The 283,926-nt window shown below is 46.5% G+C and overlaps 7 protein-coding genes, 1 long non-coding RNA gene, 2 other non-coding genes and 2 pseudogenes across 23 annotated transcripts in view; 7 read left to right on the top strand and 5 right to left on the bottom strand.

The window, feature by feature from the left end:
• Positions 1–14,758: 14,758 nt before the first annotated feature.
• On the top strand, positions 14,759–29,126 carry TARDBP (TAR DNA binding protein). 3 transcript variants are annotated; one of them, XM_033228402.1, is made up of 8 exons: positions 14,759–15,163; positions 16,122–16,370; positions 19,553–19,716; positions 21,073–21,213; positions 23,387–23,557; positions 25,645–26,853; positions 27,585–27,884; positions 28,657–29,038. In XM_033228402.1, exons 2-6 carry the CDS (start codon positions 16,133–16,135, stop codon positions 26,173–26,175), a joined length of 1,245 nt encoding a protein of 414 aa, XP_033084293.1. In that variant the 5' UTR covers positions 14,759–15,163; positions 16,122–16,132; the 3' UTR covers positions 26,176–26,853; positions 27,585–27,884; positions 28,657–29,038. The 3 variants fall into 3 exon arrangements, with proteins under 3 accessions (XP_033084293.1, XP_033084292.1, XP_033084294.1); XM_033228401.1 differs by having other exon boundaries at positions 27,585–29,126; XM_033228403.1 differs by lacking the exon at positions 27,585–27,884.
• A 926-nt stretch (positions 29,127–30,052) lies between these two features.
• Positions 30,053–52,917, bottom strand: MASP2 (mannan binding lectin serine peptidase 2). Of its 3 annotated transcripts, XM_033228398.1 has the most exons (11): positions 52,802–52,917; positions 52,490–52,718; positions 52,155–52,332; positions 51,002–51,133; positions 48,913–49,109; positions 48,449–48,596; positions 43,726–43,844; positions 40,221–40,299; positions 35,101–35,235; positions 34,530–34,604; positions 30,053–31,182 (listed from the first exon to the last, which is right to left on the bottom strand). In XM_033228398.1, exons 1-11 carry the CDS (start codon positions 52,804–52,806, stop codon positions 30,419–30,421), a joined length of 2,061 nt encoding a protein of 686 aa, XP_033084289.1. In that variant the 5' UTR covers positions 52,807–52,917; the 3' UTR covers positions 30,053–30,418. The 3 variants fall into 3 exon arrangements, 2 of the variants coding, with proteins under 2 accessions (XP_033084289.1, XP_033084291.1); XR_004441104.1 differs by lacking the exon at positions 40,221–40,299 and having other exon boundaries at positions 30,840–31,182; XM_033228400.1 differs by lacking the exons at positions 30,053–31,182; positions 34,530–34,604; positions 35,101–35,235; ... (2 more) ...; positions 48,449–48,596; positions 48,913–49,109 and adding an exon at positions 50,363–50,518.
• A 9,926-nt stretch (positions 52,918–62,843) lies between these two features.
• SRM (spermidine synthase) lies at positions 62,844–68,191 on the bottom strand. The gene is made up of 8 exons (XM_033228397.1): positions 67,902–68,191; positions 67,351–67,471; positions 66,927–67,019; positions 64,910–65,063; positions 64,294–64,377; positions 64,060–64,205; positions 63,235–63,357; positions 62,844–63,158 (listed from the first exon to the last, which is right to left on the bottom strand). Exons 1-8 carry the CDS (start codon positions 68,066–68,068, stop codon positions 63,138–63,140), a joined length of 909 nt encoding a protein of 302 aa, XP_033084288.1. The 5' UTR covers positions 68,069–68,191; the 3' UTR covers positions 62,844–63,137.
• A 1,246-nt stretch (positions 68,192–69,437) lies between these two features.
• On the top strand, positions 69,438–70,801 carry LOC117093328. The gene is made up of 2 exons (XR_004441103.1): positions 69,438–69,516; positions 69,803–70,801. It is a non-coding gene; the product is annotated as an uncharacterized LOC117093328 (long non-coding RNA).
• A 4,977-nt stretch (positions 70,802–75,778) lies between these two features.
• EXOSC10 (exosome component 10) lies at positions 75,779–107,271 on the bottom strand. Its single transcript, XM_033228396.1, has 25 exons — positions 107,087–107,271; positions 105,060–105,196; positions 101,812–101,935; positions 97,860–97,964; positions 97,387–97,552; positions 96,951–97,065; positions 94,226–94,301; positions 93,901–94,011; positions 93,548–93,691; positions 92,035–92,225; positions 90,365–90,521; positions 90,045–90,193; positions 89,812–89,862; positions 88,715–88,826; positions 86,289–86,339; positions 86,053–86,131; positions 85,524–85,630; positions 82,641–82,736; positions 82,346–82,417; positions 80,796–80,880; positions 79,605–79,678; positions 78,756–78,927; positions 77,503–77,564; positions 76,866–76,942; positions 75,779–75,910 (listed from the first exon to the last, which is right to left on the bottom strand). Exons 1-25 carry the CDS (start codon positions 107,195–107,197, stop codon positions 75,880–75,882), a joined length of 2,655 nt encoding a protein of 884 aa, XP_033084287.1. The 5' UTR covers positions 107,198–107,271; the 3' UTR covers positions 75,779–75,879.
• A 5,703-nt stretch (positions 107,272–112,974) lies between these two features.
• On the bottom strand, positions 112,975–265,992 carry MTOR (mechanistic target of rapamycin kinase). 5 transcript variants are annotated; one of them, XM_033228384.1, is made up of 59 exons: positions 265,854–265,992; positions 263,114–263,289; positions 262,351–262,459; positions 260,826–261,058; positions 259,885–260,085; positions 257,766–257,900; positions 252,795–253,070; positions 252,601–252,709; positions 252,110–252,190; positions 248,085–248,271; positions 246,655–246,783; positions 245,410–245,654; positions 243,530–243,745; positions 242,971–243,176; positions 238,999–239,121; positions 238,252–238,341; positions 236,970–237,062; positions 235,822–235,956; positions 235,452–235,581; positions 233,186–233,436; positions 218,758–218,844; positions 215,728–215,895; positions 215,134–215,246; positions 214,650–214,812; positions 213,161–213,253; positions 211,664–211,810; positions 206,569–206,711; positions 201,568–201,730; positions 201,285–201,430; positions 169,599–169,674; positions 165,816–165,955; positions 158,741–158,841; positions 155,298–155,413; positions 153,714–153,791; positions 153,398–153,505; positions 149,212–149,337; positions 148,983–149,114; positions 144,032–144,147; positions 142,505–142,622; positions 139,983–140,231; positions 139,198–139,298; positions 138,007–138,103; positions 137,436–137,534; positions 136,983–137,105; positions 136,603–136,785; positions 136,024–136,158; positions 135,643–135,817; positions 133,533–133,668; positions 131,008–131,155; positions 129,637–129,759; positions 125,387–125,469; positions 123,792–123,864; positions 122,906–122,980; positions 122,073–122,208; positions 120,160–120,225; positions 116,409–116,489; positions 116,050–116,130; positions 114,604–114,709; positions 112,975–113,941 (listed from the first exon to the last, which is right to left on the bottom strand). In XM_033228384.1, the coding sequence occupies exons 2-59, from the start codon at positions 263,273–263,275 to the stop codon at positions 113,926–113,928; spliced, it is 7,731 nt and encodes a 2,576-aa protein (XP_033084275.1). In that variant the 5' UTR covers positions 263,276–263,289; positions 265,854–265,992; the 3' UTR covers positions 112,975–113,925. The 5 variants fall into 5 exon arrangements, 4 of the variants coding, with proteins under 4 accessions (XP_033084275.1, XP_033084276.1, XP_033084277.1 ...); XM_033228385.1 differs by having other exon boundaries at positions 113,173–113,941; positions 263,114–263,316; positions 265,854–265,966; XR_004441102.1 differs by lacking the exon at positions 125,387–125,469.
• Positions 160,947–161,043, top strand: LOC117094017 (annotated as a pseudogene).
• LOC117094111 lies at positions 171,298–171,404 on the bottom strand. The gene has a single exon (XR_004441430.1). It is a non-coding gene; the product is annotated as a small nucleolar RNA U13 (small nucleolar RNA).
• Positions 191,290–197,990, top strand: ANGPTL7 (angiopoietin like 7). Its single transcript, XM_033228388.1, has 5 exons — positions 191,290–191,954; positions 194,252–194,352; positions 195,577–195,771; positions 196,460–196,658; positions 196,853–197,990. Exons 1-5 carry the CDS (start codon positions 191,585–191,587, stop codon positions 197,020–197,022), a joined length of 1,035 nt encoding a protein of 344 aa, XP_033084279.1. The 5' UTR covers positions 191,290–191,584; the 3' UTR covers positions 197,023–197,990.
• Positions 230,787–230,893, top strand: LOC117093988. Its single transcript, XR_004441330.1, has one exon. It is a non-coding gene; the product is annotated as a U6 spliceosomal RNA (small nuclear RNA).
• On the top strand, positions 237,784–237,967 carry LOC117093325 (annotated as a pseudogene).
• An 11,101-nt stretch (positions 265,993–277,093) lies between the features above and the next one.
• Positions 277,094–283,926, top strand: part of UBIAD1 (UbiA prenyltransferase domain containing 1) — a 24,338-nt gene continuing 17,505 nt past the window's right edge. For 5 of the 6 annotated variants that reach the window (XM_033228395.1, XM_033228391.1, XM_033228389.1 and 2 more), the window contains exon 1: positions 277,094–277,984. In XM_033228395.1, coding sequence (XP_033084286.1) covers positions 277,456–277,984 — 529 coding nt within the window. In that variant the 5' untranslated portion in view covers positions 277,094–277,455. Of the gene's footprint in view, positions 277,985–282,178; positions 282,408–283,926 lie in introns of those variants that run through there. The other variant, XM_033228392.1, reaches the window with a different exon arrangement.

Genomic DNA, 283,926 nt, shown 5'->3' with positions numbered 1-283,926 from the left:
GAAATGTGAACTCCATGTTATTTTCTTTTTCTTTTTTTTTTTTGAAACAGACTCTACTCTGTCGCCCAGGCTGGAGTGCAGCGGTGCAATCTTGGCTCACTGCAACCTCCACCTCCCGGATTCAAGCAATTCTTGTATCTCAGCCTCCTGAGTAGCTGGGATTATAGATGCACACCACCATGCTCAGCTAATTTTCGTATTTTTAATAGAGATGGATTTTACCATGTTGGCCAAGCTGGTCTTGAATTCCTGGCTTCAAGTGATCCTACCACCTTGGCCTCCCAAAGTGCTGGGATTACAAGTGTGAGCCACCACGCCCAGGCTCCATGTCATTTTAATGTGTCACAAAATATGATTCTTCTTTTGATTTTTTACCCTAGTCATTTAAAAATTAGCTCGCTGACTGTACAGAAACTGCCATGCCCCAGATTTGGCCTATGGGCCATAGTCTGCTGAATCCTATTCTAGGGCTACAACCCAGAGAAATTTTTTTTTTTTTTTTTTTTTCTGAGACAGCGTCTTGCTCTGTCTCCCAGGCTGAAATACAGTGACACTGTCAGAGCTCACCGAAGCCTTAACTTTCTGGGCTTAAGTAATGCTCCTACCTCAGCCTCCAAGGTAGCTGGGACTACAGGCTCACAACACTACATCTGGCTAATTTTTGTTTTGTTTTGTTTTGTTTCTTCAAGACAGAGGCTGTCACCCAGGCTGGAGCGCAGTGGCACAATCTCAGCTCACTGCAACCTCCACCTCCCCGGTTCAAGCAATTCTCGTGCCTCAGCCTCCCAAGTAGCTGGGATTACAGGTGTGTGCCACCATGCGCAGCTAATTTTCAGTAGAGTTGGGGTTTCGCCATGTTGGCCAGGCTGGTCTCGACTCCTGGCCTCAAGTGATCCACCTGTCTCAGCCTCCCAAAGTGCTAGGATTATAGGCATGAGCCACCACACCCGGCCACTTTTTGTATTTTTAGTAGAGATGAGGTTTTGCTATGTTGCCCAGGCTGGCCTCCAACTCCTGAGGTCAAGCAATCATCCCACCTTGGCCTCCCAAAGTGCTGGGATTACAAGTGTGAGCCACTATGCCTGGCCAACAAATTCTTTTTTTTTTTTTTTTTTTTTTTGGAGATGGAGTCTTGCTCTGTCACACGCCCGCCACCACGCCTGGCTAATTTTTTGTATTTTTAGTAGAGATGGGGTTTCATCATCTTGGCCAGGCTGGTCTTGAACTCCTGACCTCAGGTGATCCACCCTCCTCAGCCTCCCAGAGTGCCGGGATTACGGAGTTAAGTCACTGTGCCTGGCCAACACATTCTTAAAATACAACAAACAAAGCCGGTGATCATGGACAGAATGAGGGTTGGAGAGAGATAATCATGCATCCTTGCTTTCCAGGGACAGATAGTTGACCCTAAGTTGTCCCAGTAATTAATAGCCTCTCCGTCACTCTCAAAAATCCCAGATTGAATTTGCTCCCTGGCCCCAGTTAAACCATCATTCTATTTATATAAATTAAACACATACGTTCCCTAGAGTATCCCCAACCTCTGGAGCACTGGTCAGCAATTTTCTTTTTTCTGTAAAGGGCCAGACGGTCAGTATTTTCGGCTTTGTGCCATACAATCTCTGCTGTAACTATTCAATTCTGCCAATGTGGCATGAAAGCAACCAGAGATGTACATAAAAAATGAGCATGGGCCAGGTGCAGTGGCTCACGCCTGTAATCCCAGCACTTTGGGAGGCCAAGGCAGATGGATCATCTGAGGTCATGAGTTCGAGACCAGCCTGGTCAACATGCAGAAACCCCATCTCTACTAAAAATACAAAAATTAGCCAGGCGTGATGGCGCATACCTGTAATCCCAGCTACTCAGGAGGCTGAGGAAGGAGAATCGCTTGAACCCAGGAGGCGGAGGTTGCAGTGAGCCGAGATCACACCACTGCACTCCAGCCTGGGCAACAGAGGGAAACTCCGTCTTGAAAAACACAAACAAAAAAATGAGCGTGGCTGTACACCAGTAAAACTTAGACATGGATACTGACATTTGAATTTCATATAATTTTCCGGTGTCACAAAACAGTATTCTTTTGATTTTTTTTTCCAGCCATTTAAAAATGTAAAAACTGGCCGGGTGCATTGGCTCTTGCCTGTAATCCCAACACCTTGGAAGGCCGAGGCAGGCAGATCACTTGAGGTCAGGAGTTGGAGACCAGCCTGGCAAACATGGTGAAACTCCGTCTCTACTAAAAATACAAAAAAAAAAAAATTAGCCGGGTGTGGTGGCAGGCGCCTGTAGTCCCAGCTACTGGGGAAGCTGAGGCAGGTGAATCACTTGAACCCAAGAGGCGAAAGTTGCAGTAAGCTGAGATGGCACCATTGCACTCCAGCCTGGGCAACAGGGTGAAACTCTATCTCAAAAAAGAAAAAAAAAAAAAAATATATATATATAAACGATTTTTAGCTTGTAGGTTGTATAAAATCTGTCAATGGGCTGTGGTTTGTTGCTCCCTGATGTAGAGTAACACCTGTCACCATGGTAGATGCTGAATAAATGTCTGGTTATTGCTACACATGCAGATTTAAAGACAGATGAACACCCTGGTGAGGGCCTAGGAGGGGGAGGGGAGAGGGATTAGGGGTTGGGAGTAACTGGAGAAAATAATGAAATAGGTCAGGCACGGTGGCACATGCCTAGAATCCCAGCACTTTGGGAGGCCATGGCAGGAGGATCACTTGAGCCCAGGAGTTAGAGACCAGCCTGGGCAACACGGTGAAACCCCGTCTCTACAAAAAGTACAAAAATTAGCCGGGCATGGTGGTGTATGCCTGCAATCTCAGATACTGGGGAGGCTGAGGTGGGAGAATTGCCTGAATCCAGGAGGCGGAGTTTGCAGTGAGCTGAGATAGCGCCACTGCACGCCAACTTGGGTGACAGAGAAACTCTGTCTCAAAAACAAAAAGAAAATAATGAAATAAAATAAGCCAGGCTTTGCCCAGGCTGAGGACGGTGGTGGGCCATGAACTGAGGAGGGCGATAAACTCCACTCTGCTCCTGAGGCCCGAAAAGAAAAAAGAAAGTGAGAGCTCCAGGAAGAGAAAACCTACATTTTTTTTTTTTTTTTTTTTTAAGGCAGGGTCTTGAACTGTCATCCAGGCTGGAGGTGGCACAATCATGGCTCACTGCAGCCTTGACCTCCTGGGCAAACAATCTTCCTGCTTCAGCCTCCTGAGTAGCTTGGATCACAAGCAGATGCCACCACGCCAAGCTAATTTTTAAATTTTTTGTAGAGATGGAGGTCTTATTATATTGCCCAGACTGGTCTACAACTCCTGGGCTCAAGCGATCCTCCTACCTTGGCCTCCCAAAGTACTGGTATTACAGGTGTGAGGCACCACCCCCAGCCTAGATTTGAAACTCGGACACTGCTCTCACTATCTGGTGACCTTGGGTAAGTTGAACCTCTAGAAGGTTCTTTATAAAATAGGACTAAATGTGGTACCTACTTCATTGGCCTACTAGGGATTAAAGAAATCTATACAGATAATATGTTCAGAACAGTGTCTGGCATTTAGTAAGTGGTGTTACAATGTTGTGGTTGTTTTCTATAAAGAGCAGAGAGCAAATTGTCCCCCGGGTTCCAAATAAGGAGACTGATTAGAGGTGATTAGGAGTATGGGCTCTGGAACCAAGGACCTCAGCTTTGCCACAGACTGGCTATGTGACTCTGGCCAAGTTACTTGGCCTTTCTGTGCCTCAGTTTCCTCAGAGAAGGTCAATAGTAGTAGCACTTGGTAAATAGAGTTGAGGTAAGAATTAAATTAGCCAACTCTGAGCCTGGTATATAAATGCTCAAATAAATCATTTTTGACCAAAGTTATCACTTTGGTCGCACAATTTCTGCCCAAGGGGAAATAATAAAAGGAGTCAAAACAACATTCTCCTGTGAAATATTCCAACAGGTCCAAGGAGTTGGGCTACGGATTTTGGGCAAAGGGAAGATAGCCTCTAATGTGAAAGGAAGACCCAAAAATGCCAGGCGCAGTGACTCACGCCTGTAATCTCAACACTTTGGGAGGCTGATGCAGATGGCTTACCTGAGTTCAGGAGTTTCAGACCAGCCTGGCCAACATGGTGAAACCCCGTCTCTACTAAAAACACAAAAATTAGCCAGGCGTGGTGGTGGGTGCCTGCAGTGCAGCTACTCAAGAGGCTGAGGCAGGAGAATCGCTTGAACCCGGTAGGCAAAGGTTGCAGTGAGCCGAGATCATGCCACTGCACTCAAGCCTGGGTGACAGAACAAGGTTACATATCAAAAAAAAAAAAAAAAAAGAATAAATAAATATAACAATAATAAAAATATTGAAAGTAAAATTGGGGAAATTTCACAGAAAGTAGAATTTTAAAATTGTAACAAAGGAAAAAAGATTTTCTTTTTTTTTTTTTTTTGAGATGGAGTCTTGCTGTGTCGCCCAGGCTGGAGTGCAGTGGCGTGATCTCGGCTCACTGCAAGCTCCGCCTCCCGGGTTCACGCCATTCTCCCGCCTCAGCCTCCGAGTAGCTGGGACTACAGGCACCCACCACCACGCCCGGCTAGTTTTTTGTATTTTTAGTAAAGACGGGGTTTCACCATGTTAGCCAGGATGGTCTTGATCTCCTGACCTCGTGATCCACCCACCTCGGCCTCCCAAAGTGCTGGGATTACAGGCTTGAGCCACCGCGCCCGGCTGAAAAAAGATTTTCAAAAATGATGCATCATTGTAGAAAAGTCAATAGCTAACAAGAATTTCAGAAAGAGAAAACCAAGGAATCACTGGGGAAAAAGTTGTCAAAGAAATAATACAACAAACTTTCCCAGAATTGAAGGACAAAAATCTTTATAATGAAAAGATCACCATATGCCCAGAACAATGAATGAAAGAAGACCTTCAGGAAGACAAAGTCATCATCTTCAATTTCTTTTTTTTTTTTGAGACAGAGATTTGCTCTTGTTGCCCAGGCTGGAGTGCAATGGCACAATCTCAGCTCACTGAGACCTCCACCTCCTGGGTTCAAGCGATTCTCCTGCCTCAGCCTCCCAAGTAGCTGGGATTACAGGTATGTGCCACCATGCCCGGCTAATTTTGTATTTTTAGTAGAGATGGGGTTTCACCATGTTGGTTAGGCTGGTCTCGAACTCCTGACCTCAGTTGATCCACCCACCTTAGCCTCCCAAAGTGCTGGTATTACAGGCGTGAGTCATCGAGCCGGGCTCTTTTTTTTTTTTTTTTAAGACTAGTCAAGTGCAGTAGTGAGAAAAGGGGAAAGAAAACAATAAGATGTTAGATCCGTAACTGATCAACTGAGATAACTCACTACCTTCAGACCAGCCCATCTTGAATTTCAGAAAATGGATGATAAGGTAAGATCACAAAAGAGTCCAGAGAGAAAATGCAGATTACATGAATGACCAAGAATGCAATGGACTTCTTAACAGCAATAAGAGAAGCTAGGGGTCAGGAGAAAACTATCTTCTCAGTGTTGAGTATGAATGACTTTCAACCTAAAATTCTATATACAACTGGACTATCAATGACATGCAAATGGAATAAGACCATTTTCAGACATGTAAGGAAGTCCCCAGGATGACAACTGATACAATTTCCATCAAGCAATCTGGGAAAGGAGGCACGAAGACTCCAAGAAATAAAAAAATAAAAATTACAAACTATCTGGCTGGGCACAGTGGCTCTTGCCTGTAATCCCAGCACTTTGGGAGGCCAAGGTGGGTGGATCACTTGAGGTTAGGAGTTCAAGACCAGCCTGACCAACATGGTGAAACCCCATCTCTACTAAACAAAGTACAAAATTAGTCAGGTGTGCGTTGGGAGGCTGAGGCAGGAGAATCACTTGAACCCGGGAGGCAGAGGTTGCAGTGAGCCAAGATTGTGCCACTGCACTCCAGCCTGGGCAACAGAGCAAGACTCCATCTCAAAAAAAAAAAAAATTACAAACTATCTGACAGATTTGACTATGAAAAAAACCTTATTCAAGACATTTAAACAGATTTTGGGGGGCATAAAATGATTATTTAGATGTTCAAAGAGAACAAAGCAAATCAATAAGCAAGGCACCGGGCACAGTGGCTCATGTCTGTAATCCCAGCACTTTGGGAGGCCGAAGCAGGCGGATCACCTGAGGTTGGGAGTTCGAGATCACCCTGACCAACATGGAGAAACCCCGTCCCTATTAAAAATACAAAATTAGGCAGGTGTGGTGGCACATGCCTGTAATCCCAGCTGCTCAGGAGGCTGAGGCAGAATTACTTGAACCCAGGAGGTGGAGGCTGCAGTGAGTCGGAGATCACGCCATTGCACTCCAGCCTAGGCAACAAGAACAAAACTCCGTCTCAAAAAAAAAAAAAAAAAAAAAAAAAGGAAAGAAAAAGCAAGGCAATTATTAACTCCAGGAAAAAGTAAAGTTGCACAAGAAAAGATAAAACTTGTCTTGGTCATGAACGCAATTTATGTAGTCATAATAATGAAAGCATTAAATGTGTATTTAACCAAAAATGATGATATTAGGTATCAGTATATATATATATATATATTTTTTTTTTTTTTTTTTTTTCTTTTGAGACAGTCTTGCTCTGTTGCCCAGGCTGGAGTGCAGTGGCCGGATCTCAGCTCACTGCAAGCTCCGCCTCCGGGTTCCTGCTATTCTCCTGCCTCAGCCTCCCGAGTAGCTGGGACTACAGGCACCCGTCACCACGCCCGGCTAGCTTTTTGTATTTTCTTTTTTAGTAGAGATAGGGTTTCACCGTGTTAGCCAGGATGGTCTCTATCTCCTGACCTCGTGATCCGCCCGTCTCGGCCTCCCAAAGTGCTGGGATTACAGGCTTGAGCCACCGCGCCCGGCCAGGTATCAGTATATTAAGAGGATGGAGGAAATGATAATGAAGTGTGAGCTAAAAAACCCTCATTAGACATAATAGGAAATCAATAGATACTTTCAAAATTGAATAACCAAAATATTGCAGGATAAGGCCAGGCACAGTGGCTCATACCTGTAACTCCAACACTTTGGGAGGCCAAGGTTGAACCCAGGAGTTTGAGACCAGCCTGGGAAACATGGCAAAACCCTATCTCTAGCAAAAACACAAAAATTAGCCAGGCATGGTGGCGCATGTCTGTATTCCCAGCTACTGGGGAGGCTGAGGTGGGAGGATGGCTTGAGCCCGGGAGGCAGAGGTTGCAGGGAGCTGAGATCGAGACACTGCACTCTAGCCTGGGTGACAGAGCAAGACACCATCTCAAAACAAAATTTTTAATTGCAGGATAAATTTATTATTTTAAAAGATGAAAGTATACCCATAAGAAACAACTAAAAGAATGGTTACTTCTGATAAGAGATATGGAAGGGGCTGGGGAGAACAAGAGACTGCAGTTTTTTTGTTATTTGTGTTTTTGTACTAACTGGTTTTTTACAAAAATAATTTTAAAAACCCAAGATCTAGAACAAATAAAGGAGGCATACCTTAATTTTGGCAGCTAGGATGCTTAAATTAAAAGAAAAGTAAATCATGATAAAATAAAAATATCTAACCTTAGTATCATATTAGTTTATATTAGTTTACCTTTCTTTTTTTTTTTTTTTTTTTTTTTGAGGCGGAGTCTGGCTCTGTAGCCCAGGCTGGAGTGCGGTGGCCGGATCTCAGCTCACTGCAAGCTCCGCCTCCCAGGTTTACGCCATTCTCCTGCCTCCGCCTCCCAAGTAGCTGGGACTACAGGCGCCCGCCTCGTCGCCCGGCTAGTTTTTTGTATTCTTTAGTAGAGACGGGGTTTCACCGTATTAGCCAGGGTGGTCTCGATCTCCTGACCTTGTGATCCGCCCGTCTCAGCCTCCCAAAGTGCTGGGATTACAGGCTTGAGCCACTGCGCCCGGCCTAGTTTACCTTTCAAAAGTGCTTGTGGGCCGGGTGCTGTGGCTCATGCTTGTAATCCCAGCACTTTGGGTGGTTGAGGAGGGCAGATCGCTTGAGTTCATGAGTTTAGGATCAGGCTGGGAAACATGGCAAAACCCCATCTCTACCAGAAATACAAAATAAAAAAACCAAACAGCCGGGTGTGGTGGTTTGTGCCTGTAGTTCCAGCTACTAGGGAGGCTGAAGTAAGAGGATGGCTTGAGCCCATGAGGTGGAGGTAGTGGTGAGCCAAGATTGCGCCACTGCACTCCAGCCTGACCAATAGAGCCAGACCTTGTCTCAAAAAACAAGGCCGGCGCAGTGCTCATGCCTATAATCCCAGCACTTTGGGAGGCCGAGGCGGGTGGTTCACCTGAGGTCAGAAGTTCGAAACCAGCCTGACCAACATGGTGAAACCCCATCTCTACTAAAAATACAAAAATTAGCTGGGTGTGGTGGCGCATGCCTGTAATCCCAGCTACTTGGGAAGCTGAGGCAGGATAATTGCTTGAACCTGGGAGGCCGAGGTTGCAGTGAGCTGAGATCACATCATTGCACTCCAGCCTAGGTGACAAGAGTGAAACTCCATCTCAAAAAAATAAACAAGGCCGGGCGCGGTGGCTCAAGCCTGTAATCCCAGCACTTTGGGAGGCCGAGGCGGGCGGATCACGAGGTCAGGAGATCGAGACCCTCCTGGCTAACACGGTGAAACCCCGTCTCTACTAAAAATACAAAAAACTAGCCGGGCGCGGTGGTGGGCGCCTGTAGTCCCAGCTACTCGGAGGCTGAGGCGGGAGAATGGCTGGAACCCGGGAGGCGGAGCTTGCAGTGAGCCGAGATCGCGCCACTGCACTCCAGCCTGGGCGACACAGTGAGACTCCGTCTCAAAAAAAAAAAAAAAAAATAAAAAAAAAAAAAATAAAAATAAACAAACAAAAAAATGCTTCTGACAACAACCTAATGCCCAGATTCTGATTTCTAAATCGTTTTTCCCACTATAAGAAACCAGAGATTGGCAGGGCACAATGGCTCACACCTGTAATCCCAGAACCTTGGGAGGCCAAGGTAGGCAGATCATGAGATCAGGAATTCGAGACCAGCCTGGCCAACATGGTGAAACCCTGTCTCTACTAAAAATACAAAAATTAGCCAGGTGTGGTGTCATGCACCTGTAATTCCAGCTATTCAGGAGGCTGAGGCAGGAGAATTACTTGAACCTGGGAGGCAGAGGCTGCAGTGAGCTGAGATCGAGCCATTGCACTCCGGCCTGGGTGACAGAGCAAGACTTCATTTAAAAAAAAAAAAAAATAGATCCTTTGAGGAATGGCTGATTCCAGGGATACAGCAGGGAAAATATAAGACAAGCCTGGTACATCTTGTTGGGCCAGAAGGCAAGAACATGCTCAAAGGCTAATAGAGACACATGCAATGGACTTAGAGTAAGTTTAAAGGGTTTCCACAGAGCCTGAGTAAAATAATTTGATCATCAGAAACATTAATGACTATAACCTATTTTGAAACATTAAATAAATAAAAATGCAAGAGTTCATAGTGACTATTTTATTATCCTTATTATTTTTTTTTTTTTTTTTTTTTTTTTTGAGACAGGGTCTCACTCTGCCTCCTAGGCTGGAGTGCAGTGGCACAATCTCGGCTCACTGACTGCAACCTTCCCCTCCTGGCTCAACTGATTCTCCCACCTCAGCCTCCCAAGTAGCTGGGACTACAGGTGTGTACCACCACATCTGGCTAATTTTTAAATTTTTTGTAGAGATGGGGTCTCCCTATGTTGTGCAGGCTGGTCTTGAACTCCTGGGCTCGAGCAATCCACCTGCCTCAGCTTCCAAAGTGCTAGGATTATAGGCATCAGCCACTGCACCCAGCCATGACTATTTTTAAACAAGAAAAAAATACGATTTATTTGTCACTATTGGAGGTGATTATTGTGGTCAATCTATCCTGAATATTAATTAAGCAGTTAGAAGGTACTGTGGTTCATTTCCAGCTGATGAAGGAAAATTCTTTACAAAAGAATGTAGAAGTACCGGTGAGGAGTTGACTCATGCTAGTAATCCCAGCACTTTGGGAGGCCAAGGCAGGAGGATCGCTTAGAGTCAAGAACATGAGACCAGCCTGGGCAACATAGGAAGACCCCGTCTCTACAAAAAATTTTAAAAATAAAAAAAATAGCCGGGCGCGGTGGCTCAAGCCTGTAATCCCAGCACTTTGGGAGGCCGAGACGGGCAGATCACGAGGTCAGGAGATCGAGACCATCCTGGTTGACACGGTGAAACCCCGTCTCTACTAAAAAATACAAAAAATCTAGCCGGGCAAGGTGGCAGGCACCTGTAGTCCCAGCTACTCGGGAGGCTGAGGCAGGAGAATGGCATAAACCCGGGAGGCGGAGCTTGCAGTGAGCTGAGATCCGGCCACTGTACTCCATCCTGGGTGACAGAGCGAGACTCCATCTCAAAAAAACAAAATTAAAAATAAAAATAAAAATTAAAAAAATGAGCCAGATATTGTGGTGCACTTGTAGCCCCAGCTACTCTGGAGGATGAGGCAGGAGGATCGCTTGAGCCCAGGAGGTCAAGGCTGTGGTAAGCCATGATCACACCACTGCACTCCAGGGCGGCAGAGTTAGACCCTATCCTTAAAAAAAATAAAAATAAAAACAGACCGGGTGTGGTGGCTCACCCCTGTAATTCCAACACTTTGGGAGGCCAAGGCAGGTGGATCACAAGGTCAGGAGTCTGAGACCAGCCTGGCCAAGATGGTGCAACCCCGTCTCTACTAAAAATACAAAAATTAGCTGGGTGCAGTGGCAGGCACCTGTAGTCTCAGCTACTCGGGAGGCTGAGGCAGGAGAATCACTTGAACCCAGGAGGCGGAGGTTTCCGTGAGCCGAGATCGTGCCACTGCACTCTAGTCTGGGCAACAGAGCAAGACTCCGTCTCAAAAATAAATAAATAAATATATATATATATATATATATAATATACACACACACACACACACATATACACACACACATATATATAATTATTGCCCTGGTATTTCTTTCAGTTTTTTGTTTGTTTGTTTGTTTGTTTTTTTGAGACAGTTTCATTCTTGTTGCCCAGGCTGGAGTGCAATGGTGCGATCTTGGCTCACTGCAACCTCTGCCTCCTGGGCCACAATGCCCTGCTAATTTTTCATATTTTTAGTAGAGATGAGGTTTGACGATGTTGGCCTTGAACTCCTGACCTCAGGTGATCCACCCACCTCAGCCTCCCAAAGTGCTGGGATTCCAGGCATGAGCCACGGCGCCCCCCCCAGCCTTCTTTCAGTTTCCAGGAATGTTGTATAGCTTCGTCCTGTTCACCTCATGGAGCTGATGAGCTGGGAGAATTCAAGGGAGGTAATGGAAGGGAAGAAGGTAAGTCCCCAAGTGACCCAGTTGAAAACTGGGGCCTGGACCAGGCACAGTGGCTCACGCCTGTAATCCCAGCACTTTGGGAGGCCGAGGTGGGAGGATCGCTTGAGGTCAGGAGTTTGAGACCAGCCTGGCCAACATGGTGAAACCTCGTCTCTATGAAAAATACAAAAATTAGCCAGGTGTGGTGGTACACACCTGTAGTCCCAGCTACTTGGGAGGCTGAGGCAGGAAAACAGCTTGAACCCGGGAGGCAGAGGTTGCAGTGAGCGGAGATTGTACCATTGGATTCCGCCTGGGCAACACAGCAAGACTCTGTGTTGAAAAAAAAAAAAGTTGCATTTCAAACAACTTTTGACAATCAGTGCTGTAAAGCTGAATCCCAGAGGTAACTGAGACAGGAGCAGGGGATCTATGGTCCAGCCTCCCTCTGGCCCTATAATTCTCTTCCTGATTGAGTTACTTACATTCTTCAAGAGAGTTTTTGCTTGTCCTCCCAACTCGCCTGAAAACTTCTAGGGAGAAGGGCCAGCCTTTGGGGTTGTGCTCCTGTGTGACCTATCCCTAGGAGATTCTGCACACCCGGTTCTGCCCACTTGCAGCCAGCGTCCAGGACTCCACAACACTACCCACAATAATTACCTCGGTCTCAGTCTTGTCGCAGACAGTGGCCAGTGTGGTGGACATAGTGCAGAGGTTTAGGTTCTGACCAACCTGGGACAGCAATTTATGGGCTAGGTGACATCCTTGAGCAACTGTATGACCTCAGGCCTGTCATATGGTCTCTGAGCCTCAGGTTTTTCTTCTGTAAAATGGGAGTGATAAAACCAACTTCTCTGATGGGTATGGTGGCTCTTGCCTGTAATCCCAGCACTTTGGGAGGCTGAGGCAGGTGGATCGCTTGAGCTCACGAGTTGGAGGTCAGCCTGGGCAACATGTCAAGACCCTGTCTCTACAAAAAATACAAAAAATTGGCTGAGTGTGGTGGTGTGCACCTGTGGTCCAAGCTACTCGGCAGGCTAAGGTGAGAGGATCCTTTGAGCCCTGGAGTTGGAGGTTGCAGTGAGCCGAGGTCACCGCACTGCACTCTAGCCTGGGTGACAGAGTAAGACCCCATCTTAAATAAATAAAGTACTTTGTGTAAACATTTGTAACTGTAATTCATTGAATGTGATACATGTATATACAAAGAAACATAAATCGTTGTCAGTTAAATTATGACACATCATCATCAACTGGAACTGGAACTGAAATCACATACTAACTTTAGAAATGTGAAACAAAGGCCGGGCGCGGTGGCTCAAGCCTGTAATCCCAGCACTTTGGGAGGCCGAGACGGGCGGATCACGAGGTCAGGAGATCGAGACCATCCTGGCTAACACGGTGAAACCCCGTCTCTACTAAAAAATACAAAAAACTAGCCGGGCGAGGTGGCGGGCGCCTGTAGTCCCAGCTGCTCGGGAGGCTGAGGCAGGAGAATGGCGTGAACCCGGGAGGCAGAGCTTGCAGTGAGCTGAGATCCGGCCACTGCACTCCAGCCTGGGTGACAGAGCGAGACTCGGTCTCAAAAAAAAAAAAAAAAAAAAAGAAATGTGAAACAAATTTCAGGTATGGTGGCACTTTGGGAGGCCGAGGTGGGCAGATTACCTGCGGTCAGGAGTTTGACACCAGCCTGGCCAACAGGGGTTAAAAATACAAAAATTAGCCGGGCATGGTGATACATGCCTGTAGTCCCAGCTACTCAGGAGGCTGAGGCAGGAGAATCCCTTGAATCGGGGAGGCAGAGGTTGCAGTAACCTGAGATTGTGCCACTGCACTCCAGCTTGGGCAACAGAGCGAGTCTGAAAAAAAAAAAAGAAAGGAAAGGGAAAGGGAAAGGGAAAAGGAAGGAAAGGAAAGGGAAAAGGAAAGGGAAAGGGAAAAGGAAAAGGAAAAGGAAAGGAAAAGGAAGGGAAAGGGAAAGGGAAAAGGAAGGAAAGGAAAGGGAAAAGGAAAAGGAAAAGGAAAAGGAAAGGAAAAGAAAAGGAAAAGGAAAGGAAAGGGAAAGGGAAAAGGAAAAGGAAAAGGAAAAGGAAAAGGAAAAGGAAAAGGAAAGGAAAAGAGGAGGGGAGGGGAGGGAAGGGAAGGAGGGAAGGAAAGGAAAGAAAGGAAAGAAAAGATAGAAAAGAAAGGTGGCTCGTGCCTGTAATCCCAGCATTTTGGGAGGCCGAGGCGGGCAGATCACTTGAGGCCATGAGTTTGAGATCAGCCTGGCCAACATGGCCAAACACTGTCTCTACTAAAAATAACAAAAATTAGGCCGGGCGCGGTGGCTCAAGCCTGTAATCCCAGCACTTTGGGAGGCCGAGACGGGCGGATCACGAGGTCAGGAGATCCAGACCATCCTGGCTAACACGGTGAAACCCCGTCTCTACTAAAAAATACAAAAAAAAAAAAAAAAAAACTAGCCGGGCGACGTGGCGGGCGCCTGTAGTCCCAGCTACTGGGGAGGCTGAGGCAGGAGAATGGCGTAAACCCGGGAGGCGGAGCTTGCAGTGAGCTGAGATCCGGCCACTGCACTCCAGCCCGGGCGACAGAGCGAGATTCCGTCTCAAAAAAAAAAAAAAAAAAAAAAATTAGCCGGACATGGTGTCTTCACACGCCTATAATCCCAGCTATCCCTTGAACCTGGAGGTGGAGGTGGCAGTGAGCTGCACATTGCAACACTCCAGCGTGGGGGACAAGAGGGAGACTCCATTTCAAAAAAAAAAAGAGAAACAAAGTGTGCCTTAAAATAGATGAAGTACTGTATTATTATTATTATTAGAGGGCTGGAGCAGAACAAGTTAGCATTTTGTGCCTCGAGATTCAAATCCCAGGTCTACCATTTATTCCATGGGTGACTTTTTTTTTTGGCGGGGGGGAGGACAGAGTCTCACCCTGTCGTCCAGACTGGAGTGAGGTGGCACGAACTCGGCTCACCGCTACCTTCGCCTACCGGGTTCAAGCAATTCTCCTGCCTCAGCCTCCCGAGTAGCTGGGATTACAGGCGCGCGCTACTACCGCCCGGCTAATCCTTGAGTGACTTTAAGCAAGATACTTGATCGCTCTGTGCCTCAGTTTCCTCACCCGCAGAATGAGTATCAATAGTTCCTGCTACACCAAACTGTATGGGTTATTATTAAATATGTGAATACTCAGAAAGTACCTGGTACAAAGTAGCGCTATTACTGCTATTATTTAGAACAAAGTTATTGTTTCCAGGTTTGGAGGTGGGCTGGCGGAGGGAGGAGAGGACGCACCGGTCCGCCTTTCAGAAAAGAGATCCAGGCATTACCCTGCCTCCCAAGTGGACTGGGCCCGGCATCCCGAGCCCCGCCCCCTCCACGCCCCGCCCCGCTCTTGCTGGCCGAGACTCTGCGCTACTCTCGCGCTCTTTGAAAGTGCGCGAGCTCCGACCGAGACCTGAGCCGGCGGTTGGTCGGCCGAAACCATCTGCTACGTTACATGGGGGGAGGTCAGCGCCTATACAGCCACACTTTTTGCCATCTTCAGCTTTTCAGGCCTAGGTTCTGGTTTTATTTTAGCTTTCAGAGCTTCTCTGTAGGCTCGAATTTCCAAGAGGCAGCCCGAGTCCCTGGAGAGAGGGTCATCGTGGCTCTCCTCGGAGCCTTCCACCTCTGGACGGGCAACCGGTGGGAGAGGACGCCGGTGGGCGGGGGGAAGGAGGCGGCCCTAGCGCCATTTTGTGGGAGCGAAGCGGTCGCTGGGCTGCGCTTGGGTCCGTCGCTGCCTCGGTGTCCCTGTCGGGCTTCCCAGCAGCGGCCTAGTGGGTGAGTCGCGGAGCCTTCTCACTGAGGATGCCGTAGGTGCTTCGGCTCCCGCATTGGGGCTGCCCGAGGCGGACGCAGCGGCTTCGGCCCCTGCCCCGGGATGTGAGTGGTGAGACCGGGCCTAGTTCTGCCCGAGCGGGCTCGCGCGGGAGCGTCGTTAGGTCCGAGCACAGGGAGGCCGCTGGTGCCGAAACGGGGAGCCGGGCCCGTGGTGCCGCGCAGGCTGAGGCGGAGGTTGGCCCCGGACCCGGACAGTGCCGGAGCCTTCGGTACTTTGTACCCCGAGGGACGCTGCCAGCTCGGACCTGGTGCTCCTGCGCCCCACCCCGGGCCGCGCTGAGAAACTCCTCCCTCGGCTGGCACGCGCGGGCTTCTGGGAAGCGGCGGCCAGCTCCTCCAGGACCTGTCGCCGCGGGCCTTGCGGCTCGGGCTCACAGAGCTCCCGGAAGCTCCAAAATGAGGAACAGAGAAGAACTTTTCTCCTGTTCTTGACACCTGATTCACTGCCCATATTCAGTCTTCAGGTTCAGCTGATGGATCGCTTGCTTAGGAAAATCGACTTGGACCGTCACGCCCATGCCTCAGCCAGTTAGGCTCTTCCCCTACCTTCAGGATTACTTAACGACTTCCACGATGGTCATAAAATAGCTACTGTTTATTGTTCCCTTGCATACCCCAGCTTGTAACCAGCAAGCCACGTTGGACTCAGTTTCAGTACCTGACGCATCATAAGCCTTCAGGGAAAGTTGTTTGAATGAATGAACTGGCGAGGCATCAGATTTTGACAGGAAATCACTACCCTTACCTTCACCTCGTCATTTTTCAGAGATAACCAATGCATGTAGGAATCCAGACAATTTTTCTGGAAGTCAGAACATTAACATGGTTTGGGTATTATCGTTATAAGGAAACAGTTACTGTGACGTCAGTGTTCATTCATATCTCTTTTCCCTTTAAGAAAAGTGAAAGATGTCTGAATATATTCGGGTAACCGAAGATGAGAACGATGAGCCCATTGAAATACCATCGGAAGACGATGGGACGGTGCTGCTGTCCACGGTCACAGCCCAGTTTCCAGGGGCGTGTGGGCTTCGCTACAGGAATCCAGTGTCTCAATGTATGAGAGGTGTCCGACTGGTAGAAGGAATTCTGCATGCCCCCGATGCTGGCTGGGGAAATCTGGTGTATGTTGTCAACTATCCGAAAGGTCTGTTACTATTTGGTTTTGTAATCATGCTGAAGTGTGGTCGGGTGTGTGTCTCATCCATGGATCTTAGCCTCGTTTCCTGGCAGAATGTCTCCTGTAACTTAAGTATTTCCTTGAACTTCACTATTAGACAAGTTTGGAAGACCATGAGTCTAAATTTATGGAAACTGGGGATTATAGATCATTTTAAAAGAGAAAGCGATGTATTTAAAAAATATCTGAATACGCTTTGCCAAGTTGATGCCAAATTTAAGGAATTACTAATGATGTTTTGCGCTTTTGCGCTTCTATCAGTGTTGTAAATAGATTCTTCTGAAGTGCTCCAGTATTTGGATTTGATCATTGTCCTTTTGGTCTTACATCATTCTTTCAGCACATGTGACTTCATTTCTTCCCTTAAATGAACAAACAGTTGCAGTAGCCAAATCTTGAATTAGTGTAGTTCCAGTTACAATTTCGAGGTTCTGGTCTTACCCTTCTCGCTGCCTCTTATCACTGATGTTCTAAATCTAAGAAAAGGAAGCATGAAGTTTAAGAAGTGTGCCAAAGAAATAGCGAATTTTCGCATTTTGAAGTAGTGTACTGTTAATAATCGATCTGTGTGTTGCTTTTATTATAACTTGGTATTGCAACAAAGTCTATCAAATTTGGTCAGTATGCAAGACACTCTTTTAACATGTGTAGAAAAACTTTAGGGCCAGGCACAGTGGCTCACGCCTGTAATCCCAGCACTTTGGGAGGCCGAGGTGGGTGGATCACCTGAGGTCAGAGTTTGAGACCAGCCTGGCCAACATGATGAAACTCCATCTCTATTGAAAACACAAAAAATTAGCTGGATGTGGTGCCTGTAATCCTAGCTACTCCGGAGGTTGAGGCAGGAGAATCGCTTGAACCGGGAGGTGGAGGTGGCAGTGAATAGAGATTATGCCATTGCACTCCAGCCTGAGCAACAAAAGCGAAACTCCGTCTCAAAACAAAAAGAAAAAAACGAAAACAAAAATTAGCTGGGCGTGGTGGCGGGCGCCTTGTAGTCCCAGCTGCTCTGGAGGCTGAGGCAGGAGAATCGCTTAAACCTGGGAGACAGAGATTACAATGAGCTGAGATTGCGCCACTGCACTCCAGCCTGGGTGACAGAGCAAGACTTTGTCTAAAAAAATAATAATAATAATTAATAATGTAGTCCGGGCGCAGTGGTTCAAGCCTGTAATCCCAGCACTTTGGGAGGCAGAGACGGGCGGATCACAAGGTCAGGAGATGGAGACCATCCTGGCTAACATGGTGAAACCCCATCTCTACTAAAAAATACAAAAAACTAGCTGGGCGAGGTGGCAGGCGCTTGTAGTCCCAGCTACTCGGGAGGCTGAGGCAGGAGAATGGTGTAAACCCGGGAGGTGGAGCTTGCAGTGAGCTGAGATCCGGCCACTGCACTCCAGCCTGGGTGACAGAGCGAGACTCCGTCTCAAAATAATAATAATAATAATAATGTAAACTGGGGATTTTTAGTATGCTGTTTCTTCAGCCATTGGGTATAGATTAATATTTACCCAAATTTAAAATGTCAGGCTGGGTACAGTGGCTCACACCTGTAATTCCAGCACTTTGGGAGGCTGAGGTGAGCAGATCACCTGAGGTCCGAAGTTCAAGACCAGCCTGGCCAACGTGGTGAAACCCCGTCTCTACTAAAAATACAAAACTTAGACAGGCGCGGTGGTTTGCACCTGTAGTCTCAGTTACTGGGGAGGCTGAGGCAGGAGAATTGCTTGAACCCGGGAGGTAGAGGTTGCAGCAAGCTGAGATGGTGCCACTGCTCTCCAGCCTGGGTAGCAGAGCGAGATACTGTCTCAAAAAAAAGAAAAAAATGTCATTTAATTTATCTCACCAGGCCGGATACAGTGGCTCACACCTGTAATCCCAGCTACTCAGGAGGCTGAGGCAGGAGAACCCCTTAATCACTTGAACCCAGGAGGCAGAGGTTGCAGCGAGGGGAGATTGCACCACTGCACTCCAGCCTGGGTGACAGAATGAGAATCCGTCTCAAAAAAAAAATTATCTCCCTTTCTCTTCTAAATAACCTAAGGTTAAGGTTATGTAGGAGTTTTTAGTTGTTGTTGTTTGTTTTTTGAGATGGAGTCTTGCTCTGTCACTCAGGCTGGAGTGCAGTGGCGCGATCTTGGCTCACTGCAACCTCCACCTCTGGGGTTCAAGCAGTTCTCTGCCTCAGCCTCCTGAGTAGCTGGGATTACAGGCGCCTGCCACCACACCCGGCTAATTTTTGTATTTTTATCTATCTATTTATTTATTTTATTTTATTTTATTTTGAGACAAAGTCTCGCCCAGGCTGGAGTACAGTGGCACAATCTTGGCTCACTGCAACCTCTGCCTCTTGGGTTCAAGCAATTCTGCCTCAGCCTCCCAAGTAACTGGGATTACAGGCGCCTGCCACCGAGCCCAGCTAATTTTTTTGTGTGTTTTTAGCATAGATGGAGTTTCACCGTCTTAGCCAGGCTGGTCTTGAACTCCTGACCTTGTGATCCACCCGCCTCAGCCTCCCAAAATGCTGGGATTACAGGTGTGAGCCACCTCGCCCAGCCGGTTATGTTTTTTTAAGTAAGCCAAACTTTTGGTTTCTTTTTCTTTTTTGAAATTAGAGATAGGGGCTATTGCTCTGTTGCCTAGGCATATTGTAGTGGCTGTTCATAGACACGCTGCAGCCTCAAACTCCTGGACTCTAAGGCATCCTTCCTCCTCAGCCTCCTGAGTTGTTGGAACTTACAGGCATACACACCACTGTGCCTGGTTTTCCGTTTTATTGCAAAAGCTGTGTATTTGTTGAATGTTTAGGAAAGATAAAAGTTAAATCTACATCAGGAGATACAAGTTGCTGACACTTCAAGTGAAGTAGAATTATTTTTGTTTTGATAAACCTTTTGAGGGAAAGAGATTGTAATCTGGAAGTACTACAAAAAACGAAATTGGAAATCACTGAATTTCACCAGAAAAGCACCTCAGACACTAAACTTAAGCCTTTATTCTGTCCTCTAGAGCAAAAATCACTTGCCAAGTTTTCAGTGTCTTACTCTTCTTAAGAGTCTTCTTTTTGCTTTTCATTTCTAGATGTAGGAGGTAGTGTTTTTTTTTTAAAGAAGTGCTAAGTCTAAAAGGTTTCTGCTCATTTTATTTAGATAACAAAAGAAAAATGGATGAGACAGATGCTTCATCAGCAGTGAAAGTGAAAAGAGCAGTCCAGAAAACATCCGATTTAATAGTGTTGGGTCTCCCATGGAAAACAACTGAACAGGACCTGAAAGAGTATTTTAGTACCTTTGGAGAAGTTCTTATGGTGCAGGTAAACTTCGATTGCATCAGACAGGTTTTCTTTACAGTGAATGAGCATCTAGCATTTATTTATTGGTATACATAGAGATGGGGTCTCACTATGTTGCCTGTGCTCTGGTGTCGAACTCCTGGGCTCAAACTGTCCTCCCGCCTCAACCCCAGTGTGCTGAGCCACAATGCCTTAGCCACATTCTTGTTACTTTTTTTTTTTTTTTGGAGACCAAGTCTCACTTTGCTGTCCAGGCTGGAGTGCAGTGGCACTATCTTGGCTCACTGCAAACCTCCACCTCCCGGGTTTAAGCGATTTCTCCTGTCTCAGCCTCCTGTATCTGAGATTACAGGCGCACATCATCATGCCTTGCTAATTTTGTATTTTTTAGTAGAGACAGGGTTTCACCAGTTGGCCAGGCTGTTCTTGAACTCCTGACCTCAGGTGATCCACCTGCCTTGGCCTCCCAGTGCTGAGATTACAGGTGTGAGCCACCGTGCCCGGCCATATTCTTGTTATTTTAATGGCACTGTACTTCCTGTTACACAGATGATACTTCCAATATTTGTTGTATTTATACATATATCTTGTACTCTATATTATTGCCTTCAATATTGTAAAATCCTATTGTTGCATGAAGGCTTAAGGGAATTAGGTGATAATAGCTTTTTATCTTTGAATTCATTTTAAGACATTCTGTTAAAATCCTGTTGGGGTGACTCATGCCTGTAATCCCAGCATTTTGGTAGGCTGAGGTGGGAGGATTGCTTGAGGCCAGGAGTTCAAAACCACCTTGGCCAACATAATCCAGACTCAGTTTCTTTTTTTTTCTTTGCTTTTCTTTTCTTTTTGGAGACAGGGTCTGGCTCTGTCAGTCAGGCTCTAGAGTGCAGTGGTGCAGTTTAGGCTTGCTGCAACCTCCGCCTCCTGGATTCAAGCTATTCTTGTGCCTCAGCCTGCCAAGTAGCTGGGACTGCAGGCGCATGCCACTACACCTGGCTAATTTTTGTGTTTTTTGTAGAGATAGGGTTTCACTGTGTTGCCCAGGCTGGTCTTTAACTCCTGTGCTCAAGTTATCCACCCTCCTCAGCCTCCCAAAGCGCTGGGAATACAAGTGTGAGCCACCACGCCCGGCCCCATCTTTCTTTTTTTTAAGAACTCAAAAACATTTCTGTTGTATAAATGAGTTTTGCTCTGTTGTTAACACGGTATGGATTCAATATTAACCTCCTTGTTGTTACTCTGAAGACTAACTTGGTTTAAGTGTTAAACAACTGCATCCAGTTGAAACCATTCAAATTGTTTTTTAAGGAACTATGATTTGGGCATGCAGTGTGTATGTGTACTTTTAGAGTAAACTTAAATCATCCTTTCTAGGTCAAGAAAGATCTTAAGACTGGTCATTCAAAGGGCTTTGGCTTTGTTCGTTTTACGGAATATGAAACACAGGTGAAAGTAATGTCACAGCGACATATGATAGATGGACGATGGTGTGACTGTAAACTTCCTAATTCTAAGGTACTTGGGTCTGTGCTTTGGGATTTTTTGCTGACAAACTTCCTTAGAAGATTGTAAGATAAAATGTAAACACACTTAGAAAAGATAGTGGTAGGGTGTGTTCGTGAAATCCTTTTGTCTTGTTGAAGTCTTTGGCCCTTAATGCATGTTGAATATTTTATGCTTGTTTGAAATATTTAGTTTATTACTTCTCCAAACGAAAGCTTTGTTCATTTTGTTCTTCCTTTTCTTTGTGTTATGCATGGAAAAGAGGAAAGATTATTTGTCAAGTTAACAGTTTCTTACATAGTTATATGTTAAAACATAAAGACAATCAGAATACATACATTAATCTTGTTATAACGACCTTTTTCCAAGCAAACAAATAACATTTGCTTATTTGGAACATCATCATCTTTGCCAGGAGATTGCGCATTTATTGATTTTCTCAAATCCAAATACAGTCATGCGTCACATGGCAAAGTTCATCAGTCAGCAGCAGACCACGTGTACAGCAGTGGTCCCATAAGATTATAACACTGTTTTTATGGTACCCTTTCTATGTTTAGATACACAGATACTTACCATCATGTTACAGTCAGTTACCTACAGTGTTGAGTACAGTAACTTGGAAGTTTGTGGCCTGGGAGCAATAGGCTATACCATCTAGCTTAGGTGTGGGGTAGGCTGTGCTATCTGGGTTTATATGATATTTGCACAACCACGATTTTTTGTTTGTTTGTTTGTTTGTTTGTTTGAGACAGAGTCTTACTTTGTCGTCCAGGCTGGAGTACAGTGGTGCGATCTCAGCTCACTGCAAGCTCCACCTTCTGGGTTCACACCATTCTCCTGCCTCAGCCTACTGAGTAGCTGGGACTACAGGCGCCCGCCAACACGCTTGGCTGATTTTTTGTATTTTTAGTAGAGATGGGGTTTCACCATGTTAGCCAGGATGGTCTTGATCTTCCGACCTCATGATCTGCCCAGCCACTGTGCCTGTCCTTTTTTTTTTTTTTTTTTTTTGAGACAGAGTTTTGCTCTTGTTGCCCAGGCTGGAGTGCAGTGGTATGCTCTCCGGTCACTGCAATTTCCGCCTCCCAGGTTCCAGCAATTCTCCTGCCTCAACTTCCCGAGCTTCTGGGATTACAGGCATGCACCACTATGCCTGGCTAATTTTGTATTTTTAGTAGAGATGGAGTTTCTCCATGTTGGTCAGGCTCGTTTCGAACTCCTGACCTCAGGTGATCCACCTGCCTTGGCCTCCCAAAGTGTGGGGATTACAGGCGTGAGCCACTGCGCCCGGCCTTTTTTTTTTTTTTTTCTTTTAAGACGGAGTTTTACTCTTGTTGCTCAGTCTAGAGTGCAAAGGCGCAATCTTGGCTCACTGCAACCTCCATCTCCTGGATTCAAGTGATTCTCCTGCCTCAGCCTCCCAAGATGCTGGGATTGCAGGCACCTGCAACCACACCCAGCTAATTTTTGTATTAGTAGAGCTGGAGTTTCACCATGTTGACCAGGCTGGTCTTGAACTCCTGACCTCAGGTGATCCACCCGCCTCGGCCTCTCAAAGTGCTGAGATTATAGGCGTTCACCACCACACCTGGCCACAATGATGAAATTGTGTAATGGCTCATGACGTATTTCTCAGAACATATGTCCATCTTTATGTGATGCATGACTCTGTACTTTTGTAACTTAAAACGTTACTCTTCACTAAAGCCTTATAAGAAAAAAATGCGGGCCGGGCGCGGTGGCTCAAGCCTGTAATCCCAGCACTTTGGGAGGCCGAGACGGGTGGATCACGAGGTCAGGAGATCGAGACCATCCTGGCTAACACGGTGAAACCCCGTCTCTACTAAAAATACAAAAAAAAACCTAGCCGGGCGAGGTGGCGGGCGCCTGTAGTCCCAGCTACTCGGAGGCTGAGGCAGGAGAATGGCGTAAAACGGGAGGCGGAGCTTGCAGTGAGCTGAGATCCGGCCACTGGACTCCAGCCCGTGCGACAGAGCAAGACTCCGTCTCAAAAAAAAAAAAAAGAAAAAAATGCTGATGCAAAAAATTAAGGGTATGTCTACTTTTTAATGATTCACTGCTATCCAAGGCAGAATGATTTTGTTATATCCCTTACCTTAATGCTTTTTTCATTGTTCATAACATATTTCTGAGTGTTTTTTCTTCCTTTTGATTTGATCAGCAAAGCCAAGATGAGCCTTTGAGAAGCAGAAAAGTGTTTGTGGGGCGCTGTACAGAGGACATGACTGAGGATGAGCTGCGGGAGTTCTTCTCTCAGTACGGGGATGTGATGGATGTCTTCATCCCCAAGCCGTTCAGGGCCTTTGCCTTTGTTACATTTGCAGATGATCAGGTATTTTTCTCCTTAACAATATGTCCCGACCAGGCGTGGTGGCTCATGCTGTAGCTTGTAGTGTTCTGGCGAGTAGTTGTGTTATTTTAATTACTAAGGTTTAGGGCTAAGCATAGTGGGGTGTCTAATCCCAGTTTGGGTCTTAGCTGTTGTGTATTCAGATTTTCTAAAGCCACTTTCGTAGTTTATTTTACATTAGCTAGGATTTTACAGTTTAGAGAGAGTTTAGCTTTATTTGGTTAAGATTATCTAAAACACCCTTTACGCCGATGTTGCTTGTAATCCCAGCGCTTTGGGAGGCTGAGGTGGGCGGATCACGAGGTCAGGAGATCAAGACCATTCTGGCCAACATGGTGAAATCCCGTCTCTATTAAAATACAAAAAAAAAAAATTTAGCTGGGTATGGTGGTGCACGCCTGTCGTCCCAGCTACTCTGGAGCCTGAGGTAGGGGAATCACTTGAACCCAGGAGGCGGAGGTGGCAGTGAGCTGAGATCATGCCACTGCACTCCAGCCTGGTGACAGAGCAAGACTGTCTCAAAAATATATATATATATATGTCCCAGGTAATTAGGTAATTTCTCTTGAACATTTCCCATCCAGCTAATTGCTAGTCTTAGCTGAGTTTTCTGACCTTGTAAGATGCAGGGTGTATGGGCCTAGAAGTTTGTGATACCTGTATCTGATAACCCAAATGTCATATTTTTAAGAAATCTAAAAGTAAATATACCTTTAGATAGTTTTCAGTATGTGGCATTTGGGAATGTTACATACCGTTTTTTGTTGTTGTTTTTTTTTTTTTTTTTTTTTTTTGAGACGGAGTCTCGCTCTGTCGCCCAGGCTGGAGTGCAGTGGCCGGATCTCAGCTCACTGCAAGCTCCGCCTCCGGGGTTTACACCATTCTCCTGCCTCAACCTCCCGAGTAGCTGGGACTACAGGCGTCCGCCACCTCGCCCAGCTAGTTTTTTGTATTTTTTAGTAGAGATGGGGTTTCACCATGTTAGCCAGGATGGTCTCGATCTCCTGACCTCGTGATCCGCCCGTCTCGGCCTCCCAAAGTGCTGGGATTACAGGCTTGAGCCACCGCGCCCAGCCCTGTTGTTGTTGTTTTTTTTTTGAGACAGAGTTTCGCTCTTGTTGCACAGACTGGAGTGCAGTGGTGCGTTCTCTGTTCACTGCAACCTCCACCTAACGGGTTCAAGCAGTTCTCTTGCCTCAGCCTCCCAAGTAGCTGGGATTACAGCCACCTGCCACCACGCCCCGCTAATTTATTTGTATTTTTAGTAGAGACAGGGTTTCACCGTGTTGGCCAGGCTGGTCTCAAACTCCTGACCTCAGGTGATCCACCCACCTCAGCCTCCCTCCCAAAGTGCTGAGATTATAGGTGTGAGCCACCACGCCTGGCCATTTTTTTGTATCTTTAGTAGAGACGGGGTTTCACTGTTTTGGTCTGGCTGGTCCTGCACTCTTGACCTCAGGTGATCCACCCGCCTCAGCCTCCCAAAGTGCTGGGATTACAGGCATGAGCCACCGCTCCCACTCCTGGCCCTTTTTTTTTTTTTTTTTTTTTGAGACAGGGTCTCACTGTGTTGCCCAGGCTGTTGGAACATAGTGGTGTAATCAAAGCTCGCTACACCCTAGAACTCCTGGGCTCAGCCTCCAGGGGAGGATCCTCCAGCTGCAGCCTCCTAAGTAGCTAGGACAGGTACATCCCACTATGCCCAGCTAATGTGGCATTTTGTGGGGTTTTTTTGATAGAGGTGGGGTCTCCCTGTGTCGTCCAGGCTGCCAGGCTAGTCTTCAACTCTTAGCCTCACACAGTCCTCCCACCTTGGCCTCCCAAAGCGCTAGGATTATAGGCATGAGCCACCATGTCCAGCCTATGTCTTTTGAAAATCGACGGAAATATCACTGCTGCTATTAATAAAACTAAAAGCTGTATTGGGGGTTTAAATGAAATGAGCATTCATTAATTATTTTTCCTCTGGCTTTAGATAAATTAATGCTTGTAACCTAAGTTTTGTTGCTACTTTAAATGTATGAATCAATGGTTTAATCTTCTTTGTTTACATCCCTTATTTCTTATAGATTGCGCAGTCTCTTTGTGGAGAGGACTTGATCATTAAAGGAATCAGCGTTCATATATCCAATGCCGAACCTAAGCACAATAGCAATAGACAGTTAGAAAGAAGTGGAAGATTTGGTGGTAATCCAGGTGGCTTTGGGAATCAGGGTGGATTTGGTAATAGCAGAGGGGGTGGAGCTGGTTTGGGAAACAATCAAGGTAGTAATATGGGTGGTGGGATGAACTTTGGTGCATTCAGCATTAATCCAGCTATGATGGCTGCTGCCCAGGCAGCACTACAGAGCAGTTGGGGTATGATGGGCATGTTAGCCAGCCAGCAGAACCAGTCAGGCCCATCGGGTAATAACCAAAGCCAAGGCAACATGCAGAGGGAGCCAAACCAGGCCTTCGGTTCTGGAAATAACTCTTACAGTGGTTCTAATTCTGGTGCAGCAATTGGTTGGGGATCAGCATCAAATGCAGGGTCGGGCAGTGGTTTTAATGGAGGCTTTGGCTCAAGCATGGATTCTAAGTCTTCTGGCTGGGGAATGTAGGCAGTGGGGTTGTGGTTGGTTGGTATAGAATGGTGGGAATTCAAATTTTTCTAAACTCATGGTAAGTATATTGTAAAATAGGTATGTACTAAGAATTTTCAAAATTGGTTTGTTCAGTGTGGAGTATATTCAGCAGTATTTTTGACATTTTTCTTTAGAAAAAGGAAGAGCTAAAGGAATTTTATAAGTTTTGTTACATGAAAGGTTGAAATATTGAGTGGTTGAAAGTGAACTGCTGTTTGCCTGATTGGTAAACCAACACACTACAATTGATATCAAAAGGTTTCTCCTGTAATATTTTATCCCTGGACTTGTCAAGTGAATTCTTTGCATGTTCAAAATGGAAACCATTGATTAGAACTACATTCTTTACCCCTTGTTTTAATTTGAACCCCACCATATGGATTTTTTTCCTTAAGAAAATCTCCTTTTAGGAGATCATGGTGTCACAGTGTTTGGTTCTTTTGTTTTTGTTTTTTAACACTTGTCTCCCCTCATATACAAAAGTACAATATGAAGCCTTCATTTAATCTCTGCAGTTCATCTCATTTCAAATGTTTATGGAAGAAGCACTTCATTGAAAGTAGTGCTGTAAATATTCTGCCATAGGAATACTTCTGTCTACATGCTTTCTCATTCAAGAGTTCGTCATCAGCATCACAGGCCGCGTCTTTGACGGTGGGTGTCCCATTTTTATCCGCTACTCTTTATTTCATGGAGTCGTACCAACGCTATGAACGCAAGGCTGTGATATGGAACCAGAAGGCTGTTTGAACTTTTGAAACCTTGTGTGGGATTGATGTGGTGCCGAGGCATGAAAGGCTAGTATGAGCGAGAAAAGGAGAGAGCGCGTGCAGAGACTTGGTGGTGCATAATGGATATTTTTTAACTTGGCGAGATGTGTCTCTCAATCCTGTGGCTTTGGTGAGAGAGTGTGCAGAGAGCAATGATAGCAAATAATGTACGAATGTTTTTTGCATTCAAAGGACATCCACATCTGTTGGAAGACTTTAAGTGAGTTTTTGTTCTTAGATAACCCACATTAGTTGAATGTGTTAAGTGAAATGATACTTGTACTCCCCTACCCCTTTGTCAACTGCTGTGAATGCTGTATGGTGTGTGTTCTCTTCTGTTACTGATCTGTAAGTGTGGCAATGTGAACTGAAGCTGATGGGCTGAGAACATGGACTGAGCTTGTGGTGTGCTTTGCAGGAGGACTTGAAGCAGAGTTCACCAGTGAGCTCAGGTGTCTCAAAGAAGGGTGGAAGTTCTAATGTCTGTTAGCTACCCATAAGAATGCTGTTTGCTGCAGTTCTGTGTCCTGTGCTTGGATGCTTTTTATAAGAGTTGTCATTGTTGGAAATTCTTAAATAAAACTGATTTAAATAATATGTGTCTTTGTTTTGCAGCCCTGAATGCAAAGAATTCATAGCAGTTAATTCCCCTTTTTTGACCCTTTTGAGATGGAACTTTCATAAAGTTTCTTGGCAGTAGTTTATTTTGCTTCAAATAAACTTATTTGAAAAGTTGTCTCAAGTCAAATGGATTCATCACCTGTCATGCATTGACACCTGATACCCAGACTTAATTGGTATTTGTTCTTGCATTGGCCAAAGTGAAAAGTGTTTTGTTTTTGTTTTTGTTTTTTGTTTTTTGTTTTTCTTTTGAAATCTAGTTTTGAATAAGTCTGGGTGACCGCACCTAAAATGGTAAGCAGTACCCTCCGGCTTTTTCTTAGTGCCTCTGTGCATTTGGGTGATGTTCTGTTTACATGGCCTGTATAAATTTCCATTGGGAAATCATTCCTTCTAAAAAGATTATTTGGAGAGTGGGCAAAATGTTGATTATTTTCTAATGCTTTGTAGCAAAGCATATCAATTGAAAAGGGAATATCAGTACCTTCCTAGTTTGGGATTTGAAAAGTGGAATTAATTGCAATAGGGATAAAGTAGAAGAAACCACAAATTATCTTGTGCCTGAAATCCATTAAGAGGCCTGATAGCTTTAAGAATTAGGGTGGGTTGTCTGTCTGGAAGTGTTAAGTGGAATGGGCTTCGTCCTCCAGGAGGTGGGGGAATGTGGTAACATTGAATAAAGTTGAATAAAATCGCTTACAAAACTCAGACTCTCACAATGCATTGTTAAGTATGTAAAAGCAATAACATTGATTCTCTGTTGTACTTTTTTGTAACTAATTCTGTGAGAGTCGAGCTCATTTTCTAGTTGGAAGAATGCGACATTTGTTGTGTTAGTAGTTAATGCCCTTACCTAATTAGATTATGATAAATAGGTTTGTCATTTTGCAAGTTACATGTTTTAAACATTTATAAATGAAGTCATCCTTTAGACTTGTAATCGCCACATTGTTTCATTATTTGGTTTCCTCTGTAAAGGGATCTTGAGTTGTTTTAATTTTTTTTTTATCTGCATCTAAATCTGCATGATTTCCAAACCCTGTACCATCTGAATTTTGCATTTTAGCACTTGCACTATTACTCAGCAGCAGTAACATGGTAACACTTAAAATGGTACTCGGGGACCTCCAAAGACTAAACTGACAAGCCTTCAAGAAGCCCAGGGGTAAGTTAACTTGTCGACGGCATGGTTTAATCCCTTCTTTACACTTGTGTAAATTTCAGTTACTGGTCTTAGAAGGCTTTCAATGTTGAGTAGCCTTTTATTAACATGTTTATGGTACTGCATAGATATGGGTATTTATTTTACCCTAAAAAGATTTTGAAGTTTAGAAGTACTTAAACTATTTGGCAAATATTTGTTTTTAAAAATCTATTTGGTCATCTAAATGCATTCATTCTAAAAAATTTTTTGAACCAGCTAAATAAAATTTTTTTTTGACACCACAGTTTAGTGTCTGGAGTCTTACTGGAAAAACATGATTTCTTTTTATATGTGATATACAGATGCTGGAAAGTTACCTTTAAAAATTGAGTGTAAAGAAAGAAAATAAAAATTGAGTCTCAGGAAGTTGTACTTTATACTTTATATGCACCAGAGAAATGAGGCCAAGACTCACAGTAAACTTTTACATGGAATGTTAACTGTTAGACTACAAAACTTGAATGTTAGCTGTTAAAACCTTTTAGGAAGGAATAGCCAGCTAAAATCAAATGAGATTTTTAAGGTTAAATCAGCACTTAAGTTTTGTCCTTAGTAGGAAAAAGTAGGAACTACTCCGTAATCCAAGAGAGAATGTGTAATAGTAAGAATGATTTTGTTGTTGAGTACGAGCAAAGTAGCTCCTAACTGTGTATTAGTGTTCTGTACTTGACTCAACTATTGTGTGATCTGTGCTCTTGTTAGGCATCACTGTGCCCAAGTATTTCATGTTCATTGTAAAGGGGAAAAAATCACAGATTTATCTATAACGTCACCACTTATTTCTAATGCCATTTTTCATCTTGTGGAAATGCCATCTTTTGATTCAGTCTTCTGAATTTGAACATTATTCAGGTTATTTCCAATTGCTGGGAATATCCTTACTGCTAAAATAAATTCTTAGCATTGAAATTGCTAAGTCGAAGGTTATGCATGCTTTTTAAGGGCTTTTGAAATGTATTGCCAGTCTGGCCTGCCACTCTCCCTGAACATGCCTGGTCTTGCTTAAAATGTATTGCCAAATAGTCCTTTGGGGCAGTTTATGCTGTCTTTAACAATATGAAATAGTACTACTATTCACGTTCCTTTTGTCTGACAATTTGATAAGTGAATAATTGTATCCCACCATTTTGTGGTATTGGTTTTACATGGAAATTTTAGTACCTGGGCTGAAGTATCGTGTTTCCAGCCTACCTACCCAAAAAGATGCAGGGTTATCCTTGAATCAGTACTGCTATAATATATAAAGCACTTACAGAGATCAATAAGAACAAGTTTAAAAACAGTCAAAGACCATGGACAGGCAGTTTACAGAAATGCCAACAGCCAGTATGGAAAGAGACTGGCCTTTTAAAGTAACGAAATATAATTTGAGCAATGACATTACATTGGGTTGGCAACGGTTCTGTCACTCGTAGCTTATGTCCCCTTGAGTCGGTGGGTAAGGTTGGAATTAAACTGGTAAGTGGAGAAATGACAGCAGTCTCACCTGGAGTCTGTTTTTTGGGTGGAGCAACAACTGCCATGTTCATAGTAATGATTAATGCTTCTCAGGTCACGTTGCTGCCAAGGTCTTCACACGCATTTCTAAAAATGAGGAATCCTTGACTGACTGCAGACACGCGAATTAAAAATTACTAATTATGTTCTTGATCCAGGGAATATAGTTAATGACTTTTGTGTAGACTCCATACTGACCTGCTTCCCCACAATTCATGGAACCCCAGGACACTATTCCTCCCACAAACCACCTCTGTGTTTCATTATCTAGAAACACCAGTGCCCCTCCGCTGTCACCTCTGCAGCTGTCCTTGCCCCCACTTTCTAGGCCAGCGCAAAGCATGTTAGCAGTTACACTTCCCCCTGGATAGGGTGGCTTTTCATATGCAGCAGTACATTTTTGATGGTCAACAATTGGTATGTCGACATACATTAGATTTCTAGCAAGAAAGCCTCTTTGGGTTAATCCCCATCCAGATGCAGTTCCAATGTCATCTGTCCTCATAAAGGATTCAGCTTCTTTTCTTGGCAGACAAATAGGCGTGATGTTGCTGTTGATTACAACTTTGTTATTCAATTTAATCAGTGCTATGTCATTGTCAAAGCCAGCATCGTGAGTATAACCTTCATGTATAAAAACAGCTTCAGCCCAGGCTTGTGTATAATGAGGTGATAGTCTCTTCAGGGCGCCCATTCGAATGTCCAAGGAGGATGCATCATGTTTTTGCTCATATACGGCATGAGCAGCTGTTAGGACCCAGTTGTCATATAAAAGTGCACCTGCTGCTGTGCTTCCACCTAGTATCAGGACTTGCCAAGGAAAATCACCAGGTTTTGCCTTTTGCCCTCCGTATATACGCCCTCCTGTTGTACGGGCTGATAGTCCACAAACTGAGGGAAAAAAGCAGATAGGCAGAGAGCCTTTGTAAAAATGTCAGTCATGTTTTTCTTAAATTATGACCACTTTCAAGTATATGTTCGATGTCAACCAAAAATTACATGAATTGGTGGGTGACCACCTATACAGGCAAGTGAGGCTATTTTAAAACATCATAGTTAAAACACCTGATAAAACCTTTTGGTATTTCTTAGCTCCTCAGAAAACGAGATTAGTGAAAACTGACTTTTAGAAGTTATTTTGTTTTGCTAAAATAATTTGGTCTATAAGACTGGGAAGGCAGGGCGTGGTGCCTCATGCCTGTAATCCCAGCACTTTGGGAGGCCAAGGCAGGCGAATCACGAGGTTAGGAGATCCAGACCATCCTAGCTAACATGGTGAACCCCATCTCTACTAAAAGTACAGAAAGGGAGCCGGGTGTGGTGGTGGATGCCTGTAGTCCCAGCTACGCGGGAGGCTGAGGCAGGAGAATGGTGGGAACCCGGGAGGCGGAGCTTGCAGTGAGTTGAGATTGTGCCGCTGCACTACAGGCTGGGCAACAGAGCAAGACTGTCTCAAAAAAATTGGCTGACTGCAGTGTCACACCTGTAATCCCAGCACTTAGGAAGGCTGAGGTGGGTGGATCACCTGGGGTCAGGAGTTTGAGACCAGCCTGGCCAACATGGTGAGATGCTTTCTCTACTACATATACAAAAATTAGCCGGGCATGGTAGTGGGCACGTGTAATCCCAGCTATTCGGGAGGCTGAGGCAGGAGAATTTCTTGAACCTGGGAGGCAGAGGTTGCAGTGAGCCAAGTCACACCACTGCACTCTAGCCTGGGCTACAAGAGCAAAACTCCATCTCAAAAAAAAAAAATTAGGAAAATTAACAGGGCAAGCAGGCATTGTCTGAGCAGATGGACTGGATGATGTGCATAGGAATTAGAAGGACATAACCTTTCACTGTTTCTGTTTTCCTACTTGTAAAATGGGTATTTATGTAATCCTAGGAAAGCAGGAACTAAAGTCAGTATCAGGATTTGCAAAATTACTTTTACCTTTGAACATACAAATGTTTTAGACATTAGAATGTTGCAGTTGTGGCTAGGACCCTGCAGGTTCCAGAATTATATTTTTGGTCTAGTTGATTCTTCCAAACTAAGTTTTCTATCTTTATTGCAAATTAAATACAGCCATTAATGTAGCATATGTTTCCTGTTGTGGTAGTGTACTTGCATTAAAACCTACAGACTGGGCCAGGCACGGTGGCTCACACCTGTAATCCCAGCACTTTGGGAGGCTGAGGCGGGTGGATCATGAGGTCAGGAGATCGAGACCATCCTGGCTAACACAGTGAAACCCCGTCTCTAGAAAAATACAAAAACATTAGCCGGGAGTGGCGGCACGCGCCTGTAGTCCCAGCTACTGGGGAGGCTGAGGCAGAATGGCATGAACCCGGGAGGCGGAGCTTGCAGTGAGCCGAGATCGCGCCTCTGCACTCCAGCCTGGGCGACAGAGCGACTCTGTCTAAAAAAAAAAAAAAAAAACTGAGCCAAATAACACAAGGGTAAATTAATATGTTACTATCTTTCTGATTTTTTTTTTTTGAGACGAGTCTCTGTCACCAGGCTGGAGTGCGATGGCACAATCTCGGCTCACTGCAAGCTCCGCCTCCCGAGTTCACGCCATTCTCCTGCCTCAGTCTCCCGAGTAGCTGGGACTACAGGAGCCCGCCACCACACACAGCTAATTTTGTATTTTTTTTTTTTTTTTTTTTTTTTTTTTTGAGACGGAGTCTCGCTCTGTCGCCCAGGCTAGAGTGCTGTGGCCGGATCTCAGCTCACTGCAAGCTCCGCCTCCCGGGTTCACGCCATTCTCCTGCCTCAGCCTCCCGAGTAGCTGGGACTACAGGCGCCCGCCACCTCGCCCGGCTAATTTTTTATATTTTTTTTTTAGTAGAGACGGGGTTTCACTGTGTTAGCCAGGATGGTCTCGATCTCCTGACCTCGTGATCCGCCCGTCTCGGCCTCCCAAAGTGCTGGGATTACAGGCTTGAGCCACCGCGCCCGGCCAATTTTTTGTATTTTTAATAGAGACGGGGTTTCACCGTGTTAGCCAGACTGGTCTCGATCTCCTGACCTCATGATCCGCCCGCCTCAGCCTCCCAAAGTGCTTTTTTTTTTTTTTTCTGAGATGGAGTGTCGCTCTGTTGCCCAGGCTGGAGTGCAGTGGCAAGATCTTGGCTCACTGCAAGCTCCATCTCCCGGGTTCACGCCATTCTCCTGCCTCAGCCTCCCAAGTAGCTGGGACTACAGGTGTCCGCCACCGCGCCTGGCTAATTTTTTTTTTTAAGTAGAGACGGGGTTTCACCATGTTGGCCAGGATGGTCTCGATCTCCTGACCTCGTGATCCACCCACCTCAGCCTCCCAAAGTGCTGGGATTACAGGTGTGAGCCACCGCGCCGGGCCCCAATTTGTTTTTTTTAATAATTCTACAGAGGGGGAGGTTGCAGTGAGCCGAGATTACACCACTGCACTCTAACCTGGCGACAGAGCGAGACTCCCTCTCAAAAAAAAAAAAAAAAAAAGCATTCTACTCAACTATTATCTTTGGAGCCAATTCTGGTTTAAAAAAATAAAGTGCTATTAAAAGGCAGATTGCATTGATGTTAAAAGACTAGATGTTGAAAACAATTGCTCGAGGAAATTATTAGCTTTGGGTTTTAATAGCATTTTAACATAGTAACTCAACAGAATAACTCGTATTTATAAATGTATAAATTGTTCAAGATAATTTTTTAAATCTTTTTTTTTTTTTTTTTTTTGATACGGAATTTCACTACTGTTGCCCAGGCTGGCGTATAATGGTGCGATCTCAGCTCATTGCAACCTCCACCTCCCAGGTTCAAGCGATTCTCCTGCTTCAGCCTCTCAAGTAGCTGGGATTACAGGCATGTACCACTACGCCCGGCTAATTTTGTATTTTTAGTAGAGATGGGATTTCTCCATGCTGGTCAGGCTGGTCTCAAACTCCCAGCCTCAGGTGACCCACCTGCCTTGGCCTCCCAAAGTGCTGGGATTACAGGCATGAGCCACACCTGGCCTAAAAATCATTTAATTTTTTATGCTTGCCTAGTTATAAGATCAAAAATAATCAAATGACTGATGCAGTCAGCACCTAACAACCTCTGTATGTGGAAAGGGGTAATGAGAACATATTATTTGGAAATAAGAACTTAGCCTAAGAGCCAAGTGCTGAAGTTAAATTTCTGCCTACCACAGCTAAAGCTCTCCTTACTGCCTCCTACCCAGTTCTACTTTGCATCAATTTCCAATCTCTTGTGTAAGTGTGTCCATTACCGGGCTCACAGACTGGCAGTGATCTTTCTCCTTTGGAGCTCGTCCAGAATCCATCAGCCTCACACACATATTTACCTGCAAATCATTGGAAAAGCAAAAATGTTTAACTGCATGTAGAAGATGGTTGTCATTTGCTTGAATACCCCCTTGAAAAATGTCGATTCTTGAGCATCTGTGGGAAATAGAGGTGTCTGAAGAACCATTTACATGATTTCATAAATAGGAGGTCTCTGCATTACCATGTTTGCTTGCAAAGTGGAAACCTTTTAGATGTGTAACTTGAATATGTATCAAGATCTCAAGTGCTTAATGATAAGGTTTTGACTTGTTAAATTAAACCATTTGGAATATATTGTGTGTTTGTAGTAGTCATTTACTAGATCTGTTTTCAGATTTTTGCAAATTGACATTAAAGTCACTTTAGCTATAATATTTCACTTAGCGGATGGGAGAAGTGACTTTTAATCTTTTGTCTAGCCTTAGCCAAAAATGTTGGTTAAAGTTTATTTTCAGACCATGGGGGCTTAAGTTCCAAGTATTGCCCACCCCCATCTTTGAACAATATGCATACCATCATTCACTTTCATTGTGTAGAAGGTCTCTTCACAGCTGTACTGAATCACAGCTTTGTAGGTGGTCACTTCAGGACCTGTGATGTACTCCACTCGGCCACTGGGTAGATCATCAGGAGGGCCACAGTCAACAACTAAGAAAGAAGCGTGGGAGGGAGGAATCCGTTGATCATTTCAATGCTAACTTTCCAAAGGTCTGGAGAAGTACCTTTGGGAGGCCGAGGCGGGCAAATCCCTTGAGCTCAGGAGTTTGAGACCAGCCTGGGCAACATGGCAAGACCCCCTCTCTACAAAAGATTAAAAAGTCGAGCATGGTGGCACGTGCCTCTTGTCCCAATTATTGGGAGGCTGAGGGGGAAGGTAACTAAATGGCTGAACTGAAGGGGAGTGGTCCATGCGGAGGAAGAGGTGTGCTGCCTTTCCTGGAGAAAGAATTTGAAACCACCGGAGCTCCTTAGCACCCTCACGTCAAATATAAGAAAGGTCTGCAGCAGAACAGCACGCAACATGGCACAGGCTGGTTCGATGTAAAAGGTTGCAATTCACAAGGCAGTAAAGGTAGAAAAGGACACGACAGTAAGATTGGAGGAGCCAGGCGTGGTGGTTCAAACCTGTAATCAGCATTTTGGGAGGCCAAGGTGGGAAGGTCACTTGAGACCAGGAGTTCAAGACCAGCCTGGGCAACAGCAAAACCCTATCTACAAAAGGTAAATTGGCTGGGCTTGGTGGTATGGTCTCAGCTACTCTGGAGGCTGAAGCAGGAGGATCACTTGAGCCTGGGAGGTTGAGGTTATAGTGAGCTATGATCATACCACTGCTCTACAGCCTGGGTGATTGATAGAGACCTTGCCTCCAAAACAAAAAATCCAGCTTATTCTGATTCCTTTAATAAGTTGAAGTATTTAGACTTGGAAGTCTTTCTAAAGCTCACTGGGCATGGTGGCTCACACCTGTAATCCCAGCACTTAGAGAGGCCAGGGCAGCCTGGGCAACATAGTGAGACCCCATCTCTAGCAAAAATTTAAAAGGAGCTGGATATGTGGCACGTGCCTGTGTTCCGAGCTACTCAGGAGGCTGAGACAGGAGGATCACTTGAGCCCAGGAGTTTGAGGGTGTGTCATATGAGCTATGATTGAGCCACTGCACTCCAGCCTGGGTGACAAGGCAAGACCCTGTCTCCAAGAAAAAAATACATGATTTTTAGTTACAAAATGGTAATGTACATCATTATCCCAGTTTGGGGTGTGTGTATTACCACATAAAATCACCCCCCCTTTCTACATACAGTAGTATATACTTGCTCACACGTGTGAATTGTGTGTAATTGGAGGGACACACGCCAAAAGAGTAACGATTAGGCCGGGCCCGGTGGCTCACACCTGTAATCTCAGCACTTTGGGAGGCCAAGGTGGGTGGATCACTTGAGATTAGGAGTTAGAGACAAGCCTGGGCAACATGGTGAAACCCCGCCTCTATGAAAATTAAAAAATTAAGGCCGGGCGCGGTGGCTCAAGCCTGTAATCCCAGCACTTTGGGAGGCCGAGATGGGCGGATCACGAGGTCAGGAGATCGAGACCATCCTGGCTAACACAGTGAAACCCCGTCTCTACTAAAAAATACAAAAAAACTAGCCGGGCGAGGTGGTGGGCGCCTGTAGTCCCAGCTACTCGGGAGGCTGAGGCAGGAGAATGGCGGAAACCCAGGAGGCGGAGCTTGCAGTGAGCTGAGATCCGGCCACTGCAGTCCAGCCTGGGAGACAGAGCTAGACTCCGTCTCAAAAAAAAAAATTTAATTAAATTAAATTAAATTTTAAAATTACGGGGTGTGGTGGCAGGCACCTCTAATCCCAGCTACTGGGGAAGCTGAAGCAGGAGAATCGCTTGAACCCCAGAGGAGGAGATTTCAGTGAGCCGAGACTGTGCCACTGCACTCCAGCCTGGCGACAGAATGAGACCCTGTAAAAAAAAAAAAAAAAAAAAAAAAAATGGCTGGTCGCAGTGGCTCACGCCTGTAATCCCAACACTTTGGGAGGCTGAGGCGGGTGGATCACTTGAAGTCAGGAGTTCAAGACCAGCCTGGCCAACATGGTGAAACCTCCTCTCTACTAAAAATACAAACATTAGCTGGGCTTGGTGACAGGCGCTTGTAATCCCAGCTACTCAGGAGGCTGAGGCAGGATAATTGCTTGAACCTGACAGGAGGAGCTTGCAGTGAGTCTAGATGGCACCACTCCACTCCAGCCTGGGCAACAGAATGAGACTCCGTCTCAAAAATAAAAAATAAATAAACATAAACAAAGTAATGATTATACCTGCATATGGTGGCATTATGGGCATTAAGATGTTCATATTTTCTGTATTTTCTTTTTTTTTTTTTTTTTTGTATTTTTTAGTAGAGACGGGGTTTCACCGTGTTCGCCAGGATGGTCTCGATCTCCTGACCTCGTGATCCGCCTGTCTCGGCCTCCCAAAGTGCTGGGATTACAGGCTTGAGCCACCGCGCCCAGCCAATTTTCTGTATTTTCTATCTTTCATCTTCTACCATGAGTATTGTTATTTTTATACTTAGAAAAATATTGTCAGGCCAGGCACTGTGGCTCATGCCTGTAATCCTAGTGCTTGGGAGGCCGAGGCAGACGGATTGCCTGAGCTCAGGAGTTCAAACCAGCTTGGGCAACATGGTGAAACCCCGTCTCTACTAAAAAATACAAAAAAACTAGCCGGGCGAGGTGGTGGGCGCCTGTAGTCCCAGCTACTCGGGAGGCTGAGGCAGGAGAATGGCGGAAACCCAGGAGGCGGAGCTTGCAGTGAGCTGAGATCCGGCCACTGCAGTCCAGCCTGGGAGACAGAGCTAGACTCCGTCTCAAAAAAAAAATTTAATTAAATTAAATTAAATTTTAAAATTACGGGGTGTGGTGGCAGGCACCTCTAATCCCAGCTACTGGGGAAGCTGAAGCAGGAGAATCGCTTGAACCCCAGAGGAGGAGATTTCAGTGAGCCGAGACTGTGCCACTGCACTCCAGCCTGGCGACAGAATGAGACCCTGTAAAAAAAAAAAAAAAAAAAAAAAAATGGCTGGTCGCAGTGGCTCACGCCTGTAATCCCAACACTTTGGGAGGCTGAGGCGGGTGGATCACTTGAAGTCAGGAGTTCAAGACCAGCCTGGCCAACATGGTGAAACCTCCTCTCTACTAAAATACAAACATTAGCTGGGCTTGGTGACAGGCGCTTGTAATCCCAGCTACTCAGGAGGCTGAGCAGGATAATTGCTTGAACCTGACAGGAGGAGCTTGCAGTGAGTCTAGATGGCACCACTCCACTCCAGCCTGGGCAACAGAATGAGACTCCGTCTCAAAAAAGAATGAAAACTCTCAAAAATAAAAAATAAATAAACATAAACAAGTAATGATTATACCTGCATATGGTGGCATTATGGGCATTAAGATGTTCATAATTTTCTGTATTTTCTTTTTTTTTTTTTTTTTTTTTGTATTTTTTAGTAGAGACGGGGTTTCACCGTGTTCGCCAGGATGGTCTCGATCTCCTGACCTCGTGATCCGCCTGTCTCGGCCTCCCAAAGTGCTGGGATTACAGGCTTGAGCCACCGCGCCCAGCCAATTTTCTGTATTTTCTATCTTTCATCTTCTACCATGAGTATTGTTATTTTTATACTTAGAAAAATATTGTCAGGCCAGGCACTGTGGCTCATGCCTGTAATCCTAGTGCTTTGGGAGGCCGAGGCAGACGGATTGCCTGAGCTCAGGAGTTCAAACCAGCTTGGGCAACATGGTGAAACCCCGTCTCTACTAAAATACAAAAAAATTATCCAGGTGTGGCGGCGTGTGCCTGTAATTCCAGCTACTTAGGAAGCTGAGGCAGGAGAATTGCTTGAACCCAGGAAGTGGAGGTTGCAGTGAGCCAAGATTGCACCACTGCACCCCAGCCTGGGCTACAGAGCAAGACTCCGTCTCCAAACAAAAAAATATTATCAAAGAACACACTTTGGGAGCCTGCGGCAGGTGGATCACTTGAGGTCAGGAGTTCGAGACCAGCCTGGCCAACATGGTGAAACCTCGTCTCTACCAAAAAAATATAAAAATTTGCGGGGTGTGGTGGCATGTGCCTGTAATCCTAGCTACTCAGGAGGCTGAGGCACGAGAATCTTTTGAACCTGGGAGGCAGAGGTTGCAATGAGCTGAGATTGCCACTGCACTCCAGCCTGGGTGACAGAGTGAGACTCTGTCTCAAACACACACACACAGACACGCACTCACACTTTGGGAGGCCGAGGTGGGCAGATCACCTGAGGTCAGGAGTTCAAGATCAGCATGGCCAACATGGTGAAACCCCCATCTCTACCAAAAAAATATAAAAATTAGCCTGGCATAGTGGCATGTGCTGGTAGTGCCTCCCAGCTCCTGGGGAGCCTGACGTGGGAGAATCGCTTGAACCCAGGAGGCAGAGATTGCATGATCCGAGATCACACCATTGTACTCCAACCTGGTCAACAGAGTGAGAACCTGTCTCAGAAAAAAAAAAAAAGAAAGAAAACAACAACAACTTGTCAAAGAACATACTTTTCTAAAGCATATCCCTTCCCTAGTAGGTTGGTTGTTTTAACCTCTAAGAGTGCACTGAGAGATGGGAGAAAAGAAGCAAATTTGAAATTCAAGCGCTGATAAACGGATCATTAAAAAACCAAGGATCCGGGCACAGTGGCTCACGCCTGTAATCTTGGCACTTTGGGAGGCCGAGACGGGCGGATCACTTGAGGTCAGGAGTTCGAGACCAGCCTGGGCAACATGGTAAAACTCTGTCTCTACAAACAGTACAAAAATTAGCCAGGCATGGTGTCAGGCACCTGTAGTCCCAGCTACTCAGGAGGTTGAGGCAGGAGGATTGCTTAAGCCTGGGAGACAGAAGTTGCAGTGAGCCAAGATCACACCACTGCACTCTAGTCTGGGCAACAGAGCAAGACCCTATCTCAAAAAAAAAGAAGAAGAAGAAAAGAAAAGAAGAGAAAAGAAACAGAAAACCAGAGAAGCAATAGAAGCAGCAACAGTTAGCAGCAGAGGGAGTTCCGGGCGGTTATGAGGATTGTAGTCACCACATGACCGTACTGCTGCACGAAGGCATTGGCCGGTCCCAAGATCCATCTTTCTGACAAACTGCGGTAAATGATTTCAGGGGCAAGTGACCCTGAAGAAGAATTCAGAATATATTAATTTCCTTGTTTATATCATAAAATCACTCCCCAAAGCTGTGGTCTCACAGTACTTCCTATTCTAGTGTTTTACGAGGTACTCCCAAAGCGGGTGGCATCGCACATGACCAGTATCTGCATGTGCTGGGGTTTAGGGGACCTGGCACATGGACACACTGCCCCACTGCCTCAGTGCACATCTATGCCACCTAGGTTATGTATTTCATTGTTCAACAGGTATTGGCATTTTATGAATCGGATGGAAACTTTGCAGCAATTTATGATTCTTTTGTTTGTTTGTTTTTCACTGTAATGCAAAAACATATCAGATCTTAGCTGGGTGTGGTGGCTCATGCCTGTAATCCCAGCACACCTGGAGACCAAGGCAGGTGGATCACTTGAGGCCAGGAGTTCAAGACCAGCCTGGCCACCATGGTGAAACCTTGTCTCTACTAAAAAATACAAAAATTTAGCCTGGCGTGGTGGCGTGCACCTGTAATCCCACCTCTTCAGGAGGTTGAGGCAGGAGAATTGCTTGAATGTGTGAGGCGGGGGTTGCAGTGAGCTGATATTGCAACACTGCACTCCAGCCTGGGCGACAGAGTGAGACCCTGTCTCAAATCATCCTGTCATCATCATCATATCTCAACATTTCTGCATCTGATGTTCCACCGTTTCTTTATATAAAGTGACAGAGGGCCAGGTGCAGTGGTTCACGCCTGTGATCCCAGCACATTAGGAGGCCAACCAAGGTGGGAGGACTGCTTGAGCTCAGAAGTTCAAGACCAGCCTGGGCAACATAGTGAGACCCCCCCACCTCTACAAAAAAGACAAAACTTAGCCGGGCATGTTGATGCTCGCCTGTAGTCCCAGGTACTTGGGAGGCTGGGGTGAGAGATTGCTTGAACCTGAGAGGTCAAGGCTGTGGTGAGCCATGATATCGCACCACTGCCCTCCAACCTGCGTGACAAAGTGAGACCCTGTCCAAAAAGAAAAAAAAAACAGAGGGCTGTGGTGACAAGTTTGAAAAAGCAGGTGTGATAAGACTTGCAAGTATGTCTGTGTATCTGTCTAGCCTGTGGCCATTCACTGGAGGAGGGCTACTAAGAATTCTTTTGTGAGTTTCATCTGTGTGCTGTCCACCAGCTTCCACTGCCAGTGTCATTCACAGGGAAACATTTTTCGACTTGCTGAGATAATGTTTTTCTAAAATCAAACATTAAAATACAAGAAGACGGCTCTGGCAGAAACCCTGTGCTTCAAAGGATTTCAGGACTTTTTGTGTTAAGTCAGAAACTAAAGAGGTTTGTGGTCCGAGAAGCTGTGGAAAAGAGCCTACTCAAGAAGTTTGCAAGGTGGGAAAAGTGTCTCACTTTTTTTTTTTTTTTTGACCCTCCACAGGACTGTGGATTGCATAGCTAGTTATCATTCCAATGTTATTACTTCTTACCACTGGGATTCAGTGACAATTTTGAAGAACATAAAGAGGACGTGCTAATTTCTTACCTGTGCCCCTAAAGCAACATGCTAAGCATTTTTTGAAATTATACTCCTCCCGGCCGGGTGTGGTGGCTCAAGCCTGTAATCCCAGCACTTTGGGAGGCCGAGACGGGCGGATCACGAGGTCAGGAGATCGAGACCATCCTGGCTAACACGGTGAAACCCCGTCTCTACTAAAAAATACAAAAAAAATTAGCCGGGCGAGGTGGCGGGCGCCTGTAGTTCCAGCTACTCGGGAGGCTGAGGCAGGAGAATGGCGTGAACCCGGGAGGCGGAGCTTGCAGTGAGCTGAGATCTGGCCACAGCACTCCAGCCTGGGCGGCAGAGCAAGACTCCGTCTCAAAAAAAAAAAAAAGAAAGAAAGAAATTATACTCCTCCCTTAACAGTGATCACTATTGATAACTTTGCAGAACACACTATTTCCTGGGCCTGTCCACTTTTCTGTGGGCCTAGGAGTTGTTTCATGGAAAGGTCATTTGACCGGGGGAGGACTTTAATTTGATGCAAGGCAGGTCACATGGAACAGGATAGTAAACTCATCTTTCTGTCGTTCCAGCCACTTTACAAAGAGCTGCTGTCGTGTGTGACCAACAGAAAAGTTGCCCATTTTATTTTATTGTATGCATTTTTTTGAGACAGAGTCTCGCTCTGTCGCCCAGGCTGGAGTGCAGTGGTGCAATCTCAGCTGACTGCAGCCTGCGCCTCCCAGGCTGAAGCGATTCTCCTGCCTCGGCCACCTGGGTAGCTGGGATTACATAGGCGCCAGCCACCTAATAATTTTGTATTTTTAGTAGAGACGGGGCTACTACCCCATCTAATTTTTGTATTTTTACTACTTCTTCTTCTTCTTGTTATTATTATTATCTGAGATGGGGTCTCGCTCTATTGCCCAGTCGGGAGTGCAGTGGCGTGATCTCGGCTCACTGCAAGCTCCGCCTCCCGGGTTCACACCATTCTCCATTCTCCTGTCTCAGCCTCCCGAGTAGCTAGGACTACAGGCGCCCACTACCACGCCCGGCTAATTTTGTGTGTGTGTATTTTTAGTAGAGATGGGGTTTCACCATGTTGGCCAGGATAGTCTCGATCTCCTGACCTCGTGATCTGCCGGCCTCGGCCTCCCAAAGTGCTGGGATTACAGGCGTGAGCCACCACGCCGGCCTAATTTTTGTATTTTTAGTAGAGATGGGGTTTCACCACGTTGGCCAGGCTGGTCTCGAACTCCTGGCCTCAAGTGATCTGCCTGCTTCAGCCTCCCAAAGTGCTGGGAATACAGGTGTGAGCCCCTGTGCCTGGCCAAATTGCCTATTTTCATCACCAGCTTTCCAAAGTAGCTTTAAAACAAAGGGCTCGCTTACGTAAATTTAAACTTATGTTTAAAGAAAAAAGAAAGAGGCCAGGCGAGGTGGCTCACGCCTGTAATCCCAGCACTTTGGGAGGCTGAGACGGGCGCATCACGAGGTCAGGAGATCGAGACCATCCTGGTTAACACGGTGAAAGCCTGTCTCTACTAAAAATACAAAAAATTAGCTAGGCGTGGTGGCGGGCGCCTGTAATCCCAGCTCCTCGGGAGGCTGAGGCAGGAGAATGGCGTTAACCCGGGAGGCAGAGCTTGCAGTGAGCCGAGATCGGGCCACTGCACTCCAGCCTGGGCGACAGAGTGAGACTCCGTCTCAAAAAAAAAAAAAAAAGAAAAGAAAAGAAAAAGAAAGAAAGGGCAGAATTCCCAGAATCAAATTTTCCATAGCCATCATTTTTGTCCTCTGCAAACTTATTTCTTGGCTTTTTATCATTTAAAGATAGAAGAAATCATGCTGACACACGATTTTCCCACTTTCCTTTCACATATCTGCAGATAGAAATATGTTCACATTTCAAAGCGATCGTGATTGATAGTGGTGTACTTAGTCTTGTTTTAACTCACTTGCAGAAGCTCATAGCCAGTCTCGCAAAAGATGGAGAAGCTGTCTTTCAGGATGTATTTGGCTTGCACGGGTGAAACGTGGCCATTAGGTGGCGCCATCGGATAAGGGCAAGGCTGCGCTGCGCAGAGGAAACCAGGCTTATTGGTTTTGATGAGGTCTATAGCACCCAAGTCCGAATCGAGCTGTCTGAAGTTCTTAGTTTATAAAGGAAATACTCAACATGTAAAGAGAGCTTGCCATTCGTGGGGTAGGGTTCTTGAGATTTAACACCAAAGGCAAGATTAAACTCTCAGGTGCTTTTGCAAATTAAGGTTTCTTGTTTTCCCTGGGACTGAGCCAAAGGTATGTGAGAAAGCCGGGTATGGGGGAAGATGGGGCAGTCCCCATAAATAGAATGTCTGCTGTAAGCCAGGAACTTCAGAGCCACGCTGGAAACCGAGACAGAGTGTAACTTTGAGGAAGAGAGCTCGGGGGAGGCTTTGGGACCTGCATGGGACTGGAGCTGGGTTTAAATCATAACTCTCCATTTCCCAGTGGTTATGTGTAACCTCTCGGAACCTCAGTTTCTTCATCTGCAAGATGGGGAGCGGGTGATGAGGATAATAGTTGCTCCAGGGCTGTTGTGAAGATCAAATACAAAGCACCTAGGCTACTGCTTGGTGGAGCTGTAATTCACCTTCACAGCTGCCTCTCATGAGCGCCTATCCACAGTGCTCAACCCACCAGGACACTGGATTCCACTCTGGCCCCCAAACCCTGGCCTCCACTCACCCCAAGGCTTCAGTGCTCCCCAGCTGCCCCTTAAAACCCACCGGTCAGTTTCTGAGTCCTCTCCTCCCTCCGGCACCTGCTAGGGCCCAGTGGTCTCTGCCAAGCTGCTGGGGCAGCTGGGTGCACCTGAGTGCCCCTGACCCAGCCTGTGGCCTGGGGCAGCTCTCAGTCCCATGCAGGTCCCAAAGTCTCCCCTTGAGGAATCAATCTCCAGGGATAGCCTTGGTGGACCTGTGGGAGCCCAGGGCTTCTAGCACTTGAGTGTCTGTCACGAGGAAGAGGTGGTGGCAGTTCTGGCAGGGCCTCAGAGGGCAGAGCCAGGGCCAGTAGGGGTGGTCCTGAGAGGTAGAGTGTGTAGATCTGGCTGCATACTCCTCAAGTTGTGGCTCTGGTGCAACCCTCCATGGTCAGAACTCCTTTTTCCCCTGCCCCAACTCATACCCACCCCTCACCTTCTACAGCTCCACACCCTGAAGACTGAAGCCTCTGGGGGGCTTTTGCACATGCTCTTCTGCCACCTAGAACACTGTCCAATACCCACTTATCCTTTAAATTCAATCTTGGCCTTTCCTATTCCAGGATCGCTTCCTAGCTCCTAGCCCCTGTCTGGTGAGGTCCTCCTTTGGACTCTCATATTGTCCAGTGCTTGGCTGTAGGCTGTGCTTGCCACAGGGTTCTGGTTATGTTTCTGTGACTGTTCCCTCACTGGACTGAGCAGAGGCTGCTGGAACCGTGGCTTCCACATTACATATCCCTGGTACACATCCATAGGATGGAATGATGGTGGATGGAAGGATGGTGGATGGATGGATGAACAGATTGGTGGATAGAAGGATTGGTAGGCAAAAGGATGGGTGGATGGATAGATGGCTGGCTGGATAGAAAGATAAGTAAGGTAGAAGAATGGATGAATGGATAGATGAATGACTGGAAGGATGGATGAAAGGATGAATGGATGGATGAGTGGGATTGGTAGGTAGAAAGATGGGTGGATCGATAGATGAATGACTGGCTGGATGAATGGATGGATGGATGCATGGATGGATGTATGGGTGGGTGGATGGATGGATGGATGAATGGATGCATGGATGGATGGATGAATAGGATTGGTAAGTAGAAGGATGGGTGGGTGGATAGATGGATAGCTGGAAGGATGGATGGATGGATAGACAAAAAGATGTGTGGGTAGAAGGATGAGTGGATGGTTGGATGAATAGAAGAATGGATAGATAGAAGGATGGGTGGATGGAAGGATGAGTGGGTGGGTGGGTAGATGTATAGAAGGATGGATTGATGGGGCTGGGCTCGGTGGTTCACGTCTGTAATCCCAGCACTTTGGGAGGCCAAGGCAGGCAGATCATGAGGTCAAGAGATCAAGAGCATCCTGGCCAACATGGTGAAACCCTGCCTCTACTAAAAATACAAAAATTAGCTAGGCACGGTGGCGCATGCCTGTAATCCCAGCTACTCTGGAGGCTGAGGCAGGAGAATCGCTTGTATCCAGGAGGCAGAGATTGCAGTGAGCTGAGATTGTGCCACTGCACTCCAGCCTGGCAACAGAGCGAGACTCTGTCAAAAAAAAAAAGAAGAAGGATGGATGGATAGGATGGGTGGATGAATGGCTGGAAGAATGGGTAGATGGATGAATGGATGGGTGGGTGGATGGATGGATAGGATTGGTAGGGAGAATAATGGGTGGGTGAATAGATGGACAGCTGGAAGGATGGATGGGTGGATGGGTGGATGGATGGATGGATGTGTAGATGAATAGAAGAATGGGTGGATAGAAGAATGAGTGGGTGGGTGGATAAAGGATGGATGGATAGAAAGATGGGTAGGTAGAATGAGTGGACAGATGGATGGCTGGGAGAATGGGTGGATGGATGGATGGATGGATGGGTAGGTCGGTAGAAGAATGGGTGCATGGATAGGATTGGTAAGTAGAAGGATGGGTGGGTAGATAGATAGCTGGAAAGATGGATGGATGAATGAATGGATAGATAGAAGGATGTGCAGGTAGAAGGATGGGTGGATGGGTAGATGAATATAAGGATGGGTGGGTGGAAGGATGGGTGGGTAGATGGATGGGTGGGTAGATGGATGGATAGAAGGAAGGAAGGAAGGAAGGATGCATGGATGGATGGATGAATATGTTGGTAGAAGGAAGGGTAGATGGGTAGATGAATAGGATGGGTGGATAGAAGGATGGGTGGGTGGAAGGATGGATGGGTGAGTAGATGGATAGAAGGATGGACGGATGGATGGATAAATGGAAGGATGGGTAGGTAGAAGGATGACAGATGGATAGATAGATGTCTGGGAAAATTGTCAGATGGATGAATGGATGGATGAGTGGATGGACGGAGGGATGGATGGATGGGATTGGTAAGTAGAAGGGTGGGTGGGTGGATAGATGGACAGCTGGAAGGATGGATGGGTGGATAGATAGAAGGATGTGTAGATAGATGAATGGGTGGATGGATGGATGAATAGAAGGATGAATGGAGAGAAGAATAAGTGGGTGGGTGGACGGACGGATGGTGGATGGATGGATGGATGGAATGATGGGTAGGTAGAAGGATGAGCGGATGGATAGATGGCTGGAAGTATGGGTGGGTGGGCGGGTGGATGGATGGATGGATGGATGATGGATGGATAGATGAATGGATGGATGGATAGATAGATAGGTGGGTGGATGGGTAGATAAATAGAAAGATGGGTGGATAGAGGATGAGTGGGTGGAAGAATGGGTGGGTGGGTGGATGGATGGATGGATGGATGAATGGATGGATGGATAGAAGGATGTGTAGGTAGAAGGATGGGTGGATGGGTGGATGACAGAAGGATGGATGGATGGATGGATGGATGGATGGATGGATGGATAGAAGGATGTGTAGGTAGAAGGATGGGTGGATGGGTGGATGACAGAAGGATGGATGGATGGATGGATGGATGGATGGATAGAAGGATGTGTAGGTAGAAGGATGGGTGGATGGGTGGATGACAGAAGGATGGATGGATGGATGGATGGATATAAGGATGAGTGGATGGATAGATGGATAGGTGGAAGAATTGGTGGATAGATGAATGGATGGATGGGTGCATGGATGGATAAGTAGGTAGAACAATGGGTGGATGGATAGATGGATGGCTGGAAGGATGAGTGGAAGGGTGGATGGATAAGAGTGGTAGGTAAAAGGATGGGTGGGTGGATATATGGATAGCTGGAAGGATGGATGGATGCATGGATACATGGATGGAAGGATGGATGGATGGATGGGTGGACAAAAGGATGGGTGTATGTATGGATGGATAGAAGGATGTGTAAAAGGATGGGTGGATAGAAGGATGAGTGGGTAGTAGGATAGGTGGATGGTGGATGAATAGAAGAATGGGTAGGTAAAAGGATAGGTGGGTAGAAGGATAGGTGGATGAATAGATGGATAGCTGGAAGGATGAATGGATTGATGACAGAAGAATGGATAGGTAGAAGGATGAGTGAATGGACAGATGGATTGGATGGATGAATGGATGAATGGATGAAGGATGTGTAGGTAGAAGGATGGCTGAATAGAAGGATGGATGGATAGGATGGGTAGGTAGAAGAATGGGTGGATGGTTGTGTGGACAAAAGGATGGATGGGTGGGTGGATTGATGGATGGTTGGAAGGATGAGTGGACAGAAGGATGGGTGGGTAAACGGATGAGTGGATGGGTGAATGGGTGGTTGGAAGGATGAGTGGTGGAAGGATGGATGGGTGGCTGGCTGGAGGGAGGGACAACCGATGCTTCCCCTTAGAGGACTGCTGCCTCATACCTCAGACACCACTAAACCTGGTGTACCTTCCTAGTCCTGGGCCAGAAGGAGCCCCACACTCTACAGCTCCTTAACACTCCAGGAGAGAGGGCAGCTCTGTGCTTTCAGCCAGGATCTGAGACCCACTTGCTCACCTGTGCTCGTGTAGTGGATCTTCCAGCCTGTATGGTCTCCTGACTCATCTGTGACAAAGGTGATGGTTACCGTGTTGCTTTTTGTTTCAATCCTGTGGGGCAATGTCTTCCCACAGAATGGGCCATGTTCTTCACTGTCTGTTTGAATCTGAGAAAGAAGCTCATGAAAGCAGGGGAGCGGCTGCCCGGGTCTGGCCTGGGCCAGAGGGAAGCAGCCCACCTTCTCAGCAGTTCAGGGAGAGCCAATGAGGCCACCCCAGGCCACAGATCGGGGTGCCCCTCCCCGCTCTCCCTCCCACGCTTGTACTCAGAAGGCCCCAGCTTTGGACCCCCGTAGCACCTGGAGAGGTGGGGGGTCGCTGAAGGTGACGGGAACATGGTGGGGGCCTTGCTGCAGGAAGTAGGGGGTGCAGCTGGGCTGAGGGGGAGGATCTGGGACAAGATGATGGCCCCAGGAGCCAGACCTTGAGAAAGTCGTAGGGACACAGGGTTTCAGGGTGCGTCTCCACATCGAAGGACTCCACAAAGTCCAGAATGACGCTGAACCCTTCCTCCAGGCGGATGCTGTAAGTGCAACTGGAGAGTTTGGGGTATGGCTGTGGGTATTCAGGGCTGCTGAGCTCCCCAGACCGCTGGGTGAAGACCTGGCCGGAGCACAGGGCTAGAAGGAGGGAAGGCGGGGGAGTGACTTGGTGTGCCCTCCATCAGCCCTCTCACCAACAGCAGGGTGGGTGCCTTGGGGAGCAGGAAACTGGGACAGGGATGTGGCTGGGACATCTGCATCCCTGGGTTGGGCTGGGCCCTGCAGACGGCCAGCCCCTGAGGCCTAGCCAGAAACCAAACGACCCACCTGATGGCTGAGGGGCCACTTAGAGAAGGGGTTTCTCTTGCTTTGAGGCTTTAGCCTCATGGAGTGCATGGGCCCTCACTCACACCTCCAAAGAGTGTGGTGGTGTCCTGGGCCAAAGTTACAACCCCAGGATGGGGGCTAGAGCCTTGAGTTCCACCAGGCTCTGCCGGGGTGCAGGGCAGGGGTGGATGGACACACAGGAAGGAGGAAGAAGGGACAGTCTCCTTGGTCCCTGGGAATTCGGGAAAAGAGAGGGGCGTCTCCTCGAGCCTAAGGGCCCCTTTGGCTCTCCCCCAAATTCCCCTACAGCCACCCCAGCGATTCCAAAGTTTTCATCAGGGGTCTCCTACCCGAACCCAGCCAAGACCAGCCAGCCCCCTGGGTTCCTGGGGGAACCGTCCGGAAGAAGGGTCTCTCATCACCCCCTTCCGCCAGGTCTGGCCCCTGCCCTGGGGGCAGCTCCTGGAAGTTCAGGGCAACAGTGATCATGACTGAGTCTGGCGCGCTCCTTCCTCGCTGGAACAGCTGATGCTGCTGCCACAGGCTGCCATCAGGCTGGGCTCCATCCCTCAAGGAAGGCTTGGTCCCCATCCCATACCACCACCCCACCTCCAGCTGCAGTGGGGGGCATTCGAGTTGTGAGGCCTTTAGGAAGTGGGGAGCCCCAACATTACCTGCCTTCTTCCACATGGCCGTGCCCTATGGGGCAGTGGGAATCACCCCTGGATTTGGGGGGACCAGATTGCTCCCTCCATGAATACTTCCCAGGGTGTCTCCTCTGTGGGTCAGGCTCCTCCAGGCCAGACCCAGGAGGTGGTTCACGATTACTCTGGGCTCAGCCTCTGGGGGACCTGGGCGCGAGCGAGGCCCTGCCACTCTCTGGGTCTCAGTGCCTCATCTTCAAAACCGGGGGTGAGAGTAAGCCCTTCTGGCCAAGGAGCCTGTGGCCCCATGGAGGAGGCTCCCACAGACCTGGGGTTCATGAGGCTGTGAGGAGGGATGGCAGAGAGGAGCGCACCCCGCCACCTCCAGACCCTCCCACCCCAGAGACACGCAGCAGCAGGTGGGGTGGAGCCAGGTTTATTATTGGGTCTGTGGTGGGTGAATGAGAGTTGGGGCACAGCCATCTCAGCCCGACCCAGAGCTGAGGCCAGCAGGCTGGCTCTGGTTTCTGACCTGCTGGGCAGGCCGGAGCTCCAGGGGAGGCTAGAGGCTCTGCTCTGGAAGAGAGATCAGAGAGACAAGGAGAGACACCGAGAGGGAGAAACCAAGTGTGGGGAGGCAGCGTCAGTGCCAGCAGGTGGGGCTGCCCATGCCCCAGAGCACTGGCCGGTTCCACGGTGCAGGGATGGGGTCCCATGGAACCAGGGCTAGATCCCCCCGACTCTCCCACCCCAGGAGCTGGCAACGGCTGCCCCGGCGGGAAGTGGCTACATGAGGGGTTCCCAGAACCCAGGTGGGGCCAGGTACACGGCGAGGTGTTAGAATTAGCCTCAGATGGTGGGGGAGGGTGGCAGTGGGAATGAGCCTGGCTGCTGGGAGGGGAAGCAGGGCTGAGAAGCGGAGCTGCAGGCGGGAGGGCCTAGAAGCACGCAGTGTTCAGGGCCCGGGCCCTCTGCACCCCTGGGCAAAGCAGCAATGGCCCTGAGGAGCCCCATGTATCCCAGGACAGGGTGCGCTGGGGCCCAGGCAGCCTCCCTCACCTGAGCAGGTGCGCTTGTTATGGTGCAGGACGTAGCCTACATGGCAGGAGCAGTAGAAACCACCCAGGTGGTTGTGGCAGTGGTGGTCGCAGGCCGGCGCCTCTCCCGGGGCCACCTGGCACTCGTCAATGTCTGGCGGGGGAAAGGCAGGGCCAGGCAGGCTGTCAGGAGGGAGAGGCAGGATCCAGCCTGGCCTCCTCCCAGGAGACCCATGACCTCAGAGTGGACCTCAGAGGAGGCCTCATCCTGTCTAGGGTGGGGAACTGGTGCCGGGCCAATCACCTTCAGGCCTAGGGTCGCTGCAAGCTCCCGGCAGCACTGGGAGAAAGATGGAAACATCACCTCTGTTAAACCAGAGGGAGTTTCAGTGTCCGGCCCAAGGCCACCCAGCTAATGACGGAGTCAATCAAACCCAGGGGGCGGGGCTACAGCGCCAAACCCTTGCAGCCCCTTCCTAAGGAGCAGAGAAATTGAGCCACTTGCCTGAGGTCACACAGTTGGTCTCTGCAGGGACTGAGATCTGAAATCAAACATCCTGGCAGCGCTCCCGCTGGCAGGGCCCCACTTTGTCAGCTGTAAATGGGGTCCTCAGCCCCTGCATCATTTTCGGTTTTTGTTTTTTGAGACGGAGTCTCGCTCTGTTGCCCAGGCTGGAGTGCAGTGGCACGATCTCAGTTCACCGCAGCCTCCGCCTCGCGGGTTCAAACAATTCTCCTGCCTCAGCCTCCCTAGTAGCTGGGATTCCAGATGCATGCCACCATGCCCAGCTAATTTTTGTAGTTTTAGTGGAGATGGAGTTTCACCATGTTGCCCTGGCTGGTCTTGAACTCCTGACCTCAAGTGATCAGCCAGCCTCGGCCTCCTAAAGTGCCTTAATTACAGGCATGAGCCCCCGCACCCGGCCAGTCCCTCTGTCACTTGAGGCGATGCTGTCCTCAGGTCCCTGGCTCAGAGCTGGCGCTCAGCCCATGTGAATGGAGGTCATGGTCACGGCTGTTATGGTCTTTGCATTGCAGATGGTGTCAGGCCAGAGGCCCCTCCCCTGCCCTGGGGGAGGTGGGGAAACTGAAGGCAGGGCTGCCTGGCCTAAGACAGAGTTACCCCTACAGTCAGCTGCACAGACTGAGATGTCGCAGGTCCCCTCTTGGCTCACCCTCGGCTGCGTAGAAGGCCTCGAACCCTGTGAACGGCTTCTCGTTGGAGTAGTCGGAGCGGAAGGTAATGTCCAGGCTGGAGCCCGGTGAGTAGAAGGTGTCGTTGCCAGGGGCCCGCTCCGTGTCTGTGCTCTCATGCCCACACAGCGTGGCCAGCACCTTGGCCCCCGAGCTCAGCTGTGGGGTCAGGTGTCACAGGGAGGGAAGGCAAGACCCAGGCCTGATCTCCCTCCTGGCCAAGCCTGGCCCCTGCTCCCAGGTCTCCCTGAACCCTGGCTACTCCTTGGAGACCCCCTGATCCTGAGAGACCCCAGCCCTCCCGTCCTGACGGCACCTTGACGAAGTCGTACTCGCAGAGGTGGGAGAGCTCCAGGTCAAAGTGGGTGAAGTAGAGGCGCAGGCGGTAACCGGGGGGTGCGGTCAGGCTCCAACGCCGCTCCTGGTCATTGGCGTACTCCCCTGGAAAGCCAGGGGATGCCAGGCGCCCAAACACAGGTTCAGGCCACTTTGGGCCCGAGGGGGTGGCCACCGAGCCACACAGCAGGCCCAGGAGGGTCAGCAGCCTGCGGGCAGGGCAGGGGTGGTGAGGGCCCAGGCCTGTGCTCCCGCCCCACACCCTGCAGGGAGTCTGTGGGCGCCCACCTACCTCATGGTGTACCCGTCCAGCTGGCCTGGGCTGGTCTGCAGCCCTACACTGGTCTCACCTTTGATCTGTTTGTCCAGTGACCTGCCCCTGCCCCCAGCCTCCCTGACTCTGGGATTCTGGGAATCACCTCCATGACTCCAGCCTGCTCAGAGTTCCAGGCAGGGAGGACAGGCTGCTCCGGGAGCCAGGAGTTGGACCTAGGCAACAACAGCCTGGAAACAAATCCTGGCTCTGCCCCCTCCCCTCTTTTTTTTTTTGGATCCTGTTCTGTTGCCCAGGCTTGAGTGCAGTGCTGCAATCATAGCTCACTGCAGCCTCTACTTCCTGGGTTCAAGCAATCCTCCCACCTCGGCCTCCCAAGTGGCTGGGACTGCAGGTATGCAATGCCATGCTCAGCTCATTTTACTCCTTCTAGGAATGTGTCTAAGTTTCTGCTGGGGTGAGGGGATGGGGAATGGGGATTGGCTAGGTGGTGGTGGTGGTGTTTTCTTTTTTTTTTTTTTGTTGAGATGGAGTCTCGCTTTGTCGCCCAGGCTGGAGTGCAGTGGCCAGATCTCAGCTCACTGCAAGCTCCGCCTCCTGGGTTAACGCCATTCTCCTGCTTCAGCCTCCTGAGTAGCTGGGACTACAGGCATCCGCCACCTCGCCCGGCTAGTTTTTTGTATTTTTTAGTAGAGATGGGGTTTCACCGGGTTAGCCAGGATGGTCTCGATCTCCTGACCTCGTGATCCGCCCGTCTCGGCCTCTTAAAGTGTTGGGATTACAGGCTTGAGCCACCGAGCCTGGCCAGTGTTTTCTTTTCTTAGAGACGGGGTCCCACTGTGTCACCCAGGCTGGAGTGCAGTGGTGTGATCTCACAGTTCACAGCAGCTTCGACCTCCTTGGCTCTAGCAATCCTCCTGCCATCAGCCTCCCAGGTAGTTGGGACCACAGGCACACGTCACCATGTCCAGCTAATTTTTTTATCTTATTTTATTTTTTATGAGACAGAGTCTCATTCTGTCACCCAGGCTGGAGTGCAGTGGCACAATCTTGGCTCACTGCAACCTCCGCCTCCTGGGTTCAAGTGATTCTCCTGCCTCAGCCTCCTGAGTGGCTGGGACTACAGGCGTGCACCACTACCCCTGGCTAAGTTTTGTATTATTATTATTATTTTTTAGATGGAGTCCTGCTCTGTTGCCCAGGCTGGAGTACAGTGGCACAATCTCGGCTCACTGCAAGCTCCACCTCCCGGGTTCATGCCATTCTCCTGCCTCAGCCTCCCTAGTTGCTGGGACTACAGGTGCCCGCCACCACGCCTAGCTAATTTGTTGTATTTTTTTTTTTTTTTTTTTTTTGAGGCGGAGTCTTGCTCTGTCGCCCGGACTGGAGTGCAGTGGCCGGATCTCAGCTCACTGCAAGCTCCGCCTCCCGGGTTCCCGCCATTCTCCTGCCTCAGCCTCCCGAGTAGCTGGGACTACAGGCGCCCGCCGCCTCGCCCGGCTAGTTTTTGTATTTTTAGTAGAGACGGGGTTTCACCGTGTTCGCCAGGATGGTCTCGATCTCCTGACCTCGTGATCCGCCCGTCTCAGCCTCCCAAAGTGCTGGGATTACAGGCTTGAGCCACCGCGCCCGGCTAATTTGTTGTATTTTTAATAGAGATGGGGTTTCACCATGTTAGCCAGGATGGTCTCGATATCTCCCGACCTTGTGATTCACCTGCCTCGGCCTCCCAAAGTGCTGGGACCACAGGCGTGAGCCACTGTGCCTGGCCTAAGTTTTGTATTTTTAGTGCAGACAGGTTTCACCATGTTGGCCAGGCTGACCTTGAACTCCTGATCTCAAGTGATCTGCCCACCTTGGCCTCCCAAAGTGCTGGGATTACAGGCATGAGCCACCACACCCAACTTTCATGTTTTTATTTTTTTGTAGAGAGGTCTTACTGTTGAAATGGGAAGTTTTGCTGTTGCTCAGGCTGGCCAATTTCTTTCTTTCTTTTTTTTTTTGGTGACAGAGTTTTGCTCTGTTGCCCAGACTGGAGCGCAATGGCACCATCTCGGCTCATGGCAACCTCCGTCCCCCCGGGTTCAAGCGATTCTCCTGCCTCAGCCTCCCAAGTAGCTGGGATTACAGGCAAGCACCACCATGCCTGGCTAATTTTGTATTTTTAGTAGAGATGGGGGTTTCTCCATGTTGGTCAGGCTGGTCTCGAACTTCCGCCCTCAGGTGATCTGCCTGCCTCGGCCTCCCAGAGTGCTGGGATTACAGGTGTGAGCCACCGTGCCCAACCTCAGGCTGGCTAATTTCTTAAACCCTGCTGGAAGGACCTGGTGCCACCAATTCCTGATTGCACTGCAGGCTTAGAAGTTGCTTTTGGCCAGGCTTAGTGGCTCATGCCAGTAATCTCAGCACTTTGGGAGGCCAAGGTACCCAGGTGGATCCCGAGGTTGGGAGTTTGAGACCAGCCTGACCAACATGGTAAAATCCCGTCTCTACTAAAAATATAAAAATCGGCCGGGCGCGGTGGCTCAAGCCTGTAATCCCAGCACTTTGGGAGGCCGAGACGGGCGGATCACGAGGTCAGGAGATCGAGACCATCCTGGCTAACACGGTGAAACCCCGTCTCTACTAAAAATACAAAAAACTAGCCGGGCGACGTGGCGGGCGCCTGTAGTCCCAGCTACTCGGGAGGCTGAGGCAGGAGAATGGCGTAAACCCGGGAGGCGGAGCTTGCAGTGAGCTGAGATCTGGCCACTGCACTCCAGCCTGGGCGACAGAGCGAGACTCCGCCTCAAAAAAAAAAAAAAAAAAAAAAAAAAAAAAAAATTAAAAATCATCTGGGTGTGGCAGCGCGCACTTATAATCCCAGCTACTCAGGAGGCTGAGGCAGGAGAATTGCTTGAGCCCGGGAGGCAGAGGTTGCCGTGATCCGAGATCGCACCACTGCACTCCAGCCTGGATGACAGAGTGAGACTCCATTTCAAAAAAAATAAATAAATAAGTTGCTTTCCAGTTATTTCACACCTGTTTATCTGTTCTTCCAGCTTCCAGAACATTGAGGCTGCTGCTTCCTCTTCCACACTCTATCCTCATGGATTCATGTCTTTCCTTTTTTGAATCCCCTTTGTTTTTGTTTTTGTTTTTTGTAGCGATGGTGGGGCGGGTCTCCCTGTATTGCCCAGGCTGGTCTCGAACTCCTGAGCCAAAGCGATCCACCCGCCTCAGCCTCACAAAGTGCTGGGATTACAGGTGTGAGCCACCAAACCTCCGTCTCCCAGATTCAAGCAATTCTTCTGCCTTAGCCTCCCGAGTAGCTGGGATTATAGGCATGCGCCACCATGCCCGGCTAATTTTGTATTTTTAGTAGAGATAGGGGTTTTCTATGTTGGTCAGGCTGGTCTCAAACTCCCAACCTCAGGTGATCCATCTGCCTCAGCCTCCCAAAGTGCTGGGATTACAGGTGTAAGCCACCATGCCTAGCCTATTTTCTTTTAGAGACTGGGACTCTGGCTGGGTGTAGTGACTCCTGCCTGTAATCCCAGGAGGCTGGGAGGCTGATGCAGGTGGGTTGCCTGAGACCAGGAGTTCAAGACCAGCCTGGGCAACATAGCAAGACCTTGTCTCTAAAAAAAATTTTTTTTTTAATTAGCCAGGCACGGTGGCATGCACCTTTAGTCCCAGCTACTCGGCAGGCTGAGGTGGGAGGATCGCTTGAACCCAGGAGGTCTCAAGGTTGCAGAGAGCCATGTTCATGCCATTGAACTCCAGCCTGGGTGACAGAGTAAGATTTTGTCTCAAAAAATACATACATAGTAATAATAATAATGCAAGAAAATTTCCCAGAACTGAAGAATGTGATACTGATCGAAAGTGTGCCCCAAGTGCCCAGAAAAGGAGATAAAAATATTAATATACCTTTACATATATTTAAAAACACTGGAGAGAAGAATTATGTTCTACAAACAAAGAGAAAGAGAAAAATCAAGCAGCAAATCGCATTCCAAAGATCAGAAAAAAGAATTATTTTGCAGTTCAACCTCATCTCTACTAAAAATACAAAAATTAGCCGGGCGTGGTGGTGCATGCCTGTAATCCCAGCTACCTGGAAGGCTGAGGCAGGAGAATCTCTTGAATGTGGGAGGCTGCAATGAGCCGAGATCGCACCACTGCACTCCAGCCTGGGACAGGGTGAGCCTCCGTCTCAAAAAAAAAAAAAAAAAAAATAGAGTCTCGCTCTGTCCCAGGCTGGAGTGCAGTGGTTCGATCTCAGCTCATTGCAGCGTCCACCTCCTGGGTTCAAGCGATTCTCCTGCCTCAGCCTCCCGGGTAGCTGGGATTACAGGCATGTGTCAACATGCCCGGCTAATTTTTGTATTTTTAGTAGAGACGGGGTTTCACCATGTTGGCCAGGCTGGTCTTGAACTCCTGACCTTGTGATCCGCCAGCCTCAGCCTCCTAAAGTGTTGGGATTGCAGGTGTGAACCACTGTGCCCAGCCACGACTCCGTCTTAAAAAAAGAAAAGAAAAAGAAAGAAAGAAACTACACCTGTCTTGTGACTGCTCATTAATCTTACCAAGGTGGTGGTTCAGCCCCGGAACAGGGAGGAGAGTAGTTTTAGGGAGGAACTATTATTATTCTTGTTTCAAGTTGAACTCTAAATTCCTCCCGCCGTTCAGCTGGGCCTACGCCCAGGAATGAGCAGGGTCAGCTTGGAGGTCAGGAACAGGATGGGGTCAGTTATGTCATATGCAAGGGTGGTTTCAATAGGAAGACATAAGGTCCAAGAGACGCCATTCACTAAGGGACTCCACTGGGGGTGGTGAGAAGGCTCTGGACAGCTTCTCCAGAAAGGGGACAATGACAGCACACCTGTTGAGTCCGAGGAGCATTTAGAGAATTAGTGAACATTTTGGGGCTAAATTAGTGATAAATTTATTGAAAACTAAGTAACGAGAAACAAACAAAAAAAGAACCTCCAGGGAAAACAAGAAGTTGTGTAGGAGATAAAATGTTATCATAAGGCCAGATGCAGTGGCTCACACCTGTAATCCCAGCACTTTGGCTTTTTTTTTTTTTTTTTTTTGAGACATAGTTTTGCTCTTGTTGTCCAGGTTGGAGTGCAGTGGTGTGATCTCAGCTCACGGCAACCTCCGCCTCCCGGGTTCAAGTAATTCTCCTGCCTAAGCCTCCCTAGTAGCTGGGATTACAGGCGTGCACCACCACATCTAGCTAATTTTGTATTTATAGTAGAGACGGGGTTTCTCCATGTTGGTCAGGCTGGTCTCAAACTCTCAACACTGTGCCCAGCCTTAATCCTAGCACTTTAGGAGGCTGAGTCGGGTGGATCACTTGAGGTCAGGAGTTTGAGACCAGTATGGCTAATATGGTGAAATCTCGACTCTACTAAAAATACAAAAATTAGCTGGACGTGGAGGCATGTGCCTGTAATCCCAGCTACTCCACCTCCTGGGTTCAAGCAATTCTCTTGCCTCAGCCTCCCGAGTAGCTGGGATTACAGGCACCCGCCACCACACCCAGCTAATGTTTGTATTTTTAGCAGAGATCAGGTTTCACCATATTGGCCAGGCTGGTCTTGAACTCCTGACCTCAGGTGATCTGCCCGCCTCAGCCTCCCAAAGTGTTGTGATTACAGTCGCGAGCCACCGTGCCCTGACTAGCTCAAGCAATTCTTAAAGAAAAGCCTGGTCGGGCACGGTGCTACCTGACTTTCAGTTACATGGAGGTGGGCCAGAGTGCAGCCTGATCAATGCTAAATTATGACTCTATTTCTGTCCAGTTATTCTTTTATTTTCTTTTGCTTTTTCCTTTTATTTTCTTTAACTGTTTTTTCATTATTATTATTATTTCTTTTTTTTGAGACGGAGTCTTGCTCTGTCGCCCGGGCTGGAGTGCAGTGGCCGGATCTCAGCTCACTGCAAGCTCCGCCTCCCGGGTTTACGCCATTCTCCTGCCTCAGCCTCCCGAGTAGCGGGAGGCGCCCGCCACCTCTCCCGGCTAGTTTTTTGTATTTTTTTTAGTAGAGACGGGGTTTCACCGTGTAGACCAGGATGGTCTCGATCTCCTGACCTCATGATCCACCCGTCTCGGCCTCCCAAAGTGCTGGGATTACAGCCTTCAGCCACCGCGCCGGCCATTATTATTATTTCTAAGACAGAGTCTGGCTCTGCCGCCCAGGCTGGAGTGCAGTGGTGCGATCTCGGCTCACTGTAACTGTAGTCGCCCAAGGGGTTCACCTTGCCGGCTGCCTAGACAGAGCTGATTCATGGAGACCGGGGAATCGCAATAGAGAAAGAGTCATTCACATAGAACTGGCTGTGCTGGAGACCAGAATTTTACTGCTACTCAAATCAGTCTCCCCGAGCATTTGGGGAGCAGAGTTTTTTTTTTTTTTTTTTTTTTTTTTTTTTGAGACGGAGTCTCGCTCTGTCGCCCAGGCTGGAGTGCAGTGGCCGGATCTCAGCTCATTGCAAGCTCCGCCTCCCGGGTTTTACGCCATTCTCCTGCCTCAGCCTCCGGAGTAGCTGGGACTACAGGCGCCCGCCACCTTGCCTGGCTAGGTTTTTTTATTTTTATTTTTAGTAGAGACGGGGTTTCACCGTGTTAGGCAGGATGGTCTCGATCTCCTGACCTCGTGATCCGCCCGTCTAGGCCTCCCAAAGTGCTGGGATTACAGGGAGCAGAGTTTTTAAGGATAACTTGGTGAGTGGGGGAAGCCGGTGAGCCAGGAGTGCTGTTGGTCAGGGATGAAATCACAGAGAGTCAGAGCTGTCTTGCACTGAGTCCGTTTCTGGGTCGGGGTCACAGGATCAGATGAGCCAGTTTATCCATCTGGGTGGGGCCATGAAGTGCAGGGTCTGCAAAATATCTCAAGGACTGATTTTAGGAGCAGTTTAGGGAGGGTTGGAATCTTGTAGCCTCCAGCTGCATGACTCTAAACCATAATTTCTAATCTTGTGGCTAATGTTAATCCTACAAAGACAATCTAGTCCCCAGGCAAGAACATCTGCTTTGAGAAAGGGCTGTGACCGTCTTTGTTTAAACTATAAACTAAGTTTCTCCCAAAGTTAGTTCAGCCTACACCCAAGAATGAACAAGGACAGCCTGGCGGTTAGAAGCAAGATGGAGTTGGTTAAGACAGGTCTCCTTCACTGTCTCAGTCATAATTTGGCAAAGGTAGTTTCACAACCTCTGCTTCCTGGGTTTAAGCGATTCCCCAGCCTCAGTCTCATGAGTGGCTGGCGATATCAACGCGCGCCACCACGCCCGGCTTATTTGTATTTTTAGTAGAGACGAGGTTTTGCGACGTTGGCTTCCCAACACGCCTGGCCTCAAGTGATCTGTGCACCTCGGCCTCCCAAAGTGCTGGGATTATAGGCGTGAGCCACCAAACCCGGGCTGCGCTCATTGTTCATGAATTTGTAGAGCTTCATCTCCAGACTTCTCCTGGTCCTTTCCTGGCGGTCACTGGGTGGGGTGAAAGTCCCAACCCTCTAGTCTTTAGGTCTTACCAGCCCCACCCTGAAGCTCCCTGGGGGCTCTACCCTAAATCACTGCGTTAGCATAAACTCGGGAGTTCTCTGATGGAGCATATAATGAATGACAAGACACTCCTACCGATCAGGAATTTCCAAAGGTGTTAGGGGCTCCGTGGCAGGAAGTGGGGACAAACACCAGATCAATTTCTTTTTCTACTACAGAAGATAAACACCAAAATAATTAGCTCCAAGAGGGAAAGAGGCCGCGGGAGGAGGACTGTGATTTTTCTTCTGACAAGCCACAGGGACCCATGAATCCTTAAGCCAGGGGCCTGGCTCATTTTAATAAATCAAATTTTGAAAAGTCTAGATAGGATTGATGTTATTCCCCATGCCACACTGGGCCCGTTTGTGGCCCAAAGATTTCTGGGACATTGGGGGACCTAGGTGGTGTCCTCATCAAGGCTGCTTGTTTCAGTAATTATCCTGGGCTGCATCGCACCCACCCGGTCGTGGGGCTCAGGCTTGCCCCCATCCCTGGCACATGCCCCTTTGAGGCGGGCAGGTGTGTGTATAGACTTGACTATAGGCTGGGGAGGCAGAGGATCCACGCTGCCGGCAACTTCATCTTCCTGCTGCTGCTTCCCAGATCTCCTGCTTCCCAGATGGCCCCGGCTGTTTCCGCAACCTGGTCCACCCTCCGTCCTCTCTCCTCGCCCTGATAGGTGGTCCTGATGGGCCAGTGCAGAGCGCTGGCACTGGTTGAGTGCTGTGCCCCACGTGCTTCTCACCAAAGCTTCCTAATGGATGGTGTGCTCCCCCTCTGACATCGGGGTAACAGGCAGAGGGTCTGCATGGCTGCAGGTCACAGAGCTAAGGGAAGCAGAGTTGAGATCTGGACCGACGTCTGATTCCAGAGCCCTTGGGGAAAGGCCCTCTCACCCAGGGAGTCATGGGATCGTCCCTCTAAGTGGGCAGCATTCCTGCCTGGATCCTGGCCAGGGAGTAGATGTCAGAGAGACCATCCATGCCGGGACATCCAGAGTGCCTGGCCTGAGATGCAGGAGGCCCTGGGGTGAGCAGGGTGGAGTGGCCTCAGACGGTAGCTGCTGATTGGCTGTGTGTCCTTAGGCACATCGCCTTGCCTCTCTGTGCAGCAGGAACAGTACCTTGCAGGCAGGTGGTTGTGAAGATTAGATGAGAGTGGCCGGGCGCGGTGGCTCAAGCCTGTAATCCCAGCACTTTGGGAGGCCGAGACGGGCGGATCACGAGGTCAGGAGATCGAGACCATCTTGGCTAACACGGTGAAACCCCGTCTCTACTAAAAATACAAAAACTAGCCGGGCGAGGTGGCGGGCGCCTGTAGTCCCAGCTCCTCGGGAGGCTGAGGCAGGAGAATGGCGTAAACCCGAGAGGCGGAGCTTGCAGTGAGCTGAGATCCGGCCACTGCGCTCCAGTCCGGGCGACAGAGCAAGACTCCGCCTCAAAAAAAAAAAAAAAAAAAAAAGATGAGAGTGCCTGGTCCACCCAGCGGCAGCCTGGCCTGTTAGGCTCCAGAAGTAGCCCCTGCCAACCCACCTGACCGCCAGCTGCTCCTCTCGGGCCTTCCCTGGGACTGTGAAGGCCCCGGGGCAGACGCCAGCTCCCCAGACTGATTTGAAAGGTCAGGGCGGCCTGGAATAGTTAGCCTGAGGTCAGATCTGCTGATGGGCCAAAGGTCTGAAAGGTGCTCAGTCTGGTGAACTCACGGGGTGGGGAGTGGCTGGCGGGTGGAGCCTGGAGGGCTGTGACTGGCCTGAGGCCAGAGTTTATGGCGAAACTGAATCCCCCTTATTCTGCTGGGAGTGGGGCCTCCCACCCTGATTCATCCTGTGGCCCAGCCCCTGCCCAGGGTGGGGAAAGGGACTGGCAACTCAGGCCCATGCCCATGCAAGGAGCGTTCTTTTTCTGTCCTCTTCCCACCACCGTTGCGTCCTGGAAGGCGGGAGTTCAGCACCTTGGAGAGGGGACAGCCCTTGTCCTCGCAGTCCCTGGTGCGGGCGCCCACATCTGCTTTCTCAATTTGTTCACACAGGAGGCGGGGCATGGTGGGAATTTGAACCCAAGCCTGAATAGCTCGAGTGGGGTCAGGGCACAGTCACTGGGCCAGTGTTAAGCTCCTGATGTGCTTAAAAAGGCCCAAAAAACTAGCCCTGCCACCCCTTCCTGTATTTGCCCTGGAGTACCTGGATGGGACCTGACTTACACCTGAGTGGCCTCAATTCTGAGGCGGCTCCCGGGCAGCCCCACCCTGACCTCACTCACCCCACTGCCTTGGGGGGCTGTCACCAGTGGTTGGTCTTGTGAAGGGTTTGGTAAAGGGACAGCTACGTCAGCTTCCCAGGACAGTTCTGGGTCCCACATGATGACTGCGGTGACCCTCTGTGCCCCAGGCTATCCACGAGGGCCCACCTGCAGCCCCAGGCCTGCAGCAGACCTTTGGGGATCAGACAGCAAGGCCCCTGCAGACCCTCACCCCAGAAGCACCCAATGAATGTGGCCCTGCCTGGGCCCAGCCAAGGTCAGGAGACACAGAACTCCAATCTTTGCTATAAATACACGTGTTTGGTGAGTGAGGGGCAACAGAAGGCAGAGAGATGGCGCTGTACACAGCTGGTATAGGCTTGGAGGTGGAACGCCAGAGAGACAGACACACAGACAGTCCGCCTAGCAGGGCAGGCCGGGCAGCATTCTGGGGCTTGTAACACTTGGTTGGTGGGCGAGAGCCGGGAGGAGGTCTGGCCCAGGGCTGGAGGGGCCGAGGCACCCTGCAGGCTCCAAGGTCCGAGGTCCTGGGTGGCATCCGCAGTGGTGCCTGGGCTCAGCTCACATCATTCAGGGCCTGGAGGGACACGAGGCCAGTCAGGAGGGTGCTCTGGGTCCCTGGGTCCCCCCACCCAGCCCCGCAGGCCACCCACCTTGCGGGCAAACTCGGGTAGCACGAAGGCGGCACGGTGCACGTCAGAGTTGTAGTACTTCAGCTGCATCTGTGCCACCTGCTGCTGTGTCAGCGGCTGCACCGGCTCCTGGAAGTTGGTGCTCTGGGGACCGGGACGGGGCACATCAGCGGGGGGCACTTTGCTTATTTTTTCTTGAGACAGAGTCTTGCTCTGTTGCCCACGCTGGAGTGCAGTGGTGTCATCTCGGCTCGCTGCAACATCTGCCTCCCGGGTTCAAGTGATTCTCCTGCCTCAGCCTCAGGTACATGCCACCACACCCAGCTAATTTTTTTTTTTTTTTTTTTTTGTATTTTGAGTAGAGACGGGGTTTCTCCATGTTGGTCAGGCTGGTCTTGAACTCCTGACCTCAAGTAATCTGCCCGCCTCGGTCTCCCAAAGTGCTGGGATTCCAAGCATGAGACAATGCGCCCGGCCTGGGGAGAGCTCTTTTTTTTTTTGAGACGGAGCCTTTCTGTTACCCAGGCTGGAGTGCAGTGGTGTGATCTCAGCTGACTGCAAGCTCTGCCTCCCGGGTTCACGCCATTCTCCTGCCTCAGCCACCCCAGCAGCTGGGACAACAGACAAACGCCGCCGTGTCCAGCTAATTTTTTTGTATTTTTAGTAGAGACGGGGTTTCACTGTGTTAGCCAGGATGGTCTCGATCTCCTGACCTCCTGATCCACCCGCCTCAGCCTCCCAAAGTGCTGGGATTACAGGCGTGAGCCACTGCGCCTGGCAGGGGGAGGGCTATTTATATAAGCCCACCTTCCCCCTGGCCCCCACCGCTGGGCACCCCCATCTCACCGGGTTCTTGCTGCACAGCATGAAGCCAATCTGGCCGCTGGGGTAGGTGGGGATGGTGCAGTAGGCGTAGGCCACCACGGGGAACAGGGACTGGCAGAACTGCCGCATCTCCTTGATGAGGTCCAGGTGCAGCCACTGGCACTCGCCTGGGGGCCCCAAAACATCAGCATCTGGTAAGGCCTGCCCTGCCCTGCCCCACCTGCCCCGCCCCACTGCTCCAGGCCTGTGGCTCACCCTGGCAGCAGAGGACACCATCTTCCTTGAGGGCCGTCTTCATAAGCTGGTAATAGGACTCCTTGAAGAGACTTTCGGCGGGGCCTGGGGAAGGATGGAGGGAGACACACTGAACACAGTCTGGCTGAGACCTCCAGGGCCACTGTTACCCCCCTACACAGACCCACACAGCTGTCAGGTGGCCAGAGCCAGGATCTGAGCCCAGGTCTGTGGGTGACAGGCTCCACACCTGAGTCCCATTCCTGGGGGAGTCTCATTGGCACCACAGCAGAGGAACCTCTACCCCAGGTGTTGGTCCAAGACTAGAACCTGCCCCCACTCCAATGCTGACCAGTCCAGAGCAGAGGGGAGGCTGAAGAGGACACGCGGGACTCAGTGTCCCAATGCCAGATCCCCACTCTCCTTGGGGCCCAGCTTGTGAACTCAGGGCAGTGGCCTGCGTCCTGCCTACTGTCCTGAGCCATGTTTCAGAGGGCAGGTAACAACTAGGAAGGGAAAAGTACAGCTCTAGTTCAGGGGACGGGAGGCTGCTCTATCCTCTACTCTGAAGGCCTGGGGGAGGCTGACCTCCAGGCCAGCAGCTGCCAGAAAACCCTGGGGCCCATCCGCTGCTTACCCATAGGGTCTGAGGAGTCAGTGATGATCACATCGAAGGCATCCTGATTCAGTTTCATGAACTCAAAACCGTCACCCACATGGAGGGTCAGCTTCGAGCTCGAGTAGCCAATGGCCATGCCTGGCAGGAACTTCTTGGAGACTTGGATGACATCCTGGAGGGGATGGGAGGGACCAGACTGGGCCAAGGGGCTGGGGGACCTGGAGCCAGACACAGCCACGTGGGACTCTCCAAGTGCCTCACAGGCAAGTGGCCTTGGCCAACCCCTGCCTTTTTTTTCTTTTTTTTTTTTGAGACAGGGTCTCACTCTGTGGCCTAGGCTGGAGTACAGTGGCATGGATCATGGCTCACTGCACCTTCAGCCTCCAGGGCTCAGGTGATCCTCCCACCTCAGCCTCCTGAGTAGCTGGGACTTCGAGTGTGTTCCATCATACTCGGCTACTTTTTAAATTTTTGGTAGAGATGGAGTCTCCCTATGTTGCCTCGAACTCCTAGGCTCGAGGGATCCTCCCACCTCGGCCTCCGAAAAGCGCTAGGATTACAGTTGTAAGCCTCCACAGCCGGCCCCTTTTGGGAACCTGTTTATTATGTGTAAAGCGAGAACTCTGGTACCTCTGTTTCTCCTTGAGAGCCGGCTCTTGCCTGTGGCTTGAGCTCCTCTCTCCCATCCCTACCCCCTCCTTCCAGACCAAATCACCCTGTCTGAGTGGCTTTCCTGTCCCTTCCTATTTTATTTATTTATCTATTTTTTTTCTTTTTTGAGATGGAGTCTCGCTGTGTCACCCAGGCTGGAGTGCAGTGGCACGATCTCGGCTCACTGCAAGCTCCGCCTCCCAGGTTCACGCCATTCTCCTGCCTTGGCCTCCCGAGTAGCACGGATTACAGGCGTCTGCCACCACGCCTGGCTAATTTTTTGTATTTTTAGTAGAGATGGGGTTTCACCGTGTTAGCCAGGATGGTCTCGGATCTCCTGCCCTGGTGATCCACCCACCTCAGCCTCCCAAAGTGCTGGGATTACAGGCGTGAGCCACCACAACCGGCCAATATTTATTTTTTCGAGACAGAGTCTTGCTTTGCTGCCCAGGCTGGAGTGCAGTGGCACGATCTCAGCTCACTGCAACCTCCTGCCTCAGCCTCCCAAGTAGCTGGAATTACAGGTGCACGCCACCAAGTCCCGCCAGTTTTTTTTTTTTTTTTTTTGTATTTTTAGTAGAGACCAGGGTTTCATCATGTTGGCCAGGCTGGTCTCAAACTCCTGACTTTGTGATCCGCCCACCTCAGCCTCCCAAAGTGCTGGGAGGCGTGAGCCACCGTGTCTGGCCATTTGATGTCTCCTTTAACTAGGACATCAGCTCCTAGGGGGCAGGGACTGATCTGTCTACCACTGTCCGTGTACCCGGGCAACACCTGGCACGTAACATGATTTTAGTGAGCAGCTTCTGAGCGTAAGGGGTAATATACTAATAGTTGAGCTGTCTCTGGGCCCTGCCGGGGGATGAGATTAAAAATCAGCTTAAAAATCAGCTTAGTCGACTGGGCGGGATGGCTCACGCCTGTAATCCGACTACTTTGGGAGGCCAAGGCTGGCAGATCACCTGAGGTCACGAGGTCCAAGACCAGCCTGACCAATATGGAGAAACCCCGTCTCTACTAAAAATATAAAATTAGCTGGGCATGGTAGCGCATGTCTGTAATCCCAGCTACTTGGGAGGCTGAGGTGGAAGAATTACTTAAGCCTGGGAGGTGGAGGTTGTAGTGAGCCGAGATCCTGCCACTGCACTCCAGCCTGGACAACAAGAGGGAAACTCCGTCTCAGAAAAAAAAAAAAAAAATCTGCTTAGTCTTACTAAGAACTCGCCACGCACGTGCCCTCACCACCTGCCAGGCCCTCTGCCATCTGGTTTTCCTACTGAACCCTCCCTGACCAGGTGTTTTCCAGATGGGGAAACAGGCACAGCTGGCTGGCAGGAGAACCAGGACTCAAACCCCACCCAATTGGCTCTATGCCGGCACTCACCTCGTCTATCTCACACTGGACCACAGACTCCACGGAGGGGTGCTTCACCACCTCACGCAGGACACCTCCATCTCCGCCCCCGATGATCAGCACCTGGGAGGAGGGGGCAGTAAAGGCAGGGGCCCTGGCAGAACTGGGCGCCCCCAGGCCCCAGAAGCAGACCCCCTGGTCCCTCGGATCCACGGGCCTCATCATTTTCTACCCTCGGAAAATCTTTCGTGCTGGTGTCCCCTTTCCTGGAAGTTCCTTCCAGGGCTGCCCTAGGCTTCCGAGGCCGCGTCAGTGTCGGCCCCCACCCCTCTGCGGGACTCCCTGGCCTTGCTAGCACTTCCTCTGACAACCGTGCAGGCAGCATCTGGGAAGAGTCCGGGGCACACCTGGGGCCGCCCCTCGTCCGGCACTGTTCCAGGGGACACTGGGGTACCTTTCGCGGGTTGGGGTGGCTGCAGAGAGGCAGGTTGGCGATCATCTCCTGGTAGGAGAACTCGTCCCTCTCCGTGCACTGGATGACACCGTCCAACACCAGCACGTTGCCATAGGTCTTACTGCGGGCGGAGTGACAGTCAGGGACCTGGGTTCTCTGGGGTGCGGAAAACATACCCCAAGCCGCCCTGTGTGAGGAGGGTCTCCCCACCCCGCCTAGGGGTCCCAGGGGTGGGGGGCGATGGTGACACGTGGCGAGGAACGGCGGGCGGGCCGCCGGGTGGAGGCTGGGGTGGGACCCGGGGTTTACTTGGGCTCTGACGTATCCCGAGGCTGACACGTGGAGCTGGGCGCAGACTCCGGCTCCCCCGCCCAAGAGGCCAGCCCGCAGCCCCAGTCCCAGCCCAGCGAGGCGGGGTGAGGGGTGGCGAGGGAGCCAGGGCAGGACGGGGTCCGGCCGGCTTGGGTCCCGGCGTGGAGGGGGCCGTGAGGCGGGCAGCAGGCGGCCTGGGCTGAGCCGAGGGGGCCGGCGCCCGCGGGCAGCGGCGGTACCTGCGGAAGACTAGGATGTCCTGGTAGCGCGAGCGCCGGTGGTGGAGCAGCTGCTCCACCTGCAGCGACAGGGCCTGGCCGGGCCACAGACTGCAGGTCTCGCGGAACCAGCCCTCGCGGATGGCGGCGGGGCCGGATGCAGCTGGGCCATCGGGGCCGGGCTCCATGGCGGGCAGGCGGGCGGGCGGCGCGGGGCGCGGGCCCGGGACTGCAGGCCGCGCGGAGCCGCAGCACAACGGGACCAGCTCCGCCCGCCGCCCGCGCCGCAACCTAACCCGGGCGCGGGGCGGGGCCTGCCGGCGGGGGCGGAGCCCGCGCTTTCCAATGGCAAAGTGGCCTCGCCGGACGCTCATTGGCCACCGGCACGCAGAACGGCGCGGAGTGGCTGGGGGGCGCCGTCCGTCGGCGGCAGCAAGGTAGTGCGGCCCGCTCCAGGGGCCACGTGGGGCCCAGCCGGGGCCGGGCTGCCGGGCAGGGTTCCGGGGCGGGCTGGGCCGGCGGAAGGGGTCTGGGTCCTTCCTCCGCCCCAACCAGCCGGGGCGGTGCACGACCGGCCTCTGCTCCCTTCTCGGGGTTGGGAAGCACCGAGGGCCGCTAGGGACTGCGGGACTCGGGCTTGGTGCGGAGTGTGAGAGCGCTGGGACGTGCGGACTCGGGAGTCAGCCTTTGGGCTGGAGACACGGGAGCGGGCAGCTACAGTGGGTTAGGTTGTTGCACGGAGCGAGTAGAACGTATCCCTCGCTGCGTCCAAAATCTGGTTCCTTGTTGGATTTGAACAGATTATGTGGCTCGTCGGGGCGAACTGAGGGTTTTTATTTACTTGGAAAGAATCATCACAGCCCGCGAATTAACAAGCTGGATTTAGCCATTTTCCCTTAGTTCCTCTGAGCCATGAGCCTATGGCTGTTGAATACGAGAGAAGTGCTTTTCTAAACGAGTTTCTAAATTTACCAAGTGTCCAGGAAGAGGCCCAGAACATACATATTCAGCACCCGAAAAGACTGACACGCAATTTTTCTTGACAAACTGGGTCTTGCTCCTTGAAGGGTGGGTGGGAATGTGCTTTCTGTTTTTATGAGAATGTCAAAGAACTTCTCAGAATCACATTAAGCATGCTAATTACCAAATATTAAATGCTAATTGTTCTACACGCAGTTCGAATGCCAAGGAAGATGAAACTGGTATAAGCTACTCTTGACATTATGTCAGGGATGGTTTTGACACGTTTTGCAGCCTCCGCCTGGAGGTGGGGAACGTTTCCTGTGTCGTCCCCAGAGCTGAATAACAGTGTTGTTTATCGGTGAGAGCAAGCCTCAAGCCTAGGCAACAATGTGCCTTGCTTGCCTTTAAGCTCCTTCTAAAGGGGAGGTAAACCAAGACCGCTAAAGAATTGCTAGGTGCCTGGGCGCGATGGTTCACCCCGGTAATCCCAGCACTTTGGGAGGCCGAGGCGGGCGGATCACGAGGTCAAGAGATCAAGAGGATCCTGGCTAACGTGGTGAAACCCCGTCTCTACTAAAAATACAAAAGTTAGCTGGGCGTGGTAGTGCGCGCCCGTAGTCCCAGCTACTCGGGAGGCTGAGGCAGGAGCATCGCTTGAACCCGGGAGGTGGAGGTTGCAGTGAGCCAATATTGCGCCACTGCACTCCAGCCTAGCCTGGCGACAGAGCGAGACTCCGTCTCAAAAAAAAAAAAAAAAAAAATTATTGCTAGGCATAGGCTGGGTGCGGTGGCTCACGTGGATCACCTGAGGCCAGGAGTTCAAGACTAGCCTGGCCAACATGGTGAAACCTCGACTCTACTAAAGATACAAAAAACTAGCCAGGGTGGTGGCAGACGCCTGTAATCCCAGCTATGCGGGAGCCTGATGCAGGAGAGTCCCTTGCACCCGGGAGGTGCAGGTTGCAGTGAGCCGAGATTGTGCCACTGCACTCCAGCCTGGCGACAGAGCAAAACTCCGTCTCAAAAAAAAAAAAAAAAAGAATTGCTAGGCAGCTGGGCACAGGGGATCAGGCTTGTTAATACTAGGATTTTGGGAGGCCAAGGCAGGAGGACCACTTGAGCCCAGGGGTTCGAGACCAGCCTGGGCAACATAGCAAGACCCTGTCTCTAAAGAATAAAAAACATTGCTAGGCAACAGCTTCCATGGACTTGTTCCAGGAACAAAGATTATTTGTGAAAGGTCCACATAGTGGGTAAGAGTCAGTGTGTGTGTCCAGTGCTACAGGCTTGACTAGGTTCAACCCTGTACTTGGGTCAAGGTGTTCACCGACATTGCCTGTACTTCCTCGAAGACATTTCTGCCTCTGGGTTGTAACTGCCTGTGTACTTGTCTGTGTTCCCTGAGCCAGATCATAAGCTCGGAAGCTGAGGATGGTGGCCGTAGATGGCAGGCCTGCATGCAGCTAGGTGCCTTGTGGATCAGCTTGCTTTTAGGTGGTGAAGGACTGACCGTAGACGTGGCCCTGGCATTCCAGGGCACTGCATAGGGGAAAGGGGAGCGCCAAGTCCATCCCATCCCTTCTACAAGCTGGACAAAGCTGCTCCGGCATGTGGGTCCTCACATGAAAAAGGCTCACACATTGACATCCTTTGTCTTCCTGTACAGGGAGTGAAACTGAGGCCTCAGCCTCAAGCAGGAACAGAACTTGAGACCTCTGGGCCAGAGTGCACAGACATTGTACAAACCTTCCAAGTTCAGAGAAGACAAAAACCCTGAATAAATTACAGACAAAAAAGGCCCCCAAATGTACAGCACTGTGAATCCAAAAATGCCACTTGACTTCAGATCAGAAAACTGACTTCAGGTCAGAAAAACTGATTTTGCCAGAAGTAGCCATTACTGCTCAGCCCAGTTACAATCACAATTGACGTTAAAGTCAGGCCAGATGACTACAGAAGTCTACAGAAAAAAACCAGGATTGGCCATGTGTGGTGGCTCACGCTTGTAATCCCAGCAGTTCAGGAGGCCGAAGGGGGCGGATCGCCTGAGGTCAGGAGTTCAAGACCAGCCTGGCCAACGTGGTGAAATTCCATCTCTACTAAAAATACAAAAATTAGCTGCCATGGTGGCACGCACCTGTAGTCCCAACCACTCGGGAGGCTGAGGCATGAGAATTGCTTGAACCCGGGAGGTGGAGGTTTCAGTGAGCCACAGTCGCACCACTGCACTCCAGCCTAGGTGACAGAGCAAGACCCTGTCAACAACAACAACAACAAAAAACAACAAAAAAACCAACACCAAAAATCAAAACAAAAAACAAAACAAAAAAACCAGGATTGAGAAAATCAGGCTTTAGCATGAAATGTTTCTCCCTAAATTCAGACCAATGTACCTCAAAAATCCAGTTATAAAGCTTAAGTGTCTAGTGGGTTAACTATCCCACCCAAGCTCCTAAAAAGTGTCGTTATAAAAGGAAAAAGGGGAGAAAGGGTAGAGGAGAGAAAGGTGGGCCAATGGCTGCTGTTCAAGGAAATGGTTTAAATGGGGCTGCCACGTGGTTGTGTGTCTGTCACAAGAGGCTTGTTAGGCAGTTAGCACTTGAGTCATTTTTCTAGCCTTCCATTCAGCCAGGCAGACAGCTGTGGTTGAGTGGGAACAATTTTGGCCATTATGTGGTGTGGCTTGGTTGAAAATGCTTATGGCAAGCTGCCTAAGGCACCGCAAACAGCAGCATACCTCCTTGAGCATACAGCCTTCCTGCTCATAAATTCTCTCTACCTCCAACCCCGCCAGCCCTGCCAGATCCCTTTCCCTTCTTCTTGGAGCACAGGCCCAGCCATGGCCTCCACTACTCCGTCACTGTACAGTTTCTGACCCACACACACCCCTTTATGTGCTCCCCATCCTCCTTCGTCCTGTCCCAGATGCCCCCAAGTGACCTGACATTGAGCTCCAGCTGTTCTTTGAACGCCCGAAGACCATCATCTCCACCCCATGGCTCAAGAGTTCTGGATTTTGGGGTTGATGGATCAGTAAACTTGCGCAAACAGCATCTAGGGACTGACACTGAGTTGTGAACTTTTTATTTGGCAAGATTGACCATTTGAAAAGATCTTAAACTCCTGTCTAAGGTTCCTGTCTTTTAAAAAACAAACAGAAGGCTGGGCGCCATGGCTCAGGCCTGTAATCCCAGCACTTTGGGAGGCCAAGGTGGGTGGATTATCTGAGGTCAGGAGTTCAGGACCAGCCTGGCTAACATGGTGAAACCCCATCTCTACTAAAAATACAAAAATTAGCCAGGCGTGGTGGTGGGCGCCTATAATCCCAGCTACTCGGGAGGCTGAGGCAGGAGAATTTCTTGAACCCAGGAGGTGGAGGTTGCAGTGAGCCAAGTTCGTGCCATTGCACTCCAGCCTGAACAACTGGAGAGGGAGACTGCCTCAAAAAACAAACAAACAAACAAACAGAAAAATATTGTTACAAAGACAAAACCAATATGGAAAACTTCCAAAGAAAGGGTGCAGCATTAGTTCAACTCTCTGGGAGACTGTTTTCATTCACCTCTAACCAGTGGTAAGACCACTGCACCCGCTCAGCCAGGCTCAGGCCTGTGGCTTCAGCTAACAGTGGTTCTCAAACTTCAGCAGGCAGAAGAATCAGCAGGAGAGCCGGGTGAGCACGGCGGCCCCGGCAGCCTCCAGGCTATGGGTGGCACTGGATTCTTTCTGACAAGCCTCCATCTGGGCTGTCAGAAACCTCCGCTTTGAGCAGCGCTGCCACAGAGCTCTCTGGAAGTCCCTTGCTCCTCAGGGTCCAGTCCGAACACCCCTTTCACGAGGCCTCTCAGGCCATCCTCGGTAGAAAATAATTTCTCATTTTGGCCGGGTGCGGTGGCTCACACCTTGCAATCCCAGCACTTTGGAAGGCTGAGGCGGGCGGATCACTTGAGGTCAGGAGTTCGAGACCAGTCTGGCCAATATGGTAAAACCCCATCTCTACTAATTAGCTGGGTGTGGTGGTGGGCGCCTGTAATCCCAGCTACTTAGGAGGCTGAGGCAGGAGAATTGCTTGAACCCAAGAGGCAGAGGTTGCAGTAAGCTGAGATTGCGCCACTATGCTCCAGCCTGGGTGACAAGAGTGAGACTCTGTCTCAAAAAAAAAAAAAATTTCCACCTGTGAGGCCGGGTGCAGTGGCTCATGCCTGTAATCCCAGCACTTTGGGAGGCTGAGGTGAATGGATCACCTGAGGTCAGGAGTTCGAGATCAGCCTGACCAACATGGTGAAACCTCGTCTCTCCTTAAAAATACAAAATTAGCCGGGGGTGATGGTGGGCGCCTGTAATCCCAACTCCTTGGGAGGCTGAGGCAGGACAACTGCTTGAATCCAGGAGGCGGAGGCTGCAGTGAGCCAAGATTGTGCCACGCCATTGCACTCCAGCCTGGGCAACAACAGCGAAACTCCGTCTCAGGAAAAAAAAAAAAAAAAAATTCCACCTGTCAATTTTTTATAGCAGAGGCTGCCATTTTTGGGCAGTGACTGTTCTTTGTCCTTCGATGTCTGTTCTTCCCAAATTCTATAATAGAACCCTGGGCTTTTAGCTGGACACATGGATGACTGAAATAATGACATTTCCTAATATTCCTTGCTGTGGTCATGTGACTAAGTTCTGACCAACGGGAAGTTGAAATGGGCAGTGTCCTATTCAGAGATTGGGTGCTCTTCTTTCCTCCTTCCAGCAGACGGGAATGAGAAAGTAATGGGTGGAGCAAGGGCAGCCACCCTGCATCATGAGGCGGCAGCCTTGCATTTGAGCTGAGGGTGGTAAAACAATAGGAGTCTGTGTCTGATGATCATGAGCATCACACTAGCTCTGGACCAACTATATTTACAAAAGAGGAGGAAACTCATCTCTCTTGTTAAAAGTCACTCAAATCATCTCTCTTGTTAAAAGTTTGGCTTTTCTGTCATTTTCAACCAATCTAGTCCTAGCTAATACAATCTCCAGCCTATCTTAGGACAGGGCTGTTCTCTGCTGTCCTGCTTGAATGGGAGCTCTCTGACGGCAGTGATGTGTGATTTAGTTTGGTACACCCCAAAGGGTATCATATACAGTTGGCGGTCTCAATACTTTGTGGGATGAATTTCAAAGAAAAAACGTTCCTAGGTTAAGTATTTGTAAAAACCAAAGTAATGGCATTCTGTGCTTATTAGCCCATCTCAGGATTAAAATAAAATGAAATTCTAAAGAAATGATCAGAGATTGGGTCACAAATTTATAGAAAAGTTCAGTGCTGCATTATTAAGAATAGTACCAAAAATGAAAACCTAAATGTTTAACAGTGGGGGTTGGCAAAACTAAATTTTAGATTGAGAAAAGTGTCACAATATAAACTTTGAAGGTGAAAAATGATAGAAACCTAAACCCAAGATATATTAAAAAAATATATCTATATACATATAGCAAAAGCTTACAAGGAAATACAGCAAAATGTTAAAGATTATCTCAGTTCAGCGTGGTGGCTCATGCCTGAAATCCCAACACTGGGAGGACAAGACGGGAGGATCGCTTGAGGCCAAGAGTTCAAGACCAGCCTGGGCAACACAGCAAGACCCCGTCTCTATAAAACATAAGAAAAATTACCCAGGTGTGGTAGCATGTGCCTGTAGTCTTAGCTATGTGGGAGGCTGAGGCGGCAAGATCACTTGTGCCTGGGAGGTCAAGGCTGCAGTGAGCCAAGATCACACCACTGCACTCCAGACTAGGCAACAGAGTGAGACCCTGTCTCAAAAAAAGAAGAAGAAGGAAAAAAAAAGAGCATCTTTGTGTGGTAGGACTACAGATGCTTAAAATTTTCTCTTTGTATTTTTCTTTTGTTTTTGAGGGAGTATTGTTCTACTGCCCAGGCTGGAATGCAGTGGTGTGATCTCAGCTCACCGCAACCTCCGCCTCCTAGGTTCAGGCGATTCTTCTGCCTCAGCCTCCCAAGTAGCTGAGATTACAGGTGCTCACCATGCCTGGCTAATTTCTGTATTTTCAGTAGAGATGGGGTTTCACCATGTTGGCCAGGCTGGTCATGAACTCCTGACCTCAGGTGATCCGCCTGCCTCAGCCTCCCACAGTGTGGGATGACAGGCATGAGCCACCACGTCTGACCTTGCATTTTACTATATTTCCCACATTTCCTGCAATGAACATGTTATTACTTCTATAATCAGAAAACAAACAAACAAACAAACAGTTGATTTAAAAAAAAAAAGCAAAGAACAGAGTAGAGAACAGGTCCTCAGGAGCTGCGGCTAGCTCTAGGGCACCTTACCACTTCCTTTCCCGATGGCATTTTTTAACCAGGTGGCTCCATTCACGTTATCTGAAGGCTCGGGAAGGAAGTGAAACTGCCCAGAGAACCCTCTCCAAGGGGAGCGATGAGCATCACAGCTTGTGCTTCGCAGGTGCTGCCACTTCTGAGTCCCAGCAGTTTGTCTCATATTCCTCCTCGGGAGTGGCTCTGGATTTTTCTTTTTATTTTTTTTTTGAGACGGAGTCTCGCTTTGTTGCCCAGGCTGGAGTGCAGTGGCGAGATCTCGGCTCTCATGCCATTCTCCTGCCTCAGCCTCCGGAGTAGCTGGGACTACAGGCGCCCGCCACCACGCCCAGCTAGTGTTTTGTATTTTTAGTAGAAAGGGGGTTTCACTGTGTTGGCCAGGATGGTCTCAATCTCCTGACCTCGTGATCCGCCTGCCTCGGCCTCCCAAAGTGCTGGGATTACAGGCGTGAACCACCATGCCCAGCCAGCTCTGGATTTTTCTGGAAGTCACCATAACCCCTGGAGCACACTCACCTGCCCACAGACAGCTGAAGATGGTTGCCTGAACAGGATGGCAACCTGCCCAGAGCTGTGGCGGCAACAAAATAAAAGTCAGGAATCAGCTTTCTTCCAGGAAGAATATTTTTTAATGGTTTAAAAATACGTCTGTACAAAAGCAGCACTGGCATTTGGTGCTTCTGGTCCACGGGTGCCGCGTGGCTTCCAGGACTATCTCTGTGGCCAGTTGTACCTGAAGCCTCTGCAGAGACAGTATAAAAACAACAGTTATTTCTTCTGGGTTGGCTGGATGTTCTCAGATGGTTTACAAAATGGTGCAAACCTTAATCATGCAGAACAGAGGGAGAATGGTTTGTTCAGGGGCTCCCGAGAACTCGGCGGCCCACCAGAGTTGGCCGAACTGAGCAGCATCTCGAGAAGGCAGACCTGTTCTTCCTACCCCCGGGCAAGTCCCCTGACCTCAGGGTCAGCTTGATTATTAGGATTTTATGTTTTTAACAAAAACATTTCGCCAGGTGCAGTAGCTCACACCCGTAATCCAAGTACTCTGGGAGGCCGAGTTGGGAGGATCAACTGAGGCCAGGAGTTTGAGACCAGCCTGGCCAACATGGCAAAACCCCATCTCTACTAAAAATACAAAAACATTAGCCGGGCATGGTGGCAGGCACCTGTAATCCCAGCTACTCGGGAGGTTGAGGTGAGAGACTTGCTTGAACCCAGGAGACGGAGGTTGCAATAAGCTGAGATTGTGCCACTGCACTCCAGCCTGGGTGACAGAATGAGACTGTCACAAACCAAAACAAAACCAAGTCAAACCACTCTTCAACAACAAGGATAACCCACACGTGCTTACTTTTTCCTCATTCCTAATAGGCTGGCCCAGGAAAATTTTGTAACTATTCACACCTATTTTCCCTGAGGTGACCCCAGGAAACACAGTAACTGGAAAGCCAGGAACAAGGGGCATCTGAGTCCTGGGGTGCAGTGCCTGGCTCTGTGATGTGTGGCACAGAGAAATCACCTCCCGCCCTTGTTTTCCGAGTGGCGAGAGGGACGTGGCTGTGGGAGGTTCTCTGAGGCATCCTGGTCGAAGACCCCCGGGCACTCGCTCCCCAGCGGCTCCCCACTGACTGCAGCATGCAGGGCAGGTGCTTTTTCCCTGGGCTCCCTGGGCTACACTGCCATCCACCGCGTACCTGTCTGACTTTCCCGTCGGAAAGGACATGCTTTTGTTTCCCACTGACTGTTTAATTTTTTTGGCTGCAATGCATTTCTGGAAAGAAAAGAAACCGTTTAAGCTGGGTAGGCACCTTGATCACAAGATACACAGAAACACACACCTGAGCTCAGAGGGCCAAAGATTCTAGCAGCACAGGTGTGACTTTAGATTCCCTGCGAGAGGACGTTTCTGGGTCTCTGAAGGCAGAGCTGCTAGGATGCGCTGCAAGAGGAACAGGAGGGCCCCAAAGCAGCCCTGTCCCCGTGCCTGTGGAACCTGCAGCCACGCTGTTTCCCTGGCACCAGCACCAACACCCACGTGGGGCGAATGCAGGCTTGTGCTGGCCCCAAAGGGGGTGCTTTTGGCCTGCAGCTGTGGTTCCCATGGTAGCAAACACAGAATAACACCCTTTAAAACCACACGCCAGCTTTTACAGCCTCGTTTTATGAGTTGCCGGGGTAGCTGACGAGTATTGTCCGCGCTTGGGAAGAAATGAGGTGAGGAAAAAGATATGCAAAGGAATGGACTCCTGGATGGGCCTGTCTTCTCAGCAGAGGAGGAGGTCAAAAACAGGCGCCACAGGTGTGCTAATATCCTCCAGGAACAGTTCTTACCTTGCCAGAAGGGGTCTGTTTGTTTGGATCAAACTGAGAAGCAGCTTTGGATTTGCTGTTTCCTGAAAGGTAAGAGATGAGAGAGACCTGTGGTCAGGTCAATGAGTTACCAGGCATCACAGGCTCACAGCGAGGCCGGGACCACGACACTCAGGCAAGCCTTGGCTGTCAGAGCACAACCCCCGTCACGATGAGGGGCTGCAGCTCATGGCTCACGTAAATGAATACATGGTGATCCTGGTCCCTGTGGGCAGTCTGAAGACCAGGCCTGTTTCTCTCGGCTCTAGTCCCAGGGACGTTAGGGGCAGGTGGCTACAGCAGTGGCCCCTGCACATAAGGAAATCCATTCTGATCTCTGTGCTGGGTGATGCCGTCAGGAACTCGGGCTCTGAGGCGACACTCCTGTATAAAGGGCCACTGTGTGGAATGGCCTCTGCTTTCTCTTCCAAAGGAGCATGCTGCGCCGAAGGCTGCTGGAGTCGGGAATGCCATCTGTAGCCCCTTCGAAGCAGACGGACTCTCACGGCCCCAGCACCCATAGGGGTTCATGTCATAGGTTTTGAGATTTTTCAACAAACACAATCCTCAGAGTGTGTGTGTGTGTGTGTGTGTGAAAGAGAGAGAGAGGGTTTATGGGCACAAGTTACAGTGAGGAAGGATGGAGCCCTGGTCACAAAGGAAGTGACAGGTGGATCTTGCTAACCCACCATGGAGACCACCAAGAGAGTGAGCTCCCATGGAGAAGGTGGAAATGAGGCTGCAGGCCACTGTCCACATCACCACGGCCTCTCTGGACCACTCCAACCATTTCTTTTTTTTTTTTTTTTTTTTTTTTTGAGACGGAGTCTCGCTCTGTCGCCCAGGCTGGAGTGCAGTGGCCGGATCTCAGCTCACTGCAAGCTCCGCCTCCCAGGTTCACGCCATTCTCCTGCCTCAGCCTCCCGAGTAGTAGCTGGGACTACAGGCGCCCGCCACCTCGCCCGGCTAGTTTTTTGTACTTTTTAGTAGAGACGGGGTTTCACCGTGTTAGCCAGGATGGTCTCGATCTCCTGACCTTGTGATCCGCCCGCCTCGGCCTCCCAAAGTGCTGGGATTACAGGCTTGAGCCACCGCGCCCGGCCCACTCCAACCATTTCTGGCGAGCGCCATGCCTTGCGCAGGGCTCACTTGGCTCCTATGTTGCAGTCTCTTTATGGATCCTCCCCTCTCAACACACACAGATGCCTCCCTATGGGGCCCCAGTACTTCCTCACCAGCAAAAGCCTTGAAGTCTGACTGGCTGTAGTCGTAAGGTGTAAACTCTTTTTCTGGCAGCTCCAGGTCCTTCGGCTTCTTGGAAATTTTGAGTCGTTTCTTCTCTTGTTTCTGTTCTGTGGTCCTTGGGTCACTTGTTGCTCGCTCTCTCTTCTTTGCAGCATTTTCTAGCTGTAGATCACGAACAGATGTAGGGGAGGAAAAGGGAGGCACGTGGGAGAGGGAACCCCCCGCCAGCCTCAGTGGTAGCTGGGACCCAGCTGCCTAAGTGGTAAGAAGAACTGTCAGTGGTGGGAAGAGGAGCTGTGGCTGGAACTTCGGACCAACACTCAGGGTCAGCTGAAACCAGTTCCTCACTGGACAATGACATGAGGTCATTTAAGAAAGGCAAGCAGGCCAGGTGCAGTGGCTCATGCCTATAATTCCAGTGCTTTGGGCGGCCAAGGTGGGAGGACTGCTTTAGGCAGTCTGAGACCAGCCTGGGCAACATAGCAAGACCCTTATCTGTACAAAAAATTGAAAAAAAATGTAGCCGGGCATGGTAGTGCGTGCTTGTAGTCCTAGCTACTTGGGAGGCTGAGGTGGGAGGACTGCTTGAGCCCAGGAGTACAAGGCTGCTATGAGCTATAATTGCACCACTGTACTCCAGCCTGGGCATCAGGGTAAGAGTAAGACCATGTCACTATTTTTTTTTTAAAAAAAAAGGAAATTTAAAAAAAGGTGAACTGGAAAGAAGTCAGGACTTAATATAAAGCATAGGGCAAGCCCCCTAAGATACCCAAGGAAGATCCTGACCACAAGGAGGGGCATCGTTTGTCAAAGGAAAAAGGAGAAAGGCTGGCACGTACCGCGACCTGCTGTCGGACGGAGACGGCCTGTTCTGCTGCAGCTTTGCACGCCTCCTTTGCCTGTTCCCGGGCAGCTGCAAGGAAGAGAACTGTCTCTGGAGTTGCTGAATCCAGCAACCACCCTCCTCCATCTCCATCCTCCTCCGACTTGGCCTAGCCACAGGGGTTGTCACAGCTGATCCCTCCTCCCTCGCAGCTCCCTGGTCCCGCATCTCTGCAGGACAGGCTGCCTCAGGGCTCAGGCTGTGCACCTTCACCTACACTTGAGCTGATCCTCCCCGGCCCTGGCTGCTCCTGTCCTGTGAACCCAAATGCTCAGTGGCCTGTGGACCTGAGGGCGTTTAACAGGATCATCACCATCACCATCGTGGACAAGCTGGCTCAAACCAGCTACTTTGGCTGCCAGCAACTCCAGCTTTCCAGCTGCTCAGGACAAAATCTTCATCCAAGACTTCCTCCTTTCTCTCCCATGCCACATCCACCTCATCCTCAAATGCTGTCAGCTTTGCTATGGGACAGATCCAGGCTCTGATAGCTTCTCGCCACCTCTTCTGCTCCCACGCTGGTCTCAAGGCCACTGTTCCCTCTCGCCTGGGCCACTGTCATGTCTCCTCTCCCTTCCCGGGTTCCCACCCTGTCACCTATCATCTGCTCTTGACACAGCAGCCAGAGGGCCACATGTCAGTCACTTGCCACCCTGTGTCTGCTCAGCACCCTCCTGGCTTCTGAACTCAGAGTAAAAGGCAGCATCATCCCGTGGGCCCCTGCCGGCTCCTTCCCCATTTCCTGCTCTTCTCTACCCGCTCTGCTCATGCAGGCCCACTTGCTGCTGCTGAGCATGCCTAGTGAACTACCCCCAGGGCCTCTGGGCTCGCTGTGCTGTGGCTCCAGAACTCTTCTCTAGGTCACTGCAGGTCTTGTCAATGTCACATTCATTAGACTGCCTTCTCCAACCACCGTCGAGACAGCTATAGCACCCCCCAGCACTCCCCACCCATCTCTCTGCACAGCACCTGCTGCATCTGCCAGGATAGACACTGATTGGCCACCATCCCTCAGCGGAAGGGAAGCCCCACAGAGCAGGCGCTGTGCCTACTTCATTCACAGCTGTATCCAGCACTTGGCTGAAACAGCTGACGTGCAACAGCCGTCCTTTAACAGCCGACTGAGCTATAAGGAAGTGAGTGCTACCTGTTTGCTCAGCTGCCTTCTTCTTGACAGTTTCTTTAGAGTCTTTTTGTACTTGTACCTGGGCCAGCTTCCAACGGTTGCTGATCTATAATGAAAGCAAATATAACAAAAACACCCTCCAAAGTCAGCCACCCAAGTCTGTCTTACTTTTCATGAGGTGACGTAGGGCAGGTTAACCTAAGAAGTACACACATTCTAAGTCATAAATTTCAAATCTAAGGGCATGAAAAACACATTTCATGCTGCCTTCGTTGCTAAAATCCCTATTAAGGGGGACAAAGTGCTACTGTCCTCCAGGCACTGGGCCATCCGTCATCTCGTTCAGTCTCTCTGTAACCCTGGGACAAAGGTACTGTCATCACCCTCTCTTTAGAGATGAGCAAACAGGCTCGGGGAGACTAAGTAACTTGTCCAAGGGACACGGTCAGCGAATGACCGAGGCAGACTCAAGGCCGGGCTTCCGCAAGTCTGCCGCGTTCCCTTATGACACCCCACTGACCTATGGCGTTACAACACATGGAGGTGACACTGGGCACAACACACGGGACGTGCAGTTGTTCAATGTGCCACAACCCATTAGAGGAAAAGAGGAGAGAAGGCAGAAGCCCCACCTGATTCCCCATTTCTAAAAATAGCAAGCTAACTCAGGGCCAGGGCCAGGGGACCTGTCGGTTTTGCCTAACACAAGAGTTCTGCTGCCACACAGAGGGAGCCAGTCGCCCATGTCATCAGAACAGAGGCTTCCTGCAGGGAGGAAGGAGGCTGCGAACAAAAGTTCACGTGCTGGCTCCCGGAAACATCTCAAGGGGGTCTAGGGGAGGTGGGTTCTCATCTCATGCTGGTAAAAACAAGCCAGATAAGTAAGAGAGAGTGTTTTAAAATTAAAGCTGTCACCTTTAAGATCCTTAAAGTAACAGACATCTGTAAAAATGCATCAAGCTGTATACTTAATATTTGTGTACTTTACTACATATAGATTAAACCTCAATTAAAAAAACCGCAAGTGAAAATTTGTTTCTTACAAGGTTTCCAAGTGCTTTTAAGAATCTCATTGAAGTTCTGGACCCTTTTCCTAGAAACAACGCTAGAAAATAAAGGGCTTTTGCATTCATTGTCAGGGGATTCACAGATGAGATGGACTTGTCTACAACAGAAACCTGGTCTGAATAATTAGGAAATCCCCTTTTCTTAGAAAGTCTCTTTTAGGGCCAGGCTCAGTGGCTCACGCCTGTAGTCCCAGCACTCTGGGAGGCCGAGGCGGGTGGATCACCTGAGGTCAGGAGTTCGAGACCAGCCTGGTCAACATGGTGACACCCCATCTCTACAAAAATTAGCTGGGCATGATGGCAGGTGCCTGTAATCCCAGCTACTCGGGAGGCTGAGGCAGAAGAATTGCTTGAACCTGGGAGGTGGAGGTTACAGTGAGCCGAGATCGTGCCACTGCACTCCAGCCTGGGTGACAAAATGAAACTCCATCTCAAAAAACAAAAAAACAAAACAACAACAACAACAAAAAAGTCTCTTTTAGAACAGGTGACAAGTCCACTTACTTCATAGATTTTTGTTGATGGATCGAACTTCGCTGCCTGAGAGACGGCATGGTGTCCTAGTGAGGGCAGAAACTGGAGGAAGGAAACAGCTGTGTGAAACATTGCCGGGAACGGAATCTAGACCCACAGCCCAGAGGCGCTCAGATGGGGGGTTGCTGGTGCCATGCGTCTTTGCCTGGACACCAGGGCAGCTGGCACACTGGCTTCGGAGGCTTCCTTCCCAGGTAAAAGCATGTACAGCTGTAGGCATCTCTATATATCCTGTCAGCCCTGAGTACACAAAACTACTACTCACCATCCTAAATGGATTTTCAAAGGACTCCATGATGTTCTGGGCTTTTTTCTGTGCAATTGTCAATGGACCCTTTTTATTGTCTTCAGCACTAGGTTCCTGCAGGGACAGACAAAAAAATGATCACTAATAACCATGATCATCTGTGACATCAAGACGCCAGCAAGACAGCAACAGTTAATAGTGATTTTTTTTTTTTTTTTTGAGACAGAGTCTCGCTGTATTGCCCAGGCTAGAGTGCAGTGGTGTGATCTCTGCTCATGCCCGGCTAATTTTTGTTATTTTTAGCAGAGACCAGGTTTCACCATATTGGCCAGGCTAGTCTTGAACTCCTGACCTGAAGTGATCCACCCGTCTTGGCCTCCCAAAGTGCTGGGATTACAGGTGTGAACCACCGCACGCACCCAGCCAGTTAACAGTGATATTAATACCAATGGCTAAGGCTAATTTTTCATACACTCTCCTATGTATAAGGCGTTGTGTCTGCAACAGCACCCAGTAGCATTTCAATATGAATGTGCTGGATCAGTGAATTCTCACCATGTCCTCATAGCCTATGTGGTGGTATTACTCTCACCACCTTACAGAGGAGGAAACTGAGGCCTACAGAGGTTTGACAGTCTTTCAGAGGCTTGCAGTGAATACGAGCAGACCAAGGATTTAAACCCAGCATGGTCTGGCTCTAGAATATGAGGTCTTAATTGATGCCTGAAATTTATTTTATGTATGTATTTTTTTGAGATAGAGTCTTGCTCTGTTGCCCAGGTTGGAGTGCAGTGGTGTGATCTCTGCTCACTGCAACCTCTGCCTCCCCGGTTCAAGCGATTCTCCTGCCTCAGCCTCCCGAGTAGCTGGGATTACAAGCATGTGCCACAACCCCTGGCTAATTTTTGTATTTTTTAGTAGAGACAGGGTTTCACCATGTTGGCCAGGCTGGTCTCAAACTCCTGACCTCAGGTGATCTGCCTGCCTTGCCCTCCAAAAGTGCTGGGAGCCACCGCACCATGCCTGAAATTTAATATTACATAACTTTACAGGGAATCTTTGAAATTATGCAACAAAATGCTGCTTCCAACTGGGTTCATAAATATTCATGTGCTATTCTTTTGCTTCATTTGTAATTATGCCCCTTTGCAACACAGAGTGTGGAGAGACCACAGCCTCCTTTACCCCAAACAGCACTTCCATATCAAAGGAGCCCAGAGTTCATGCTAACACGTTTAGCTGATAAATCACCTTCATGAATCAAATTAGCTCTGAGGTCAACTAAAGCGCCTCACATTTTCTCATTAATTGCTAAAGCAAGGCCCAATCGAGATTTATGAGATTAAGTTAAAAATGAAAGTCAAGCCTGGGCCACATGGTGAAACCCCATCTCCACAAAACATACAAAAATTGGCTGGGCATGGTGGCACATGCCTGTAGTCCCAGCTACTCGGGAGAAGGCTGGGGCAGAAGGATTGCTTGAGCCCAGGAGGCAGAGGTTGCAGTGAGCCAAGATGGTGCCACTGTACTCCCATCTGGGTGACAGAGTGAGATCCTGTCTCAAAAAAAAAAAAAAAAAAAAAAAAAAAAAAAAAAAAAAAAAAGCTGGGTGTGGTGGCTCATGTCTGTAATCCCAGCATTTTGGGAGGCTTAGGCAGGTGGATCACCTGAGGTCAGGTGTTCGAGACCAGCCTGACCAACACAGTGAAACCCCCGTCTCTATTAAAAATATAAAATATTAGCTGAGTGTGGTGGCGGGTACCTGCAATCCCAGCTACTAGGGAGGCTGAGGCAGGAGAACCGCTTGAACCTGGGAGGTGGAGGTTGCAGTGAGCCGAGATGGTGCCATTGCACTCCAGCCTGGGCAACAAGAGTGAAACTCCATCTCAAAAAAACAAACAAGGCCGGGTGCGGTGGCTCAAGCCTGTAATCCCAGCACTTTGGGAGGCCGAGACGGGCGGATCACGAGGTCAGGAGATCGAGACCATCCTGGCTAATACGGTGAAACCCCGTCTCTACTAAAAAATACAAAAAAAAAAAAAAAAAACTAGCCGGGCGAGGTGGCGGGTGCCTGTAGTCCCAGCTACTCGGGAGGCTGAGGCAGGAGAATGGCGTAAACCCGGGAGGCGGAGCTTGCAGTGAGCTGAGATCCGGCCACTGCACTCCAGCCCGGGCGACAGAGCGAGACTCCGTCTCAAAACAAACAAACAAACAAACAAAAAACAAACAAACAAAAAAAGTGAAATAGCTGGGTGCAGTGACTCATGCCTGTAATCCCAGCTACTCGGGAGGCTGAGGTAGGAGGAACATTTGAGCCTCAAAGGGAAAGGCTGCAGTGAGCCATGATTGTGCCACTGCATTCCAGACTGGGTGACAGAACAAGATTGTATCGAAAAAAAAAAAAAAAGGATTTCAAAAGCATTCCTCTTCTTCACCGAAAGCACACATATGTGATGCTGGGGTCAGGCAGGAAGCTACGGGCAGTGCACGTTCTACAGTTCGTCGGACAGCACACCTACGCCACCCAAGATGGGCATCCAGGTGAATCGTTTTTCCCCAGCCAGCGCTGCAGCTTGTCAACAAAGTCCTGCTTGTATGTTCTCTGAGCGCAAGCCCTCCTCCCACTAGGTGCTGTTCAACAACAGGACGTCAGCCTTTCCTTGAAGACTTCTTCACACACAGAGCTCAGAGAATCCTCCATCCATGTCCCCAGACCACCTCCTCCAGAGTGGTCAGTGTCACCTTGCTCATCGGTCTCTGTGCCTCTCCCAGCACTGCTGGGTTTTGCTCTTAGCATTAGTCTTCGAGTGTAAGCAACACTCCAGGCAGACAACTTGCTGGATAAACCCAGTAAATCCCAGGGGGTCCTCATCACCTCAGGGAAGTTTCCGTGCTACTCACATTAAATAACGTGATGACAGCTGTGGCAATCAGGCATGTGGTATCCAGCAAGTTATCTTCTTTTTCATCAGGGAAGAGGCTCGCCTGCTTCTGAACTGGCACAGATCCTAGAGGAGCAGTAGATAATAAGGTCAAAGCCTACAGAATTTTATTTTGTTTGTTTATTTTTTCTTTTTGAGATGGAGTTTTGCTGTAGTCCCCTAGGCTGGAGTGCAATGGCACAATCTCGGCTCACTGCAACCTCCGACCCTTGGTTCAAGTGATTCTCCTGCCTCTGACACCTAAGTAGCTGGGATTACAGGCGCCCACCACCACGTCCAGCTAATTTTTGTATTTTTAGTAGAGATGAGGTTTCACCATGTTGTCCAGGCTGGTCTCAAACTCCTGACCTCAGGTGATCCACCCGCCTCAGCCTTCCAATATGCTGGCATTATAGGCATAAGCCACGCCCGGCCAGGCGTACAGAATTTGAGACAAGGTAGCTGTGCCCCAACCTCTTCAGGACAGTCAGGAGGGCTCTCGACTTTACCATTGGTTGGGATGATTGGATAGCCATCCGGAGGGGCATGGGAGCAGTCGTGAGGTCCAAAGAGAACATTCTCCAATCTCTGCATCAAAAAGACACCAGCAGGCTGGCATGTAAAACGTGCAAGCCGGCAGTAGCTTTCTGCCAGCTGTCAGCACAGGCCTCTGTCAGAGGTATACTTGCACTGGCTGTGACTGACGTCTTTCCTCCCGGGGGAGAAAACGGATCCGACACTCTACCTCGGCACTGGGCAGCGGTCCGCTCTTCTTCACTCCGGCTGCAACTTCAGACTAACAATAAAAACAAAGAGAATTGAGGAAAGTTGCCCAAAAGCCTCAAGTCCAACCCCCAGTCCCCAGCGCTGACTGTGTTCCTTCCCCAGCCTGTTTCTCAAGAGCCCAGAGGTTTTCTTTCCTCTCTTCACTCTTTACAGTGCCTGGCACAATAATTATTTGGTGCTCAATAATTACTTGTAGAATGAAAGAATAAAGCTCTTTATCATGACTAAGCACAACAGGAAGGATTCCAAAGAGCTTGAAAAAGATCCTTCTCTAGTAATCAAGGTCTCTCTTTACTTGGACAAAGCACAAAGCTTACAAAACATTTTTAACATAAAAATTGCAAATGTGGGGCTGGCAGGTGGCTTGTAACTGTCATTTCAGCACTTTGGGAGGCCAAACTGGGAGGACTTCTTGAGCCCAGGGGTTCAAGACCAGTCTGGGAAACACAGCAAGACCCATCTCTACAAAAAATTTAAAAAAACTTAGCTGGATATGGTGGTGTGTGCCTGTGGTCCCAACACCACTTGAGCCTAGCAGATAGAGGCTACAGTGAGCCATGATTGTACCACTGCACTCCAGCCTGGGTGACAGAGCAAGACCCTGTCTCAAAACAACAATGACAAAAAAAACAAAAGAAAACTGGATGCCATTGTCATCATTTGCTATGAAGTCCCATCAGTCTTTTCCTCTGATGCTTCCTATACCTGTTCTTTCCTTTCCAGTCTGTGATTCCTCACTCAGTCAGGGAGCTATCACTTCACATCTGGGCCACCGCCAGGCTCCCAAAACTAGCTCCCTCTGCTGAGGTCACCACTCCATCTCACTCCACCAGATTAACTGCCTTAGAACAGTGAATTGGCCCAGTTACCAGACAGTACTTGCTGCTGAATCATCAAAGCTAAGGTCATAAAATAAAAAGAATGAGTTTTCATATAAATAAAACGATAGTTTTCAACTATCATAAAAAAAAAAAAGCAGCTAAATTTATCAAGACACACACACTGGATTTCCTAAGCCCTATGATTTCCCTAGGGTTGTTTAGAATGGATACCAGCTCATGAATCTAGGCAGCCACAAGGAATAAGATGCTAGCAGAAAAATCAGGCCTGCTAAGGCTGGGCCTGATGGCTCACGCCTATAATCCCAGCACTGTGGGAGGCCCAGGTGGGCAGATCACCTGAGGTCAGGAGTTCAAGACCAGCCTGGCCAATATTGTGAAACCCCGCCTCTAATAAAAATACAAAATTAGCTGGGTGTGGTGGTGCACGCCTGTAATCCCAGCAACTGGGGAGGCTGAGTCAGGAGAATCGCTTGAACCCTGGAGGCAGTGAGCCGAGATCATACCATTGCACCCCAGCCTGGGCGACAACAGTGAGACTCTGTCTCAAAAAAAAAAGAAAAAAGGAAAAAGAAAAAAAGGCCAGGCGTGGTGGCTCACACCTGTAACCCCAGCACTTTGGGAGGCCAAGGTGGGTGGGTCACGAGGTGAAGAGATCGAGACCATCCTGGCTAACATGGTGAAACCCTGTCTCTATAAAAATACAAAAAAATTAGCTGGGCATGGTGGCATGCGCCCGTAGTCCCAGCTACTCAGGAGGATGAGGCAGGAGAATTGCTTGAACCCGGAAGGTGGAGGTTGCAGTGAGCCGAGATTGGGCCACTGCACACCAGCCTGGAGACAGAGCGAGACTCCGTCGTAAAACAAAAAACAGGCCGGGTGCGGTGGCTCAAGCCTGTAATCCCAGCACTTTGGGAGGCCGAGACGGGCGGATCACGAGGTCAGGAGATAGAGACCATCCTGGCTAATACGGTGAAACCCTGTCTCTACTTAAAAATACAAAAAACTAGCCAGGCGACGAGGCGGGCGCCTGTAGTCCCAGCTACTCGGGAGGCTGAGGCAGGAGAATGGCGTAAACCCGGGAGGCGGAGCTTGCAGTGAGCTGAGATCCGGCCACTGCACTCCAGCCTGGGTGGCAGAGCAAGACTCTGTCTCAAAAAACAAAAAACAAAACAAAACAAAACAAAAAACAAAAACAGGCTTGCTAAGTTAGGACCCTTCAGTAGAAAATCTTTTTTTTTTTTTTTGAGACAGAATCTCCCCCTGTTTCCCAGCCTAGAGTGCAGTGGTACAATCTCGGCTCACTGCAACCTCCGCCTCCTGGGTTCCAGCGATTCTCCTGCCTCAGCCTCCAGAGTAATTGGTATCACAGGCGCACACCGCACACCCGGCTAATTTTTTGTATTTTTAGTAGACATGGGGTTTCACCATGTTGGCCAGGCTGGTTTTGAACTCCTGACCTGAAATGGTCCATCCATCTCAGCCTCCCAAAGTGCTGGGACTGCAGGCGTGAGCCACCAGGCCTGGCCACAGAAAAGCTTCTTACCTTGAGCAGGGGCATCTCTCGAGCCTGCTGGATTAAAAGGTGCATTTCGTTGATCTGCTGCCGCACAAGGGGTGGTACTGGGTTGCAGCAAGCTATGATGCCCTGAGGTTCCCTGAAGACAAGTAAGAACACACTCAGTTTGTCACTCAGAAATGCAGCCCTCAAACACTTCCAGATAAGAATAACGACTGGGTAAAGCCAGGGTAGCACATCTAAGCTGAAGCTACAGCTAGGGACTAAGGAAACACTGATGTCAGGCCAGCCTAGGCCAACTTCTCCATGTGTTCTTTGCAACACCAAGCTTTAAGTGGATCCCTCTTGGAGCCTGACTCCCGCAATCAGGGAGAGCTGGAAGTAAGTGCCACAGCACTATGGATTCTCAATTCCACACGGGGCAACCAATGGGCTGTGGATTTTGATTCTTGCTTATACTTTAATCAAGATCACAAAACGTTTAAGATCATGAGCTGCTTGAATTTGGAAGAAAGTATAGATGAGAGAATCTGGGACTTTTTCTTCCCTTGCAAGTAGATGCTATAAGGCTCAGAGACTTAAAAGGAACTCAAAACTAAGGCATAATCATTGAAATGATTCCAGTTCAGAGGTTTTAATTCTTTTTTTTTTTGAGACGGAGTCTTGCTCTGTTGCCCGGGCTAGAGTGCAGTGGCCGGATCTCAGCTCACTGCAAGCTCCGCCTCCCGGGTTTACGCCATTCTCCTGCCTCAGCCTCCCGAGTAGCTGGGACTACAGGCATCTGCCACCCCGCCCGGCTAGTTTTTTTGTATTTTTAGTAGAGACGGGGTTTCACCGTGTTAGCCAGGATGGTCTCCATCTCCTGACCTCATGATCCGCCCGTCTCAGCCTCCCAAAGTGCTGGGATTACAGGCTTGAGCCACCGCGCCCGGCCAGAGGTTTTAATTCTTAAATGGCAGCCTGAGGGCAGATATTCTATATTCCTTTGACTTGCTACCTTTCAAGCTTAGAGCATTAATCTCCAAGTAAGCAGCCTTGGGTAATAGCAACCAGAAAAGCTTGATTTTGAAGAACATAAGATCTACTGAGAAAGTCAGAACATACTAATCAGCTCTCAGACTCACTTAGGCAGTTCTTCAGCTATTTTCAGCATCATGTGGTTTGGCAGTACATATCTGGAAAAAAAAAAAAGCACACACCGTGGGAACACATTACATTCAGCCAGCAAGTTCCATTAGATACTGTCACATAGGGGAAACAAGCAGCTTTCATGGCAAAAGAAAAAAGTCCATTATTTACCTGTTATTAGAGCTCCTCAGTCTGCAAACAAGTATTAAAAGAATCTCTAATCCCTTACCCGTAGCTTTCATCTTCCCTGCGGGCTGTTTTATCCCTCCAGGCAAACAGCAGCTGAAAGGCTGTCAGCTGCTGTGTGTTAAGGTGCTTCTTTTGCTTCCTATAGAGTTCAAGGTAGGACTCATCCGTGAAGATAGGTTTGATGAATTTCTACAAAGTATTAGAGAATATTCAAAATCAACGGCAATCAAAATTGTGCCCTGGGCTCTGCAAAACGTTTGGCTCTTTTCATGAATTTAAGCAGCAAACCTAAGAACTAGAACCTGGCCAGACACAGAGCCCGAGAGTGTCGCGGTCTGTGTGACTGTGGCTGAGGTGTACCTTGAGGCAGATGTCCCTGCTCCGCTGCCACACCACCTGCAGCTGCACGGGCTGGCCGTTGCCACGCTCCCACAGCTCCAGCCTCATTTTGTCATAGATGTATAGCAGGTAGTGGGTGTCATCCCGGGCATAGCTGAGCATCTCCTCAGGCAGGGGGCTGGAATTGCAGAGGACACTATTTCACTGATTGCCCCCCATGACAGCAGTTCAGTTTGTCTATTCCTTGGGTGCTGGGACTTCCTCAGACCCTTCCAATATGAAAGATCCTTTCATAGCCAATACTGCAGTTCTGCCAACACTTCCCGGATTTTAACATGATAAACCATTATTTTAACAGCTGGGTAGAAAGGGAGGCAGGGTAATGCGGTGGTTAAATTAAGGGCACTGTCAGCTACTCTGGACACACACGAGAGGCAGCAGAAAAGGGGGCACTGCTGTCCTGAGTTCAAATCTCAGCTCCAGATGTCTGTCCTTGGACAAGTTCCTTAACCTCTTTGGGCTTACCCACCTAACTTGTGAAATGAGAACCAGGTACTTCATAGGCTGTTGTGAGGACGACATAGGACCACATCCTTGAAGCACTTAGCCCAGAGCTTGGCACAGGGTAAGGACTCAGTAAAAGGGAGTGGTTTTAGATTTTATCAATTTTCATCTTTTATTTGGACTTTATCAGTCCACATGTAATTTTACTTTTATATTTAGAAATTCTGGCATTCCGGGCCAGGTGCAGTGGCTCATGCCTATAATCCCAGCACTCTGGGAGGTGGAGGCGGGAGGATCACCTGAGGTTGGGAGTTCGAGACCAGCCTAACCAACATGGAGACACCCCGTCTCTACTGAAAATACAAAATTAGCTGGGCGTGGTGGCGCAGCATGCCTGTAATCCTAGCTACTCGGGAGGCTGAGGCAGAATTACTTGAACCTGGGAGGCGGAGGTTGCGGTAAGCTAAGATTGCACCATTGCACTCCAGCCTGGGCAACAAGAGTGAAACTCCATCTCAAAAAAAAAAAAAAAAAAAAAAGAAAAGAAAAGAAAAGAAAAGAAATTCCTGCATTCTGGCATGCGGAATTCCTGGAAAAGCTCAGCGGCACCTTCCTATGACAGGTGCAACCTCGGAGAGGTAGCAAACAAGCAGAAAATGACCAAGCTGAGCAAGGCCTGCAGGAAGTGGGGCAAAACTGCTACCTTATGCCACAAAAAATGCTCAATATAAAGCCAAACCAACAGTGTCCTTTAGAATTCTTTCCCACCTATGGAAGATCATCTTACACACACACACAATAATCCCTATGGAAGATCTTACACACACACACATACACACACACACACAGACACACACACACACAGACACACACACAAAATCATCTAGTAGAGAGATCCCAGTTTCAAACAAGAGACCAGCACGGGCAAATACTGACTTGGCACCTCTTTTTCAGCCACTGTTTCCATGAAACACCGTGTAACTAACTGCATCAGCCCATCATAAAGTCCACATTATCGTTAAAGAATTTCCTACCCCTTTTCTGCTGCTGAAGATGCCTGGTGAAAACCTGATGCCATTCATCTCAATAAGTATGGTATGGCTCAAACCCAGGTCTCTCTGGATGACAGGTTAATGAATAATCACTTTCTTCTGCCACCCACATTTCCTCATTAAGAGCAAACTGACCGTATTCTCCAATCAGCCAGCTGATACTGCTTGTTTGAGTCCACATTGCAGTAGAGTTTCAGGAGATGATCGAGTGAGTGCCTGCCCAGGTTAAGAAGGCGTGCTGCCTGATGGGTATCAAACATGTTTACTACATACAACCCAAAGTCTTTCTGTAGCCATTCTACGTCCGAATCAGCACCATGGAAGACCTGAAAACAGAATCAAAGTCATGCAGTACACTGGTAGCAGGCCACTCATGCTCAGAAATTAACTCTGCCTCTAGTTTATTAGAACACTGAAATTAGAAGGTGGTCTCCGCTGTCCTGTCTGTAGTGCAGTGGTGTGATCTTGGCTCACTGCAACATCTGCCTCCTGTGCTCCAGCAATCCTCCCATCTCAGCCTCCCAAGTAGTTGGGACTACGGGCGTGCCACGATGCCCAGGTGAACTTTGGTATTTTTTGTAGAGACGAGGTTTCACTATGTTCCCCAGGCTGGTCTCATTCTCCCGGGCTCAAGTGATCCTCCTGCCTCAGCTTACCAAAGTGCTGGGATTACACGCCTAAGCCGCCTCACCTGGCTGAAGCCAATGTTCTAATCAAGATTAGATATATGCAGCCGGGACTGGTGACTCACACCTGTAATCCCAGCACTTTGGGCCAAGGTGGGTGGATTGCTTGAGGTCAGGAGTTTGAGACCAGCCTGACCAACATGGCGAAACCCTGTCTCCACTGAAAATACAAAAATTAGGCGGGTGTGGTGGCGTATGCCTGCAATCCCAGCTATTCGAGAGGCTGAGGCAGGAGAATCGCCTGAACCTGGGAGGCAGAGGTTGCGGTGAGCCGAGATCGTGCCATTGCACTCCAGCCTGGGCAACAAGGGCAAAACTCCGTCTCAAAAAAAAAAAAAAAACCAAAAAGAAAAACAAATTAGAGATATGAGTTTTAAAAGTTTCTTTTGTCTTCTGTCACAGCTTTCTACACTCCTGATTCCACACCCTTAAAGTCTGAAACTGTTATCAACCAATGAGACACCTGAAAGCAGCTCTAGTAGCTTCAGTACGGTCATTAAGTCCAAACAATCTTGATGGCTGGGGCTCACTGCAGTAGTCATTAAAATTATTTAACATTTTTCTCAGTGGTAACAAGCTAAGTCTTAGCTGTTCTAACAGGGATTTAGAAACAACAGCCATTTAGCATGGTATCCTAGTTAGGAAATGACATGATTCCGCCCGACTTGACTGGGTCTAGGTTGAAATGATGAAATAGTACACTGCTAAAAAATACAAAAAACTAGCCGGGCGACGAGGCGGGCGCCTGTAGTCCCAGCTACTCGGGAGGCTGAGACAGGAGAATGGCGTGAACCCGGGAGGCGGAGCTTGCAGTGAGCTGAGAGCCGGCCACTGCACTCCAGCCTGGGCGGCACAGCAAGACTCCGTCTCAAAAAAAAAAAAAAGAAAAAGAAATAGTACACTGCAAAGCACTAAAATTCTTGTACGAGCTCACATGCATGAGTCACAAAAGGCTGGCTGACCTTAACGATAGCTGGGTCTGTGAGGCTCTCATTGAGAATGTACATGTCACTTCGAAGCTCAAGAGTGTCAATGATGAAGTCTTCCGTCCGAGTGGAAATTTGCATCAGGCAGGTCAGTCCCAGGAAGCTCCTGTAAGAGTGGTGCTAAACCACATAGGAGGAGGGGAGAAGAGAAAAAACAAAGACTGTATTAGACTTTTCTTTACTGATTTTGAAAAGTCAGCTACAAAGCTAAGTTATATGATTAATTTTTTACCAAAAAAAAAATTACAATTAGTATCAATTTTATACTTCTCCAATAGATAAACTCACAGAAAATGTAAAAATTTTACCCAGGGTCATTTACAAGATACCTCCAAGTCGACTGCAAATTCCTGACAATTCAAGAGCTTTTCGTTGAGTTCCACAAGTTCATCCAGGGAGGATATGAAATGGCATGGTGTCTCTTCTATAGGTCTGTATAACTGGATCAAGAGAATAGTGAGAAAAAGGGAGGAATATAGAAATCACCCCCCAGTAAAGTACAAAGTGAACTACGAGTCTGACAAATGACCCAAAACTGTAACTTTCTACCTTAAAGATCTTCAAGGAAAAGTCAAAATTGCATCAATGAATCTACTTATTTGATTCCTCTTGGGCTACTACAAGGCACCTTATAAACCAAGGCTGGGTACTAACCTGGGGTTGTGGCTTTTGAAACACTGAATCTGGTGGGGTAAAGTGATTTAGTTCATATTGATAAGGATGTGCAAACCTGAGTAAATAAAACAAAAAGAGAAATCAGTCTGATTAATTCCACGATTCAAAGGAAAAATAATGCCTCTTATCCAATCTGTAAAAACAAATGAGAAAAGTCCACCGTGAAAATATCTTCCTTTTATAAAGAGCTTCATTATTTCAGTAATTCGAGTACAAATCATAAATCAGATATTTGCTCACTCTTAAAATACGATAATTAAGTCTATTCATTTCTTTAGAGAGCTGGAGATCCAAGCAGCTTTATAAAGATTTGAGTACTTATTTGCAAAGTACTGTACGGTTGATGTTGTGGATAATACCAAAATGAGAAATATATAATTCCTGTAGTTTGAAATAACAAATCTGTTAAGTAAGGATGAAGCAAATATTTCAGTTGGCCAAGACCTTAATGTTATGTTTTCTTCTGATCCTAAGAAATCTGTATAAAAATCCTCAACCTGGCCGGGCGCGGTGGCTCACGCTTGTAATCCCAGCACTTTGGGAGGCCGAGGTGGGTGGATCACAAGGTCAGGAGATCGAGACCACAGTGAAACCCCGTCTCTACTAAAAATACAAAAAATTAGCCGGGCGCGGTGGCGGGCGCCTGTAATCCCAGCTACTCAGGAGGCTGAGGCAGGAGAATGGCGTGAACCTGGGAGGCGGAGCTTGCAGTGAGCTGAGATCGCGCCACTGCACTCCAGCCTGGGCGACAGAGCCAGACTCCGTCTCAAAAAAAAAAAAAAAAAAAAAAAAAAAATCCTCAACCTGTGATGTGTTCCTCGAGGATCATGGTAGCCCAGGAGGGCAGGGTTACCTTTGATGGCCTTTATTTCTCCAGCACTTAGCTTGGGGCCTCACATTGCAGAGCTGGGGCTAAAGGCATGAATGCCCACACAGACTCTGGCTCTATGTGAGGAAAAGGCCAATACTAACCAAATTTTTATCACCTTTTTGCATTATGTTAAAGGCAAAGTCCATTTGTCTATTTTAAGTGAGGTTTTTCCAAGATGCTTATATTGCCAGTAAAAAATGCCTTTTCTTTACTAAATTCATAAATGAGCCTTGGGCTGAGCACGGTGGCTCACGCCTGTAAACCCAGAACTTTGGAAGGTCAAGGCAGGAGGATTGCTTGAGGCTAGGAGTTTGAGGCCAGCCTGGGCAACACAGAAAGACCCTGTGTTTACAAAAATAAAAACTAAAATTAAAAAACAAGTCAGGTACCAGGTACGGTGATGTGTGCCTGTAGTACAAGTTACTAGGGAGGCTGAGGTAGGGGGATTGCTTGAGCCCCAGGGGTCAAGGCTACAGTGAGCTATGATTGCACTATGGCACTCAGCCTGGGTGACAGAGCAAAACTTAAAAAAAAAAACAAAAAACTCCAGAGCCTTACCTACTATTTGAGTCCTAATAAGAAAGGCAGAGCAGTATAGTATGGAGAAAAGACAAATTTAAGAAAACATGGGGCTGGGTGTGGTGGCTCCAGCCTATAATCCCAGTACTTTGGGAGGCCAAGGAGGGTGGATCACCTGAAGTCAGGAGTTTGAGACCAGCCCGACCAACATGATGAAACCCTGTCTCTACTAAAAAAAAAAAAAAGATACAACATTAGCCAGGCGTGGTGGCACATGCCTATAGTAATCCCAGCTACTTGGGAGGCTGAGGCAGGAGAATCATTTGAACCCAGGAGGCAGAGGTTGCAGTGAGCTGAGATCGCGCCACTGCACTCCAGCCTGGGCAATAAGAGCGAAACTCTGTCTCAAAAAGAAAAAAAAAAAAAAGAAAGAAAACATGGGCCAGCTCTGGCCAGGCACAGTGGTTCATGCCTATAATTCCAACACTTTGGGAGGGCAGGCTGGGAGAACTGCTGAGGCCAGAAATTCAAGACCAGACTGGGCATATAGAAAATATAAAAATTAACTGTGCATGATGGCTCATGCTTGTGATCACAGCTACTTGGGAGGCAGAGGCAGGAGGAACACTTGAGCCCAGGAGGTAAAGGCTGTAGTGAGCTGTGTTCATGCCACCACACTCCAGTCTGGGCGACAGAGCAAGACCCTGTCTCAAAGAAGTTCCAACTCTATGAGAAGTCTGCATCTCTCATTTTGCTTTTACATCTTTTTTTTTGGAGACGGAGTCTTACTCTATCACCCAGGCTGGAGTGCAGTGATGCCATCTCGGCTCACTGCAACCTCCACCTCCCAGGTTCAAGTGATTCTCCTGCCTCAGCCTCCCAAGTAGCTGGGATTACAGGCACACACTACCACGCCTGGCTAACTTGTATTTTCAGTAGAGATGGGGTTTCCTCATGTTGGCTAGGCTGGTCCTGAACCCCTGACCTCAGGTGATCCACCGGTCTCAGCCTCCCAAAGTGCTGGGATTACAGGCATGAGCTACCGCGCCCAGCCTTTCCGTTTTACATCTATAAAATGGGAATGAGAGTAACTGCTACTTCTCAGGACTGCAGTGAGTTTATGAGGCAATGCTGTGCAGGCCCTTTGTGAACACAAACAGCAGGTTTTATTGCTAAGGCCCAGGTTGGGGTAAGGAGGAAATCACTGCTCCTCAGATTGTTTTCATGTATATACTCCACAAAAGTGAAACTGTGAAAATGCGGCATAAAGGTAAGTACTCGCAGCAGAAAGGTCAGACATAGGCAAACACTTACATGTCTTGCTCAACCTGCTGGGTTCTTTGCTGATGGATGAAATCAGCCAGTGCAGGGGGGACGTCCAAGTCCTCAGGACGATCCTGTGGGCGTTCCCGCCTTTCCTTAGAGAGAGCTGGAGACCGAAGCAGTGACAAAAACATCATAAGCACATTCGTGTGTTTTCTAGTTACACAGGGGTAAGCTGGCTCCCTTTGTGTTTTGTTTTTTTGAGACAGGGTCATGTTCTTTCCCCCAGGCTGGAGTGTGGTGGCAGTCACAGCTCACTGTAGCCTTGACCTCCTGGGCTCAAGTGATCCTCCCACTTCAGCCTCTGGAATAGCGGAACTGGGCTCCCTTTGAAGAAAGGAGGGTGGAAGAGAGACCTGTACACCCTTCCTGGTTTTTGCATCAAATAAAGTGAGACTCAAACACAGGCAAAGTATGCACTATTTACCTTGAGGGAGAGGTTTCTGAGCATTGGGTTTGATGAAGATTTTAGGAAGAAATGGTGTGTTGGAATTGTCAATCTTTTCTCGAAACTTGAGCTGAGGTCGGATGATATTTTTTGCATGAAGCAGCCGGAAAGTTTCAGATTTTGCTTTTTTGCCATATTCTGCTGCCTATGATCAACGCATACAAATACTTTATAACACAGCAACTTGATGAATTAGAAAAGTAAATTCCAATTTACGACTTCCAAGGAGACAAGAACATCGCAAGGGCCATTCACTTAAGAATGTATGTACATGTGGAGGTCTCCAGAAAGTGGAGAACAGGGTGTAATTAGGTTGTGTGTGTTTATGAGAACAAACTAAAGAAGGCAGTGGCCAGTTCTCTAATAAATTAGAACAGAAATGTATGTCAGAATGAGCACAATCCCTATTATGAAGCTGACATCAAGAGCTAGTTAATCTGAAAAGCCCTCACCTTACGGTTCCAGCTGGACACTACCGTTTTGGGGACCTGCAAGCCGGCAGGGAGGACAGGCTGCTGATTCTTGTTCACACCTGAGGCTTCATCCAGTAAAATACCCTAGAAGTAGAAGAGGTACTGGTAAAGCATTTTTCCTTTTGAGGTAGAGTTAAATACCTAACATTTTATTGATTTAACACAGAGTATCACTCTGTCGCCCAGGCTGGAGTGCAGCGGCGTGATCTCGGCTCATTGCAACTCTTTACAGTTCTGAATTAGGCTCACTGCAACCTCTGCCTCCCGGGTTTAAGCGATTCTCCTGCCTCAGCCTCCCAAGTAGCTGGGATTACAGGTGTGCACCACCACGCCTGGCTAATTTTTGTATTTTCAGTAGAGATGGGGTTTCACCCAGTTGGCCAGGCTGGTCTTGAAATCCTGACCTCAAGTGATCCGCCTGCCTCAGCCTCCCAAAGTTCTGGGATTATAGGCGTGAGCCACCGCACCCAGCCTAATTACCTAACATTTTAAAGAGATGTATTCAGAGACATTTGTGTAAGAAAATATATATATATAAGAACAGATCAATGTATCTATCAAAATATCATGTTGTATGTGATAAATATATAGCTGGTCCACAATGTAAGACAGTTTGACTTATAATTTTTTGAGTTCACAATGGTGTGAAAGTGATTGGCATTTAGTAGAATCCATATTTCAAGCACACTTACAACCTGTTTTTCTTTTTTCTTTTTTTTTGGAGACAGAGTGTCTTGCTCTGTGACACAAGACAGAGTGTCTTGTCTGTGCAGTGGCGTGATCTCGACTTACTGCAGACAGCCTCCCAGGTTCAAGCAATTCTCCTGCCTCAGCCTCCCAAGTAGTTGGGACTATAGGCACACACCACCATGCCCAGCTAATTTTTGTATTTTTAATAGAGATGGAGTTTTACTCTGTTGGCCAGGATGGTCTCAATCTCTTGACCTTGTGATCTGCCTGCCTCGGCCTCCCAAAATGCTGGGATTACAGGCGTAAGCCACTGTGCCTGGCCCTGTTTTTCCTTTATTTTGAGATGGAGTCTCACTCTGTTGCCCAGGCTAGAGTGCAGTGGTCCAATCTCAGCTCGCTGCAGCCTTCGCCTCCTGGGTTCAAGCAATTCTTGTGCCTCAGCCTCCCGAGTATCTGGGACTACAGGCGCACACCACCATGCCCAGCTAATTTTTGTATTTTTCTGTAGAGATGGGGTTTCACTATGTTGACCAGACTGGTCTTGAACTCCTGACCTCAAGTGATCCACCTCCCCTGGCTTCCCAAAGTGCTGGGATTACAGGCATAAGCTACTGTGCCCGGCCACAACCTGTTTTTCACTTTCAGAAGTATACTCAATGCTACTTGAATTATATGAGATATTCAACGCTGTAGTGTAAAAATAGGCTTTGTGTAAGATTCTGCCCAACTGTAGACTAATGGAAGTTTTCTGAGCACATTTAAAGCAGGCTCAGTTAAGCTATTTGGTAAGTGAGGTGTATTAGATGCATTTTTGACTTATAATATAGGTTTACTGAGACATAACCAATTGTAAATCAAGGAGCACCTATACAAGTTTTGACAACTTAAAAAAATAAAAATTTTACAGAGTTGATCAATAAAGGTGATTAGTATGTCATGCCAAGTAATTAATGCATTATTTGTTCAAAGGCAGGTAGGACATGCCCAATGTCCTATACCCCATGCCCAATACTCGATTGACTCTTTACAGCTCTGAATTGGGCTGAAAATTCTAACATGATTTAACAGTGTCATGTGGCCACTAAAATAACTAAGAAGTCCCTGGACTGCCTACATTAAATACAGAAGTATACTATTTAGAACGAGACTGCAGGGAGTCCTAATCTATCTTGCACTTTAAAGCAGACGTGAAATATCAGCTTGGACACTACTAACAGAGGCACACGCAGGTGATATATAGGAGTATGGCAGGACTTGAAATCACAATATACCAGAAACCGCAAAAAGATTTGTGGGCACTTAGACTAGGGAAGAGATAACTTCATGGGACAGGAGAGCATGATTTAAATATTTTCAGGACGGTCAGATGGTTGAGGTTAGATTTGTTTTCCATGATCCCTGTGTATTTCTGTGAAAATAATGTCTGCCATAGAATTAAGGATAAATAGATAATAAGCAAGATAGAATAATATACAACTCCTTCCAATCCTGTGAGCTGGGGGGGTTCAGTAGATTTTGAGTAACGGTATAAATCACCTCAATTTTGGTTGGGTGATATAAACGCTTCTTCTCTTGACAAATAGAATTTTCAAATCTTGTCAGGCACGGTGGCTCATGCCTGTAATCGTAGTGACTAAGGAGGCTGAGGTGGGGGGATTGTTTGAGGCCAGGATTGTTTGAAGAGTTTAAGACCAGCCTGGGCAACACAGCAAGACACCGTCTCTATAAAATTAAAAAAAAAATTAGCCAGATGTGGTGGTGCACACCTGCAGTCACAGCTACTTGGGAGGCTCTGGTGGAAGGATCACTTGAGCCCAGGAGTTCGAGGTTGCAGTGAGCTATGGTTGCACCACTGCACTCCAGCCTGGGTGACAGAGCAAGACTTCAGTCTCCAAAAAAATATAAACAGAATTTGCAGATCTGGATGGCAGATTCAGAATAAGGCACTTTATTTACTAATTTTAAATAAAGACAAGGTCTCACTACGTTGCCCAGGCTGGTTCTGGAACTCCTGAGCTCAAGTAATCTTCCTACCTTGGCCTCCTATAGCGCTAGGATTACAAGAGTGAGCCACTGAACCTGGCCAGAATAAGGCAATTTAACTTTTTTTTTTTTTTTGAGATGGAGTTTCACTTTTGTTGCCCAGGCTGGAGTGCAATGGTACCATCTTGGCTCACTGCAACCTCTGCCTCACGGGTTCAAGCGATTCTCCTGCCTCAGCCTCCCGAGTAGCTGGGATTACAAGTGTTCACCACCAAGCTCAGCTAATTTTTTGTATTTTTAGTAGAGATGGGGTTTCACCATGTTAGCCAGGCTGGTCCTGAACCCCTGACCTCAGGTGATCCACCCACCTCGGCCTCCCAAAGTGCTGGATTACAGGCATGAGCCACCACACCAGGCCACCTTTTTTTTTTTTTTTTTTTGATACAGAGTCTCACTCTGTCACCCCGGCTAGAGTGCAGTGGCATGATCTCAGCTCACTGCAACCTCTGCCTCCCAGGTTCAAGCGATTCTCCTGCCTCAGTCTCCAGAATAGCTGGAATGACAGGCGTGTGCTACCATGGCCCGATTAGTTTTTATATTTCAGTAGAGACAGGGTTTCACCATGTTGGCTAGGCTGGTCTTGAATTCCTGACCTCAGGTGATCACCTGCCTTGGCCTCCCAAAGTGCTGGGATTATAGGTGTGAGCCACCGCACCTGGCCAGAATAAGGCACTTTAAAAACAGGCTTTCAGACCCAGCGCAGTAGCTCACGTCTGTAATCCCAGCACTTTGGGAGACCAAGACAGGCAGATCACTTGAGGCCGGGAGTTTGAGACTAGCCTGGCTAATACGACGAAACGATGTCTCTACTAAAAATACAAAAATTAGGCAGGAATAGTGGTGGGTGCCTGTAATCCCAGCTACTCAGGAGGCTGAGGCAGGAGAATCACTTGAACCTGGGAGGTGGAGGTTGCAGTGAGCCAAGATCACCCCACTGTACTCCAGCCTGGGTGACAGAGCAAGGCTCCGTCTCAAAAAAAAAAAAAAAAATCCTCCATGGGGCAGTGATATTTTTAAGACAACTGTAATTGTTCTTTAGAAAAAACATACCAACTATCAGAAGGGAATGTTATTATAAGAAATGTTAAGCTTATTTCCTTTTCATTTTCTAAGGTGCCTGGGTTGCTCTGTCTGTTCATATATTTTAATAATACAAAGCTCTTTGTTAGTTAACATAAGAGTAAGGGAAAATACTCACCACTCTCTCCAGAATTACATCATTGGCATCAACCAGCAGATCAAACTTGTCTTCTAACTCTGTCACTTTACTTCGATCCTTAATGTTGCTGCGACACCCATGGTATTGCATAACTCGGCTCATACTAAGGAAAGGAAAACCAAGGTTAGCTTGTAGATTTTTATTTCATTTGTTTACATTCTGTGAGAGAAAATGTTCAAATGATGTGGCTCAGACTGTTCCCAACACATCTTTTTTTTTGAGACAGTCTTGCTCTGTTGCCCAGGCTGGAGTGCAGTGGCATGATCTTGGCTCTCTGCAACCTCCACCTCCCGAGTTCAAGCAATTCTTGTGTCTCAGCCTCCTGAGTAGCTGGGATTACAGGCACATACCACCAGGTCTGGTTAATTTTTGTATTTTTAGTAAAGACGAGGTTTCACCATGTTGGTCAGGCTGGTCTCGAACTCCTGACCTGAAGTGATCTGCCTGCCTTGGCCTCCCCAAGTGCAACCTCCGCCTCCTGGATTCAAGTGATTCTCATGCCTCAGCCTCCTGAGTAGCTGGGATTATAGGCACACGCCACCAGGTCTGGCTAATTTTTGTATTTTTAGTAAAGATGAGGTTTCGCCATGTTGGCCAGGCTGGTCTCGAACTCTTGACGTGAAGTCATCCACCTGCCTTGGCCTCCCAAAGTTCTGGGATTACAGGTGTAAGCCACGAGCCCAGGCTTTTTCTTTCTTTTCTTTTCTTTTTTTTTTTTTTTTTTTAAGAGACAGGGTCTTGCTCTGTTGCCCAGGCTGGAATGCAGCAGTGCAATCACAGGTCCCTGCAGCCTCGAACTCCTGGGCTCAAGTGATACTCCCACCTCAGCCTCCCAAGTAGTTGCGACTACAGATGTGCACCACCACTGCCAGCTACTTTAAAAAATTTTTGTAGGGATGGAGTCTCCCTATGTTGCCCAGGCTGGTCTTGAACTCATGGGCTCAAGCGATCCTTCTGCCTCGGCCTCCCAAAGCACTAGGATTACAGGCATGAGCTACCATGTCCGGCCCCCAATACTTTTTGATGAAACCAATAAAACTTGCACCCTAGGCCAGGCGCGGTGTCTCAAGCCTGTAATCCCAGCACTTTGGGAGGCCGAGAGGGGCGGATCACGAGGTCAGGAGATCGAGACCATCCTGGCGAACACGGTGAAACCCCGTCTCTGCTAAAAAAATACAAAAATCTAGCCGGGCGAGGTGGCGGGCGCCTGTAGTCCCAGCTACTCCGGAGGCTGAGGCAGGAGAATGGCGTAAACCCGGGAGGCGGAGCTTGCAGTGAGCTGAGATCCAGCCACTGCACTCCAGCCCGGGCGACAGAGCGAGACTCCGTCTCAAAAAAAAAAAAAAAAAAAAAAAAAACAAAAAACTTGCACCCCAGCCAGGTGTAGTGGCTCACACCTGTAATCCTAGTGCTTCGGGAGGCTGAGGTGGATGGATCACCTGAGGTCAGGACTTTGAGAGCAGCCTGGCTAACATGGTGAAACCCCATCTCTACTAAAAACACAAAAAATTGGCTAGGCACAGTGGCTTATACTTGTAATCCCAGCACTTTGGGAGGCCGAGGTGGGTGGATCACGAGGTCAGGAGTTCGAGACCAGCCTGGCCAACATGGTGAAACCACCTCTAATAAAAATACAAAAATTAGCCAGGAGTGGTGGTACGTGCCTGTTTGGGGAGGCTGAGGCATGAGAATCACTTGATCTTGGGAGGTGGAGGTTGCAGGGAGCCGAGATTGCGCCACTGTACTCCAACCCGGGCGACAGAGTAAGACTCCGTCCCCCATACGCCCTAAAAAAAAAAATTAGCCGGTTGTGGTGCTGTACACCTGTAATCCCAGCTACTTGGAGGCCTAGGCAGGAGAATCACTTGAAACTGGGAGGCGCAGGTTGCACTGAGCCGAAATCGAGCCAATGCACTCCAGCCTGGTGATGAAGCAAGGCTCTATCTCAAAAAAAAAAAAAAAAAAAAAAAAAAAAAAAAAAAAAAAAAACTATATAAATAAAAGAAATACCTGCTACTCTACAAGTTGTGTGAAATAATCTTAGATCTGGCTGGGCATGGTGGCTCACGCCTGTAATCCCAGCACTTGGGGAGGCTGAGGTGGGCGAATCATGAGGTCAGGAGATCAAGACCAGCCTGGCTAACATGGTAAAACCCCATCTCTACTAAAATAACAAATTAGCTGGGTGTGGTGGCGGATGCCTGTAGTCCCAGCTATTTGGGAGGCTGAGGCAGGAGAATGGTGTGAACCCAGGAGGCGGAGCTTGCAGTGACCCGAGATCACACTCTTGCACTCCAGCCTGGGTGATGGAGCAAGACTCCATCTCAAAAAAAAAAAAAAAAAAAGAAAGAAAGAAAGAATGAATGAATCTTGGATCTAAGTGTTCAATTCCCATATTAATTAAAAAAGATCTGTGGCCGGGTGCGGTGGCTCAAGCCTGTAATCCCAGCACTTTGGGAGGCCGAGGTGGGTGGATCATGAGGTCAGGAGATCGAGACCATCCTGGCTAACACGGTGAAACCCCATCTCTACTAAAAATACAAAAAAATTAGCCGGGACTAGTGGCGGGCGCCTGTAGTCCCAGCTACTCGGGAGGCTGAGGCAGGAGAATGGCATGAACCAAGGAGGCGGAGCTTGCAGTGAGCCGAGACGGCGCCAGCCTGGGGGCAGAGCGAGACTCCGTCTCAAAAAAAAAAAAAAAAAGATTTGTACAAAAATCAATGCCTTTTTTTTTTTTTTTTTGAGATGGAGTCTCGCTGTGTTGCCCAGGCTGGAGTGCAGTGACCGGAGCTCAGCTCACTGCAAGCTCTGCCCCCCGGGTTTACACCATTCTCCTGCCTCAGCCTCCCGAGTAGCTGGGACTACAGGCATCCGCCACCTCGCCCGGCTAGTTTTTTGTATTTTTCAGTAGAGGGGGGTTTCACTGTGTTAGCCAGGATGGTCTCGATCTCCTGACCTCGTGATCCGCCCGTCTCGGCCTCCCAAAGTGCTGGGATTATAGTCAATGTATTTTTTAAGTACAAAAGTCAATACATTTTTTAAAAGCTAAACTAAAAATATACCAAGTAATATTTCCCTAATCAAAATCCATTGCTTCAATTTTCATATTTTATGACTCTTCATACCACAGAAAATGTTTAAGGAAAAATAAATTTCAGGAAAAATTTATCGACCTCTTTGTTTTCATTTCTTTTCATTAACACAAGAAAACAAAATATAGTACTTACCACTGAAGCAACCTGTCTCCCTGTGTTTCACAAAATGCTTGGAAGCCAGGAAAACTTCGGTAAAAATCATACTCATCGCCAAACTGTGGTAGGCCCCCAGATGCCTTGGTGACTGCCACCACGGACCCAAGAGCAAACTGTCAAAAACAAGAAAAGATGGCATGTTTTACACATGGATCCCCATTCATTTGGTATATCATTTTTATGATCTATTGTATACAAGGTATCTACTCTTCATCCATTAAAAAAGTACTCATTTAGTGCCAAACCCCAATCTAATCTAGGCCGTAAGAATACAATCGTGAATGGGAAACCAAGTTTGGAGCTTACATTCTTTTTTTTTTTTTTTTTTTTGAGACAGAGTCTCGCTTTTATCGCCCAGGCTGGAGTGCAGGGGCCAGATCTCACCTCACTGCAAGCTCCGCCTTCCGCGTTTACGCAATTCTCCTGCCTCAGCCTCCCAAGTAGCTGGGACTACAGGTGCCCGCCACCACGCCCGGCTAGTTTTTTTTTTTTTTTTAGTAGAGACGGGGTTTCACCGTGTTAGCCAGGATGGTCTCAATCTCCTGACCTCGTGATCCGCCCGTCTCGGCCTCCCAAAGTACTGGGATTACAGGCTTGAGCCACCGCGCCCGGCCTTGGAGCTTACATTTTTGGGAGAGTTGAGAGACAGAACAAACACATACATATATATACTCTAATATTCACAATAACCTAGGGTTGAATCTTGACTCTGCTACGCATTAACTGAGATCCTGGACAAGTGATTTCTTTTATTTGGACTTTAGTATTCTCCTCTGAAAAACAGGGAAAATAAAAAGGGCCTACACCACAGAGTTTTTGTGAGGACAGAATGAATAAGCTAATAAAAGCACTTAGGACAGTTCTTGGCACGTAAGTGTTATTATTATGACTCAAGTTCAGATCCAAGAGCTTTCTACAGGAATGTGTTTTTGTGTTTTCATCTGGATGAGCATCTAAAAACAATACAACCTTATCCTAGATCCTTGGACGACAAAATTGTAACAGCTACTATCTAAAACTGGATTTGTGTTTATTGTTCAGTTAGTGTCAACTGGTTCTCTATTTTAGCTGTTGTGAGGTAACGAAACAAAACCATGAAGTGACATAAATGATGGTTGATCATGTGAAGGCCAAATGACGTCATTGTGAGTTGTGTGAATAAACATTTCCCAAGAAATAAGCAGAGAAAGGAGGTGGGAAATTAAGTCATGGAGGGGCACATGGTAGCTTATGAACATGACTGCCACACAACCAAGAGCACAGTTAGTGGTCCAGGAATTAATGAGAGCCATGTTAATGAATCAACAGCATTAGCTAATGGCAAATTAGATAGATACAATGTGAGTGGAATTTCTGTAAATTTATAGGGCTAATTTACAAATTATTTTAGTTTCATGGCTTTGTAAGAGCTATGCACAGTTTAAGCCTAGTTGTACATGTGTTCACATTTAAGCTAAGTTATACAAAGATCTTAAGTGAACGCTCTGTGTATCTTCTAGGAGTTACTGATAGAAGTGCAATGGGGCTTTAACAGGTGACATTTAAGTCAGGGTTAAAAATTATGCAGGATTGGACTTCAGGAACAGGGGAAGGGACGAAGGGCCACCCTGGTCGCGGGAGAGGACAACTCCAGGCAAGTGTGCGGAGCGCGAAGCAGCCGAGCCCCTGCGGAGAGCTGGTCGGGTGGCTAGGGCGTGGCAGGGGCGACGTCGCAAGGGCTAGGGACGTCTGGGTGGCAAGGAAGCCTTCCCCAGGATGCGAGATGGTTTTCCACATTTGGGCCTACATGGACTTAAGCTGGCAAGCGGGACGCCCCTCAGTGTCCGTTTCTGAGGCCCCATCCCCGGAGGATGGAGGAGAGTCTGCGCCCAGCGCGGACAGGGGCCCCGCGACCCTCGCTCGGGATCTACTGCGGCGGACAGGCATTGGCTGCCCAGAAGGCCCGGGTCGGCTTCCGGTGGCCGCGGGCGACTCCTGGTACCCCCGAGGCCCCGCGAACTCACCTTCACAAAGCTGTCGGCGTCCGGGAAGCCTGGCAGTACCATCTCCCCGTCGGATTTGGTCTCGCTGGTAGCCGACTGGACCCTGGACTCGCGGGTACTGGGCGGCGCCATTTTTTCGGCCTGCACGGCTTATCTCGCGAGAGCGTCTCGGTCGACGCGATGGAACGTGTGCGCACCACGCATGCGCCAGATCGAAGCGGCGGGCGGGGCGCCTGAGATTGGGGTGGCGCTTCTGAGCGCTGTAGCATGAATTTCACGTTCTTTTACCTCATATTGTATCATCCCAACAACCCTGTGATCTAGGGTGCGGCCTGGAGGACCTGATTATCACATATATTTTTGTCACGAGGTCTCGCTATGTTTGCTCAACCTGGTTTCGAACTCTTGGACTCAAGAGATCCTCCCACCTTAGCCTGCGAAGTAGCTGGGACCCCAGGCGAGGGCCCCGAGCCCCGCTTACCCTCGTCTTTATTTAAAAACCGGGATTACCGGGCGTGGTGGCGCGCATCTGTAGTCCCAGCTGCTAGGGAGGCTGAGGTGGGATGGTTGCTCAAGCCGAGGAGGTGGAGGTTCCACTGCACTCCAGCTGGGGTGACAGGGTGAAACCCTGTCTCAAAAATTTCTTTTTAAAGTTATGTTTTTGAGGCTGGGCGCGGTGACTCACGCCTGTAATCCCAGCACTTTGGGAGGTTGAGGCGGGTGGATCACCTGAGGTCAGGGGTTCGAGACCAGCCTGGCCAACATGGTGAAACCCTATCTCTACTAACAGTATAAAAATTAGCCGGGCGTGGTGGCATAGGCCTGTAATCCCAGCTACTCGGGAGGCTGAGGCTTGAGCGCGGGAGGCAGAGGTTACAGTGAGCCAAGATCAAACCACTGCATTCCAGCCTGGGCAACAGAGTGAGACCTTGTCACAAACAAACAAAATTATGTTTTTGAGACAAAGTCTCACTCTGTTGGTCTTCCAAAGTGCTGGGATTACAGGTATGAGCCATCAGCGTGCAGCCTATTTTTATTTTTATTCTTTTTGAGATGGAGTCTCGCTCTGTTGCCCAGGCTGTAGTGCAGTGGCACAATCTTGGCTCACTGCAGCCTCCTGCCTCCCGGGTTTAAGGAATTCTCTTGCTTCAGCCTCCCGAGTAGCTGGGATTACAGGCATGCGCCACCACGCTCGGCTAATTTTTTTGTATTTTTAGTAGAAATGGGATTTCACCATATTGGCCAGGCTGGTCTCGAACTCCTGACTTTGTGATCCTCCCACCTCGGCCTCCCAGAGTGCTGGGATTACAGGCGTGACCCACCGCACCTGGCCTGTTTTTTTTTTTTTTTTTTTTTTTAAGACAGTCTCACTCTGCTGCACAGGCCGGAGTGCAGTGGTGCAATCTCGGCTCACTGCAACCTCCGCTTCCTGGGTTCAAGTAGCTGGGATTACAGGTGAGTGCCACAACGCCAGGCTAATTTTTTTTTGTATTTTTAGTAGAGATGGGGTTTCGCCATGTTGGCCAGGCTGGTCTTGAAATCCTGACCTTGTGATCCTCCCGCCTCGGCCTCCCAAAGTGCTGGGATTACAGGTGTGAGCCACCAGCGCCTGGCCTAATTATTTTTTTTAGACTGCATCTTACCAACCTGGTCTCGAACTCCTGGGCTGAAGCTGTCCTCCCACTGCACTGGGATTACAGGCGGGAACCACCGTGCCCAGCCCAGCCTCATATTTCCAGTCACCTCCTCCCAGGCTCTAGCTGGTTCTGTGTTCCCCTCACCCACTTGGTTTTGGCTCCGGCAATTAATTACACCTCCCCTGCCCCTCCATCTATCTTTTCCCTCTATTGGTTCATTCCTAACAGCCTACAAGTATACTGACATCTCTCCCAACTAAAAGAGAAAAGGAAAAAACGCTGGCTCCCACATCTCCTTCCAACCACCATCACCTCTCTCTCGCCCTTTACAGGTAAGCTCCTGAAGAAAGCGTCTAGCTCCCACTGTGCTTCCTCCCTCCAGTGCCCTCTGAACTCCTCCAAAAAGACGTTCTTTCCTGCGGACACTGCTGGAACCATTCTGGTTAACACAGAGTGGGAACTCAATACACATTTGTGAACTCCTGGAAAAGCTCTTGTGAGGGAGGCACCAAATTATCAGGCAGCTCAGGAGATAGATTCACTCTCCTGAAATCAGAGATGGGATGCCCTTAATACAATTCATTCCACCCATTAAGTGTTCAATAAATGTTCAGCATATCCAATTAAGAGAATACTTGCTTTTCACTTTTTCCATGTGTGTGCCTCAGGTGCACAGGTGCCCTGGTAGGACAAAGGCCTAGTTCATTTAGTATTTTTGAGCACCTATTTCATGTGGTTCAACCTAATACCACGTGTCAGGCTGTGCAAATGCTCCCCCATGGATTATCTTGTCTTACAGACAGCCTCACAAGGTAGGGCTTACCCACACTTTCAGAGGAGACAAGCAGAGAGAATCTAAGTAAATTATCCAAGGTCACAAAGGTAGTATGAGATGGAGTTGATATTTGAAACTCGGTAAGTTAACACTACAGCCTTCTTTTCTTTTTTTTCTTTTGAGATGAAGTCTCACTCTATTGCCCAGGCTGGAGTGCAATGGCGTGATTGCAACCTCTGCCTCCTGGGTTCAAGCGATTCTCCTGCCTCAGCCTCCTGAGTACCTGGGATTATAGGCGCGGACCACCATGCCCAGCTAATTTTGTATTTTTAAGTAAGAGACGGGTTTCACCATGTGGGCAAGGCTAGTCTCGAACTCCTGACCTCGTGATCTGCCCATTGCAGCCTCCCAAAGTGCTGGGATTAGAGGTATAAGCCACCATGCCCGGCCTCAGCCTTGATTCTTAAAAAATACAGTTGGCCGGGTGCAGTGGCTCACGCCTGTAATCTTAGCACTTTGGGAGGCTGAGGCGGGAGGATCTCCTGAGCTCACCAGTTTGAGATCAGCCTGGGCAACATGGCAAGAAACCAGTCTCTACAAAAAATACAAAAATTAGCCAGGTGTAGTGGCATGCACCTGTAGTCCCAGCTACTCAGGAGGCTGAGGTGGGAGGATAACTCGAGCCTGGGAGGTGGAGGTTGCAGTATGTTGAGATTGCACCACTGCCCCCCAGCCTGTACTGCCAGACCTTGTCTCCAAAAAAAAAAAAACAACAAAAAAAAACCAGTTAACCTGTGAACAACATCTGGTAATTAGGGGCTCCCATCCCTTTGAGCAGTTGAAAATCCACATATAGCTTTTAACTCCCCCAAAACTTAATAGCCTCCTGTTGACCAGAGGCCTTACCGGTAACAAATGGTCAACTGACAAATACTGTGTATATGTATTATATATTGTATTCTTACAATAAATAAGGAAAATTATGAGAAAATATATTTACTATTAAGTGGATCATCATAAAGATCTTCATCCTTATGTATTTATTTTTAGAGACAGGGTCTCTGTCATCCAGGCTGGAGTGCAATGGTACAATCATAGCTTACTATAAACTCAAACTCCTGGACTCAAGCAGTCCTCTGGCCTCAGCATCCAGGGTAGACCGGGCCCGTGCCACCATGCCCAACTAATTTTTTTATTTTTTGTAGAGGCAGGGTCTCACTATGTTTCCCAAGCTGGTCTCAAACTCCTAGATTCAAGCAATCCTCTCACTTTACCTTCTCAAAGTGTTGGGGTTACAGGCATGAGCCACCGTGCCTGGCTGGACTAAACTGTATTTAAAGACCTCCACTAGCTCCTTCCCTGCCTTTGATAATTCTTCTCAAGAAACCCAGAAGGCTTTGCTTAGATGTAACTTAAAACCTATTGGATTCACCAAAGGCCTTAATCCAGACTCTCATATCCTAAAGAATCTATCTTTAAAATTAATGGCCATTATTTTCCTGTGTCCATTCATTCTCACACCTTTATTGTTCACGAATGGTAACATCACCGTAGTCACTGAGAGTTATTTCATCTGGAACCAAGAAAGTTACAGTGACCATATTTTCTGGAGCAAATAGGTGATACATGGTTTAGGACTATAACGGAAAATCCAAGTAGGTATATGACTTTCTAGCTGTGAGTGTTAAAACTGTTACTAGTGTCATTATTGAGATTTAAATTCACCTTTTTTTTTTTTAAAAGTCTTGCTCTGTCACCCAGGCTGGAGTGCAGTGGCGCGATCTCAGCTCACTGCAACCTTTGCCGCCCGGTTCAAGTGATTCTCCTGCCTTAGCCTCCTGAGTAGCTGGGATTACAGGTGCCTGCCACCATGCCTGGCTTTTTTTTTTTTTTTTTCTTCTTTTTTTTGAAATGGAGTCTCGGCCGGGCGCGGTGGCTCAAGCCTGTAATCCCAGCACTTTGGGAGGCCGAGACGGGCGGATCACAAGGTCAGGAGATCGAGACCATCCTGGCTAACACGGTGAAACCCCGTCTCTACTAAAAAATACAAAAAACCAGCCGGGCAAGGTGGCGGGCGCCTGTAGTCCCAGCTACCCGGGAGGCTGAGGCAGGAGAATGGCGTGAACCCGGGAGACGGAGCTTGCAGTGAGCCAGGATCCGGCCACTGCACTCCAGCCCGGGCGACAGAGCGAGACTCCATCTCAAAAAAAAAAAAAAAAAATGAAATGGAGTCTCAATCTGTTGCCCAGACTGGAGTGTAGTGGCACAATCTTGGCTCACTGCAAACTCCACCTCCCAGGTTCAGGCAATTCTCCTGCTTCATCCTCCCCAGTAGCTGGGATTACAGGTGCATGCCACCACACCCAGCTAACTTTTGTATTTTTAGCAGAGACAGGGTTTTGCCATGTTGGCCAGGCTGCTCTCGAACTCCTGACCTCAGGTGATCCACCTGCCTCGGCCTCCCAAAGTGCTGGGATTACAGGCGTGAGCCACCGCACCTTGCCACAAGTTGTCTTTTAAAAACACCACTCAGGGCTGGGCACAGTGGCTTCTCTGGGAGGCTGAGGAGGGGGCAGATCGCTTGAGTCCAGGAGTTCAAGACCAGCCTGGGAAAGATGGCAAAACCCCATTGTCTACAAAAAATACAAAAATTAGCTGGGTGGGGAGGTGCACATCTGTAGTCCCAGCTACTTGGGAGGCTGAGGCAGGAAGATCACCTGAGCCCATGGGGCTGAGGCTGCAGTGAGCCATGATTGCGCCACTGCAGTTCAGCCTGGGTGACAGAGCGAGACCCAGTCTCCAATGAAAACAAAAACAAAAAACACCACTGAGATACGACTCCGTTTTAAAACTTCACAGCATCAGGTTCATACTCCTTGCTGCTGAACTGATGGAAGCCCCGGTCTGGCCCCGTGCTACTTTCGTGCCTCCTTTAGTTCCTATTATTTTCCTGTTACTCCCTTTATTCCCCACTGACCACTGAGCCAGATATGCTGAACTATGAGGTGCAGCCATAAGAAAATGCCAGTTTTGTATGTTAAAAATGGTCCACGTACCTGCAATTTCATATGGTCCAAGTGATACTTGCTACTGCTGTGGATACCATGCTTTCACAGCAGTGCCTCACACTTCCTTTTCTGCTGAGAATGTCCCCCTTGGTTCATCTGACAGACTCCCACTCCTCTTTAAGACCCATGCCAAACATCCCCCTTTCTATGAGGCTTTCCAGGCTCACCCGGTGGAATTTGTGCTCCTACCTGTGGCCCATACACACCTCTTCTCAGCACTTGGCCGGGGTAAGTTCTGTTCACTTCAGTGGCATGCTGTCTCCACCTGTCTGGCCTGGGAACAGTCTGAGGAAAGGGACCACATCATGTACACCCTTATGTCCTCTGTCATCCCTACTACAGAGTGCTTACTAAAAGCTGAGTGCTGAAAGAGTAAATGCTTCCTTTTTGAACTGATCAAAATTACGACTAAAAAGCCACTCATATACATATGTTTAAAATTCTGATGTCATTTATTGGCACAAAAATTATTCCGATACAACCTGGTGTCTAGACATGGCTACACTTTATATTTTGTGCATTTAGTTGAGTATTTGTTCTGCTCATAATTCCCAATATGTACCAGACCTTCCCTGTGTTCAGCACTTCCATGACAGTATTTCTGTTTTCTGAGCCCTTGCTCTAAACAGAGTATTCTGACCACTGAAATCATCCCAGAACCCTGCTGCAGAAGGCCAGTGAGGGTGGTCCCACTGTGCAGTGATCCCCTCTGTGCATCTGCTCAGCCGAGGCCGCCAGTGATCTGAATAAACCTCCCTACTAGCGGTCAGGTCTTGGATTGAAGCGTGAGTCGCAGCATCACTGGGTCTGATGGAAGAGAGACCTTTTGTAAAACTCATTTTGGCCTATCTTGCAAACATTTCTGCTGCTGTCCGCAGACCAGTGAGGTCTTGGGATAGGTGGCAGGGGTGAGGTTGGCATCTTCTGTGTCTTTACAGTCTAGGATCCTAATCCATGTCCTCCATGACCTGAGGCTTCTTGGCTGTGCTGAGTTTGCTGTACCCATGTTGAGAGGAGCAACTAGGTCATTCTTCCATCAGCAAGTACTTGTGATGAGTTCTCTTGTGAGTTAAGTCAAAACCCGTATTTCTAAAGTTATGGATCTTCTGTTCCCCAAAATGAATGGCTTGATTTACGTGGTATTACTGTGTTTCACTGTCCTGGGAACCAAATCAAGCCTTGTGTTTCTGACAATATATTCTTCAACAGCAGCTAGAAAGTTGGTTCAAACCAACTTTTAATATACAGTAGTTCTTTTCATTTACATTTCAAAATATTTAACAAAGTCAAACTTTCTCACCATGGTTTCAGTTTAGTGGAAGCATTTACTAAAGTAAAAAAGCCTCAGAAAAAATGTGACAGTCACATCTGGGCCTCCAGTTACCAGAAAGGGCACCTAAGAAGGCAGAAAGAAAAGGAATATTTTAATAATTTGAGCTTCTTCAAAGCTTTACACAGATAACTTGAAAATGAAAAGGCCAAGGTCTGACAACCCCAGGGTATTCCCTGAGCTCTCCCACAGCTAATTGCATGGGACACGCTCATCATTTCCAGTCAAGGCTACTGCCCACCCAGGTCCCGCAAGGACACTACCCCAGCATCTGCTCTCTCAAGTTTCTGCCTTCAAGCATCCCTCGGGCAATTAATCAAAGCACACCCCAGAGTGGTCCGTGAGGTTAGGCTCCCAGATCATAAATCTGTCTTTTCATTTCCTTCTGTCACTGCTCTAGCTTTTTCTTTCCTTTGACCTTCCTGTATCTCTGCATTGGACTGACAGCAAAACCCAAAAGGAACCCCTCACAAACAACCCTTGCCTGTTCTCCTAAACCACTTATCTTAATGTAATTTTAGTCTTTGCCTTCCAAATATGCATCCATATTTCTCAATTTTTTTGTAACAATGAGCACATGCAATAAATATGAACTTTTAAAGAGATTTGAGCTCTAACTGCCCTTTACAGATATGCCACCAAATCTCTTTTTGCTACCCTGGCTTTGGGGCCTAGGCTTGGGTTCTGATTGCTTATTTTAACAAAGTCACTTTGAGAGCCCCACTCACCAGCCAATATAGCACTGGCAGAGGTTTTCATGGGATGTCGCTTGTTTGATGAGCAGCTCAACTTGCGTTGGAACATCCAAAGTGTCATCATGAGAGAAGTCCCGACCTAGCACAGGAGCAACAAAAACATTTCACTTTCTTCCTGGCAATTGCTGCACTTCTTCTTCCCTGTTGGCTTAACTGTCCATACCAACAGCTTATCCTCAGACATGAAGATGAAGGATGTATCATAGTTGGATTTGAAAAATTCAGCCAGGTGCGGTGGCTTACGCCTGTAATCCCAGCACTTTGGGAGGCTGAGGCAGGCGGATCACCTGAGGTCAGGAGTTCAAGACCAGCCTGGCCAACACGGTAAAACACTGTCTCTACTAAAAATACAAAATTAGCTGAGTGTGGTGGCGCAGGCCTGTAGTCCCAGATACTGGGGAGCCTGAGGCAGGAGAATTGCTTGAACCCAGAAGGTGGAGGTTGCACTGGGCCAAGATGGCATCACTGCACTCCAGCCTGGGTGACAGAGCAAGACCCTGTCTCAAAAAAAAAGAAAAATTTGGCTGGGCTTGGTGGGTCATGCCTGTAATCCCAGCACTTTGGGAGGCCGAGGTGGGTGGATCACTTGAGGTCAAGAGTTTGAGTCCAGCCTGCCCAACATGGTGAAACCTCATCTCTACTAAAAATACAAAAAATTAGCGGGGTGTGGTGGGGGTGGGGGGCGCCTGTAATCCCAGCTACTGGGGAGGCTGAGGCAGGAGAATTGCTTGAACCTGGGAGATGGAGGTTGCAGTGACCCAAGATGGAGCCAGTGGACTACAGACTGGGCAATAAGAGCAAACTGTCTCAAAAAAAAAAAAAAAAAAAAAAAGACATGATTAAAAATACTTCCCTGAATTTGGCTGATTTTGGACCCAATAGAAATTTGTTCACCTCCTGAGTTAAATGAGGTTAACCATTAAGTACTGTTATTAGTTATCAGAAAAAAGAATCAGAGACAATGTTTAACTGATGACTTCAAAGACATTCTTTGTCAGCTGCATGGTGCCAAAGCTCATCACTAATACTACTGGACATGGGGTTGACCATCACTCAGAGAGAGGAAAGTGTGCTCAGATTTTATGTCCCCCTTTTTTTTTTTGAGACGGAGTCTCACTCTGTCGCCCAGGCTGGAGTGCAGTGGTGCGATCTCGCCTCACTGCAAACTCCACCTCCCAGGTTCACACCATTCTCCTGCCTCAGCCTCCCAAATAGCTGGGACCACAGGCGCCAGCCATCACACCCAGCTCATTTTTTGTATTTTTAGTACAGACAGGGTTTCACCGTGTTAGCCAGGATGGTCTCGATCTCCTGACCTCATGATCCGCCTGCCTTAGCCTCCTAAAGTGCTGGGATTACAGGCATGAGCCACCGCGCCCGGCCTTATGTCCCCTTTAAGTAAACACATGACACACTCACCAGTGAGCTTATCTCGAACCCTGTTAATAATCTGAATAGCTTTCTTATTTAGGGCCTCTGGTTTCACCAAACCGTCTCCAACTGGAATACACAAAAGTAGAAATAACAGTAAGAATGGAAGCAATACAACAGGTTCAATGGGTGCCCTGTTTTTCTCAAATATTCACTTTTGTAAGTGTTGAGCAATCCTTCCTCTATGTTCATCTTTGTCCTCAGAATATAATGAGAAATTCATGGAACCTTTTCTGCTCAAAGGCAGTTTTGTTGCTTCATCTTGTTGACCCTTCTCAGGGTATAACACAGCTGCTATTTTCTTAATGAGCTAGTCATTGGTGCAGTTCCTCAGAGGCTGAACTTACTGAAAGAATGAATAGATTCTGGCACTGTGGTCCCCGTTTTCTTATGGGCTGGCTCCCCAAGTTCCACACCGTCCAAAATTTCTATGGGAAAAGAAATCAATTAACAGAAAATTCAAACACCAAAAAGCCACTGTTGGTGTTAGCATCTAATTCTCTACACACTCTATTCCTTTAACGCCTGCCCTACCCACCCTAAAGGGGAAAAGAGAAGGAAAATTTTATGTTACTCTTTACGTATTTCAAAGTTTTAAGCTGGACACAGCTGTAATCCCAGCTACTCAAGAGGCTGAGGTGGAAGGATCACTTGAGTAGCTGAGTTCAAGACCAGCCTGAGACCCCATTTGCAAAAAAAAAAAAAAAAAAAAAAAAAAAATTATCTATAAAGCCATTTTCAAATGTGTGTTAATAATTATTGAAAAAAAGCTGGTGCTTATCAGAATTGAAACATGGATTTTCAGGCAAATTGCATTAACAAAATAAACTCATAGGAATAGGAACAGGAGCACAGGTCAAAAGCCTCATGACAAAATGTGTTTGGACAAAAACTGATAAAGAAAATTAACTTTGGAATGTATCACACACAAGGTTGAAATGTTATTCCTTGGAGGAATTTTCATATCAACTCTGGGTAGAAAAAGTCTTCAGGTGTTAGGTTCACCCTCCACTGATTATGGCTTTTAGCAGGAGTCTGAAATCAGAATTATGAAGTTTTTTGAATGCTGTCCTTGTACATCACAGACCTTCTGAATGAAGGTAGTGATAATTATACTTCTTTTTTTTTTTTTTTGAGATGGAGTTTCACTCTTATTGCCCAGGCTGGAGTGCAATGGCGCAATCTCGGCTCACTGCAACCTCTGCCTCCCGGATTCAAGCGATTCTCCTGCCTTCCGAGGAGCTGGGATTACAGGTATGCGCTACCATGGCCGGCTTATTTTGTATTTTTAGTAGAGATGGGGTTTCTCCATGTTGGTCAGGCTGGTCTCAAACTCTTGACCTCAGCCTGCCTGGGCCTCCCAAAGTACTGGGATTATAGGCATGAACTACCGCACCCGGGTGATAGTTACACTTCTATTAATGATCCATTGGAAGTTTTTTTTTGAGACAGGGTCTTGCTGTGTTGCCCAGGCTAGTCTCAAACTCCTGGGCTCAAGTGCTCCTCCTGCTGGGCTTACAGGTGTGCACCACAACACCCAGATGGAATTTAACTTTTTTTTTTTTTTTTTTTTTTTTTTTTTTTTTGAGACGGAGTCTCGCTCTGTCGCCCAGGCTGGAGTGCAGTGGCCGGATCTCAGCTCACTGCAAGCTCCGCCTCCCGGGTTTACGCCATTCTCTCGCCTCAGCCTCCCGAGTAGCTGGGACTACAGGCGCCCGCCATCTCGCCCGGCTAATTTTTTGTATTTTTTTAGTAGAGACGGGGTTTCACCGTGTTAGCCAGGATGGTCTCGATCTCCTGACCTCGTGATCCGCCCGTCTCGGCCTCCCAAAGTGCTGGGATTACAGGCTTGAGCCACCGCGCCCGGCCGGAATTTAACTTTAAGCTAAACCACCAAATCCACCATCTGGTGCCAGCAGAACTGGCTGTTCTCGTTCCCTTCTGTACGCTACAGGCAGCATATAGTAGACACTTAAGAATGTGTTAGGGAGGTGGGCCCTGAGAATGAAACCAGTAAGTCTCAGCACACTTCGTTTGAGACCAGCCACCGGTATAAGCTACCCCCGAGACCGTGGGTCCTATGAGCCTGGTGATTCAGGCATTCACAAATCCTGTCACCGTGTCCATGTATGACATTATAACCCAGTATCCCAATTTCTTGCCTGAAACACCCTTTTGCTTTCTGCTCATCAGAGTCCATTCATCCAATAATGATAAATTACCCTTGGCAGGGCAGGGTGGCTCATGCCTGTAATCCCAGCACTTTGGGAGGCCAATGCAGGCAGATCACTTGAGATCAGGAGTTTGAAACCAGCCTAACATGGTGAAACCTCATCTCTATTAAAAATTCAAAAAATATTAGCTGAGCATGGTGACACACGCCTGTAATCCCAGCTACTTGGGAGACTAAGGCAGGAAAATTGCTTGAACTCGGGAGGCGGAGGTTGAAGTGAGCCGAGATTGCGCCACCATACTCCAGCCTGGGTGACAGAGCAAGACTGTCTCAAGGAAAAAAAGAAAAAAGAAAAATTATCCTTTGTCAGGTGAAGTGATGATTAGATGCCACCAACCCAAATGCTCTCTTGGCAGCTACGGTTCACAGTGAAGTCCCCTTTCCTGAATCTCCACAGCCTTCTACTCCACACCAAAGCACCCACAGACTCCAGGGCAGAGTGTACTGCTCTCTGATTATTTCACGCAGGTTATGGTCAATTCTGTAATGCTGTTCTGTGCTGCTTCAGGCGACCACTGTACCTCACATTTTCTTTTTGCACCCCTAGACATTATTTGGCTTAGTTTATTAACTAGTTGTAAGTTTTCTGTAAACATTTGTAGAAAATATTTACTTTTTTACACCCCAACAGTAATTCCCAAAGTGTGAACTATGTAGAGTGTTGCTAAATGTCATGAAGGAAAAAAGGGGTGGGATGGGGGGTGGGGAAGAGAGGAGGGCTAAACAAAGTTAAACAGTTTTACCCAAAAACCAACCAACCAACCAACCCACAAAAACCCCCTAAAACCAATAACTTCAATGCTGTGTGTGCTGGAAACTAATACAAATAAAACAAAGTTAAACAGCTTGACTCTAACACTCCTGAGAGGTTTTCACACACAAAAAGTACTCTGGCTCTCGGAGGGACACAAGTCTTCCTAGACCCCTGCTCTGTGAGTTGCGCTCCTAGAAACACTTCCATGTGGTTCCAGGGCTCCTCCCAGCAACACAAATAAATTTCTGCTGCCTCCATCTTCCCATTTCTGAGCTATTATCAATGCTTGAGGACCAAGGTAATATTGTTAATAATTATTCCAACCCAGACACCATTAGTGAGCTGATATTCACACATACTTTAAACTGTGTTTTTACAGATAGATTAAAATCAGATAGTTTGATAAAAATCTCGGAGCTTCAGGTACCCACTCCATGTGTGAAACAGTAAATAAAAAACATATTAGCCACTTGGTGCTCAGTAAATATTTCTTTTTTTTTTTTTTTCTTTGAGATGGAGTCTTGCTCTGTCGCCCAGGCTGGAGTGCAGTGGCCGGATCTCAGCTCACTGCAAGCTCTGCCTCCCGGGTTCACGCCGTTCTCCTGCCTCAGCCTCCTGAGTAGCTGGGACTACAGGTGCCCGCCACCTCGCCCGGCTAGTTTTTTGTATTTTTTTTAGTAGAGACGGGGTTTCACTGTGTTAGCCAGGATGGTCTCGATCTCCTGACCTCGTGATCCGCCCGTCTCGGCCTCCCAAAGTGCTGGGATTACAGGCTTGAGCCACCGCACCCGGCCGATATTTCTAGACCGAGTATTTGAAGTTCGATTAAATGCTTATCCGGTGATAAGCTGGCAGTAATAGCACCTTTGCAAAACTATCACTGTCAAGAATCGCGAGAAAACTAGGTTTACTTCCTTCATATTCAGTAGCCATTACCACTTTGTCTCCTACTGGCAATAACAAAGCCCACCCCATTCTAGAAACACTCTGGACAAGGGGGAGAGCTTCTGTAACATCCTGCGGTATGCACCCACCGACTGAAGCCCACCCCACTATAGAAACACTCTGCACAAGGGGGAGAGCCTTTGCAACCTCCCATGGAGGCACCCACCGACGGACTGGCTGGCAGAGTAGGAATCCGTTCTCGTTCGGGATCGCTTGTTGCCTTTGGTATTTGCTAGGGAGAGAAAGAAAGAGTATTGAAACATGCTTCAAATTTTGACTTGAAAGAAACTTGGTTATTTTCTTCCAGTCATAAAAATATAATTGTTCCGGGAGGCTGAGGCAGGAGAATGGTGTAAACCCGGGTGGCGGAGCTTGCAGTGAGCTGAGATCCGGCAACTGCACTCAGGCTGGACGACAGAGCGAGACTCCGTCTCAAAAAAAAAACAAAAAAAAAACTATATATATATATATATATAAAATTGTTCGTAAACCTACAGCCCCAAAAAGAGAGATGACAGACATATTAGGAATAAGTGGGTGGGTATAAGCATGGGATGTGAAACCCAGGGGGACACTCTATACTGTTGATTTGGACTTAGACAATGTGATACAGATAATATAAGGTCAAAGTATGACTTAATTTCAATGGATTCGAAGTTCTTTTGGTCAACATCCCCTAAGGTGGCAGAACAAAGGGCAGATGAAGATACTGCTGTCCCAAATCATAACTCTTTGCATTTCTTATTACAATTTCAGCTTACTACTCTATATAAAGCCCAGAGAAAAACCACTAGGATACTTGGTTAATACTGAAGAATATTTTAGTATCTAAATTGATAATGGCATTTTCTGTTTTAGTTAATAAAAATACTTGAAGTTCTTTTCCAGGTGTCAGAACTACTCTGTGCAAATGCAATGCAATAGCTCGGCAATGTATCCTAGGCTGCAGGCTTGAAGGGGCATAGGTTTGTAAAATGTTATGTGCTGGATATTGCTAATTTGGGAGGCTGCCAACCCCAGCTTCCACACACTTGATTTTGTTTTTTATTTACTTTCTTTTATTTTTAAAATTAAATTTATTTTTTTGAGACAAGGTCTCACTCTGTCACCTAGGCTAGAGTGCAGCAGTGACATGATCATAGCTCACTCTGTCTCAACCCCCCAGGCTCAGGTAATCTTCCTGCCTCTGCCTCCTGAGCAGGTAGAACCACTGGCATGTGCCACTGTACCCACCTTAATATGGCTTGGCTGTGTCCCCATCCAAAATCTCATCTTGAACTGTAATCTAAATTGTAATCCCCATGTGTTGGGGGAGGGACCTCATGGGAGGTGATTAGATCATGGGGATGGTTCCTCCATACTGTTCTCGTGATAGTGACTGAGTTCTCATGAGATCTGGTGGTTTTATAAGGGGCTTTTCCCCCCTTCACTCTGTACTTCTCTCTTCTGCCCCCAAGTGAAGAAGGATGTGTTTGCTTCCCCTCCCACCATGATTGTAAGTTTCCTGAGTTCTTCCCAGCCAAGCGGAACTGTGAGTCAATTAAACCTCTTTCTTTTATAAATCACCTACTCTCGGGCAGTTCTTTATAACAGCATAAGAACAGACTAATACGTGCCTAATTTTTTCATTTTTTTTTTTTTGAGACGGAGTCTCGCTCTGTCACCCAAGCTGGAGTGCACTGGCCAGATCTCAGCTCACTGCAAGCTCCGCCTCCCGGGTTCACGCCATTCTCCTGCCTCAGCCTCCCGAGTAGCTGGGACTACAAGCGCCCGCCACCTCGCCCGGCTAGTTTTTTGTATTTTTTAGTAGAGACGGGGTTTCACCGTGTTAGCCAGGATGGTCTCGATCTCCTGACCTTGTGATCCGCCCGCCTTGGCCTCCCAAAGTGCTGGGATTACAGGCTTGAGCCACCGCGCCCGGCCATTTTTTCAGTTTTTGTAGAGATGTGTCTTACTATGTTGCCCAGGCTGGTCTTGAATTCTTGGCCTCAAGCAACTCTTCTGCCTTGGCCTCCCAAAATGTTAGGATTACAGGCGTGAGCCAACAAGCTCAGCTCCCAGGCACTTGATGATACTCACTGTCCATCAGCCTCCAGTTCAGCAAGGGGTCATAGACAAAGGCTTCCAGCACAGCCATGACACTGTCCTTGTGCTCCCGCAGCACCTCCATCACTGTGTGGCATGTGATTCTGTAGTTGCCATCCAGGCCTGTAACCTAGAAATGGGACAGAGCCACTTACCACATGAGTTACTAACTCTCCACCCAGAGCAAGCTGAGGGGGTCTGTTACCCTCACTTAGGAAGCAGACACAGGCCATATTGATGTTATCAGGGTGAGAATGTCTTAGGAGAAGGAATCAGGGTAGGACTGTGATCCACAGGAAACCAGGTCAGAGGTGAAGTGGTAAGCCTTTCATAGACAGATCATTTCTTTTTTTTTTTTTTTTTTTTTTTTTTTTTTTTTTGAGACGGAGTCTCGCTCTGTCACCCAGGCTGGAGTGCAGTGGCCGGATCTCAGCTCACTGCAAGCTCCGCCTCCCGGTTTACGCCATTCTCCTGTCTGAGCCTCCCGAGTAGCTGGGACTACAGGCGCCCGCCACCTCGCCCGGCTAGTTTTTTGTATTTTTTAGTAGAGACGGGGTTTCACCGTGTTAGCCAGGATGGTCTCGATCTCCTGACCTCGTGATCCGCCGTCTCGGCCTCCCAAAGTGCTGGGATTACAGGCTTGAGCCACCGCGCCCGGCCCATAGACAGATCATTTCTAACACAATAGGAAATAACAGAAAACTGCTACAAAAATCACAAAGGCATTATGGGGAACTGATGGGCTCTAACAAGCAAGTGTGTCTTCAGAGAAGGTTGTAACTGTCCTGATCCCATTTCGGAGCAGCTAGTTCCCAATATCCACTCACCTCCATAGCATTGGTCAACATTCTTGTTAGTCTAAATGGAATCTTCTCTGGAAACTTCTCTCGGGTCATAGCAACCTACAGAATAATAAATGGGAAAAGCCAAATCAATGTTTATATATTTTTTTTATTTTTTTGAGACGGAGTCTCGCTCTATTGCCCGGGCTGGAGTGCAGTGGCTGGATCTCAGCTCACTACAAGCTCCGCCTCCCGGGTTTACGCCATTCTCCTGTCTGAGCCTCCCGAGTAGCTGGGACTACAGGCGCCCACCACCGCGCCCGGCTAGTTTTTTGTATTTTTTTAGTAGAGACGGGGTTTCACCGTGTTAGCCAGGATGGTCTCGATCTCCTGACCTCGTGATCCGCCCGTCTCGGCCTCCCAAAGTGCTGGGATTACAGGCTTGAGCCACCGCGCCCGGCCAATGTTTATTTTCTTAACCTGGAGCCAGGTGGAGCAGGTGGCTTTCCTCTGCATCACCTGCAGGTTTTAATTAGAGCAGAGAAATGAAGCCGCTTGGGTTTAGTGAGAGGACTTGTCATAGGGATTTGAAAGACAACTTAAAAAACAAGAAACAACAGAAAAGAAGAGAAAACAAAAAGGAAAAAAGACAAATCTGCATTGTGTCCAGGCCCTTGGGCAACAGGTGGTATGCAGGATGGGGGCCTCCTCCACTCAGAGGGCATGTGAACAGCAGCCCTTGCTCCAAGGGGGTTACAGTCCAACTAAGAGCCCAGATTTCATTTCTTACACTGACTTAACTACGGCCTTGGTAGGGACAGCAGGGGTTAAGAGTAAGGCAGTTTGGGCTTAAGTCTGCCTAAAGTGTCAGAGGAGGGGGAAAAGTGATCACCCGGGAAGATGAGGGTGGGGTTCTAGAACATGTGTTCACCTCAAAGCAGTCCCCAAAGTCAATGTGCAGGATCTTCCCACTCAGACGGTCCAGCATCAGGTTGGATGGGTGTCTGAGAAACAAAAAAGAGATCAGGGAGGGATCAACAGAGAGCACGGATGAAAAAAATCAATAAGTACATGATACCATAAGCTAGGAGTTGGTAAACAATAGCCCTCAGCCAATCCAGTTCCTCCACCTCCACTTTTCTGCAAGTCCAGTTTTACTGGAACACAGCATGCTCCCTCATTTAGGTACTGTTCCAGGCTGCTTCCGTGCTACGACAGCAGAGCTGAGTAGTTGTGAGAGAGGCCAAAGGGTCCACAAAGCCTAAAACAACTTAACTGGTCCTTTACAGAAACAGTTTGCCAACTCCTGCTGAAATGTGGGTGTGTGTGTGAATCACAGGGTGTCCCACTGTACTGAGATACTGTGCTCTTCTGAGGTCTCTGGTGACCTAATAAGTCATTTCTGGCAGCACTGGCACCTTCTGGTGACAAGACTCTATCATTTTTACTGAGCAGCTGTAATAGGATCTTGTCTCCTTAAGTCCCTGAGCCAATCCCGGCAACCAACTGGCTTTTATCAACAGATATTCTGCTAGATTTTTAAAAACAAAAATCTACTATTTTTGTGGGATAAAATTATTTTTACTCTCAAATAGTTGCATGAGACATGATTCCAGGAGAAAAACAGTAGACATCAGAGAACCAGTCTTTTTTACATTCTTGTAAGTCCATTTCTGAACATTCCTAAATTACATTTTCAATCAGTACATTTGGACAAAACTTATTATGCAAAAATATCGAAGGATCTAGTTTGGTTGGTTTCAATTATAGAAATAAAAAGATTTATCTTAGCACAGTGGTGACTGACAAATGTTTATTGAATAAAATCAATATGATTTACTTTTTTTTTTTTTTTTTCCAGACAGAGTTTTACTCTGTTGACCAGGATGGAATGCAGTGGTGCAATCATGGCTCACTGCAGCCTTGACCTTCTGGGCTTAAGTGATCCTCCTACCTCAGCCACCCAAAGAGCTGGGACGGCAGGTGCATGCCACCATACTTGGCTAATTATTTCATTTTTTGTAGAGATGGGATCTTGCTGTGTTGCCCAGGCTGGTCTCAAATTCCTAGACTCAAGTGATCCTCCCACCTCAGCCTCCCAAAGTGCTGGAATTATAGGCATGAGCCAGCCCTGAAATACTGCTTTTAATACATCAAGCCAAACTAAGGAGAAAGTAGTATCCTTGAACTATGTGGGGCTTTATTGAGATGGGCTCTTGCTATTGCCCGAGTTGGTCTCAAACTCATGGCTCAAGTGATCTTCTCGCCCTGGCCTCCCAGGATGATAGGCATGAGCCACTGCATCCAGCTTGAACTATTTTTCCTTTTCTTTAGTTTGATGCATTCTTCTGATGGCATCACAATCAATAGGGAACTAAGGCTAATGTTGTAAAAGAGACCTTACATACACAATACCAATATTTATTTACCAAAGAGCCATATATTTAATTGGAAAGCCAAATGAAACCATTTAGGAAAACTACAATGGGATAAAGAAGACTAAAAAAACCAAATTAAATTACTCACCTATCTCCCAGGCCTAAAATATACCCAACCATTGACATGACCGCTAAAGAACGGGTATAATTGGTTCTTCGGTCAAACCACACCTAGAACACAGGAGTGCATGTGAAGCAAGGCTCTGGAAACTTTAATTTCAACATAATTATACTCTAATAAGCTGTCTTTTGTTTGTTTTTGGAGACCGAGTCTCGCTTTGTCACCTAGGCTGGAAGGCAGTGGTGTTATCTTGGCTCACTGTAAACTCTACCTCCCGGGTTCAAGTGATTCTCATGTCTTAGCCTCCTGAGTAGCTGAGATTACAGGCACCTGCCATCACTCCCAGCTAATTTTTGTAGTTTCAGTAGAGACAGACGGAGTTTCACTATGTTGGCCAGACTGGTCTTGAGCTCCGAACCTCAAGTGATCCACTTGCCTCAGCCTCCCAAAGTGCTGGGATTACAGGCCTGAGCCACTGCGCCTGGCCTAATCAGTTGTTTTCTTACAGTTCATTAATAACTGGTTAGAATGTATAACATTACAAAAACCTCATTCACAATTCTAACAATGAACTATGCCTTAGATTAAACTTTAATTAGAAATGTGTAAGACTTAAAGATCTGAGTAAATGAAAAATATCAGTTTAAGAATATCCCCTTATGAGTATAAAGATGTAACAGCATCAAGAAAAAAAATAGATGACAATAGCCCCTGAGAAGGGACTTGTATTAACACCATGGAACTTGAGAAACAGGCAGAAAGAGCAATGAAACAGAAGAGGAGTCCTAGAAAGAAATCCAACGACACACAATAATTTAGTGTTTGGGCTGGGTGTGGTGGCTCATGCCTGTAATCCCAGTACTTTGGGAGGCTGAGGTGGGTGGATCACCTGAGATCAGGAGTTTGAAACCAGCCTGACCAACATGGTGAAATCCCATTTCTACTAAAAATACAAAAATTAGCCAGGTGTGGTGGCACAGGCCTGTAATCCCAGCTACTCAGGAGGCTGAGGCAGGGGAATCACTGAACCTGAGGGGTAGAGGTTGCAGTGAGCCAAAATCATGCCACTGCACTCCAGCCTGGGCAACAAGAGTGAAACTCTGTCTCAAAAAATAAAATAAAATAAAAAAAATTCAGTGTTCAATAAAAACAAAATCTTCTAAATAGCAGGGAAAGGATGAATTATTTGGCCAACAGTGTTGTCCTGGCTAGTCATCTTTAAAAAAATAAAGTTACACCTTAATCTTAAAATAAATTTCAAACTTAGTTAAGATTTTTTTTTGACAGAGTCTTGCTCTATTGCCCAGGCTGGAGTACAATGGCACGATCTTGGCTCACTGCAACCTCCACCTCCCCAGTTCAAGCGATTCTCCTGCCTCAGCCTCCTGAGTAGCTGGGATAACAGGCATGCGCCACCATGCCCAGCTAATTTTTGTGTTTTTAGTAGAGACAGGGTTTCACCATGTTGGTCAGGCTGGTCTCGAACTCCTGACCTTGTGATCCACCCGCCTTGGCCTCCCAAAGTGCTGGGATTACAGGTGTGAACCACTGTGCCTGGCCTTTTTTTTTTTTCAAAAGACAGGGTCTCACTATATTACCCAGGCTGGAGTATAATGGCTTTTCGTAAGTGTGGTCTTTTTCTTTTTTTTTTTTGAGACAGGGTCTGGCTCTGTCACTCAGGCTGAGTGACAGATTGTGCAGTGGCATAATCTCAGCTCACTGCAACCCCTGCCTCCCGGGCTCAAGTGACCCTCCCGCCACAGCCTCCTAACTAGCTGGGACAATGGGCAAGCGCCATCATACCCGGCTACTTTTTTATATTTTGTAGAGATGGGGTTTTGCGACATTACCCAGGCTGGTCTCAAATGCCTGAGCCTCAAGCATTCCGCCTACCTTAGCCTCCCAAAGTGTTGGGAATATAGACATGAGCCACTGCACCCAGTCCAGAGGTGTGGTCTTAATGTGCTACAGCCTTGAACTCCTGGACTCAAGCAATCCTCCTGCCTCAGCCTCCCAAGTAGCTGGGACTACAGGTGTGCACCATAGTGTCTGGCTTGGGTTAGAACTTAAATGTAAAAAAACCCTGTAACTAGTGTAAAAAAATATAGGTTAAAAAATAACCTCAAGGTGGAGAGGGCCTTTCTAAATATAAAACCAAAGGAAGAGGCCAGGTGCCATGGCTCATGCCTGTAATCCCAGCACTTTGGGAGGCTGAGAAGGGCGAATCACTTGAGGCTAGGAGTTCAAGACCAGCCTGGCCAACATGGTGAAACCCTGTCTCTACTAAAAATACAAAAGAGTGGCCGGGCACGGTGGCTGTCACCTATAATCCCAGCACTTTGGGAGGCTAAGGCGGATGGATCACAAGGTCAGGAGATCGAGACCATCCTGGCTAATACAGTGAAACCCCATCTCTACTAAAAATACAAAAAAAACCCCCAAAAAATTAGTTGGGCACGGTAGTGGGCGCCTGTAGTCCCAACTACTTGGGAGACTGAGGCAGGAGGCTGGTGTGAACCTGGGAGGCAGAGCTTGCAGAGATTGGGCCACTGCACTCCAGCCTGGGTGACAGAGCGAGATTCCATCTCAAAAAAAAGAAAAGTTAGCCGGGCATGGTGGCACACGCCTGTTCCACCTACTACTACAGAGTAGTAATTCCAGCTACTCTGGAGGCTGAGGCAGGAGAATCACTTCAACCTGGGAGACAGAGTATGCAATGAGCTGAGACTGCGCCACTGCACTCCAGCCTGGGTGACAGAGCAAGACCCTGTATCAAAAAAAAAAAAAAAAACCCAAAAAAACACACAAACCAACCAACCACACAAAAACAAACCAAAGGAAGAAACTTTAAAGGATTAAAAATTTGGTAACTTCTAACTTTTAAAAATGCTTGTACAGTCGTCTCTAAGTATCCATAAAGGATAGGGTCTAGGGCCCCCATCGGATACCAAAATCTGCAATACTCAAGTGCCTTATATAAAATGGTGTAGGCTGGGTGTGGTGGCTCATGCCTCTAATCCCAGCACTTCAGGAGGCCAAGGCAGGAGGATCGCTTGAGCCCAGGAGTTCAAGACCAGGCTGGGTGACACAGTGAGTGAGACTTTTGTCTCTTAAAAAAAAAAAAAAAAAAATTACTGCTTTTTTTTGAGACAAGGTCTCGTTCTGTCACTCAGGATGGAGTGCAGTGGCATGATAAGGCTCACTGCAGCCTCATTCTCCTAGGCTCAAATGATCCTTCCAAGTAGCTGGGCTTACAGGTATGTACCACCATGCCTGGCTAATTTTTTTGTAGAAATGGGGGTCTCACAGGCCAGGTGTGGTGGCTCATACCTGTAATCTCAGCACTTTGGGAGGCTAAGGTGGGTGGATCACTTGAGGTCAGGAGTTTGAGACTAGACTGAACATGGTGAAACCTTGTCTCTACTAAGAATACAAAAATTAAACCTACATGGTGATATGTGCCTGTAATCCCAGCTACTTGGAAGCTGAGGCAGGAGAATCGCTTGAACCCAGGGGGCAGAGGTTGCAGTGAGCTGAGATCTTGCCATTGGCACTCCAGCCTGGGTGGGGAAAAAAAAAAAAAAGAGATGGAGTCTCACTATGTTGCCCAGGCTGGTATTGAACTCCTGGGCTCAAGTGATCCTCCTGCCTTGGCCTCCCAAAGTGCTGGGATTACAAGTGTGAGCCACTGCACCCAGCCAAAAACAATTTTTTAATAAAATGGCACAGTATTGTATGTAACCTATGCACAACCTCCTTTATACTTCAAATCATCTTGAGTACATATAATACCTAATACAATGCGAATGCTATACAATGTAAATAGTCATTCTACTATATTTTTAAAAATTTACATTTCTTATTATTTTATATATATATATATATTTAATATTCTATCCACAGTTGGCTGAATCCACAGATGCAGAAGCTACGGATATAGAGGGCTGACTGTGTATCAAAAACCAAACCAAACCAAACCAAATCAAAAATTAGCAACATTTAAAAACTAAGTTAATAGGAAATTTGTAATATATATAAAAAAGACAACTATCTTTAATTCTTTAATATATAAAGAGTTCTGGAGAAATATGAAACTACTCATTCTAACTCTGTGAACTTGTCTTGCTCACCCATTTTTGTTAGAAAAGTCTGGACATGCTCTACAGCCAATCACCGCAAAGAAGAGCCACTGTGTGCGCAGGCACAGACAGAAGGGCCATCCTATTGTGAGTGGGGGATGCGGGAGAGCGCAGGTCTGCAGGGCCCCAGTGGCCTACCTCAGAGCTGGGGCTTTTCAGCCACAGCAGCTTGGCCAGGTCGTCCCCAGCTGTATTATTGACGGCATGCTCAAACACCTCCACCTTCTGCATCAGAGTCAAGTGGTCATAGTCCGGAGCCATCTGCATCAGGACACAACTGTTCAGTAAGAGAGCAGCCTAAAACATGTAGTTTGAATCCAGGAAGAAACAAGTCTTGGGGTCCAGGCAGAGCTGAGTTCTAACTTCCCCATCACAGCCAAAGGAAAAGGGAAATAAGAACGTGGCAAAAGGAGAAATGAAGTGACCACTCTAACCTGATGACCACTGGAACCTCAAGGCATAAGGGAAAAACATGAGACCTCACCTCAGTATAGGCCTTCTGTGCAGATGAGAGTACTGGAGGTTTCAAGCAACTGTTCAACAAGCAATTCTCTTTCTTATTACTTACACATCTACTAAACATTATTTCTCCATACGGCCAGTGCTTTGTATACATTAGTAAATACATGGTGCCGAATATTTATCTGTCTAGTCTTCCCTAGGATGGTGAAAACAGTTTCTCAGCTTAAGGGTCCTTCAGTTTCTTTTTTTTTTTTTTTCTTGAGACGGAGTCTCGCTCTGTCACCCGGGCTGGAGTGCAGTGGCCAGATCTCAGCTCACTGCAAGCTCCGCCTCCCAGGTTTACGCCATTCTCCTGCCTCAGCCTCCCGAGTAGCTGGGACTACAGGCGCCCGCCACCTCGCCCGGCTAGCTTTTTGTATTTTTTAGTAGAGACGAGGTTTCACCGTGTTAGCCAGGATGGTCTCGATCTCCTGACCTCGTGATCCGCCCGTTTCGGCCTCCCAAAGTGCTGGGATTACAGGCTTGAGCCACTGCGCCCGGCCTCGGGTCCTTCAGTTTCTTAGAAGGTTATCTGCTTTAGGACTCACTTTATTTTTTTTTATTTTTTTATTTCTTTTGAGACGGAGTCTGGCTCTGTTGCCCAGGCTGGAGTGCAGTGGCCGGATCTCAGCTCACTGCAAGCTCCGCCTCCCGGGTTTACGCCATTCTCCTGCCTCAGCCTCCCGAGTAGCTGGGACTACAGGCGCCCGCCACGTCGCCCGGCTAGTTTTTTGTATTTTTTAGTAGAGACGGGGTTTCACCGGGTTAGCCAGGATGGTCTTGATCTCCTGACCTCGTGATCCGCCCGTCTCGGCCTCCCAAAGTGCTGGGATTACAGGCTTGAGCCACCGCGCCCGGCCGAGGACTCACTTTATTAAACCTTCTTCAAATCTGATTCTCTCAAAGAGATTTTTCAGTGACAGACATACAGAGAGGAATGAGAAGAGCAGCACTACAGAGATTCTTTTCTATGGAAGGGGTACTGGCTCTCGTGGCCACATCACATACCCGCAACATGATGCGATGCTCGATGTTGAGAAGGATCTTCTTCTTCTCCCTGTAGTCCCGGATGAGAGCGTGCAGTGTGTCACAATGGGGCACCCAGCCAATGAGGCCCGAGTTGGTCGATAAAGGGATGACGGCATATCTCTGGATGCTGGCGCCCACAGAAAAGCAAGGTTAGTGTACTGTAAAGAGAGTATAACCTTGTTCAGCTCAGGACACAGGCAGACTATTTTTTTTTTTCTTTTTTGAGACCGAGTCTCACTCTGTCGCCCAGGCTGGAGTGCAGTGGCGCAATCTTGGCTCACTGCAATCTCCGCCTCCTGGGTTCAAGCGATTCTCCTGCCTCAGCCTCCCGAGTAGCTGGGACTACAGGCACATGCCACCATGCCCAGCTAATTTTTTTATTTTTGGTAGAGAAGGGATTTCACCATGTTGGCCAGGATGGTCTCAATCTCTTGACCTCGTAATCTGCCTGCCTCAGCCTCCCAAAGTGCCGGGATTGCAGGCATGAGCCACTGCGTCCGGCCCTGACTATTTTTAATGAGCCCCCGCTGCACCAGGCTGGTGTGGTGTGTGTTGAGGGATGCTTTGTGAAGAGTAAGGCATCACAGAAAGACAGTGCACTGATGGTGCAGTGAAAGCAACATGGGTCTCTTCAACCTGCCCAACTCGTGGCTTTGGGGGAACAATCAAGTGACTAAAGTGCCTCTCAAGTGAATTCTCATGGTCTTAACAGGAAGAGGAGTGCCAGAGTACGGACGATGGGAAAGGTTTAGCTTTCATCCCACAAGGGGTGAGACCCATCCCATCTGCAGACTCTCCTGTCTACGTGCCACAGATTGCTCCCTGCTGGATTCTTTGGAGGTTGTTAAAGGCATTTCCCAATGAGAATACCCTAAAAACTCTGGAAGAACTTGGTTACAAATTAAGTTACACAATTTTATAACTTAATTTTTCTTTTTTTTTTTTTTTTTTTTTGAGACGGAGTCTGGCTCTGTCGCCCAGGCTGGAGTGCGGTGGCCGGATCTCAGCTCACTGCAAGCTCCGCCTCCCGGGTTTACGCCATTCTCCTGCCTCCGCCTCCCAAGTAGCTGGGACTACAGGTGCCCGCCTCGTCGCCCGGCTAGCTTTTTGTATTCTTTAGTAGAGACGGGGTTTCACCGTATTAGCCAGGATGGTCTCGATCTCCTGACCTTGTGATCCGCCCGTCTCGGCCTCCCAAAGTGCTGGGATTACAGGCTTGAGCCACCACGCCCGGCCTAATTTTTCATTTTTAAAACATTTTTTAAAAATTTACTTTTTGAGACAGGGTCTCGCTCTTACCTAGGCTGGAGCACAGTTGCACCATCACAGCTCACTGTAGCCTCGACCTCCTGGGCTTAAGTGATTCTCCTGCCTCAGACCCCTGAGTAGATAGGACTACACTGTGCCCAGCTAATTTTAATTTTTTTTTTTTTTGTAGGGACAGGGATTACAGGTGTGAGTCACTGTGCCCAGCCTATTTTTATTTTTAAATTTCTTGAGAGAAAGGGTCTTGCTCTGCTGCCCAGGCTGGAGTGTAGAGGCACAACCTTGGCTCACGACAGTCTTGACCTCCTGGGCTCAGATGATTCTTCCGCCTCCATCTCCCAAGTAACTGGGACGACAGACGTGAGCCACCATGCCCAGCTGATTTTTTTATTTTTTGTAGAGACAGGGTCTCACTTTGTTGTCCAGGATGGTCTTGAACTCCTGGTCTCAAGCAATCCTCCTGCTGTAGTCTTCCAAAGTACTGGGATTACATGTGAGCCACAATGCCTGGCCACTTAATTTTTTTTTCTTACTTTAATTAATTTATTTTTGAGATGGAGTTTCACTCTTGTTGCCCAGGCTGGAGTACAATGGTGCGATCTTGGCTCACTGCAACCTCTGCCTCCCGGGTTCAAGCAATTCTCATGCCTCATCCTCCTGAGTAGCTGGGATTACAGGTGGCCGCCACCACGCCCAGCTAATTTTTGTATTTTTAGTAGAGACAGGGTTTCACTATGTTGGCCAGGCTGGTCTCAAACTCCTGACCTCAAGTGATGCACCCGCCTGGGCCTCCCAAAGTGCTGGGATTATAGGCGTGAGCCACTGTGCCTGGTCACCTTTTAATTTTTTTAAATAAATAGTGATGGGGTCTATGTTGCTTAGGCTGGTCTTGAATTCCTGGGCTCAAGTGATCCTCCTACCTCGGAATCACAAAATATTAGGATTATAGGTGTGAGTCACTGTGCCCAGCCTTCTTCTTCTAAAGAGACAGTCTTGCTCTATTACCCAGGCTGGAGTGCAGTGCTGCAATCACAGCTCACTGCAGCCTTGAACTCCTGGGCTCAAGTCACACCCCTGCCTCAACCTCTGGAGTTTCTGGGACTATAGGCAGGAATTAAAGTGCCTGGCTCCCTAATTTTAGTTTTTTTGTTAAGGTATAATACATGACTACATGAGACAAATGTAGGAGAAAACCGGAAGACTTCTCAAATTGTTGCCATTTCAGGGTTTCTGAATACCTGAGGTTTTTCCGAAGAGATGTTGGGTCATTGGCCAGAAGGGTGTTAACCAGGCCGAAGAGCTGCATCACACGCTCATCCTGGCGCAGATCTTCATGGCCTTTTAGAAGGAAAACAAACTCATGCCCGTTGCTGCCTGTAAGGAACAGTGGGAGCGGCAAGTGTACATCAGCGGTCCTCAGCTCTTCAGCTAAGAGCACCACTGCATGCAAGGATCCCACAGACTACATATGCCTTACTTAATCACACGTTCCTCACAAAAAGAAAAAACAATCCTTAGAATTGATGAAAAGAGTGGCTTTGCCTTTTATGGTTCTCAATGACCAATGTTGTTCAAATTAAAACCAAACCAAACCAAACCTGTTTTTGAGGACCAGGAATGGTTAGGCACGGAAATGATCATTCCTGCTTTGTGACCCACTCTGTCCTCTGTTCTGAGAAGCCTGACTCCTACAGGCTGCATCACCTGGGATCCCACTTGGGCATGGCCAATGGTAGAGGGGCACTGGCAAGAGGTCAAAGGATGGGTAGAAGGAGAGGTCAGGATATGTGCCCCCCACCACCAGCCTGGCCCCAGTTCTAGAAGCCGCCACACCACTCCCTCTGGGCCACAGACTCTGCTAGATGGCCTCTCCGGCGCAGTGATGGTTCTTGCTGGGCTCCTTGTTCTTCCAGTTCTGGAGTGTGGGGGTGAGGGCTGAGTAACAATTTCTCACTTGTACTTGTTCATTAGCACTCCTTGTTGATTCTGTTAGCTTTGTTCACAACTCTGGAAACAATTCCTTTCTTAAACTTTCTTTAATTAAACTCCCCAAGAACCAGCCTGACCCACATTTTGGTATCAGAAGACAACAGCCCATGCAGAGACAATCACCTGTGGACCATGATTAATTGGTGTTGGCGAATAATCACTGCATTTAAGAAACATTAGCATTATTAAGATCGAGAGGTGAGGCCGAGTGCGGTGGCTCACACCTGTAATCCTAACACTTTGGGAGGCTGAGCTGGGCAGATCACCTCAGGTCGGGAGTTTGAGACCAGCCTGACCAACGTGGTGAAACCCCATCTCTACTAAAAATATAAAAATTAGCTGAGTGTGTGGCGTGCGCCTGTAATCCCAGCTATTAGGGAGGCTGAGGCACGAGAATTGCTTGAACTCAGGAGGTGGAGGTTGCAGTGAGCTGAGAGCATACCACTTCACTCCAGCCTGGGCAACAGAATGAGTCTCTGTCTTGTCAGGGGGAGAGAAGTGAGAGGCAGCCGGGCACGGTGGCTCACACCTGTAATCCCAGCACTTTGGGAGGCCGAGGCAGGCGGATCACTTGAGGTCCGGAGTTCAAGACCAGCCTGGCCAACATGGTGAAACCCCAACTCTACTAAAAGTAAAAAAATCAGCCAGGCGTGGTGGCACATGCCTGTAATCCCAGCTACTCAGGAGGCTGAGGCAGGAGACTCACTTGAACCTGGGAGGTGGGGGTTGCAGTGAGCCAAGATTGTACCATTGTACTCCAGCCTGGGCAACAAGTGCAAAACTGTCTGAAAAACAAACAAACAAACAGCGAGAGGCCTCAAAGTGCCACCACAGCACTCAGGCCTCCCTAAAACATCCCCCATAAGTAACACTCTACCCCAAGGGAAATTCCAGAGGCCACTTGCTTAACAAATCTCACTGTGAGAATCCACTTGTTCATTTTACACAGTCATTTACCACAGAGGCTATGATGGTAAAAAAAAAAAAAAAAATTCAAGAGCCAGAAGCCCCCTTTTCAGAGGAGCTAGCAAATTCCCCTCTTGCACCCAGCTGCCTCCTTCCTGGCCTCATCAGTCCCCAACACCTGCCTTCCACTGTTACTTCTCTGCCTTGTATGCTTTTGTCATTCCCTTTGTGTGTGATCATGCTTGACATAAGCCCAACTACATGAATGAACTAAGTCCTGAGGACATAATAAGAAATTTGCTTGTCTTCTATTTTCCTTTCAATGAGCATGGGAAAGATGTAGCTATGATAGGTGAGTAGTGGGAATGGCAAGCAGTAATTTCAGAAGAGGGAAGGGGTCTCAGCCAGGGTAGGAGGGAGAAGCGGGTGACAGAAGTGCACAATGGTCCTTACCCATAAGTGTCAATTTCCGGGGCCTCTGCTTGGATGTGATGACTTGCAAAGACGGTGCTATGGACTGAATGCGAATGATTGGCTGGTTGGGGTCATATGTTCCTGGCACAGCCAATTCAAGGTCCCGGCACATCAGAAGTTTTGGGGAAACATATTGCAGCTCTAAGGATGTGAGCTGTGAATAATTACCAAAGGATTTAGTGTTCTGCCTCCAGGGAGGAATTTAAATGCAATTTAACTATTTTTCAGTGGATTGCTAATAACAATTACTTGTCCCAAAGCAGAAGTAAAACCAGATGCTTTGGAATGAGTGTCAGAACATTCATAGACAGTAAAACAGAAAGGACTATAATGACAGTTAACCCTGCCAGGAGCTCCCACCTGAGGCAGCTGCTTTGAGATTCGTCGGAACACATGATAATAGAGGTCCCAGGCTTGAGTGAGGTCCTTGACATTCCCTGATTTCATGTACTTCCTGCACCACTCTTGGGCCTCCATTAAATCTCGACCATAGGCCTGAGAGAGAAAGCAGGTACATTTTCAAGTGGTTAAAGTTTCAACCAAGCCAGGAGGCAAAATCCCCAGGCTGACTGCAGACATTCCTCAGGAGCCCGCTGTGGACTGAAAACACTGGCAGGGGGCTGGAGAAAGCGAGAGCAGAGGTGCAGGCCTCCAACCCTGGAGCTCCCAAACCAGCAGCATGGCTTACAGGGAAGGGTGAGAGGAGAGACGAGATGACCTCTTGAGAAATCTTGGGCTTTTCCAGTTAAAATTCAGGAGGGTCCCTGTAACTAATTTCTGGTGTTTTATGCTCTGTGACCTCCATCAGAGCTCGTTTTATTAGTCTGACAAAGGCCTTGGGTCATGTCCTTTCATTTTGTAAAACTTTTCTCATTTCATTTTTTTTAGTGGCAGAATGTTTCCACAGGGTTATGTCCTTCCGTGTTTTTTACCCCGTACCTGATTAAAGGATGTCTCCTTCAGAGTCTGGGGGCCCCGTTCCATCATAGCATGCAAGGGCTCCAGCACCTCAAACATGCCTTTCACGTTCCTCTCCCCAAAGTACAAACGAGATGCCTCTTCCAGGCCTTCGTGCCACATCTCATGCCACAGGATGGCCACTCGGATCAGCTCCTCGCTCACCTGAAGCCAAGAGAAGAAGGAGAGAAGCACCAAGAATCAGCTAACCTCAGAAAGGTCTGTTTTGGAGACACAGGAGGTACTCTTTCCGGCAGTCAAAGGGAGTGCACAGCACCAATGTGAGGAAGAAAAACAATCCCACTTGCACCCACCAGCTAGGTGACCAGGGTCTGTGGAACCCCACAGTGGCTCCAACTCACCATCATGGCCTGCTGGACCAGGGTATTGCTGTGCTCACACATGTTCTTCAGAATCTTGTTGGCTGCGTTGTGCCGGGCTGTCGTGGTAGACTTAGAAGCCACTGTCAGGGGGTAGATGAGGGCCTGAGGGAAAGACAGAAGGAACATCTATAAAGGAATGTGGGTTGGGGGAGAGCTGGTGTGAATTTTAAGGAGAATGACAAAACAAGTGGTGAGTGTGGCATTAACATCTGCTTGAGGCTACCAGGAAGGGGCTAACTCAGTCTTGGAGGGAATGCTTTCTTTTCAGCAAGGCTCCCGGGCCCTCTGGGACAGCTGGCTGGACAGACCCTCCTGGGCCAGGATGGAACACATGACTCCTAGTTCCTGTGCTTGTGTCTCCAGGGTAGCTTTTGGAAAGGCTGACCACCAAACCAGTGGTTAGAAGAGAAACTGCTCAGGGTCTCCACGTACCTGGGGGTGGTACCGACCAATGTCTGTGAGAAGCTGGTGAATGAGACGTCCCACCAAGGGTCTTGGAGTATCAATTCTTGCAATGAGCTGAGGTATAACCTGGTATTCAAAAAGACACAGTATGTAGCATATGAGACTTGAAACAACTAGTTATTCTTCTAGGCAAAGATCAATTATTGTCACTTGTTTTGGTTGACACTCTGAAATGGTTCATTCCCTTCCCTTTAGTTTCTAAAAGAAAATAAAGAAAATATGGACCCTTGACCCTGGGACTGAGCCCTACTTCCTTAGCACTGTATTAACACATGCTGCCTTGCAACGCTGAACAGAGCATGCTTGTGTGAGGAGACACACAGGAGACAGACTTGGAGCCACCTTCACCTATAACCAAGTATCCTCACCTGTAGCCAGGTATCAATCTGGATGGCTCACCCCCTCCAGAAGAGAGAATCGGGGCCACCCTTACCTGTAACCAAGTGTCCTCACCTGTAGCCAGGTATCAATCTGGATGGCTCACCCCCTCCAGAAGAGAGAATCGGGGCCACCCTTACCTGTAACCAAGTGTCCTCACCTGTAGCCAGGTATCAATCTGGATGGCTTTCACCCCCTCCACTAAGGCCTCATTGACATCTGGCCAGTGACCATAATCAAACCATAAGGTGAGAACTCTGAAAAAGAAATGAGAAAGTCATAGAAAATTGCGTTTCCCAGTTTTTGCCTGTCTGTTTTTAATCTTTAAGGCTCCCAAGAAGAGATCTGGCAGGGACTCCAACCAGTGACTCTCAAATGTGTTTGCTCTCCCATGGGAGCAGGTGTCTGTGATGGGTGGCAGTGCTCTTGACTGAACACCACAAGAATCACCCTGAGCAGGCCGGGCGCGGTGGCTCAAGCCTGTAATCCCAGCACTTTGGGAGGCCGAGACGGGTGGATCACGAGGTCAGGAGATCGAGACCATCCTGGCTAACACGGTGAAACCCCGTCTCTACTAAAAATACAAAAACTAGCTGGGCGAGGTGGCGGGCGCCTGTAGTCCCAGCTACTCGGGAGGCTGAGGCAGGAGAATGGCGTAAACCCGGGAGGCGGAGCTTGCAGTGAGCTGAGATCCGGCCACTGCACTCCAGTCCGGGAGACAGAGCGAGACTCCGCCTCAAAAAAAAAAAGAATCACCCTGAGCAAATGAGCATTTCATCCCAGGTCACCGAGGGGTCACTACAGCACGTACGCAGACATCAAACAGACGAGCCAGGATAACCTTTAGAGAGCCACAAGTCTGCACATAAATAAGAGTCGCTGTAGGGCAGAGGCAACAGGGACACCTGCCTCTTAGCTGGCTGGAGATCCTCCAATGAAGGAGGACATGGACCTTGTCACCTTTACCCTCTGGACTGACTGATTTGGGTCGTTTGTTTAGACCTCTCCAAGTTGCTGAGGGATTTTAGAAATACTGTGACTTCAACAGGCAACGGGCGGTCAGAAAAAAAGAAATACTGTGATTAACAAATGGGTTAATAGTCCCTACATAATAAACCACACATGGAGAGTTCTTGCTCCCCTTCTCCTCCTCACTCTCTGTAGGTTTCACCCACACAGGTGGGGCCCAGTCAGCTGTTACTCTTCAAACTGCAGTGCAGAAAAAAGGCACATACACCCATCTTGAGTGTCCTCATCAGGGTCAGGAAGGGAAAGAGGACTTTTACGTGTGACTTCTATGTCCTGCCATTAACATGGCCTACCAGAGTTGCATCCTCCCCTTCTCTGATACCTGAGTGTATCCTGGAGGTTGTTGCCTCGTGACAAGGAGATGGAACGGAAGAAGCCCTGGACGGCAGGCACCGTGTACATCAGGAGGGTTTTGGACAGATCCTGTTGGAACACACACGTGTTACTGACACTCTTGCCTCAGCTTTCTCATCTGTAAAATGGGCATAACAGCATACTAATAGTACCTACTTCAAAGGGTGGTTATAACAATTAAATCGGTTAATGCATGAAAAAGCTTTAATCATTACCTGGCACATAGCAAAGACTCAATAAATGGCAACTGTATCATAACTGTTATTATCTGGGGCTGACAGTGGCTTCCTGAACGGGTGGGAGGAGGCGGGGCTGAGGCTCTGAACACTCTGATCTCTGGGCCTGCCAGCTGCCCTAGTACATTCTGAACTGACAGCCCAAGGAGAAGGGGAAGAAGTGGAAGTGAAGAGAAAAAGGCAGAGGATGGACCTCCCAAGCCCCATCCTCAGAGTGGACCTGCAGCTGTGTACAGCCACCCACACACAGGTGCAGCATGTAGAGAATGAGCTCATCCACGGGGAAGCTTGACAAGGAGCTTGTTCTTCAGCGTGGAGGCTGCCTCAGCTCCCCAAACACAAATATCCACACAAAGCCCTGTCTCAGGCAGTGCTGGATGGCAGACAGGCAGTATTTTCCAGCTCCACCTGGCACTTCAGATACAGCCTCAGGTTCCTTTTAAGCTTAACAACGGTTCCATTTCTCAGAGAGCCTGGCACCTTGGTTGGTTGTTAATAAGGAAGAAGGGAAGGGTACCTCAGTGACCTTCTTCTGCAGCGGCGATGGGGTGGGGCTGTTCTCAGTGCTCTCGGCCTCGCTCTCACTGTTGCTGCCCTCGGTGCTGGCAGTGGTGGTGGCAGTAGCGGCCGTGGTGGCGGCAGTGGTGGTGTTGGTGATGTTAGCACCGCTGGCATGACGCAGTTTCTTCTTCTCGTCGCGGGCTTGGTTCTGATGTTTGTAGTGTAGCACAGCTTCGAAGTTCATCACTGCCCACGCATGCCAGGCCTGGTTGGGGAGAAAGGCAAGGACAGACATTGGAGCTGTGACCAACAGCAGGGCTCAGAGGAGTGCAAGGTAAATGCTGAGGAACAGCTGCTCCTGCCTCTTCTCTGTGTCCATAAAGCAAACACTTCAAGGAGACACTCAGAAATGGCTGTTTTACTAAATTCAACATGATCCACTCACTTTGTGGAGCACTAACAATATAATGTACTGTTGTGACTGCACTGCGAGAAGGGCACAGCAAGAGGAGCAGGAGAGAGCTCTTGCCTCAAGGGATCTCCTGGCCTCCTAGGGGAGCTCACACACAAACCTGAAGACCTAGGTACTCTGCAAGGCACAACGGGAGTAGCAAGGACAGGGATTTGGAAAGCTTTGTCAAGAAGAGGGATTTGGGGTAGGTCTGGAAGAGAGCTGCAGAAGGGCAAGGACGGAAACAAGAGAGCAGCGGTGGGGACTACTTGGCAAGGGGGAAGAATAAGGCCAGAGATGCACAGATTAGTTCACGGGAAACAAGCCCATGGATGTGACTGCGCAGGAGATACACGCAGGCGAGGAGTGAGAGCGAGGCCAGCAAAGCATGCCTGGAGCAGGCACGGGGCTGGCACTTTATATCCAGAAAGCAGAGCTGCACTGGATATAAAGTGTACATTTAGGGGAGAGCAGAAGCGGCAAGCAGAAGTGGGGGCAAGCAGCAGTCATCACAATATTTCAGGGGAGCAAAGTCTTGACAGGTCACCAGATAGTGGACAAAGGAAGACATGAAGAGCATAGGAGCATGATGGAGAAAGAATCTCACCCATCCACCTGGTCCCCACACCTAGCCCATGGCCTGACAGGAAACCAGTGCTCAATGCTTGATGGACGAACTCTTGGTGCTTATTTGGATAAAGGAATACTACTCTCTCCGGGGCTCTGAGCGGCAGTGACTACAGCGCACCACTGCTTGGTTTAGCGCGTGTGAGGCAGAGTTTGCTTCCACTCACGGTAACTCTGCAGTGACAGTAGGACACTACGTGACCCATTAATAGCTGACCTTTCTGAATAATCAGGAAATTCGTTTGTATGCCTTGCCAAAAACCTCGAACACAGGTATGTCCGTTTTCTCATCTAAGCAGAATAGACTGATCACAATTAACCTTTACTTGGTGAGTAAGAATTCTACAATGACCCAGGTTTCAGTTTTTCCATACTTTCATTTATTCACCGAACATCTCATATATCTGCTATGTGCCTGGCAATGACCTGGGGTCAAGGTGAACCAGACAAACAGTCCTGGCAGGCACACAGGGCCATGACGTTGATGGCAGAACACATTATAAAACCAAAGGGACCGACATTAGGAAATGCTTTTAAAAACTAAAACTAAAGTTCCTCAAACCAGCTTTTTTCTTGTGATATGCTTACTTCCTAAAAGCTAAATGAAGAAAAGTAACTCTGGTTAGAATGAAATTCTGATTAACAAGCTTCCAGCTAATAGTGTTTACTGGATGTATTTTCCAGCTTTGGACATGCAGCTTTGGACATTCATGCAAACCAGAATGAAGCATGCCTAAACAAAGGTAAGATCCGTATTGTAAGTGCTTCTGCAGTCCTCAGATGCAAGTTTAGATTTCAGAGGGATTAATTCACAAAGTATTGGCAAGCCAAGGAGATACTGGAAAGACATCAATGATATCTGCCACACCTAGTTACCAGGAAGCCTCTCAAAAAGAAATGAGAATATGTGTTCTCACTAAAGATATATACTTGCAAAAATCACCCCTCCATCAATCACATCTTTTATAAATTTTCTAATTCTGTTTATCTCTTTCAAAAGTTTCCTGTAACATAACAGGATGTTACTTGGATCTTTCCAATAAAAATAAAGAAAGTTAAGTTCTTAGCTGAGGAGCAGGCAAGGATGGAAATCAGAAAAATGCTGAGCAGGAACAGATGACCCAAGGGAAGATGACGCTCCAGAGATTAACCATGTGTCCAGATGCTCCCAGGAAAACAAGCAGCTCAGAATCGAAGAGACAGCAGCAATCCCCAGCACCCCACACACCTAATAATGGTGTAACAGGTATTTCTCACAATAATCTTTCTGTATTAATTAAACTTGTGGGGGAAACGCAGGCTCCCTGGGCCTGTGACTGACAGACTCCAGGGACTCAAGAAACAAATTAACAGCATCAGCCTAGCTCCACAGAAGCTCAGCTGTAACCACGAGCACACAGGAGGACATGAGCAAGCCAGCCAGGGTGCTGGGTCTCACAGACAGCCCTGCTTCTGATCACCTTGTACCAGCTGCGGTCGTGCTCGGTGGCAGCGCTGTAGTACTGCAGCACTTTGGGGATTGTGCTCTCGTTGATGCCCTGTAGATTCAGCTGCCACTCTCCAAGTTTCAGGAAGCATCTGGAAGCAGAGAAACAAGCCCCCATGATGCTCCCTCCTCAAAACAGCCCTTGTAAGAGGGCTACGAATTGTTAGGGGGACACTGAAGCCCTTCTAGTATTTCCTCTTGTTCTCAGGAGGCAATGTGAAGGAGTCAGCAAAATTTTCAGCCATATGGAAGAAAGGAGACGGGCTTTTGGAATACATTTTTTTTTTTTTTTTGAGACGGAGTCTTGCTTTGTTGCCCAGGCTGGAATGCAGTGGCATGATCTCGGTTCACTGTAAGCTCCGCCTCCCGGGTTCATGCCATTCTCCTGCCTCAGCCTCCGGAGTAGCTGGGACTACAGGCGCCCACCACCACGCCCAGTTAATTTTTTGTATTTTTAGTAGAGATGGGGTTTCACCGTGTTAGCCAGGATGGTCTCGATCTCCCGACCTTGTGATCCGCCCACCTCGGCCTCCCAAAGTGCTGGGATTACAGGCGTGAGCCACTGAACCCGGCCTGGAATACAATTTTAAGATACCATCTTTCCATCTTGACCTTTGTCTCTCAATGACAGCATAAACCAGGTACCTGGTACAGATAGGTCTATATGGACCTATCTACCCCAAATCCAATTTTTGTGGGTGACAGTTGTTGAGAGTTACTTCTCATTGCTATATGGCTTCTCCCTTACTTTTCCCTTCCCCTCCATTCATTGAAATAAGATTAGCCCACATTTACTGACTGCTACTATATTCCAAATGCTGCTCGAAATGCTTGACATTGTATTCTTTGCATTAATCCTCACACTACTTTATACCACCCTAGGAAACAGAAACTATTACTGTCCCTTTTATATTGATAACTGAGGCACAGAGAGGTTAAGTCACTTCTCTGAAGTGAAATATCAAATCTGCAGCCTAGGGTGGCACCGTGGCTCCCACCTCTAATCCCAGCACTTTGGGAGACCGTGGAGGGAGGCTGGCTGGAGCCCAGGAGTTTGAGACCAGCCTGGGCAACATTAAACTTGTAGGGGAAACGCAGGCCTGTTGTTTGTAGCTACGTGCCTGTAGCTACCTGGGAAATTGATGTGGGAGGATTGCTTAAGCCCAGGAGATCAAGGCCATACTCTAGCCTGTGTGACAGAGCAAGACCATCTCAAAAAAGAAAGGCAGCATATCTGACATTTGAAAACAAGGACTCTAACTCTAAAGTCAGATGCCAAGAGAACAGCACATGGGTGCTCTTGGGCTGCTGAACTTAAGAAAGCAAGTGGCAGAGACTTTGGAGCAGCATGATTTGGTGGTTGCCTGGGATCCCTACTGGAAAAGGAAAGAGAGATGTCAGCAATCAGCCACCCAAGAAGCCTTGAACTCCTCCTTGCTGCAGAAGCTGCTGGGATGACAGGGCTGAAATATGACTTGCCCCAGGTCAGTAGGGACCTCACCGGGCCATGAGCTTGTGCAGTTCCTGCTTATGCTGCTGGTCCTCAGTAGCGATGGCATGCTGGGCCTGTTGCTGCATGGTCTGGACAAAATGCTGCATGTGCTGGAAGGCATCGATCTGTAACAGGACAAAGGCACAGAGAGCCACTTGGCATGTGGCCCAACTTCAGAGGAAGGGAGCTACTGTTCATCTGATAGGCACATGAGTCAACCCCTCTCCAAAGAGAATACCCTAAAGCACAGGATGACGACCCCATAGGACAGAGGACCAGGGCGTGATGCTGGGAGAGGCTGGGCTTTTCAAAAATATTCATGACTTATTCAACTCAAGTCTTGGCTCTCCTCTGCCAACTATAATTACCAGTTTTATAAGCCTTGGCAGTTTCATGCCTGGCTACCCCATATAAAAATTCCTATGAAGTAATTTGAAACAACTGCTTACTTCACTATCAATATGTTACCCTGGGGGATATTAGGCTTTTGGGAATTGTTTCAGGCTAATAAAACTTTGGTATTTGTTTACAACACCAGGGTACCTTGGACAGTCCAGCAGAGCAAAAACTATAGATTTAAAAATCATATAGCACCCAAATAAGAACACAGATTTGGGGTGAAGACCCTCACGCATTCACATGAAACAGGGAGAAGATATCAGCTCAGCAGACATCTGGTTGAACAGGGTGACTTAGGGGCAAAATCTCCAGAGCACCCTAAAGCTGCTAGATCTATTTACACTACGGGCTTGTATACAACGTAAGCAGAGGACATGTGAGTCAGGAACAGACAGTTGAACTGAGGAAGAGCAGAGACAGAATCACAGATCTGGGACTACTGTACAAGCCCGCCACATACAGTCGAACCAGCATCTTGATAAGTAGGGTCCATATCACCTTTAAAGGGAATAACAAATATTTTGTTTTTTCTAGAGGGGGGAAAAACCCACAAATAGAAACAAAAATAATAATAAAGGGCTTCAAGGATGGAGATAGAATGTACAAACATCAAAAGCTCAAATGGAAAAATGGCAAAATCTAAATGTGTTAACACAGGGAAAGGAAACATTATATGAAAGAATGTGAAAAAGAGACAATGTGTTCTGTGCTGCAGAAGAAGGAAAAAATCAAGACTTCCGATAAATAATAGTTCTCCTTATGGTAAATCAAATAAGAGGTACTTTTGTTTGTTTTAAATAAAAACATGTTAGCCAGGTGCAGTGGCTCAGCACTTTGGGAGGCTGAGGCCGGCGGATCATCTGAGGTCAGGAGTTCCAGACCAGCCTGGCCAACATGTCAAAACCTGTCTCTACTAAAAATACAAAAATTAGCCAGGTGTGGTGTGGTGCACCTGTAATCCCAGCTATTTGGGAGGCTGAGGCAGGAGAACTACTTGAACCCGGGAAGCGGAGGTTGCAGTGAGTCAAGATCGTGCCACTGCATTCCAACCTGGGCAACAGAGTGAGACTGTCTCAAGAAAAAAAAAAAAAAAAACGGCTGGCGTGGTGGCTCACGCCTGTAATCTCAGCACTTTGGGAGGCCAGAGTGGGTGGATCACCTGAGGTCAGGAGTTCGAGATCAGCCTGGCCAATATGATGAAACCCCATCTCTACTAAAAATACAGAAATTAGCTGGGTGTGGTGGTGGCTGCCTGTAATTCCCAGCTACTCAGGAGGCTGAGGCAGGAGAATTGCTTGAACCCGGAGGCAGAGGTTGCAGTGAGCCGAGATCACACCATTGCACTCCAGCTTGGGTGACAAGAGCAAAACTCTGTGTCAAAACACACACACACACACAAACACACACACACACACCACAAAAAAACACGTCAGTGATGACAGTCTTGAAGAAAATGAAACTCCCTAGCTTGGGGACCAGGACGATCCTCAGATGCTTTTCAATATAAGGAATTAATTGGCATGAAGAGATTGGGTTAACCCAGAGCCAGAATGACATGACAAACAATTGATCAAGCAGTTAATCCACTGCATGAAGACAGGGCAGGCACACAGATGTTCCAACACTTAACACCTGTCTCCCTCAGACGTCTGTCTTCACAGAGATCCATTACTCACCACCAGCTTTGAAAAATGAACTACATTAGTATCCCACACTTCGGAAGTGATAAATTTTCCTTTAATTTTAATTTTTTAAATTTAATTGTTTATTTCTTTAGAGACAGGGTCTCTCACTCTGTTACCCAGGCTGGAGTACAGTGGTACAATGATAGCTCACTGCAGAGTTGAACACTTTTCCTCAAGTGATCCTCCTACCTCAGCCTCCCAGTAGCTGAAACTACAGGCACACACCACCACGGTCCAGTTAATTTTAATTTCAATTTTTGGTAGAGATGAGGTCTTGCTATGTTGCCCAGGTTGGTCTCAAATTCCTGGGCTCAAGCAATCCTCCCACCATGGCCTCCCAAAGTGCTGGGATTACAGGTATGAACCACTCTTTAGTTTTTTTTTTCTAGGAGAACTACATTGACCCATCTTAAATCTGATTTTTTGTTTTGTTTTTTGAGACAGAGTTTCACTCTTGTCACCCAGGATGGAGTGCAGTGGCGTGATCTTGGCTCATTGCAGTCTGCCTCCCAGGTTCAAGCGATTCTCCCGCCTCAACTTCCCGAGTAGCTGGGAGTACAGGTGTGCACCACCACACCCGGCTAATTTTTGCATTTTTAGTAGAGACGGTGCTTCACCATGTTGCCGAGGCTGGTCTCGAACTCCTGACCTCAAGTGATTCACCTGCCTCAGCCTCCCAAAGTGCTGGGATTATAGGTGTGAGCCACCACACCTGGCTTAAATCTGATTATATGTATATATAAAAAAAAAAAAAAGAATTGGGAGGCAGTAGTAAAAAAATCCATCACTAAAAAGGTGATAACTCAGTGTGATCATTGCGTACGTCACGCAGGTAGGAGCTAAACCAGGAACTCTGACGCTAGGTGCTTTTCAGAGCCCATAAGCTACCTGCATTAACAATCCAGACACTGGGTTTAAACTCTTTGGTGGACTTAATACGGAGCTGAACAAAATATAAACTGCCAAAGCTGGGGAGGCTGGGTTTTAAGCTTGGATTTGAAGCTCAATATTTCATTTATCCAGCATAAGAGAATCCAGTATCTTTCTACTGTATAGTACAAGGCAATTATTTTCAAGGAATTGGAAATTTTCTATTTAAAATTTGTTTTCTCCATCCCCAGGAAATGAAAAAAGGGAAAAGTGATTCTTTCCCTCTTATAAATGAAGGACCTGTCACTTGGAAGAGGCCTCTCATAGGCCCGCAGGATTTTAGTTAAGCACAATATTCTGGTTCTAGATTGCATGGGTGGGTTTGTGGGCAAGAACAACGGCCTTGCTCAGTGAAATTTTACAGAAGACCAGCCTGTCTCTGGACTCTGTGAAGTGTCTCATCTAGGAAAACATGATACATATACCCATAGCCTGATGCCTTCCAGGATAACAGGGTCTGCTTTTCCCACAAATACTTCCTTTGCCTCAGGCAAGGCAGAGCATGATTCTTGTTTACAGTGGAGGAAAGGAAGGCTCAGTGAGTGTCTTGATCAGCAGCACAATTATTAAGTAGTCAGTTTTCTTTGGGTCGCTCCTTAACTATGAAGATATGACATCTCTAGTTCTGGGCTTGAAGTCCCAGCACTTTACTTTAAATAGGTTCCTAATTTTTAATTCCACCAGAATTTGGGCTACTAAGAAAGACTATTCTATGGAGAAGCTGGGCTGGGGTCTTATGTTGAAAGAAGCCACTCCTTGCTTGAGATATTACCCAAAAGACTTCTTCGGCCTGCCTTGGGCAAGACAGTCAAAGACTTGGAGACTATATATAGGAGGGAAACCAGACTATACTCAGATCCAGCACCTTCTGTTTTTCTCATTTGCCTGGAGGAGGTCAGGCTTTGAATCAGAAATGCTCTGGCCTGGGAGGCTCAGAGAGACTGAAAAATAAAACAAAACAACAAAAACAAACAAAATATCCAAGCTGCACATTTGAAGAAGGAAACTTAGGTCATTGGTACTGCAGTAAATTCCAAAGACCAGGTGCCTGGGTACAGGCTGGCTGATCCCACTCTGGGTGGCATTCACAGCCACCCTGAGTCAGTCATGTATAAAATTAGTCAATTTCTAGACCCAGTTCCCAGATCTCCTAAGTGTGCCTTCCGCAGAAACACAACTTTTATTTTATGAGATCTCCCCACAGCAGAGGCTCCAGTGGGTTTTATTCCTCTCTCATCTCAGGTACCTCACTGTGGGGGTCACAATGGGGAGAGAAGGCTAGTTGGGACTCCCTCTTCCTTTTGGTAAGAAGGAGGAAGGGGAAGCCAAAGCAGGTGCTGACTGCCTCCAGGGCCTACTAGTTATTAGTCCTCACCATCATCCAGGCAGATTGTTTAAAGAAGAAAACCCCCAAACCAGGAGCCACATCTATTTCCCAAGGGCCTGTCTGTAAATAAAGTCAGAGGAATTCTACATTGGCTTCAAGATAACTTTCCCTCCTGGTTTCAGCATTACACCCCGCATGTTATTCCTTTTGAATCCAAACTGATGACAGAACAGGGGACCAGAAGTCTGAAAAACCCAAATTGGTCTTGTGAAAGTTCTAGTCTGTGTATTCACAAATCTGCTCTTTTTTGTACCAAACAGCCCATCTTCTCTTAGGGGTAGAAAGTGTGCCTTTTCTATGTCCCAGCACTTTCTAGATACAAATACATATAACTGTGATCACATTCATTGGTTTGATCAATGGTATACATGTATTTCCTCAACTATGATTCACTTTATGAAATTAGGCCAAATAGCTTCATAACAGGAAGAAACTCCCTGACATTGTGAGTAGGTGGTTTAAACACTGCTTCTTTTCTGGCCTTAAAGGGGCAGAGAGAAGCAGATCAGGCGGGCACTCTGGAGAAGGTGGTCTGTTCTGGATGCACTAGGATACAGACCTTGCGGGCGCTCTTCCACATGTTTTTCATGTAGGCATAGGTCACCTGAGGGTGAACTGTCGGCAGGGGATGGTCAAGTTGCCGAGACGGATCAACTCCCAGGAGCAACACTAAGGTTTTATGAGCAAGAGCCTTAAAAATAAGAGAGACTGGGTTATAGACAGAACTGGACAGCCCAGGGACACCATGGGGCCCTACCTGCCCATGTGGGTAGGTGGGTATCACTCACCAGTCTGCCACTCTTGCCACACAGGCTTGCGTACTTGAGCCAGGTTCTCATGTCTTCATGAGGGCTGACCACAAGGGACCGCACCATAAGGATTTTCTGCCAGTCCTCTACGATACGCTGGCAGCCCTGGAACATTCAAAAGCGAAGATCAGATATGTCTTCTGATACATTGTTTTTGAGGCAGAGTCTTGCTCTGTCGCCCAGGCTGGAGTGCAGTGGTGCAATCTTGGCTCACTGCAACCTCTGCCTCCTGGGTTCAGGTGATTCTCCTGCCTCAGCCTCCCGAGTTGCTGGGATTACAGGCATGCGCCATCACGCCTGGCTAATTTTTTTTATTTTTAGTAGAGATGGGGTTTCGGTATCTTGGCCAGGCTGGTCTTGAACTCCTCACCTTGTGATCCAACCATCTCAGCCTCCCAAAGTGCTGGGATTACAGGAGTGAGCCACCGTGCCCAGCCTTTTCTTGTATTTTTAATAGAGATGGTGTTTCACCATGATGGCAAGGCTGGTCTCGAACTCCTGACCTTAAGTGATCTGCCTGCTTCAGCTCCCAAAGTTCTGGGATTACAGGCATGAGCCACTGTGCCTGGCCTTCTGATACATTTTAACTTCCCTGCAAGTCACAGTCAAATCCACTGTGAAACACAAAGGAGATTTGCTGATAGAATCTAAGCTTTCTCAGGTTAAGGGCACTGTAAGTGAAATACCCTTAGGCAGTGGTCCCCAACCTTTTTGGCACCAGGGACTAGTTTTGTGGAAGACAGTTATTCCACATATTGGGCGGGGGCGGGGGAATGGTTTTCGGGTGACTATTCTACCTCAGATCATCAGGCATTAGATTCTCATAAGGAGCGTGCAACCTAGATCCCTTGCATGCACAGTTCATAATAGGGTTCATGCTCCCATGAGAATCTAATGTGGCTGCTGATCTGACAGGAGGTGGAGCTTGCCCATCCCTCACCTCCTGCTGTGCCTCTCGGTTCCTAACAGGCTACCTACCGGTCCCCGGCCCCGGGTATGGGAACCCCTGCCCTTAGGGACTTCTCAGCAGTTTGAGAGATGGTATAGCATGGGTTTGGAGCTTGAATCCTGCCTCTGCCACCTGCTACCTATGTGACTTTGGGCAAATCACTTAACCTCTGACAGATCTGTAGAGTGGAATAAAAACAGTACCAGTTTCATAGGGATACGGCGAGGATTAAATAAATTAAATGACTGATTTCAATTTATTTTGTGAATGGTGAATATAATACATAATACATCTTTAACTTTAAAATTTTGTTTCAGTCTTTCTGGTTGAAGATGACTATCACTGACAAAGAAATTAAATTTAAAATGTATCATTCAAAGTTCAAAAATGAATTAAATGTAAATAAGTTCAAATAACTTTCAAGTGACATTGTTTTTAAGTTGGTGGCATTTATATTTCTGAAGTTATTAAAGCCTCAACCTCCATTAAGACTTCTGAAAAAACAAGAGACTGTTGAGATACCCTGTATGTTGGCATCTTAGATTCTTTCTTCTTCATTTCTACTTGTCTGAGATCAAAAAGTATACACAGAAGGGGAAATGTTTCATTCAGTTACACTTAGAAATTATTCTTCTTTCTTTTTTTTGACAGGGTCTCACTCTGTCACTCAGGCTGGAGTACATTGGTGCAATCACGGCTCACTGCAGCCTCAACCTCCCAGGTTCAAGCGACCCTCCCGCCTCAACTTCCTGAGTAGCTGGGACTATGGGCGCACACCACATCTGATTAATTTTTGTATTTTTTGAAGAGACGGAGTTCTGCCATGTTGCCAAGGCTGGTCTCCAACTCCTGGGCTTAAGCTATCTGCCCGCCTCAGCCTCCCAATGTGCTGGGATCATAGGTGGGATTGCTCTTGTTGCCCAGGCTGGGGTGCAGTTGGTGCGATCTTGACTCACTGCAACCTCTGCCTCCCGGGTTCAAGCGATTCTCCTGCCTCAGCCTCCCGAGTAGCTGGAACTACAGGTGCATGCCACCATGCCTGGCTAATTTTTGTATTTTTAGTAGATACAAGGTTTTGCCATGTTGGCCAGCCTGGTTTTGAACTCCTGACCTCAAGCGATCCACCTGCCTCGGCCTCCCAAAGAGCTTGAATTACAGGCATGAGCCACCATGCCCAGCCAAGTGAACTCCTTTTTCACCTTTGTTGATAAGAAGTCAGACTCAGAAGGGGAGTTCCTGAGATCTACTGCTTCATGGTAAATTCCATGAACCCATGGAGCTGAACTCCACGGACATAAACTTAAAAGTCTAGCAACAATGATCTCAGGCTTTTAGCTATGATAAGATATAGTCTGAGCCTGACTGGAGAACCCAAGGCAAGAAGAGACCCAGTGCCAGTAATGCTGACCTCTCTAACTGCCCTATGGGAGGGTCTTAGGAACCAAAAGTATTGTGCAACTCCAAAGAAAAGTAACAAACATGTATTTTTCCACTCCTATAATACTGGCTGCGGATTTTAATTTAAACGATTTGACCACAAAATGGCAGTTTTCTAGCCCCAGCACTTCATTTGACAGCAAGCCATCCACAAGAGCCAAATTTCCACTATAAATGTAATGCTTTATTTTCAGGTCTTGGACCACAATTTTCCATCCCATGAAGTGTGACAACAATGATTTAGAAAGTTAAAATAACAGAAAAAAGTACATTGAGTGATTGTTTTTTGGTACCTCTCACCAATAGTTAGGTCCTCCCAGATGCTGAAATAATTTGGCCTCCTGTAAGCCAAAAAGCATCTTGCTGCCTCAAGATAGTAAAGTCACAAAGGCTTAAGGTGGTAACAGTGTCCTGGACCCAGTAAAGTCAGACAGGCATCTCTCTTCCCAGGACTCATTCCATGCATCCCCTCCCCTCCAAGTCTACATTTGGATCAAGTCCCACTTGTCAGACTGTCAGAAGGTTCATCAGATCTCTGCTGTAGAAACTCTTTATTATAGGCATTTCAAAGAACTGGGGTGTGTACAAATTAAGTGGAAAATGCTTATTTGTGGAATTCTTTCTGACGCCCAGGAGACAATTTTCCATCAAAACATTCACTGGGCATTTCATAATTACTAATAAAACATGTAAAAGAACTGTATGTGCTCATTTCAGAGCCATAAATGACTGTATTCATAGATGTTCCCGTGCCCATTGCTCTCTCCTTTCCAGGGGAATGTGCCTGAGCTTCCTAGGCAGGAATGTAGTTTGGAGTCAGAGGGTTTTGTCACAGCCTACTGAGACGCCTGAAGCACAAACTTCGATTGGTCTGAAGCGAGAATTTGGAATTAGGTGGGGATCTAGCTGAGAGGAAATGGCTTACAATTGGGGGGATGGATTATGATAGGCAGGGAGACAAATGGTTTCTGGAGTGGTAAAGGCTTTCTCTCTTTTTTTCTTTTGCTGATGAACTTCCTATCCTACCCACTCAAGGAATGGGAGAACTGGCCATCCTTCCCAGAACACTTAAGACTCCTGACTCCCAGAACTGGAGTGACAGATCCTCATGTTAAAATGATCAGAATGTGATAATGAAAATACTGATGGAGGACTTGGGAAAGCTTCTCTACAAGGGGAAACTGCAGTAGAAAAAAGTCTCAATGCAGGCGACAGGATGACTCTGACCTAAGTAACTATCAACAGGAGGAGTTGGCCAATGAGAACCTAAGGCAACCCCATTTGAAAAGCTAGTGCGGGTGGCCTGCAAGTATAGTTAGAACAGTGGTTCTTAGCTTTGGCTTGTGGAATCATCTGGGGGAACCTGAAAAGATACTGCTCCTGAGTCTCTCCCCAGAAATTTAATTGGCCTGGGGAACAGCCTGGGCATCAGGACTTTAAAAAGCTTTCCAGGTGATTCTACTGTGCCACTAAAGTTGAGAACCACTGATTTTGAGATTACGGTTCCTAACTGGTCACAGGTGTCACTTATTAAAAAACTTTTTTTTTAATTCCTAGAGGAGAGAGGAAGAAGAGACGGGAAAATTGGTCATTCTCTCACAGCTTAAGCTTAGATGAGGAGCATTTGAGTATTCTGCTTTGTATGCAAGCCAAGCAACACACTGGTGGAGGAGGCAGGAAAAGCAAGTTGAGTAAGAGAGGGAGTGGAGGGGGGCACTCTCCCAGGTCCTGGAAGGGGCAGGGGTAGGCGGGTGAACTGGGGCTTTCTACCAAGCTCACCTGCAGTCTCTCCCACCAGATCTGGCGGATGATCTCTCGTCGCTCGGGGACAAGTTTGTACTGGATAACCTCCTCCAGCTCGGACAGCATGTGGCAAGAAACCATGGCCTGATGGAAGCAAATCACATTCCAAACTAATTACTGCACAAACAATCCAAAAGACAGGATTTAAATCATTCCTTCTGGTGTCAGGGTATCTGCCGATCAGAGAAAACAGGCATGTTTCCAGCAGCCTGTGAGTTCTCAATAGCCCATTCTGAAAAAAGTATGGAAATAAGCCTCAAAAATGACAATGTGCAGAATAGTTGACACTTACCCCATATGCCCGACTGTAACTCTCTCCTGCCATCGCAGTTAATTCAGCATCCAGCAGGTCCCTGGCCTTGTCAATGCACTAGAAGAGAAACAACTCTTGGGACTGAGCTCTGGACTTGGGAGCTTAGGGTTATTTTAGGGCACCCCAACTAGCTACAGAAGTTATCTGTCTCACTTAAATTCCAGGGACGAAGAGAGAAATTTGCTGAAGAAAGGCATTTTCCCAGAAGTGAATGGCTTGAGAGGAGGTATTATCCAATTTCTCATCAAAGAGAGAAATGCATGGCATCCAAAACTTTAACATCTATCTAAGGTAACACACACAATCTTAGGTGGCAAGGGCATGGGAATGAGGGCTGAAATACTGAATCATGGGTTCTTGCATCTCAAGAGGACATAATTGGGGATCCACCTTTTTTTTCCTGAGACACTGTCTCACTCTATCACCCAGACTGGAGTGCAGTGGCGTGATCTTGGCTCACTGCAGTCTCCACCTCCCAGGTTCAAGCGATTCTCCTGCCTCAGCCTCCCAAGTAGCTGGGATGCTGGGATTACAGGTGCCCACCACCATGCCCAGCTAATTTTTGTATTTTTAGTAGAGATAGGGTTTCGCCATGTTGGGCAGGCTGGTCTCTAATTCCTGGTCTCAAGTGATTCATCCACCTTGGCCTACCAAAGTGCTGGGATTACAGGTGTGAGCCACTGTGCCCAGCCTGGGGATCTACCCTCTTTTAACTTTTCCTTGCTGGGCATGTTCATGAAAATAGATTCTGCACACACTTCAATGGCCCCAGGTGGTAGCTCTGGCTTCCAAGCACCCTCTGTCCTTATTAGGGAGTGCCTCTGAAATTGGCAGAGATGCCCAGTCCTGTGCATGTGAACGGGAGCTCTTGTGTCTCTGACAGAGACAACCAAGATCTTGGTTCTCATCACACAGATGAGAGCCTGGAGGATGCCACAGAACTGCAGTTTGAGTTTCCTCTGTGGCATCAATTAAAAATCCCTCATGCAGAGCTTTTCCCGTTTTTGAATGTTTAAGGTTAATTATAGTGTCCCAATGCCTTAAGTGCTCAGATCATTTACCCGGGCACTTCATTTAGTCTCGTGTCTGACAGGGTGGATGGGATTACTTCATTATTTCATTCTGCAAGTCAGCACACTATTTGCAAATAAGTACTAGCTTCCTCGGAAGGTAATCAATGTGTGACATGCCTGCATGGCCAGAAGACCCTTGTGACTGATTTCTGCCGCACAGTGAGACTGCTGGCTCTCTGACTCCTATCTTTTGGTGAAATACAGCTTCTCTCTACAACAAGAGATGTAACGATGACCCAACAAGCTAACTCCAAAAGCAACTGAGGCAGCAGCTTCCAGAACACATTTGTCCCCCTCAGAACAAAAAGTAGCCCCGGCAGACCTGCTGGCAGTTTTCTGAGTGCAATGCATCAAAACCATTCAAATGCACTCACAAAGCCAAGTAAACATCAGATGTGAAGTATAATAGCTTATTTACTGAAGCACCGTGTGCTCAGAAGCACTACAATCTTTTCCATGCTGAGAGATCTGGGTGCATGCAGGTTTTTACCTGTTGTGCCAAGGAGAAGAGGTCCTGATGCAGTGCCAGCACAGCTCTATAAAATGCCCCATCATGGGTGTCCCGAGGGATCATACAGGTGTATTCTTCCATGCTGTCCCACTGACCTATACACACACACACACACACAAAGCATCAAGGGGGTTGGCTGGTTGGGCTAAAGGCAGCATCTCAAATAGGTCTTACCATTGTTACTTTCCTTTAGCTTGGGATACAAACAAGACAAATGCACTTGAGCCTCATGTACCAAAATCCTGCAGAGCCCCTATACACACTACGCAGGTTGACTTAACAAAAAGAAAAGCCACATCTCTCTCCTAAACACAGGACTCCATGGTTGCCCAGGGAGCATCTTGACAGATGAGGGGGGAAGTGCATGAGTGTGAAGTCTGCACATCAAGTGGGCTGAATGCAGCACCTCATTATCCTAGAGAACGCTCTCAGGTTTCTCCAGGTGAAACAAAATTGCTTTCTTCCCTACTAGTGAGGCAGCTCACAGTTCAATGGTATGTTGGGAAATTACGTTTTCCTCTAAACAATTGAAAATAGCCATTACACAGATGATAGGGGACAGGATTAGACACATAGCTTGCCCATTTCATTCTGGCAACATCTTTGCCTCGGGAGGGAGGAGATAAATATTGTAAGCAACTCCATTATAACAAAAAGCCGGGCTAGGTCACAGCACAGTGGTCTCTGTGTCATGTTAGACTGGGGAAATGGCTGCATCCGGGAAGAGGTATTTACTTCTCCTGGTGGGGTGAGTATGTATCAAATGCCAGGATTTCCAAGACCATCTGCAGAAAAGATATCAGCTTCATTAGCTGCAAACTGCAGGGCTGCCAATTTTACAAGGCATTTTCCTGCCTCTCACTCCAGACCATCGGCTCATCCATTCTCTATGCCTCTGGGCACAAGCAAATAGCTGACGATGACTCCTCAGGAAGCAATTTGTTTTTGAAAAATGTTCCGGATCTAGCCCAGAGCTCATGAAAGGAAAGGGTATAAGCTCTGTGACTCAAGAGGGACAGAAGAAGAGAATGGAGGTAGAAGGTTATGTAACTTTCCTCTGGGCTCCACAGGTGAAGCTTTTCACCAGGGACGTTCTACATATCCTTTCCCATCTTATCAAGACCATCTCTGGAACAGATATTGATAATCCTCTTAGCTGGAGCCCAGTGTCGGAAACTGACATGTCTGCAGGGATTGAAAGTAAATCTCTGTTTTAAAATATGCTGGGAGTAGGAGTGAGGTGAGTAAGAATTGGGCAGCAAAGAGGAGAATAGAGACAATAAATGGTGAAAATGCTTGTAATTGCTGGAAAAGGTGACGGGCAGATGGGGGTTTATTATACTATAATCTTCACTGTTATATATATTGGGAAAGTTCTAAACTATAAGTTAAGAAATATGAATAAAAGGAGATAGACAACTGTCTTCTCCCTTTACTCCTGCCTGGGATAAAAACATGACATGGGGAACTCCAGCAACCATGCTGGATCATGTGAACTTTAAAATGGAGGCACCGGCTGAGCGTGCAAAGCAGCAATCTGGAAAAGGGCTAATGATAATAGAGCCAAAATACTAGTCTGGAAATGCCTACCTCTAGATTTCATTTATAAGAGAGGAAAATAAATCATTATCTTGCTTTAGGCAACCAAAGTCAAATCCTACTGTGGTATAAGACGAAATATGTTTGGACTTTGTCCCTAGTGCCTGGTATAGAGCTATCAAAAACCCTTTGCATTTCCTGAGTGATAGGAGTGTTCATTATTATTCATAGTGAGCCCCTACTGATTATGCTGATAAGGTAGAATAGTTTAAGAAAAAATTTATTGAGAAGGTCAACTACAGAGATGACTTTAGGCATAGCTGGACGCAGGAACCTAAAGAGAGTTCTCCTCATCTCTCTTTAAAACAAAAAAATTAGGGCCACCCGCAGTGGCTCACGCCTGTGTTTCCAGCACTTTGGGAGGCCGAGGCGGATGGATCACGAGATCAGGAGTTCAAGCAGCCTGGCCAACATGGTGAAACCCTGTCTCTACTAAAAATACAAAAATTAGCTGGGTGTGGTAGTGGTGCCTGGAATCCCAGCTACTCGGAGGGCTGAGGCAGAGAATTGCTTGAACCCGGGAGGTTGCAGTGAACCAAGATCGTGCCACTGCACTCTAGCCTGGGCGACAGAGTGAGACCCCATCTCAAAAAAAAAAAAAAAAAAATGTGTGTGTGTGTGTGTATATGTATATACACACACATATAAAATTGGTAGAGATGGAGTGTCACTATATTGCCCAGGCTGGTCTCAAACTCCCGGGCTCAAGTGATCCTCCACCCAAGCCTCACGGAGTGCTGGGATTACAGGTGTGAGTCACCACACCCAGTCTCCTCATCTCTTGTTTCTGCTTTCAACTGAAAAGGTAAATGGAGACAGAGAGATGCATACCCTAGTACCCTGCTGAATGTGTGGGTGTAGGACCCCACTAACCTTGCAGAATATCCAAGCCTACTGCCAAAGAGATTGGTTCGCTAAGTAGCATGTGACTTAAACTTTGCCTAACATTGTCTCTCCCTCCTTCTCCCCTTCCAGGATGGGGCTGGTTACCAGAAAGACCAAGTAATTACCAGGTTTGAACTTTCAGCCCTGTCCACTGACATCTAGGAAAGGTGAAGAGGCTGAAAATTAAAGGCAATAAAAACTCTTGAACAATGAGCTTCCAGGTTGATGAAGGTGCTGGGAGGGTGATGGTAAACCCCAGTACCACACAGGACATAAACTTCTGCACTCCAGACCCTTCTAGACCTTCCCTCATTGTACCTGTTCATCTGTATCTTGTATAATACCCTTTATAAGAAACCAGTACATGTAAGTAAAAGTGTTTCCTTTTGTTCTGTGCGCTGTGCTACCAAATTATCACACCTGTGGAGGAGAGTTATGGGAACTCTGATTTACAGCTGGTCAGTGAGAAACACAAGTCACAACCTGGAACTTGTGATTGGCATCTGAAGTGGGGCAGTATTTTGGGATGAGCCCTTAACCTGTGGGATCTGATGCTATTTCCAAGTAGACAGTGTCAGAAATAAACTACCTGACACCCCGTTGGTGTCTGCTGACAATGGCTTGGTGTACGGGGAAAAGCATCTGGCATCAGTATTCTGTGTGAGTGTGCCAAGTTCCCACTAAATCTCAATTTTGATTTTGTGCACTCTTTTCCTTGGCCTTCCCACGAAGATCCAATTTTCCCCATGTCTAACAAGTTCATAAAAATCATCAGGTAGAAAGGACAGATGGAAGGTGTAGAAGTAGGTGGATACAGACCGTTTTTACACTTCCACAGACCTGGATCTCCACCTAGAGCCAGCGCCTTACTCTTCTGATGCGAGCCCCTAGCCTCACTCACCCCATTCTTGATGGGGTGCCTGTGAGGGAAGCTTTACCTAAACCCCATGCAGCTGCAGCAGCCATCCGGGCCATCTTGGCTTGGGTCTCATCATTAACCAGGGTCCACTTTTCACAGCACTGCTGGTGGAGTTGACCCCTGAAGGAAATGAATTATACAGTCAGATTAATCCAAATCTCCTTAAACTACCAATCTTCCTCTCCTGCCCCTTGGATTAGTTGAGGACTACACAGGAACTGGACACCTTTAATAAAAAAGCACATTCTATCAGGTCACATAATAGATAATGAATGGGCTATTTGTTGTTTCTATGACCTGGTGCTCATAATTTGTCTGGGTGAGTTTATCAAGGATAGGAACCATGTCTAACTCTGTGATATGAAATGTCCTGAACATCTGGCTCCCTTCATAAATATTAAATAACTTCTCTCCTATGCCAAAGAATTCTGGGCTCTTTCCCTTTGGCAGGCCTACAGAGAAAGCAATCTGAAGAGACGCATCTGGACATTCATTTTGGGCTCAAAGCTATAGGGAGAACTGGCTCCTAAAAGTACTATACAAATGGTTTCAGTCTGAAATGAAACCCAGATGAAATCAATCTGTACAGAAGAAAGGCTCTACAATGGTTACGTCTACCAGAAAGCTAGATGCTGCTTATTCTCAGAATTTTGCACAATTAACTGAATGTGAAGGAGGACTATGAGATATTGAGATATAAATGGTGCTTAAGACACCCCAACAAACAAAGAGAATGCGGAAGCCCTAGAATAAAGTCTTGCTATTGACTGTTGAAACTCCCTCTCATGTTTCGCTTCTCAATGAAAAGAAATAAACTCTGCTATTATGCAAATCCGAGCCCCTGATTTCATATGAGTTTCAAGATGCAGCTAGGAGACTCCTTATTTTTCCTGCTTTCTGAAAGACATGCTGCAGGATGATTTAACTTGGCACTGGAGGTGTAGTCACGAGGAAGGGCACAAGTTCTAAGCGGCCCAGGTCAGAAGCCTCATGGAACATGAGCTGCTCTCTACTCTAAGGTGGTGGAGGAGGGCGGGGATAAAGAGGCTGAAGTCAATCCCTGCAGAAGGAATCTAGGCTGAGCTCACCAAGAACCTGACTGTGGAGAGGTACTCAGGGCCATTATCCAGCATTGCAGTACGGCGGATATTAACTTTGTCGTCTCTCTGGCACATGATCAAGGGAACCAGGGACAGAAGCACTCTGGCTCAATACAGAGCTGAGACTGAAAAGAAGAACTGGTGGCCATGATGCCCTATACATTTACTGAAGCTCCATTACGGGAGTAGGATAAACCTCTGTGTTGGTTTCCTGCCAATGAGACTTAAAAATCTTCACTCCTGGGCCCTGCTATGGGTTCCCTTAGAGTAGCAGTTCTCAAACGAACTGTATCAGAATTCCCTGGAGGGCTCCTTCAGATGGCTGGGCTCCACTCTCTGAATTTCTGACTCACTAGTGTTGGGGTAGGGGCTGAGAATGTGCACTTGTAACAAGTTTCTATATGATGCCAAAGTTGCTGGACCAGGGGCCACAGTTTGAGAACCACTGGCTTAGAGCAGAGGCACAGCTCATCTGCACAGCATATTTTTATAAGGATCCTGACTAGAGGTAGGAGAGAAAGCTGCATGATCTCCAAATGGTCCTTCAATTCTATAATTCAAAATTTACAGCTGGTGAACACAAGCAACTTGGATGAATGCATCCTCCATGCAAGCTGTCCCTCCTAACTCAGCCTTCCTCTACTGCTGATTCTGTGCCACAGGACCAACGATGTAATTTTTTTTTTTCCATCTAGAGCAGGAAGCAAGTTCAGTGCTGAAATCCCACAAACTGTTACAAGAGACAAAGCAGGGAGCAACGCAGGAACAGCAACTCGGAAAGGCAAGCCCTAGCAGTGAACCTCGCACTGACTTCACCATGTAGCTGTGTGGGAACAGCTGTCAGAACCTGGTCAGTACACAGACAACAGCTCTGCTCTTCCACAAACATTTGTTACAAAAAATAATGCAGAATATACTGAGTCATGCCTCTCAAAGGCGGTTGGGTAGGGGGCAAAACCAAATAAATAAAAAACACGAGACTTGTTTATGGGGCAACAACTAGGATAGCTGTTGTTTTCTGGTATCTTTTACTACACACAGGGAGGACTGGGTAAAAGGTGCACCCTCTGGGACTTTGATTTTCTCACCTAGTGTTGGGGCAAAAAACGCAGAAAGTGCAGCACATATACTAAAATTGGAATGATACAAAACTGGAACGATACAGAGAAGATTAGCATGGTCCCTGAAGATTTAAAACGAACAAAAAGCTTAGGAAGTATTCTTTCATTTGGAATGGCTCCATGGCTCCTCTTAGGGTTGAAGGCCTATGATCTCACTCCCGAAGAATCTGTTCTCAATGACTAGAGGCTGTGTGGGAACAGTGTGAGGAGGGGGTTCACTTTAGTTCACTTTGGCTGCAGGTGTGGCTGTCCGCACCACAGGGCTGGGCAGGGCAGGGGGTGGGGATTGCCTAGCTCTCACAGCCTCCTGGAGGCAGACAAGCAAGGGGAAAACGGGAAGGGTCTCTGCTCACTGGTAACTCCAGATCATTCCAGATGCCACCTCTGATGAACATCTGCCTTAGGCATGTTCAGGATATACGCACAAAATAAATTTAGAAATTGCACTCTAGAGTTGACTGAATAAACCGTATCAGAAACCTGCATATGATCAGGAAAAATATTCTGCTTCTTTCATCTCATTTTAAAATTTCTTTTAGTCTCCCACATTCTTAAATCCTTTGGTCAGCATTACCAGCCACTTATGCTTTACAGGTAATTATAAAACTCGAAAGAACCCAAGAGATCAGAGGTATTTGGGACTGAGAACGGTAACATCAGGAGATCGATATCACTCAGCGTGGTCATCTCAACTTCTGTGAGCCTCAGTTTCTTCAACTGTAACACAAAGGAACTGCAGGAAACCACATCTCAAGTCTCTTCCAATGCATCCAATCTGTTCCTACTAACCCAGCTCGGAAAAGTGGTCCTCTTTAATGTGAAAGGAGAGGAGTGGAAGCGGAAGGGGCCAGGAGAGGTTTCGAGAAGGAAGAAACAGTGCTGAGGATTTCAAAAGTAGAAAAAGGAGCAGAAGAAGAGGGCAATCCAAAGAACGGAACAAATGAATGTGGGATTTGGAGAAAAGTGAATAATTTGGCCAGAGCTCAGATTATGAGAGAAGGGTTCATTGAGAAATGTGCTGAACAAGCGGGCTGGTGCCACAATAGGAAAGACTTTGAATGCCAGGCTGTGATATTTATATGTAAATCCAATGGCAACAGTCAAACACTTAAGTATTTTAGGAATTGATTAGAGTTGAATTTTAAGAACACTTCCATCTCATTTTATCTTTCCCATAACAAGATATGATTGTATGACAGCTGATCTGAAAGTAGAAAAACTGTTTTTGAAACAATGTGGCTAATTCTTATTAACATACTTTTCTTTTGCCTTAGATCAGTGCTGTCCAGTAGAGCTTTCTGTGATGATGGAAAAGTTATCTATGTGCACTGTCCAATACAGCAGCCAATGGCCACATGTGGCTACTGAACACCTAAAATGTGGTATGACTGAGGAACTGAATTTCACATTTTATTTAATTTAAAAATAGCCGTAAGGCCGGATGCAGTGGCTCACGCCTGTAATCCCAGAACTTTGGCAGGCTGAGGCAGGCGGGTTTCTTGAGGTCGGGAGTTTGAGACCAGCCTGGCCAATATGGCGAAACCCCATCTCTACTAAAAATACAAACATTAGCAGGGAGTGGTGGTGCACGCCTGTAATCCCAGCTACTCGGGAGACTGGGGCAGGAAAATCACTTGACCCTGGGAGGTGAAGGTTGCAGTGAGCTGAAATCACAGTACTGCACTCCAGCCTGGGTGACAGAGTGAGACTCCATCTCAAAAAGGAAAAAAAAAAAGCCACATATGGCTAGAGGCTACCATATTGGACAATACAGCTTTAGATACTTGTTGGACTAAAAACAACAACAACAACAACAGCAGCTTTAGTTACATAAATGAATAAAGCAGATTTGAAAGGATACGCTTCCTCAATTTATTGAGGTAAATGAATATGAATATGGAGATTTTGTTGTCATCGTCGCCCAGACTAGTGTCAAACTTCCGGGCTCAAGCAATCCGCCTGCCTTAGCCTCCCAAAGTTTTGGGATTACAGGTGTGAGCCACCCCACCCAGCCTTTTAATGTTAATTTATAAAAATAAATAACACTTTTGAATCTTCTTAATGATGGTTAAATCAGACAAGCCACTTTCAAATAATTTTAGAGTATTATCTCTCTCTATATATGATCCAATGCCTAAGGCTAAATTCACTGACATTAAATTTTTATGCAAAACATTATAACATCTTTTATCTTGGGGATGTAGTAATAACTTTATATTAAGAAATAACGGCCAACCTTTGCAACATGGTGAGACTCTATCTCTACAAAAAATAATTTTAATAATTTAAAAAAATTAGCCAGGCATGGTGGTGCATTTCTGTAGTTCCTTCTACTCAGGAGGCTGAGGCGGGAGGATTGCTTGAGTCCAGGAGTTCAAGACCATAGTGAGCTATAATCACACCACTGCACTCCACTGAGAGACAGATTAAAGTCCTGCCTCTTTAAAAAAAAAAAAAAAGGCTGCACACAGTGGCTCACACCTGTAATCCTAGCACTTTGGAAGGCCAAAGAGGGAGGATCACTTGAACCCCAGGAGTTCAAAACCTGCACTGTGAGATCCTGTCTCTACAAAAAATAAAAAAAATTAGCCAACTGTGTGGTATGTGCCTGTAGTCCCAGCTATGAGGGAGGCTAAGGTAGTACAGAAAGACTACATGTAGTGAAAGATCATTCTTTTAGAAGGCTTACTTTGATTTTGTCCAATATTCTTAAACTTTCCAAGGTAGGAAATGTCTAAACAAATAAAAGTTTGCCTATATTAAATAGACTCGATTTACTGATATGATAAAACATCACGCAGCTATTAAAAAAATGAGGCAGTAGCTCTGTAGATGCTGATACGGAACAGTGGCCTAGACTTAAGCGAAAACAGCAGAGTGCAAAATGGTATAAACAGCACATTACCGTCAATGTACATCCTTGTGATGGGGGTCAGAATATACTACCCTGAAATATGGTACCTTAGCATACTGAATTTTTTTTTTTTTTTTTTTTTTTTGTATTTTTTAGTGGAGACGGAGTTTCACTGTGTTAGCCAGGATGGTCTTGATCTCCTGACCTCATGATCCGCCCTTCTCGGCCTCCCAAAGTGCTGGGATTACAGGCTTGAGCCACCGGGCCCGGCCGCATACTGAATATTTTAAGAAAATGGCAGGAAAAAAAAAAATTACTCTGACTACCCCCTGCCCTTATCCCCTGAAGCAGGTCATAACATCTAGGAAAAATATTTTGACCCTCCCCTGAAGGAGGTCATAAGGCCCTCCTGTGAGAAGTGCCTTCCCTATACCTGGAGGAAACAAACATCCTTATTTCTGAAGACAGGGGGTCACAGAGAAGAATCTGAACAAAAAGGCCTATTAAAAATCCCCCATACTGTGCTCCTCACTGTACAGGTCCAACTTAGATATCATTTCCTCCTGATATCTTCCAAGGCTGACTAGGGTGCTTCCTATTACCCACAGCCCCCTGGGCTTCTTTACTGACGGTATCACAATGTATTACAACAGCCTGGTTGTCTGTCTTGTAAGCTGGAAATGCAGGGGCTGTGACTGTCTTGCTCACAGCTGTGTCCCTAGGGCCTGGCATAGATACTGGCAATGAATACACACTTGATAGTTACTGGCTGAATGAAGGAACAGTGGACCCTAAGTATCATGTTCCAGAGAAAGTTGGGATAATCCACTAGTCGGGAGGTAGCATGGCACTTTTAGTCGTTTATTTTTTATTTATTTTATTTATTTTTTTGAGACAGAGTCTCGCTCTGGAGTGCAGTGCAATCTCAGCCCAATGCAACCTCCTCCTCCCAGGTTCAAGTGATCCTCCTGCCTCAGCCTCCCGAGTAGCTGGGATTACAGGCCTGCATCACCATGTCCAACTAATTTTTTATTTTTAGTGGAGACGGGGTTTTGCCATGTTGGCCAGACTGGTCTCAAACTCCTGACCTCAAATGATCTGCCTGCCTCAGCCTCCCAAAGGGCTGGGATTACAGGCGTGAGCCACTGTGCCTGGCCTGTTTTAGTCATTTAAAACTGCAGTTAAAGAGTTTAACAATGATAATACAGCATTTTATTTTAACTATTTTTTAAAAGTTGCACTTGTTGCTGGAAACAGAATGGAGGCCATTTTTTTCCTTCAACATTCCCAAGCAACTCTCCAAATCAAAACCTAGCCAAACGTTCTCAGTTACGCAGTATTGTTGCTTCCACCTGGAGTACCTGTTTCCCCCCTCCCTTCTCCTTTACCTGTCTCCTAACTCTCAGTCCTTCCTCCAGGAAGTACGGCAAGATCACCCTGCTTCCTCCTTTGGGCTTTCAAGGTAGCGTGGCTCATACCATTATCAACATCCTCTCAGGCTATAATAACCCTCTGTTGATGTGCCTGTCTCATCAACCTCAAAGGAAAGGCCTATTTTCTTGTGTCTTTTGTTTCCTTGGAGCCTGGCATAGTGCTGGACACACAGTAAGCATCTGACATAGATGAAGCACCTGAAGAGGGTAGTCACTGTTCTTCTTTCCTAAAAGCATTTGCAAGAGCTAATTTAAAAAATCAAGGTTGACAAGTAAGAATATGACCTCTTCACTGGGTCAGTAAAGATCAGGAGAGTACATAGGAGAAGTAGATCCCAGGAGCACCCCCAAGGCTGTCCTGTCCTAGAGCATTGTAAAGTTTAAGTGAAGGCCTTGCTACTTAGTAGCTGAGATAGAATGGAGAGAGAAAAACACCAAAAGTGAAAGATGATTTCTGAGAAGTATCAAGTGGAACAAAATGAGTCTGAAGTGAGAACTCCATTTGGGGAAGCCTTCTTTTCAAATCCAAAGATCAAAGTGACAAAGTCTCTGGCAGCCACACATGCCATCATCCTAGGAAGCTCACCATTCCCCCAGGGCCTCAAGGCAGCGCATGCGGCCCAGCATCAGCTCTGGGTCATCCTTGTTGGTGTCCATTTTCTTGTCATAGGCCACCAGGGCATCCTCCCACTCATGCAGTTTCTCATACCAGGTAGCCTGGATCTCCTGTCGCATGGGAAAGAAAGAAGACTGCTGTGAGGTGAAGAGAAGGGATCACATTTTTTAATCCACATACTCTCTTTCCATGGAAATGTTGTATGCATGACACATCACCTATCAGTTATGTCTGGGCTTGGATTAAAAAGAACTTCAGACAATCTGGAGGAGTGCTGTTTGGGGAAGGTGGAAATGCTGGTTCCTTGGCACATGGAGAGAATGATCCTGGGATTATCTGAGAGCAGATGTCAGGCCATACTCCTCCCCTATTATTTCCTTCCCAGACACATGGGTCATCAGAACACACCAAGAGGACAGGGGAAATCATTTAGGGTTAGCAGAAAACGCCGACCACAGCACCAGAGCTGCTGCAAAGGTGCCATCGCTCCGATCTGCTGGAGTGCTGACACTGGGCTACTTGACAGGGATAGCAGCTGCTTTCCTGATGGGGCCAGAAAGACCAGGCCTCATCTGCATGTTTGCTGGAGGAGAACAACTCACTTTTTTAAAGCTCTTGATTCTCTGCATTTCTTAATGCATTTTTAAACTTTCAGGAAATAATAATTTAAAATATAACACCACCATTTAAAATGTTTTGGAAAGTCTTTCCCCTATTCTTCTAGAGTCTCCCATCTAATGTTCTCTCCTGCTCAGTGCTTGGCAGGTTTACCAGTGTCAGGGGCCAAAGGAGGGATTGCATTACCCTAGCAGATGGTGTGCCATGCTGAAACTGGGTGTTGTCCACGTGAGTAGGAGGTGCTACAGTCTGAAAGTTACAGACTATGACTCTCTAAATGATCAGGAAACTATTTTATGTGCCCTCCATCTCAGTTTCTCTCCTGGGCTGCTTCATCATCAGCTCAATAAATGACTATTTTTGCACAGGCAAGGGTAGTGGCTCTCTAGGGATTTCTTTAACAACAATATGATTCTGCAGTGAAATTTGTATGATATAATGCAGGGCCCACACTAGTTTCTCCCATTACCCTCTTCCCCTTTCTAAATAAAACTGATGTTTGTGCAGTATGTAGACTAACAACTACTCCGCTAAGCTGTCTAAAATAACCTTTTCTTCTTGAACCTCTGAAAAGAGGTCATTTATGCTGGAGATTGTTCCCTTGTACCTGTTTCCCCAGGTCTGGTTCTTTCTGGCAGAGCCGGTGCCCTCTGCTGCTCCTAGACTAATTTTGCTGCCATGAAGTCTTCGTCCAACATCAGTGGAATTTGTCAAAATGGGCATATCTGGCTCCATGTAAGGCAAACTATCTCAACTTCATTTTTCAAGCCTGTCCAAAATAATACCTATTATGCCTAAATACAAAATAGAAAACTCAGAAAAGACAGACTACAAAAACAGCGTAAAATTTAAAAGCACTGGTAAATTTCTCATTTCAAATTTCTATACTGGGTAGAAAAGAAAAAAAAAAGAGCTGGTGACTAATGTGTGGCATACACTCAGCATGAACAAGCAGAGGGGAGGGGGGCAGCATATGGAGTGGGTCAATTAGAGGGCAGGATATTTTGAATTGCAATAGATTGCAGAAACTATAAGGTTTAAGCAATGAATCACACAAAATTCTAATGAGATTGCTGTTACATAAATTGTGCTGAGAAAGCACCGGCTCTGCCAAGAAAAAGCAAACCATTGTCAAGCTTAATATGATTCAGCTACCTAAATATAACAGAAAATCCACCACGGGTTTAGCAATAATCCTGGAGCTAATGGCCACCTTTGGAACCTGAAGATGGAGAAACTTTCGTTGAGGGCTGGCATTCTGAGTATGGGGTATAAACCATCTGCTGGCAGATCACCTGAATACCAGATGTCTGCGGAGTCCTTGTCTCAATCAGCACTTACTGGCATCTAAGCTCTAAGGATATCAAAGGAGAGAACATCTTGATCTAGGTGGAGTACATTAAGTGCCCCCTTGCCCTACTTACTTCTCTCTGCAAACAAGGATTGTGGCAAGGTTGGATGAGACACAGTTCTTTTACTTTGCCATCATCTGGAGAAATGTTGTCTTAGTCTAGTTACAGATAATACATGCTAAGGCTGGGCACGGTGGCTCACGCCTGTAATACCAGTACTTTGGAAGGCCGAGGTGGGAGGATCACCTGAGGTCAGGAGTTTGAGACCAGCCTGACCAACATGGAGAAACCCTGTCTCTACTAAAAATACAAAATTAGCTGGGCATGGTGGCGCATGCCTGTAATCCCAGCTACTAGGGAGGCTGAGGCAGAAAAATCGCTTGAACCCAGGAGGCAGAGGTTGCAGTGAGCCGAGATCGTGCCACTGCACTCCAGCCTGGGCAACAAGAACAAAAGTCTGTCAGGAAAAAAAAGAAAAAGAAAAAAGATAATATGTGCTAAAGGTGGCAAAAGATTCCCTTAAAAGTTTCATTCTAATTTACTAGCTGTTCTGTGAGGCAAAATGCTGGATGATCAAACAAAAGCCTGTTAAATAGTCACAATTTTTCTCACTTTAACATCCTGGGCTCCTGATCAAGGCAAACCACAGTAAGCGACCTACATGACTAATAAAAGGTTCCTCATCAAATATATGGACCTAGAGCTTCTTGACCTTACAAGAATTCAATGCTAAGTTGATTAAGTTGATGCTTTATATATCTTAGAAGTTATCAAATGCCCTGCCAAGACCACAAAGAATAACAGAAACATTTTAAATACTGGTAGGCCAAAGATGGCAGTAGGGAAGCAGCTATGTAAGCAATAATGAACACAAAAATCCCTCAATGTCAGATATCAATTATAGCATTTTTTTTATTTATTTATTTATTTATTTATTTTGAGATGGAGTTCCACTCTTGTTGCCCAGGCAATGGCGTGATCTCAGCTCACTGCAACCTCTGCTTCCCAGTTTCAAGCGATTCTCCTGTCTCAGCCTCCCGAGTAGCTGGGATTACAGGCATGCACCACCATACCCAGCTAATTTTGTATTTTTAGTAGAGACGGGGTTTCTCCACGTTGGTCAGGCTGGTCTTGAACTCCCAATCTCAGGTGATCTGCCTGCGTTGGCCTCCCAAAGTGCTGGGATTGCAGGCATGAGCCCCTGCACCCGGCCTCATAGCATATATTTTCTAAAGACCTGGCCATGGTGTCTTCCTAAGTATCTAATGAGGATTAACCATGGCCTAGACACAATGCAAGCTCCCACAAAGATAACTCAGATCAGGGGCAAATGCCTTGGCTCTAATGTCAGACTGCCCTGGTTCAAGTCCTGGTTCTGCCATTTAATCACTTTGTCAGCTCAGACCGGTTCTTAAGCTGCTGGGACCATAGTCTCCTCATCTGTAAAATGTGGTAACAGCAGTAACCACTTTATAGCACTGTTGTGAGGACCAAATGAGATGAAGCATATAAACACTTAGCAAAGGGCCAGGGACATGCTAGGAGTTTGATAAAATCAGTGCTTACTGCGTATTCAAATCTACCCTCATGATTTATCTCAGCTGAAATAGAGTCCCTATAGACAAAATTTATCTCTTTCATCCTGAAGATAGGTAAGTCAGCATCAGGCTGGTATGAACTGGAGAAAAAACAGAAAAGGAAAGTAACTTTCTGAAGGTCAGGGCCTATACCTTCCTAGCCAAGTCTCTACCTCCTGCTTTTCCAAAAAGAATGAGGTGCTTACCAGCTCTCCAAAGTGTTTCATGGCATATTCTAACACTCCGGCCGCTGCCTCCGGCTGCTGTAGCTTATTATTAATGCTGAGAAAACAAAGGGAAAAGGTAGTTACACTCAACAGGTCTGAGGGTGGGAGATGTGGGGGTCATTTGTGGGCAGATGGTTCACCAGCACTTCGAGGACAATGTCTTGCAGATGTTGGAAGAGTATCAACTATCTATTACCATCCAGAAAGCTCAGTTTAAATTGTTTCATCTGAAAGAGGTTTTTGGTCTCCTCCCCTGATTTTGGGGGTCAGTAATGGGAACACTCATCTTTGCTGCTCTATGGCCCTTCCTTTAAGAGCATAGATTGGTTTCCTCTCAGATGCTGGCAGGCAGGCAACATGTGTCTGTTTCTGAAACACCAGAAACCTTGGATATGAAATTATCCTTGTTGTAGTACACAATCATATGAGACTCCTCTGAACTTTTTTGTTTTGAGACAAGGTCTCGCTATGTTGTCTAGGCTGGTCTCGAACTCCTAGGCTCAAGTGATCCTCCTGCCTCAGCCTCCTGAGCAGCTGGTATTACAGGCACACACCACAGCACCTGGCTCCTCTGAACTTTTAAGTCTTAACTTCTCATCAGTTGCCTTCAGTAGTAGAAATAACGTGGTGCACGTCAATGACAGAACCTTGGGAGCTGTGGCAATGCAGCCATGCTGACTGTTCTGACAGAGGCCACCCCCTTCAAATTCAGATGCCTCCCAGGACCCTCTTCAGGGGCTGTTCCCTTCCACCCTTTGCAGAAGGCTGCCAAGGGACCACATCTAGAGTTACTTGAACTGGCCTCTACTGTAGAGAAGCTTTTCACTAATGACACCCTGCTCTGCTGATGCCATCTTTAGGCTGGAGGACTGTTACCACACTGGGACAACTGGGCAGTACCACTGGGAGGCCTGGTGCCTGGAGTTGGTTCATCACAGGCTGCTAGGAGGCCTTAAACGCAGAAGAGCCATGGGGGCTTAGATCCTTGTTCCCGTAGGAACTTAAGCAACTAAGCTCAACACTAAATATAAGCCTGAGGTATGGAAGGAAGGGAAAAGATGGGAGGGCGAAGGAGCTCGCTTGAGAAATTCACAAGACCACAGTGATTATATCTGTTTAAAGGCAGGGAGCAAAATGTGACACATCAACCTGGGAGTCTAGACTGGTTTAATGAGCAAGGATCCAGTTTACTGCTTTGAGTACAAACTGTCTACCTGACCAGAATTAATTTTTAAGTGGTTTGGGAAATTCCAGGATTTGAGTTCAATGTGGTAATATGGCAAGAAATTGCTGTTATAAATATTATTTTAAAAATCCAAATTCTGCCACATTTCTTCCAATAAAACCAAAGGAAATTGCCCAGAAATCTAAAGAAGCTAACATTTGTGAAAGTAATAATCTAATGCCTCATGTTTACAAAGTGTTTTCAAATAACCTTTCCAATCCATCACTTCTTTGACCTCATGCATCCCTAAGAGAGTGGGAAGGGAGAGGTGTTATCAGATCTGTTTCAGTAACGGGGAAGCTAAAGCCCAGGAAAGGCAGGGATTTTCCCCAAGGCCCACAGGAATCGGGACAGTCCCCATAGTAAATGAAGCACCTTATGCCTCTTTGTTAAGGACAAGTTGGGAGTGAAGCAGCCTTGGATTTGGAGTCAGAAGACAGGGTTTTCCCCCATGATCAGACTGATCACATGCTGATGTGATAACAAGCTTGAGGGAGACACATCTCACCACATGTGATGGTAAAAACCCAATCATCATACATAAATGAATACAAAAGGATCAAAATTTGGGTTTAACTTTCTGGAGGTCTAATTCTGCCACTTATAAACTGTGTGATCATAAATAAGTCATTTTAAACATTTTAATTTTCAATTTTTTTGGGTACACAGTAGGACATGTTTAAGTCATCTTTTTTGAATGTAAATTCCTTATCTATGAAACAGGGCTAATACCACCTCCTCCTTCAGAGGGTTCTTCAGGGAATTAAACAATGAACATGAAATTGCTAAGCAGGTCCTTCACCTGTGTTTGTCCAAGCATGGGGTAAAAGCTGCTAAAACACAGTTACATGCTTGTCTGCAGGAATAACATACACCTATGGTGAAGACTTAAGTTAGGACTAGGAAGTCATCACTGTGAATTCCAAATGTTTCCTGAGTAGAACTGTTTGAGTGTCCAGTATCTAGGTTCTACGCTCCAGATTTGTTGGGGAAGCTATGGGGCTGGTGCTTCTTGAGCTGGTACTAAGCAAGGCAATGAGCCAGAATATGCTCCATAAGTTAGCCTGCTATAAAATTCGGAGATGTTTTTAATTTCAGAGTGAAACCATGGCATGATGGTTTCTTTTAGGAAGCCCTATATGAGTTTTTCTAAGCTGAGAATGAAAAGCAAGTCTAAAGGAACCTACTCCACTGTAGGTTCATTGGGAAGCAGTTCCCAGTGCCTCTTGGCCCCCATAAGTCAGGTACTGGGCTTTGTGCCCAATCACATGGGGCTGGGAAAACTGTACTAATAATATTACTAGGTGTAGATTTGGGATTATCTAGTTCCTTGAAGCCAAATAAAGATTTTGGAAGCATAAGAAAACAGGAAAAAAAGAAAGCCAGTGGCTGGGCGCAGTGGTTCATGCCTGTAATCCCAGCACTTTGAGAGGCTGAGGCAGGAGGATTGCTTGAGCTCAGGAGTTTGAAACCAGCCTGGGCAACAGAGCGAGACCCCATCTCTATTAAAAAAAAAAAAAAAAAATCCAGGAGTTCTAACAACTGTCTTCAATCTTGTGCTCTGGAAAACATTCTCTTTTCTTTTCTTCTTTCTTTCTTTTTTAAAGAGACAGGGTCTTGCTCTATCATCCAGGCTGAAGTTAGTGGCACAATCATGGCTCACTGCAGCCTCAATCTCCTCGCTCAAGCAATCCTCTGGCCTTGGCCTCCCAAAGTGCTGGGATGACAGGTGTGAGACACTGCACCTGGCCTCCAGCCTATTTTTAAATTTTAACATTACTAAAGCTTGACTCATTCTGAGGACAAAACAACAAAAACAAAAACAAACACAAGTCTTTTCCTAATCCACCTTTCCAATTATTACAGCGCATAAAAAATGAGTTTACCACAAACTGATCAAAATTAGGAAGTAGTGATTAGGGACCTTAAAGGAGAAATAAATTTTACCTTAATATATAGCTACGGCCTTGATATACGACCTCTAAGGACTGACCAGCATAGCTTTGCAAATTAAAAATGTAAAAACATACGGCCCTAACTCCTTTAAGACAGAGTCCAGGCCAGGCATGGTGGCTCATGCCTGTAATCCCAGAGTTTTGGGAGGCCAAGGTAGGAGGATCACCTGAGGTCAGGAGTTTGAGACCAGCCTGACCAACATGGTGAAGCCCCATCTCTACTAAAAATACAGAAATTAGCCAGGTGTTGTAGCACACGCTTGTAATCGCAGCTACTCGGGAGGCTGAGGCAGGAGAATCACTTGAACCTGGCAAGGTTGCAGTGAGTCAAGATTGTGCCACTGCACTCCAGCCTGGGCAACAAGAGCGAAACTCATCTCAAAAAAAAAAAAAAAAAAAAAAAGAGAGTCCAATGACTTATCTGTACAATATTTCCTATTTGAATGTGTGGAGGCAGGTCAGGCTGCAGACAGAGCTCAGTGGGCAGGAAAGAGGGCAACAGGACCAGGCCTTTACCAGTGGCCATTGAACTTGGGGGTGCACCTTGGGATTCATGATAAGCTCTTATTGAGCAGTAAAAACATAATCATTAAAAAATTATAACTTTGGCCAGGCGTGGTGGCTCATGCCTGTAATCCCAGCACTTTAGGAGGCCGAGGCGGGCGGATCACGAGGTCAGGAGATTGACACCATCCTGGCTAACACAGTGAAACCCTGTCTCTACTAAAAATACAAAAAAAAAAAAAAAAATTAGCTGGGCGTGGTGGTGGGCACCTGTAGTCCCAGCTACTAGGGAGACTGAGGCAGGAGAATGGCATGAACCCAGGAGGTGGAGCTTGCAGTGAGCCGAGATCATCACGCCACTGCACTCCAACCTGGGTGACAGTGAGACTCTGTCTCAAAAAAAAAAAAAAAAAAAAAATTACAACCTTGGGCCGGGCACAGTGACTCACGCCTGTAATCCCAGCACTTTGGGAGGCTAAGGCGGGCAGATCATGAGGTCAGGAGTTCGAGACCAGCCTGGCCAACATGGTGAAACGCCATCTCTACTAAAAATACAAAAATTAGCCGAGCACGGTGGCGGATGCATGTAATCGCAGCTACTCGGGAGGTTAAGGCAGGAGAATCGCTTGAACCCAGGAGGCGGAGGTTGCAGTGAGCCGAGATTGATAACACACTGCACTCTAGCCTGAGTGACAAAAGCAAGACATCGTCTAAAAAAAAATTACAACTTTGACTAAACTCATGAAAAATTAACACTCTCATTCTGAGAATTAATTTCTCTCTGATTTGAGAACCTGAAGGTAAGAAGGACACTGTCCATATCCACTCTCTTTTTTTTGTGTGAGATGGAGTCTCACTCTGTCGCCCAGGCTAGAGTGCAATGGCGCAATCTCAGTTCACTGCAACTTCTGCCTCCTAGGTTCAAGCAATTCTCCTGTCTCAGCCTCCCAAGTAGCTGGGATTACAGGTGCCCACCACCACACCTGGCTATTTTTTGTATTTTTAGTAGAGATGGGGTTTTGCCATGTTGGTCAGGCTGGTCTTGAACTCCTGACCTCAGGTGATCTGTCCGCCTTGGTCTCCCAAAGTGCTGGGATTACAGATGTGAGCCACCTCGCCTGGCTCACTCTCTCTTTTTCACGACAGGGTCTGGCTCTGTCATCCAAGCTGGGATGCAATGGTGCGATCTCAGCTCACTGCAACCTCCACCTCCTGGACTCACGCAATCCTCCCACTTCAGCCTCTCAAAGGCCTACATACACCACCACACCCAGCTACTTTTTTTTTTTTTTTTGTATTTTTAGTAGAAATGAGGTTTTGCCATGTTGCCTAGGCTGGTCTCAAACTCCTGAGCTCAAGTGATCTGCCTGTCTCAGGCCCCCAAATTGTTAGGATTATAGGCATGAGCCACCACACCCAGCCACACCTCCTCTCTTGATTGTTCAAAGAATAAAGAGATTTTTAGCAAACCAGCTGCTATTACCCTGTGTATTTATTTCCTCTTCCCCCTTTTCCACTTTAATTTCCTACAGGACTTTCTCCCTAAGCTACATTTCTCTTATTTCCTTCTGAGAAGTTCCCATGCACGCCTCTAAGGCTGCTGGAGAATACTAATTATGGATGTGGACGCTCTGGACAGTGAAGTGAGCAGGCTTATTAATCCTGGTGATTAAGAGAGTCTGTTATCTTGTTTGGGATCTTAATTTTTTCTTCTTCCTCCATGCCTTCTGGCACTCCATCATGGGAGGCAACAAAAAGATACAAGAAGAAGATACCAAAGTAAGAAGAGAGGCCAGGTGCGGTGGCTCACGCCTGTAATCCCTGCACTTTGGGAGGCTGAGGCAGGTGGATCACGAGGTCAGGAGATCGAGACCATCCTGGCTAATGCGGTGAAACCCCGTCTCTACTAAAAAATACAAAAAATTAGCCGGGTACAGTGGTGTGCACCTGTAGTCTCAGCTACTGGGGAGGCTGAGGCAGAAGAATGACATGAACCTGGGAGGCGGAGCTTGCAGTGAGCCGAGATCGTGCCACCGCACTCCAGCCTGGGCGACAGAGCGTGACTCTGTCACAAAAAAAAAAAAAAAAAAAAAAAAAAGGAGCTCACCATATGTGCCAGGCACTGCACTTATGTTTCTATGTATTATTTCGACCCTGTGAAACTAGTATTAATATTCTCATTTTATATATGAAGAAAACATGGCCCAGTAGGTCACAGGCTATTGCTTTTCCTTGAAAGGTAACTTTCTCTTTAAAATGTTACCACTGAAAAGTATCTTTAGGGCCATGTTGAGGTAAAGAAAAAAAAGTATCTTAAGTAACAATGAAGGGTATACTGCAAGCTCTGCAATGGGAGGGATGGGGCAGTGTCTTAGCTTTCTCCTCTTGGCATCAGTAGGCACCCAGGAATGAGGTGTAAAATGAATGAGCATGAGCAATGGATGGGATGTTTCCATTAACTCTCTATCTAGAACTCATTGTGCAGGTGAAGGGAGCCCTCCTGTGCCTTCATTTTAACTTCCTCACTAACATTCCTCTTTTACTCCCAAGCTCCCATCTCACATTTTTTATTTCCTTCCAGAAGCTACTAATATGCCTCCAGCCTCCCATATGACAAGTCAGCAAGCCACCACAGCAGGCTTTTCAAAGACAGCCAGGCTTATAGTTCAGGCTGCAAAGTGCAGGACAAGCAAGCCTCTGTGAAAACGCAGTTCACAGCTACTAAGTCCCAGGTCTCCTGCCTACCTGGGTGATACAAAGCTGTCCTTTGAATTATGTCCCTTTTCTACTGAGATGTGGTTTTTATGAGACTGAAGGGAGAGACTGTATGTTCAGCTCCTGTGAAGAAATCGCCTTTGCTCAAAAGCCCCCTTAGTGAGAAACTCTTGTTTTACAGGGCAGCTGGGGGTTTTATAAAGCCCATTCTATAAACACCCCCTTGTGTGTCCCTCAGTCTTTCCCTATTAATGCTGCAGGCTTATAAAGGGCAAACTGTTCAAAGCCCCAGTCCAACAGAAGAGGAATACTTAACACCACAAACCAGACCCTGCTGATGCTGGTTTGGTGGAAAAGATCTGAACACAAACAAGTTTAGAGAGACTGAGGCTTGCCAGCAACGTGCCTACAACAGTGTGCAGAAATGACAGGTCAACCAGATTTCCCATTTCCTTTTGACACACACTGAGGCCAAAGGAAAAGAGCACTGAGTCCCAAGAATTTTCTAAACTAGTGATTCCCACTGCCTCCCTAACACAGGTGTGCAGTATGTTGGTATTCTACTCAATTTTCCAATGATAACATCCAGTTGTTATCATACAGTTGTGAATCTGCAGAACAAACAGAAACTGCCTATTCGCATAATAGAACCCAGAGCCCACAACTGAACCTGGAGTTAGGAAGACAATGAAGAGAGGTAGAAAGGAGAACATGGTGAATCTGTGTATCAGGAGCAGAAGGAGGCCACTGTACAGACATACTCATTCTCATTCATTCTTCACTCTCCCCACCCCAGCCCAAGATTGAATTTTGATTCAAGGAGGCTGAATTGCAGAGCCTCCTTTAATCAAATTCGAGTTTTGAACGGAGTTGGGAAAGTTCTTGGCAATTAAGGAAAACATTTTCTAGAGCTGAGCAGAACTAATACTAAGAAATTGCCTTGCTGCCTTCCCATAGCAAACATTACACCATTATGCCAAGCATCTTAACCCCACTATCCAGAAACCTCATTCCCAAGGCAGGGCAAGCGTGTGAGCTGAGCAGCAGGTGATTCGGCTGTGCAGGCGCTTCCCCCAGCAGAGGCCCTGTCAGGAGTGACAGTAGAGCAGCTCACATGGGCAGTGGGGCCTGCTGCCTCCCCACAGCCCTTTCCTTTCAGGCTCTCCCTAGCGGCTTTTTTTTGAGATAGGGTCTTACTCTGTCGCCCAGACTGGAATGCAGTGGCGCAATCTCGGTTCACCGCAAACTCTGCCTCCCAGGCTTAAGGATTTTCGTGCCTCAGACTCTTGAGCAGCTGGGATTACAGGTGTGTGCCACTACCACCCAGCTAATTTTTGTATTTTTAGTATAGAGACGTGTTTTCACCATGTCGGCCAGGCTGGTCTTGAACTCCTGACCTCAAATGATCTAACTGCCTCAGCCACCCAAAGTGCTGGGATTACAGGCATGAGCCACTGTGCCCAGCCCCCTCACTGCCTTTTATTGGAGGAGGATGAGATTGACCGCAAGCGTGGGTCATTAACTGCTCAAGGACTTAATGCTGACCCACAGCAAAGCAGTCTAAACGCCTTTCCTGCCACCTGAAGAGAAACCTGGAGAACACTGTCTCTGGAAGTGTCCTCAGTCATGGCTCCACAGGCTTCTGGACAGATGTTGAGTCCACAGTAACTTGGCCTGGTAGTACCTCGAGTGGCCCACTTGGTTATCGCCCTCATCCCTCAGCCTTGGTGCCGTGTGACCTCTGGGCTGTTCAGAGCGAAGTAATGCAAGACTCTTCCACACACGGCCGCGCCTGTCAGAAAGTCCTCAGGCAGCAAGGAGCATCTGCAGGCACATCTGGGGGAACACTCAGGCTTCCCTAGTGCTCCCATCAGGAATGTATGAGAACACACCCACTGGCTTCCCAGATGCCCGTGGGCCTTCTTTCTCCTGTCTATTTCTAGTGCAGACTACAGTCTGCGTTTCATTTGGTTCCTGTCAAGTAAGAATTCTCTGAATTCCCCTGGCCCCAGGCTGGTGACATATGCATCACAGCTGATGGGGCTGTGACAGGTCTGACTGAAGTGGCCTAACCAGCCACACTGAGGCCACCCTGAACACTGTTTTGGGTCCTAACCACTGTATCAAGCAGTTTCTCTCACAGAGTGGTAACTGCTTGAGATCCTCCTGTCACTTCTCCTAGCACTGAGGCTTAGCTCTGTGCCCAACACAGGATTAAAAACCAAATAATCTGATTCCTTCTAGGGCCAGGAAGATCTGGGGTTGGCTAGGCCCTGATGTCTTTATCAGGAAGCTACTTTGGGAATCTGGGAACAGGAGAATGGTCTGGGGAACTCAAGAATGAACAGACTAATCTAGAAGTGAAAGGACAGCAATGCAGACAGAGGCAAAATGAAAACATTTGAAAAGTGACAGGGCAGAAGGTCGAGAGGGCTGCTAGAATGCAGACAGGAGGGGAAGTGAAGGGAGACAAAGCCAGAATCAGATGATGAAGACAGAACCTCTGGGTCTGGCAGGGCCAGAACTTAGGAAAAAGAACTTTACATATTAAGAGAAGGCTGGCCCTATTACAAGGTTTCAAAGCTGGGGCATTTGGTGTCCTTGGAGCTCATAGGGACCTAACGCACCAAGATAAAACAGGTTTGGTGCAACAGAGGTGGCCAGCTTCAGACAGTCAAAATAGGTTTCCTTGGCTAGGCACAGTGGCTCATGCCTGTAATCCCACTATCTTGGGAGGCTGAGACAGGATGATTGCTTGAGGACAGGAATTCAAGACCAGCCCGGGCAAGACTTCAAATCTACAAAAAGTTTAAAAATTAGCTGGGTGAGGTGATCTGTGCCTGCAGTCCCAGCTATTTGGGAGACTAAGGCGGGAGGAACGCTTGAGCCCATGAGTGTGAGGCTGCAGTGGGCTACAATTGCACCACTGCACTCCAGACTGGGTGACAGAGTGAGACCCTGTCTCCAAAAACAAAACAAAAGATTCCTGATGTCTCAGGCTTAGAGTGGCCCAAGAATAACAAGAATTCTTACTATGTCTTCATCCTTCTTTCTGTCTGGTCACAGTTTAAATGATTTGTCTGTAATAGTACCTAAGGACACGCTAAATCTGTATGTGAGAAGGTGTGAGCCCTTGGAATAAAGAGGGTAGAATAGTTAACAGTTGTTATTAGGAAATGCATGGGGGGAGGGGGCGCGTGTGCAAAAAAATATCTTTTCAAGATTGGTGAGTGGAAGTATCACTTTTTTTTGTTGTTGTTTTTTGTTTTGTTTTTGTTTTGTTTTTGAGACGGAGTTTCGCTGCTGTTGCCCAGGCTAGAGTGCAATGGCACGATTTCGGCTCACCGCAACCTCCGCTTCCTGGATTCAAGCGATTCTCCTGCCTCAGCCTCCCAAGCAGCTGGGATTACAGGCATGCGCCACCACGTCCGGTTAATTTTGTATTTTGAGTAGAGACGAGGTTTCTCCATGTTTGTCAGGCTGGTCTCAAACTATTGACCCCAGGTGATCCGCCCACTTCGGCCTCCCAAAGTGCTAGGATTACAGGCGTAAGCCACCGTGCCCGGCTGGAAGTATCACTTTTTAAACAGAAAAAAATGGAGAAATTGATTATAATATAATCACCTTTCCAAGATACTTTTACCTGTGCATATTCTGCATAGATGCATATTTTATACATATTGGTGATAAAAGCATATATACAATTTTGTATGCTGCCTTTTCACATTTCCACTCCATTCAGTCTTCATAATTGCTTTTACTGGCTGCATGCCCATTTCCTCCCACTGAAAGATCCCATGGCTGGTTAGCAGCAGCACTTGTTAGATACCAGGTCCCCAGGAGTGCTGCTGATGAGCTCACATTCAGCACTCTCTATGCTAAGGGAACTGTCCTGCAGAAGTTTACAAAGTCAGCTCTGGGAATCCTAGTGCCCAGCCCCGGAGAGAAATACTGCCCAGGGATGAGCTGGCAAGCTGGCCCATTTGACTCACCGTCTCCTGGCATCTCCTGGTTGGATGTAGGGCCCAGGTACCTTAGCACAACCCAGAATAAGGCAGAGAGAGGTGCACAACCCCAGAATGTCAAAGCACACGACTTTCGCTGGCTGGGTTTGCAACCGAGGAGCTTCAATGATGAATGGCTGTCACATTTCCAAGGCTCTGGCTGATTTAGGGAGCTATTGGCAGGCACATCGCTCCCAGCATGTCAGCCAGTTAATTACTTTCAACTTTATCTTTCTTGTCAACACTTCTTGACAAATTGGCCATTATCTTTTTATTCTACAACAATGAGCACTGCTCCTTTTCTGGTGATGCCTGCAGGTTCTTCTCCCCCTTTCTGCTTCTTCACATCCAGAGAGAAATGAAGAGCTTTGAGAGAGACTATCAGAAAGAAGCAGCAGTCAGGAAAAGGATGGGGAAAAGGACAAAAGGGGTAGGCTGATAGAGTGACTCCAAAGCTAATGTTCATCTCTCTTGACTCAAAACTGAGTTGATATTTTGGGTAAAGTCCTGATTTCTTGGCTTCTGAATGTCCAAGAACTCTGACTCAGTCCACTATGTGGATAAAGTTGGAAATAAAACTTAAATGAGCTGGCAGCTTCTAACTCTTCACATTTAATTGTAGAAGCAGATGTGAACTGGTCTTCCACTCTATTAAGAGTCTGGGCCACAGTGTAGGAATAATGATGCCCATTCTGGGTTCAGGGAAAAGAAAAAACCATGCCTACCTTCTTGGTAATGGAAGCCTTATGGAAGAGAACTGTGGCACTCTATAACTGGATTACCAGGATTCACAGCCAGTGAAAAGTACAAAACTGTTTGGAGAGACCAGTGGTGCCCCTACTGGATACATCCTATCGTCACTGGATGAACAGTCAGAGGTGGCCATGAGACAGAGTCCAGCACCTACTAGATTTAATTAGTTCTAAGACACACATTTTTTTTACACCTTAACATCTCTGAAATTGGGATGCAGCGTATAATTCAAGGTTTCACAGCACTGGGACACAGTGTAACTGCCAGCAGTTTCTTTCCCTCCCCCAGTGTTGTATAAAAACCAGAAGCAGTTTCTCTAAGTCAGCATAAGAGCAGTTCCATTAAATCTCCAGGTAGTCCGAAGGATAAGCTAGCTTCTGTAGATGAGTTTAGGGATACCACTAAAACACAGCAAGTTTCTCCCCTTACTTAGAAGGGTCTGGTTTTGTAACAAAAGCCCCTCTGTCTTTTTGGCCAGCTTTAGGAGAAACCCCAGAACTCTTCTCTTCTTACAATTCCTCACTGATGGCAAGGTTGCTCCACTGAAGAACTTTCCCCGGGGTTCGTAAGACACTCTACAAAGGCAAGCTATTACAGTGACCCTGTGGGAAGTCTTGACAGCAGCTGAAGTAAATGCATGCTCTACTGATGACTGGTGAGAGATCTGGCCTCTCGGGCTGAATCTAAAAGGCAATTAAAAAAAAAAAAAAAAAGATGGGCTACAGCAAAAGATACAATCTGCTTCTACTTTTGCTCTATTTTCCAACTCTTTGCTGCGTGGAGCTTTTCTACAAAGGGCACAGATTCCTAGAGGCACACTGGCCCTTCTGAAGTCAGCACGAACCCAGAAGTTTGGAATGTGGTTGTTTGTTTTGAGATAGGGTCTTATTCTGTTGCCCACGCTGGAGTACAGTGGTGTGATCATAGCTCACTGCAGCCTCAAATTCCCGGACTCAAGGGATCCTCCTGCCCTGGCCTCCTGAGTAGCTGAGACCACAGGTGCATGCCATCATGCCCCACTCAATTTTTTATAGAGACAGGGTCTTGCTATGTTACCCAGGCTGGTCTTGAATTCCTGGCTTCAAGCAATCCTCCTGTCTTGGCCTCCCAAAGTGCTGGGATTACAGGAGTGAGCCACTGCACCCGACCTGGAATGTGTTTTGCTGTGAGCAAAACCTCACCTCTGTGGACTGACTGCCTTTTCTCCCAGCAGAGGTACAGAAAAAGAAAAGGACCGCATACCTTTTCTGGAAGCCAGGAAACAACTGTAAAAGCAGGACTCATACTTTCAAGCAACACAATAGTGACACCTTGGTAACATGTGTTTAGAATTAAGACAAAGAGTGGATTTTCTTTGCCATTTAGTCCCTTGCCTGCAGACTGTAAAACTCAGTCACCCTTGCCATTAATTGGTTGCTCAGGCATAACTGGCACAAATCCTCTAACATTCTTAAAGAATGACCAGGCCTGTTTTCCAGTTTGTAGTGCCTAAGTCAGGGTGGAGGTGTCTAACCCAAAGAGAAGCTCTGTAATTCAGAGAGCAGCTTGGGGGGTGGACATGTGATCTTGTCCTGCAACCCCTGACAAGGTCTTGTCTTTAGCTAAGGGTGATTTACTGAAATTGCAATATAATGGACATTTGATTCCCCTTTGGGGACAGATAAGCTTTGTTAGGTTACTGGGGATAAAATATGGAGACTACGGCTGCCCAGAAATAAGGCAGTTTTGTTTTTTTTTTGAGACGGAGTCTCGCTCTGTCACCAGGCTGGAGTGCTGTGGTGCGATCTCGGCTCACTGAAACCTCCGCCTCCCGTGTTCAAGTGATTCTCTGGCCTCAGCCTCCCAAGTAGCTGGGACTACAGGAGTGTGCCACCACACCCAGCTATTTTTTGTATTTTTAATAGAGACAGGGTTTCACCATGTTGGCCAGGATGGTCTCAGTATCTTGACCTTGTGATCCGCCCGTCTTAGCCTCCCAAAGTGCTGGGATTACAGGGGTGAGCCACCTTGCCTGCCCGAAATAAGGCAGTTTTTATGGGGACATGTTACTTCCTTCATTTTGTCAACATTAGCTGTTGCATGTGGCCCCTTGGGCCAGTGCAGGTTGAAGTAATCAGATATGTCATTTACACAGGCTTCCGGAATAAACAGGAGAGGGATAAAACCTGATCCCAGATACTCTGTGGTCCTCTTGTTCATTGTCTTCATAAGTAAAAAAGTGATGAGACACAGCCTGGTGATGTCTAGGAATATGTATACAATATATTATACAATAAGGAAGCTACCTCAAGTTATTGATTTAAAAAATGGGGTTGAAGCTGGATGTAGTGGTGGGCACCTGTAATTCCAGCTACTCGGGAGGCTGAGGCAGGAGAACTGCTTGAATCCGGGAGGCAGAGGTTGCACTGAGCTGAGATCCCACCACTATACTCAAACCTGGGCGACAGAGCGAGACTCCATCTCAAAATAAATGAACAAATAAAATAAAAATTAAAAAGAGGGTTGAAACAAAGGATCTCACCTCTCCCAGTTTTCACTTTCTTTGATTCTATGACTAACACCTAAAGAAGGAAAACTGGCCCCATGCAGGACAGAATGTGATGCCCTACAATGAAGACCTTACCACAGTGAAACACTGGAAACGTCCATGGAAAGAGACTATAAGTCTCCATAATAGATATTTAGGGGCAAGAGAACCTTCTGTTTGGAATTCATCATTTCATTTGACAAGTTCTAATTTAGTACGTATTTTGTCTTAGGCTTTATGCTAAGTACTAGATACTAGAGGTACTGTGGAAAATAAGACAAATATATTCTTTGCATTCACAGAGCTTACAGTTTAGAGAAGTAGATACACAAAAAAGTACAAACTGAGGCTGAGCACGGTGGCTCACGCCTGTAATCCCAGCACTTTGGGAGGCCGAGGCAGGTGGATCACCTGAGGTCGGGAGTTCAAGACCAGCCTGACCAACATGGAGAAACCCCGTCTCTACTAAAATACAAAATTAGTAAGGCATGGTGACGCATGCCTGTAATCCCAGGTACTCAAGAGACTGAGGCAGGAGAATTGCTTGAACCCGGGAGGTGGAGGTTGCAGTGAGCTGAGATTGCACCATTGCACTCCAGCCTGGGTGACAAGAGCAAAACTCCGTCTCAAAAAAAAAAAAAAGGTACAAACTGAAATAAGTGCTTTTGTGGCAAATACCATGAAGAGAACAGAGTGCTTAGAGAAAAAACATGGGGATTTATGTTAGACTAGGGTAGTCGGCAAAGACTTTTACGATGAGACAACAATTGTGTTCTAAATAATACAATACTACTACTTGGTATACTACTACTTGATATTTGCTAGACACTGACTGTGTCAGATACTAGTTCAAGTGTTCTTTGTGCATTATCTATCTTTTTTTGTTTGTTTTTTTTTTTTGTTTTTTTGTTTTTGAGGCGGAGTCTTGCTCTGTCGCCCGGACTGGAGCGCAGTGGCTGGATCTCAGCTCACTGCAAGCTCCGCCTCCCGGGTTTACGCCATTCCCCTGCCTCAGCCTCCCGAGTAGCTGGGACTACAGGTGCCCGCCACCTCGCCCGGCTAGTTTTTGTATTTTTAGTAGAGACGGGGTTTCACCGTGTTAGCCAAGATGGTCTCGATCTCCTGACCTCGTGATCCACCCGTCTCGGCCTCCCAAAGTGCTGGGATTACAGGCTTGAGCCACCGCGCCCGGCCGTGCATTATCTATCTTTACACAAACATCCTAACTCAAGTATACATACATATAGGAGAATATAACCCCTAAGTGTACAGTCTGATGAATGATCATAAAGTGAAGACACCTTTGTAACTACCACCCAGACCAGAAACAGAACACAACTCACTGCCAGCAGCTCAGAAGCACTGAGCCCCTCCCAATCACTGCTCCCCTCTGTGTCCCCAGAGGTTTGTAAACCCTACTCTGACTTCTAACACAATGGGGTTGTTTGCTCATTTTTTGAGCTTTATTATATAAACATTCAACATTATGTTTGTGAGATGCACCCAGGCTGCTGCACATAACAACAGCTTTTCCTTTCTATTGCTGAACAGTATTTCCCAGTGTGAGTACACCACCATTTATCTATCTTACTGCAGAGGAACATTTGGCTTGTTCTCAGTGTTTGGCTATTTCGAGGGGTATTACACGGACACTCTTGTCCATGTCTTCTGGAGCATGTGTGCTTGCACCTCTGTTGGAAAATATCTACAGCAGAATTGCTGAGTTCCATGTAAGGATATGTTCAGCTTTATAAGATACTGAGATTGTTTTCCAAAGTGGCTTTACCAATTTACATTTCTACCAATAGGACATGAAAAGCCCAATTGCTTCACATCTCTGTCAACATTTGTTATTTTCAGTCTTTTCCATTTCAGCCCTTCTGGTTGGTGTGCAGTGGCATTTTATTATGATTTAAATTTTTATTTCCATAATGACTAATGAGATGGGGTAGCTTTTCATATATTTATAAGCCTTTTGGATACCTTTGTGAACTAAGTGCCTGTTCACATCTTTTGTCGACATTTTATTTTTTTCTTTTTGAGACAGAGTCTATGTTGCTTAGGCTGGTTTCCAATTCTTGGGCTCGAGCAATTCTTCCACCTCAACCTCCCGAGTAGCTCAGACTATAGGTACATGCCACTGCACCTGGCTTCTTTTACCAGTCTTTTAATTGTGCTACCTTTTTCCCCCTTATTGTTTGATAAGAGTTCTTTATACACTCTGGCTATAATACATATACAATACTGAAGATAATAGAAATATTTCTTGCCTTTTCATTCTCTTCATTGTGTCTTCCAATGAATAGAATGACTACTTTTATTGCATTTCTTAATATTTTCCTTTATGACTGGTGTTTTTTATATCTTGTTTAAGAAATCTTTGCTTATCTCAAGAAGCTAATCACCTAATCTCCTATGTTATCCTCTATAAGTTTTATTGTTTTACTGTTCACACTTAAGAATTTGAATCTCCTGGACTTTAGCTTTTGTGTGTGGTGTGAGGTAATGATCAACAGCCTTTTCTTTCAGAAAAAGGATCACTGAGGGGAAAAAAAAATTTTTCTTCCCCCATAAGGCTATTGAGCTGACTTAGCAGTCCTTTCCTCACCATTCTCTGGTGCTACCTTGTCACATATTGAGTGTCTATATCACATGGCTTGACAGGAAAGGAATAAATACATAAATAAATACATACATAAAGTAAGTATCTCTATATATGTGGGTCTGTTTCCAGACATTTAATTCTGTTCCATTTGTTCATCCTATGTCAATACTGTACTGCCTTACTCACTGTAGCTTTATGATAAATCTTGGTATATAGAGTGTAACTCCTCCAAATTTATTTTCCTTATCCAAAAATACCTTAGTTATTTAACTCTTTGCTTTATTTACTTTAATTCTCATGAAAACTCTGTGGTATGAGACAGTTTCGATTTTTATCTCCATTTCACAGGTTGGCAAACTCAGAGAAGTAATCTGCCCATGGCCACACAGCAACCAAGTGCTAAGGAGGGATTAGAATCCAGATTTGTCTGCTTCTAGGCCTAAGAACTCAAGTACTGCATGTACTACCTCCTTAATCCTAATGCCAAATCACCCCATCAGCATATTTAATGTGAATGCATTACAATTTTAAGAAATTCTCACGTTCTAAATCATTAATCTGCAGTGAAAAAATCTTGTTCAGGCTGTGTGTGGTGGCTCAAGCCCGTAATCCTAGCCCTTTGGGAGGCTGAGATGAGAGGATCTCTTGAGGCCAGGAGTTCCACACCAACCTCAACATAGTGAGACTCCGTCTCTACAAAAAAATCGAAAAAACAGGCAGGTGTGTTGGTGTGCACCTGTATTCCCAGCTACTTTGGATGCTCAGGCAGGAAGACTGCTTCAGCTCACGAGTTCCAGGCTTCAGCGAACTATATGATTGTACTACTGCACTCCAGGGTGGGTAACAAAATGAGACTATGTCTCTAAAAAAAAACTTGTTTGACAATTACAAAGGCCAGTTTCCTGGTGGAACTCAGGAAAACAATGGAACAAGAGAGAAAAACCTCTAGGATTCCTTCCCATGTCTACAGAGGATCAGTCCCGCTCCTCACCTGGGCTCCCTGGGCATGGCCCCCCTCCACCTCTAGCTTCTGCTGCCATTCTTCTTCCCCTTGACCCTTAGGCCAAGAATGCTTACATTCTCCCACTAGTCCAAGTCTTTCACATAGCTGCACCTTTGCTCACAACATCCTCTCCCCTTCCTGGCTATTTCCTCCTTTTTCTTTAAAACCTAGGTATCACTTCTCTGGGAGGCCCTCCTTGTCCTCTGTGTCTCCCATCCTAACATGTCACACTGTCAGTTCAGCTGTCTAGACTGCTGGACGCTGGGCCAGCATTATCACTGGATTCCGCAACTTGAATGGTGGCTAACAGAGCTATAAAGTCCTGACAGAAATCAGAGAGAGACTTTTTTTTTTGCTATATTCCATAATTTAAAATGGACTCTGGCCAGGTGTGCTGGCTCATGCCTGTAATCCTAGCACTTTGAGAGGCTGAGGCTGGAGGATCACTTGAGCCCAGGAGTTCGAGACCCTGGCAACACAGTGAGACCCCCATCACTACAAAAAAAAAAAAAAAAAAAAAGAAGAAAGAAAGAAAGAAAGAAAAAAAGATAGCTGGGTGTGGTGATACACACCTGCAGTCCCAGCTACTCGGGAGGCTGAGGTGGAAGGATCACTTGAGACTGGGAGGTTGAGGCTGCAGTGAGCCATGGTTGCCCCATTGCACTCCAGCCTGAACAGAGTGAAACCCTGTCACAAAACAAAACAAAACAAAACAAAACAAAACGAAACAGGCCTCTAAGAGAAGGCCTGAGAGAAAAGACTTCTAATAGGTTCAGGACACATTCTTTGGTAGAAGTGGCAAATTAGAAAGCTTAGGGAAAAGATGGAATTATTTTCTGTGATGGACTTGGGCTTTCAGTTGAGATAGGAATGGGATGGAGTGTCAGAAAGGCAGATATCTGGCCGGGTGTGGTGACTCATGCCTGTAATCCCAGCACTTTGGGAGGCCGAGGCGGGTGGATCACCAGATCAGGAGATCAAGACTATCCTGGCTAACACGGTGAAACCCCGCCTCTACTAAAAATACAAAAAATTAGCTGGGTGTGGTGGCAGGTACCTGTAGTCCTAACTACTTGGGAGGCTGAGGCAGGAGAATTGGCGTGAACCCGGAAGGAGGAGCTTGCAGTGAGCCAAGATTGCACCACTGCACTCCAGCCTGGACAACAGAGTAAGACTCCGTCTCAAAAAAAAAAAAAAAAAAAAGAAAGAAAGAAAAAGAAAGGCAGAGATTCAATGGTTGTATAGAGTATGGCAGGCTGTGGTTCATTTAAAGACTTCAGAAGAAGTGAAATATTCCTTCGAGGTACACAATTAAAACTAACAGCAAGGCAGCTTCTTTTGAGATGTATTCATTCCACAAGCTGAGAGTGGGGAGCAGTCTCTCCAATGGGGTATTTTCAAGCAAATGAGATCTGATGCTCCTCTCTGGACAGAAGGAGAGACCACCCCTAGATGCTCCCCTGCCCTGTGACACTCAGACTACCTTGGTGCCAGCCTATGGCAGTGCGGCCCAAACACACTGATTCTTTGAGAATCTCCAGTTTGAGTATAACCTCACTGACATTTTTCATTAAGAACATAAGCTTAATTTTCATAAACATCTTTTCCAGGAGCACCAAGCTAGCCCTCTTTCAACACCAGCAAAACGGAGAAAAGGAAAATCTAAATAGTATCCAACCCAGGTTTTCCAGATTTTCTCAGTTAATTCCCATTTTTATGGTCACTCTGCTCACTGAAAGGCAGAAAAAGGGCTTAAAAGCCTCTTTCAGAGAAGGCAATACCATTTTAGTCCTCCACATCCTTCATGGTTTTCTCTACTGGCTTAGCTGTGCTCAAAACAAGGACTTATTTTTCCTTCATTTAGATATTCAGAATCTAGGACATCATAAGGTTGCGAATGTTTTAGAAAACAGATAATCTTCTGGCATGAGAAATATCCTTAATTAGCTACTTTTCCTCAAAACTGGAGGGGGGTGAGTATTGACATTTGGGTAGCTTATGCAATTCAAGAGCTTCTGTCTTCTGTCTTCAAGTATTGCCTTATGTTAGAAATAAGTTTCCAGAAAATAAATGTCAAAGACCAGACACTCATGCTATAAGGCTAGATGCTTCCGATCCAAACTTATGAACTACTCCTACCTTTCCTAAAAGGGACTGTTACATGAGGTGCAAATAAGAATGATTAATTCATTTTCTGCCCAGATAGAAGAATCAATTCATAACACTTTCCTGTTTGGGTGAGCTACTGGGAAGAATAAACAGAAGCAGGATGGAACTCCACAAAGTTCCACTGTGCTTTTGTGCTTTCTCTGCTGCACTGTTATATGGGAGTTCCAAGACAGCAGGGTCACACGGGATGCTATACATCAGTGGTCTTCAATCTTTTTGGCACCAGGGACTGGTTTCGTGGAACACAGTTTTCCATGGACCAGGGCGGGGGTGGGGAATGGGGGATGGTTTCAGGGTGAAACTGTTCCACCTCAGATCTTCAGGCAGTACTGAAGATTCTCACAAGGAGCGTGCAACCTAGATCCCTCAGTTGCGCAGTTCACAACAGGGTTCACACTCCTGTGAGGATCTAATGCTGCCACTGATCTGACAGGAGGTGGAGCGTGGGCAGTAATGCTCGCTCACCTGCCTCTCACCTCCTGCTGTGTGGCCCTGTTCCTAACAGGCCACGGACAAGTACAGGTCTGCAGCCTGGGGATTAGGGACCCCTGCTATACATGACTGTATGGTGCAAAGCACTTCTGTGGCATGTGGTTTAGGCTCAGTGTCATTTGATGGCCAGAGACTCACTTGAAGATCCCCCTTTTTAGCAGACCTTGTAGGATGCTAACATTTGGGGCCAGATTCTCCTTAGTGAAATGAATGCTATGGAGCTAAGGCTGCGGTGCCCAGCCTGGCTAGACATTTGCAAAAAGAGAGCAGAGACTGGCATACAGCGCCAATTCTCAACAGAATCTTTTGATTAAAATGCCAAGTTGCTATAAGGGTATCAGTAACATCCTTACCCTTTAGCAGGCAAAGGAGGCTGGGGATGTGAGAAAACAAAGTCTGATCCACCTGATCCTCTACCACTTTTTGATTCCGAGAAAAAAAAAATTGTTCAATAACTCCAGCTGCCTGAACAGAAATTACTTCCTGAGGAGCTAGAAGCCCTGACTGGAAAAGAGCTCTGGGGGATTATGGCATGGGAGGAGAGCTGTCAGGCATCAGGCTTATATGGGAAGGACCCACGCTGACTACAACAGTACAAGTAACTGCTTGAGTGGCTCCATAACATGGAAATGGCAATTGTATGTTCCAAAGACAGAGTTACTGTTTTAAGGACAGAGGAACCTTTGTATAGATTCTCAGTGAAAAGCTTATTTTAAGGATGTTTGCTGAAATTCCATGTTTTTCACATTTGTTTTCAAAAGAGCAGTGTCATTCATATCTAGTACATGAAAAATTACAATATTCATGTTTTTTAGATACAAAGTCATACACAAATAGAGGAGGAATAATTTCAAATTGCAAACCACACCAGCATAGAAAGAGGGAAATGAGACTGTAGATATGGATTTATTAGGTGATAGGGATTCTTTTTTTCCTCTATATTTTAATATATTTTCCAAGTTTGAGCCACGGGCCAAGGATGGGCCTGTTCTCTGTCCTGCCTAACACCCGACAGAAGCATGGGTGACCAATCCCAGAACCACAATTGGCACTGCGGAGTTTTCCTATCTTCTGACACCTCCTTGCAAAATGTCAAGTGTGAGATGCTAATACTGGCCCTCTCTTTGTTGGAGGAGAAAGCATGTAAAAAGACAACTGTCCAAACCCTGTGGCTACAAAGTTCTTTTCTGGCTTCCTAAGATATTTACTCTATTCTTCTATTTCTAGAACTTTTCTAAGTTGGAAGATTTCAAATGTGAGAGAGTGTTAGATCCAGGTTGAGTAAGGATTTTATAAAATACTAAATGATGATCAGAGACGGGAATAATCAACCTAGTTAAAAGCATATTCAGCACAATGTCACAATATACCAGATCCTCATATAAACAGCATGGATTACATTAACAGGCCTCCCTGGGTGAGTAGTGTCTCTTTTGCCTACCTTAATGCTCACACCATGGTTATATAACCTTTTGAACAGAATTTGGAAATTCCTCTGACCCTGCCCTGCTTGCTGATAGAGTTGAGCCAGTGGCTGGCAGGGGCATAATCTAATAGGCGAAACTGGAAACACACAAATTCACAGTCCTCTTGTCTTAGCCCAGAGACTGCACAGGCAAGGAAAGAAAGACTCGCCCCGTCTCCCTCCTCCCCTCCTCTGGCCTAAGTTGCCGCTGACTTCACCCAACAGGCACCTGACCCTCCCAGATGAGCTGGGAGGGGCTAAAGCCCGGTGCGGCCATGGTGGGGGTGGAGGTACAGGCAGCAAACAATATTTAAGATGCTGACTTGTGGAGCATTCGGGCTTGGGAAGGAAAGCTATAGGCTATCCATTCAGCTCCCCTGTCAGACTCAAGCTTTGAGAAAGGCTAGCAAAGAGCAAGGAAAAGAGAGAAAACAACAAAGTGGCGAGGCCCTCAGAGTGAAAGCGTAAGGTTCAGTCAGCCTGCTGCAGCTTTGCAGACCTCCAGGCTCCCCTGAAGGAAGAGCCTTCCTCACCCAAACCCACAAAAGATGCTGAAAAAGCCTCTCTCAGCTGTGACCTGGCTCTGCATTTTCATCGTGGCCTTTGTCAGCCACCCAGCATGGCTGCAGAAGCCCTCTAAGCGCAAGACACCAGCACAGCTCAAAGCGGCCACCTGCTGTGAGGAGGTGAAGGAGCTCAAGGCCCAAGTCGCCAACCTCAGCAGCCTGCTGAGTGAACTGAACAAGAAGCAGGAAAGGGACTGGGTCAGCGTGGTCATGCAGGTGATGGAGCTGGAGAGCAACAGCAAGCGCATGGAGTCGCGGCTCACAGATGCCGAGAGCAAGTACTCCGAGATGAACAACCAAATCGACATCATGCAGCTGCAGGCGGCACAGACGGTCACTCAGACCTCCGCAGGTAAGGAGACGAGTCCCCTGCGGGAGCGTGGAGTGCCTCACCACCTACAGCACTGCTTCTACATATCCTGGTCATCAGAACCACTACCGGGGCCCCTTTTGGGGGTGTACTTTCCCTTTAGTAAAGGCTTATGCAGTATTTCCTTTGACTGCTAATGCTGTGTAAGTTTACCTCATACCTTCACAGGTCTCTTTTATCCACACAATGTTTCAGCCTATCGTCTTGGAGTGCTGAGACATTACATGGTTTGCCCAAAGTCACCCAGCAAGTCTTAGAAGCAGGGTTCAAGTCTTCCTGATTGGTGTAGCTCTGCTACTTCCTCACCAATAGCTGCAGGCTCTATCTCAAGAAATTCCAAGGAAGCACCAAACTGTAACAGCTGTTCCTCTGGAAGCAAAGTTTTGCCAGAAACAGTTCTCTGGTATTCCTAAGATCTACCGGGAAGGAGCATTAGTGGAATTTTGTGTCCTCTCTCTGTAAACATAACTCTTCTCATTGGCTCAGAGTTAAGTGTAGAGACACGTAGCCATGTGAAGAGTTTTTGTGTTCAGGAAGGATATGGCTCCTTAAGGTTCCTCAATTGTGACACGTCTACTTTTTTCCATGGTCTTAAATGAATTTCTCCTAATATAGGACTTTTTAAATGCAATGCTGAAATATAGATTTTTAATAGGCCAAAAATAAGATAAATTTAATCTTTCTTTTGCAAAACAACTTGGTTAACTCAGCTCAGGTGGGTCAACATGAATTTATGGTTTAGAGATTAAAAATTTGGTTTTCTGAAATTATCAGGAAAATATTAGTCGTAAGGAGCATATCTGATAGACATGTCATTTCTTGCTGATATAAAAACCATTGGTCCCATTATAAACTATATGAAGAACAAAGACATGATCAGCTTCTATTGACTAAGTCAATGGTTGCTCTCAGCTCAAATTAAGAAAAAGTTTTAACATGAAACCAAGCTTGAAAATTGTTACCTGAACCAACATGTACGAATCACTTTCTAAGCATGGACTTCCTGGCCCTCAGCTTGGGATTAGAAAGGTATTCTCAGGCCATTTTCCAGACAAGTGAGTACTGATTTGGTCTGTGGGATGAAACCAGACATGTGGAAAACCAGGCCAGACAGAGGAATCTGACAGTGCCACTTCCTGCTCATCCAAACAGAAGGCTTTCTCGCCATCCCACAAGGAGGTTCTTGGGGTCAAGTGCAGCTCTCCCACCAGGCCTCTTGCTCTTCTTGCCCAGGACATCATTCTTTATTTTTCTTCTCTATGACCAAGTGCTCAGTTACCCGTATATTCTATAAGAAGGTAGCCCCTTAGAGGAAGCAGTAAGCTGGTGCTTTCACCACTAAGAGGAAATGAAGAACAGTGATGGGGAAGGCATATATACTCTGCCTCCCTTTCCCAAGGTGCTTTGCAAGATAACCTAAGCGCCTCGGACAACTCCCATCTGCCATCTTGGTGCTCTTCTCTAAGGTCCCAGTGCAGTGGTCACCAAGAAAAGCACCCCGAGACAGAGCGGGCAGGAAGCTTCTCTTGGATATTAAGGGCTGCACTCTCTGAATCCTATCAGAAAAGGCTGTCTCTTCCACAGCGCTCTTTGATATTTAGAATACAGAGCCTAAATCCTGCATAAAGTAGCAGCTCCACGGCCCTAGAGTAAAAAAACTGGCCTGATGCTCTTATTTCCTTGTTTTAAGAAAACTTCCTGGGGGGAAGGCCTCAAAGCTTCTTCTGAGAGTTTTGAGGTTCTAGCTGGATGGAAGGGGAAAATATATAATAAACTCTATCTCCCTTAATTATGGTCGCAGGTGGCAGTAGCCACCACCTCTGAACAACAACATAAACAACCAACCAGGAAACATCAACAAAACCAGACTCTATGAGATACTCACGACCGATTTGCTATACAGGCGGCTGTCTAAGAAGTCTCAATCTATCTGACAGGAGTATCTGTTACGTGGCCCTCATACACTGTAACATTTCTAGAATTCATGGCCTAGCTATAGCAGAATAATTTATTTCAGAGTTAACCTGAAACCACCTGCTGGAACATCCCACTAATGCTATCCAGGTGAAGGGCTTCCCTAACCCTCTGCTCCACCACCAGTGAAGCCAAAATACACCCCCTCTGGATCTCCTGATATCCACCTCTCCCAAATGCAGACACTGATGGGTAATTAACACCAGTGCGAATCTCAGGGTAGAAATAAAGGCTCAGTTTCTAAACATTCAACTCAGATGGAGCCTCGGGTCTAAATGTTCACCCTGTGGTTTGTTCTCTTGTAGACGCCATCTACGACTGTTCTTCCCTCTACCAGAAGAACTACCGCATCTCTGGAGTGTATAAGCTTCCTCCTGATGACTTCCTGGGCAGCCCTGAACTGGAGGTGAGGTCATTACAGTCATTGGCCACACCCTAATACCTGTCCTTCACCCCCTCAAGGGGACTGCAATAACAGGACCATTCACAATTTAAAGAAAGGAAAATTGGGCCGGGCAAAGTGGCTCACGTCTGTAATCCCAGCACTATGGGAGGCCGAGGCGGGTGGATCACTTCAGGTCAGGAGTTTAAGACCAGCCTGGCCAACATGGTGAAACCCCGTCTCTACTAAAAATACAAAAAAATTAGCCAGGCATGGTGGCGGACGCCTGTAATCCCAGCTATGCAGGGGGATCGCTTGAACTCAGGAGGCAGAGGTTGCAGTGAGCCGAGATCACACCACTGCACTACAGTCTGGGAGACAGAGTGAGACTCCATTTCAATTAAAGAAAAAAAAAAGAAAGAAAGAAAGAAAGGAAAACTCAAAACACAAGCAAACACACCAAATACCAGAGAGCTATGCAAACAGTTAAGTTTATGCCCTGCACTCCAAACCCAGGCATCTGTTTGGCCCCTTCAAATCATTATCAAACACCAAGCCTTCTAACATAGATCAGATAATTCTTATAACCACCACATAACTTAGTTTAAATCTCTTGCCATGTCTTAGAACAGCTATTCCTTGAGGGAGGAGAAAAGAAAACACGAAGGCAGCATCAAAAGTATCTGGATTTTCAGCCAGGCATGGTGGCTCACACCTGTAATCCCAGCAACTTTGGGAGGCGAGGTGGGTGGATCAATCACCTGAGGTCAGGAGTTTGAGACCAGCCTGGCCAACATGCTGAAATCCCGTCTCTACTAAAAATACAAAAATTAGTTGGGTGTGGTAACAGGAACCTCTGGTCCCAGCTACTAGGGAGGCTGAGGCAGGAGAATCACTGGAACCCAGGAGGTGGAGGTTGCAGTGAGCTGAGATTGCACCACTGCACTCTAGCCTGGGCAACAAGAGTGAAACTCTGCCTCAAAAAAAAAAAAAGTATCTGGATTTTTCCCTTCAAGCTTCATGTGCACTCACCCCTGGGCCCAATTTGGATCGTTCTTCTAGAGCAGTGTACCATCCGCCCCAGCTCACCAGCAGTGGGGCAGCATCACTGCCCGAGTGAGCCAGTGTGACTGTGGGAGTGCAGGCATCTACTGGCTCTGCAGAGACAGGAACAGGTTGGGAAGTCTGCCCTCTTGCTCCTGCCTCCTGTCCTGCAAGTCCCTCACCAGAGTATCCCCTCTGCTCCAGGTGTTCTGTGACATGGAGACTTCAGGTGGAGGCTGGACCATCATCCAGAGACGAAAAAGTGGCCTTGTCTCCTTCTACCAGGACTGGAAGCAGTACAAGCAGGGCTTTGGCAGCATCCGTGGGGACTTCTGGCTGGGGAATGAACACATCCACCGGCTCTCCAGACAGCCAACCCGGCTGCGTGTAGAGATGGAGGTAAGCACAAGGCCAGGGGCCCCATGACTGGACCAGTGCCACCACACATGACTGCGTACGACTCTGAGGGTGCCATTCCTATTCTGATTCAAGACAAATCTGTATATTCATTGTGATGGTTTTCCTGCAAGTTATAATAGAGTTGAGGAAAAATAGCTATTTTTCCTTTCTGCACCTCCCAACCCCCCCCCCCCGCCAAAAAAGTGGGGCTGCAGGTGGGACAGGAAGAGGCGAGACCCAGGCCAGAGTACAGCAAATCCAACAGTCAGCTGTGCCGAACACTAGTCTCTGCTCTGGCTGAGCATGAGGTCCTTTAGGTACAAATCTTACTGATACTGGTTGGGGACCCTTGCTGAAGGTCTTAAAGCACTCACTATATCCTCACGTTTCTCTTACAGCAGCTCTGTGTGGGATTCAGCAAAAACACAGCTACACCTTATAGGCAGGAAAGTGAGGAATATAGAGAGACTAATCAAGGCCATATGGTGAATCAGGAAAGAAGTTCGAGCCTTCTTTTCTGATTCCCAGGTTAACGTAGTAAACTGGAGGTAAACAAGTAATAAAGTCTTATTAGATTCAAATCTATAAAAAGATGTTTGGCTACGGGGCTGTCAGGAGAGAAGGGGTACAGAGACAGCATGAAATGGAGCCTGCTGCACTTTCTTTAAGGCTCTGCTCCTCCTGACAGGACTGGGAGGGCAACCTGCGCTACGCTGAGTATAGCCACTTTGTTCTGGGCAATGAACTCAACAGCTATCGCCTCTTCCTGGGAAACTACACTGGCAATGTGGGGAACGACGCCCTCCAGTATCATAACAACACAGCCTTCAGCACCAAGGACAAGGACAATGACAACTGCTTGGACAAGTGTGCACAGCTCCGCAAAGGTGAGACTTGGGGGGACCGGAAACAAGAAGTTCAGGTGCAAGCCCACAATCCCACTTGAGGAGAAAGAGTGAATTATAACTGTACAGTTGATGTTCCGGCTTTGGTATTCTTCCCAATGCTGGCTCTAACTCCTTACCTGATGTCTGGTCTGTCACAGTCAACTTACTAGCACTGGGTCTGTTTCTCATGCCAGGTGGCTACTGGTACAACTGTTGCACAGACTCCAACCTCAATGGAGTGTACTACCGCCTGGGCGAGCACAACAAGCACCTGGATGGCATCACCTGGTACGGCTGGCATGGATCTACCTACTCCCTGAAACGGGTGGAGATGAAAATCCGCCCGGAAGACTTTAAGCCTTAAAAGGAGGCTGCTGTGGAGCACGGATGCAGAAACTGAGACACTTGGAGATTGGATGAGGGCAGATGAGGACAGGAAGAGAGTGTTAGAAAGGGTATGGTTGAGAAACAGCCTATAATCTCCAAAGAAAGAATAAGTCTCCAAGGAGCACAATAAAATCATATGTACCAAGGATGTTACAGTAAACAGGATGAACCATTTAAACCCACTGGGTCCTGCCACTTCCTTCTCAAGGGGGTAGACTGAGTGGGGTCTCTCTGCCCAAGATCCCTGACATAGCAGTAGCTTGTCTTTTCCATATGATTTGTCTGTGAAAGAAAATAATTTTGAGATCGCTTTATCTATCTTCTTTAATGCTTAGGCTACATGAGGGCAAAACACAAACCCCTTTGCTAAAAAGACCCATATTATTTTGATTCTCAAAGGAGAGGCCTTTGAGTGTTAGAGAAAGGAGTGAAGGAGGGAGGTGGGAGATGGGTATTTCTATTTTTAAATCCAGTGAAATTAATATATTGAGTCTACACATTATTTTTAAAACACAAAAATTGTTCGGCTGTAGGTGAACTGACCCAGGCTGGACTTGCAAGGAGGAAACTCCAGGGCACTGGGTCTGGCGATCAGACTGAGCACTGCCCCTGCTCGTCTTGGTCAGGTACAGCACTGAAAAGGTATGAAGCACCGGCAGGAGGTGGACACAGTCTCTCATGAATGCTGGCACAAAACTGCCTTAAGATATTCATAGTTAATACAGGTATACCTATTTTTATTTACTTTGTAAGAAACAAGCTCAAGGGGCTTCCTTTTAAATTTTGTCTATAGGAAATGGCTGAAAACTGAAGGTAGATGGTGTTACATAGTTAATAATGAATGCTGTATATAAGCATCTTGCTTTGTAAAAATAAAATATTGTGGTTTTGTTTTAAACATTTAATGTCTCTTTTCCTTCTACAATAAACACTTTCAAAACTTGAGTATTTTCTTTTTAAATTCTTACCATTACCACTTAGAGCAGGATAAAAAGTTAAATTTAAATCAGAGGGTGAGCAGTGATAGAGGCCTGGGGTTTGTTTTGGTGTTCAGGGCAACCAAGTGGGGAGCAGAAACCAAAAGGAACAGGTGAGGGACAAAAGGGCAGTAGCAACCAGGACAATTTTTCATAAAGGGGATTACACATCAGGGGCTGGGCAGTGAAGGCATCCAGCCTTATCAGACCCTCTATTCTACTTAGGACAGAGAAGCAAAAGCAGGCCAGCAGACCTTACCCTAATGCTCGGGGCTAACCAAGTAAAAGTTGCGTGTGTGTGTTTTCTAATAATCGAATAACCGCTCAATACTCTGTCCCCAAGAAAGCAAATATATTTACTGATGTGTGAGCTTTAAGGAGATGGGAGTAGTTTATACTATATCTCAGTGTTAGCCCTGGTTTGGGATTACATCTGGGATTTAATTTGCCCTGTAGCAGATAGGTAAAAAAGTCAATAGGTTGCAAGACAGATTGAACTAGTAACAAGAGAACAATACTGCCAACAGAACATGGTTTTTTAAAGCAAAGACAAAAAAATAAGAAATAGCCGCACAAGGCTGGGCGCGGTGGCTCACGCCTGTAATCCCAGCACTTTGGGAGGCCAAGGCGGGTGGATTACAAGGTCAAGAGAGTGAGACCATCCTGGCCTACATGGTGAAACCCCCTTTCTACTAAAAATACAAAAATTAGCTGGGCATGGTGGCACACACCTGTAGTTTCAGCTACTTAGGAAGCTGAGGCAGGAGAATTGCTTGAATCCAGGAGGCGGAGGTTGCAGTGAGCCAAGATTGCACCACTGCACTCCAGCCTGGCGACAGAGCGAGACTCCATCTTAAAAAATAATAATAAAAATAAAAATAAATAGCTGCACAAAGATGTTTTTGTGTAAGGCTACCCTAACTGTTTCAAAAAGAATTTAGGGAAGTTGACTCAAACATGTATACTAAAACAAACTCTAAAAAAGCAGACAAATTGGTGAAGGGAAAATAAGAGTAGGAAAAATAAAAACAAAGTCTGTAGGGGTTGGGAGAGAGTTAGTAGTAAAAACAGGTAAGATGTCTGTAATTTGTTGGAGGTAGACCAGGAATTTAGCTTCAAGCTCTCCAATAGCCACTGTGAGGAAAGGAATTCAATCCCTTACTGCAAAGCGATGTCTCCAAGGCCAGATCAAAGTAGTGGCTCAGGGACATACAAACAACAGTGGGAAAAGACCCCTGAGAAGAATTTCCATGAGGCTCACCCACAGAACTAGGGTAGTGCTGTGAGCAACTTCCTTAACAGCAACTTTGTCTAAGGTTGTTTCTTAAAACTTCCTTCAGTACAGACGACAGTATACCACCACAACCGGGCTTAGGAAAAGCAGCTTTACAAAATCAGAAGTAAAAACTGCAAACGTAAGCAAAAAAAGAAAGGTAATGGGAAGATACAGGAGACCAGCAGAAGGGAGGCAGAAATGCAAGCTGAGCTGACTTAGCTGAGGACACCCAAAGAGCCAAGCACAATGGCTTGCCCTAAAAACAGCATTCATGCATTCATTCATTCATTCATTCATTCATTTATTGAGACAGAATCTCGCTCTGTCATCCAGGCTAGAGTACAGTGGCATGATCTTGGCTCACTGCAACCTCCACCTCCTGGGTTCAAGCAATTCTCCTGCCTCAGCCTCCCAAGTAGCTGGGATTATAGATGTACGCCACCACGCCCAGCTAATTTTTGTATTTTTAGTAGAGATGGGATTTCACCATGTTAGCCAGGCTGGTCTCAAACTCCTGACATCAAGTGATCCACCCACCTTGGCCTCCCAAAGTGCTGGGATTACAGGTGTGAGCTACCCCACCTGGCCTGGAGCAGTGTTTTAAACAAAGGACAAGATCAATCTCCAGGGAATTCTGAGGACTTGCTTTCAATTATATTTGCTTACAAAGCTAAATAACCTTCTAGAGCACATTTCCAGGCCTCTTAACTACATCTTTCTGCTACAAATCTGCATAACTTTTAGGTTTTTATGATTGTCTCAAATATGGGGAAAAATTAAGGGTGGAATTAGGAAAGTTTCAAATAGGTCTCAAACAGGTGAGCAAGGAAATTAATATGCAAAATGAGTTATCTGACCTTACAGTGATCATACTTAGTTACCATATTTTCTATTAGTTATCACGTGAGAGCACATTACCTAAGCCAGAGATGGAAGGAAGAAATGTGGATTTTCACATTTACTGTGTCTGATTTGAAACTGAAGCATGCCTCAGAGGACGGAATGTTTTTAATTGTTCCTACATGGTATTTCAGAAATCAACATTTTCTCCAAGTCCAATTTATTTGGGCAAAAACAGGATTCTATTTCTATCTTTTTGCTAACTTTTTAAAGTGTTAAAGGAACTCTTTTAAATATCTTCTCAAAAGCACAGCTAGGAAAGGACTTGGCTGTTTGATCACCCTCTCAAGCAAAGTAGGCACCACACACAGCAGGCTCTATTAGCCACGGTGAAGGAACTTATTAGCTGGATGATTTTTTCTGAACTATCTGCAGTGAGATGAAAGACCATGTTAGCATTCACATGAAGATAATGAGATTCCAGAGTTGATATTCTCTGATAATCATTAGGGGAAGTGAACGATTCTTTAGGAGCTGGAGCTAATGTTTTGTGCTGCTTGTAATTTCCTAACAGCAGAAAATTTATTAAACAACCTATTTTTTCCACACCCAGGAGACTGAAAACTGTCTTAACAGAGGAGCGAACCTAATCACATCAGAGAAAAGACCATTAGATTTCAGATTATGCTCTGCCTTTTATATTCACAAAACACCATAGGAGGAAGATGCAGGCATCAATAGATTTAGTTGATAAAACCCCACTGTGCCCTTGGGTACCCTCTGAAGCCCAGGAACCAACACATTCTACTCCAGCTCTAGACAGCACTATCTAACCCAGACATAAAACCTATCTTCCTAGGCTGCCATGGCCACAGAATTGCTTCTCAACTAATTTCATTGGAACAAGAAAGGACAGGCTGGAAAACAACAGGAGCCCAGGTGATAAGGGTCAACAGAAATGACAATCACAGCTAGATTCCTGGGGAGAGCCATCTGCAACATGTCATTTAAACGTGCTGGCCAGACCCAGAGGCAGATTTCACAGAGCAGAAGTCTCCAAGTGACTCCAGTGAAGTGGCACCAGGCAGTGGGAGAAGAGAGGTCATTTTGCATGAAGGCGGCAATTAAAAAGGGTTTATGGCCTACCTGATGAGAGATTCTAGAATGGCAGGGGTGGGGCCTTTCTGGAACTCCAGTTCTTTGTAGTGTAGTGCTTTGGCATATGCTCGGCACTTGGCAGCTCTTTCACCCAGCAGAACAATGCCATTGTCATCTCTCAGTGGCAGGGGGCCCTGGAGGAGAGCAAAACCTCACAGCATAGGAAAATGGCAGATGGGGCACAAACAAGAGAAGGCTGTGTGGATGCTTCTCTCCTCCCACCAGCTGGTTCCCTGTCAGCCTCCATCTGGACAATGGGGAAAAGTCTCACCTTGTCACTGTGTTCCATGAATTCAGCCAAGTTTAAGAGGGTTTGTGTGACTTCAGCGATGTCTTGTGAGGTGAGGGCCAACTCGATGCTTCTGATGAGCTCATCCTGTTGATCTTCATTCAATTCAGACCAGCAGGACACAAACGCAGCATTGAAGAGATCCCTGAAGGCAGAGAAGGTGGAAAATGGAGAGACCTCCCATGCCTCTGCCTGCTGCCTCAAAGTCACACCTATCAATTCGCTTTTGGTATCACTGATTTTGGTTATATAGACCAGTGCTGTCCAAGAGAACTTTCCTGTCCAATATGGTAGCCATTGATGATTAAAGCACTTGAACTGTGGCAAGTGTGGCCAAGGAACTGAATTTTACATTTTATTTATTTTTAATTAAATTAACCACATATGGTTAGTGTCTACTGAATCTTACACTACAGGTACAGACACTATGATATGCAGGGACTTGGGGGGCAAGTGGCAGGGCAGGGAGAAGAGCAGAGCAAAGTAACTTTTCTCCAAAGGAATATTTCTTGGCAGTTTTTGCATCATTTCTCTTCACTGGAGGAAATGGGAAATGAATAGAATGGGGACTTCTGACATAGAAGTTGGCATTAACAAATGTGGAAAACAATAATCGTTAAATGATTCTTGGGATGTTTCTGGGACAATGTCTCAATTCTTAAGGTCAGAAATGTCAAAGGCAGCATCTGCAATTGTTTTCAAAATATAACCAGAACCCTTAGTTGGATGGTCATAAAAAATGACAACAGGACTAGAAGCATTAGCAAATAGGATCCAAATCTGTAAGTTCTAAAAGATTTTCTAAGCCAAAAGGTGGGGCCTCACAAAGACATGGAACCAGAGGTTCCATTTCAAAGATTACTACGACTACTTTACATTACCATAGTACCACATGATGGACACATTTGCCATCCCTTACATCTTACATCAATCCTATCCTCCCTATTGTTCTGGAGACTGTGTGGGGAAGGGAGTGGGAAACAGGATATACCTACAATGGATAGATTTAGCATTTGATGCCTCTATACCTACTTTCTTTTTTTTTTTTTTTTTGAGATGGAGTCTTGCTGTGTCGCCCAGGCTGGAGTGCAGTGGCACGATCTCAGCTCACTGCAAGCTCCGCCTCCTGGGTTCACGCCATTCTCCTGCCTCAGCCTCCCCAGCAGCTGGGACTACAGGTGCCCGCCACCACGCCTGGCTAATATTTTTGTATTTTTAGTACAGGCAGGGTTTCACCGTGTTAGCCAGGATGGTCTCGATCTCCTGACCTCGTGATCCACTCACCCGGGCCTCCCAAAGTGCTAGATTACAGGCGTGAGCCACTGCGCCCAGCCTATACCTATTTTCTGTTACATATTAACAGGTTAAGTCAGACCAATGCGTATAATTTTGTAATTTGATAGAAAAAACAAAATTTGAAATCCAAAGGATAAAATGAAGACCAAAAAAAGTCTGTTATAAATTTAAAAATAAGTTTTTGGAGCCAGGTAATTACAGTCGCTGGTCATCCAGGCAACTTGGGAGACTGAGGCAGGAGGATCTCTTGAGATTAGCAGTTCAAGACCAGCCAGGGAAATAAGCAAGACCTTCATCTCTAAAGACATAAAAAAAGTTTTCCTGATCTAGGTCAGAGGCCACACTGGATCCTGAATGAACGTACTTGGGACTAAGGGGATAAAACATTATGTGGGTATCACAAGCCTCTTGTGCATAACACTGTGCTCAGAGGTGACCTGAGCGAAAAGAGGAATAATAAAAACATCGGCTGAGCATACGATATCTCCACACTACAGAAACAGGGAAGTCCTAGAAACTACTTTAAAGCATTAAAAAATACTTGAAAGAAATTAGAGGAAGAAAATCATGGCATCAAACCAATAGTCTCAGGGGCCATCACTACTGCTAAATATACATCATAACAGCAAACCAGCTGTGCTGACAAAAATGAAGTAAAACGCCTTGCTTTCTGCTTCTTGCCAATGCAAAGGGCTGCTTATTAATTAAATCACCATTTTATGCCTCATTATAAATAATTAATGTCCAATGCAGAAACATCTAAAAAATAAGGAAGAGAATAAAAAAGAAAATAATCACTCCTTAAGCCTCCCCTAGAGATAACCGTTGCTATATTACTTTCTAATCTTTATCCTATTTACATTTAATTCTCAACTTTGCATTCCATTTTATTTACTTACATTATATCATAAATCTTTCACATGCATTAAAAGTTTTATAAACCAAAAAAAAATTTTTTTTGAGATGCAGTCTTGCTCTGCCATCCAGGCTGGAAAGCAGTGGCATGACTGTGGCTCTCTGCAGCCTCCAAACTCCTGGGCTTAAGCAATCCCCCCAATCCTCCCATCTCAGCCTCCTGAGTAGCTAGGATTACAGGTGCATGCCACCACGCTTGGCTAATTTTTTATTTTTGTAGAGATAGAGTCTCGCTAGGTTGCCCAGGCAGGTCTTGAACTCTTGGCCTCAAGTGATTCTCCCAGAGTGCTGAGATTACAGGCAGGAGCCACCATGCGCAGATTGTAAACCAAATTTTAAATGGCTGTTTAAGATTTACTATTTAGGCCGGGCACAGTGGCTCATGCCTGTAATCCCAGCACTTTGGGAGGCTGAGGTGGGTGGATTGCAAGGTCAGGAGATCGACACCATCCTGGCTAACATGGTGAAACCCTGTCTCTACTAAAAGTACAAAAATTTGGCCGGGTGTGGTGGCACACACCTGTAATCCCAGCCACTTGGGAGGCTGAGGCAGGAGAATGGCTTGAACCCAAGAGGCAGAGGTTGTGGCAAGCCGAGATCGTGCCACTGCATTCCAGCCTGGGCAACAGAGCAACACTCCATCTCAATAAAAAAAAAAAAGAAAAAAAGATTTACTATTTAAAACAATATATTTTTTGGCGGGACTGAGGGATGAGAAATTACCTGATGGGTACGATGTACACTATTATTCAGGTGATGGTCCTACTAAAAGCCCAGACTTCACCACTATGCAACATATCCATGTGACAAATCTGCACTTGTACCCCAAAATCTATAAAAAATTTTAAAAATTAAAAAAAAAATGGTGATGACTCATGCCTATAAATCACAGCACTTTGGGAGACTGAGGCAGGACGACTGCTCGAGTTCAGGAGTTTGAGATCAGCCTGGGCAACACAGTGAGATCTCATCTTTACAAAAAATAAAATTAGCTGGGCCTGGTGCATGTCTGCAGTCCCAGCTCCTCAGGAGGCTGATGTGGAGGATCACTTTGAGCCCAGGAGGTTGAGGCTGCAGTGAGCCAAGATTGTGCCACTGTACTCCAGCCCGGGCAGCAGAGATCCTATTTCAAAAACAAAAACGAAAAACCAGGCGGGGCACAGTGGGTCATGCCTGTAATCCCAGCACTCCAGGAGGTCAAGGCGAGTAGATCACTTGAGGTCAGGAGTTCAAGACCAGCCTGGTCAACATGGTGAAACTCCATCTCTACTAAAATTACAAAAATTAGCCAGGCATGGTGGCGGACGCCTGTAGTCCCAGCTACTTGGGAGGCTGAGGCAGGAGAACTGCTCGAACCCGGGAGGCAGAGGTTGCCGTGAGCCACAATCGTGCCACTGCCCTCCAGCCTGAGTGATAAAGCAAGACTCCATCTCAAAAACAAAAACAAACATGAAAACAAGAAAACCAACCAAACAACAACAAAAAAAGATAAACGTCTAAAGTGATGAATATCCCAATTATCCTGATTTGCTTATTACACATTACATGAATGTATCGAAATATCACATGTACTTTGAAAATATACGTACATCTATTATGTATCAGTAAAAAAAATTTTAGCCAAGTGACTCACGCCTATAATCCCAGCACTTTGAAAGGCCAAGGTAAGCAGATCACTTGAGGCCAGGAGTTCAAGACCAGCCTGGCCAACATGGCGAAACACCGTCTCTACTAAAAATACAAAACTTAGCTAGGCATGGTGGTACAAGCCTGTAATCCCAGCTACTTGGGAGGCTGAGGCAGGAGAATCGCTTGAACCAGGAGGCAGAGGTTGCAGTGAGCCACAATTGTGCCACTGTACTCTAGCCTGAGCAATAGAACAAGACTGTCTCAAAAAAAGAAAAAATAAATTCTGGCAAATTCTATTTTCCAAAGATGTCTGCAACAGTGGCTCCTGTCCCATACACTCTGTGAGAATATTACTTCTCCTCTATCAAGAGGTGGGTGTCCATGTCTTCTTCCCTTGAGCCTGAGTGCACCTTTGTGGCTGCCTTGAGCAACAGAGTCAGGCAAAAGTGACTCTTCATGACTTCCAAGCCTCTTTATGACTTAGGTCATAAAAACACCATGCTCTTCCACTACCTCGTTCTCTTGGGACACTCACTCCTGAAGCCAGTCACCTTCTGTGAGATGGCCCAAGCAACCCATGGAGAGGAACCAAGGCCCCCAGCCAGAGCTGGGTCCCTAGTCGAGAGTCACCTGCACTTTGCCAGACACACAAGCCAGCCTTGAATGCGGATCCTCCATCCTGCCCCAGTCAAACCATCTCCACCGACACCATGTGGAGCAGAGGCAAGCTGTCCCAAAAGTCCTCCCAAATTGCAGATTCAGGAGTAAAATAAATAACTTTTATTGTTTCAGACCATTTTTTTTTCTGTCATATTTGTAACAAACAGCAATAATTAGAATACCATTGTTATTGGAAATAGGTTACATTAATCTATTACACAATTGCTTTTAGAGTTATAAGTAACTTTGTAATTAAAATGTTAGACGTAAAGGTACTAGAAAAAGGAATTTGTGGTCTACTAGCAAGGTTAAGATAGATGCTACAGTATGAGCTTGTTGACTTTGTGTTTTTCTTTCTTTGCATCCCACAAAATTAGAAAAATTAAAAATACCGGCCCCTTGATTATTACTTCTAATAAAAACTAATTTGTGTATATCGTTTTCTATGTGCTGATCTTCTCCACCCACCCTGACACACTATACCTGGCCATTGGGTTGTAGGCCTGTGCCAGGGCCCAGCAGGAGCGCAGGGAGGGCGATGATGAGTCCTTCAGCAGCTCCAGGCTCAGCCGTCTCAGCCATTCCAGCCAGTCATCTTTGGAGACCCTCCTGGCAGCACCCCAGGCCTGTGTTCCCACAGGTGACAATGGAAAACAATCAGCTTCAAGGGCCAATTGAAAAAAGTCCTCATCTATTTAATGATTATTCTACTTTTAGATTTATAAAGTCCATCTTTCATGAAAAAATTCCCCTAGAGTGCAAATACAAAAGACTAATATTTAATTAAAAGCCATAAAGCAAGAGCAGCAACTCCGGAACATACCACACTGTGGAAAAAGCCTGTTTCACAACTTCGTTGTGCTGGACTCTGACTACAGCAAAGGAGAGAGTTCTACAGAACCAGAATACATGGGACTGCCACACTTGCGTGCATTCAACAAAGCCTAATGGGCTCCAGCAGGGCATGAAGGGAGCTGCATCCTCTACATTAGAACACCAAGTCATCTGACAATGAAGAGTCACGCAAGAAGAGGGAAAAGGCTCAGGTTTACACCATAGCGAATCATGTTGCAACCAGGTGAGCAGTGAGCCCAAAGCACATGGCACTGTGGTAGAACAAGAAAAAAGGGTTGAACAGATTTAATTTCTACTCTATCCCCTCCAACTTCTCTCAAAACTCGGAACTCTCCAGACATCAAGAGTTACTACCAGGGGCAACTTAGGCAGGTGGGTGGAAAGGCTGAGGTTTTGGAGAGGTCAGTACAGTGTAGTGGGCAACAGCCACACTCGACTCGATGGCTTGAGTTCAAATCCCAGTTCTATAACATAATTGGCTCTCTGATCTCTGGCAAGTCACTTAACTCCTCTGTGCCTCAGTTTCCTCATTTGTAAAATGAGGATTATAGTTTCTGCTTCCTGGGGTTTTTAAGTTAATAAATGTAATGAATTTATAACAGTGCTTGGCACAAAGTTAGTACTATTTGCTTATTTCTCTAAAGTTAGAAACACCTGCCTGGGATCCTGGCTCTGCCACTCAGCAGCTGTTAACATCTTGGGCAAATTACTTGTATTTTGCAGCTGAGCCTCAGAGTGCCTCATCTAGGGATAATGTATCTAAATGACTTAGCTGGAATAAATGAGCAAAAAATGACTGTTATTATTGTCAAAACGACACCTATTTGAACTGGCCTAGCCCTAACTACACTAAATCCCTAACTTTTAAAATACGTACTTCAAAGATTTTTCCAGCAGGACAGATCAATCCTCCCTAAATGGGGGAAATCATGTAAGTCAGAGCAGAAGGTCTCAAACTTTGGACTAGTGAAGTGGTCCAGTGAGTGAAAAGACCCCATGTGCCATACCATCAAGGACTCAACCGTCACCTTCCTGGGATATACCAGAGATCTGCTGTTGCTTCTAAAGAGTTACTGATGAATAGAATTAAACAAACTATCACTTTATGTCAAAAACCGAAGTAGAAATATTACAAGACACAAACTAAATAATATCACTGACCATACAATGAGAACCCCTGAATGAGAAGGAAGAGGGGACTAGAGACCAAGACTTGACTTGACTTTTAGACCTTTTTCTGTTGAGCAAAATGGGAACATCCAGTCCTTTCCTGCCCACAGATATCTGGCTTCTTCCCTACAAGATGGGTTTGTGTGTAGCTGTATTATATTATATAGCAATTGTTAAAAGCTGGACATAACCAAGGAAGTATTACTAGTTTCTTTTTCCCTCTAATGAAATGGTTGGGCCTGGGTAAGGCAGAGACAATTCAACACAGTGGTTAAGAGAGTGGGCTCTGGAGTCATGCTATCTAGCTCAAATCCCAGCTCCACCATTGACGCTAGTTGACACTGGGCAAATTACTTAACCTGTCAGTGCCTCACAGTCCACATCTATAGCGTGGGAAAGCAATGACAGCACCTAACTCATGGGGTTATCATGAAGATTAAATGAGTTAATATAAAGTGTTCCACCACAGTGCTCGACATATGGAAAGCACTCAATAAATGTTAGTTGTTACTATTACTTGATAAATGGCAGTAAATATGTTTTCAAAAAATCATAGCTTAATTTATCAACTAGGCCAAGTCCCCCATGTGGCTCTTTCCCCCTGCTCTGTAAAACATTATCACCTCTCAATTCTCTGGGTTCTATAATAACTGTGTAAACACGAGCTGCTTCCTCTTGCCATCCACCCACTGCTGATCACCTCATCTGGTGATGCTGGTGCCTGTTCATAGAATGCCAGCTTACTCATGGTGAAGGTAAGCCCAAACAGATTATCATAAGACAGACAGTAAAGCTGCTGAAAATTCTGGAAGGCGTTCTAGAGGTATATATAAATGGTTTTTATGTTTTCTGTATCACATAAATCCTATATTATCATAACCAATAAAATGGTGACTGAGGTGGCAAACTGTTACTCTGAAAGTTGGTTAAGACTGATAAATATACCAATCCCTAATTATTATTACATGACTATAAGGAGGCACAATTTACTTCCGAACAGTGAGTTCTGCTGCCTTTTTTTTTTTTTTTTTTTTTTTTTTTGGTGAGACAGGGTCTTGCTCTGTTGCCTGTGCTGGAGAGGTGAAGTGGTATGATCACTGCTTACTGCAGACTTGACCTCCCAGACTCAAGAGATCCACCCACCTTAGCCTCCTGAGTAGCTGGGACAACAGGCATGCACCACCAAGCCCAGCTAATTTTTGTATTTTTTGTAGAGGGGGATTTTGCCATGTTGCCCCAGCTGGTCTTGAACTCTTGGGCTCGAGTAATCCTCCTGCCTTGGCTTCCCAAAGTGTTGGAATTACAAGCATGAGCCACTGCACCTGGCCCCCTACCTCCTCTTTTTTTTTTTTTAAAGAGAATCTTGCTCTGTCGTCTCGGCTGGAGTGCAGTGGTGCAATCATAGCTCACTGCACCCTGGAACTCATGGGCTCAAGTGAACCTCCTGCCTCAGTCTCCCAAGTAGCTGGGACTACAGGCAGGTGCTACTCTGCCCAGCTAATTTTTAAATTTTTTTCAATTCCTTTTTTTTTTTTTTTTTTGAGACAGGGTCTTACTCTGTTGCCCAGGTTGGAGTTCAGTTTTTTCATTTTTTTTTCATTTTTCATTTTTGTTACAGAGATGGTGTTTTCCTATGTTGCCCAGGCTGGTCTCAAACTCCTGCTTCAAGTGATTCTTCAAGTGATTCTGGCCTGCCAAATTACTGGCATTACAGGCATGACCACCACGCCCAGCTCTCACAATTTACTTTCCAATGAACTAGATCTGAGAGGCAGCTGCAGAGGATTTTGTCTAGAGTTCTGAACTTGATCTACTTTCTCAGGTGAGATAAATTAAGAGTCTTTCTTTTGTCTATCTGGCAAGATTTATGCTTATTTTTTCCAAGTCTGGGTAGAAAGCAAAACTTCCTGGAAGCAAACTAGATTAGTGAGGAATTTCCTAAAACAGAGAGAACAAAGCTCTAAAGCAGGGTGGACAGCTGCCGGGTTGGAAGGACATTCTGAACCTAGTCAGGATGAAAACATCTGGGTGGAAATGTACATTTGGCCTCCTGCCTGGCCCCTCCCTCCAGTGTGAGGTGTCAGTAGGGTGTCCTCAATGACTGCCTGGGAATGCCAGGTGATTGATAATCTTTTTCTTCCTCCTAAAGTCTCAGATTAGCAGTTACAAAATCCCCAAAGGGAAAGCAGCATCACTCCTGACCAAGGAATATTTTACTACCTCCATCTTAACCCAGCAAACATTTCTTAGCAGTAGTCACTTGAAGCTGTTCTTGTGAGTAAAGACTCTGAAACAACAGTCTTAAACCCCCAGTGTTCCAAAGCTGGGCGTGAGCCCGCACACACACACAAAGAACTGCGTTCAAATCTTCATGTGCTTTGCCAAAAGAAGTGAACAAGTCATCTAGGACAATCTTGCCCAGTTCTTCATCTCTATCTGCTGCTGCACATGGAGTGAGCTGGCTAATAGATGAAAAATAACACTGAAATCGAAACTGGAAGTTGCTTACAGTCACCAGAAATATGAAGAACTAATGCAAAATGTGGAAAATACTCGATGTGGTATATTTATTTAAAAGTCGGTGAAGTAGGCCGGACGCGGTGGCTCAAGCCTGTAATCCCAGCACTTTGGGAGGCCGAGACGGGCGGATCACGAGGTCAGGAGATCGAGACCATCCTGGCTAATACGGTGAAACCCTGTCTCTACTAAAAAATACAAAAAAATAGCCAGGCGAGGTGACGGGCGCCTGTAGTCCCAGCTACTTGGGAGGCTGAGGCAGGAGAATGGCATAAACCCGGGGGGCGGAGCTTGCAGTGAGCTGAGATCCGGCCACTGCACTCCAGCCTGGGCAACAGAGCTAGACTCCGTCTCAAAAAAAAAAAAAGTCGGTGAAGTAATTATGATTATTCTGCTCTGATTCACTAGAGATGCTTTGAAACTGCCTGTTTTTAGGTGGATGGCTGGAGGCATACATGGTGAAAAGCTGATCATATCTTAGGCTTTGGCCAGCAGAGATAATTCAGTAATCACTTGGAAAGATCTAAAACCTCACTACTCAAAGTATGGTCCATGGGCCTGCACCATCACATTAGCTAGCAGCTTGTCAGAAATGCAGAGTATCAGGCCCCAAATCAGACTGCCAACATCAGAATAAGCATTTTTACAAGATTCCCAGCAACTGGTAAGCCCAATGAGTTTGAGAAGTTTGAAAAGCACTGTTGTAAAGCGCCTTCATCAGCCTCACTGCCAACTAGGGGGCTCACTAGCTTTGTTCCCTTAATGTAAAAAATGAGAATGTATTTGCAACAAAAGGTTCTACCATTCATATTCCAAGGGAGCACAAAAGGACACTTCGTTCTCTACTTTTTCTCTGTTCAAAACAAAATTACAATTCAGACACCTGTAAAAAGACAAAATGATCTAAGTTCATGGTATCTAGATTTCTGGAAACAACACCTGGGCCGGTTTTTGGTTGGTTTAAACAGCTGAAAGTTTTGAGTAAGTGAGAAGAGCAGAGCTCTCCTTTCCCAGTCCCCTGAAACAATGGACTTACCTTTTGGAGATTGATGGTGCTGACGTGCAGTTTCTTCATGGGTCCTGTTTCCACTGGTCCACTAGCCAATGCATCCCCTTGGCCACTCCTAAGCATTCGATGCTGGTAAATCAAAGGATCCTCCTCTTCATCAGCAAGTGTGTATCCCTGCAACCAGAGATTTATAGGAAACCCCTACAACTCTACTAGATGCTTCTGGTTTAGGAAATATCCTTATATTTTGGGAGGTGCAGACCTGGTAGAGCCAGGATTTCAGTAAGAAGTAAAAAGTCGCATGTATGGACAAAATGAACCACAGATGGGCTGACTCCCCAGCTGTAGACAGTCTTTGCTAGTCACTCCTAGTTAATGACAAGCACTGACTTAGTAGTACGAGCAAGCAACCATGCAACTAGCAAAGACAAACAATTGTCGGCAATGGGAAAAGTGATAAAAGTGTTTGGAGTAAAGGCAGCAAACAGTCCTCATCCCCTGGCTTTTTTAAACTTTTTAAAAAGAATTATCTATTCATTTATTTATTTGTGCCACTCCCTACTTGCCTATCTATCTAATCTAACCTATATTTATTTATTTTTTTGAGACAGAGTCTAGCTCTGTCTCCCAGGCTGGAGTGCAGCGGCACAATCTCAGCTCACTGCAATCTCTGCCTCCTGCGTTCAAGCAATTCTCTTGCCTGAGCCTCCTGAGTAGTTGGGACTACAGGTATGCACCACCACGCCTGGCTAATTTTTGTATTTTTAATGGAGATGGGGTTTCGCCATGTTGGCCAGGCTGGTCTCGAACTCCTGACCTCAGGTGATCCTCCTGCCTTAGTCTCTCAGAGTTCTGGGATTACAGGCGTGAGCCACTGTGCCTAGCCTTTGAGATAGGGTCTCACTCTGCCACCCAGGCTGGAGTGCACTGGCGCAATCACAGCTCACAGAAGCCTCAGGTGATCCTCCCACTTCAGCCTCCTCAGTAGCTGGGACCACAGGTATCCGCCATCATGACCAGCTAATTTTTTGTATTTTTTGTACAGATGGAGTTTTACCATGTTGCCCAGACTGGTCTCAAACTCCTGGGCTCAAGCGATCCACCTGCCTTGGCCTCCCAAGGCATAAACCACCACACCCAGCCCCCTGCCTGTTTTTATACAGCCCAAGAGCTAAGAAGGGTTTTTATACTTTTAAATGGTTGGGGGTAAAAAAAAAATCAAAAGAAGACTGATATTTTGCAACACATAGAAATTGAGAGAATCAAATTTAGGTGTCCATAAATAAAGTTTTAGTGGAATGCAGCCAGGCTCATTGTTTACACATCGTGTGTGGCTGCTCGCAGGCTGTAGAGGCAGAGCTGAAGAGTTGCAAAAGAGACCACATAGCCTAGAAAACTGCAAAAAAGTTTGCCAATCCCTAGTTTAGAGCTAAAAAGCTACACAAACTCCCATAACCAAGATTACAAGAATATCAAGTAGTAAAGACAACAGGGACTTCAGAACAGAAAGGAAGTATAGTTCACCTTGACAATTCTGCAGATGAGCACATCATAGCGCTGATGATTGATTCGGTGTCGCACCAGAACTTTATTCACCATTGGAATGAAAATTTGGTACTGAAACAGGAGGGGGAAGAGATCAGAAACTATCATTTTGGAGAGTGGAAAAAAAGTAGAGGAAAACATATTATACAATTACATTATGACCATTTCTTCTGGGTTTGTGACTAGCTCTGTGATATTCAGAAGAATCCATCTTCCCATCTCCTGCCATAATCCTAGTCTAAGTCCCCATCATCTGGTTTATGATGGTGGCCTCTTGAGAGATCTTTGCTTCTGCCCTTGCCCCCACAGCCTACTTTCCCACATGGCATTGACAGTTATCACTGAAAAATATTAAGTCAGATCTTATTTTTCCTGTGTTCAAAGTCCACCAAAAACTTCCAGTCTTGCTCAGAGTAAAAGCCGAAGTACTTACAATGGCCCACAATGGTGATTTGCATATTTTAGTGGGCATTAGAATCACCTGGACAGCTCATGAAACCAGAGATTGCTGGGCTCCACAGTTAGAGCATCTGATTTAGCAGGTCTCAGGTGAGATGAGGTCTTGCTGTTGCCCAGGCTGGAGTGCAATGGCACAATTATGGGGGTCACTGCAGTCTGGAACTCCTGGGCTCAAGTGTTCCCTCTGCCTTAGCCTCCTGAGTAGCTGGGACTACAGACACATGTCCCTATGCCTGGCTAATTAAAAATTTTTTTTTTGTGGAGACAGGGTCTTGCTACATCTGGAGCTGGTCTCCAACTCCTGATCTCAAGCAATCCTCTTGCCTCAGCATACCACATTGCTGGAATTAGGGGTGTGAGTCACTGTGCCTAGCTCAAGAATCTGCATTTCTAACAAGTTCTCAGGTATGTAGATACTGATATTGCTTGTCCAGGAATTATACTTTGAGAGCCACAGGCCTACAAATCTAGTCTCTACTATTCTGCCTTATCTCTGTCACCTTAACTCCAAGCACTTCCCCGTTGCTCGCTCCTCTGAGGTCACACTGCTCTCCTGCTGTGCCCTGAACTCTTTGAGCAAGCTGCCGCCTCAACCTTAGCACTTGCTATGTCTTCTCCTTGCATCCAATTCTTTGCAACTGAGCCTTTATTTTATCTAGGTCTCTGCTTAAGTGTCAACTGATCAGAGGTCTTCTCTGTCTACCCTAAATAAAGAGCACTTCACTTCAACCCATCACTCTTAAGAAACAAACTGTTTATTTGCTTTGCTTCATTAGGATGGAAGCTCTATGAGAGCAAGGACTTTATTCTTTTTACCCTGTTATCCCCAGAACGGCACTTAGCTCACATAGGTTGCTCAATAAATGTTTGCTGAACACATGAAAAAAAAATCAAATAATTCCATGTTCTCTGATGGTGGCTGGCATCAGAGAAAGCATGAGTGGCTCACAGACAGTCTTCTTTCCAAATAAGGCAGAAGAGCACCTATCTGTCCAGACTCCCATCTTACCTTCTTCCCTAGTTGAAAAACAAGTGAAGACAGCGTGTCCATGGCTGTGGAGCGCAGTTCTGGGCTCTGGTCCAGTGTTCGAACAATAGGGTGAATGATCCGGGAGGCATAGTCAGTGAAATCCAGGGACTCCGTCAGGCGGTCCACAGTCTCTAGCGCTGCCCTACAACAATGGCTAACATAAAGTAACTGCTAACATACAATCTCCAAGGAAGAGACGTGACTGAGGGTGAGCTTAACAATCAGCACAAAAGGGATGGGAATGAATGGCTTCTAAGGTATTTTGGATGACATGGATCCAACATTTATTCCAATGGGATAGGGACAGTTAAGATTTCCATAAACCTGGGATATTTCTAGACTAAAATAATGCGAGTTGAAATAACAAAAAAATAGAAAGATGGCCTGGGAACTTAAGAAACAAACATTTTCAACAAAACATTAAAAGCTTAATGATTGCTAATCCAAAAGGGGAGGTGCTCACTTTCGAGATGGCAGTGGAGCTTCAGGGGCATCAAACAACTTCACAATAGGAGGCAGCAGTAAATGTAGATAGTCATCCAGGTTGGCGCCAAACAGCTGGATTGCAGCCAATAACTGCAAAAGGGAGCAAAAGCATGGTGATGAATAGTCAGGTCCCAAGTATCTAAGGACACGCAGCAGGTGGTGGTACGGATAATTCAAAGTTCTGAGGGGACTGGGAAAAGCCTTTATTAAGTGGCCTTGAACTATATCCTTTTGGTAGCACTTTCTCCCCCTCATTTTATTTGCTTACATATTACTTTGCTTTCTCTGTGCTTATTTGAGTTGATAAGGAACCCACTGCTGGATAATAAAGAAAATTAGTCTGGGATAAAACATTTGCCAAGATTAATCTATTGAAAGACATAAGGATAATCAAGAGAGGATTATAGACATTCTGTAAAATGCACACATTGGGTATTAGTATTCTTGGGATTCTGTCTTATGGAGTGGGCATCAACCTGTCACTCAGAACGAGGTCTCAGCTTTTAGCTGATCACCCAGGGATTCAGAGGGAAGCAGAAAATCTCTCTGGAAGATGACATAGGCTACTCACCTTGATAGAGACGATGCGACCTGGGCTGTTGTCATGCATGAAGACACGCAACATGTGTGGGATCAGCTGGGGCAGGTAGAGCTTAAATTCACCCCCAAGAGCTACCACAATTTGCTCAATGAGAAGAATGATCGTGCTCTGAATTGACGTGTTCATGACCCAGAATTCCTACAAAGAGAGAAAAGTTAGAGGAGCTGAGTCAGGTCCCTTTCTGCTGATATATGAACCGAGGAATCGAGATGGCCAGAAAAGCAAAACTGTAGTGAGCATGGTCTGTGCCGAGATCAAGTCCTCACTCCCCTCCTCCCGCTGGGCCCTTCTTGTGTCTTGTGTTGCAGCCATACTGGACAAACTCAATTGCATTTCCCCAGATGCAGGAGGCTACCTGAGTCCTCTGGGCTTTGCTCATGCTGCTTCCTCTGCCTAGAATCCCACTTCTTGCTCAGCTACGACCTGTCTTTCTAGACCTGGCTCTAGCCTCACTTCTCCTACGCAGTCTTTCTTCTCCATGATCCACTTGGATTCTTCGCACTCCCTTTGATAGCGATAGCAGTTGTAAGACTTCCTTTGCTTTGCCATCCTCCCTCTAGATTGTAGGCTACTTAAGGACAAGAAACCTCTATCTCTGTATCCCCAGAATCTATCAATCAGAGCATCTGGAATATTCTAGAATGAACAGATTACTAAGTCACTCGAAAAGCTCTGAAGTGGTCCAGGGTGGACGTGGACCTTACTTTGGTATCACCTGATCTCTACCAGAGGGTGACTCCAGGATTACAAAGATTTCCTGGCTCTTCTGGATTTAGATTTTGCTATTAATAGATAGCATCTGGGGCTGGGCGCGGTGGCTCAAGCCTGTAATCCCAGCACTTTGGGAGGCCGAGACGGGCGGATCACAAGGTCAGGAGATCGAGACCATCCTGGCTACATGGTGAAACCCCGTCTCTACTAAAAATACAAAAAACTAGGGCGAGGTGGTGGCGCCTGTAGTCCCAGCTACTCAGGAGGCTGAGGCCGGAGAATGGCGTAAACCCGGGAGGCGGAGCTTGCAGTGAGCTGAGATCCGGCCACTGCACTCCAGCCTGGGCGACAGAGCAAGACTCCGTCTCAAAAAAAAAAAAAAAAAATAGATAGCATCTGACATCTGTCCCCTCCCAAAAATCTATCCATCAGGCCTGAACAATGCCACAAAATGAGCCCCTTTCTACACCCACATGGTTATTTTCCACACAAGTTACTAAAATAAAAACTTGGCCACCTGGCCACAGATCCTGCCTCAGTGTTGCAAAGCAAATTAGTCCAAGCCTCTAACTCCAGGAAAAGCTATTATTTCAAATCAACTCAAAAAGACAGCTGCCTATCACCATCTTTAAGAGTTCTGGAGTAGGAGATTTAATGGTAACAGAAACCCTACTAATCATGGCAACACATGAATGTTAATATTCTTGCAGCCTCTAAATAGTTCAAAGTAGAAGTCCATAAAAACAATGATAATTCCTCAGACGAAAGGCTTTATAGAGAGATATAGTATTTTTATTTAAAAAGGTATCTTAAAAAGCATAATGGTTTAGAAAGTAAAAACCATACTAGAAGATGCTGGTAAAACTTCCTTTCTCTCTACTTGGAGAGAAGTATTCTCTCTGAAAGAGCTGTGTTTTCTAGGTTAAAAGTGTTGCCAAAGAAACACCACAGATTTCAGAGCCTCCAGAGTTTGTCTGATGTTCATTCACTTGAACCCCACTCTGCCTTCTTTAGAGAAGGCCCACCTACCTCCCAGCTGCATTATCATCAGCTCCTCCAAGGGGCTTCTCTACCTCAAAGAAGCAAGGCAGCCTGCAGAGGGATGTCAGCTGGATCACTGTTCACAAAGACTATTTTCTTCCCAGGCTCGGGGGAGCTCATTAAAATGCTCAGAATCAACAGTCAAAGGAAGAGCCCCCGCTGCACCTTCTCTATCTGGGGTGAAATGGAAGCTGCATTTTGCAGGTGTGAGGCTCCCTGCCTCACTTCCCTGTGTTTTGGTCATCAACATGTTATGACTATAATATGGTCATATTGTATCCTTGTTTAGCCTTCTTGAGGGGATTAAGTCACAGATTACTACATCCTCCTCCCATGAGGACACTGCTTCTTCCCTTGCCCCTCCTCCCACTAAGACGAGCCACTGGCCTCTTTAGTATTCTGCCTAAATCTTCCTTGTACAGAGGCTTCTGTGGTAGGAGTCAGGGAATAGAGCAGCTTTTAATTATTTATACATGTAGGGAGGTTTATCAGTTCTGAGACCCAGGTGTTGGGAAGTTCCATTTGAAACCAGCCATTTTGATTTTAGTCCTGCTGTTTCCTCCAAACTAACTACAAAGGTCTGGTGTGAAAGAACAGAAATCTTCCAATTCTTTGAGGACATGCTATCCCTGCAAAGCAACCTTCCTCTCAGAGACATTTAAATTATATAGAACAGAAGGAAAAATGATACTGCCAATGGGGTGTCTTCTGGCACCTACTTAATCCATGTTATAAAATCCTGGGACCTCAGCCTTTTCTCATGTGCCACTGCAGTCAAAAGGTGGTATGTATGGTTTTGGAGGTAGCAGGGTAAAGCATCACCTTGTTCCTTGGTGCCCAACACGTGTCAGTCATATTTAACAGCCCTAAGAAAACCCAACCCCCAATCCCTTCATGGTTTATAAGCAGTAATGAAGAGGGCGTTCATGAGAATAGAAAAGCACCGTTGTGATATTAAAGTGAAATTGCTTTGTTATGTGTGAGGCAAATAACCCAAGAGTCTATTTCTGGCAGAACAATTACTTCAGGATTTCTCTTCAGCCTTCGTGTCTTGTAGTTTTATACCTGGGAACCTGGAGCAACAGCCCTTCCTCCCCCTCAATATCCAGTGGGCTTTGTTCCATTTCCTGTACTAAGTCTGTAACAGCTCTACAAAGATCCATGAAAAAAATGTCTGTCATTTAAACTTGCTTCTGAGCCTTCCTCAACCCAAACATGGAAGAGGCCAAAGCATTAACTTCTACTCACTCTCATGAGGGTGACTATTTCATCCATATAAGGTCTGATGTGGCTCTTCACAAAGGACACCAACATTCCCAGCTGCTGGAACAAAAACTGAAATGGACAAGAGGTCAACCAGTTGGTATCATGAAGGACACTGAACCCCCAGGCTTACCTTAAGTTCATGTGAACAAATAAAGACAACTATGGAATGGGTTTTCATACTATACCATCTACTGAGAACATATTTCAAAGACCCAAGTTTGGCTAGGTTTGGAGGCTCAGTGCTTTGGGAGGCTGAGGTGGGAGGACTGCTTGAGGCCAAGATTTCAGTAACAGCCTGGGCAACATGGCAAGATCCTGTCTCTACAAAAAAATACAAAAAATTAGGTGGGCACTTGCCTGTAATTCTAGCTACAATGGATGCTAAGGTGGGAGAAACGCTTGAGCCCAGAAGTTCAAGGCTGTAGTGAGCTATGCACGTGCCACTGCACTCTTCAGAATGCAGGGTGACAGGGTGAGAGCCTGTCTCTCAAAAAAAAAAAAACAAAAAAAGACACAAACTTAAATGGTGATGGTGGTGGGAACTCAAAACAATTATCAGGGGCTTTTACACACCAGGCGAGCCAGTTACTGCATAGCAGGGTCTTTGTAACCCGCATTTAACCTCCCTGTGCCCAGGCTTTTCCATGGGAAAATGGAGATAATACTTAACCTCACAGACTTCTAAGGCTTAAACGGGATAATTCATGTCAAGTACTAGAACAGGGACGTGAATATTGTTCAGTACTCAATGAATATCTGTTATCATTGAAGGATTTCTGGAATCACTAAACTTAAAAATAAACCTGAAAGTTTTTACCAACTGTAAATGTACCTTTTGTTTATTTGGCTCTAATTAATTACCACTCACTTCCTAAACTAAATACAGCTAACTCTTGATTATGGGTATTGTAGCTCATTTACAGTAATTAACTCATTACTTAGGTCTTAATTAACTATGTCTCTGAGAGATTATGAGCCAAAATAGCAAGCAAACTGGGGTAGGGATAGGATGAAGGGATTCTACTTAAGTCAGTACCTTTTAGGTGTAGGAAGAAAAGACATCCACTAAATAAAGTTGGGAATAAGGAAGGTGTGAGTAAAGAAAATCTCAACTACTTTCCAGGTTAAAGATTTGTCTTCAAAATGTAGGTTTTATTTTGTTATGATCTCCAGATAGTATTACACGCCAGTAATAAGTAGCAAATGATATTTGACACCCCTTCCCCCCATTTTTTTTTTGGAGACAGAGTCTCGCTCTGTTGCCCAGGCTGGAGTACAGTGGTGTGATCTTGGCTGCAAGCTCCGCCTCCCGGGTTCAAGCCATTCTCCTGCCTTAGCCTCTCAAGTAGCTGGGAATACGGGCGCCTGCCAAAAATGCCCCGCTAATTTTTTTTTTTTTTTTTTTTTTGAGTAGAGACAGAGTTTCACCATGTTAGCCAGGATGGTCTTGCTCTCCTGACCTTGCCCTCCCAAAGTGCTGGGATTACAGGCATGAGCCACGGTGTCCGACCCCCTTCCCCAAATTCTTACAGCTTTCTCTGCCTTTGCTTCTCTCCATTAACAAGCGTAACTTAGAAAATGAACACATATGTTTTCACTCCTATCCACATGCAAGTCAGGTAAGTTGGGATAAATAAAAAGCATTACCTAAAAAAAAAAAAGTGTTATTTCAAACTGAGTAATCGACTTATAGTACTCATTATCCAAAGAGGCAGGATCAATAGGACATACAGGATTGGGCTCAAAGAAGAGTCTGAACATATTTCCTAATGATAACTTTGACTTCCAAGGTGATTACAGCCTGGTCACCACGTGGCACACATTTGACTCAGTAGACTCATTTCTACCTATCTCCTGGTCCCCGCCATCCCCTAAGTTGAATCACTATAGTTTTGTAGTGATTCCCTATATAAATATGTATAGTGGTCCCTATACAAATATATTATTACAGGCCTGGCATGGTGGCTCACGCCTGTAATCCCAGCACGCTGGGAGGCCGAGGTGGGCAGATCACAAGGTCAGGAGTTTGAGACCAGCCTGGCCAACATGGTGAAACCTCATCTCTACTAAAAATACAAAATTTAGCTGGGCATGGTGGCACGCACCTGTAATCCCAGCTACTCGGGAGGCTGAGGCAGGAGAACTGCTTGAACCCAGAAGACAGAGGCTGCAGTGAGCCAAGATCACACCACTGCATTCCAGCCTGGGCAGCAGAGTGAGATTCTATCGCGAAAAGATAAAGCCTGAAAGTAGAAAACCTAAGCTGGAGGAAAACAGGCCAATAGAGATGGCGGGAAGGTCAGAGAAAACTGAGAGACAGAAACAGGAAACAAGCTTCCTGGTCCTTGGTGCCATTTTATTAGGCACAATTAGGGAGCACTTCGGTGGCTGATTCATAAGGAGTAGCTGCCCAAGGGATATGGACAGGCAAGCACCTCAATGCTGAGGAGAGAGCTAGAGGAGCTGCCTCTTCTCCCTTTGCCTTTCACAAGCATTCTTTTTCTCCTTGGAATATGAGTATTTTAAGAGAACAGTTTTGCTCCTGAAAATATGATGCACTAGATTTCCTCCCAAACTCCCCCACTATGACAAGCCTAAAATTAAGGCAAAAAATATATAAACATGATTATAAGATTATTAGAACTGAAGTGGCCAGGCACAGTGGCTCATGCCTGTAATCCCAGCACTTTAGGAGGCCAAGGCAGGCAGAACTCCTCGAGCTCAGGAGTTCAAGACCAGCCTGAGCAACATGGTAAAACCTTTTCTCTACCAAAAGTACAAAAAAAAATATCAGCTGGGCATAGTGGCATGTGTCTGTGGTCCCAGTTACTTGGAAGGCTGAGGTGGGAGGATTGCTTCAGCCTTAGAGGTGAGGTTACAGTGAGCTGAGACCATGCCACTGCACTCCAGCCTGGGCAACAAAGTAAGACCCTATTTCAAAAAAAAAAAAAAAAGAACTGAAGCCTCTCACATAAAGCCAGATTTTCAAAGAGCTACATACTAAGATAAATAATGAGTTAAAAAAAAAAAAATCTGTCCACTGGTAAAAGGAGATAAAGAAATTTGCCAGTTGTGATGTGGGGTCTAGGCAGAAAAATGCCTCCCCTAAGAGTTCATAATTTCAGGCATCTATTGTATGGGTTTATGGATTTATTTTCACTAACTGTGTGGCCTGGGAAGCTCTAAGCCAAGAAATTAAAGTTCTCCTGGACCACTTGGCAGAAGTAAATGCATATCCTCTCTGGAGAGATGCAAATTTAGAGCAGATTTAACAGTATTGCTCCAGGGAAAGCCCAGTTGAATATGCTGTATGATTCCAAATTATAAAACACGTGAGGAAATAGACCATTACAAGCATGACTTCTCAGAAACAATACACAGAATCAGACTTCTATTATATATAATAGAAGTCTATTTATATTTGATAGAAAATTTAGTCTGTTTAGACATCAGTACACTTCCCCCTAAACAGTTTGTGCATATTAGTAACTCGATTTTAATCTTTACTTTCAGCCCCAATTTTTTCCTTTGAGGTACAATTTACACACAAGGAAATGCACCAGTCTTAGGGGTACCACTCAACAAATTTTGACAAATGCATGCAGACGTGTAACCTAAACCTCGTCAAGACAAAGAATATTATGCTATCTTCCCAGGAAGTTGGTTTATGTCCCTTCCAGTAAATCCCCACCTTATTCTCTCAAAGGCAACCACTGCTTTGTTTTGTTTTGTTTCCTACCATGGATTAGTTTTGCTTGTTTAAGAATTCCATATTGAGTGGAATCAATGGCATGTTTTATTTTGTGTAAGTCTTCTTTCACTGAGCAGGAAGCTTTGGAATTCCTCCATGCTGCTGCTGCATGTATTGGCAGTTCCATCCTGCACATTGCTGAGGAGCTTTCTATTGTATAAATATACTACAGATTGTTGATTCATTCTCTTATTGATTAGTTACTGAGCTTACTCCAATTTGGGACAATTATGAATAAAACTACTAAGTACATTCAAAAAAAAAAAAAAAAAAGGAAAGTTAGTCTGTTTAAAATGCCTTAAAAAAAAGTAGGAATAAGGCTGGGCGCAGTGGCTCACACCTGTAATTCCAGCACTTTGGGAGGCTAAGGTGGCTGGATTGCTTGGGGACAGGAGTTCAAGACCAGCCTGGGCAACATAGTAAAATCCTGTCTCTATTAAAAATGCAAAAACAAAAAAAATTAGCCGGCGTGGTGGTGCACGCCTGTAGTCCCAGCTACTCGGGAGGCTGAGCTGTGAGGATCACTCGAACCTGGAAGGCAGAGGCTGAAGTTAGCCGAGATCGTACCACTGCATTCCAGCCTGGGCAGCAGAGTGAGGGAGGGGAGGGAAGGGGAGGAAAAAAAAATAGAGGGGTATAAGGACAAAATTCCAAAAAAGATAATACATGAGAATTTCTCAGGAACTGATAAGATACCAATCCTCACATTTAGGAAGCCCTCCAAGTCTCAAACAGGATAATCAAAATAAATTCACATCTAGATATATAATAGTTAACACTTTAGGATAACAAAACAATGAGAAGTAAAGCCACAGAAAAAATATTATGTAAAAGGGATTCATGATTTCTCAACAGCAACAAAAAGAAGTCAGAAAGTGGGATCATATCTATAGTTGTAGGAGAACCTAGAATCATATTCTTGGCTAAAAACCAAATTTTTTATTTTAATTTTTTTTTTTTTTTTTTTTTGAGGCGGAGTCTCGCTCTGTCGCCCGGACTGGAGTGCAGTGGCCGGATCTCAGCTCACTGCAAGCTCCGTCTCCCAGGTTTACGCCATTCTCCTGCCTCAGCCTCCCGAGTAGCTGGGACTACAGGCGCCCGCCACCTCGCCCGGCTAGTTTTTGTATTTTTTTTAGTAGAGACGGGGTTTCACCGTGTTAGCCAGGATGGTCTCGATCTCCTGACCTCGTGATCCGCCCGTCTCGGCCTCCCAAAGTGCTGGGATTACAGGCTTGAGCCACCGCGCCCGGCCTATTTTAATTTTTAAATCTCCAAATGAAGATTTAAAAAGAGGGTGAAATAAAGACTTATTCAGATAAGAACAGTTTATTTCAATGAATGCTCCTAAGAGGAATTTGTACTAGGAAGAAAGAATATGGTTATAGGAGTAAGCTCTAAGAGCGATGAGACATGCAATAATACGTGTGGATGAATATAAACAAACACCACATAAAACGATAATAATGTTCAATAATATGGAGGAAGAGGGCCAAGGAATGCAGTCAGTCTCTAAAACATGCTTGTCCAACTCCTGTTCTAGAAGCTAGAAAAAAGCAAGGAAATCAATTCTCCCCTAGAGCTTCCAGATGGGAACACAGTCCTATCAACACCTTGATTTTAGCCCAGTGAGACCTCATGTCAGAAATATAATCTAGAGAGCTGCAGGATAATAAATCTGTGTTAAGCCACTAAATTTGTGGTAATTTGTCATAGCAGAAATAGGAAATAATATAGGAAGGAAGAAAACGAGGTATAAAGATGGTGCAGAAGCTAGATGTTGCTGGAAAGATCTTATTTATAGTTCTAGCTCTGGAACTATGTTAATGTCTTATATAACTAAAATAAAAGTTAAATTTTTTTTTTTTTTTTTGAGATGGAGTCTTCCTCTGTTGCCCAGGCTGAAGTGCAGTGGTGCAATCTTGGCTCACTGCAACCTCTGTCTCCCAGGTTCAAGCAATTCTCCTGCTTCAGCCTCCTGAGTAGCTGGGACTACAGGCATGCACCACCATGCCTGGCTAATCTTTGTATTTTTAGTAGAGACAGGGTTTCGTCATGTTGGCCAGGCTGGTCTCAAACTCCTGGCCTCAAGTGATCCCCTCAGCCTCCCAAAGTGCTGGGGCTACAGACGTGAGCCACCACGCTCAGCCTAAATTTTTTGTAAACTCAAGGAAAATTCTAAAAATTGAAAATAAACAGAAACAAATGAGTTTAACTATAAGCCAAATTGGCTGCACAATCGCTCAAGAAGAATATCAAGTGAAGTCTTAAACTACATTTAGTCATCTTATTGTTAACACTAACATTGGCCATTTTCTATTTACATCTATAAAAATACATATGTATGTAATCTCACTAAAAGAAAATCAGAGCTTCTTGGAAATGGCTATGCCCAGGTTTGAGTGAAATATACTTGATATGCTTGGAGTAATTTTTTTCCGCCAGAAAGCAAGAAAGTCTACTGGGCCATGTAAGAAGGACACAACAGCCAGGGTGATCAGGATAATCTGATTGTGAAAAAGATTAGTGCCTGCAATGGACAGAAATATTATATATACATATATATATAGTGTGTATGTACATATATTCTATATATATAGAAATACTCCATATAGTGAGCTCTGATTTCTTTCAGTGAGATTACATACATATTTTTTTATATACACAAGTAGTAAATGACCAATATTAGTTTTAACAATAAGATGACTAAATGACTTTCACTTGATATTCTTCTGAGTGACTGTGCAACCAACTTGGTTTACAGTATAAAGATAAATTACATATATATATATATATCTTCATGAGTTCATACTGATACTCTAAAGAATAAGGGTAGGATTGGGAGGTGGGAAGGTGCCTGGGTCACCTCTGAAAAGTTGTTAGAGGCTTGACTCCTCATTATACTAAAAAACTGATAACTTGATAAAGGTACAGAACCATGAATGCATTTTGTTTTTCCTACATGATCTACACTTCAAATTACCTTGGTAGTTGATTATATAAAGTTCTTTTTTAAAATTAAAAAAATTTTTTTTTTTTTTTTTTTGAGACAGAGTCTCACTCTGACGCCCAGGCTGGAGTGCCGTGGCCTAATCTTGGCTCACTGCAAGCTCCGCCTCCTGGGTTCATGCCATTCTCCTGCCTCAGCCTCCTGAGTAGCTGGGACTACTGGTGCCCGCCACCATGCCTGGCTAATGTTTTTGTATTTTTCAGTAGAGACGGGGTTTCACCGTGTTAGCCAGGATGGTCTCGATCTCCTGACCTTGTGATCCGCCCACCTCGGCCTCCCAAAGTGCTGGAATTACAGACGTGAGCCACTATGCCCGGCCTAAAAAATATTTTAAATAAAATGAGATGGGGTCTTGCTATGTTGCCCAGGTTGGTCTCACACTCCTGGACTCAAGTAATCCTCTCATCTCAGCCTCCCAAAGTGCTGATATTACAGCTGTGAGCCACCATGCCCAGCCAAGTTCTTTATTTCTAAAGAACTTTCCAGCTAATAAATACAGAAGGAATAATCAAATTAGAAAATCCCCATTTTGGGGCACAGGTTCTCAGGACCTCCTGAGAGATGTGTCATGGGAAAAAAATTTTTTTAATAAAAAAAAATACATATAAATAAGAAAATCACCATTTTGCAGTCCCTGATCAAATAATAGCTCTAGGAAATAACTACCAATGAATGCTAAAATGATTAGGAAAAAGGCTGATGGGAAACTTTATAACAAATGGATCACATGACAATATCCGAACTCACTGATTAGCCTTCACATCACTAGCAGTGGGTCATTTTGAAAGTGTCTGTTTACTAAATGTTGAAATAGGAAGTATACAGTACTGTAATCTATGAAGTATAGGAATAGAGGGAAAAGGTAAATAAATGGTGAAAGAATGATATATATCAACCAAATGCCAGATGTAGACCTTATTTGGATTTTGATTTGAATAAACCAAATTACAATGAATTTTTAAGGCAACTAGGGACACTTGAAGAAGGGTTGGTATTATATGATACTAAGAAATGATTGTTAGCTTTGTAGGTGTCATACTTGTGGTTATATGGAAAAAAGTATGTATTGGTGAAATAATATGATACCTGTAATTTCTTTTAAAATACTGCAGAAATGTACGTACATGTGTGGGGGGAAAAGGCGATGCAGGTAAGGGATAAAACTAAATTGACAAAATGCTAGTAATTACTGACAGGTATATGAGAATCTAACATAATAGGTTGTCTAGTTTATTCATGATTGAAATAGTCTATTAGAAAATGTTGGCCGGGCGCAGTGGCTCAAGCCTGTAATCCCAGCACTTTGGGAGGCCGAGACGGGTGGATCACGAGGTCAGGAGATCGAGACCATCCTGGCTAACACGGTGAAACCCCGTCTCTACTAAAAACACAAAAAAACTAGCCGGGCGAGGTGGCGGGCGCCTGTAGTCCCAGCTACTCGGGAGGCTGAGGCAGGAGAATGGCGTAAACCCGGGAGGCGGAGCTTGCAGTGAGCTGAGATCCGGCCACTGCACTCCAGTCCGGGCGACAGAGCGAGACTCCGCCTCAAAAAAAAAAAAAAAAAAAAGAAAATGTTTACAAAATTAAAGGTGGCCAATGAGTGAAGGCAAAAGATGAAATAAAAAATTAAGGCTCAAACAAATCCAGAAAAAGACAGAAAAGAAAGATAAACAGGCCGGGCGCGGTGGCTCAAGCCTGTAATCCCAGCACTTGGGAGGCCGAGACGGGCGGATCACGAGGTCAGGAGATCGAGACCATCCTGGCTAACACGGTGAAACCCCGTCTCTACTAAAAAAATACAAAAAACTAGCCGGGCGACGTGGCGGGCGCCTGTAGTCCCAGCTACTCGGGAGGCTGAGGCAGGAGAATGGCGTAAACCCAGGAGGCGGAGCTTGCAGTGAGCTGAGATCCGGCCACTGCACTCCAGCCTGGGCGGCACAGAGAGACTCCGTCTCAAAAAAAAGAAAGATAAACAGACAAAGCAGCCGGGCGCGGTGGCTCACGCCTGTAATCCCAGCACTTTCGGAGGCCGAGGCAGGTGGATCATGAGGTCAGGAGATCGAGACCATCCTGGCTAACATGGTGAAACCCTGTCTCTACTAAAAAATACAAAAAATTAGCCAAGCGTTGTGGTGGGTGCCTGTAGTCCCAGCTACTTGGGAGGCTGAGGCAGGAGAATGGCGTGAACCTGGGAGGTGGAGCTTGCAGTGAGCCGAGATTAGGCCACTGCACTCCAGCCTGGGCGACAGAGGGAGCCTCAGTCTCACAAAAACAAACAAACAAAAAAGACAGACAAAGCAGGACAAAAAGAATGCACTAAGTAAGATGGTGGAAATAAACTCAAATATGGCCAGGTGCGGTGGCTCACACCTGTAATCCCAGCACTTTGGGAGGCCGAGACGGGGGATCACTTGTGGTCAGGAGTTTGAGACCAGCCTAGTGAACATGGTGAAATCCTGTCTCTACTAAAAATACAAAATTCGCTGGGCGTAGTAGTATACACCTGTAATCCCAGCTGCCTGTGAGGCTGAGGCAGGAGAATCACTTGAACGCAGGAAGTGGAGGTTGCAGTGAGCCAAGACAGCACTACTGTACTCCACCCTGGCAACAAGAGCGATACTCCATCCCAAAATAAAATAAAATAAATAACCCAAATATATCAGCAATCACAATAAATGCAATTGGCCTAAAATGCACTGGTTAAAAGACAAAATTTTTTTAATTGGATTAAAAAGATAATCTAGCTATATTTACAAGAGAGCATCTAAAACAATAAGTCATGAGACAGTTAAAAGTAAAAGAATTGGAAAAGACATATGCCTCCAAAAAAAAAAAAAGCTGGTGTGGCTATACTAATGTTAGGCAAAATAAATTTTAAGGTATTACTAAAGATAAGGATTACTGCATAATGATAAAACACAGTCAACTTACCAGGAAGGTATCAGGATTTAAAATTTGCATGCATCTACTAATATAATCTCAAAAACATATAAAACAAGATTGACTAAATTGTCAGAAACAAGCCTACCATTGTAAAGGGAGATTTTTGTCTCACTTCTCTCAGGATTGATAGATCAACCAAACAAAAATTAACAAGGACACAAAAGATTTGAACACAATAAGTAATAAGTTCAATCTAATGACTCATATAGCACTCTGTCCACAATGTTAGCAAATACACAGGTATTCCCAAGGATACAGGAAATACTTATGAAAATCGATCAACCACTAGACCATTAAAGCAGTTCCAGCAAACATGAAAGAATCACAAGCACAATGCAATTAAGTTAGAAATCAGTATCAAAATGAGAAATTAAAAACCCTGTAAGTTTACAAACAAAATACCCACTTCTAAATAACTCAAGGGTAAAAGAAAAAATCCTAACGCTGGAAAATATTTCTGAACAATAATGAAAATACTACATAATTATAGAGCAATAAAGGAAGAATGAATTACTGATACATGGTACACATGGATGAATCTCAAAAGTTTTAAGTGAAAGAAGCCAGATGCAAAAGACCACATATTCTATGACACCAATTATATGAAATGTCCAGAAAAAGTAAATCTATAGAGATAGAAGCAGATTAGTAGCTGCCCCAGGGATGAGGCAGAAACAGAAAATGACTGAAAATGGACAGGAGGTTTTTTGCTAGGGTGATTTAAATTTTCTAAAATTAGATTATTAGTGATAATTGCATAACTCTGTAAATATATTAAAAATCAATGAATTTTATGGTATGTAAATTTTATCTCAAAGTTTTAAGAAATTTTGGAAAGCAGTTAAATAATACTTGGAGTGAAATTCATAGCCTTAAGAGATTACATTAGAAAAGAAGATTGACCCCGGGCGCAGTGGCTCAAGCCTGTAATCCCAGCACTTTGGGAGGCCGAGACGGGCAGATCACGAGGTCAGGAGATCGAGACCATCCTGGCTAACATGGTGAAACCCCATCTCTACTAAAAATACAAAAAACTAGCCGGGCGAGGTGGCGGGCGCCTGTAGTCCCAGCTACTTGGGAGGCTGAGGCAGGAGAATGGCGTGAACCCGGGAGGCGGAGCTTGCAGTGAGCTGAGATCCGGCCACTGCACTCCAGCCCGGGCGACAGAGCAAGACAAGACTCCGTCTCAAAGAAAAAAAAAAAAAAAAAAGAAGATTGACAATGACTTAATATTCTAACACATTTCTTTTAAAAAGCAGAAAAAGGAAAATAATAATAGATCAACAAGTTGTTTTTTTTTTTTTTTGAGATGGAATCTAGCTCTGTCACCCAGCCTCGAGTGCAAAGGCGCAATCTCAGCTCACCGCAACCTCTACCTCCCGGGTTCAAGCGATTCTCCCGCCTCAGCCTCTTGAGTAGCTGGGATTACAGGCATGCGCCACCATGCCTGGCTAACTTTTATATTTTTAGTAGAGATGGGGTTTCACCATGTTAGTCAGGCTGGAGTTGAACTCCGGACCTCAGATGATCCACCCACTTCAGCCTCCCAAAGTGCTGGGATTATAGGCGTGAGCCACTGCGCCTGGCCAATAGCTGCTTCTTTGAAAATACTTTAACAAATCTCTACTAGAAAATTAAAACATAATCCACTCAGTTCTGGGTCATAAAAAAAGACCTTAAAAAAATTAAAACGTGAGAGAACAGTGTGAACAATTTCACGTCAACAAGTTTTAACACTTAGACAAAATGAACAGCTACCTAAAAAAAAAGTACCCAAAACTGCTTCAAGTAGATACCTTTGAGCCCATAGTTAAAAAAGAGAAAATTATAGACCAATTCAATCAAGAACACAGAAGCAAAAACTCTAAGTTGAACTGACATAAGATCGAAATTTAAAAATACATTATCATGATATAAATGATGAATTGATGGGTGCTGAGGAGTTGATGGGTGCAGCACACCAACATGGCACAAGTATACATATGTAACAAACCTGCACGTTATGCACATGTACCCTAGAACTTAAAGTATAATAAAAAAAAAAATAATAATAAAATAAAATAAAAAATAACAAGCAAAAAAGCATTTTCAGAAAAAAAAAAAAAAAAACATTATAACCAAGGTGGTTTTAATACAAGAATGCCCGCATTCTTACATTAGAACACGTATCAGTGTGAGTCAACATATTCAACACATTAAAAGACAAAAATCATATGATTATTACACACTAAAAACTTCAATATCCATTCATAATAAAACTCTTTAGCAATCTCTTTATATGAGAATATTTGACCTTTATAAAGTTATCTAGTGCTAATTTTGGCAGCACACATACTAGCATTGGAACAATCTAGAGAAGATTAGCATGGCCCATATGCAAGGATAACAGGCAGATTTGTGAAGCATTCCGTATTTTTAAAAAAATAAAAATAAAATAAAATAAAAATATATCTACCAAAAAGCTACAACAAACATTATACTTAGTAGTGAAATCTTAACAGCAGTCCATTAAAATCAGGAGCAAGGTTACAGATTTCCACTACCACTGCATCTAATCAACATGGAAGCAGGCCAGGTACAGTGGCTCACTCCTGTAATTCCAGTGCTTTGGGAGGCCAAGTTGGGCAGATAGCTTGAGCCCAGGAGTTTGATACCAGCCTAGGCAACATGGCGAAACCCCAAAAAAATCAGCTGGGTGTGGTTGTACATGCCTGTAGTCCCAACTACACGTGTGGCTGAGGTGGGAGGATCACTTGAGTCCGGGAGGTAGAGGCTGCAGTGAGCCCATATCACCTACTGCAACCTCTGTGTTGCCAGCTTGGGCGACAGAGCAAGACCCTATCTCAAAAACCAAAAACATGGTAGTAGAGGTGTTATTACTTTTTTATTCCTTATTACTTTTCCTTACTGTGTCACTAAGTGGTTTACAAGATTAAAACTAAAAAACAAAACATCCATTTTTTTTTTTCCCTCCCTGCCGCACCAGACTATATAACTGCCTAGAGTAAAAACCTGAGAGAATTTACAGGTAAATTATTAGAGTTAATAAGAATTCTGGCTGGGCGTAGTGGCTCATCCCTATAATCCCAGCACTTTGGGAGGCTGAGGCAGTTGGATCACTTGAGGTTAGGAGTTCAAGACCAGCCTGGCAAACATAGTGAAACCCTGTCTCTACTAACAATACAAAAATTAGCCGGGCATGGTGGTGCACCTTGTAATCCCAGCTACTCAAGAGGCTGAGGCAGGAGAATTGCTTGAACCTGGGAGGCAGAGGTTGCAGTGAGCTGAGATCTTGCCACTGTACTCCCCCCTGGGCAACAAAGTTAGACTTTTTCTCAAAAAAAAAAAAAAAAAAAAAAAAAATTCAATGAGGTTGATAGCTACAATTATAAATAAAATAGAAACAAATAAACGGTATGTCTATACTCCAGACACAAAGTTAGGAAACGTAATTTCTAAAAACATGCTATCTCCTCTAAATGTACATCATGTGGACAATATGATCAGAGGGAAAAGTAACTAATTATCTTTTAAACATAGTACTCTGACTGTACACCCTTAGTAGAGTGTATTCTAAGAATAACAGGAACTACAAAGCTACCCTGAACTTTACTTAGATCTGTGGTTGGTAGTAGTGTGGACATATAATCTTGGAACCATTTTGCATACTCTGTGATTTAGAGAAAGACACAAGAAACAGCAACAGTGAGACGTGGGGGAGGGGAAAATTCCTCTTTACAGAAAAATGCTGTCGGCTAATAAAATGGAGAAGGAACGACAAAATTAGAAAGTCATCACTTTGCAACCACTAGTGTGACTGATAATCAATTCAAGTGAGGATCATCAATGGATGCTACAATTACTGGATGGAAGGTAGCTGAGGAACAGGAGAGCCATGGAGTCTCAAAGTATCACCCCACAGATTACTCACTAATGGCAAAGGAAAACAGGTAAGTTTACAATGGAGAGATCGGATAAACACCCACTTGGCTGCATGCTCGCACTGAGGATCAACAATAACGGGACCAACTGGTGGCAGTATGAGATCCAGTAAGAGCATGCAAGTTCACCTGTGTAGTACTTTCACTAAAAATGTTATGACTTAAATCTTGTCATGAAGGAGCAACCAGAAATCCAGACTGATTTTGTATTTGTGGGGCATCTACAACTTGACTGAACTCTAGATTACTGAGAATGACAATGTTTTTCCTCCCCCAGGCCATTCATCTTCTAGCCATCTTTTTCTCGAGATGGAGTCTCACTCTGTTGTCCAAGCTGGAGCGTGGTGGCACGATCTCAGCTCACTGCAACCTCCACCTCACAGGTTCAAGCAATTCTCCTGCCTTAGCCTCCCGGGTAGCTGGGATTATAGGTGTGCACCACCACGACTGGGTAGTTTTTGTATTTTTAGTAGGGATGGGGTTTCACCATGTTGGCCAGGCTACACGGTGGTGACCTCAGGTGATCCGCCCACCTCGGCCCCCAAAGTGCTGGAATTACAGGTGTGAGCCACTGAACCTGGCCCTTTTAGCCATCCAAGCCAGGACATTGGAGTGAGCCGATCGTACACTTACACGTTGGGAGTTAAGGGGGAGGAAGGCATTAGGCTCAAGGGCACACAGAATGCACGATTAAGAAGCTGAAGCACAGATGGATCTGTGCATGTGGTGCAGAGGAGAAAGAGAAGGATTGGGGTTTGAGGTACTTACTTCCCGGATGGCCCCATCACAGACTCGAATGACATTAAGGAACGTGGGCATGACCTGGGGCAGAAACTGCACACACTTGAGTCCCAGGGACTTGAAGATGAAGGTGATGGCCTGGACAACCATGGTGTGATGGTGAGAGAGTGACTGGTCTCGGAAGATCCGCATCAGGGCCACCATGGACACAGCTGGGTAGAACTCATCCAGAGGCAAGTTTCCCATGTTAACCAGCATTTCACTAGTGCTATAGTCAGCTAGGACAAAACAAAAGAGAGCATTAGAGGTACACATGGCATGACATGACTTTAGGCAGAGCATAGTTAATAACAAACAACCTCCTAACAGACATTAGCATTGGTATCTTTCTTCCTAGTATGTTCTAACACTATTGGGAATTCAAGGTCTATTAGGAACCAACAAATAGCTTCTCACCATCAAGGAGTAAACAGTTTTTGGCTTTTCTATTACTCAAACCACAAAAGCCTAAAACAGTACATGATGGGTTGGTTTTCTCTAAATTGCTCTGTTTAATTTAGCTTCTTACCGTTCACAACTTTAAAACTGAAACTATCAATAAAAATAATTACTCCCCCAAAATAAAGGGAATTAAATTAAGCAAACATCTGTTCAGCAGCTGCTTGATTCCCCTAGGGAGCTCACACAAGTTGGTAGGCAAATACTACCTATCCGACTTGAACAATAAGGACTTGAAGGACTGTGACGGTGGCGGAGGGGGCAGCGGCAAGGGAGGGAGGTATAGTAACATGAAGAGTGCAGTGAGGAGGGTAAGAACTAAACAGATGAAGAGCTGGGCTGACTGGTGCCATGAACAAGGAAGAACACCAGGAGCAACATGGCTCGGGCCCTGCTCTTCACAGCTATGGGGCTGACATAATGACATCACAGGCATGCCTCTCTAATACCAGAAGAGGAAGAAATCTGAAGCAATACCATCCCATCTAGTGAGTTTAGAAACAATTCATTTTGGGGTAATAACATTTTCCTGGAATAGTTGGGATAACTAATGTTAACTTTCAATGTCAGAAATAGGCCTGCCCTGAGGGAATATGGGTTAAGTCTAGAAAACTCTCCTGCAACCCCATACCCTACCCCCATTCACTCAGGCTACTTGTCAAAAGGCAATGGGCTATACAAAAATTAACCAGGTGTGGTGGCACACGCCTGTAGTCCCAGCTACTTGAGGGGCTGAAGCAGGAGGATCACTTGAGCCAAGGAGGTTGAGGCTACATCATGCCATTGTACTTCAGCCTGGGTGACAAACTGAGACCCTGTCTCCAAAAAAATAAAATTAAGATAAAATAAAAACAATAAAGACAATGGGCAAAAGATCACCAGAAATTATTCCACCTATCTAACTGGAACCTTGCACTCATTGACCAACCTCTCCCTATTCCCCCTCCCTGTGTCAATTAAAAATAAAACAAAATTTAAAAAAAAAAAAAAAGGCGGCCAGGCATAGTGGCTCATGCCTGTAATCCCAGCACTTTGGGAAGCTGAGGCGGGCAGATCACTTGAGGTTAGGAGTTTGAGAACAGCCAGGCCAACATGGCAAAACCCCATTCCTACTAAAAATGCAGAAATTAGCCAGGTGTGGTGGTGTGCACCTGTAGTCCCAGTTACTTGGGAGGCTGAGACAGAAGAATTGCTTGAACCCAGGAGGCGGAGGTTGCAATGCTATATTCCAGCCTGGGCAACAGAGTAAGACTCTCCACCTCAAAAAAAAAAAAAAAAAAAAAAAAAAAAAAAAAAAAAAAGGCAAGGCAATGTGGCTCTTGGGCCAGACCATTTCATGGAAAAAAGAGCCCCAAATTTCTGATTGCTGCTAGTTTTCCCTATGGCCCTGAGCCTCGCCTCTGATTTCCCTATCAATTAAAATGGAGAATCAATTATCTCTTCTTCTGTAGATACTATGGGAACGAGAACATCAAAGAGGCACTAAGAAAGAATGAGAGATAGATAGAGGTAATGGGGTTATAATGTGTATCTCTTGCATTGGCACCAAAAAGCAGACAGACTTGGCATGTCAACCCTTGACAAAGAATCTAGACAGACATGAGGACTCTGGCCACAATAGAAAGCAGCATCTCTTCTGGAATTCAAGAAGAAACTACTGACTTTTCATTCAAAAGTTGCTAAATGAGCCAATATCCTGTTTCTCAGTAATCCAGCTCCAGACTTTCTAAACACAACCAGCAAGGGTTCTGTGAGTGAGAACTTCGCAAGTCTTTCATGGCTACCCCCAACTTACAGGAATCCTGACTTGACTTGGATTCTGACAGGCTGACAGCAGAGGCATCCCGGGACTGGTCTATCATGCCAATGTTCACTTTGTGCTTGTAGGGATCCAAAGCCCCTAAAAGCCCTAACACACGGATGGCCTGGGTGGGAAAGGGGAGGGAAAAAAGAAAACATTCATCACAACATGATTACAACAAGTATCACAGATACTCCTCTCAGGTTTAAACCCCAATTCATACCCAAATGACCAGCTACATGAACAAAATGGAAACGGACAAGAAGTCTGACTCATACTGTCAGAGCATGTTCATGCTGCAACCTTCTCTCTCTCACCATCCTCCCAGTAAAGTCTTAAAGACCAAGTTTGCCATGTCCCCTACCTCTCTGCGTGTACCCTGGTTCTGCTCAGTCTTCAGAAAATTCAGTAGCACCTCAAGCAAAGTAGGGTACTTCCTGTAGGGCTCTACTACATAGCCAGTGCTGGCCACCAACTGTCCCAGGGTCCACAGAGCCACCTAGATAGGCACAAGATCACATGGTTCATTGAACCAGTATGAGAGAAAAGAAAGCATAGTTGAACTCTTTGTATGATGACTGTAATGAAGTGTTAGAGGCTATAAGAAGACAAGAGGTTTCCAGTAAAGACACTAACCATAAGCAGAAATCCCAAGAGGGCATAAAACCAAGGCTGATCAAGCACACAAACCTGCAACAACCACTGGATCAAGAGACAAAGAAAATTCCCACCTTTCTCAAAGAAAATACATCATTCTTCCATATCCCAAATGATTAACAGGAGATTCAAAAGGAAATTAAGATTTTTTGTTGTTGTTGAGACAGGGTCTCACTGGAGACTGGAGTGCAGTGGTGTGATAACAGTTCACTGCAGTCTTAATCTCTTGGATTCAAGTGATCGTCCCATCTTAGCCTCCTGAGTAGCTGGGACTACAGGCACACGCCACCATGCTTTTTTTTTTTTTTTTTTTTTTTTTTAGTAGAGACAAATTCTAATTATGCCCAGGCTGTTCTCGAACTCTGGCGCTCAAGCGATCTTCCTGCCTCAGCCTCCCAAAGTGCTAGGATTACAGGTGTGAGCTGCCATGCCCAGAAATAAATTAAGACTGTTCTTAATTTTAGTCTAGTCATCTAATAGCCTCAAATTGGGAAAGCAGAACCAGGGCTGGGCAAGGATGAGCTAAACCTCTGTTCCCTCATAGGCAGTGGCCAAGGCTTTCTTTTTCCCTCTGAGAGCTAGGGCTCTGATAATTGACCTGCATTTTCTTTTGTATAGACAAAATGGCACTAGTCAGCCCTGATACTTACTGAAACTGACTCTGGGTCAGGACAACAGGTAATTCTGGTTTCAAATCTATCTAATTTTCACTCATTCAACAAATATTTTTGAGCACCTACTATGTATCACACTCTGTTCTAGGCACTGGGTAAGGACACTAAGGTGAATAAAGAGAAGCAAGGTCCCCGGACTCATGGGGTCTGTTTTGCTCAATCGGGAAGCAGTAATACTCACCTGCCTTTTGGCCAACAAAGAGGAATCCTGGAGCATGTCCATAATGATAATAAAAAGTTCATCAACCCATTTCCTCATTTCCAGGCCACTAACCTGCAAAATGAAAAAGAGGATGGTAGATAGGGTTAGAAATTATGGCATTAAATAGTATTTTGAGGCCGGGCACGGTGGCTCACGCCTGTAATCCCAGCACTTTGGGAGGCTGAGGAGGGCAGATCACCTGTCATCAGGAGCTCGAGACTAGCCTGGCCAACATGGTGAAACCCCATCTCTACTAAAAATACAAAAATTAGCTGGGGGTGGTGGCACACATCTGTAATTCCAGCTACTTGGGAGGCTGAGGCACGAGAATCACTTGAACCCAGGAGATAGAGGTTGCAGTGAGCTGAGATCACGCCACTGCATTCTAGCCTGGATAAAGTGAAACGATCTCAAAAACAAGTAAATAAAATAAAATAACTTTTTTTAAAAAAGGCCTCTCTTGGCCGGGCGCGGTGGCTCAAGCCTGTAATCCCAGCACTTTGGGAGGCCGAGGCGGGCAGATCATGAGGTCAGGAGATCGAGACCATCTTGGCTAACACAGTGAACCCCGTCTCTACTAAAAATACAAAAAATTAGCCGGGCGTGGTGGTGGGCGCCTGTAGTCCCAGCTACTTGGAGGCTGAGGCGGGAGAATGGCATGAACCCGGGAGGTGGAGCTTGCAGTGAGCCCAGATCACGCCACTGCACTCCAGCCTGGGCGACAGAGCGAGACTCCGTCTCAAAAAAAAAAAAAAAAAAAAAAAAAAGGCCTCTCTTCCTTTCTCCACCATCGTGGTGTGTGCTTGACTCTGCTTCTCGCCATGTCTTCTCACAAGACTTTCAGAATTAAGCAATTCCTGGCCAAAAAACAAAAGTAAAATCGTCCCATTCCCCAGTGGATTCGGATGAAAACTGGTAATAAAACCAGGTACAACTCCAAAAAAAGACGTTGGAGAAGAACCAAACTAGGTCTATGAGGAATTGCACATGAGATGGCACACATATTGATGCTGTCTGAAGGTCACAATGATGTTACCATATCAAGCTGAAAATGTCACCACTATCTGGAGAGTCGGATGTGTTTTATTGAGAATGTATTATTTCTCTCTGAATATGTTAGGAATGCGTTGGTTGGCTGGGTTCCATAATAAACATGTGAGATCTTTCATTTAAAAAAAAAAAAAAAAGTATTTGGACTTCCTCAGAGGTGAGTTTCCCTTCCACCCCATCTCCACCACGGAAAAAGTAGCTGCCCCTTTACCTGTGCCAATTCTCCTATTGTTGCCAGGACATTATTGATCACACCTGGGTTTGGATCAGGGTCTGGATCTTTCAGTTTCAAAATTAATGCCTAGGGAAAGAAGTTATGAGAAAACGAATGCAGGTTAGACTCTACTAGAAACCTTTCTTTCACATAAGTAAAATTCACCCAAGATACCATCTCAGTCATAAAGAAATTCCTCCTAAGCTTTATGAACCCAAGACTTCTCTGGAATGTAAGTTCTCAAACTTTTCTCCGTACGAAGTATAAGTCTGACATGTGAGAGAGCTGGGAAGCACCATGATGTGAAAGTATCTTCTCATGTCTCCTCTAAACTATCTCAGTGATTGTTCATCCAGATTCACATACATTGTAAAATACTTCACATGACTCTAATGTGTTCAGATTTGAAGGTTGTTTCAGATTTTCAAGCTCATTTTTTCCTCATTTTGGGAGAGCTATTTTATGGTACTATCCACCTACTTCTCCTTTCCAAACACCTGTGATGATGTGCCTGAAGCATTATCTCTTCTTACCTTTTATAAGGAGAGCACTTTCCTGCAACTGATGAGATTCTTGGTATTCTTTAACTGAAAGTGCTTGATATGGCCCTTTGGTCTCCAAGCATGAGAGCAAGGAAATTATCTACTTTGTTCAGTGTACTAGTGAGCACTGAAACACTCCCATCTCCCCATATGAGCTGATGACAACGCAGAGAGGAAGTGCCAGCCTCTTGATTTGTGTTACCTTCAGAATAGGCTCCATGTAGGGACGGATGAGTCGGGGCGCATTGGAGACCAGGTGCCCCAGCATGCGGGCACTCTGCTCTTTGATTCTTCCAATCCCACTGTGCTCCAGCTCTGTCAAAATCTGTAGGGAAGAAAGGCTCATATGTTCTCTATGGCAGAAGACATTCTAGAGAGAGACTGTGTCAAACAGAAAAAGTGGCAGGGAACTGGGGGAAAAACCAAGACTTCCACGACAGATGAAGTAGCTGCTAGATACTCAATGAGCAACAGACATCTCTGCAAGTGACAGAACAGCCTTAGATACAAGTGCGCCAGGAAGAAAAACTATTCGAAAACCTACTGCCTTTCCTTTTATCACAGCACTCCAACGTCCCATGGTCCTCTCTAAAGCAGAGCTTTTAACAATGTAGCACAGCCAGAGAAGACTGAAAAACCAACAGGGAGAGCTGAGAGTAGAGTTCTATAAAAATGAGGAACAAAGGTAGGGCCCTTGGGAGAAAAATCTTCGTCCAGACAGCAAATTACTAAGGACTACAAATAATGGCAAAGGAATCAAAGAACAGTTAGAACAGCTATGATGTCAAGAGAAGTGTTGATACTCTGTAGCTGTTTGGGGTACATCTAGACAAACCTCAATAGGTGGGGATCACATTGGCAGGATCCCCCAAAGCCTTACTGACTGGAGATAACATGTTGGTTCTAACTGACATCCTTACGAAACCAGCAAATCAGCACATTAAGCTCATGGTGACACAGATAGCATAATATAGACAGACTTCTGGATAAAGCTGCCAGAAGGAAATCGATGAGCAGTAAGAAAAGCAGATGTCACAGAGCTCAGGTTAACTTAGCTACCCAGAGGAGTCTACAATTTAACATTACATTTTGTCTTAGGTTACTGACTTCATAACCTGATTTTCTGGATTCCCTTGGCAGCCTGTTTTCCCCAGTCATAGCAGACCACAGGGAAAAGAAATGAAGGGGATACTGAGAATAGACCTGCAGCACCAGGAAGACATGGCTGACTGCGAGGAAATGTGCCTCACAGAGCAGAGCCCAACTATCTGCAGCAGTGTGGGGCCAATCCAAAGAACTCCAAGTTCACTTTCAGAGCCTGAGAGCCTCACTGCATCCTAATAACAATAACCAATGCCCACCCTGATGACCAAGACCGCAAGAAAGGCCAAAGTCGGCCAGGCACAGTGGCTCATGCCTGTAATCCCACAGTTTGGGAGGCTGAGGCAGACGGATTGCTTGAGCCCAAGAGGCAGAGGCTGCAGTGAGACGAGATCCCACCATTGCACTCCAACCTTGGTGACAGAGTGAGATTCTGTCTCAAAATAAAACAAAACACCAAAGCCTTTACCAAGGCATGAAAATGTATAACTCAATTTGGAAAAATCTGTATCAAAGTTTAAAAACAAAAAAGAGTAATTTTAAAGTTTCAAGGGCTAAATTCAATACATAAGTTCATTCAAAGGAGCTTCACACTCTGCAGTACTGAAAAAATGAGATGGCCTGATAGCTTACTATCAGCTTCTAGAAGATTAGAGTCGGCCGGGCCAGGTGGCTCACACCTGTAATCCCAGCACGTTGGGAGACCGAAGCGGGCAGATCACAAGGTCAAGAGATTGAGACCAGCCTGGCCAACTTGGAGAAACTCTGTCTCTACTAAAAATACAAAAATTAGCTGGGCATGGTGGCAGGCGCCTGTAGTCCCAGCTACTCAGCAGGCTGAGGCAGGAGACTTGATTGAACCTGGGAGGCAGAGGTTGCAGTGAGCCAAGATCGCACTACTGCACTCCAGCCTGGAGACAGAGCAAGACTGCATCTCAAAACAAAAAAGAATGAAGATTGGAGCCATGCCTGGCTTATTCACTGCTATATTCCCAGTGCCCAGCAGTACCTGGAACATAGTGGTCAAAAAGTCTGCTGACAGAATGAACATACTGTTATTCTCATTAGGAGGTATTTATTTTTTCCTTTTTTTTTTTTTGAGATAGGGTCTCATTCTGTCACCCAGGCTGGAGTGCAGTGGCACCATCACGGCTCACTGCATCCACAACTTACCAGGCTCAAGTGATCCTCCCACCTCAGCCTCCTGAGTAGCTAGGACTACAGTATGCATCATTACGCCCAGCTAACTTTTGTATATTTTGTAGAGATGTGGTTCATCATGTTCCCCAGGCTGGTCTTGTCAAACTCTTGGGTTCATGTGATCCACCTGCCTTGGCCTCCCAATGTGCTGGGATAACAGACACAAGACACTGTGCTCAGCCATTTAAGAGATAGTTCTATGCCAAATTAATGCAGCATGATTTGAGCTAGCAGGCTCAACAGTGATTTCGTTTTATTTTTTTTCTTTTTTTTTTTGAGACGGAGTCTCACTCTGTCGCCCAGACTGGAGTGCAGTGGCGCGATCTCCGCTCACTGCAAGTTCTGCCACCTCCTGGGTTAACACCATTCTCCTGCCTCAGCCTCCCTAGAAGCTGGGACTACAGGCGCCCGCCACCATGCCCAGCTAATTTTTTTGTATTTTCAGTAGAGACGGGGTTTCACCGTGTTCGCCAGGATGGTCTCCATCTCTGGACCTCGTGATCTGCCCGCCTCGGCCTCCCAAAGTGCTGGGATTACAGGCATGAGCCACTGCGCCCAGCCTTTTTTTTTGTTTTTGAGATGGGAGTCTCGCTCCACTGCCAGGCTGGAGTACAGTGGCACGCTCTTGGCTCACTACAACCTCCGCCTCCTGGGTTCAAGCAATTCTCCCTGCACCAGCCTCCAGAGTAGCTGGTATTACAGACGCTCGCCACCATACTGGGGTCATTTTTTTAATTTTTAGTAGAGACAGAGTTTCACCATGTTGGCCAGGCTGGTCTCGAACTCCTGACCCCAGGTGATCTGGCCACTTTGGCCTCCCAAAGTGTTGGGATTACAGGTGTGAGCCACCACGCCCGGCCTTCAACAATGATTTCTATTCCTTCCTAAAACTCAGAAATTTTTTTAAGACTTAAAATGACAGGCACTTCTAACGCAGGCCAGCAGTTAAATAAATCATTAGGCTAAAAACGGAAGTGCCAGCATAAGTACAGCTTCCTAATTTGTTGATTGATGATATAATTTACAGCCACTTTACGAAAAATTGTGAACAAACAACATTTCTCTAGAGTGAGTTATATATATTAATGATTTTCTATGTTTAAGTTCCTTATATATTACAAAAAGTGTTTACTTCAAAACAAAGCATGAGGGAGGGTCAGGAAGCAGACAGCGAGCAATGGGGACAGGAAATGAGTGGGTGAACCACATAGAGACCCAGAAGAGGCAGGTGGAAATAACTTCGCCAGGCAGGACTGGACCATGTATTGCTCACCAGGAGGCCACAGAACTTACTCAGGTAGGTGAAGACAAAAACTGAGGAGCCAAGAGGAATTCTACCTTGGGCTATAGATCAAGCAACTGAGTTTGGCATTCTCATATTATTTAAGAACAGAAGCCAGGATTACAGACTGGGGCAATGACTATTAGAATAAACGGTGCAAACGGTCTCACATTGGTTATTTTTGTGAAGAACAATGGCCTCCATGCTTGACCTGGCACCAGCAAGAAAAGCAGGAGAGTGGAAGGATAGGGAGGCGCTGGGAAGTCTGACACCATCTGCAGCAGATCAATCCAGCAAGCAAAGAGGGCCAAGAAATGGGATCACTGGCGACTTGTCAGGAAAAAGAAAGAACTGCATAAGAGGACTCCGAACCACCTTGGAGTCATATTGACAAAGGGCTCATGAGGTGATAAGCACTGGAACTGCCATTATAAAGCCAGGGAAACGTGGACCCTTGCAGACACATGTGGCTTTTATCAGGTACCTCAATCTTTCTCCCCAGTCCTTGTCCTCAACTCTGCTTCCTCAAGCAGCTCTCACAGTGAGAGTCCTGTTTTCCCTGCCTGTGGGTCTGGCCATCATCCTGGTTACCTGGATGAGCATCTTGCGCAGGAAAGGCATGACAAACGCAGGGTTCATGCTACTGAGTCGGCCCACAGTGCAGATGGCCAGCTCCCGGATCTCAAACACCTGGTCATTCAGAGCCACAAACAAGGCCTGCAAGTTCTCCGCCTGGGCCAGGTGTGCATCAAAGCGCTCGTCCAGGGATGCCAAGACACAATAGCGAATGTCAGGGTCTGCAAGAGCAATGGAGCCTTTGAACATTTCTTCATGACCCAATCACTCCAGCCCTTCCCAGCTTCCACCTCCACTGCCATCAGCATAGTGGGAAGATTCCAGATGCTTTCTCTCATCTAACCTCTGTTACTCTTTTCTCTACTCATAGGAGTGAAGACAAAGAATTAAAGGCAGATTATCTTACACCAACAGGCTAGAGTAGCCGTGCCTAACACGCCTTGGCAGAGAAATAGCTGAATATCAGCTTGTTGAGGCCGAAGATCTCTAGAGAGGCCACGTAATGAAACTGGCTACTCCCAACTGCCCTAAGCTCCTTAACTCCCCTAGATTGCTTCTGTCTTGGAAGCCTTACCAGGATCTGTTATCCCAACCACGAGCAGCTTGCTAAGCACATCTGCCACCACTTGCACTGCAGTCTGGCTAACCACATGAGCATGGCCACTGATGAGGTGGATGGAGGGCGTGAGCAGGCGGGAGCAGGTGCGGGCAGCCTCCATGCGGATCTCCTTGTGCTCACTGTTTAGAAAATGATCCGCACAGTGGCGAACAAATTGGGTCAGAGAGTGGCCTGGATAGAAAGGCAGAGAGAAAACAGAATAAACACTGCTGCTGCAGACAGGTAGGTCTGCAGCTTGCTAGCTGAATTTTCCATTTTGAGGCTACTAATTCTACTTTCAACCAGATATTGATCAATAAGATACTGACCCAGAACTCTTTTTTTTTTTTTTTTTTTGAGACAGAGTCTCGCTCTGTCGCCCAGGCTGGAGTGCAGTGGCACGATCTCCGCTCACTGCAAGCTCCACCTCCTGGGTTCACGCCATTCTCCTGCCTCAGTCTCCCGAGTAGCTGGGACTACAGGCGCCCACCACCATGCCCGGCTAATTTTTTTTCTTTTCTTTTTGTATTTTCAGTAGAGACAGGGTTTCACCGTGTTAGCCAGGATGATCTCGATCTCCTGACCTTGTGATCCTTCCGCCTCAGCCTCCCAAAGTGCTGGGATTACAGGTGTGAGCCACTGCACCCGGCCTGACCCAGAACTCTTAAAGGGTCACAAGGGGGCTTTCAATCAGCAGAAAGGCAAAAGCGGGTGGTGAAGGAGCAGGGAAACGGATCAAAGGTATGCCCCAATCCTAGCCTTTTTATGTTCCCTTCAAATAATAAATTATTTTGTTTTATTCCAACTCAACCCCTTACTTTCTTAGAGGATAATACAATTCTTGACCAAATTTACCTTGCCTGTTTTAGTTCCCAGATTTAAATACCAGACAAAGAGTCTATGTAGGCTGGGTTTAAACATAGCTACTTTCTATTCACTATAAATAAGTTATCACCAGTGTGAATCAATGTTAAGTGGAGGAACTGCAATAGAGAAACCACAGGTGGCTGTCTCCAGACAGCATGTTCAGGCTTTCTGTACTTGCTTGTTTCCCTACAGTCTTGACCAATACTACCTATATGATCTTAAATTTCAAAAGTAGCAACTTCTCCTCCTGAAATATATCTCTGTGGGGTATTATTGCGGGTTTACTTGCAGTTTAGAACGACACGGTACAGTACTTTTAGAAATCATACTGCCAGCAGGGCACAGTGGCTCATGGTTGTAATCCTAGCACTTTGGGAAGCCAAGGCAGGCAGATCGCTTGAGGTCAGGAGTTCCAGAACAGCCTGGCCAACATGGTGAAACTCCATCTCTACCAAAAATACAAAAATTAGCTGGGTATGGTGACACGCGCCTACAGTCCCAGCTACTCAGGAGAATCGCTTGAACCCAGGAGGTGGAGGATGCAGTGAGCTGAGATCGTGCCACTGCACACCAGCCTAGGCAACAGAGAGACTTTGTCTCAAAAAAAAAAAAAAAAAAGAAACCATAACACCATAGACATGCAAACACCCAAAAGCCCTTGCTTATACATTTTAAAGCATTACATATCATCTCAGCTACAAGGAAGTGAAAAAGTGAGGACATGAGGGGGATCTGTCTCTGAAGCATTATTTCCTTGGATCAATGTATACCATCCCTCAAATCATGTGCCCCCAAACTCAGTATGGGACAAAGAAACAAATAGGAATTACCAACATATGGAAAGAGTCTAGGAAGGATGACCTGCTACAGAATCAGCTATCCTGTCTCTGGGATCACAGCAAGATCCAGGAAGTCTAGATACTTTCATTCCTTTCCCAAAGTGTCCAGCAGCTCTCACTACTTTGCCAAGAGACATTGTAATGTCTTACCTTCAAATTCAAAGCTGCCAAGCGTTCGGAGGGCAAGAGTGATGCTGCCCACATCACTGGCCTCGGGGAGGGTTGTGAGGCCAGGAGAGGCCAGCTGATGGGCCAGGCCCTTGGGCATGCCTGGGTGGCGGAGCGGTTTGTGCATAAGGACCAGGGACAGCATTTTCAGTAGCCCATCCTGAATGTCCTTCTTTAGCTGTGGAATCTGACGGCTCAGGTCGTAGAGCACTGCAGTGAGGGCAGGACTGAGGGGAAGGAAACAAGCCACGTAAGGGCTGGGCATATGACACTCAGTCTATTCTTGGGAAGAAATAGCTTTCTCTCCCAGCAAGGGGATCAGGCCTCCGTTCTTCAGAGTAGAAAGGATATCATAAAATAAGAATAAAACTGTAAACTCTCTTGGCTTAGTCTCAGATATCCAAACAATCTGTGAGTTTCTGGTTCTCGTCACAAAAGACTTGCTCACTATAATTCAGCCACTACAGAAGACCAAGTCTCAACAAATGCTCTGGGAAGCAGATTTAAAACACTGTCCTTATTTTACAGATGAGGAGAAATTAGTTTAGGAAGCTTAAGCAACTTGCTCAATGATAATATACACAATATTTGCAAATATTTATCGAGTACTTCCTATATGCCAGGCATGGTGCTAAGAGTGACTATATCATGAACCCACAGCAACCCTAGACAATAGGAATTACTATTGTACCCACTTTTCAGATTAAAAGAAAAAAACGAGGCCAGGCATGGTGGCTCACACCTGTAATCCCAGCACTTTGGGAGGCTGAGGTGGGCGGATCACAAGGTCAGGAGATTGAGACCATCCTGGCTAACATGGTGAAACCCCATCTCTACCAAAAATACAAAGAATTAGCCAGGCGTGGTGGCAGGTGCCTGTAGTCCCAGCTACTCAGGACACTGAGGCAGAAGAATGGCGTGAGCCCAGGAGGTGGAGCTTGCAGTGAGCTGAGATCATGCCACTGCACTCCAGCCTGGGCGACAGAGCAAGACTCCTCAAAAAAAAAAAAAAAAAAAGAGGCTCAGAGAAATTAAATAACTTAGTCAAGATCACATAACATGCTAGTGATGAAACTAGGATTCAGTACTAGCCTATGCGTTTAGTCTAAGCTATCCTGTCCATCCAATTGAAAGTGCAAACAACCACGCCTCACTCTTTTAACAGTCCCAACACTGGGGGCCAAGCCTCACATTGATATAGGGCAAGCTCAGGTTTCTGACACCCACCTTAGTCCTACTGCCAGCATGGGCTCCAGCAGCTCCTTGATATCCTGCTGGATGCTTGGCCCCATTGCTCGAGCCAGCATGCTGATGCAAGTGAAGACTGTGGCGTCCACCTGCATTGCCTTCTGCCTCCTGCAAAGAAACCAACAGTGGTTAGTTGAGACATCATGACATTCTTTAATGTCCCACCTCAGAATCACCTTGGGGCAAGGAGAACAGGTTACTCAGGCAGGGCTACCACAGATGGGTGTGCAAGCCGTCCACAGCACAGTTCAAAGGGGCCCATCACATCACAGTGACTGTAGATGTGTATGTTTCTACAAGAATCCAGCAGATGGCAGTAAAGTGTCTTAAGGAAGGGGCCCTTTTTCCGAATTCACACAGCTGTACCATATGGATTAGTGTGGTGCTCACCAAGATACTTACGTAGGAAGGGAGCTGAAAAATGTGTTCATCAGGGACAAGAAGGCAGTACACAGCCATCGTATGGAAAGAATCTTCTATGATGAGAATGCGGGGCTTTAGAATGGAGCCAGGCGCAGTAGCTCACACCTGTAATCCCAGCACTCTGAGAGCCTAAGGTGGGTAAATCACTTGAGGCCAGGAGTTCGAGACCAGCCTGGCCAACATGGTGAAACCTTGTGTCTACAAAAAAATACAATAATTAGCTGGGTGTGGTGGCACATGCCTGTAATCCCAGCTACTTGGGAGGCTGAGGCAGGAGATTCGCTTGAACCCAAGAAGAGGAGGTTGCAGTGAGCCAAGATTGTGCCACTGTACTCTGGCCTGGGCAACAAAGTGAGGCTCTATCTCAAAAAAAAAAAAAAAAAAAAGAGAGAAGAATGAGTGGGGCATATTAATTCACCACAGCAATCTTCGCTAATAAACAGGGAAGTATAAAGACAACCCTGAGACAAAGGGTGAGGAACACTGACCCCCCGCCTTAGCGAAGACACCCTGGCCTCTCCATCTGGCAGGATGCTGAGGGAGTTTCTCATATTGTATTCCCCAGAAGGTTTAAAGAGGTGGAATAACGTATTTAACCTTAGGTCCCTAAAATTATGGAAAGATGACCCTTAGGTCCCTTCAGTTCCAGTCGAGGATTCCTCTCTTTAGGTCTTATATCAAAATAAGACTTCTAAAAGTCAGAGAAAAAAGCAAAACTAGCAGACTTCCAGTAAATAATAACACTGAAAATAGCACTGACATCTCACGTGTTCTCAGGGTATTCAACCTCCCCAAATAGTTCATATATGTTATTTCATTTGGAAAAGCTTAGAATTCAACTGAGGAAGGGCTGTTCTTCATATGATTTGCTATACCCTGGAGTTTAATGATGCAAAAAATGGCTTAAGCTCTGTGGATCTGGGATAGAGCGTCCTTCCTCTCTAACCAAATGAAGCGGAAGGTGAAATCGTAACAGAGGTGCTTACTTATGGGCGAAGTCCTTTGGGGGCAGGGCTGCTCGGATGATGTCCAGCACTCGAGGCAAATAGACCTTAAACTCAGACCTCACAGCCACAGAAAGTAGCCCCAGGGCTTGGAAGGCTGCTGTACGTTCCTTCTCCTTCTTGACACAGCTTAGGACATGGTTCATAGTATCTTGGAGGTACTGAGTATCTGAGTACAGAAAAGACAAAGTAGATAGCTCCAGGTCAGGGTTAGGGTGTATACATCAACAGTCAAAGGTGCTATAAAGCAATTCAGTTTAAGAATAAATTAAGAAAGTTGCCAGTGGCTCACGCCTGTAATCCCAACACTTTGGGAGGCCAAGGAGGGAGAATTGTTTGAGGCCAGGAGTTCGAAACAGCCTGGGCAATACAGCAAGACCCTGTCTCTACAAAAAATAAAAATTAGCCAGGTGTGGTGGTGCACACCTGTAATCCCAGTTACTCAGGAGGCTGAGGCAGGAGGATCGCTTGAGCCCAGATGGTTGAGACTGCAGAGAGGTGTGATCATGTGCAGTGCTGCACTCAAGCCTGAGTGACAAAGCAAGACCCTGTCTCAGAAAAACAAACAAACAAAAAATCCAAAAAACGTAACAGGTTGCCAAAACAGTATCATGTAATTGTCTCTATTACTGTTACATTTTGATACAAGAATTACATGCTCTTGCTTAAGAAATATATGTCAAACATTGTTTAAAAACAGAAGATATAAACAATTTTACATTATAATGAAATTTGAAGTACAGTCATGGGCCAGGTGCAGTGTCTCACGCATGTAATCCCAGTACTTTGGGAGGCTGAGGAAGATCACTTGAGTCCAGGAGTTTGAGGCTGCACTGAGCCAAGAGCCATGCACTCCAGCCTGGGCGACAGAATAAGACCCTGTCTCAGGGCCAGGCTGGTGGCTCATGTCTGTAATCCCAGCACTTTGGGACGCCAAGGTGGGTGGATCACCTGAGGTCAGGAGTTGGATACCAGCCTGATCAACATAAAGAAACCCCATCTCTACTAAAAAGACAAAATTAGTCGGGCACAGGGGTGCATGTCTGTAATCCTAGCTACTCGGGAGGCTGAGGCAGGAGAATCACTTAACTCCGGGAGACGGTGGCTGCGGTGAGCCGAGATCACGCCATTCCACTCCAGCCTGGGAAACAAGAGCAAAACTCCATCTCATTTAAAAAAAAAAAAAAAAAAGGGCCCTGTCTCAAACTAATAAAAACCCAGTACAGGGCCGGGCGCAGCGGCTCACGCCTGTAATCCCAGCACTTTGGGAGGCCGAGGCGGGTGGATGCCTGAGCTCAGGAGTTTGAGACCAGCCTGCACAACATGATGAAACCCCGTCTCTACTAAAATACAAAAAATCAGCCGGGCGTGGAGGCGTGTGCCTGTAATCCCAGCTACTTGGGAGGCTGACGCAGGAGAATCGCTTGAACCCGGGAGGTGGAGGTTGCAGTGAGCCAAGATGGTGCCACTGCACTCCAGCCTGGGTGACAGAGCAAGACTCTGTCTCAGAAAAACAAACAAAGAAATAAACAGTACAGTCTTGTGGCACTTAACAATGTTTATGTTAACAATGCACCACATATATGTGGTGGTCCCATAAGATTATAATACAGTATATTTTGGTGTATCTTTTCTATGTCTATGTTTAGATACACAAACATTTACCACGGTTTTACAGTTGCCTATTCATTACAGTAACATGCTGCACAAGCTGTAGCCCAGGAGCAATAGGCTATACCACAGAGCTAGGTGTAGAGTAGGCTATACTATCTGGGTTTATGTAAATATATTCTATGATGTTCATACAAGGATAAATTCTCCTAAGGACACATTTCTCAGAATGTATCCCCATCGTTAAGTAATATATGACTGTAATACTGAACACTGTTTGCAACAAACAGGCCATTCTATTGAGCTTAGGCCTGGAAATCATTTTGCTATTACCTAGAGATTTTTGTGACAGTTATATTTAATAGAAGATGTAGTCTGTAATTTGGAAAGCCACATGTATATGTTCACTAAGTTTACATAAGCCAGTGTACATGGGTAGGCGATTCTCATACAATTCAAGCTAAAGTGTTATTTCTCCTCTGAAAGCTGGAATTTCCTGATTCTTGCTTCTTGTCTATTCCTTCTTCTCCATTGATGTTGGTCCCCAGTATAGGCACCAGTAGTACACATAAAGTAGGAGAGAAGGGAAAACCACACATCCCTTAGGAAGTTAGGGGTGTTGAAAGCTACCAGAACCACATTTGGACAGTGAATTAGACTCCTAAAGCAGCATGCATCATGACTGCATTTACTCTGAGAAATGTTTTCTCCCATGGCTTTTGCGGTCAAATGACAATGAGGCATGCTGGGGCTTGAAGACAGACGACCAAGGTGATACAACCCTAAAATAAGAGTGAGTCAACAAGAAAAACTAGGGGGATAGCATTTCGGCAGGAAATGGGCTAAAATCAAGAGTATAATTTCTTGGCAAGGCGCCACGGCTCATGTCTGTAATCCCAAGCACTGTGGGAGGCCGAGGCGGGAGAACCGCTTGAGCCCAGGAGTTCAAGACCAGCCTGGGCAACATAGTGAGACCCCATCTCTAAAAAAAAAAAAAATTTAAAAATCAGCCAGGTGTGGAGACTCACGCCTGTGGGCCTACCTACTTGGGAGGCTGAGGTGAGAGGATCGCTTGAGCTCAGTAGGTCATGGCTGCAGTGAGCTGTGACCGCCATCCCTGCACTTCAGCCTGGGAGACACAGCAAGACCCTGTCTCAAAAAAAAACCCAAGAGAGCATAATTTTCTTTTCTGGATTTAACACCCTGAGAGATTAGAAATCTGACTTCAGAGATTCCAGTCCAGTCTTGGGAGTATTTTTTGTATTTCTAAAGCTTATGCCACTGAGAAGTTTAAGCAATAACTTCCAAACTGCAAGCTTTAAACAAATAGTACTTATGCAATGAAGCGAATACTTACAGGGGGTGCCCAGGCTGAATGTCACTGGCATATTTTAGCAAATTTAATAAAACAACTTTGACTAACCTTAAAAAAGAGCAACAACAATAACAAACACCCACATCAAAAGAAGAAATCTAGGGCCCTCCGAGCCTTTGTATCCTGCTGCTAGGCAGCCTTCTGAACTTACAAGGGTAACTTACAAGGGTAACATGCCAGACTTTCATCAAATTTGGCCTAGTTAGTAGTTTCTTTTGAACCACAGACTTTTAATCCAAGATAATTTAAAGCTCTACTGAACAGCAGCCTCCCTGGTCACTAAAAAAGAGAAAAGCTGCTGGGTGCCAGGCTGGAAGAATAGAAATTAACAAAATATGGGTGATTTTCCTTCTGTTATTTCTCGCAGGTTCAGTGGTTTTGTGTGGCTGATTGTCAAGTCCTCAACCAATACGTTCTACTTCTTTCGAGCAGTGTGTTTAACAACTGACCAGCTACATTTCTCCCGTGGTTTGTCTGGGCTGGGTGGCGTGAAGTGAGTCTGTGTGCCAGGGAATAGGGTCTGCTGAGGGCCAGGCTGGCCTTTTGCTTATGTTCCTGGCTCTCACTGGGTCCTGAATGCTTCACTAAGCACAGGCAATGAGCACCACGGTAAAGTGGGAAGACATGTTCAAGACTGGGTGCCTGTGCTCAGCAAGTAGGGAGGTAAGACAAGGACATTAAGTATGAACAGGCAACTGGAACATTACAAATTTTATCTCTACCCTATTTCCAAAACAGATTTGAAGTAGCCTAAGGAGACTGTAATAATATATAATGGTTTCCATTTATTAGGGCTAACTCTGGGCCAGGCACTACAGTAGGTGCTTAGGCATTAATGCTGCTCATCTTGGGAGGCAGAGATTGTTATTCTGATTTTACAAGTCAGGAAGCTGCAGCCCAGGTAGGTAAAGTAATCTGTCCAAAACCTCATGGTTAAGGGCAGAGGTGGGGTTCATCTCAGGTCTGATGCCAAACCTTTCCATAGCTGAGGGCTATGACAGAAGAAGGAAAGGACATTTACAGCTGGAGCAATCCAGGAAGGCTTCGTTGAGAAGTTGGAATCTGAGTTGGGCCAGGTTCAGGAGCCAGGGATTGATGCTGCCTGCAAGTGGTGAGGCAGCTTGGTGACCACCTCAGGGACAGAAGCAGGACAATCCCCAAACCCTCCCTCACAGAGCTTTGAAGTAGATACTGCACAGTAGCTACATCTAAACTGCCCGCCCTTTGGTCTCTTTTAAGTCTACTTGTGAACTTGTTGGCATCCATACATGAGAACTTGCTTGGCCGTAGAACTGCCTCTCTGCCTACTTGTTCTGATTGTTCCTATGTCTGCTGCCTCTGACATTAGTGGAAAACCTGAACTAAATATCATTGAAATTGGACATGAGGCAAAGAAATCAGAGACTCGTTGGCACTGCTTCAAAGGAAAAGATATTTGGATTTTCTGGAATCACCTGTTCCCTGTTTAATTACCCTGAGATGGGTAATGATGTCTTCCATGGACATCCTCACCTGTGAAGGCAGAAGGTCGGAATGCAGCCAAGCGGGGCAACAAATTAAGGATTGTCATTTGGATCAGCGAGTTCTTGCTATTCCTGCATTTCAGCACCCACTGGCATACCTGAGAGAGGAAGGATAAAGGGTTGGCAGGGGAAAAGTGAGGTGTGGAGCTTGGGAAAAGAAGGAAATGGCCTCTCACCACCTACCTGATCAAATTTCTCCTCCATCAAGTCTCTGCAACACCGGCTCTCCACCAGGGTGGACTTAGCTGGGCTGGGGGAGGCCCCAAATCCCATGAGGCCTTGGTGAGAGCTGTACCCCAGCAGCCCCACCAAGGCATTTGACTGCTGGGGCTGTACAGCCTGGAAGCTGGTGAAGGGGGTAATGTGACGAGGTTTTGTTCCAAAGCCCATGAGATCTTTGCAGTACTTGTCGTGTACCAGCTGCTGCTGTGTGATTTCTTCCATTTCTTCCCTCAGACGCTATATATATAAGCAAAAAAAAAAATCATTTTTACTTATGACTGGCGTTCAAACTGGGCACTGTGGAGTCTACAGACCATTACATTTGCCTAATCCCAAAATGCAACTACTTCCAAAGTGAAGGGTGGCCACTCTTCATGTTTAGGGTTACAATTTCCCCAGAACCTTGCAAGGAACCTGATTTTGTTCTAAGTTAGGCAGAAGGGCACCACCTACTGAAAATAAAGCAGCAGCAGAGGGCTGCCTTGCCAAGGGTTCTCACCTCCCAGGACTCCTCACTTGGTTTGGAAAGGCTGACTTGCATATTGCTGTGACTACTGACCTAGGCTACCGCAATGAGGCTTGCAAAGGTAATGGGAGGCCCCTGCCAGCATCCTGTTAAGGACTGTCTGATCTATTTCTTCCCCCCTGGAAACCCAGGTAAAAACTTAAGCAGGCCGGGCATGGTGGCCCATGCCTATAATCCCGGTAATTTGGGAGGCCGAGGTGGGTGGATCACCTGAGGTCAGGAGTTCAAGACCAGCTTGGCCAACATGGTGAAACCCCATCTCCATTAAAAATACGAAACATTAGCTGGGCGTCGTGGCGCGTGCCTGTAGTCCTGGCTACTCGGGGGCTGAGGCAGGAGAATCGCTTGAACCCAGCAGGCAGAGGTTGCAGTGAGCCAAGATCGCACCACGGCAATCCAGCCTGAGCAATGAGAGAAATTCTGTCTCAAAAAAACAAAAAACAAAAACTTAACCAAGCAATTTTCTCAGAATCCTAGAAATCCACAGGTGGTGTGGAATAAGCTGACTGAGAACTCATGTCTATTCCCTTTACAAAGGGCTGCTTAATTACTCATCCTCAGCCAGAAGCAAGGGCTCACACCCGTAACCCCAGCACTTCGGGGGGCCGAGGAGGGCAGATTATGAGCTCAGGAATTCGAAACCAGTCTGACCAACATGGTGAAAACCTATTTCTACTAAAAATACAAAAATTAGCTCATTTTGGTGGCACATGCCTATAATCCCAGCTACTCGGGAGCCTCAGGCAGTAGAACTGCTTGAACCCAGGAGGCGGAGGTTGCAGTGAGCCGAGATCACGCGAACTGTACTCCAGTCTGGGCAACAGAGCAAGCCTCGATCTTGGGGCCGCAGGAGCAGGGTTGGGGAGTACTCATCCTCCAAGACTCCAAATTGAGAAAGAGACACAAGTTTTCCAAAATTCTAAACTTTTCTTGACACACGTATTTTCACTTTTCAGAAAATCTTATCCACTCCTCTTGTCAAAGTTACCAATGAGTCTTAAGCTGCTAAATCCAATGGTCAATTCTCAGTCCTCATCTTATTTGACTTATCTGCAGCATTTGATCCAACTGATACTTTCACCTCCTTGAAGCCCTTTCTTCACTTGGCTTCTCAGACTCTAAACTCTCCTGGCTCTCCTCCTCCCTCCCTGGCTGTTCCTTCCCCATCCCCCTTGGTCCTCTTCATCTCCTGACCTCAGGTTCGCAGACCCCATCTCTTCTCCAACTATACTAGTTCCCTGACAATGCCCAAATCCATCCCCCTTGCCCAGACCTCTCCCCAGAACTATTCAGTATCTCCACTCAGGTGCCCAACAGGTCTCTAAGATAACAGGTTCAAAACCAAACTCCCAGCCTTCTCCCTCAAGCCTGCTCTTCCCATTTCAGTCTTCCCACTGCAGCGAATGGCAACTTTATCCTCCTAATACTCAGGCCAAACACCTTGACACTTCTTCCTCTCCATCTACCTCCAAACCATCAGCAAATCCCAAATTCAGAATCCAGTTGCTTCTTGCAACTCCATGTGGTCTGAGTCACAAATATCCCCCGCTAAGACTGTGGCAGTTCCCTCCTAACTGGATTCCTGGCTTTAGTCCTTGGCTCTTTAACAATCCATTCTCAACATACTGGCAAGAGTGATCCTTTTGAAATATGAGTTAAATGTCACTCCACTGCTCAAAGCCCACTTATAGCTTCCCGCTTCCCACACAAAGGCCCTATGTGACATGCCCCTTCCTTCCCCTAGGTGTTCCTCTGACCCCATATCCCCACACACCTCTCCTGCTCACTCTGCTCAGCCATGGTAGGGGAGCTGCTACTCAGTATCTGCTGCTCCTCTGATACACCAGTGGTCCTGCCTCAGGCCCACTGCGTACCATGCTCTTCCCCAGATACCTGCAAGGCTTTTTTCTAACCTCCTTCATGGCTGTACTCAAATGGCACCATGTTTTAAAATGTAATCCTTAATCTAGGCTAGCATTCTGTATTCCCCTTCCTTACTCTACTTTTCTCCATAGCTCTTATAACCATATGATATATAATAGGTTTTTATTTGTAGATGATCTATCTTCCCCTATAAGAATGGAATCTGTTTTGTTCACTGCTGGATTATTCTAGCTCTTAGGACACAGTGTAGCTGGCATATACTAGGTGCTCAATTAATATGTGTTGAATGAATGAACAAATTGTGAAATTTTAATACCTTATATTTGGATAGTTTTTTCTTTTTTCTTTTTTTTTGGAGACGACGTCTCATTATGTTGCCCAGGCTAGCCTCAAACTCCTGAGCTCAAGTGATTCTCCCACCTCGGCCTCCCAGAATGCTTGGATTACAGGCATGAGCCACCACGCCCAGCCGTGGATAGTTTCTTATAATTTACAAACCACCTTCACAAGAACTATTTCACTTAAATCTGACAACCACTCTATGAGCTAGGTGATACTGTTCTGTTTTAATGGGAGGAAACAAAGATCTCAGAGCCACCCAGATTACGATGGAAAACATCATATTCAAGTCAGGAGGGAAAATCTGAAGGTTACCACTTATAGAACACCCACTATGTATCAGGTGCTGTGCTGGACACTTCACATACATAGTCATCCCCTTGGTATCCAGGGGGGTTGGTTCCATGACCCACTGTAGATACCAAAATCTGCAGATGCTCAAGTCCCTCAGATAAAGTAGCATAGCATTTGCATATAACCTATGTATAGCCTCCCACATACTTTAAATCATCTCTATGCTAGTTATAATACCTAATACAATATAAATGCTACGTAAATATTTGTTGCACTGTATTTTTAAAAATTTGTATTATCTTTAAATTGTCGTATTGTTTTTTTCTTTGATTTTTCTTTTTCTTTTTAAAATGTTAAAAAAATTTTTTTCGTAGAGACACAGTCTCACCATCTTTTGCCCAGGCTGGTCTCAAACTCCTGGGCTCAAGTGATCTTCCCACTTCAGCCTCCCAAAGTGCTGAAATTGCAGGTGTGGGCCACTGCACCCAGCTCTGGGTATTTGTGAACCATTACTAGTTGAATCCAGATGTAGAACTCATGGATATAGAAGGCCAACATCATTTAGAAACCGTACAAGAACCCAATGAGGTAGGTAAGAGCTCCCGTCCAAAGGCAGAAAAATGAGGTTAAACAGGTAATTTGCCTGAGTCACACAGTCAACAGAGCGGTGGGGATCTGAAGCCAGACTCCTCCTGCTTCTGCAAACTGCTGCATGCGCTGCTTCCACATCTGGGCACAGCTATTATCTAACAAGCACTGTGTCTATTATAAGCAGGAATCCCCGGGGTAAAATTTCACAGCTTGTTTTCTACAGCCAGTCTCACAGATGGAGCTTTACCTCCCAAATATATCCTCAATCAACTACTTCTCAGTATCTGTGCCACCATTCTTAGTCAAAGCCACCACTGTCACTCATCCAGACTACTGTAATAGCTTTGTCTGACAGCTGTGAGAATGCAACCTCCAACTACAAGGCGCATAACCAAGGGCCCCAGCTGCTGCTCTGAAACCCATCACTAAGTTTGTGGCAATGCCACCCATTGCTCCCAGTCAATGACAGAACACAGTAGGGATGCTAAGGCTGTCCTGCTCCTGGGAGACACAGACCTCTCCGACGGCCAACTTTGGCTTGAGGACCCTGCAGTGGCCCTGCATAGTAGGCTAGGACACTTCTAGCTGTATTTTACCCTCTTGCTTACTCAGGGTCAGATGTACATTGTGGTCTGATGGTTCTCCCAGCTCCCTCCCCATATTCTCTTGAAGGCTGTTTCCGTAATAAAATCCATGTAGTTTTAAACCCACCTTCTCAAGTCAACACATCTCCTAGTTGGTCTCCCTGCTTTCATTCCTGCCTTTCCCCACAGTTTTTCCTATAAGCAGTCAGTGATTGTTAGAAACGCACAACATCACATTATTTGCCTGTGTGCACACTTCCAATGTCTACCCCACAAAAGCTCGTGTTTACTGTGAACTGCAGGCCTATTAATTTGGCCCCTCCTTCCCTCTCCCTTGCTCCCTCCCGGTACACCACCCATACTTCCCTTCCGTTTCATCAGTGTCTCACACTCTTCTGCCTCAAAGCCTCAGCCTGGAACACAACTCCCTGGCCTGCTGCAAGGTAGCTCCTTTGTATCATGTGGACCCCCCTCAAATAACACCACCTCAGAGAGGACCTTCCTCGACCCTCCACTCACCCCATCCCGGTCACTCTCTATCCTACTCTTCTTTAACTTTCTTCATAGAACTTACTGCTATCTGAAATTATCTTATTTACTTATTTATGTTTCCTACCACAAAAAGTCAGCTCCATGAGGACATGGATCTCGCCTTGCCTTGCTCACAGAATGGTACATGGGGAGCCTGGACTCCCCTCTGCCGTTGCTTCTCACCTCTCCCTCCATGCTGCTGATTCGGACCAGCTCATTAAGGATCAGCAAGGCTCCATGGATCCGATCATCCCGATTCATGCCCTTCTCTTTGGCCAAGGTCTCATCAAACCCCTTCTCTGCTTCTTCAAATGTGTGCTATGTAAAGAGACAGGGTGCCTTCATTAGAGACAGAGTACAAACCCAGAAAGAATATAGGCCCATCCCATCTACACTGGGGGTTCTGAGGTGTTACCATGCCTGCTCAGTGCCTTGTGCCAGTTATCAACAAAACTGATCAATCTCTTTTATTTAATTCAGCTTCAATTCCCTTTTTTTTTTTTTTTTGAGACGGAGTCTTGCTTTGTTGTCCAGGCTGGAGTGCAGTGGTGCAATCTCGGCTCTCCACAATCTCCACCTCCTGGGTTCAAGTGATTCTCCTGCCTCAGTCCCCCCGATTAGCTGGGATTACAGGCACACACCACCACGTCTGGCTAATTTTTGTATTTTTAGTAGAGATAGGGCTTCACCATATTAATCAGGCTGGTCTCAAACTCCTGACCTCAAGTGATCCACCCACCTCAGCCTCCCAAAGTGCTGTGATAACAGGTGTGAGCCACCACGCCCGGCCCCAGCTTCAATTCTCATAATAAGCCTTTGAGGAAGATACCATCATCATCTCTATGTAACAGCTAAAAACACAGACTCAAAGAATTTAAGTGACTTGTCCAAGATAACACAGCAAAGGCAAGACTGGAACCCAGGTCTCTCAATCCCATGTTCAGAGCTCTTTTTCTAACATAAGACTCATACTGATAAGTTCCCCCTGCAGCAGTAATCAGCACAGGCCTCATGATACTAGAACAGGGAGAACTGGCACTTTCTAAATTGGTATCATTTGTATCGCACTGATTTTAAGACACTTATTTTTCCATATTTTAACATCTCTGAAAAGAGATGTCTTTTTTTTTCGAGACAGAGTCTCACTTTGTTGCCAAGGCTGGAGTGCAGTGGTGTGATCATGACTCACTGCAGCCTTGATCTCTCGGGCTCAAGAAGTTCTCCCGCCTCAGCCTCTCAAATAGCTGGGACCATAGGCGTGTAACACGAGGCCCAGTTAATTTTTTCATTTTTTGTAGAGATGGGGTCCCACATGCTGCCCAGGCTGGTCTCAAACTCCTGAGCTCAAGCAATCCTTCTGCCTTGGCCTTCCAAAGTGTTGGGATTACAGGCATGAGAATCCGGCTGAGATGTCTTATAATTATTGATAAGAAGAAGGTACAAAGTCAGCCGGGCACAGTGGCTCATGCCTGTAATCCCAGCACTTTGGGAGGCTGAGGCAGGTGGATCACGAGGTCAAGAGATTGAGACCATCCTGGCCAACACGGAGAAATCCCATCTCTACTGAAAATACAAAAATTAGCTGGGCGTAATGGCACATGCCTGTAGTCCCAGGTACTCGGGAGGCTGAGGCAGGAGAATCACTTGAACCCAGGAGACAGAGGATGCAGTGAGCCAAAATCGCACCACTGAACTCCAGTCTGGTGACTGAGCAAGACCCAGACTCAAAAAAAAAAAAAAAAAGAGGTACCAAGTCACAGTTTAAGTGGCATATTTGCATTCTTAGTCATACATAAAATAACGTATAGAATAATGGTATGGCAATCCATAGATGTTTGCTCTAAAAAAATGCAATAACGTAACTATTGATTCATACTGAGCATAAAAAATTCACTGGAGGCCAGGCATGGTAGTTCATGCCTGTAATCCTAGCACTTTGGGAGGCCAAGGCAGGTGGATCACCTGAGGTTGGGAATTCGAGACCAGCCTGGTCAACATGGCAAAACCCTGTTTCCATTACGAAAATTAGGCATGGTGGTACACGCCTGTAGTCCCAGCTATTTGGGAGGCTAAGGTGGGAGAATCGCTTGAACCCAAGAGGCAGAGGTTGCGATGAGCTGAGATTGCGCAACTGCACTTCAGCCTTGGCAATCCATCTCAAAAAAAAAAAAAAAAATTCATTTGAGACCAAAATAAAAACTGATTCTTGCTCCATGGCAAGGGCCTGTGGCTGCCCCTTAGGCCAGGTGATTCTCTATGTAGACGTGCTTTCCTAGTGTTGGGAATGGATCCATCTCCTCACCCTGTACCACTGAGGCTTCTGCATCTCCTTCGGCTCACGCTGGGTGGTGAGTATCAAACAGGCACGAAGGGCGGCCACAGCTCCCTCACGGATGGCCTGTTTGGGGTCCCACACGGCCACAAAAATGTTGTCAAAGAAGGGCTGCACTTGCTGGAAGAAGAAGGTAGGGACGCTGATGGCCAGCTCACGGAGAACCAGGACCTGGAGAAAAAGACAAACTGAGAACTCTCGTCGGTACCAGTGTTTTGTTCTCTCAGGAGTACGGTCTTTTATCATCTTAGAGCCATACACACTAGGAACAGAGAAGGCTTGCTCACTCTTCAGCTAGGAAATTCTGGGGACAGAGGAAGGAAAGCAAATTTGATTAAACATCTCAGTGTTCATTATCCTAGGTTGTTTACAAACACAGAATGTTTGTAATGTTTGAATATAAGCTCTGGAAGCGCAGATGTGTTTTATGCTTTCTATATCACTATACTAATAGCACAGAACTCTACCTGGAATATTGTAGGTATGTAGTAAATACTTATTGAATGGATAATACTGTTTAACGTTTAATATTGTTGTTATTTTTATCTGACAGAGGAAGAAACTGAAGGTCAGAAGCTGCCCCAGGTTACAGAGTTAGGTAGGAAGTTATAAAGCCAAGACTTGAGCCAGGGTCCAAGTGTGTGTCCTTCTCCTGGTACTATGCTCCCTCTTCACAGTACTGCCTCCTCTGAAGGGCAGCGGACTGGAAAGCACATGGCTGATGCTTCTGATCCCCACCACACCACTGCTAGATTCTCTCTTAAGGACAGACTCTACCCCATCTCACAGCCTGGAATCCTAGCCCTTCTAACCAGCCTTTTTCAGGGATGAGCCTCAGAAGGAAGCAAAAGACCCCACCATGACACCATCGCTCCCCAAGCCTGGCTGTGCTCCTCCCTGCAGGCACTCACAGCTGCATGTCTCCGGCCCTCATTGCGGTCAGCACCCAGCCATTCCAGGGCTCGCTTCACCTCAAATTCCACATACTCAGCGGTGAAAGTGTCTCCTGCCATGGCAAGGCGGCCGATGGCCTTGGATGCCATTTCCATGACAACTGGGTCATTGGAGGGGAGGAGGTTCCGAAGATAGTTGGCAAATCTGCCAATTCGGGTGGCATTCCCACCTTCCACTCCTATGAGGCTGGCTGGAAAAGACAGGAAGGCAAAAGGTAATGATGGGGCATAGGCTGACCAGGAAAGTACACAGACTTCAACTAAAAGCTGGCAAGTGCTGGCCAGGTGCAGTGGCTCAAGCCTGTAATCCTACCACTTTGGGAGGCCAAGGTGGGCGGATTGCCTGAGCTCAGGAGTTCGAGACCAGCCTGGGCAATATGGTGAAACCCCATCTCTACTAAAATACTACAACAACAACAAAAAAAATCAGTCGGGCGTGGCAGCATGCGCCTGTAGTCCTGGCTACTTGGGAAGCTGAGGCAAGAGAATTGCTTGAACCCGGGAGGCGGAGGTTGCAGTGAGCCAACATTGCGCCATTGCACTCCAGCCTGGGTGACAGAGCAAGACTCTGTCTCAGGAAAAAAAAAAGAAAAAAAAAACTGGCAAGTGATCCCTCCATTCTACTTTGAGTACATTTCTAGAGGGCAAGGACACAATTTTTATTTTAACCCAGATATTTAATACTTGTGCCAGAAATATTTACATACAGCAAAATAATCTCATGCTAGTATAACTTTCCCCCCAGTCCCCCCAAAAGGGAAAGCAACTGAGACTGGATAATAATTCACAGAACTGATGACCAGTCCTTAGAAGTTAAAAATGACCTGCCTGGCCAGGTGTGGTGGCTCACACCTGTAATCCCAGCACTCTGGGAGGCCAAAGTGGGCAGATCACTCGAGGTCAGGAGTTCGAGACCAGCCTGCCTAACATGGTGAAACCCTGTCTCTACTAAAAATACAAACATTAGCTGGGCATGGTGGCAGGTGCCTGTAATCCCAGCTACTCGGGAGGCTGAGGCACGAGAATCGTTTGAACCCAGGAGGCGGAGGTTGCAGTGAGCCAAGATTGCACCACTGCACTCCAGCCTGGGCAAGAGTAAGATTTCATCTCAAAAAAAAAAGAGACTTGCCTTTTATTAACTATACCGATTCCACTTTTCCATTCGTGAGCCCCACTATGCAAAACCCTGCTCTACTGAGGAACCGGAGCCCAGAAAAGGCAACATGAAGGAGGGGAAAGAAAGCTGGCTTCCAGTCTCAGCTCTGGTAAACTGTCTGAAAAGTCACTCAATGGTTCTGAGACTCCACCTCCACATCTAAAAATACGTTTTTCCTGTGGCCCAGGACTGTTGCTAGAATTAAAAGCCACAGGCTTCTTAAATTTCATTAAGCAAATATGAACTAGCATCCAGTAAGTGGCAGACACGGTGCAATGGGCACAAAGGTGAGTGTGTTGTTTTTGTGACCAGAGATTCTGTCCTTACCTATGGCCAAGATGCCACCTTTCCTCTCATTGGCATCTGAGCTGGAAACCAATTCAAAAATGTGATGGTTCAGCTGGTCATAGAAGCGAGTAGACTCCTCTTGACTCATCTGCAAAAGAAGATATAATCAGAACAATTTCTAGTAATTCTCTGTCTGTGGTGGTGGGAGTGGGCTGGCATCTAAAGATTAGATCCTGAGAGGCAGGCAGTATAGTTCAAACCAAAGAAGACAAGCTACTGCCCACTTCTACAGGATTACACTGTAGAGCACCTGAACTTGCAATCATCTGGTTATTTAACAAGTATTTATTGGGTATCTACTCTGTGGCAGAAAATGTTCTGTCCTAGGTTCTTTCTAGTACCAGGGATACAAGGATAAACAAGATACTGTCTCTGACCTCAAGTCTGGTCTCTATTTAGAAAGTCTCTAGTTCTCAACTCTCCAAACCCATCCCAATCACTGTTATCAGACAGAAAGCATTTGAGGGTGTGGTATGTGGTAAGGAAAAAAGAAAAAGCTAAAAGAAACAGCTAAGTCTATTCTGGCCCCTAAAATGTGACCACAAACAAGAAAAATGCCACAGAAATGTGCAACTGCTGCAAAAGAACCTGCATGTTTTATGGATGTGAGAGGTTGAGTGCCTTTCTAAAATAATCTCTGTTTTCCAAATCCTCGCTTAAATGTCCAAAAAAAATCTAAACCAGTGATGATACATTTAGCCCAAACATCCCACAATGACTGGCCCCCAAATCACAGAAGCACCTCTCGGAGTTCCATGGTGACATAGTGCTGGAGCTCCTTGGCGGCTTTGGCCCTGGTCTCCTCATTCCGGCTCTTCAGGCCACTGGCAAACTGCTGTAGAACACTCACATTGCTAGATGTGGTGGCAGCGGTGGTGGCGGCGGCAGGTCCGGTTCCAAGCATTTTGCCCTGAGGTTCTTTAGAGAGAAGTTTCCTTTAATATTCTGGACAAGAAAGTATGGTGATAAATTTACTTATGGCCCTGGTCATCCAACACAGATCTCCCCTGAGCCCTTGTCAGGCAGGAGATTCTAAAAAGATTGACAGATTTATTGAGGTACATTTAGAAAGCCTAGATTCATTAAACAATGACTGATGTTTAAAAGAGGCAGTGTGGTAGGGAGGGTCAAATTGCGGGCTATGGGAGCTAGCCTACTTGGGTTTGAATCCTTGGGTTATATACCTTGAGCAGTTTGGGAGGCCGAGTCAGGAGGACCACCTGAGGTCAGGAGTTCGAAACCAGCCTGGCCAACACGGTGAAATCCCATCTCTACTAAAAATACAAAAATTAGCTGGGCATGGTGGCATGTGCCACCCGGGAGGCTGAGGCAGGAGAATCACTTGAACCTGGGAAGTGGAGGTTGCCCTGAGACAAGATCCTGCCACTCCACTGTCTCCCAACGAAAACAAAAACAAGGTTATACACCTTGAGAAAGACACTAAAAATGTCTGTTTCTTCAACTACAGTAGGAAGATAATAGTACCTAGTTCATGGGTTGATGTGAGGACTAAATGAGTTAATACATGTCAAAAAGTGTTTAAAACACTGCAGGGCATAAACTGAGTTCTTAATAATTGTTAGCTATTATTACTACTACTACTATGTACATGGCACAGTGCCAAGTAACAAATGTGGGGAGGTAGGGAAAGAATTAAAAGATTAAGACTGCCCCTTTCCTCAAGTTCAGTCTAAAAAGAGAGATTATTATTCTACAGCAGCATTTTCTAATGGAAATAAAGGCCAGGCACAATGCCTCATGCCTGTAATCCCAGCTACTTGGGAGGCTGAGGCAGGAGAATCACTTGAACCCAGGAGGCGGAGGTTGCAGTGAGCCAAGATTGCGCCATTGCATTGCAGCCTGGGCAACAAGAGCAAAACTCCATCCCAATTGAAAAAAAAAAAAAAGAGGAAATACAGTGATCCACAAATGTAATTTTAAAGCTGCTGGTAGCCATATTTTAAAAGGTGAAAAGAAACAGGTGAAATTAATTACTTAAACCAATATATCCAAAATATCATTTCAACATGTTATCAATATTTAAAAAATTGATACAGTGTCCATTTTTTTTTGTAGTGAGTCTTCAAAATCTAATGCGCATTTTACACTTACGACAATGTCAATTTGGACTAGTCACTTTTATTTATTTTTTGAGACGGAGTCTTGCTCTGTCACCCAGGCTGGAGTGCAGTGGCCTGATCTCGGCGCACTGCAACCTCCACCTCCTGGGTTCAAATGATTCTCCTGCCTCAGCTTCCCAAGTAGCTGTGACTACATATGTGCAGCACCACGCCTGGCTAATTTTTTTTGTATTTTTAGTAGAGATGGGGTTTCATCATGTTAGCTAGGCTGGTCTCAAATTCCTGACCTCGGGTGATCCGCCCGCCTTGGCGTCCCAAAGTGCTGGGATTACAGGTGTGAGCCACCTGGACTAGTCACATTTCAAGTGCTCTACAGCCACATGTGGCTGGTGGTTCTTGTACCGAACAATGCAGTTCTACAGGGGACTAACACTTCAAATGTAAGCTAAAAGAAACCAATTAGTTTCTGAGATCATTCCTTCATTCCTCAATTATGCCCACACTGCTATGGGTGTAACATACACCTATCCTAAGTATGTTCAGCTTATGCTACAAAACCAATTTCTCAAAATTCTTATTTTTGAACCAATTTGTAAGGCACAGAGGAAAAACCAGGGAATAATTGGTTTTGAAAAGCTTTCAAATACTCCAGTGCCAAGAAGAATGCAGAAAGAAATGTCACCCTTTAGAGGAGAAGAAACTTAAGAATCCCTACTAAGAAAACTACTCCAGTTTGTATGTACGTGTGTGTGTATGAAAGAGGGGAAGGAGGCTGGCAAGGAAAGGCTCAGGAAGAACCAGTGTATCTTCATATGGTCTGAGGCCCACAGGCCATTTGCTCCAGGCTGAATTCAATTAAACTTAGGTTATCTGAAGTCAAATATCCTAAGGGTCTTGATAGGGCTTAAGTAAGTTAAAATTGGATGGGAGAAACAAGGATGGGGCTGGGGGAGAAGGCGAGAGGATGTACCCCAACGATGTAACCGAGCTCAGTTTCGGTGACTGGGTCTCTGAGAAGTGTCCACGGTGGAGGATAAGGGGCTGACACGGGCGCTGGTGTTCCCTGGGGCAGAGATACGACATTTTTGTACGTGGCTCAGAAGAAAGGGTGACTGTAACGGGCAAAAGACCCAAAGGGCAGTACCAGAGCTGATGGGCCGGCCTTCGGGCGGACGTACCGCGGGCCGAAGGGTGCAGGGGTCTCTTGGGGGTCCCGGGGAGGTGGGCGTTGCCTCGAGGGGTGGGACTCAAGGGCTCAGACGGTGCCCAGGTCGTGGGGCCGGCAGTGTGGGGACCCCACGTCCCAGACGGGCAGCTTCCCCTGGCCCCACCACGGGCAAGTTGGCCGTGGGTCTGGACATTACGCCGCCTTAGAGGGGTCGTTCCAGGCCCTAGACTCACCATAGGGCTTCGGCCAAGGCCTCAGCTGCCGCCGCCAGCACCGGTACCGCCGCCTCAGGCCCCCTGCCCCACCGCCCGCCTTCCCTGCTGTCCTCTAAACCGGGAGCGAGGGAAGGAGGGTTCCTAGCCCTGAGGGCCAATCGACAAGTACAGGAAGAAGATGGACTGAAAAACAGGCCAATAGTAATGAAGAAGAAGTGAAGCTTCAGGACCCGGCTTCTCCAGGGGGCGGGGACTATTCAAATAGACAAACCACGCGGCCAGTGGCAGGTGAAAACAGGCTTGGGTCCACTCGGGAGAACCAATCGGTCGTGAGTTGACCTCAGTCACTTCCACTCACACATCCGGTGCGGCGCTGCTAGGATTCCCCTCTGCATCCGGGCTGTGAACTCAGGGAGTCCGCTGTCTGGGTACCTCCGGATCGCACCAGGAGCAGCCAGCAAAGGTTCGCGACCCCTCCCGGTGTAATTCTGAGAGGAGAGTGTGAGCAATGCTGGCGCCCAGGAATTACTGCATGAAAAGACGTTTCGGGCTAGCGCTCTTTATGGATCCTGTGATTTCTCTTTTGTTACATTTAATAAGCATTTGAAAATGTTTTTAATTAGATTTTCTCACTTTCCCAAAATTATCCAATTCAGGATCACTCCAGAGAAACCATAGCCAAGTTTTAACCAAAAGAGCTACTCATAAATAAAAATTTTCAAAGCAACATTATTTTTTTAAAATCCTTTCAAAAAATCAATAGCTGGCCCGGCGCGGTGGCTCACGCCGGTAATCCCAGCACTTTGGGAGGCCGAGGCGGGCGGATCACTTAAGGTCAGGAGGAGTGGAGACTAGCCTGGCCAACATGGTGAAACGCCCCCCGCTTCTCTACTAAAAATACAAAAATTAGGTGGGCATTGTGGCGCACGCCTGTAATCCCAGGTACTCGGGAGGCTGAGGCACGAGAATCGCCTGAACCCGGGAGGCGAAGGTTGTAGTGAGCCGAGATCGTGCCACTGCCCTCCAGCCTGAGCGACTGAGCAATCTCCGTCTCAATGAATACATACATAATACATACATACATACATACATACCAAAGAAAATAAATAGCTGCTGGTCACAGTGGCCCACGCCTGTAATCCCAGCACTTTGGGAGGCTGAGGCACGAGGATGGCTTGAGGCCAGGAGTTCCAGACCAGCCTGGGCAACATAGTGAGACAATGTCTCTACAAATTGGAAAAAAAAAAAAAAAATCAATAGCAAAAGTGGATTTGACTACATTTCTTTTTTTTTTATCACAGTGCTATTTGTCATAGTAAACACTGAAAATTCCTAAATATTTCAAAGTAAGAGTCCAATAAAATATGATCCATTCAGCCAGGTGCGGTGGCTCACACCTGTAATCCCAGCACTTTGAGAGGCCGAGGCTGGCGGATCACAACGTCAGGAGTTTGAGACTAGCTTGACCAACCTCGTGAAACCCCTTCTCTACTAAAAATACAAAAAAAGTAGCGGGGCATGGTGGCGGGCCCCTGTAATTACAGCTACTTGGGAGGCTGAGGCAGGAGAATCGCTTGAAGCCAGCAGGTGGAGGTTGCAGTGAGCCGAGATCACGCCACTGCACTACAGCCCGGGTAACAGTGCAAGACTGTCTCAAAAAAAAAATGCATTCATAATAAGAAAAATACGTAGCCATTAATAATGATAATTTAGAGCCTATCATGGTGGCTCATGCATGTAATCCTAGCACTTTGGGAGGGCAAGGCAGGATTGCTTGAGGCCAGGAGTTTCAGACCAGCCTGAGCAACATAGTGAGACCCTCATCTCTACAAAAGAAATTTAAACATTAGCTGTGCATGGTAGCACGTGCCTGTAGTCCCAGCTGCTTGGAAGGCTGAGGCAGGAGAAGCACTTGAGTCCATGATTTCAAGGTTGCAGTCATCTGTGATCTCCACTGCACTGCAGCCTGGGCAGCAGAGAAAGATCCTGTCTCAAATAATAATAATAATAACAACAACAACAAGAAATAGTGGTAAGGAGACGAATATTTGCTAAGAAGGAAAAGGTTCACAACTAGTTCAAAAATTACAAATTATACAACAATGTAAGTATAATATAACCATTTACAAAAATATTTATGCTTTTCTCATATGTCTATGTTTACATGGGGAGATGTGCACAACAGGAAAGACACACTTTTTTTATACATTATCATCAATTACTTATGTAATGAAAAGAAGTGAAGGTAGAAGAAATGAGTTTTCAGAAGACCTAAACTGCCAAATTAAAGACGGTTGGGCTGGGTGCTGTGGCTCACACCTGTAATCCCAGCATTTTGAGAGGCCAAAGCAGGAAGATTGCATGAGCGCAGGCATTTGAGACCAGCCTGGGCAACATAGTGAGACCCCAATCTCAAATAAATAAATAAATAAATAAATAAAGATGGTTGATAATATTCTATGGCTAACAAAATGCTTTGTTTGGCAGGTTTTTGTTGTTGTTGTTAATACCTATGATATTGTCCAGGCACAGTGACCCAACACTTTGGGAGGCTGAGGCAGGTGGATTGTGTGAGCCCAGGAGTTTGAGACCAACCTGGGCAACATGGTGAAACCTCACCCTTACAAAAAATGCAAAAAATTAGCTGGTGTGGTGGCATGCACCTGTCGTCCCAGCTACTTAGGAGGCGGAGGTGGGAGGATCACTTGAGTCCAGGAGGTCAAGGCTGCAGTGAGCTGTGATCTCACCACTGCATTCCATCCTGAGTTGACAGAGTGAGACCCTGTCTCAAAAAAAAAAAAAAAAATTATAATTGCTACTTTTTTTTTTTTTTTTTGAGACAGTCTTACTCTGTCACCCAGGCTGGAGTGCAGGGCAGCGATCTCGCCTCACTGCAACCTCCACCTCCCGGGTTTAAGCGATTCTCTTGCCTCAGCCTCCCAAGTAATAATGGCTACTTTAGATTTAGCCTCTTTTCATTGCTTCTGTGAGATAATTGTTCCTCTAAACTTTGCATTTTCACTGATGTTCAACAACTTTTTATTTTTTATTTTTTTTAGATGGAGTCTCGTTCTGTCACCCAGGCTAGAGTGCAGTGGCACAATCTCAGCTCACTACAACCTCCGCCTCCTGGGTTCAAGTGATTCCCGTGCCTCAGCCTCCTGAGTAGCTGGGATTACAGGAACCTGCCACCACACCCGGCTAATTTTTTTATTTTTAGTAGAGACGGGGTTTCGCCATGTTGGCCAGGCTGGTCTTGAACTCCTGACCTCAGGTGATCCGCCTGCCTCAGCCTCCCAAAGTGCTGGGATTACAGGTATGAGCCATCGCGCCTGGCCCAACATCTATGTTTTTATCATTAAAAATTTCTAATATTCAATATAGTCACTATTCAAATCTCAAAATAAACAAGTTATATTTATCATGAAAAGTCTTGCTCCACCCTTGCCCCTTGACTATGTATTTTCTCAGTTTCTTATGCATCCCTAGATTTTCTGTCTGCAAAAACAAGCAAATATATACGTATGTATATTCCTTTTTTTATTTTTTTTGAGACAGAGTCTCGTTCTGTCGCGGAGTGCAGTGGCATGATCTTGTGTCACTGCAACCTCTGCCTCCCAGGTTAAAGTGATTCTCCTGCCTCAGCCTCCCCAGTAGCTGGGATTACATGCCTGCGCCATCATGCCTAGCTAATTTTTGTATTTTTAGTAGAGATGAGGTTTCACCACATTAGCCAAGCTGGTCTCAAACTCCTGAACTCAGTTGATCCGCTTGCCTCAGCCTCCCAAAATGCTAGGATTACAGGCACGAGCCACCACGCCCAGCCCATACATATATTCTTATTTTCCCCTTTTGTTATACTATATGCACTATTTTGCATTTTTAAAATTTTAGTGTATCTTGTAGATCTTTCTCTTATAGTTCCAACAGGTTTATATGCCTGCTGCACAGCAACAGACCAATACAATGAGACAGCAGAGTCTACAGCAGACAGAGAGTTTAATGATCACAGGGCAGCCAAGTGAGGAGATGGGAGTATTACCAGTGTTGAATCTACATGGTCTGCAGCAAGCTCAGTTCTTGCCTCCTCAGAAGAAAGAATTCAACTGAGGGGCATAAGGCAGAGTGAGAGACTGAGGCAAGTTTTAGAACAGGAGGGAAAGTTTATTAAAGAGTGTTAGAGCAGGAATGAAAGGAAGTAAAGGACACTTGGAAGAGGACGAAGCAGTTGACCTGAGAGATGAAGTGCGCTGTTTGACCGTGACTTGGGGTTGGCATAGGAAACTGCAGGGTCTTGCTTCCCTTCTCCCCTAATTCTTCCCTTGGCGTGGGCTGTCCACATGCATGGTGGCCTGTCAGCACTTGGGTGGGGGCGCATGTGCAGTGTGTTTACTGGAGTTGTGCGCATGCTCACTCAAGGTGTGTTTCTCTTACCAGTCCAGTGTTCCTAGAGGAAGATCACCTGCCATTTTGGCCCTTAGTGCCCATGCTTGAGCCCTACTCGCCCAGCTCCTGAGATCTTTCTTTTTTTTTTTTTTTGAGACGGAGTCTCACTCTGTCGCCCAGGCTGGAGTGCAGTGGCCGGATCTCAGCTCACTGCAAGCTCCGCTTCCCGGGTTTACGCCATTCTCCTGCCTCAGCCTCCCGAGTAGCTGGGACTACAGGCGCCTGCCACCTCGCCCGGCTAGTTTTTTGTATATTTTTAGTAGAGACGGGGTTTCACCGTGTTAGCCAGGATGGTCTCGATCTCCTGACCTCGTGATCCGCCCGTCTCGGCCTCCCAAAGTGCTGGGATTACAGGCTTGAGCCACCGCGCCCGGCTGGCTCCTGAGATCTTATGGGAAGCTGCTGATCACCAGTTTCAGGTGTTTCTGTCTTTTGGGAGACTGCCTTTCCCTGGCACCAGCTGCAATCATTTATTATTTTAGCGCAATAGCTTAACTGCCTGACCATCACCCAATGGTTGCTTGACATTCCTGGGGTTAGGGGGTGGGGGCCTCTCCTGCTCTGCTCAGGTCTGACTAGTTACCTACTGTAACAGGAGGAGACCTCCAAATTCATCTCCCCAAGGAATTCTGAGCTGGCTTTTTTTTTTTTCCTTGCGATGGAGTCTCGCTCTGTTCCCCAGGCTGGAGTGCAGTGGCAGGCTCTCAGCTCACTGCAACCGCTGCCTCCCAGGTTCAAGCAATTCTTGTGCCTCAGCCTTTTGAATAGCTGGGATTACAGGTGCGTGCCACCACACCTGGCTAATTTTTGTATTTTTAGTAGAGACAGTGTTTCACCGTGCTGGTCAGGCTGGTCTCAAACTCCTGACCTCTTGATCCACCTGCCTTGGCCTCCCAAAGTGCTGGGATTACAGGGATGAGCCACCGCGCCCAGCCTGAGCTGGGGTTTTTAAGGGGATTGTAGAGGGGGAGAGGCTGGAAATTTGGTATCGTTTATTGGTCGGGGTAAAGGGGATGAAATCATCAGGATGTGGTAACTGCATTCTTTGGTGAGTTAGCTCCCTGTGGGGTCTTTCACAATGGCTGTCACCAGTAGTTTCACTGATATGCAGGACCTGGAAGAATACCTCAGGTGGAAAACAATGTTTTGCAAGCTTAAGTTGTCTGATGACAGGGTCTGCGTGATTCTGGGACAGTAGGCAGCAAACAACTATGAGGAAGTGGCTCAGAGTTCAGTGTGACCTCATGATGAATGCTGAACGTGTTGCAAGCTTTATTTTCATTTATCTCCCTCCCTTCTTCCCCGATTTATTTTATTTTGAGGCGGAATCTCACACTGTCACCGAGGCTAGAGTGCAGTGGTGCAATCTCGGTTCACCACAACCTCCACCTCCTGGGTTCAAGCGATTCTCCTGCCTCAGCCTCCCGAGCGGCTGGGATTACAGGTGTGTGCCACCACACCAGCTAATTTTTGTACTTTTTTTTTTTTTTTTTTTTTGAGACCAAGTCTCTCTCTGTAGCCCAGGCTAGAGTGCAGTGGCATGATCTCGGCTCACTGCAATCTCCGCCTCCCAGGTTCAAGTGATTCTCCTGCCTCAGCCTCCAGAATAGCTGAGATTCCAGGTGCGCGCCTCTGCAGAGTAACTAGGATTACGGGCACGTGCCACTGCACTCGGCTAATTTTTTGTATTTTTAGTAAAGACAGGGATTCACCATGTTGGCCAGGCTGGTCTTGAACTCCTGATCTCAGGTAATCCCCCTGCCTCGGCCTCCCAAAGTGCTAGGATTACAGGTGTGAGCCACCATGTCCAGCCTAATTTTTTTATTTTTAGTAGAGACGGGGTTTCACCATGTTGGCCAGGCTGGTCTTGAACTCCTGACCTCAAGTGATCTGCCTGCCTTGGCCTCCCAAAGTACTGGGATTACAGGCGTGAACCACTGCACCCGGCCCCTGATTAATTTTATAAAGTTTGTTGGGACGGTTTCATTTCCATCTTGGTACACAGAGAGTTTCTCGTCCTTTTGTTGTTGCTACAGCTGCATAGTGTTCCATCACATGGTTGTGCCATAGTTCATTTTCCAGTCCTCTATGAGTGGACATTTGTGTTATGTCCAAATTTGTGCTATTACAAATGCTGCAATGAATGCCTTTGTACATATATCATTTTCTTCCCTGACAGCTATATCAAGATAAATTCCCAGAAATGGAATTACAGGGTCAGACAGTTTTGATGAATCTTGTCAAATTGATCTCTATAAGGGAGGTACCAATTTTTACTTCCATCAGCTATATAGGAGATTTTTGCCACCCTGAGATATGATAAAGCTCTGTTTTCTAATTAATAATTAAAGATGATTTTATAGCAACAGAAATTAGTGCATTTGTAGGTTTCTGTTTACAAAGAACTTTCTTTTTTTATTGTATTTTTGCAAGTCTTTTTATTTTATTATAATACTTTAAGTTCTAGGGTACATGTGCACAACATGCAGATTTGTTACATAGGTATACATGTGCCATGTTGGTTTGCTGCACCCATCAACTTGTCATTTACATTAGGTATTTCTCCTAATGCTATCCCTCCCCTAGCCCCCCAGCCCCCAACAGGTCCCAGTGTGTGATGTTCCCCTCCCTGTGTCCATGTGTTCTCATTGTTCAACTCCCACTACAAAGAATTTTCTTATTTATTACACTAAAATAATAGCTAATATTTATTGAGCACTTACAGCGTATCAGGGATTTTGGTGGACATTATCGAGTACTTGTTAAAAGCAGCTTGGAGTCTAACTGAATCTGAAATTTGGCTGCAACACTTAGTACCTATTTCCTTATGTGTAAAACTGGAAGGATTATAGTCCCTTCGTTGGTAGGCAGTATTGTGGGGGTTAAACGCTAATACCGCACGTAAAGTACCTAAAAGAGGTACTTGGCTGGGCATGTTGGCTCACGCCTATAATCCCAGCACTTTGGGAGGCCAAGGTGGGTGGGTCACCTGAGGTCAGGAGTTTGAGACCAGCTTGGTAAAACCCTATCTCTGCTAAAAATATAAAAATTAGCTGGGCGCGGTGGCAGGCACCTGTAGTCCCAGCTACTCGGGAGGCTGAGGCAGGAGAATCACTTGAACCTGGGAGGTGAAGGTTGCAGTGAGCTGAGATCGCGCCACTGCACTCCAGCCTGGGTGACAGAGCAAGACTCCGTCTCAAAAGCAAACAAAGTATATATGGCTTATGTAAACAGTCAATAAATGCTGTTTACTATTATGCCTGAGCATTTCTATGAGGCAGGTTGTATTGTTCCCACCTTATATATAAGTAAGCCAAAGAACAGAGATACTGGGACATGTAATTGGTAATTGATAGAGCCAGGATTTTAATATATCTGCTCATATATTTTCTGATTTGACATTGTATGACTCATGGGTTTGGCCAGCATAGAAAGCTTTGTGCTGAGTGGTGAAGTTGTAATGTTTTTTTTTTTTTTTTGAGACGGAGTCTCGTTCTGTCGCCCGGGCTGGAGTGCAGTGGCCAGATCTCAGCTTACTGCAAGCTCCGCCCCCCGGGTTTACGCCATTCTCCTGCCTCAGCCTCCCGAGTAGCTGGGACTACAGGCGCCTGCCACCTCGCCCGGCTAGTTTTTTGTATTTTTTAGTAGAGACGGGGTTTCACCGTATTAGCCAGGATGGTCTCGATCTCCTGATCTCGTGATCCGCCCGTCTCGGCCTCCCAAAGTGCTGGGATTACAGGCTTGAGCCACCGCGCCCGGCCGAAGTTGTAATGTTTAACAACCAGATTGGGGTAAGAGAGAGCAGATATATACAGAGCTAGCTTCACAGCTACATCATGCTCTGTTTTGCAATTGTTAATGATTTTGAACGAGAGGCCTCATTTATTTATTTTTTTTTTTGAGACAGAATTTCACTCTTGTCGCCCAGGCTGGAGTGCAATGGCGCAATCTCGGCCCGCCGCAACCTCCGCCTCCTGGGTTCAAGCGATTCTTCTGCTTCAGCCTCCCGACTAGCTGGGATTACAGGCATGTGCCACCATGCCCAGCTAATTTTGTATTTTTAGTAGAGACGGGGGTTTCTCCATGTTGGCCAGGCTGGTCTCGAACTCCTGACCTCAGGTGATCCACCTGCCTCAGCCTCCCGAAGTGCTGGGATTACAGGTGTGAGCCACCCCGCCTGGTGATTTTTAAAAAATTTTTTAAATTAATTAATTTTTTTTTGAGATGGAGTTTTGCTCTTATTGTCCAGGCTGGAGTGCAATGGCACGATCTCGGCTCACTGCAACCTCCACCTCCTGGGTTCAAGAGATTCTCCTGCCTCAGCCTCCTGAATAGCTGGGATTACAGGCATGTGCCACCACACCCAGCTAATTTTGTATTTTTAGTGGAGACAGGGTTTCTCCATGTTGGTCAGGCTGGTCTTGAACTCCCGACCTCGGGTCATCTCCCCGCCTTGGCCTCCCAAAGTGCTGGAATTACAGGCGTGAGCCACCGTGCCCGGCCTGGTCCCACTTATTTACTTATTTTATTTTATTTATTTGTTTGAGATAGGGTCTCACTCTATTGCCCAGGCTGGAGTGCAGTGGCACAATCATGACTCACTGCAGCCTCAACTTCCCAGGCTCAGGTGATTCTTTCCCTTTAGCCTCCCAAGTAGCTGAGACCACAGGTGCACACTGCCACACCTGGCTAATTCTTTTTTTTTTTTTTTTGAGACAGAGTCTCGCTCTGTCGCCCAGGCAGGAGTGCAGTGGCATGATCTCGGCTTACTGCAAGCTCCGCCTCCCGGGTTCATGCCATTCTCTTGCCTCAGCCTCCCAAGTAGCTGGGACTACAGGCGCCCACCACCATATCTGGCTAATTTTATTTTTGAATTTTTAGTAGCGATGGGGTTTCACCATGTTAGCCAGAATGGTCTTATCTCCTGATCTCATGATCTGCCCGCCTCGGCCTCCCAAAGTGCTGGGATTACAGGCGTGAGCCACTGCGCCTGGCCCACACCTGGCTAATTCTTCAATTTTCACTGTGTTGTCCAGACTGGTCTTGATCTCCCAGGCTCAAGCAATCCACCTGCCTTGCCCTCCCAAAGTGTTGAGATTATAGGCGTGAGCCACCATGTCTGGTCTTCTTTTTTTTAGAGTGGAGATCTCACTATGTTGCCCAGGCTGGTCTCTAACCTGAGCTCAAGCGATCCTCCCACCTCAGCCTCCTGAGTAGCTGGGACTGCAGGCACACATTACCACACCCAGCACCACCTCTTTAGTTTGCAATGGGTACCACAAATTAGGTAGTCAGTCCTGTGTGCATATATGTTGCATGTGTATTGTAACTTTCACTGATGTAAATGATGTGTAGCATAAAGTTTACAAATACTAAAATATACAGGACTCTATTGTGAACTCCATATAGCCAGCTCTCACAGTATGTTTTATTTGATGTTGGGTAGCTTCCCGATGGTCCCAATTAATCAATGAACATAGTTCAGACATGAATGTTGGTTGATATTTTATGTAAGGAGTAAGAGGAAAGTGAAACAATCAAAAGAGATACGTCACAACTTCACTAGTTTGTCAAGGCTATGAGCGACTTACTTGTTCAACTGGATTATAATTTGCCAATATTGGACGAATATTTCCTCAAAGTTTTGATGCATTCACTTACACACTTTTTTTTTTTCTTTTTCGAGATGGAGTCTCGCTGTATTGCCCAGGCTGGAGTATAGTGGGGTGATCTTGGCTCAATGCAGCCTCTGCCTCCAGGGTTCAAGCGATTCTCCTGCCTTAGCCTCCTGAGTAGCTGCGATTACAGGAAGGTACCACCGCCCCCGGCTAATTTTTTTTTTCTTTTTTGAGATGGAGTCTCACTCTGTCACCCAGGCTGGAGTCCAGTGGTGTGATCTTGGCTCACTGCAACCTCCATCTCCCGGGTTCAAGCAGTTCTCCTGCCTCAGCCTCCCGAGTGGCTGGGATTACAGGTACCCACCACCACACGTGGCTAATTTTTGTATTTTTAGTAGAGACGGGGTTTTGCCATGTTGGCCAGGCTGGTCTTGAACTCCTGACATCAAGTGATCCGCCCACCTCGGCCTCCCAAAGTGCTGCGATTACAGGCGTGAGCCACCGCACCCTCCAACACTTTCAAGTTTAACCAGTAATGTTAACATTTTCTCCGCCACTTTCTTAAGTCTAGACGACTTAGCAGTTATTAAGCATTTGCTGACTTGCGTGGTGTAAACTCTCCCACCATGGGCAGATTTCAAGCTGCCGAAGGATGTCACTGAATGGAAAGCTGATAAGAGCTTTCATAGAGTATTTCCACAGTGCAGTTATGACAGACGTCAGAATGCACACAGCAGGCGCTCAATAAATGCTTGTAGCATGAATAAATTAATGAATCCTACTTCGTGAATGAAAGTGCGTCCGGTAAGTCCTAAAGCAACACGCCTTTGAGTTCTTAGGATGCTAAGACAGGCTGATTCCAATTAGTCTGGAAGTAGCTGTGGGGCGCAGTGCAGGCAGGAAAAGGGCTGGACCCCGAGCTACCGTCCGGCCCCAGCCCCTGCCCTGTCCCCGCCCCCGACCCATCCCCGACCCCTCCTGCCCCACCACCGGTCTGGCCCCGCCCCTCATCCCCGCCCCACCCCTCACCGCCCTTCTCCCCGCCTCTGAACCCGCCCCGCCTCTGACTCCTCCCCACCTCTGACTCGGCCCCGCCCGCCCCGGCTCTGATCAGGCTCCCCCCATCCCCACCCCTCACCGCCCTTCTCCCCGCCTCTGGTTCGGCCCCGCTCCCTCCCGGCCTCCAGCCCACCCTTCTGTCCCGCACGCGCCGCCGGCACCTGTTTCCGGGCGCGCCTCCAGTGGCCGGCGCACAAGATGGCGGCCCTGGCGGCCTGAAGAGGGCGGCCGCGGCTCGGCCGTGGGCTCTAACGCGGGGCTGGGGGTCGGAGACAGACTTCACCCAGGTGACAGGTAGTAGCGGCGGCGCCGCTGGACCTCTTGGGTGTAAGACCCGCTTGCTTGCTGCCCCCGGACCTTGCCGCCACACCAGCCCTGTCCTGGGGCGGAACCGAAGGAAGGTCAGGCCCGGCTGCCCCGCCCCGTCCTTCCTCCTTCCCGGGCTGTCACTGTGCGTGGCTCACTTTTAGAGTTTACTACAGTCACGTGGAGCTTCCATGGCGGCCTCTCAGGTCCTGGGGGAGAAGATTAACATCCTGTCGGGAGACACTGTCAAGGCTGGGGACAGGGAACCGCTGGGGAACGACTGTCCCGAGCAAGATAGGCTCCCCCAGCGCTCCTGGAGGCAGAAGTGCGCTTCCTACGTGCTGGCCCTGAGGCCCTGGAGCTTCAGTGCCTCACTCACACCGGTGGCTCTGGGCAGTGCCCTTGCCTACAGATCCCACGGTGTCCTGGATCCCAGGCTCTTGGTGGGTTGTGCCGTGGCTGTCCTGGCTGTGCACGGGGCCGGTAATTTGGTCAACACTTACTATGACTTTTCCAAGGGCATTGACCACAAAAAGAGCGATGACAGGACACTCGTGGACCGAATCTTGGAGCCCCAGGATGTTGTCCGGTTCGGAGTCTTCCTCTACACATTGGGCTGCGTCTGTGCCGCTTGCCTCTACTGCCTATCCCCTCTGAAACTGGAACACTTGGCTCTCATCTACTTTGGAGGCCTTTCTGGCTCCTTTCTCTACACAGGAGGTAAGACTTGGCCTGTCCTGCTCGCTGCAGGTCTTAGTGGCGTCCACTGGAAACCGTTGCTTTGTAGAGGAGTTATGGGGATGTCAAAGGTGCCTTTCTAAATTAGGCCACTTTAAGTCTATAATTGTGGGTCATGAGAATTTTTTGAAACAGTGATTTGAGAAGATCCTGGTTTGACTTATGGACGTAGGGCATGACTCAAAATTTTATATGGACATTTGTTTTTATTTTTGTTTGTTTATTTATTTATTTTTTGAGACGGAGTCTCGCTCTGTTGCCCAGGCTGGAGTGCAGTGGCGCGGTCTTGGCTCACTGCAAGCTCCGCCTCCCAGGTTCACGCCATTCTCCTGCCTCAGCCTCCCGAGTATCGAGGACTATAGGCGCCCACCATCACGCCTGGCTAAGTTTTTGTATTTTTAGTAGAGATAGGGTTTCACCATGTTAGCCAAGATGGTCTGGATCTCCTGACCTCGTGATCTGCCCACCTCGGCCTCCCAAAGTGCTGGGATTACAGGCATGAGCCACCGTGCCTGGCCTCACTCATACTTTGTAATACCACAGTTTCAAATATTAGTAGAATTAAATTTGAAGAGTTCAAAATGATACACGTAATTACTTCTAGCTACTTTGCTAAGTGACTTCTTGCAAGAGGCTGATTAAGGTAGTGATGAGCATGTGGGTAAGTCCTATATATTGAGTACCTATTATGTACCAGGCACTGTTCTGTGTGATCACAGCAGTCACAGATCCCTGCCCTCGTGAAACTTATATACTGTCGTGAGAAGAGACAGAAAGTAAAACTAGAAAATTATAGTTAGGGTTTTGCAAACCCATCCTGGTTTGCTCAGAACTAAGGCAACAGGACTAAGTGGAATGTGCAACTTCTGGTGCTAAAACCAGGAAAGTTCCTGATAAGTCAGGTTGAATTGATCACCCTGATTATAGTATATGAAAGAAGATAAGTACTATGGGGAAAAAAAGTAGACCAAGGAAGGGGACACAGATTACTATTTTAAGTAGTTTAATCAGGGTAGGCTTCATCAAAAAGGTAACATTTGGCTGAGTGCAGCAGCTCATGCCTGTATCCCAGCCCTTGGGGAGGCTGAAGTGAGAGGGTCACTTGAGGCCAGGAGTTGAAGACCACCTTGGGCAACGTAGACCCCTGTCTCTATAAAATATAAAATAAAAAATACTAGCTGGGCATGGTGGTGCTTGCCTATGGTCCCAGGTATTTTGGAGGCTGAGGTGGGAGTATTGCTTGGGCTCAGGAGGTCAAGGCTGCAGTGAGCCCTGATCACACCACTGCACTCCAGCCTGGGCGACAGAGTGAGACTGTGCCTCAGAAAGGTAGTATTTGAGTTGAGTTAGATTGAAGGAGGTAAGAGATGAGGGAGTTGGCCAAGCAGATATCTGAGAGAGGAGTGTTTCAGGAAAAGGAACAGCAAGTGCCATAGGCCTTAAGGCAGGAACGTGTCCAAAGAGCTTATGGAGCAGCAAGGAGTCCAGTGTGTGAATGAAGGAGAGAGTAAAAGGAGGTAAAGTAAGAGAAGTACGTTTGGGGAGGGTAAGGAGGCACACGGATTGTATAGACCTTGTAGGCCACTGGTCTTGGCTCTGGAATGGAGGAGCCACTGCAGGACTTTGAGCAAGGGAGTGATGTGATATAATGTTTTCAAAGAATTGCTCTGGGTAAGGTATTGAGAATGTATCAAGGGTAGTGGGGCAAGTGTAGAGGCAGGAAGACCAAGTAAGTAGGAGGCTCTTGAGTAATCCAGGCAAGCGATGTTTGGTGGCTTGGATCTAGCGGGTGGTAGTGGAAGAGGTAAGTAGCCAGATTCTAAATATGCTTTGAAGGTCGACAGGATTTGCTGATGGATTGGATATGAGGTAAAGAGAAACAGAGGAATTAAGTGTAACTCAAATTATGACACATTCCATATTTTATTTACATTTTAGGACTAACTTTGGGCTGGGCGCTGTGCCTCACGCCTGTAATCTCAGCACTTTGGGAGGCCAAGGCAGGTGGATCACTTGAGATCAGGAGTTCCAGACCAGCCTGGCCAACATGGTGAAACCTCGTCTCTACTAACAATACACGGAGGATTCCTTGAGCCTGGTAGGCAGAGGTTGCAGTGAGCTGAGATCACGCCACTGCATTCCAGCCTGGGCAATAGAGCAAGACTCCATCTCAAAAGAAAAAAAAAAAAAAGACCAACTTTAATTTCAACATTATATATCCATATACCTATCCCTTTTTTGTTGATGTCACTTAACCTTAAGTGCGTAGTTTGTTTAAAAAAAGAGACTAAGCAAATATTTACCATGTCTGATACATGTAACACACATGAGCAGCTTTTAACAGAAATTCATCAACTCCCCCCAATATTTTTATTATAATACAGATATCAAAACAATCCTGAACATATTTTTCATACTTCTAGTAGTCAGCACCCACACCACTTCAAAAATTAATACATTTGTGCTGGGTGTGGTAGCTTTTACCTATAATCCCAGCACTTTGGGAGGCCGAGGCAGGCGGATCACCTGAGCTCAGGAGTTCGAGACCAGCCTGGCCAACATGGTGAAACCCTACCTCTACTAAAAATACAAAAATAAACCGGGCATGGTGGTACATGCCTGTAGTCCAGCTACTTGGGAGGCTGAGGCAGGAGAATCACTTGAACCTGGGAGGTTGTGGTGAGCCGAGATCTCATCACTGCACTCCAGCCTGGGCAACAGAGCGAGACTCCATCTCAAAAAACAAAACAAAACAAAACAAAAAAGCAAAAAACACATTTGTGACGGTGTTCATTGTACCTGCTACTTTTTTTTTTTTTTTTAAGTTTTATTTATTGAGACAAAGTCTTGATCTGTTGCCCAGGCTGGGGTATGGTGGTGCGATCTTGGCTCACCACAACCTCCGCTTCCCAGGTTCAAGTGATTCTCCTGCCTCAGCCTCCTGAGTAGCTGGGATTACAGGTGCCCGCCTGGCTAATTTTTGTGTTTTTAGTAGAGACGTGGTTTTGCCATGTTGGCCAGGTTGGTCTCTAACTCCTTACCTCAAGTGATCCACCATCCTTGGCCTCCCAAAGTGCTGGGATTACAGGCGTGAGCCACCATGCCTGGCAAATACCTGCTACTTTTTAAACAATTTCAACTGCAGCTCTCTTTCACTAAGTAAGATAGATAAAGCATACCATTTCTGTTTTCTTTTTTCTCGAGATGGATTTTTGCTCTTGTTGCCCAGGCTGCAGTGCAATGGCACAATCTCGGCTCACTGCCACCTCCCCCTCCCGGGTTCAAGCATTTCTCCTGCCTCAGCCTCACAAGTAGCTGGGATTACAGGCATGGGCCACCACGCCCTACTAATTTTGTATTTTTAGTAGAGACAGGGTTTTTCCATGTTGGTCAGGCTGGTCTTGAACTCCTGACCTCAGATGATCCGTCCCACCTTGGCCTCCCAAAGTGCTGGCATTACAGGTGTGAGCCACCTCACCCAGGCTCTGTTTTCTTTTTTCTTTCCTTTTTAGTTTGAGATGGGGGTCTTACTCTGTCACACAGGCTACAGTGCAGTGGTGCGATCTCAGCTTACTGCAACTTCTGCCTCCCGGGATCAAGCGATTCTCCTGCCTCAGTCTCCTGAGTAGCTGGGACTACAGGTGCGTGCTACCACGCCTGGTTAATTTTTGTGTTTTTTGTATGGACAGACTTTCACCATGTTGGCCAGTCTGGTCTTGAACTCATGGCCTCAAGTGATCTGCTCGCCTGAGCCTCCCAGAGTGCTGGGATTACAGACATGAGCCACTGTGCTCAGCCCTGCTTTCTTTATTGAGATTTTTAGTCTTTAGAAACACACATGCTTCCACTGCCATCTGACACTTCTTCCCGTGCTTTCATCTTGTAAACCTGAATTCTATTTCGAGTACTCCAAGTTTATGTTTAAATGACAGTACCTCAACAAGAGAAAAAAATTGAGTTGCATTTTTCCTACCCTGAAAACATAATGGGTGTACATATATTAAATATATTCTTACAAATATCCAGGTCATGTTTACCAGCTGGAATTCTTTTGTTTAACGTGTGGGTATTTTGCATTGTGATATTTAATCAAGACATTAACACAAGTAGAAGGTTGTTGATATAAGACAAGTTTGAGATCCACTAAAATTAATTGTTGTATGTTTGTCCTTCCAGTGGCTGTGGAAGCTTCATATTTTCTTTGGACATCATTGGACATCTTAACTCTTGAAGTACAACTTTAATGCTATATACATTTTGTCATTTTGCTAATACTGGTATGCTGCAGTCATCCACCATCCCACTGGAATTATTTATTCCATTCATATTAATTCTTGTTACAAATCTAACTGATTGGGGAGCTTCTGGGTATTTAGGTCCACTTTCTATTTTCAGGCTATATATATATATATATTTTTTTTTTTTTTTTGAGACAGAGGCTTGCACTGTGGCCCATGTGGGAGCACAATGACGTGATCTCGATTCACTACAGCCTCCACTTCCTGGGTTCATGTGATTCTCCTGTCTCAGCTTTCCAAGTAGCTGGGATTACAGGTGCATATCACCACGCCCAGCTAATTTTTTGTATTTTTAGTAGAAATGGAGTTTTACCATGTTGGCCAGACTAGTCTTGAACTCTTGACCTCGTGATCTGCCCTCCTTGGCCTCCCAAAGTTCTAGGATTGTAGGCATGAACTGCCATGCCAGGCCTATATTCTCTTTTCGTAATTTGTCCTTGGTGGCCCAATAAACATGCCTGTCCACCTTGTAAATGTCATATCTTCATTATCTTCAAGGCCCCAGTTAATCATACCATTGCCTTTCTTTTTTTTTTTTTTTTTTGAGACGGAGTCTTGCTCTGCCGCCCAGGCTGGAGTGCAGTGGCCGATCTCTGCTCACTGCAAGCTCCGCCTCCCGGGTTCACGCCATTCTCCTGCCTCAGCCTCCCGAGTAGCTGGGACTACAGGCGCCCGCCACCTCGCCCGGCTAGTTTTTTTGTATTTTTAGTAGAGACGGGGTTTCACTGTGTTAGCCAGGATGGTCTTGATCTCCTGACCTCGTGATCCGCCCGTCTCGGCCTCCCAAGTGCTGGGATTACAGGCTTGAGCCACCGCGCCCGGCCACCATTGCCTTTCAACAGCTGCATAAGCATAACTCAAAGGTTTTGACCTGAGAACTGGAAGATACCATCTGGAGTGATGTCATTATGTGAGAAGGGCAAGGCTGGGGGTAGAACAAGTTTTGGGGGAAAAGCAAGAGATTGACTTCGTGGTTTTTTGTTTTGTTTTTTGTTTGTTTTGAGACAGAGTCTCACTCTGTCTCCCAGGCTGGAGTACAGTGGCGTGATCTTGGCTCACTGCAGTCTCCGCCTCCTGGGTTCAGGTGATTCTCAGCCTCCCAAGTAGCTGGGATTACAGGCGTGCGCCACCATGCCTGGCTAATTTTGTATTTGTAGTAGAGACAGGGCTTCACCATGTTGGCCAGACTGGTCTTGAACTCCTGACCTCAGGTGATCCACCCGCCTTGGCCTCCCAAAGTGCTGGGATTACAGGCGTGAGCCACTGTACCTGGCCAACTTTGGACATCTTAATGTCTTAAATCTCCTAACAAATTTGTCAAATGGGTAGTTCAAGTTCAGGGAAGCCTGGGCTAGAGATTACGTATTTGGGAGTCATTGGTCTATAGATGAAGTTGTAGGACTGGGTGAAGTCATCAAGGAAGGGAGTGTTGGTAGAAAAGTCAGTCCTGGTCTGAGCCCTGGGACACTCCCACATTAGAGGTGGGAGAAGAAAAGGCACAGGTAAAGGGTATGTGAGCAAGCATCCAGAGGAGTAAGAGGAAAACCAAACGGCTGTGGTGGCCTGGCAGCCAATTGTAAAAAGTTCAGTGAAGAAATTAATGAGGTGCTGTAATAGAAAGTACAA

Source organism: Trachypithecus francoisi, unplaced genomic scaffold, assembly GCF_009764315.1.
Source record: "Trachypithecus francoisi isolate TF-2019V2 unplaced genomic scaffold, Tfra_2.0 Lachesis_group12, whole genome shotgun sequence".
In the NCBI taxonomy this organism is placed as follows: Eukaryota; Metazoa; Chordata; class Mammalia; order Primates; family Cercopithecidae; genus Trachypithecus; species Trachypithecus francoisi.
This window is presented reverse-complemented; position numbering and strand designations above follow the sequence as displayed.

What these genes read in the sequence shown, in the direction of transcription:
- TARDBP (XM_033228401.1), top strand. Translation starts at nt 16,133, where the DNA reads ATGTCTGAATATATTCGGGTAACCGAAGATGAGAACGATGAGCCCATT. An exon ending in TGTTGTCAACTATCCGAAAG is followed by an intron (nt 16,371 to 19,552) that starts GTCTGTTACTAT and finishes CATTTTATTTAG; the next exon opens with ATAACAAAAGAAAAATGGAT. An exon ending in GAGAAGTTCTTATGGTGCAG is followed by an intron (nt 19,717 to 21,072) that starts GTAAACTTCGAT and finishes CATCCTTTCTAG; the next exon opens with GTCAAGAAAGATCTTAAGAC.
- MASP2 (XM_033228398.1), bottom strand. An exon ending in GCGAGTACGACTTCGTCAAG is followed by an intron (nt 52,333 to 52,489) that starts GTGCCGTCAGGA and finishes CTGACCCCACAG; the next exon opens with CTGAGCTCGGGGGCCAAGGT. An exon ending in ACTGCCAGTCTGTGAGCCCG is followed by an intron (nt 31,183 to 34,529) that starts GTAATGGACACA and finishes TTTTTCCCTCAG; the next exon opens with TTTGTGGACTATCAGCCCGT.
- SRM (XM_033228397.1), bottom strand. Translation starts at nt 68,068, where the DNA reads ATGGAGCCCGGCCCCGATGGCCCAGCTGCATCCGGCCCCGCCGCCATC. An exon ending in GACATCCTAGTCTTCCGCAG is followed by an intron (nt 67,472 to 67,901) that starts GTACCGCCGCTG and finishes CTCCGCCCGCAG; the next exon opens with TAAGACCTATGGCAACGTGC. An exon ending in TCCAGTGTGAGATAGACGAG is followed by an intron (nt 65,064 to 66,926) that starts GTGAGTGCCGGC and finishes CATCCCCTCCAG; the next exon opens with GATGTCATCCAAGTCTCCAA.
- EXOSC10 (XM_033228396.1), bottom strand. Translation starts at nt 107,197, where the DNA reads ATGGCGCCGCCCAGTACCCGCGAGTCCAGGGTCCAGTCGGCTACCAGC. An exon ending in AGGGAAGATGAAAGCTACGG is followed by an intron (nt 89,863 to 90,044) that starts GTAAGGGATTAG and finishes TTTTTTTTCCAG; the next exon opens with ATATGTACTGCCAAACCACA. An exon ending in TCCAATCATCCCAACCAATG is followed by an intron (nt 85,631 to 86,052) that starts GTAAAGTCGAGA and finishes CTGCTCCTCTAG; the next exon opens with GATCTGTGCCAGTTCAGAAG.
- ANGPTL7 (XM_033228388.1), top strand. Translation starts at nt 191,585, where the DNA reads ATGCTGAAAAAGCCTCTCTCAGCTGTGACCTGGCTCTGCATTTTCATC. An exon ending in TGGGCAGCCCTGAACTGGAG is followed by an intron (nt 194,353 to 195,576) that starts GTGAGGTCATTA and finishes CCTCTGCTCCAG; the next exon opens with GTGTTCTGTGACATGGAGAC. An exon ending in GGCTGCGTGTAGAGATGGAG is followed by an intron (nt 195,772 to 196,459) that starts GTAAGCACAAGG and finishes TCCTCCTGACAG; the next exon opens with GACTGGGAGGGCAACCTGCG.
- MTOR (XM_033228384.1), bottom strand. Translation starts at nt 263,275, where the DNA reads ATGCTTGGAACCGGACCTGCCGCCGCCACCACCGCTGCCACCACATCT. An exon ending in CCAAAGGACTTCGCCCATAA is followed by an intron (nt 246,784 to 248,084) that starts GTAAGCACCTCT and finishes GTTTCTTTGCAG; the next exon opens with GAGGCAGAAGGCAATGCAGG. An exon ending in CCGGAAATTGACACTTATGG is followed by an intron (nt 133,669 to 135,642) that starts GTAAGGACCATT and finishes TGTTCCTTACAG; the next exon opens with GCAGCAACGGGCATGAGTTT.